Genomic DNA, 288358 nt, shown 5'->3' with positions numbered 1-288358 from the left:
CTTTGTGGCAAAGGGATTCCAAGTTACCAGTCTTCTGGATAATTATTCTTTGATTATTATAAAAAGTCACAGAACTTAAGAGCTGGAAGGCATGTTAGAGATGATCTGCTCTGACTTCCCTGCTATGCAGAAACCCATCTACATATTTCCAACAGCTTCAACCCCTACTTACACAGTCCCGGACATGGGGGATTCATTACATCACAGGACAATGGTCTGCTGTAGAGCAGCCTAGATTGTCAATAAATCTCTAAATTAAAATGCACAAGGTTTGCCTCCCAGTAACTTCCACTGGGTTCCAAATGGCCTTTCTAGAAAGATACAGAACAAGGGGAACCTCTTTCTCATATGAGCCCTTCAGGTAGTTGACAATACTTGTGTCCTCCTCCTTCCTCTGCCCTGACACCACCCACATATAAATGGACATTCCAATAACACATGGCATTGCCCTTCATTTTCAGATCAGGGACTGGATTACACTCTAGTCTTTAAGATTGTACTACTCATTTGCATTTACATTGCAATAAAGCTATAGAAATACCATAAATCACAGTTTAAAAGCTATATCTGTAATTTAAGTACATGAACAACTAAGTATAAATATGTTAACGTAAAGAAAAAACATCTCCACTTGAAAATTAAGTCTTCAACAGTTTCCATCAGTCGTCTCCAAAGTGAGATACACCCAAAATAATGTTTGGAGTACGGGAAGAAAAATATAACTTCTACTGGTATTTCTTAATCTAAAATATGAGAAAGGAACTAAGCCCTACTAATATTTATTACATGAAGTAGTACATGTATATACTTAATAAATAAACATGCATAGGTTAGGGATACATGCTCAGATTCCCTTAATTATAGAGATACTCTGTCAAGTATGTCTGGAGACCTCCGTTTTAAACTCTGCTCATTACCTATTAATTCACTAATCTAAGTTGCAAATTTCTGTAAAGAAAGTAGAACATTAGTGTCCTACAGCATAGCAGAGACATTTCACAAGGTAGTCTAAGATCATGTCAACAAAAAAACACATTTTAATGTGTTTTAAACTGTATTAGCTGTTTCAATAACTAAGTCAAATAGATTTAGTTTGTCTAAACTTCTCCGAAATAACACAGATGGAGACAAAGTTTAGCTAATCTCCTTACAAAAAACAGAAATAATCAAAGGTGTATTCTAATACTGATTTAATCAAATTACAAATCATTGATTTAACTTTTCTATTTTAACATTACAACATTAAAAGTTACCTGAGTCGAGATAATATTTCTTCTTAGAGATTGTTGGTGATGATTGTTCAGGGACCACTTTTATCTTTTCTAGAGCCATGGTGCTCAAAGCAGGCACAGAATGTGTTTTGTCCAGGTACACAGCTCATAAGTCAGGATATTACAAATCTATGCTATGGGATTTTTCTTTGCAATCATGAAGTAAGTGCTAATGGTTTATGTCTTTCTCCATCTTTAAAATGGGGACAGTGGCATGAAGGTACAAAGAAACGCCTGACTTAAAAGAAGAAAGCAACCAAAAACAAAAACTTAGGAAATAAGGGAAATAAACTTAAGAAGTGAGATAGAGCCCTTATGGAGAGGTGAACCAGGTACAATTGTTTGAAAAATATTTATACTCTCAATTCGCCAGCAATATTTACATAGAGCAGTGGCAGTAATATCTTAGCAAATCAACCTCAAAATGGAGTTCACTGCAATATAAAGGAAAAAGAAATACTTCAGAATCACATTAACTATTCAGTGAATTTGCAGCACTTCTTACTTAATGAATATCACATGCACACACACAAACACGAGTAACATCAAAAACCAAAGCATTGAACTGCTATATGTTAGTTTTCCTCTGATTTCTTTTTACTGAAATGTAGTTGATTTACAATGTTGTGTTATTTTCAGGTGTACAGTTACACACACATTCTTTTTCAGATTCTTTTCCATTATAGGTAATTACAAGAAACTGAATATAGTCCCTGTGCTATTTTGTAGGCCCTTGTTGTTTATCTATTTTATACGTAGTAGTGTGTATTTGTTGATCCCAAACTCCTAATTTATCCCTCCCCCTTTTTTCCCCTTTGGTAACCATAAGTTTGTTTTCTATGTCTATGAGTCTAATTCTGTTTTCCTCCAATTTTTGAAAGACAAGTTGATCTTATTGGAACTGATGAGTCAGAGGTGGTGATTGCCCGTATTTAATATGTATTTTAATAAATGTCAGCATCTTCCTTCTTGTGTGTGATGACATGAGCTGTATTGCTTCTCTCCCCATTCTCCTTCGATATCTTCCGCAGTGGTGATGTAAGCAGAGTGGCAGGGCCCACAGACAAAGCAGAGCCCTGAGGATGGTAACATGCTCAAGAGGACTAGCAACCCTTGCCATCCTCCTTCTTACCCATTCCCCTCAAAGTCCGACCAACAAACAGAGCCCAGCGCCAATATGCCTTCTGCCCGGAAATTCTCTGATGAAGCTGCCTGATTTGAATCCTAACTAGAAAAACCAAAGGATTCCAGCTCAGACTCCAGGGGAAGATGAATAACATAAATGGCCTTCTCCCCTGGAAAAAAAAATCCAATTATATGTGTATAGATTTTTTTAAAGGTTGGCACTGAATACTCAGAAATATATTAAAATCATATTTACCCTCAATAGGAAAATTGAAAGGGGAAATGATACTCTGAGACAAAAGGCCAACTCTAAAACTCGGGAGACAGCGACAGTTACAAAATGCAGGCACGTGATGAAAGAGTATCCATAAAATGCTGACAAGTCTTTCTCATCAGACACGTAGGGAGAGTTCAGAAGCTCAAAACCATCATCCTTTCACTGTTCCCTTCTGAGCATCTTCTCAGTAAGTGGAAGCTCCTTTCCTCACCTTGAGCTTAATAAAAAATCTTTTTGAACATGAGAGTTTTTTGTTGTTAGTGATGGTTATGGATTTGCTATAAATCCGTACTAAAGAATTCAACAGTTGCTAATATACTGTCATTACTAAAACTAATATAAATAATAACATAGAAAGGCAGTACAGCATAGTACTGAGAGCATGAACTAGGACTCAGAAAGTCCTGGCTTTAAGTCCCAGGTCCATTTTTACAAGCTGCTTGATGTAGGCAAATTATTTAAATCTTCTCAGCCTCAATATTGTTCTCACAAAATGGGATAATAATGCCAATTGTTCAAATTCAATCTAAAGGGAGGTTTGAATTAGATGTGAAAATGTGTGTGTAAATTATGTAAATTCTCAGTAAACAGTCACTATTACTATTGTCATAAATTCGTAGTTATTATTTACTATTCAAGTTAAAATGATAAGGGAAATATCTCATAGTCAAACTAGAATTTTTTCTAGTTCTTTACTCTGAACAAATGTGCTATCAAAACCCCAAACTAGTTGCATGTTTTTAATTTGTTTGTAAATATTTGTCATGTTGTAATTTTTTGGAGAATCTAAAAGAAAAAAATAGTCTTTCAAATTGCATTTATAATCATGCCTTGCTTTTACCACCTCTTCTGGTCTCCTATGGGGTCATTACACTGATTTTTTCAAAATGTGAAAAATGAAATGAATAAACGGGTGTCTATGAATATCTTATCATTTTTCCTGTCGTCATTCAAACTGTAAGTCTATTGGATACATGCATAATTTTTTAATTAACCAGAGAAATACTTATTGATCTGGGTCAAATCTCTATGAGATTTTATAAATATAGGTCCCAGCAAAGCAGTCCTCAAACTTAAATACTAGAGACATAATATCAAGAAGACATTTTTGCCACCAACCTTAAAAATAAATAATTGTGTTGCCTCCACATCTTAGGACACTATTCATTTAGGTTCCACAGCTTAGAATACCTAAACTCACATCTACTAAGGCCGGCAGAAAAGGTTCTTCAAAAATAAAAAGGATTCCTGAAGATGTGCAATTGATATCACATAATGCTGAAGTAAAACCCCTGTATTTTGATGCCTGGTCTTGTGTAACAAATTGCACCAAAATTTAGCAACTTAAAACAACAAATATTTGATCTCACAGTTTCTATGGGCAGAAATCTGGGAGCAGCTTAGCTGGGAGATTCCAGCTCAAGAATCACCTCTCTTGGTTTAAGTTGCCAACCAGGGCTGCTGTCTCATCTGAAGGCTTGACTGGGAGACAATCCACTTCCAAGCTCCCTCATGGAGTTGCTGGTGGGCCTCTGGTCCTCCTTGGCTGTTAGCAGGGATTTTAGTTTTCCACTTTGTGGACCTCTCGATAGGTTGTCTGAATGTCTTCATGACATGACACCTGGTCTCTCCTTGTTGGCTATTGGACTGAGGGCTGCTGTTTCTTGCCATGTGAGCCTCTCCAAAGGACAGCTGACAATATAGCAACTGGCTTCCCCAGTAAGTGAAAAGAGAGAAAGAGAGAAAGAAAGACTGAGAATGAAACCAGCACTGAAGCCACTGAAGCCACTGTCTTTTATAACCCAATCCAGGAAGTGGCATGTCACCACTTCTCTGTATTCTACTGACCACATAGCCAGTGCTGAAGTGGAGGTTATTGCATACTATCCTGGCTACCACAGTCCTCCTATCAATTAACAGCAGAATGGGCTCTTCTCTGTTTTAAGGCTGTGGGCTTTCTCTGGCTGAAAGAAAACACAGCCTCATAGTTGTGGGAAAAGTCTTCATTAGACTAAATTCAGAGGACAAGATTTATTCACAGGCTTTTAAATGCGAAGCCATTCAAGAAGACACATATTGTAGTTACATTTCTATAAAGAAAACACTTTTTTTCTATAGCTTTTCTACGTGGAATGAAAGAAAAGATGATTCAGAAAACTCTACTTTCACCTATACACACCACAGTCTCCAAAAATGTTTAGTTTGCGAACAAATCTAGTCAGCAGCTAAATTTTCAAGAAAAATAACTTTGAGTCATAGCATTTTAAAGCTGGAAGCTACCTGGAGCCGTGCCTTCATTTTATGGGTGATGAAAGGGGGAATCCTGATTATTAACTGTCTTCCCAAGGGGACACTGAGACAGAGGCAGAATTCGGAATGGAATTCTCAAAGAGATGATAGTTATAGTTATTTTTTAACCAGGAACAGCTCAGAATTAGATTCTGTCAGTACATTGCACAGGCTTATTTTAATTCATTTAATAGATACTTAGGGAGGCCTCTCGGTGCCAAGGAAAAGAGAAATAAAGATAGGACTTGGTCCCTGTCTTCACAGAGCCCGTCTTCTCAAAGGGGCGAGGGAGGGACAAGTGTCTTGAAGTGTAATGTCAAGACAACATGGGGAGTGAAAGCACACAGCGGGTAGCAATAGAAACTAACAGTGTCTGGAAGGTGATCAGTCGTGCTTTATTGACTGAGTAAGTAGAGGCAGGGTAGGCTGAGTGTCTGCAAGGCTATTTCATTTGCTAAGCTCTTGTTTCTGTCTTCCAAGTTACCTGCTAGAGTAATGAATTTTTAGATAGAGTGTACTTAGGGAATGCTCTGAGCCCAGAGAATATTGGCCTTTCATCATAACTTAAACATTTGAGGTCTGGATTATTAATGATAATTAAAATCAAATCTGACCATTCTCCAACTTTTGCTGTATCTGTATATTCACTCACTAAGCAACTGATTAATATCTACCACATGCCAGGCACTGAGCTAGAGATTGATGATAGAGAATAAATAATGCAGATGTGCCCCAAGTAGGTTTTATGAAGCCCAGTTTTACTCCTCACCTTCACTCCACAGAAATTGTCACTCCTCTTTTTTCATCATTGGTAGCTTTATTTTCCACTTCTTGCTGCCAAGATTATGCCTAAACGCTACAAGGAAGTACAGACTTCAAAAGTTAACCAAAAACCCCCTGTCTTCTGGAGGTGAAGGAAAATGCATGAAAGTATTTGGTGCTGCCATGCTGGGTCTTCTAGAGCCACCATTCCTTGAGGAAGCCCTTTTGGGTTTGTTTCCTTAACACGCAATATATAGGAGACGTTAGTCAACCCGGTGATGCCCCAGAATGGACTTCATTTCCGTAGTCTGTGATAAGTATGTTTTCTTTCTTCACTGGTCACGAGAAACTGGCATTGGAAGGAAAGATTGGGTCATTGATGAGAGGTAATGGCTACTTGTTTGTGTGTGTGGTTCATTGGAATATTTAGGTTTTCCCAGGACTGGCTTGTTAATGGTTGAACAAACTAAACGCCAATCAGGAGCAAACCACTTTGTTTTCCATGAATACTTCCACTTCTGTGACCTAGAGCCTTCCCTCAAATCCCATCTATTTAGGGAGAATTTGGGGACAATGGATTAATGGCATTAATATTTCCCTCTTCACCTCCTGGAGGGCTGGCATTTTTCAGGAGAAGGTGACATCAGTGTGAAACTCACCCTTCTTAAGCTTTCAGAAACATGTCTTCTTATTTAAAGATTAGATTATCCTTCTCCCATTGTATTCCATTAGATTTTGTTTCCTTTCTCCTTTTTGGGGAAGGCCAGCTCACTATTTTTAAAAGGTGATGGACCATGTCAGGATTTAGAAAGTGAAAGGAAAGAGATTGGTTTGGATTTTCTCACTCTCTTTGTGTGCTCTAAAGCTCAATAAACTTCGAATGGTGACTGCAGGTATAGGGGTAGAGGAAAGCTTTTGTATCCTTAGAAAACCTAGGTTTCAGTTGGATTATAGAGGTAGTCAAGAGATGCGGGGGAAAAAAGTTCAAATAGCACTTTGACTACTTTCCATGTCAAAGGATATGTATCAGCCAAATTCCCTTGCTATAAGAATCAGCATGTTTAAGTATTGATAAAAAAAAAGTTTTAAGGACACAATACCAGTTATCAAAAAATTGGATGAGTTTGTTGTAATGAAGACAGGACTGCATGTAGTTTATATTCAAGTTTATGAATTTTTCTGAATACCGAATAAATTGTCAAAATGGTACTGAAACTCCATGTGAAAGAATCAGTCCAAACTGTTAATCTGCCTGATACATCTTTTTGTGATTTTTTAAAGACTCTAAGCAAAAATTTTAAGCTTATTCCAGCACAGCTATATAGATTCATTGGGACTTGGTTATATTCATTTATGGTGTAGATCTAATGTCACCTTTCTTTAGAGCAATTTACAAAATAACACAGTGTATAGCGTATCTAAAGCAAGCAGTAAAATCAAATGTGCTATTTTCATTGCAGGTTTATGTAACAGGAGGGAATTTCTTTAGCCTACACTTAAAATATGAAATTAAGCGATGGTCATCGGTCAATATTTATCAGCATATATACCTCCCCAGTTTCTTTACCGGTAAATACGTGTTATAAGAGCAGAGTTGCCTGTGGCTACTCAAGGGTTAAAATATTAATTTATTAAAATTTTCCAATTTCAACCACTTGACTTTCAGAGAAGTGGGGGATTTTTGTGAGGGACGAGGATCAGGGAATTAACAGCCTCGAATTCACAACCAGTCAGGGAACTCATTCACCTTTTTCACAGTTATTTTGCACTCTTCACTTCTAAGCACTTAGCCTAGCACTACTTTTCCTCTACCAGACAGTTGTGCATATCACAAATGACTGAAAAAAAAAAAAGTTATCCTGTGCATTAGGAACTGAAGACAATACACCTAGCCCAGACCAAGGAATGATTGAATGAGCCGGCACTATCACTTTATTTTGTGACCACTCTCCAATTTGGAGACATAAATGCTGTGTAATAATCAGTTATCACATAGCCTGTGCTGCCCATCACTCTTTCTCTTCATATCTTTTTATTTGGGTCCACATATGGATTAAATGAGGATAAGTTAATTAACTATGCATAATTGCCAAATTCTCCAAACACACGCAGACTTTGCCCAGTGGAAGCAAAAGTAGGCTGTACATTTCAAGTTGTCGGTGTAGATGGTAGATAGGCATCATCTATTGTAAATCTATTCCCAAAGGGGGATTAAGTGAATTCAAATTCAAATGATGCATCCATAATATGTTGGCCAATGTGAAGCTTTGTAAAATTCCTCATTGCAAAAATGGAATAATGCTTTAAATATAAGTTATTTGTCAGAATTATACTAACAGCAAGGTACATTTAGATATCAAAAGGTAACATAATACAAAAAGACTCATGTACCACAATGTTCATTGCAGCACTATTTACAATAGCCAGGACATGGAAGCAACCTAAGTGTCCATCAACAGATGAATGGATAAAGAAAATGTGGCACATATATACAATGGAATATTACTCAGCCATAAAAAGAAACGAAATTGAGTTATTTGTAGTGAGGTGGATGGACCTAGAGTCTGTCATACAGAGTGAAGTAAGTCAGAAAGAGAAAAACAAATACCATATGCTAACACATATATATGGAATCTAAAAAAAAAAAAAGGTTCTGAAGAACCTAGAGGCAGGACAGGAATAAAGATGCAAATGTAGAGAATGGACTTGAGGACACGGGGAGGGGGAAGGGTAAGCTGGGACGAAGTGAGAGAGTGGCATGGACATATATACACTACCAAATGTAAAATAGATAGCTAGTGGGAAGCAGCCACATAGCACAGGGAGATCAGCTCGGTGCTTTGTGACCACCTAGAGGGGTGGGATAGGGAGGGTGGGAGGGAGTCGCAAGAGGGAGGGGATATGGGGATATATGTATACGTATAACTGATTCACTTTGTTATACAGCAGAAACTAACACAACAACGTAAAGCAATTATACTCCAATAAAGATGTTAAAAAAAAGGGTAATGAATTTAGAGAATATGGGACTTACATAACTTTAAAATTTTGTGATTGGGTATTTCTGTTATTTGGCTAGAGGTATTAATTTACTTAAATATACACAGGACTTTCAGTACCCAGAGAAGACTATTTGCATTTTAGAAAATTATCACAGCTTGTTATATAATTGCAGCCACTGGGGCTGGATGCCTTCAACAATGCCCCAAGTTTTCTTCTCTCTCCCGCTTCTGTAATGGTAATACACTTCCCCTTCAAAGTCTCCCAGCGTGTTGCTTCCTATAACTCGCATCTTCTTACAAGAAGCAAGTTGGTGGGCTCATTAATAGAAAACTTACAGAGAGGGTTCACTACATATTGATCTAATTAAACGTTTTTGAATCAGGACAACAATAACAATGGGATTAATTATTGTAATTTGTGCAGCCCAAGTATATACATAAATAGGTAATCTTTATTTTTCAGCATTGCTGGTGGAAAATGAATTTCAGACATTAGGACCTGGAAGAGCCCGGAGTTGCAGCTGCGGAGTGAGAGCCCCTCCCATGGTTCTGGCCAGCAGCCCTGACATCCTTGCACAAAGTAATCACAGATCACAGCATTTAATCACTGAAAACAAGCACTCCAGAGGACAGCAGTGTCAATATCCCACTCTCTCATTATCTGTTTGGATTGCACATCCACACTGTCAGATAAACAGAGTGGAAAATTAAGATTAAAAATATGGTAATTTCATTTCAGGCAGCAGGCACCACTCACTGCCCCTATTATGCTATTGATTACCTCTGAATTCAATTTTTCTTTCAATGCAAACTTTAATCTGTTTGCTACCCAGCAATTCAACTCCCCAAGGGCTATTTGAGAGTAAGTAACCATTTAATCTGATGCTAACTGAAAAATCACCGTCCTTAATGAATTGTGTAAATCATTCAGCTCTAAAGCACCTTTGACTTCTATTTCATTTTTTATTTTCTACTCAATATAGGAAAGGATCGGCGTGTGAATAATTACAAAGTAGCAAGTATTTTTACATAGAGCAAATATGATAAAAACCCTATTGTAGTGGGGCATGTGTAATGAACAGTACTTTTTAATTTCAGAATAGCTATTCATTAAAAAAAGAATGGAAGATTAAAAAGAGAGGCTCAAAGCTCAAGGTAAAAGTTGATAGACATTGTAATTACATGGTTAATTTCAAAGATTTATATGCTGTTATGATTTAAAAGGAATTTTTATGACCTGACATTTTCATTTGAGAAGATTTTTTTATTTAAAATGAATCTTCGCGCTCCTATTCTTAATTATTTCTTGGCAAGCGATAAATGCGAATACAAAAAAAAATGTCCTATATCAAATTTTAAGCAGAATAAATGCATGCGAATTTTCGAACAGCAATAAAGTGGTTTTTACTTATTTGAATTGCTTTACATAGAAATCCCAGGCTAGAGGAATTTGTGGGAAAGGGCTGAAAATTATTGGCCCATTTAAGGGCGCAGCAATCTTACTGCAATGCAGCGTTTATGACATTTCAAAACATCAAATTGGAGAGAGGGTTTTGCTCCAGAGATCTGATTGTCTTTCGAGCCGGCGTTAAGAGTTTTCAACAGGTTTTCTTCCCGGCTCATCCCAGACCCCGAGGGCTCCCTCGGAGCCGGGGTGGGGTGTTGGGCCGTCTCGGCCTCCCTCTTCCATCCGCGCGGGCGTAGCCGGAGCCGGAACCGGGCAATCGCCCGCGCCGGGTGGCACCTCTGCCGAGACCGGGGCGCCGGGGAGGCCCGGCGCTCTGTCGTTCGGCAGCTCCCTGCAGACCGATGACTCCGCGCTTCCCCTATGGCGAGCCCCGCAAGGCGTAGGGCTGCTGGGACAACGTGGCGGGGGTCCTAGTTACCCGGCCGTGGAGGGTGGCACCCGGGGCCGGGCAGCGTCTGGGGCCTCTGCAGCCCAGCCCCCCAACCGTGCCTCCGCGAGGTCGAGGCCGGGGCTCCCCTCACTCCCTCGGCCTCGTGGCGGGCGACCGCGGCTGCCAGCGGGGCCGCTCCCGACGTCTGGGGACGATGGCAGACTGGCATTTCGTCCCTCTTCTCTTTGGGGCGCTTCCACGCTCCACCGGGGCAGGGGGGCTGGCAGGCCTCGCTTCCCCATCTTCCCCTCCAACTTCTGTTCCTCCGCAGGTTCGGGGCACGGTCCCCGGCTCCCCCTCCTGCCGTCGGCCCGGTACCGCGGGGGCCTCTCGCGGGGGCTCCGGGCGCTCGGGCGGGGAGGGGGGCGGGTACTTAGAGGGAGACCAGGGCGGGGTGCCTAGACGGGGGCCCGCTGTCGGGGAGCACCGGGAAGCAGAGCCGGCAGCGATGACATCCTCCAGCCCCAGGAGGAGCGAGGTGGTCCCCTCCCCGGGCGAGAGGGGGACCCCGAGGGAACGCCGGGACGTAGACCCAGCAACACCCGGCGCGGGGTGCGCGCAGCTCGCTCGTGTCCCAACCCGCAGGCAGGGGCTGTGCTTCTGCGCAGCGCCTCCGCCTCCGCAGAGAGCGCCGGCTGCGGCGGCCGCCGTGCGCCCCGGGGCGGCTTCGTGGACGGTCTCCAGCCGCTTGCGAGGTGTCCCGTCCCTGCGCTCCGCAGCCCGCAGGCAGGCGTCGTCCAACCCCGGCTCTGCGGGTGTGCGTTCAGGAGCCCGCATCGTCACCGTGACACTTCCCGCTCAACCTTTCCCTTCCCCGGGGAGGGGGTGGGGGCGCGGGGAGGACGGAGGAGAGGGAGAAAAGAAAGACCAGCGCGAGGGCCTAAGCAAGGAAGTCATTTCAGCTCCGTCTGAGCTGCCCTTTGGCTGCAACTCCGGGTAACTTAAGAGGAGACTTCACAAAGCTCGGGGCTCGGGAGGAGTCCTGGGGTGGAATGTACAAAAGTCAGTTGTGCCGGCCAAAAACGGAGAATGAAATTCTATCCTGCACCCAGCCCTTGCTCTGAAATTCTGAACTTGATCTGGTGGGTGTTATTTCAGGTCAGCCACGGTTCTGAGGAGGTAGGAGGGCAAACTCCTCCCTTGGTGGGTTTCGCCTCTTGAACCTTCAAGTACAAACCACTTTAGACTACAGGACGGTCAGGGCGCCCCCGATCAAAACCCTGTAAGTTGCCCTATGGATTTGCACTTGCTCGGGGGTGTAACAACTCAGTAGGCTTGGTTTTTGGGTTTTTTTTAAATTTATTTATTTTTTTGAATCAACATTAGCAAAGACTTACTTCATTCATTAGATATTTATTGAGCATCAGACACGGTGCTAGGCAGAACCCGGTCACGGTTCAAGCAGTTTTTTAAAGCATTTTATTTTGTTGAAAGCAATGAGCGGCTGCATAAGAATACTTAATGTATTTTAAATACATGCATCACTTCTCCAACTGGCTATAATAGCTTCCTTAGAACTCATCTGAATTATACTGTCATTGATGGTTTAAAGACTGTGGATGCTACAAATTATCAACTACCAAGTACTGCCCTGAAGATGATCTCAGCTCTGAACTTGGAGCTATGACTTTTTAAGTGTATTTAAAATTGTAACCCTTAATAGAATGTAAAGCTGGAAATTCTGATAGGTTTTGATGTAGAGCATATTTTGACTACGCATCCATCTTTATGTTGCACACGTACTTTTTTTTTTTTTTTTTAGAAATTCCCGTTCTTTTATTTATTTATTTATTTATTTATGACTGTGTTGAGTCTTCGTTTCTGTGCGAGGGCTTTCTCTAGTTGCGGCAAGTGGGGACCACTCTTCATCGCGGTGCGCTGGCCTCTCACCACCGCGGCCTCTCTTGTTGTGGAGCACAGGCTCCAGACGCGCAGGCTCAGTAATTGTGGCTCACGGGCCCAGTTGCTCCGCGGCATGTGTGATCTTCCCAGACCAGGGCTCGAACCCGTGTCCCCTGCATTGGCAGGCAGATTCTCAACCACTGCGCCACCAGGGAAGCCCTGCACACGTACATTTTAAGAAAAAGTTTTATTTGCTTTTTCCAAAATTTCCAAAGGCCAGCATGTGCATGAGACAGCACATTTTCCAATTTTTAAATATTGAATTAAATGCAAACCTCAAAAGGAAAAGAAAAGAAAAGAAAAAGCAACATTTGTTCTGATCTTTGCTCTAAAAATGCCTGAGCCAATTTATTTTTTAGCTGTTGATTTTTAAAGGAACCCTTTCACTGAGAAGTGGAATGTCAAGGAGCTGGGCCCATTAGGTTTGCATTTTCTCAATCTGAAAACACATGCAAAGGAGCAGCATTTGTAAATTTGGACCTATGACAGTGTATGTAGATGGAATACTTAATAAAGGCAAAACCTGTTTAAATATTAATAGTCTGACATGTGTCATATTATATGATAGAAATGCAGGTTTCTGTTCTTCAGTCTCTCTCCTCTGACGTCAAGTGACTTGTACTGAAGTCTTATAATACTGAAGATACACTATTAGTACTGGAAAACTGAAGATTTCCTACCATCAGCCTATATTTTCTTGATCTTTTTTTGAAATTATGTTTTGTTGTGTAAATGGTCATTTCTTCTGGTCTGGCTATTGGGTGACAGGAATCAGAGAACAGGTTGTTAGGAATGCAGGCATACTTCATTTTATTGTGCTTCACTTTACTGCATTTCGCAGATATTGTGTTTTTTACAAATTGAAGGTTTATGGCAACCCTGCGTTGAGCATCTATCAGCGCCATTTTCCCAACAGCATTTGCTCAGTTCATGTCCCTGTGTTGCATTTTGGTAATTCTCACAATATTTCAAACTGTTTCATTATTGTTACATCTGTTATGGTGATCTGTGATCAGTGATCTGTGATCAGTGGTCTCTGATGTTACTACTACACTCATTGAAGGCTTAGATGATGGTTAGCATTTTTTAGCAATAAAGTATTTTTTAATTAAGGTATATAAATTGTTTTTTTAGACATAATGCTATTGCACACTCAACAGACTACAGTATAAATATAACTTTTTATAAGCCCTGAGAAACCAAACCGTTTGTGTGCCTTGCTTTATTGCTATATTTGCTTTATTTCAGTGGTCTGGAACTGAACCCCCAATATCTCCAAGGTATGCTTGTACTAAGACAATCAATAATCAGGTTGCTACTCTTGGTGTAAGGCTTAATTCCTTTATTAGTGGAGTTTTTTTCCTCCTCTGTCCCTCACGTACGTTTTAAAAACAGCCATGCGCATGAGTACATTTAACATACAAATATCACATTCCCTTGATTTTATTTTATCTTTTTTTTTTTTAATTTTTGGCTGCATTGGGTCTTCATTGCGGTGCGCGCGGGCTTCTCACTGCGGTGGCTTCTCTTGTTGCAGAGCACGGGCTCTAGGCGTGCGGGCTTCAGTAGTTGTGGCACGTGGGCTCAGTAGTTGTGGCTCACAGGCTCAGTAATTGTGGTGCGTGGGCTTAATGGCTCGGTGGCATGTGGGAGCTTCCTGGACCAGGGCTCGAACCCGAGTCCCCTGCATTGGCAGGCGGATTCTTAACCACTGCGCCACCAGGGAAGCCCCTCTCTTGATTTAAAAAATCTAACATTGGGACATAAGAAGTGGCATTAAAAGAGCTGTCATTTCCAGTAAAACGGTGAGAGTTAATTTGGAAAACAGGCCCTGCTGGTTCTCCTGGTGAAACATTTCTAAATCAGAAGCTGATCTGACCATCAACCACCAGGACCAGGAAGCACATAGGATCTCCATCAAGGAAGGAACTGTGGGGCTTCCCTGGTGGCGCAGTGGTTGAGAATCTGCCTGCCAATGCAGGGGACACGGGTTCGAGCCCTGGTCTGGGAAGATCCCACATGCCACGGAGCAACTGGGCCCGTGAGCCACAATTACTGAGCCTGCGCGTCTGGAGCCTGTGCTCCGCAACAAGAGAGGCCGCGATGGTGAGAGGCCCGCGCACCGCGATGAAGAGTGGTCCCCACTTGCCGCAACTAGAGAAAGCCCTCGCACAGAAACGAAGACTCAACACAGTCATAAATAAATAAATAAATAAATAAAAGAACGTGAATTTCTAAAAAAAAAAAAAAAAGGAAGGAACTGTGTCAGTGACACTGACCAGAAAGGAAGCGGGGGCGTCCATCTGGGGCAGATGAGGACCAACCAGAAACTCTGCAGAGGGGATCTCACACATCTGAGCTCCCAGGACAGGGGACCAGCCGCTTGCTGAATGCTTATCCATAGGGAGTAGTTGTTCTGCTCTGAGAACCATGTACAGAAAATAAATGACAAACGTGTTCATTGTTAGTCTAGATGAGGGAGTTCTCTCAAACTTTTGCAAGGAGGTAGGGAAATCCATGAAAAAAAAATGTATTTTAAAGGTGTGGGTATAAACTATAGGAATGCTCAAAACTGGATGAAAAGGATAGGGAAGAGAAAAGATATCAGGACTTGGGTGCCATGTATTCATTTATTTGTTCAATAAATGTTCATTGAGCACCAACTAGCTCCAGGCACTAGTCAAACTTTGGGGATACGAGCCCTTCCTGGATAGAGCTAACATTGCATTCATTAAAATCAATGCCTCCTATTGGTTGCATTGCTGAGAGAGAGAAAAAGCAATTCATAATTTATTACGAGGTGCTGACTCTGTGCTTTGCTTTAGGACTGTAGTGTCCCTCAGGTCAAGAGAACCAAAGAAATTCCAAATGGAGTTTGGCCCATTGATTCACTCAAAGTCAGTCCCCAGAGGCTGTCCAGACTCATCAGCTTTCTCATAGAGGAAAATGTACATTTCAAGCCCCTACACCTGTGACGGTAGTATTAGAAACATTAGCTCATTTAATCCACAAGTGACACCTCAAGATTGCTACTATCACCTTCTCACAGGTAAGGAAACTGAGGCTCAGAGATGTTAAATTTCTTACTCAAGCCACACAGCTGTTTAGTGGGAGAAGTATGTTTTGAATCTAGATCGATCCTCCCAAAGTCTGTCCTCCTCCAGCATGAGAATCTGTGGAGCTGTGTGGAGTCACCTTATAAACTGCAAGAAATTATATACATGTAAGTAAGAAACCTCTGTTAGCCATTAATTCTGAGTTTATTTTTAAATATCACTTCTTCTAGTGATGAAGTAAAAGACATGACTATCATTTCATTATTGTTAGTGAAACTATTCCTAAGCATCTTCCTCTCATGTGATTTTTTTCACTTGAATTTTGATATAGAAATGGATTAAAAATAATTTATCTTTTTATCCTTAGATATCTATCATAACATGGTTCCTGTCCCAAAATGGCTTGTTCCAAAAAATTTGTGTTCTCAAGCTAATACCTCTGACATAGGCTCCATGTATGTTATTCTACTATGTTAAAGACTGGGTTTCTTCTAATTAAGGCACTCCTCCAGAAAGAACTCAAATAGCATGAAAACATCAGAATCATTTCCAGCTACTTACGGACTGCACTTTTTATACTACATCACAGCTACTAAGTAAATTTTCTTTATAATCACCTTCTGTAATTCTCAGAATAGTTAAGTGTCATCTGAATGTCAAAGAGCATTCTTGGGACAGAAGGGATCTTTGCAGTTTAATTATCACGCTCTGGAAAAATACAAATGAATCTTTGGAACCTGGGCAAATGCTACTGATGCGGGGAGTTTCTCGGCACATTGATTGGTGGAGCAGGCAGTGACGTCACAGGCTCAACCAAATAAACGCTGAGCTCTGTAAAACTTAGTCATTTGTTTCCTTTTTCTGAGGAGGTTGGAATCAACCAAATTGAAAGAGTCCACTGTAGTGATTTGCATTATATGGAATGAACCATTTGCTAAGGAGAATCCAAGATCTCATAGGTAATTTGAAAGAAAGATGCAATATTGAATGATTCACATAAGTTTATAAGGCAATACAGACATAACAATAAATGTTAAAATGTTTATTTCCTTCTCTAAAGTTTTCTTGCCAGTCCCACTTCCTCCCTGTGTACCTACATGCAGTTGTGTCCACGGTGAAGGTTACTTTGTAGATTGGTTCTTAATCACTGTTGTTGAGCTTCGCCCTGTGGACGCTTCCAAAACCACTGTATTCCTTTTTCAACATCTGTCTGGAGTTGAGTTTTCTGTTAACCTAATAGCACCTTTTCATGAAAGCCCTTCATTTGTACAGCGTTTTGCGATTTACAAAGGGCTTCCACAAATGTTCTCTTGTTTTGGTCTTCGTACCACCACTGGGGGCTAGGAAAGGCTGCTGATGTTTTCTTCGATTTGCAAATCGAGACAGGAGGCACCTGAGACACAGAGAGATGCCCTGACTCTTCCACTGCAAGACAGCCAGGGAGTGCTGGCACCAGAGCTCCTCCTTCCAACGCCAGTAACCTTTGCAAGAACCATGCTACCTCTGCGTGGAAACCAGTTTGGGTTCCCCACTGAGCTGCCAAATTTCCCATTTAAAAATTTCAAGACCTACATGGACATATAAACGATAGCATTATCAAGCTTTATTAACAGAAAGAGAGAAAGTTCAACTCTCCATTTCCCACGAGACCTTTTAAAGTGACCTTTAATTCTTCAACTCATTTTTTACTTCTGACCAGATGGCATAATATACAATCTGGGCTTGATGGAAACGTGTTTATTTTCAGTCAGCTTAAACTCCTGCTTCTACTCTATAGGATATTTCAGGTTCGTATTCAAAAGCTGCTTAGCTGTCCAGCTATTGGTCTCTTGGTCAGTGGGGAGAGTGAATTATGCTAAAATAGTGTCAGCTTAGCTGAATTTTAAGGAGTTATTCACATGAACAAAATGTTTAGAGCTTGCATTCTACCAGGCATGTGTATCTGATGCTAGGTGCTGATTTCTTTTTTTTCTTTTTTTTTTTTTTAGTTACTTAAGGAGATTCTCTTTTTTTCCTACCCTTAAATATCTTGAGCTGGTCTGTCTCCATCAATTTAACACTTTGGAAGGATAGTCCACATCCCTGCCCTAAGATGATGGACACTCCTGATCCTGTATCCAGCCACATCTGTAGCATCTCGGCCTCCACCCAGGGTGTTAACCAGATTATTTTTCTATCACTCTCGCCCACACTGAATATGCTGAATACTGTATCTCTAAACTGACCAGCCCACTCTCGCAGCCTGAGTCTCTATTATCGGCAGCCGCAGCATGCATATTTTTATTTAGTTTCTAGTCCTTAGGGAATCCTCTCTCTGTACCCTCCCCTGAGTAAGCAAAATCTTTGGATTTTCCCCTTTTCTGTTACATCTCCTGAAATACTCATCTTTGAATGTGTATTCAGAATGGTCACAGAAAGCTGTCCCACAAGAGTAACGTGCCCCTGCCTGCTTTGAATTCTGGCACACGATGACAATGCGATTATGTTATGCATGCCTGCCTTGTGTCTTCTGGCTGGTTTTGGTCCCAGTGCATCTCTTGCTGCAGTTTCCATAAGCACAGCAACTCACAAGCTGTTCGAAAATGTGTGTCCTTCTTTATTCCACATCCTTGCCTGTTCGCTTTGGAGGTGCCTTTCTGTACCAATCTCCTGGTCAAGGCACAAGTTAACTATTCCTTAACCGCCAATATCGGGACAGTTCTGTAAACCATCCCACACAAAGTAGCAGATTTATATTTGCACGCTGAGTGCTTTAGTATAGACAATAAAAGAGGTGCTAAAATGCCACTGAGAATGATGCCTTAGGTGCAGCAGGTGTGCAGTAAGCAGACTGGCTTCCCTATAAGCAGCACACTTCCTTGCAGAGGCAAACTCGGGATTTGGAAAGAAGGGCAGGAGTGGAGGGGTACCTGCTCTTAGCCCAGAATGCCCCTAGCATGGCATAGCCTTTCTTTGCAATCGAATCTGTAAGGTGATAAATTTATTCCAATGTTGTTCAAAAAGAACTATTCTTTACTCCTATTTATGTTTTTCAGACTACTATAAAATTGCTAAAGGCATATGTATAATCCACTCTGTTTATCCTGATGATTTTTTTTAAAATTATTATTTATTTATTGGCTGTGTTGGGTCTTCGTTTCTGTGCGAGGGCTTTCTCCAGTTGCGGCAAGCAGGGGCCACTCTTCATTGCGGTGCGCGGGCCTCTCACTATCGCAGCCTCTCTTGTTGCAGAGCACAGGCTCCAGACGCGCAGGCTCAGTAGTTGTGGCTCAGTTGCTCCGCGGCATGTGGGATCTTCCCAGACCAGGGCTCGAACCCGTGTCCCCTGCATTGGCAGGCGGACTCTCAACCACTGCGCCACCCGGGAAGCCCGATCCTGATGATTTTGATCCTTTGAAAGAGAGCAGTTGATGAGCCAGGGATCTGAGATACGATTTTGTTTACTTTCTAGATAAAGATTTTAGGAACAAACGAGCCTTTTGCCAACTATGATTTACCCAAGAGAAAGTGTGACTAAAAACATCTTAAGCACAAGAAGCTTTCTCTGACCAAACAGTGGAAGGAGGCCCGTCTTTCCCCAGGAGCAGACTCACTCAAGTGGCTCTGCTTATCATCACATCATTAGGGAGAATTTGCACTTGGGCTTGGTGACGAAGGATGACAAAGCCTTTGACGAATCATTATCAGGATTCCCACTTTACAGGCCGAGCAAAGGAGGCCCAAGGAGGTCAAGTGACTCGTCAGAGGTCATGGAGAAGCCTCTATTTTTATCAGAGTGTTTCCACAGCGCCCCGCATTGCAGGGACAAGGATGTGTTCCCACGGAGGGGGAGGGGCAAAAGGAAGAGGCGTGGCTTCTGATACAGAGAAACAGCCAGGGAGGCTTGGGACCAGAAGAAAGAGGGCCAGGTCAAGCCTGCCTCAAGGGGACAATGGAATTGACTGGTAACCAACTATCCATGTTTACTCGCAGAAAGGGAATAACGAAAATATTCATCCTATTAATGAATATATTTTTACCAAGGAGCTGCTGTGTAAATGCCATTGTTCCAGGCATCCTGTGGAAAAGTAAAAGAAATATTAAATTGGTCTTCTAGGAGCTTTCCATAGAAGCATGTGGCTTGTATGCATGTAAGTATAACTAAATACGTGCAGAGCATCCAACCATGAAGTCCCAGTACTTAGCGTAATTACTGGGCCATAGTAGGTACTCAATAAAAGTTTGTCAAGCTAATAGTTATTCACTCACTTCCAAGCCTGAACTCATACTCTGCAGGGGGGTGGTGCGTGTGATTTGACTGTGTAAAGTTTATACAGTAGGTTTCAGGGAGGTAAGACTTAAGTTGGTTTTTGAAGTAAGCTTTAACAAATTTTTTAAACTTAAATTTTCCAATAATTTCTGAGTTAAAAAAAATTGCAAATACAGTAGAAGAATTCCTATATACCCCTCACTCATCTTCAAATGTTAACATCTTACACAACCACAGGGCAATTATCAAACTAACATTGTTGCAGTATTGTTAACCTATGGACCTTATGACAATATCACCCATTGTCCTACTAATGGTCATTATCTGATCTAGGATCCAGGATTTAATCTAGGATCAGGCATTGTATTCAGCTGTCATGTTTCCTTACTTCTAATCTGAATCAGTTCCTTCCACAGTCTTTCTTTGTCTTTCACGACATTGACACTTTTGAAGAGCACTGGCCAGTTATTTTGCAGAATGTCCCTCCATGTGAATTTGCCTGATATATCCTCCTGATTAAATTTAGATTATGTCTTTTTGGCAAGAATTCCACAAATCACTGTTGTGCCCTTGTCAGGCTCACAATGTTACCGTGTCTTGTTACAGGTGGTGTTCGCTTTGACCATTTGGTTATGGTGGTATCTGACAAGTTTCTCCAACAAAAGGTTATTCTTTTCCTTTTGTAATTATTGAATTTTGCACGGGAATATGCTTTGAGGCTTTGTAACGTCCTGTTTCTTATTATGCTTTTGCCCACTAATTTCATCATCCACCCATGATTCTTGCCTATAACAATTATTACTGTGATGTTTGCCAAATGGTAATTTTCTATTTCCATCATTCCTCCCACACTTATTAATCAGAATTCGACTATAAAAAAAAGCTTTCTCTTATCCCATTTATTTATTTATTGAGGTGTTTTTAAAGTAAAGAATAGGATTTCATGAAGGCAGAGTGCTAAGCACTAACTCATAGGGTGGAAAGAGGGAACATTGGGTGAGAAATGATAATCAAGATGAGTGAAACAAAAAACAGAAGCTGGGCCCGAGATCAGACATGTCATTTACTGAGAGTAGAAAATGACAGTCTTTTAACAGGTTCTGCAAAGGCAGGACCACAATCAAAGGGAGAGTCAAATTAGGAAAATTGATGGCAGAGGCTGGCAATGAAGTACAAGGTACTTAAGGACACAGGGGACTGGAGAAGGCTGAGTCAATCCATAAAAGGAGCAAAGATGATTCTGCAGACCTTGATGACAAATCAGGGCAAGGAGAGCAGTGGGCACTCCTGATGGGGGCTGGACGGGGGGAAAGTGCTGAGGATTTCATAGGAAAATACAAAGAATCCCCTTGAGTTAGGATTAGCTCCAACCATAAAGCATCCATGGATGTCCTGGAACCCGAGAAATGAAGGAGTGTAAGCAACCAGTACTGGAGGGCAGGGCATTCCCAAAATCCATCTGGAGAGACATGGATGCTTTATTTCTTTTTTTCATTATTATTATTTTTTTATTTTTGGCTGCGTTGGGTCTTCGTTGCTGTGTGTGGGCTTTCTCTGGTTGTGGCGAGTGGGGGCTACTCTTCATTGCGGTCCACGGGCTTCTCATTGTGATGGCTTCTCTTGTTGCGGAGCACGGGCTCTAGGCGCACGGGCTTCGGTAGTTGTGGCACGCAGGCTCAGTAGTTGTGGCTCGCGGGCTCTAGAGCACAGGCTCAGTAGTTGTGGCGCACGGGCTTAGTTGCTCCGCGGCATGTGGGATCTTCCCGGACCAGGGCTTGAACCCTTGTCCCCTGCATTGGCAGGCGGATTCTTAACCACTGCGCCACCAGGGAAGCCCGGATGCTGTATTTCTTGAGGCCACCTCAGCCAGAGCGAGTCCATGTCTCTTTACCAGGTAATATTGGGCAGGACCAAACCACTCCTGAGAGTATTTTTCTATTTCCCCAACTTTTTTGCATTTCTTTAAAAGAAGAGAGGAAACATCCAGGGTCCATGGTAATACCGTGCTGCCCCCCCTTCCCCTTTCCCCTTGTGAGCCTGGTACATGGAATCTGCTTTGTGTTGCCACCCTGCCCAGCAGCAGGCAGAGAACTCGGTGAGCTGGAGGGAACATACAAGGTTATTCTTATTCCCTCTTCTCTGCGAGCCTCTCCCCAAAGAAATCTGGTTGAGCACCATCTCAGGCCCGGAGTCTCTCTCCTAGAGTCTTGACAGGGCCAGGCCTAGTCCTCCACGTAAATAGTTTTTGAAATGTAGCCTTGGGGACAGTGGGAACCTGAACAAACTAAAACAACTTTCAGTTCTTTCTTTGGCTGATGAGGGCGGTGATCACTTCTGTAAATCCCTGTCCCAAGCCTTGTAGTAATGGCACCAAAACACTAGCCCACTTTCACCCTGAGCTCCTGTAGGATGGCTGAGCCTGTCTGACAGGCAGTTGTGGCCCAGGGTGGCATGTCCTTCCTTCCTTGATTGAGGGCTGTCCCTAACCAAGGGGCAATGGGGGAGCGCATCTTTCAAACTGGCGTGGCAACAGCAGAGATACTCCGGGAAAAACTACAGGAAAACCTGCCAAATTCCCATGCTGCGACACAGAGCTCTGAGTCACTGGCTGCACTTGTGCGTGGCAGGAGGGTCAGGGCATCGGTCTGAGACCTGCAGCGGAAGACAGAGAGAAGCAGCTCCACCACCACTGCACAGAGTCCCCGGGCTGAAGTCCAGAGACAGGATTTCCATTTTCCTACTGAGGGAGAACACGGTGCTGTTGGTTACCAGCAAAGCTGATGCGGACCTACCTGTGCTCACAGCTCAGCTCCACCAGTCGCTCTGTGAACTTGGACGAGCCATCTCCCCTACACCCCTGCTTCTTCAACAACAAAATGGCACTTGAGTAGCACCCAGTGAATGGCAGCCGTGATTAATATTACTGGGGAAACTGGAGGTCCCACGGCCGGGTTCCCATGCTCCTTGGTTTATAATCCAGTAATCTATTTTTTTTTCATGATCACCCAGATGGCCTTTATGCACCACCGCCATCCACTTTAATTCTGTTATTCTCAAGAAATTGGATAATGTCTATTAGCAAGAATGTTATGCGTATGGGTACAGATTATTAAGATATCATCTATTTAGAATGTCATAATATTATATTCAAGTATCAGTGAATAAAAACCAAAGTTCAACAAACCAAAACAACTTCTAGCACCAGGTGAGCAAAACTGTCCTTGACGGTCGGTTTCTCATTATACGCATACAACCCTTTCCTAATTCACCCCGTGTCTGGGAGGATCATCCTGCATGGCCACACCGCAGTATGTACTTTGTTCCTTTATTTTTACAAGTGTGGTTTAGTTTCAATTATTTATGATAATTCTTAATAGCATATATTATCCAAATAATGATGACCTGGTATTATGAGACCTTACTGAAGATCACTGTTATTAAGTCTTGCTGAGAAGTGGGGCATGACTGCAAAACTTAATAGGAATTACAGGGTTATGGGGCTCAAAGCCAGGCACGGCAGGATTCAGCAGTTCAATCCAGTCCGTAAGACTCTTAGAGCCAGTGGAGGCTAGAAGCAGATCTGGGGAAGGAATTTAGTAGAAGGGAAGTATTGTCAAGGGGCCGGGTGCCAGGAATCTCACAGAATTTCTGTAAAAGAAGCACGTGCATTAATTATGGACTGTGAATCCCTTAAACTAAGAGTAAGAAGTCTTTGCCTAATTCAAACATATGCCTAGATTAAATGAATGAATGTGTGTGTGTGTGTGTCCTCTAATTACACGCAGAAGATCAGAACAAAGATACAGGGTTGGCCAGAAAGTTCGTTTGGGTTTTTCCGAAGGTCAGAGGCATTGACCAATAAGTCACCAATAAGTGGTACTTTTAAAAGCCCAACCATGTGTGGAGTTTGGAATCTTGCCCTGAATATTTTTCAGGACTCTATTGAAATATCCTCCTTGCAGGGGGTTTCTCTTACAGCCTAGAGAAGGAATTTAGAGGCACGGTTTTTAGGCCAGTTAATATCCAGAATGTCTCTGGGTGGGAAATGACATGTGCTCATCTCTTTAGTTTCTCCCTAAAAAAATAATCAGTGGTGTGGTCTTGCCTAGCTTCTGAACACGTGCCCACTGAGCCTTTAGAGAGTAACAGCTAATGTCAGGCAGGTAGAAGACAATAAAGTTTTCATTACTTTATTATATGTGAACCTCCTAGTGGGTGGCAGGGTGATTAAAACTTTCTATGGCCTGATTTATTTTCATGCTGATTTGCACGGCTGCCTTAGGATTTCCACATTCCTTATAATTTGGGCGTTTATTACATACTTTACAAGGCACTTGTGTAATACAAGATCAAACTTAAAAGTGGTATTGTATATACAGAAACTCTATTAATAAGAATTACTAAGTAGAGTTATTTGTTTATAGTAAAAGGAGACTCACTTATAAACAAGATGGAAGAGTCCTCTAGGCATAATGACTTAATTAGCAAGCTGGAGGTTAGTCTCTCTTGTTTCACTATCTAAGTGACTTACTGATACAAAATTCCTTGGGCAAACTTATCTCAGTTATTAATCTGTCCCTCCCAAACAAGGAAGTTTTGATTGGACACATGAAAGAGTATACAAGTTTTACAAAACTTGCATCCAGATATGTTTTTAAATCATTGTCCTACATAAGGTTGACCAGGTCAATGCAAACGTTGTGTTTACTGCGGAAGCATTATCCCTATTAATAAACCGAATGGATTAAGCTGAGCCCCCTCACGGTGCATCCCTCCCAAAGCCATGCGTTCCTTCAAAGAGTTTTTTTTAACATCCCTCTCAGACCCCAAATTCCATGAAATACCTGGAAACTGAAATGATCTCATTTGACTCTATCCACAAGCAATCCAAACTGCCACCCTCACCTTTTCCCCAATTTCGCTGCAGAAATTAAATTAGCAAGAAACGCTGAGTTGGACCTTACCACAGCCAGGGGAGTGACCAGGGACAGGTACACCCTGGGTATGACATCCAGAAATATTTATCTGGTGTGCAGTTTCTCATTATCACTTTGAAGTCCTCTTTGCCAGAAAGGATCTAAAACACTGGTTCTCAAGGTGTAGCCCTCAGACCAGCAGCACCAGCATCATGTGTTAGAAACGCAGATTCTCAGGTCCCACCCCAGACCTACAGAATCAGAATCCCTGGGGCTGGGACCCCTCCCCCGCCCCACCCTGCAACTATGTGATTCTGATTCATCCTGAAATACGAGAATTACTGATTGAGACAAATACTCCCATGCAGGGCGGCTGGAAGCAATTCTCTCAATTGTCTGGACCTTTTCTGATACCTTCTCTTGATAGGAGGTGTTTTGCCACCAAAATTTCTTATTAACTGCATACTAACCCTGTGCCCCCAAACTGAGACCTCAGGATTTTCTAAAAATTTATATGAGATTTTGTTCATTTTTACATACTTTTTCTGATACTCGGCTAATTATACCTACTTCAAATCTGGAGGGAATTCATTTTGGCCAATTCCTAATTTTTGAGTTTAAATTCCAGAGAAATCATTACCTAATCCTTTTTTCTTCTCAGACAGTTAAACATTCACCCATTACTCCTCTGACTAATCCGACTCATTTTTTATCCTCAGAGGAAATTTTTAAAAATCCATTTTTAAAAAACAGAGGAAACTGTCAAAGACCACATACACCCCATATACCACTAAGTACCTGCTACATTTATCTATGTTCTTCCATGAATTTCTTACCATCCCGCCAGTTGTCTTACAGGCTTAGGAGTAATGTAGTATCAAAAGTTCAGAAAGAGCTGAAGTAAAACCAGTGACACACCGGAGTAGTAATTAGTAAAAGTTTACTGTGCACACGCCAAAAAGACAGTTTGCAAACCGGGGAGCACTCAAACCAAAACTTTGAGGTTTTGAATGGAATGAGGTTCAGGGGTGTGTTGTTAATAAAACAGTTTATATAGAGAGAAAGCAGGGACTGTTTATTCTTCAATGTGATTGGTTCTAATATTAGAATTTTCAGTGTTTACCTCATACCAACCTTGGAAAACAGTTCAAGTTTTGCTTATAATTTCCAGAGGCACAAGGAAAAAATGACCCAGGTCAAGTTAAATAAGCTAAATGAAGCTTTATCTACATGACTAAACTGGTTTTGTCTGCCCAGGGAATTTTCAAGGCTGGCCTCTTTTTAATTTTAACAGTATAAAAATCAAGTATTTAGTCCATTACATGGCTCAACCTTGATGAGAGCATTAGGATTATTTGAAGAAACAAAGAATCTTACAAACAACTATCATAATCCCATTTCTCAGATGAGTTAACAGGCACAGAAAGGCTGACTGGATAAAAACATCAGCCAGAATTCTCTGTTGGTTGGGTCCAAATGCAAATCCCGTTAAGTCACATTTCCAACTCAAAGACATTTTAATCAAATAAACGATAATAGAGAATCTATCTCTTGTAGTTATGAATAAAATACAGATTGTTCACATGCAGAGTTTGAGGTTTGAATGTCATCCTTATTATCACCAGCATTTGTTAAAGCAGTGAGATAGGATAAAGCACTTCCCTTTACTTTATGGGAGTGACAAACGGGGTAAGAGTTTTGACCTACGATTTGGAAAAGGCTAGAAAAAATGGGGGCAAATGAAAATTATATACACACACACACACACACACACACACACACACACACACACTACGCAAATAAACATAGACTTGAGTGGCAAGGAGGTAGTGCTCACCAAATACTCTGTCTCTTTCTACACATTCCCAGCCTCTCTTCCAGGCTGACTGATCACATGATTAGTCCTAATTGACTGAGTGCAAAAGCCAGGGCAGTTAAGACCCAGGTAGCTCCTCCACCCCTTTTTTCCCCTGCTATGACCCCCTAGGAGGCCATGTATTCCAAATGGTGCAGCTACAAAATGAGGAGGGAGGACTGCCCAACCCACATAAGTGCTGACTGGAAAGAGAAAGAAAACATTATCCTAGTAAGCCTTTGAGATGTAGGGACTTTTCTAAGGCAGCACCTCATGTTCATTACCCCGACTAATTCAACCTGGAAACGTGAAGCTGAGCTACACCTGGGCTTCCCCTCCAGTACCTTCCCTCATCAGCAGTGCGCCTACCTCCCCCGTTGTCCATGGGACGGAATCCTAATCTTCAACCAAGTCAAATGCCAAGTCATTCATTCATTAGACAAATGTTTTTGCGTACCTGGCATCTGTCAGGTATGCATTCATTATTGAGGATTCAACTAAGATAGACACACACCCCTGCCCTGATTTCACAGAGCTTACACTGAAGCAGAAAAGAAAGAAAATCTAATAATTGTGAGCCAGCCCCCAAACAGAAGTAATTTCTTCCCCCTCTGAGCTCTGGCAGGCCCTGTACACACTTAGGTCTTCTACTCCCAGGACTGTTGTTATTTGTAACACTATCTCCTTTCCTAGTAGGTGTAAGCACTTGATGGTAGGGAATTTACCTTATTTATCTATGAATCATCTGTACATAAGTGGCTCTCTGTAAACAATTATTGATGACATATATGGAGAGATATGTTACACATGTGAAAGCAATTGCTGGAATTATTTCCGAGAATTCAAACTAGGAGGGAGTGTGTCCAGGAAGGCTCTATGGTGATTTTCAGGAGCATCTGATTGTGGTCTAAGATTTCATAATTAAGTATTTCCCTTCTGTCTGCCAGCACACAGAAAGCACTCCATAGTATGTTGAATGAATGAACTAAATGAATGGGGTTCTCACTTTCTTATTGATCAATGGCTCTCCTGACTGAATGAATTCCTACCCTAAGTTACCTTTTGTACTTGAATGAGACATAGCATGCATTTTTGTGGCAAATAAAGACATTTACAAATCCACAGAGCGGCAGGAATATTCCATGTTTTTCTTAACATCTTGAAAAATCAATAGACATATTGTTTCTGGTCATTTAAATCAACTCAAATGTAATTTTCTTTATAAATTAGAACTCAGTTGGCAAAGTTAAGAAGGCTCTTGTTTAAAGCTTAGTGAACTTATATAAAATATAAATTGGTAATCTTAAGATTCTGCTAACTTAAAAAATTTTTCCAGGATTGAAAGAAAGTGCATAGACTTTCATAGTAATTTAATGAATTCAATTTTCCAAAGCTTCTACCTTTCATAAAAAGCAAACTGAAGACTAAAAGGAAATGAGGTGGTTATATTTTTATTCTAGCTTTAATTCCATTTTAGGAAAACCATTTGCTAAAATATTTTAGCAAACTAGAATTAATTTAGCAAACTAGAATTAAAAATTATAAAACATTTTGGGAAAATATATTTTTATTTTGTTTCCCCCATCTCTCATTTTTTTTCTGTTGAGGCACACCAAGGACACACCATCATTTTGTATCTGTTATATTTTCTTATATTCTTTTTCATTGTTATTGTTCTAGGCGTGATGTGATATTCTAGATGAAGCTTTTAACCACTATATAGCAACATCATTTGGGAGTATTGGTTAAACAGCCATTTGTGTGTATTGATTTTATATTTCTAGATACTAATGTTTTTGCTTTTGAAGTATTATTTACTCTACATCTTAAATTTCTATAAGTAGTGATTAAATCATTAAGGTTGGAGTTGTTCTCACATAGAAATAAAGAGATTAACCCTACTCATAATACTATTCAGTAAACATAAAATAGAAACTGCTGGTTAAACAAAGAAAGAAAGGCTCAGAAGAAGCAGAAAATTTAACCTGGCATAAGGAAGCAAATGTAAATTATGTTAAAGTACAAAGTAATAGCAGTAACATGTGCTAATGACTTGCACCTTTTAATTAATGGAGTTGTTTATCGGGCTCCAGACAGCCAAGCAGGAGTCTCTCCTATTATTTTTGGAGGAGTACAATCTTGCAAATTTAAAGTTGTTACGTATGGAACAAATCCAGTAATCTCCATGTAATTCAGAGGAGCCTTTCCAAGCCTAAAGATTTATTTTAATTGCAGATGTTAACAAGATGTGTACTTTTGCCTGTGTCCTTGTCCGTGTGGTCTTTTATGTTGCCTGGTTTCTATGTCACTATTGAAATTGAGACTCATCGTGTTGACTTTAGTCATTCTCAACAAGGTGACCTGAAATGAAGTAGAACTATCCTGAGTCAGTGTACAGGAAACGTCAGATCTTTCAAAACAATTATTTCTATAAATGAAGGAGTTAAAATAAATTGTTTTTCCTCATATTGAGGTCTCCTGAAGTAAAAGTCTGTTGAAGGTTTATTGAGCTCAGTTGAATCAGGTGACTTCAATTCCATATAAAATATTCCCTACAATTCAAATCAATATAAAATAACTCATCGGACACCTAATATCTTTCAGGCATATGAAGAATGAATGGATTGGTAAGGAGCCTGGATGGCCAAAATCAGGCATTTTGGTTTAGTAGAGTGAATCATAGAATTCCAGAATCTTAAAGCTGGAAGAAACCTTAAACAGCTGCGTGGGTGTGTGATTTATGGGTAAGCAAGAAAGAGGCCATAGTGAAGTAATGACACATGTTCAAGGTCACCAGCAAAGACCTCAGCTTGAACCAAAGTCTGAGACCTACTCCGGTCCACCCATCAGGACTTCTCCTTTTACATCTTGAGTGAAGTTTGTCTTGTGTGAAATCATCATCTAACTGTGTTTCAAACTCTCTGCTAATACAACCGTGGCTAACAATGGCATATCCACTCAATGAAAGATTATTCAGCCATTAAAGATAATATTTATGATGTCTGAGTAATAACACGGAAAAGTGACCAAGAGATAATGATAAAGGAAGAAGCAGGAAGTAAAGCTGTGTACGTAGCATAATGACAATTGTTTTTTAAACAACTTTTAAATAGAAAAAATTGGGAAAAAATGAAAGTTATTTGTGTGAATATTTGAATGGTGGGAATGGCAAGAAATGTTTTCCTTTATTCCCATTTTCCAATACTTTTTAACTTTCCTTATAAGCATATCCCATTTTAAAGTGGAAATGTGACAACAACTGTTCTGCCATGTTCAAAGATAGATAAGGCTTCCTGCAGTGGGTCTAAAGATGTTTCTGGAGCAGAATATACCTCAAACAGAGAAGAGCAAGCCATCCACTCAAGAAGTTGGAGTGAGGGTGCAGGTCGCTCTCCTCCGAGCTTTCTTTCACAGGGAACCCAGGCCAGGGAGTCGGGAGAGCTCTCCCCACCCCGAACTCAGCCTGAGCCCTGGAAGAGAGGAGCAATTAACAGGAGCATCGGAGGGCATCTCCCAGATCAGACAAATCAATAACAAGGTTCCTCTCCAAGCACCAGAGAGCAGACTTGAGCTATACCCAGGAAGGCTCCTGATCTGAGAAATGAGAGCCTAATTGAAATGGGGAAATCCTGTGCTTCAGTGCACTGCAGTCGCTCATTCAGATCATTACTGTGAAACATTATGAAACATGTCAACTTGCACTATTGCTCTGATGACACTGACCCAGAACTCCTTTCCTTCCATCACTCCTTTCAGTCAATTCTAAATTCTCTCAAGTTTTGGATTCCCAATGGCCTTCCAGTTGGCTTACTTGCTTTCCTAGAGGTGGGTGCTGAAATTTTTCTTTTTCTCTTTTTTTTTTTTTGGCTGTGCCACGCGGCATACAGAATCTTAGTCCCCCAACCAGGGATCGAACCCGTGCCCCCTGCAGTGGAAGTGCAGTCTTAACCACTGGACCACCAGGGAAGTCCCTGAAATTTCTTTTTTTAACAACTTTCTTGAGGCATAGTTTACAAGAAATGAACTGCACATTTTTTTAAATATGCATTTTGAACAGTTTTGACAGACTTATACATCCAGGAAATCACAACCACTAATAAGAAACCAACATTTCCATCACTCCCAAAGTTTCTTTGTGTCCCTTTGCATGTGTTCCCTCCCGGTTCCCTCCAAACCCCTTCACCTATCCACAGGCAACCATCCATCCGCCTTCTGTCATTATAGATTAGTTTTCATTTTCTAAAAATTGATATAAATGGAATAATACAGTATATACGCTTTTGAATCTGGTCTATTTAACTCAGCATAACAACTTTGATATACATTCAAGTTATTAAGGGTATCAGTAGCTGTTTTCTTTTTGTTGATAATCAGTATTTTATTGTGTGAATGGACAACATTTTGTTTATTCACTTGTTGATGGACATTGGGGTTGTTTCCATTTGAGGGGTATTACAATTAAGCTGCCATGAAAATTCAGTACAAGTCTTTGTGTGAACAGATATTTTCATTTCTTTTGGGTAAATACGTAGGAGTGGAATGGCTAGGTTACATGTTGGATGTCTGTTTACCTTTTTAAGAAAACACTGTTTCCTATTTTATGTACCTACAGCAGTTTCAGTATGCGAGTTCCAGTAGCCCCAGATCCTCGTCATCACTTAGTATATTCCACGTTTAGCCACTCTAGTGGGTATGGGCAGATAGTTCACTGTGGATCACGTCTCTGTCTCACCTCCCAGTCTCCTTGTGAAAGAAAGCTCGGAGGAGAACTTCCAGCACCCTCTACTCCGACTTTTTGAGTGGATGGTTTGTTCTTCTCTGTGTTTGAGTCTACATTCTGCTCCAAAACATCTTTAGACCCACCGTCAACGGGCTTTGCTTCTGCCTGAAAATGATCCCTACTGCTTCCTTTCCAGAGTTTCTTATTCTGTCCTGGCCATGAAACAAGCCAGCATTCACTGAATTCTTACTGTATTCATTTGCTAGGGCTGCTGGAAAAAAATTACCGCAAACTTGGTGGCTTAAAATGACAGAAATGTATTCTCTCACAGTTCAGGAGGTCAGAGTCCAAAATGAAGGCGCTGGCAGGGTGGGCTTTCTGGAGGCTCTAAGGGGGAATCCGCTCCATGCCATCGCTTGGAGCTGCCTCACTCCAATCCTGCCTCTGTCTTCACGTGCGTTCCCCTTCGTGCGCATCTTCTCCTGTGTATGTCCTCTCTCAGCCCCCTGCCCTTCTGCCTCGCTTGTCATAGGATTTAGGGTCCACTTTGGTAATCCAGGATGATCTCTTCATCTCAAGATCCTGAATCACATCGGCAAAGACCCTTTTTCTAGATAAGGTAACATTCAAAGACACATTCAAGGGATGTGCCTTGGCTATATTTTGGGGAGTCATTCTTCAACGTCCCACACTTGGTAAGAACTAGGCACAATGCTAGACACTGTGTTGACCATCTGATTTCCTCATAAAAACCCTGTGAGGTATTATTCCTATTTGGGGGTAATATAGGCTTAAAGAAGCGGGTGCCAGTGAGAGGTAGAATCAGGTAGAATCATGCAGCTTTTCCTGCCTCCTATATTGCCCTTTGCTTCTCTGTCACAGAGATTCTGAAACCTCCAAATACTGAAAGCACCACCCAAAACATGTTTACTAGGTGGATTCTTAGAGTCAGATCTACCGATTTTGCTTCATTATTGAACATCTAAGTGGTCTTTGGGTCAGTGGTTCTTAACCCTGGTTACACATCAGATTCACTAAGAGCTTTAAAAAAATGACTCACGCCCAGTTCGCCCCTGAACCTTTGAGCCAGATTTGAGGGGGCGGTGTCTAGCTTTTTAAAAAGCTTCTCAGGTAATCCTTTTGTACGGCTAGGACTGAGGAACCCTAGAATTCTCGACTGAACCTGTGGCTTCCATGCTGTATTCCATTTTCCTTGGAAGTCCTCTGAAGTAGGTTAATTCCATTCAATGATCAGAAATGACCTCAAGATCTTCCACTGTCAAAGGCCAAGTCTTGTTGTTTTTATTTTTTTATTTTTTGGCTGGGTTGGGTCTTTGTTGCTGCACATGGGCTTTCTCTACTTGTGGCAAGTGGGGGCTACTCTTCGTTGCGGTGCGTGGGCTTATCATTGCGGTGGCTTCTCTTGTTGTGGAGCGTGGGCTCTAGGTGTGCAGGCTTCAGTAATTGCAGCACACAGGCTCAGCAGTTGTGGCATGCGGGCTCAGTAGTTGTGGCTCTCAGGCTCAGTAGTTGTGGCTTGCAGGCTCTAGAGTGCAAGCTCAGTAGTTGCGGCACACAGGCTTAGTTGCTCCGCGGCATGTGGGATCTTCCTGGACCAGGGCTCAAACCCATATCCCCTGCATTGGCAGGCGGATTTTTAACCACTGCACCACCAGGGAAGTCCTTCAAGTCCTGTTTTATACTTACCCACCAAGTCTCTGGAAACTGCAGGAGGGGTGACTTGGATTATCAGCTCATTTGCACATCCATTTAAGTGCTATATATAGGAATGAGTGAATGAATGAGTGAGCCAGCTTATTCTACAACTCTGCCTGCCTTCTCTGGTTCTTTAGATCAATCACCACCCAGGAGTTTACTGAAGAAAGAGATCTTCTGGATGTTTATCTGTAGAAAGTTACATATCAAAAATACATCACCAAAAACTTCACACACAGAGGCAAAATGAAAGACATCATATTCATCAAAGGAATGTGGAGTCAATTGTAATTTTTCTTCTTTGTATTAAGAAACGCATATTATTTCCTTCCTTTGCATAATTAGACATGGCTGGATGGATTCCATATGATTTTTTTTTTTCTCTCTAAAAACTGCCTAAGGACTAAGAGCAAGCATGGAAAGACTTATCCCTAAAGTAAATATTTGGGAGACAGTTATGGCACCTTAATATTTGCTCCTTTGAACACAGTAATTAAGGAATTTAGATACATACGCTGATGTACTTCAAATGTTCATCTAGAATATCTTATTTAGTGCTCTGTATTTATCAGTGCCTTTCCCACAAACCATTTGCTTTTGAATATGAGTCTTTTGGGCTTTCTTGTATTTGATGTTTCACTATGATTTCTCCCACATGGCACAATTCGGCTAAGAAATTCCCAGTTTTCAGGTTTGTCTGTGAAGAACTTACAATGTGCAACGTTTATTGTTTCGCTAACTGTATTACATTAGAGTCTGTTTGCATATTTTCCATAGAGAACTAGGGGCTACTCAAGTCTGTTCTTGGATTTACTTTTTTTCTGTGTAATCTACACTCTTTAGGAAGACATAGGATGAGAAATTTGGTAGGGTTGCCAAGTAATCTCTGAGTTTCTTCCAAACCGAAGTCTCTTTTGCTGATAGTAAGTCATAATCAAATCAAATGCCTGAGTTTAGGTTCTGCCAAAGGGAAGAAAGGGTCCCTGAGAGGGCCCTTCTGTGGAATATAAAAAGTCCCCAAGTTAAGAATGTGTCATGGATCTATTCTCTGCCTAGATGCACAGAAAAATGGGCTGAGGGATCCCGCATGGTTTCATACAAACTTATCCTCTAGTGCAACTCCAGGGAATTTGAGCAGGTTCTCAAAAAGAGTAGCTCCCTAGGGAACTATTTTCTGAAAGAATTGCGTAACTTCATATTGTCCAGAAAGGACTCAGGAGGAAATCTTTTAAAAATTTCCCTTCTGGATGTGCTGAGAGGGTAGTCCTCACCTGTCTGAACAGTTAGGAAAATGAGCTCCAGAAAGTTTGAATGGAGGCTTGCCAAGAGAGTCTTCATTGTAACTCTGTCCTCAAATGCCCAAAGGGCAGAGGGTGTGGCATGGAAAAAAAATTTACACATAATAATTTTCCTTTCAGTCATCATAGTAAGTACAGTTCAACAGTCAGTTGATTTGGATTGTTTGGGCCATTGCCAAACTGATGGAAATGCCACATATTTGACCTGATTTAGCTATGAAGAAGGCCAAAAGCAAGGGAAACTACCATTTCAAAGATCAGTGATTCTGGCCAAATTTATGTCTGGGGAGGGTTTAAATGACAGTCAGGGCAGCAGACCTCATAATGCTCAGAGTCACTGATCAACTGGGCAAATTAGCATAGTTACACTCATAACTGATCACAAACTATGCATATTTTCCCACTTTATTTGACTGTCAGAAAGTGTTAGCCAACGTCTATTGAGCACTTATTTTGGGGAAACACATTGCTTCCAGGGAGCAGTGAATAGTCATAAAATGTGGCCTTTGCCTCAGGGGATTTTTCAGTCTCTATAAACAACACACTCTTTGCTCATTGATGGAGCTCGAATAAAGAACAAAATGTGATAATGCCATTTGCAGAAACATGGATGGACTTAGAGATTATCAAACTAACTGGAGTAAGTCAGACAAAGAAAGACAAATATCATATGATATCACTTATATGTGGAATCTAAAATATGATACAAATTAACTTATTTACAAAACAGAAATAGACTCGCAGACATAGAAAACAAACTTATGTTTACCAATGGGGAAAGTAGGGAGGGTGGATAAATTAGGAGTTTGGGATTGGCAGATGCAAGCTACAGTGTATAAAATAGATAAACAAGGCTCTAATATACAGCACAGGGAACTATATTCAATATCTTGTAAATAAACTGTAATGGAAAAGAATATGAAAACGAGTATATATACTATATATATTATATATACTCTTTTTCACTGTATATATATAGTGAGATATATATATATGTGTGTGTGTATATATATATATATATATGTGTGTGTGTGTGTATATATATATCACTTTGCTGTACACCAGAAACTAACACAACATTGTAAATGAACTATACTTCAATTAAAAAAAAAACACAAAATGTAAGGCAGGAATATCTCTCTGGGGGTCCTCAAAGGAAGCAAAGCATCAGTGCTCCCAGCCTTCAGGGGGCCACCTGTTGGATGTCATGGATAGATGAAGGGGATGAGAGTCTCACAGAGGATGAAAACAGGAGGCAGAATGATGGCACATAGTAGATACTTATTACATGTTTGCCACATAATCCTAATGTTAAGCCACTGTAGTATGACTTTCAGTAAGTGTCAAAATCCCCAGGCAGGAGTAAAACAAAAGAGCTTATGAAAAACCAGACAGAAATTGGAAATAAAAAAGAATCAATGTAATTCTAAAAATTTTACTAAACTCTAGGCTGAATTAAATCAACTAATTGGAAGAATCAGCCAGAATGTAGCACAGAGATAAAGAGATGAACACTATGAAAGTGCACTGGAGACACATAAGCAAGATAAATTGAGATTCTTCAGGCCTAAGAGGAGTGAGAGAAATAGAGAATGCTCTCTAAAATGACAGAGCAAAACAATATTCAAAAGAATAGTGGTTGAATATTTTCTAGCACTGATGAAAGAGATGACTTTCCAGACTTAGGAAGCATAATGCTAAGCATGATCAAATAAAATGAATCCACATCTTAATATATCATAATATAATGGTATATCATCAAAGAGAAGAATCATAAAAGCTAACATGAATAAAAGACAGATTATTTACAAAGTAAAAACAATTAAAGTGGACTTTTCATCAAGAAGACTAGATGCCAGGAGAAAATAATGAAGTAATATCTCCTAAATGATGAGGGAAAATAATTGCCATATATGATTTCTATACCCAGCTAAGCTACCATCAGAATTGTTGTTGTTTTTGCTTTTGGTGGTGGTAATGATGATGAGGGGGGTGGGGAATAGGAAAAATAGTTTTTCCCCCAGATATACAACAACTAAGAAAGTTTGCTACCTGTCTAAGTTTGCTGGGGATGCTATAACAAAATACCACAGGCTAAGTAGCTGAAGCAACATTTATTTCTCATAGTTCTGAAGTCTGGGAAGTCCAAGATCAAGGTGCCAGCCAATTCACTTCCTGGTAAGACCCTCTTTCTGGCTTGCAGATGGCTGTCTTCTTGCTGTGTCCTCAGAAGGCAGGTTGAGGGAGAGAGAGGGAGAGAGAGAAAGAGAGAGAGAGAGGGCTCTCTGGTATCTCTTCTTATAAGGGCATTTATCCCATCATGAGGACCCCACCCTCATGATCTAATCACCTCTAAAAGGACCCCCAACATTGGGGGTTAGGGCATCAACATAAGAATTTGGGGCAGGGGGACACATTCAGTCTGTAACACTATCCCTCTATCCTCAATAAAAGAATGTAAATAAAATACTTTACAGAAGAAAAATACAGCCAGGATAAAGGAGTGAGGCTGGGAACAATGGTAAACCCAGAAATTGGGTAATGTATATAGGTGAAAGTTAGTAAATATTTATTGATAAATTTAACTAATTTCTATGAACTAAAAATAAACAATTAATTGCACTGTGTTTTTTAAATGACAGAGCTTTTAATAACAAGATAATAAAAATCATCTTTATTTTATAGCTAATTGATGCTAAAATTTAATTGACCATCACTTCATTTTTTTCATAGTAGCTGTAGTTTCTTATAGCCTCAGGCTCTATAATAATAAACATATCCATTTTTATGACCAATTTTTTTTAAATAAAACATTTATTTTTCAGTAGTTTTAGATTTACAGAAAAAATTGCACAGATCCAGTTTCCCCTGTTGTTAACATCTTACCTTACTATCCTACACTAGTTACAACTAAGGGACTGACATTTGTACATTATTATTAAGTAAATTCCATACTTTATTTGAATTTCATTAGTTTTTTTCCCAATTCCCCTTTTCTGTTCCAGGATCCATCCAGGATACCACGTTACATTTAGAAGTCACGTTTCCCTAGCTTCCTTTGGTCTTCAAGATTTCCTTGTTTTTGATGACTTCGACCATTTTGAGAAGTACTGATCAGGTACTTTATAGAGTGTTCCTCAATGTTGGTTTGGCTGGTGTTTTGGTTAGGCTGGGATTATATGTTTTGGGGAGGAAGACCACAGAGGTAAAGTGCCATTGTCATCACGTCAGATCAAGAGTACATGCTAGCAACATGACATCACTGATAATGTTCATCTTGATCACCCAGCAGAAGTGGTGTTTGCCACTTTTTCTTCACTCTCCTTTCCATAATTTCTTTGGAAGGAGGTCATTAAGCACGGCCCACACTCAAGGAGCAGGGAGTTAAGCTCCATCTCCTTTAGGGGGGATATCTACATAAACAATTTTGAATTCTTCTGTACAGTATATTTGTCCCTTCTTCCTATTTACTTATTATTAACCATTCATTTCTATCAATATGGACCTATGGATATTTAGTTTACACTTTATACTTTGGATATAACCCAACATTGATTTTTGTCACTCAAATTGTTCCAGGTCTGGCCACTGAGAGCTCTTTCAGGTTGGCTCTTGTGTCCATTTTTGTGGCCCCATTGTTTTGTTTTTGAACACTGTCTTCCTTTCTGTTACTTCAAGATGCTCCAGGCTCATCTTGTACATCCTCTGTCCCAACCCTAGAATCAGCCGTATCTCCAAGGATCCTGGTTCCATTACCATGACAGTTTTCAAACAACCGCCATACAAAACAGGTGTGTCCAGGTACTTCCCTGGAGGTCCACTGGTTAAGACTCTGCGCTTTCACTGCCATGGGTCCAGGTTTGATACCTGGTTGGGGAACTAAGATCCCGTGTGCTGCGCGGCACGGCCAAAAAAAAAAAAAAAAAAGTGCGTCCTTGTTGAAAACAGTTTTAATCAAAGTCACAGCTCATGCTCAACTCTCTGCCACATTGCTTCTCATTTATAATATTTTTCTACAAAGTGGCTTGTAAAGGTAAACAGCACTTCCTCCCCATAGTTTGCTCGCCACTGGGAACAGTTTACTTCACCATATTTCCTAGCCACTTATTCTTTTCCACAGTAGTTGAAATAATACACTGTGTACAACTGAATAGCCAAATCAAATTAATCTAGATGTTGATAAATTTGCTGTTAAATGCTACTTACTGGAGGAGGGGGAAAGCTAAAGCGAGAGAGAAAGGAGAGAAAAACTTACATTATATAATTGTATCTAACATTTGGCTTAATGTCATCTAATAGCAAAGCAAATATGAGATCCTCAATTATGACTGAAGTTGCAAGAAGACAAGATGGATTTTAAACTTTTTAAACAAATTCCCTAAAAGGCAACAAATTTAGAGATCTTCCAAGTAAGGATTGTTTTTTTCTTGAGATATATTTGACATATAACATTCTATTAGTTTCATGTGTACAACATAATGACCCGATGTTTGTATATATTGTGAAATGATCACAATAAGCCTAGCTAACATTCATTACCATACATAGTTATACGTTTTTTCTTGTGATGAGAACTTTTAAGATCTACTGTCTTAGCAACTTTCAAATATACAGTGTCGTTAACTACAGTTGCCATGCTGGATATTACATCCCCAGGACTTATTTATTTTATAACTGGAAGTTTGTACCTTTTGATCCCAAAGGTGAGGATTTTTTTAACAAAAACATAGATGTCCAGGCTAAGAGGTACAGAAAGAGAAAGAGTGTGTGTGTTAGTTTTCTATGCTGCATAACAAATCACCACTGACTTAAGTGGCTTAAAACAACACTCATTTATTAGCTCACAGTTCTGTAGGTTAGAAGTCTGGTGTGATACCAATGATAATGGTGTCGGCTCGCCTGAGTTCTGGGCTGGAGGCTTAGAGAAGATTCGGCTTCCAAGCTCACTCAGATTGTTGGCAGAATCCAGTTCCCCCAGTTGCAGGATGGAGCACCCTGTCGAGCCTTGCTGGCTGTCAGCTGGACGCTGCTCTCAGCTCCCGGAGGCGGCCTGCATCCCATGCCTCATGGCTCCACTGTCTCCCTCACGTCCAGTCCCTCTCAGGCTTCAAATTTCACTGACTTCCTTCTTTCTGACTTCTAGAGGCAGACGTCAGGCCCATCAGTTCATCTCCCAATCTTACAGGCAACTGATTTGGCACATTAATTATATCTGCAAAATCCTTTCACAGCAATACCTAGATTCGTATTTTATTGAATAACTAGGAAAGGATGTGTGTATACCAGGGGCCAGAATTTGGTAGAATCTGCCTACCACAGAAAGAGAGAAAGAGATAGAAATAGAAATAGAAAAAGAGGGGGAGAGAGAGACACAGAGACAGAGACAGAGAAACGTACGGGGAGAGTGGAGAGAATCATGAAACAAAATCATTTTGTTCTCATCTCTCGTTTTGCTCTGTATTTATTTCTATTTCTATATTTATTTTCCTTTTCTGTTAGTCTCTCCTCTAGCCAGAATGTTAACTGCATTGAGTTTTATATTAAGGGTAAAACAGAATTGTAAAATTGAAATGTCCTTAAATTTAACGAGTCCACAGGTTTTTCAAACCTCTACCGTGAACAGTAGGGATTTTAATGTTCCTAAATGTACGAGTGAAGTCTGAAGTCAGCTACTTGCTGCCTTTGTTCCTCCTATTAGGAATCCCAGAAATCCCCAGGAAAGGACCCACAGTATCAGCCAACTCACACAGCCCCTGAGGACCCAATCTATTGGAGGGAGGGTGGGAGGAGGGCAGGGAGCTGTTCCTTTCCATTTGGATCTGAGGTCATGTAATTTACATAAGGCCACACAGGCCATTTGTGTGAGGTGAGGGCATGGAATCAGATGTTTTGACTAGGCTGGCAGGGTTCCCACAGGACCTGAGGGTTTGTACTTCATATGTGGTGCCGATGTGTACAATACACTGTATTTTTTTTTTTTAAGTTAGATTTCTTGTTGTCACATGGTCCTTGAATTATACCTTTTTTCCCCTGCTTGTTACTGGACTATAATTTTTTTTCTAATTCCCATCCCTGTATCAGAAGAAAGCCCTATAAGAAAACTTAACAATCCTAGTTTGAGACAACTGAGGCCCTTGTGCATTGTTCCCCAAAGCCTGACAAACTCTTCAGAATTACTTGGGAAAGATGAGGAGGTCCTACCCAGACCAACCGAATCAGAACTCCTGGGGGTTTGCAACAGGAATCTGCATTGTAACAAGCCTCTTCCCCAGTGTGAGTTCCGCTGATCTAGAATTTAAGCAAAATTCAGTGAAATAATGAATGTGAATCTGCTTGGTACAGAGTTTCTCAGACTGATCCATGATCTTAATAGGCAATTCTTCAACAAAAGAAAAATCTATGCAAGGATATATGTTCTTACATATATTTTTAAAATATATGTAAGAACAATATTAAATATATTTATAAAGAGGTTATTATTAAAATAGGACAACTTCCCTTTTACAATGGTACAACACACCTGGGGAGACCAGGAAGTAAGGGCACCTGATGTGTCCGTGTACGATGCTCATGGACAGGTAAGCAGCATGCTGTCTACTCAACAATCAACAGCCTGTTATGATTCCTATAATCTCAGCACATATTTGTGAGAGTATCAATGTTCATTGTATATTAAAACATTTATTCTACTTGACTTCTCTCATGGATGGATCTGAAAGATGGCTGCTTTAAACAAAAAGTCGATCTTGTGGCTCTGAACAAACAAAAAGTTGAACAACTTGGAATGAAGATGAATAATTTCAGCCTTCAGATCGTGGAAAGCTGGAAGGCAAGCTATCCAAGATGAAATAACTAATGATTTTTGGAGCAGCCCACTGCAAAGATGCCCACATATTACAAAACACACAGTTTGTGTTCTTCTCCCCTTTGTCACGACACCCTCTGTGCTCCAACAGAAACAGAATAAATGAATAGACTTGATGGTGCACCTGATTTGGAGTCTGACTCAGCCCCATTGTTCCAAATGTTAATACCTGATAAAGGGAAAGATGTAAAATAGAGTTCGTTAGAAATCTGTTCAGTATGTTGGGTTTTATAAAGCAAAGTATAAACTGAAAGATGATTTATTCTTTATATAGTTTATAGTTTGTTCTTTTTTTTTTTTTAACAAATTAGGTTTTTTTGTTTGCTTTTTTTTTTTTAATTATTTATTTATTTATTTATATATGGCTGTGCTGGGTCTTCGTTTCTGTGCGAGGGCTTTCTCCAGTTGCGGCAAGTGGGGGCCACTCTTCATCGCGATGCACGGGCCTCTCACTATCACGGCTTCTCTTGTTGCGGAGCACAGGTTCCAGACGCGCAGGCTCAGTAATTGTGGCTCACGGGCCTAGCTGCTCTGCGGCATGTGGGATCTTCCCAGACCAGGGCTCGAACCCGTGTCCCCTGCATTGGCAGGCAGATTCTCAACCACTGCGCCACCAGGGAAGCCCTATAGTTTGTTCTTAATAAAATAAAGTTATATTTGTATAAGTTATAGTGTATGTTAAAAGCATCTAAATTATCTATGATAAAAAGAAATTCAATAAAAATTGAGCAAAATATCTGGACAGACCTCTCCCCAAAAAAAATCTACACGGCAAGCAAACAGATGCAAAAATGTTCAACATCACTAGCCGTTAAGGACATGAAATTAAAACCAAATGAAATACCACTACACTTGCACTAGAATGGCTAAGATTAACAAGGCTGACAATACCAAGTGTTGGTGAGGATGGGGGGAAGATGGGATTCTCATTCATTTCTTAACACAAAAGAAATTTATTCTCTTACAGTTCTGGAGGCCAGCAGTCTGAAATCAGGGTGTAGGTAGGACCACACTCCCTCTGGAGGCTCTAGCGGAGAACCCTCCTCTTCAGCTCCTGGTGGCTATTGGCTTTCCTTGGCTCCTGGCTGCATCTCTCTCTGCTCCATCTTCACGTCACCTCTCCTCCCCCTGTCTATCTCTAAACTCTCTCAGCTTCTCTTACAAGGATACATGTGATGGCACTTAGGACCTACCCAGATAATCCAGGCTGAATTCCCTCTCTGGAGACCCTTAACTTAATATTTTGCCACAGTAGGTAATTTTCACAGGTTTTGGGGATCAGAATACATATGTATCTTCAGCCCACTACACAACCCCAAAACCCAAATGTCCATCAATGGGTGAACGTAAAAACAAATTATGATACATCCATATAGTGCAATAGCACACGACCATAAGAAAGAACTAGCTACTGATAAATGCAACAACATAGATACATTTCAAAAGCACTTTGCTAAGTGAAAGAAGCCAGATTCAAAAAAACTACAAACTATATGATGCCATTTGTATGATATACCGGAAAAGGCAACACTATAGGGTTTGGATACTGTTGCCTATAGGATAAACCTTAGGATAAGGTTTATAGGATAAACTATAGGATAAACCTTACCAGTGGTGGCCAAGGGCTAGAGGTGGAAGAAGGGGATTGACTTCAAAGGGACAGAAGGGAATTGGGGCGGGGGGTGATGGAAATGTTACACATATTGATTACAGTGTTGGTTACATGACTACACACATTTCAAAAGTCATCAAACTGCACACTTAAAATTGGTGAATTTTCTTTTACATAAAGTATACCTCGATAAACCCACTTTTAAACTAGCATATCAACCAAATTTTGATAATGTCATGCATTTAATCTGAGACATTTTTGGGCTCCTGATAATATTCTTTCGAATGGTATAACTTTTCATTATTCTGTGGTTTAAGAAAAGTTTGGAAACCTCCTTCCCTCCTTCTGTCTCCCCTCCCTGGAATACATTATAAGCCACTGTGAAGAAGATAAGTAAAATGAATTCTATCCCAAGACCACACTTGTCCAAGTGACATGGAAGTCCTCTCAGTTTCTAGAATGCCTTGTAACTCCCCAGCCCTACAGAATTTCTTCCCCAGCTCACTACATCCACCTCCTAATCAGTTTCTGGCCCTCATCTCTCTCTATTTCGATCCCTTCTCCATAGTGACACCAAAATTACCTTCCTAAAAACCAAATCTAATCATGTAAATTTTAGGTTTAAAAATTACTTTTGTTCCCCCCCGCATAAGATAAATTCACATGCCATGCCAGTTAGGACTCTTAATAATACACTCTTAAACCTGTCTTCCAACCTCATCATCTACCACCTTCTGTAAGGTACACTCTGTGTTTCTGGGTTCAGAGTGTCTTACTGTTTCTTACAGACAGTGCGTTTCATACTAGTGCGGTTTTGCTTTTATCCTTTCTGGTTTCCCATATGCCCTCCCTTCCACTCACCCCATCATATGCTGATTGGCTTAGGCCTCAGGCCACTGCTCGTCTCTGACACAATCACTGTGGCCAGGGGATGAGAGTCCTCTGATGGGTTGTCCACTGGATGGGAACCCCTATATTCACACACCAGCTGCCAGTTTCCTCAGCCTCCAGTAGAGATGATAAGGGACTGGACAGTCATGGTAGGTACAGGGCCATCTAGAGAGGTGAAGAGTGCTAGGCACTCCCACTTCCTTGCCATACCCAGAGTCTCGGAAGATTACATGTAATTGTGTGTGTGTGCGTGTGTGTGTGTGTGCGTGTGCGCACACACAGCTGCCCCGAGTGCCTGCGGGTAACAGGCGGGAAGGCAGCTCGGGAGCCCGCCTACAGCGCGCAGGTGAGGAGCGGCGGCAGGGTGGGAACCACTGGGCATCATCACAGGCACCTTTAAACTGTATCCAAGCCGATCTTGCCTATTCCATGTGCTTTTCATTCTTTCTTTTCTTGTGACCAGCGAAGTAATAGAGTGTAGTCTCCCATCCCCCCCCCCAAAAAAAAACGTTCTAGAAAAGCCCATCCTCAGCGCGCCCCGGGTTAGGCGTCCATACTCAGTGACTACCGCGTGGCCTTGACTGCGGCGCCTACGCAGCCCCTCCTGGGCCACTAAGCACCGGCCTCCCTTCCGCCCGAGAGCCGGAAGGAGTCGCCTCCCTTCCCCGCGCCACCTTCTCCCCGGAGGAGGACACGCCGCGGGAAGCCGGGAGAAGCCCTGGCTCAGCCCTGGACGCCCCCGTGGGAACGCGCCCGAGATCGCCGTCCCCGGCGGCCCGTGCGCGCCCCTCTTCGCCCCCGGAGTCGGAGGCCCGGCCTGTGATCGCGTTCCAGGGAGCAGGCGGGGTCCCGGGCCGCCAGGCGGAGGGCGGGCGCCTGTGATGTGCGGCCAGGGAGCGCGCGGAGCGTCCCAGGCGCCAACCTGTGATCGCCCGCCAAGCGCACAAGCGCAGCTCCCGGCCGGCGAGCCAAGCTCCCGCCGGAAGCGCCCAGGACGAAGGAATCGGGAACCGGGCTCAGGCTGGCGGCCGCGGTCTGCTGCCTCGCGCGCCCACCTGCAACCGGCCGCTGACCAAATACAGCGAGGATCCCCCAAACCTGCTCCGCAGAGATCCCTAACGTCCACTCGCTTCCGGACAGAGCCAGGGGAGCACCTAGCACCGAGACACAAGACTCGGTCCCTGGGCTGCTTGTCACGTGGGCCAGAAAAGAGGAGAAGGTGGATTCGTGCCTCCTCGCCGTCCACGGGGCCTCTGCCTTGCTGAGCGTGCGTCCACTTAGGGGAAGATCTCTCTGGAATGGTATTTTAGTGCCACACAGGTGATTATCAGAACAGGTGTGAATAGTTTACCAAGAAAGAAACATTTCCTTAAATGCCTCCCTGTGCAGATTCAAAGCAGACAAAAGCCTCACATTAGCATAGGTGGTGCAAGCCACCTGTTCAAATAACTCAGGCAAGTAGTGAAAAACAGCCTTGGAAAGAAGAAAAGAACTCAAAACCAGTGCAAATACTTGAACACAAGTCGAAGGATTAAGCTTCATCAACAGTAACAGGCAAGGAGCTGGAGAGGTGTTTCCCGTTTGAAACACAAACTTGCAGGAGTTATTTTTAGCAGCCTATTTGATTCCATCAGATGGCCAGATAGCAGCTTTCTTAGCCTTGTCAAAATAAAAATACAGGAGAAAAATCCAGTCTGCTCTAATCCAGCAAGCATTTATGTTTGGAAATCCTGATTTCAGGTTATGGGTGAGCAGATAGGATTCTGTTCACAGAACAGCTAGGCACTGGAGAGGCTGCATCTCTGATTGCTGTTACTGCCTCTTACATCCCAAGAAAACAAAACATGATTTCGTCAGCATTAATTTTCAATATTTTTGAAATGCTATTTTTACATTTGTTTCCTGGCATAAGAGAAAAGCAGGGGAAGGAGTGGGGAATGCTACAGGAAAGGAGCCAAGAGAAACTTGACTTGGGGAGAGTGGGTGGGAGATCAAAGGGCTTCGGTGGCAGAGCTGGTAGGGGAGGACCAGGGCCCGCAGTGTGGGAACAGAGCCCATTGATGCCATCAGGATGTGGGCAAAGAAGGGACCAGACTGCCCTTAGACCAGGGCAAGAGGCCTCTGCCCCGAGCCTCACACTTTAGGGGACCCCAGTCCAGCCCTCCGCTGACCCCGCCAGTCCCCATGGGGTGAAGCCTCAGAGAACCAAGGGGACGCAACTCTCCAGAGCCCATTCCTCCAGGCGCTCGGTTGGCAAAGTGTGGTCCACAGACCAGCAGCACGAGCATCTCCTGGACACTGGTTAGAAATGCAGGCTCTCAGCCCTGCCCTCTAACCTATAGCGTGTTAACAAGAGTCTGCATTCTAACAAGATCCCCAAGTGGATTATTTGCACCTTAAAGATCCAGAAGCACTGACCTAGACCACTCAGGGTACCCAGGATCCTGCAATGGCCTGCCCGAAGTCCCCAGCCCACTTCAAGGACACGCATGGGCCTGTTGCCTGAGTCCATCCTCCCAAGGGCGATAGCACCAAGCAACACCTCAGGCGTGAGTAGTCCTGGGCCTGGGAGGGCCCCTTTGCAAGGATAGGGAGGGGTGGACAGAACTTGCCTGTGCCATCTGGGGTGTCTTCACTTGTGTGAATGGGGCTCCTTTTGGTGTGGGCTGCGGTCATGGGCCTGTTCTCCCCACATCTCCACATTTCAGCAAGAACTCTGAAAATCCAAGAATTCTAAATTAGAATCAGGCCTTCCAGGTAGTTGGGAAGGATTGTCAAGGTGGGAGGGTAACACATATTTTATTGAACACTTTGTTAGCTTGATTTACAGCTCTACCTATTTAGACATGTGATATGCAGCCCTCCATCTGTGCTCCTGCTCTGGGCTAGAAAACAGCAGGGGTGAGCCCTGCTGATAATAGATACTTCCTACATTAAAGCAGAAAACAACAACAACAGGGAAAGAATTGGTATAACACAGCACACTTAGCACATAAATACACCGTCTCCAATCAGCTGTCTAAAAGTTTAAACTACATCTGAATTTTTTGGTGTTGAGATGTAGGTGACAGTTGTTCGCCTGAAACAAGCATCAACTTGTTCAACTAACACTCAGTATGAAAGCCATTCGTTCTTTCCACCAACACTGACAGTTCTTCTATGGTCTAGATGCCATGTTTAGCCAGGCTCTGATGAGAGAGACCTGGCTGCCCTCAGAAACTCCCTTGGTACCTAAGCAGCCTAACCCTCTCCCTACTAAGTAGGCCTGGTTCTTCAACTTCCTTCTTCCCGGAATGATGAACTCCAAGCCAAAGCCTACAGGATCCTTCAACCAATTCTGATCCAGGGTGAATTGGAGTGATAATTTGATTTAATAGGCAAGGCTGGCAGGTGGGTGATGCTCAAATTTGTCCATCTGACTGCACAAAGTGAAGCCAAATTCAATTGCTTATGTGATATCCAGGATATTGGCAATTTCCTTATTGTGATTTGATATTATTGTGCAACCTGGTTGTTGAAATATCTTTACTGGTGAAGTTTCCTCTCATGTTTACTGAGGATGAGTTCTTCCCTTCCAGGTGGATCACAAACACCCCCCCTCCCAAATTATGTGTGGTATCCACTGCTTCTTCTATTAGAGAGAAAGCAATATGGCAAACTCACTTGAGTTAAAGTGTTAGTGACTTAATGTTTTACACCTTCATTAAAATACAGGATCTTAGTTTTAAAAGGACCTCAAGGAAAGAGCACAAGGTATCCACATGAATGAATCAACAATGATGGCCCTTCAAGCACCAGTGGAGAACATACTTTGTGTAGAGGATTTCCCCAGGGCTCCCTAAATCACAAAACGTGGGTGGCTACCTGGTCTACCTACTCAAAAAACTAGCCTTAAAGAGAGGCTCCTGACACTGATGAAATCAATATAGTGATATCTTTATCAGGTAGGGATAACTATTGCTGAGTCTAATATAGAACCCGTTCTCAAAAAGGCTAGACTGTCTCTATCCCAAAGACTAGTAGTCAGGAAATCCTCTAAGCTGGAGTCATGTTCTAATTATAAGGAGAGGGAACCAAGGTGAGAAAGCAAGGAAGAGAACCAAAAGCTACCTACAGAGAGCTAACCTGTCCTCCTCTGTGGGCTGGACATGCTGACGTCCAGCCATGGACATCACAGCTGGGTTGGCTTGTTGATACAGTCTATCTACCAGTCCTCACCTCAGGAGCCCAGATGCTGCAGAAAGACCTGAAAGTCCAAATTCCCCCCAAACAAGTGATTGTCTCAGGTTCCTAATTGTCATCTGCATTTTTACCCCTACACATGTAATTCAGAAACACCAAGCTTCTCAGGGAAATTTGCCTAACTTTTCTCTTTGCCTGATGACTGATCTTAGATGCCTCCCCAAGAGACATGTGGCAGCAAATCTAGACCCACTGTGTAATTTAGAAGCCAAAATTTCAGTGAAAACTAGATCTGATATAGGGCCAACCATTATTGTGGCTGTTTGGGAGTTGCATTGACAAAGTACATTGTGTTCATCACTGTTACCTTGGTTTTCTTAACTCTTTCATGGTGATATTTATGTATGTATTAAATGAATTCTCGAAGTTTCAGAGATGAATGATTATCTATCCTAAGAGTGTCCTCACAGTGTGGGGATATTGAAGCTAGGAGCTTCTGTGAGGTGGATAAGATACTGTTCATAAATAAAATATAAACTCCCCAGTCTATCCTAACTGAAAAAGGCACTGTGACTTCTCTTTACATATTTTCTGGACCTTAAAATTAACCCATGCTCCTTGTAGGTAATTTGGAAAATTCAGAAAACCTATGAAAATAAAAATCAGTGATAATCAAACCAGTCAGAAATAATTAACTTATTTTAAACTTTATTTTTAAAATTTTATCATTTTTTGTTATACAGCAGGTTCTTATTAGTTATCTATTTAATACATATTAGTGTATATATGTCAATCCCAATCTCCCAATTCATCCCACCACCACCCCACCCTTCCACCGCTTTCCCCCCCAGCTTGGTGTCCATACGTTTGTTCTCTACATCTGTGTCTCTATTTCTGCCCTGCAAACCAGTTCAGATGAAATGAAAATGTACCATTTTCTACATTCCACATGTATGTGTTAAAATATGATATTTGTTTTTCTCTTTCTGATTTACTTCACTCTGTATGACAGTCTCTAGGTCCATCCACGTCTCTACAAATGACCCAATTTCGTTCCTTTTTATGGCTGAGTAATATTCCATTGTATATATGTACCATATCTTCCTTATCCATTCGCCTGTTGATGGGCATTTAGGTTGTTCCCATGACCTGGCTATTGTAAAGAGTGCTGCAATGAATATTGGGGTGCATGTGTCTTTTTGAAGTATGGTTTTCTCTGGGTATGTGCCCAGTAGTGGGATTGCTGGGTCATATGGTAATTCTATTTTTAGTTTTTTAAGGAACCTCCATACTGTCCTCCATAGTGGCTGTATCAATTTACATTCCCACCAACAGTGCAAGAGGGTTCCCTTTTCTCCACATCCTCTCCAGCATTTGTTGTTTGTAGATTTTCTCATGATGGCCATTCTGACTGGTGTGAGGTGATACCTCATTGTAGTTTTGATTTGCATTTCTCTAATAATTAGTGATGTTGAGGAGCTTTTCATGTGCCTCTTGGCGATCTGTATGTCTTCTTTGGAGAAATGTCTGTTTAGGTCTTCTGCCCATTTTTTGATTGGGTTATTTGGTTTTTCAATATTGAACTGCATGAGCAGTTTATATATTTTGGAGATTAATCCTTTGTCCGTTGATTCATTTCCAAATATTTTCTCCCATTCTGAGGGTTGTCTTTTCGTCTTGTTTATAGTTTCCTTTGCTGTGCAAAAGCTTTTAAGTTTCATTAGGTCCCATTTGTTTATTTTTATTTCCATTACTCTAGGAGGTGGATCAAAAAAGATCTTACTGTGATTTATGTCAAAGAGTGTTCTTCCTATGTTTTCCTCGAAGAGTTTTATAGTGTCTGGTCTTACATTTAGGTCTTTAATCCATTTTGAGTTTATTTTTGTGTATGGTGTTAGGGAGTGTTCTAATTTCATTCTTTTACATGTAGCTATCCAGTTTTCCCAGCACCACTTATTTTTTTTTTTTTTTTTTTTTGGCTGTGTTAGGTCTTCGTTGCTGTGTGCGGGCTTTCTCTAGCTGTGGCGAGTGGAGGCTACTCTTTGTTGCAGTGCGCGGGCTTCTCATTGCAGTGGCTTCTCTTGTTGCGGAGTACAGGGTCTAGGCACGTGGGCTTCAGTAGTTGTAGCACACGGGCTCAGTAGTTGTGGCTCGCAGGTTCTAGAGTGGAGGCTCAGTAGTTGTGGCGCACGGTCTTAGTTGCTCCGCGGCATGTGGGATCTTCCCGGACCAGGGCTCGAACCTGTGTCCCCTTCATTGGCAGGCAGATTCTTAACCACTGCGCCACTAGGGAAGCCCCAGCACCACTTATTGAAGAGACTGTCTTTTCTCCATTGCATATCCTTGCCTCCTTTGTCATAGATTAGTTGACCATAGGTGTGTGGGTTTATCTCTGGGCTTTCTATCCTGTTCCATTGATCTATATTTCTGTTTTTGTGCCAGTACCATATTGTCTTGATTACTGTAGCTTTGTAGTATAGTCTGAAGTCAGGGAGTCTAATTCCTCCAGCTCCGTTTTTTGTCCTCAAGACTGCTTTGGCTATTCAGGGTCTTTTGTGTCTCCATACAAATTTTAAGATTTTTTGTTTTGGTTCTGTAAAAAATGCCATTGGTAATTTGATAAGGATTGCATTGAATCTGTAGATTGCTTTGGGTAGTATAGTCATTTTCACAATATTGATTCTTTCAATCCAAGAACATGGTATATCTCTCCATCTGTTTGTGTCATCTTCAATTTCTTTCATCAGTGTCATAATTTTCTGAGTACAGGTCTTTTACCTCCTTAGGTAGGTTTATTCCTAGTATTTTATTCTTTTTGTTGCAATGGTGAATGGGATTGTTTCCTTAATTTCTCTTTCTGATCTTTCATTGTTAGTGTATAGGAATGCAAGAGAGTTCTGTGCATTAATTTTGTATCCTGCAACTTTACCAAATTCATTGATTAGCTCTAGTAGTTTTCTGGTGGCATCTTTAGGATTATCTATGTATAGTATCATGTGATCTACAGTGACAGTTTTACTTCTTCTTTTCCAATTTGTATTTGTAACGTATTGTTTAGCCTCCATGTGTTTGTGTTTTTTACATATTTTTCCCCTGTAATTGATTTCTAATCTCATAACATTGTGGTCAGAAAAGATGCTTGATATGATTTCAATTTTCTTAAATTTACTGAGGCTTGATTTGTGACCCAAGATGTGATCTATCCTGGAGAATGTTCTGTCCACACTTGAGAAGAAAGTGTAATCTGCTGTTTTTGGATGGAATGTCCTATAAATATCAATTAAATCTATCTGATCTATTGTGTCATTTAAAGCTTCTGTTTCCGTATTAATTTTCTGTCTGCATGATCTGTCCGTTGGTGTAAGTGAGGTGTTAAAGTCCCCACTATTATTGTGTTACTGTCGATTTCCTCTTTTATAGCTGTTAGCATCTGTCTTATGTATTGAGGTGCTCCTATGTTGCATGCATATATATTTATAATTGCTATATCTTCGTCTTGGATTGATCCCTTGATCATTATGTAGTGTTCTTCCTTGTCTATTGTAACATTCTTTATTTTAAAGTCTATTTTATCTGATATGAGAATTGCCACTCGAGCTTTCTTTTGATTTCCATTTCCATGGAATATCTTTTTTCCATCCCCTTACTTTCAGTTTGTATGTGTCCCTAGGTCTGAAGTGGGTCTCTTGTAGACAGCATATATACAGGTCTTGTTTTTGTATCCATTCAGTGAGCCTGTGTCTTTTGGGTGGAGCATTTAATCCATACATATTTAAGGTAATTATCAATATGTATGTTCCTATTACCATTTTCTTAATTGTTTTGGGTTTGTTTTTGTAGGGCCTTTTCTTCTCTTGTGTTTCCCACTTAGAGAAGTTCCTTTAGCATTTGCTGTACAGCTGGTTTGGTGGTGCTGAATTCTCTTAGCTTTTGCTTGTCTGTAAAGCTTTTGATTTCTCCATCAAATCTGAATGAGATCCTTGCTGGGTAGAGTAATCTTGGTTTGTAGGTTCTTCCCTTTCATCACTTTAAATATATCGTGCCACTCCCTTCTGGCTTGTAGAGTTTCTGCTGAGAGATCAGCTGTTAACCTTATGGGAGTTCCCTTGTATGTTATTTGTCATTTTTCCCTTGTTGCTGTCAATAATTTTTCTTTGTCTTTAATTTTTGTCAGTTTAATTACTATGTGTCTTGGTGTGTTTCTTCTTGGCTTTATCCTGCCTGGGAATCTCTGTGCTTCCTTGGGTGGCTATTTCCTTTCCCATGTTAGGGAAGTTTTCAAATGTAATCTCTTCAAATATTTTCTTGGGTCCTTTCTCTCTCTTCTCTGGGACCCCTATAATGTGAATGTTGGTGCATTTAATGTTGTCCCAGAGGTTGTTGTCCCTCATTATTTTCACTGTATTTGACATAAAACAACAAGGAAGAAAAACTGGAAATATTTAGTAGAAGAAATGTGCAGTAGAAATTTAAAGTAACCAGAAATGTGAAATCAGACATCCCTGTTTCTCAGCATTATCTCAAATTGCCAAGGTGAGCTTTCTTGAAAATGGTTTCCTACCTGGAGGAAAGGAATTCTAGAATTATTAACCTCCTCCTGTTTGGTTGTGTGTTGGCTTGGTTACTACACATACAAGTAGCATCAACCTGGTGATGATGCTTTCTTAGAGAGTCCACTAGTGGCAGAGTCAGAGCAGTTAAACCAGGTCTTTAAGAAAAGTAATGAAAAGCAGTTGGTCTATTTACCAGAATAAACTTGACTGGCACAACTCCAGGTAGAAATATCTATATATCCCGGGAGGAGAGAGAGCGTTCTGGAGAAAATGAATTTACACCAGAACACAGTTTGGGGGAGGCTACAGTGCTTCTGTTGAGCAGCAAAGAGCAGTCTTTTGTGTTTCAGCTGCCCATAGAGGCCCCAGGCATCCACTCCTCACTGCAGCTCTGCTATTGGCAGAACTTCCACTCAGGACACAGGACGATCCCACAGGGGCCACTCCCTCTGACAACAGTGGAGTGAATGGCAGTCCTGGGAATTTGGCTCATAGCTGATTCTGAATTTGGCATTATTAGATCCTTAAAAAAAAAAAAAATCACATAATGCTGTATCCTGCCTGTGTGAAAACTAATTTTGTTACCAGTAAGCACCTCGACTCCACATGCTCCCTGGTGAGGATGTGCATATTTCTGTGCTTTCACCCCAAGCTAGACCAGAGAGCTGCTGCTTGTAGGGAGCTGTGCAAACAACATTCGCAAAACTAAAACATGTCTGGTAAGCTTTACGGACCGCACAGAGTCCACTCTTGCTTATCTAGATGTGGATTCTTCACTCTGTGGTTGAGTGTGGAAAGTTTTCCTTTTTTTAATTTTAATTTTGAAAAAAATTTATATCTACAGAAAAGTTTCAGTAATAGTACAATGAACTGAGTAATCCTTCATCTAGGTTCACTCATTCAACATCTTTCCTACATTTCCTCTCAATGGATAAACAGACATGTTGTTTCTGATCCAGGATCACATATGTAATAAAAATTATGTGTATATGTTATATATGTGATAACATATATGTTATAATATAATATACATATCTAACATATATAGCACTATATAATCATTTTTGCTGAACCATTTGAGAGTAAGTTGCAGACATCATAACCCTTTACCACTAAATACATCCATGTGTATTTCCTAAGAATAAGGACATTCTCTTACATAACCATGATATAATGAGTAAACTCCAGAAATTTAACATTGGTAGAACTCTATTATCTGCTATACTGTTCTCATATTTTACCAACTGTCTCAGTACTGTCCTTATTGCATTTTTTTCCTAAAAATCCAGGATCACACAATGAATTTCAATGTCATGTCTTCTCAGTTTCCATTTAATCTGAAGCACCTTCTCAATCTTTGTCATTGACATTTTTAAAGAGTACAGGCCAGTTGTTTTGTAGAATGTCCTCAGTTTGGTTGTCTGACACTTGATTTGATTTAGGCTACGCATTTTTCTTTTGGGGGTGGGGGCAAGAATACCATAGAAATGATGTTGTCATGACTTCACACATCAAGAGCCAAGGGTGTCCGTTGGTCCATTACTGGTAACGTTAACACTGGTCACTTGGTTAGGGTGCTGTCTGCCCAATTTTTCCACTTTAAAGATACAATTCCTCCCTTATTAACTAGTTAATGCTTTCAGTCTCTGAAAATGCTCTGTCTCCCCCCATCCCTCAAACATTCACTCTGTGTTCATTTATCAGCCAACTATCGAATTTTATCTGAATTACTTTGACAACAATGGCTGCCATATGGTACTTTTTCTGTCAATCTTTCTACATTTGTTAGTTGGCATTCTACCGCAAAAGACCTTTCTATTCCAATCTATCATCCATCTATCATCTATCTATCATATATCTTATTACAATTAGTATAAACTCATGGATTTAAAAAAAATTCATTGTGTTAGGGACTTCCTTGGTAGTCCAGTGGTTAAGACTCCGCACTTCCACTGCAAGGGGTGTGGGTTCTATCCCTGATCGGGGAACTAGGATCCTGCATGCCGTACAACTCAGCCAAAAACAAAAACAGAAACTTCGTTGTGTTATGAAATGTAAAGTTTTAAAATCCTCAATCCTCTGTTGGCTGTTTCTTTCTTACTTACAACACTTGTAACATGATATAAACTCTGTCTCAGAGACTCATATTAATTTTTGCCTAGGTAGTCTACAAAATTTAATTTTAAAAATGTTTTTCACGTAATGTCCTCCAGAATTAAATATGATTAGCTCTTGGATTGAACACTGTTTTGAAATACTCAAAGCTTCCACCTACTGGGATGGATAAGTGTGAGTTGGCTAGTCTTACGAGCATGGCTGCTGAGTGAAAGAGTGAATTCAGTCAGAACCACCAGTGTAAGCTTCCTCTGAAACATTCTTAGTGCATCTAAATCTTCATCTCGGTTCTTGAAAACTCATACAATCCCAGTGTTGACCCCTGAGGCGAGTTAAATGGGCCTGGAGTATAGATGGAGGTCTTATAGGGCAGGGGCATGTTATTCCTTCTACTAATGTTGTGTTTTTAGTTCTAAATTAAAGTAAACATATATTTCTCTCAGATTTTCAACACACACACTGCCATTTTAGTTTTTGAAAAAAATGAGGTGAATTTCCTTAGAACATTAGATTTAAAAAGCAAAAGCTTTTAATCCATATTTTTTCTGTTTTAAAAGAAAAATCAACAGCTTCCACACAAAACCCTGTGTTCTATGAAGGGCTTTTAAAGGGGCCTGATGTGTTTCCAGGTACCTTCTTCAACATCAGGAGCATGCTGTTGATTCAAGAATATAATGGATACATGGGCTTCCCTGGTGGCGCAGTGGTTAAGAATCCGCCTGCCAATGCAGGGGACATGGGTTCGAGCCCTGGTCCGGGAAGATCCCACATGCCGCAGAGCAACTAAGCCCGTGCGCCACAACTACTGAGCCTGCGCTCTAGAGCCCGCGAGCCACAACTACTGAAGCCTGCGTGCCTAGAGCCCGTGCTCCACAACAAGCCACCGCAACACAATGAATAGTAGCCCCTGCTCACCACAACTAGAGAAAGCCCATGCACAGCAATGAAGACCGATGCAGCCAAAAAATAAATAAATAAATAATAAATTTAGAAAAAAAAATTATAAAAAGAAAAAAAGAATATAGTGGGTACAAACCCATGCACAGTATTGTTTTTTGACTTAAGGGGAAAAAACCTCTCAGCTTGAGCAGGAATTTAATTATTTTTAACTTTTTAATGCTATTAAAAATATTGCTTATGTATTTCAAAGGTTAAGGCCTTTAGAAAGCCTATATGGTCTAATTTTAAACATAAATATCATGGTTAACAATGAATAAAGAGGATAGTATTGACAGCTTCTCAACTGTCTGGGATTAAGAATCAGTTTTATTTAATTCTAAATTTTCAGCCCATTGCAACTGAATCAATGATCCCACTGTGCACGGCTAGTGTGAAGCTCAACCAGGTGCACCTCCGCCTGCAAGTGCTACACTCAGACTGGTCTCTGGCCTGTTCAAGATCCCACCCATCCTGAGTGTGGATGTCACTGCAATATCAGATGGATACACGTTTCTTGCTTTCTTGAAATTCCTATACTTATTTCTAACAGATACACACAGGTCGTGGATTGGCACTGGCCCACAGACCATACTGTGTGTCACTGTCACACTTAATCTTTCTCAGCTCTCTGAGAAACAAATTATCCCCATCTCAACATTACAAAGAAACTGATGCATAGTGGGCTTCCCGACCTAAGAGCCCATGATTAGCAGGTAGCAGAACTCGTATCCAAACCCAGCCAGCAATGCCCAAAGGAGCCAATATTTGTCCCTGGAAGGCTGACTCCAGAGCTTGTGCCTCCTCTCCACGTGCTTGTTTCCTTTTAACTCTATGTTAGAGGAAGAACAGCTTGGTTTAGGCCATCAGATTAGGACCTCCTCAAATACACCTTCTACCGTCTGCACACCTCCTTCATCCACGCCCATCTTGCTCTCCTCTCCTGGTGATTAAGAACCACCAAGTTCAACGGTTCCATCCTTTCTGTTTCTTTGGATGCTCTTGGTCCTATCATCATCCCAACCAAAGCAACTGTTCACAAGGGCAGGAACTATATTCATTTTCCAGATGAAGAAACTGAGACTCAGAGAGGTTGAGACACTTACCCAAGCACGTAACTAAGACTGCATGGCGATGGGGTAGCTGTAGCCCATTTTGTCAAAGTTGGTGCCACGCTATTGTCCTGGCACCTTGGCTGGTTGTTGCTTTCCTTTCAGCCTCAAGGGTCCAAACTTCGGACGATATAGTCTTTGGGAACCCACACTGCTAGCAAGTGGCAGAGAAAGACCTGGCAAGCAGATCAGTGTGACTGACTTCAAAACCCGGGCTTTTCTATGATCCCAGGCTACCTCTTCACATTTCAAAATTATAAAGTTTAGAAGGAAGATTTGTCCTCAGTCATCACTTTTTCACTTATTCATTCAGCAAACATTTACTGAGCACCCCCTATGTGATAGACACTGTGCTGGAAGATTAACTAAAAAGTGAACAGGGCACAGTTCCAAGTCTTTAGAAGTTCACGGTTTAGTGAGAAAACAGGCCACCTGTGAATGCTCATAATCAGGGCAGGCTACATAATTTACAAGACGCTGTGCAAAATGGAAAGCAGGTCCCTTGTTTAAAAATTAAGCATTTCACCATGGCAACAACAGGACATTAATCCAAATGTGGTTCAGTATAACAAAAGAGAGGTGCTCAGAGTATTACAGAAATACGAGTTACCTAGGATGACGATTGATCTTAAGGTGGCTTCCTAGAAGAGATGAAAACAGGGCTGCTCTAGAGAATGAAGGTATCTCCCCTACATGGACCTTCTCCTCTTTTTTACACCTCAATACAGGGTATTAAGGAGAATCACTCAGTCATTCTGACTTAAACGTCAGTCGCCAAGAGTGTTCTGCCACAGTACGTCCTAATTATCTACCTCTGGAGCTGTGACACATGACATTTGGGGCGTGGAGATGTGTTGTCCAGACCTCCCTTAAAGGACTTGTTGCTCAGCTGCTGGAAGTGCTGCCAGTGGGCAACCTTAAGCTACCAGACCCTCTGGGGGCAGCCTCTCTGTAATGACCCATCCAGGTGGAGGTATAAAGGCCTGGCCAGTGGATGTGTCAGGACAACCCTGAAGGGCCATCTTCACTCCAGAGCCCCAACGGAGTCAGCTAAATTCATCTGGACAGCATTCCAGCTTGATTTTTTCCCTCTGCCCTTATCTGTTTCTTCCCCGCTGATTCCACAAGTACTGATCCGAAGGCCACCCCTAATAAACATCCCAACACTAAACTCCATCTGAGTCTGTATCCCAGAGAACCAGCCTGAAACACGTATCAAAAAAGATTCCAGTGCTCGGGGAGGATTTTTATTTGACAATTACTGGTTATAAACATACTTAAAACATTTTAAAATCCCAAAATAGAATACAGAATGGTGGAAACAAGGACTCTGTGTTCCCCTTTGGTTTAAAATTCTTAATTTTATAAGGATTAAAGCCCATATGCCACAAATTTTGTGGAAATTAATCCATGAATGTACTGCAATTCTTGAGAAAACCTATAAACCTTTTTTAATCTGTTCTTGGGAGGTGATGTAGTCGTAACTTTTTTATGGAGAATATAATTTCCTTTAGTGACACATACTTATTCAATTTTCAATAAATGAACTTTGGAGAATTACGTCATTTGTTGACTAAACTGGGTTGTTTATAAAGATGGCTTTTAGGATTTTTGTTTTTAATTTGAACTTTCTCAATTTTCTTCCAAGTGAAAGATTTCTTTGCTTTTAAAAAATAAGTTCATCCATTCCCTGAACTACATTAGTGAAATTACAAGGAAGTTTTTTCTTGAGATGTGGTATCCAGAATGTCATACAGCTTTCTAGGTAAAGATGTTATCTTGAAAACACTCCAAAACAGAATCAGTTGTGAAAGTGACGTACATATTCAGGTGCTAAATCTACCACACTCAGGTCATAAGGTTCTGAACATCATTAAACTTTTCAGAATTAGATATGAAACAGGGACTCAGGTTTGAGAAGAGGGGCTTCTAATATCTCCAGTCAAACTATCAGAAAGAAAAGCCCAGATTTTCATCGATCTACATAGGGTCAAAGTTAATTGGCTGATTAATAGTTAACTCACCAAATTGTCATAATTGCCTAAATCACTGCCTTATGGAATTAATTTCAGTTGTCTCTTCACAAAACACATTTACGGTTTATCAAAGCAGTTAGCATTAGATTGATTTGCTTGTATCTTTCCTACTAATGGAGATTAAAAGCGAGGGTGGAAGGAAACTTGGAGGTGGTGGATATGTTCATGGCAGATTGTGGGGTTGATTTCATGAGTGTATACTTATCTCCAACTCTTCAAGTTGTTTACATTAAAATGTACAGCTTTTGAAACGTCAAGCATACCTCAATAAAGTGGTTAAAAAAAAAAAGAATCATTTGGAGAGAACTGGAGAGAGGAAGTAGGATTTATTTTGATTGTTTAGAGAAAATATAGACCTTGAGCTCTCTTGTACCAAGAGCTTCATATGAGGCCATTTGTGACGGGCCAGAAGACCTTGCACAGCCTCATATTTTAAGAAGTCAGCAGAAATAACTCCCCAGATGCAGATTATTCTCCTTTAGATGACTGGACCACTGCGTTTGAACGAGATTCTAAAATAAAACTGAGGCTGTGAAGTTTCTTTTTAGTTAACTCAGTTGTGAAGTATGACATGCAACAGAGAAGTGCTGAAAATAAATGAAGAGCCCCAGGAATGCCCATCTAACCTTCCCAAACCCCCTCAACAAGAGAATATTGTAAGCACCTCAGAAGCTACCCTTTTATTTCTCCCATTTACCAACACCTTCTAACTCCCCAAAGTACTGACTCTGAGCTCTATGATTTGATGGTAACTATGTTTTAACTCTGTATAAAGGGAATCATAAATATTCTCTGGGGTCAGGCTTAAGTTTGTGATGCACCTGTGTTGTTGAGGTCCAGCTGCTTTCACGGCCGGGGGATATTCTATTAGCTCACATTCTGCTTTCCTTCTGCGGTGGATGTGCATTTGGATTATGTCCAGTTGGCGGCCACTAGGAATTAGGTTTCTAGGAACATCCTTGAGCACATGTATGTTTGGAGGAGGATTAACAGATCGCAGGGTGTGCATTTTGAGTAAATGCTGTCAAACTGTTTTCCAAAGGCTCTTTTTCAATATACACTTTTTCGCACACAGAGTAGCGCACAAGAGTTCCCACTACTCCATCAGCACTCCGTTCCTAGTCTCAGCCTTTTTAATTTTAGCCGTTCTACTCGGTGTTTAGCGGTATCTCATTGTGGTTTTAATTTGCATTTCCTTGGTAACTAATGAGACCGAGCGCTTTTCCAGTTATTGGCCAGTTGGATATTCTCTTTTGTGAAGTGCCTATTTGAGTCTCTTGTCCATTTCTTTAATTGGGCTTTCCGTGTTTTTCTTAATGAGTTTCAGGAGTTCTTTATTTTCTATGGTACTGGTTCTCAGACTTCAGAAGGCATCAGAATCATCCTTAGGCCTTGTTAAGACAGACTACTGGTCCCTACCACCAGTGTTTCTGATTCAGTAGATATGAGGTGAGACACAAGAATGTGCATCTCTAACAAGTTCCCAGGTGACGCTGACGCTGCTGGCCTGGTGACCACACTGTGACAACACACGTCCTCCAGGTGTTTTAAATGTAGCAGCAACACATGTTTCTTGTTAGTTTAGGGCAAAAAACAAAAAAACCAAAAACTTCAACAATTGACTACTTGGTTCAAGCTTGGGACATAAGCTAATACTTTCCCTTTGTGGAAGGGGTACAACTGGGATTACTTCAGTAGCAACTGTTTAAATCTGTCTGACACCCACCTCTCTGCAGAGCGTATCTGGTGTACCTACTTAGCCAAGAAACCAGTTGATAATAGATGTTATCTCAGGGAAACTCACTGGCTTTCAACAGCAAGGACATGAGTCCAGTTATACCTCTAAAAATAAAAATACAGATCTCTGGAGATGAAAACATTTATTTCAATTGAATTTTGTTTCATTAAAAAACTCTACAATGACATTAAAAAAGAAATAAAATAGAAACATATTTAACTGCCTTTAAAGACTAAATAAACCTCTAAAGACCAAATAAACACATATACATTTCAAATACTTCCACTGTTCTAACAAACCTCAATATTATCCTTGTTGTCATGTCAGTCTCCTGAAATAAGAACCATGACTATTACACAATTTACTGGACTAAACATTAACCATATTATTTCTAAATACAAACTGCACTCAATGTATTTTGGTAGGTTGCTGAGTATGTGGTTTTTAAGGCTTAATTCTATGAAACATCTGTTTCTCTCTGTTAAAGAATCCAAAAACCGGCTATCAGAAGGCATATACGTGTGTGTGTGTGTGTGTGTGTGTGTGTGTGTGTGTGTGTGTGTAATAAACATATTCCATTTGAGGGCGGTTATGCCTTATTCTGAGAGTACATGTAAAACCAGGACAGTAAAACCTTTAGTAAGTTGAACGCACCATGTCATAGCCGCCACCATCAAGAAAAGCTAAGGACCCATAGTTCAAACAAAGTACGGCAGGGCCCTCGGAAGTATTGTGGTTTGTTGATCTACTGATCAGAAAGAGCTAGACAAAGTACAATTAGTGGTCAGAAGTAAACTAACCTAGGCAGGCTCATAAAAGTGAACCTTCTTGACGCATCCTGAGAACATACTGCATGAATACAGTCAATATATGCAACGTCTTTCTGTTTTCCTCACCAAGTCAGGGAGAGCCCATGCATGTGATTTAGAAAGGATTTCAATGACGGGCAAAGCAAAAGCCTTACGTCAGCAGAGGATCAACCGTCAATTGACGGTCAATTGAGGGTCAATTACAGTTAGCAGCACGGCCTTTTTGAAAATATCACCAAGCTGAGTCTAAAACTGCAACAGATATCATGTAGGAGCCATGAAATCTAGAAGATGATCAATGATAACACGTGTCCGTCATTATCAAATCCCCTAGAAGGGCTCCTATTTTCTGAAAGCATTTTCTCTTCCATCTCTTTTAGAAAATATAATTAAATACTGACCTTCTGTATTTTAACCATTTATCTTTTTTTCTGGGGGGGGGGCCTCTCCTACTATAATACCACTTAAACTAAAGTGTATTTTTTGTTTTTCCTATTAGTTTTTTCTGTACTAGTTTAGCCAGAGGTTTTGGGCGGGGAATACTGGATCCTACTTATGTTAAAGAAAGTGGTAAGGCAAAATGATAACTTCCACAGTCTTCAAGTAAATAGAATCCCTGATATAATTGGAAAATAATATGTAATTTGGGGGCAGTAAAAAACATCTATGACAACTTTGTCTTATACCTTAGAAAATGTGCTTTGGCTCTGGAGTCTCTTTAAGGCACAAAACCTGGTAAACAGCTTTTATTGGTGGCCTGTACCTCTGATTTAGATAAGACAAAAAATACTATAACGTATAAATAACAATAATAAATCATTTTGTTAGAGCTTGAAATCATTGGGTGAAGTGGAGGGAAAAAATCCAAATAGACTAACAACTTGTATGTAAATATTTGTTGCTGGTGTAAAAAAAAGAAAAATGTAGTTTACACAGTGCAAAGACTATTGGAAAAATGTCTTTGGAATAGACTTGACCTCATGGTAGAATCACAGTGCTGTCTCAAAAATTGTTAAGGCTGAGGGCTGTCCATTGGAAGCATTCATAACCACATGCCCATTGTGAGTAATTTCTGGATAATTCCTTTTGAAGTACACCTGAAAAAAAAAGACAGGTATAAAGACATGTTTAAAAGTTTTAAAGTCCTCCTCCCTAAAGCAGCACATTTCTTTTTCTTTTAAATTAATTTATTTAATTTATTTATTTTTGGCTGCATTGGGTCTTCATTGCTGCGCGCGGGCTTTCTCTAGTTGCGGCGAGCGGGGGCTAGTTGCTCCGCAGCATGTGGGATCTTCCCAGACCAGGGCTCGAACTCCTGTCCCCTGGATTGCCAGGTGGAATCTTAACCACTGTGCCCCCGGGGAAGCCCCAAGCAGTGCATTTCTATGTCCACTTTTCATGTGAAGCAATCCCATCACTAGTGGAGGAACAAGTGAAAAAACCAGGGACGTATTTATTCTGTGGAGGAAGTAGCCCCATTAAAACCCTCAGTGGGGCTGAGCTTAATACCAAACAACCTGTAGATCCACTTGAGTTCTGATCATTCTGATTCACAGATACGCTTTATCACTACATTAAATTGATAAGCGGAATCATTTTACTGACTCAAAGCCTGGCGATAAATTAAAACCAGGGTGACAAAAAGGCTGGGAAATCTAGCGTCTGCATGAGGGTTTCTCATTTTCACACACAAAATGAGCACAATAGATTTGGATGTTAATATCAGGTTGCAATCCCTGTATTTTATAAACTCTGATGACAAGCATTGAAACGCTGGCGTATATGTATGAAATATCCTGGCGTTTAATTTGTGTGGCAAAGCAGTTATAGGGCCTATAGAAATGTGATCTGTGGATAGTGGGATACAAGAATGAAAAGAGAATCAAAAGCTTTAACAATGACTCAACCAAGCAACTTCTCTAAAATGGAAGATGATACCAAATAATAGGACAGGTCTTTGCCAGGCCTTTGAGTTCTTGAATTCTACCAATTTCTAGCTGAACTGGAAGAGATACAGGTTTTCTGATAAATGTATAATCAGAACACAATGGAAATGAAATGCTGTCAAGTTTCTCTGTTCCACAATCATCAGTTTTTAGTAGCTGTATCGTATCTCAGTTCCTTGACAGACGCACAAAACAAAATGAAATAATGTCAAGACTTGTGAGCTCTTATCTCTAAATGTGTTTGGGTGAAAAAGGACTTCAAAAGTAATTTTTTTTTCCTCCAAAGAAGAATGTGAAAAGTTTTGTTTGAGTCTTTAAAACAGAAAATGTACCATCTATCTGAGGCTTGCTCGTGTCACGTGCTGGGTTGCTTAGTCATACGAGTTCAGATCTATTTTACAAAACCTGACTCCAAGTACATTTGTGGGTGCTGTCAACAAAGTTATCATGATAGTGGACTTCACACATGAAATGGAAAAGCTCTGAGATACCTACCTTCATATTATGTGTACTTTTTCTCTTATTGCTTGCATACTTGCTACCCCCAAAACAGCACTACAAATGAAATGCTGTATATTAAAATGTCACTTAAAAGGAGAAAAATAAGAATTTCTCCAAGAGTGCTTGGATCCCACTGGATGAAACTTGAGGCTATTTCCATTATAATGCAAGGATTTAAAAATAAAGCTTTTGGGGGGGCTAATTGCATTTCATCCCCCTCCTCAATTTTTTTTAAAATAGCCATACTTGGGGGGTTATGTATTTATATACTCTGTTAGTGAAAGTAAAAACAGCCAAAAGAACAGAAGGGAATTCATTTCATTTTCTATTGCTTGACAGCCACCCCTCCCCCATCACCCTGGTTCCTTTCTCCATACCCCTTTCTCAATGTAATTTTTTATTAAAAAATTTTTATTATTAGTAATTTTTAACCAAAATGGTCTTCATTTCATGGTCTGAAATACTTGGAACTGAATAATGAAAATGAGCTTCCTGTGTATAAAATCCTTGATTTGACCTTTCTTTTCCTCACCTGTTGCCATGGTGTAGACCACACTCTAGCTGACGGCACAAGTGAGAGAAGGCATCTTTTTCACAGGGCAGGTTATGAAGGGAGTTGAGATGACTGAACGCTTGTTAGCAGGGTCCTTGTGGATGGGTTGAGCCTGGGATGGAGGGGCCCAAACTCACCTCTCTCTCCTGGGACCATTGCTGACCTTGGAAAAATCACTTAAGCTCTCTCTGACCAGCTGCCTCATTTGTGAAACGAGACAATGACTTACCTCATAGGAACTAATTGATGGCTACGAACTGCAGGTTGAAAACACGCTGAGCTAAGTGTTGGGTGTGATTATGATGCTGCTCAGAGACGTGGTCCCTTAAGTCCACAGAAAGCAGCAGCATCACCCAGCTTACATGATGAGAACAAAACATCTAGGGCTTCCCTGGTGGCGCAGTGGCTGAGAATCTGCCTGCCAATGCAGGGGACACGGGTTCGAGCCCTGGTCTGGGAAGATCCCACGTGCCGCGGAGCAACTAGGCCCGTGAGCCACAACTACTGAGCCTGCACGTCTGGAGCCTGTGCTCCGCAACAAGAGAGGCCGCGATAGTGAGAGGCCCGCGCACCGCGATGAAGAGTGGCCCCCGCTTGCCGCAACTGGAGAGAGCCCTTGCACAGAAACGAAGACCAAACGCAGCCAAAAATAAATAAATAAATTAAAACATCTAGGAGGCCCGTTTGTGAATCTTTTGATTTTTATCTTTACAGAAGCGCAGGGTCGTAGTTAATACACATTTTATTCAGTAAATATAGTAACCCGGGAGGCAGAAAGTAGTTAAAAGATTACTAACACTTTCTAACCTGTGACTTTGAGAAGTTCCTTAGGCCCTTCTGTCTCAGTTTCTCGATCTGAGGGATAATACTACCAGCTCAGAACGGTTTTAATGAGGATTAAAAGAGACAATGCCAAAAAAGTCCAAATTCTGGCCAAGCAGAGCATAAGACCAGTGAGTGTTGGGTTTGAGCCTTTTCCTGTCCTTCTTTGGGTTTAGTTCATTATAGTTCCTCCAATGTAGGTTGAAACTAAGTTTAGTATTTAAACTCCAACTTGTAAACAAAGCCACCATCATGGAATTAGATCTTACTAAAAGCAACAGAGCAATAAACGCTCCCCTGCACGGATAAAGGCCAGCAATCAATGGTTCAATATATGTAGAATTATGGTTCAAGAATCTGTCCATTCATTCTCACTGAACTGCACGGCCCTAGTTCAATCCCAGTAACCCTCAAACTCCTCATCTTTAAAGCAGGTCTAACTTTGTGGACATACTGGCAGGTATATTATCAAAGTTAAAGAGTGCTGGAGAGTTAGAGACGATTTCTGCTTTTAACTTAACGGAATATTGGATATTTTTCTCCCCTTATCCTCTCAGAAATCACTCTCAACAGCAAGGGTAGTGGGAGATTAAAAAGTAAGCCCAATATTTGATGAAATCAGGAATCATTTGAAATCACAACAGACAAACTATCTAGATGGACTGCCTTATGCAACTGGATCCAATGGGCTGTAGCAAGACAGAAAGTACCGAAAGAGAGCAGATCTCAGCAATCATGGGAGAGCACAGTTCTCCAACTAACTGGTAAATTCTAAGGTGTCTATGAGGAATCATATAGAATCACCATCTTTGCCTAAAGCATGTACACTGGTAAGGTCCTAGGACAAGAGAGATTCTGAAATGCAAGCAGCATTGTAATTGCCCATCTCTGCAGGCTAGGGAGGAGTACAGGCTAAATGAATATGTATTATCAATTTCTCTCTCTCTCTCTCTCTCTCTCACACACACACACACACACACACACACACACACACACACTCACTCACTGTCTTTCTCTGGATCATGGGGAACAGGATAAGCACATGATGGATGAAAGAAATAATCACTGAACAGATGAAAATTATGAAAAAAATATTACATATTTAAAGAAAATGTAGTAGAATAATCAACCTGTGGAGGCAGAGATCTGAGAGTACAGGAAAACATGGCACAGAAACAAAAGATGAAACATGAATTGACAGATGCCAAAGTGAAAAGGAAGATAAAAATGAAAACATCAAAGAAATTACAGTTCTGAAGGCTGCCCAAAGATTAGTCACTACTGAACAAACAATATGAGACATGGAGGATAGAACTGAGAAAGCAAGTCTAATAACTATAAATTAATACAAATTTAAAAAAGATTAAGGAGACAATACCTTTATGAAATAGACAAAGGACAATATATACATTACAGATATTTGTAAAGAGAATCCAATCAACTAAAACAAATTCAAAGATATAATTCAAATAAACTCCCTAAAATAAAAGACTAGAAGCTAGTGACCAAGAGTCTGTGATGTTCTAGGAAAAACAAATGACTTTCAAAACAGAAAAAGAATCCTCTGAGTATCCAGGAAAGATCAACTTATGTCCAACATGGCCTTAGACTCCTACACATGAATAAACAATGCTGGAAGACCTTATAGCAAAGATTACAACACAATAAGTGAAAGGACATGTGATCCAAGAATATTATAACCAGAAATATAAACTGGTGATGTAGCAGAAAAATATTTCATACAGGTGACCCTTGAGCAACGTAGGGGTTAGGGACCCTCCACATAGTCGAAAATCCAAGTATAACTTTACAGTTGCTCCTTCATATTCACAGTTTCACATCATGCATTCAACCAACTGCAGATCATGTAGTATTATAGTACATATTTACTGGAAAAAAAACATATAAGTGGACTCCTGCAATTCAAATCCCTGTTGTTCAAGGGTCAACTCTAGAGACTGTAAGTCGGGGATTCTTAACTCCAATGACCCTCCTTTACGATGGTACAGAGACTTGTTTTCAACCTTTCATTTGTACTGCCACCCACAATAGTAAATACACTTAACTTTACTTTGAGTCTCAGTACAGATTCACAATCTGTATCTATATTTATCTATCCTGAAAGGAGTTTCATTTTCATGAAATATTTACTATTACTATGAAAGATACATTGCTCCTTTTCTTCTATTCCATTCTTTTCTATTTCATTTCTTAAAGCATGCTGGTCATGACTGATTAAACAGATTTCTCAGCCCCACTAATGAATCAAACCCCTAAGCTGTAAAAACACAATACCAGAGGACAAATTTTAGCCAACTAGGAGATGGAAAAAGTATCACTTAATACAAGTAAGTAAAATAATAGAGGTTTAAGGATTTTTAAAGGTATGAAGATAAACAGTAGAAGAAAAACAATTAAAATCTGATGGGAGAATGGGGAGAGGGAAGATATGACATCATTGTTCATTATGGGGAGCCAAAAATAAGAAATAAAGTATTCTTAGAGGAAATGAAAGGAACATACATAAAACGATGAGCAAAGAAACACAAATTACAGGCTAAGAAAAGATTAAAAAAAAAAAGAGCACTAAAAACTGACAGTATAACACGACTGAACTAAGATAAAACATAACTATAATCTCAATAAGTGTAAATGGCCTAAACTCATCTATTGGGGCGGTGGGGGGGTGCCTCACGTGCTAAGATTAAATCTCAGAGATAAACCTAACTACATGCCATTGCAAGAGACGTATCTGTAATCTGCTATTAAAAGATAATCGGAGGAATCCCCTGGTGGTCCAGTGGTACAGAATCCATCTTGCAATGCAGGGGACACCAGTTCGATCCCTGGTCACACAACTAAGCCTGCACGCCACAACTACAGAGCCCATGCGCCACAACTACAGAGTCCATGCACTCTGGAGCCCACACGTCACAACTAGAGAGAAGCCTGCACACACACCACAATGAAGTGAAGAGCCCACATGTCACAATGAAAGATCCCACGTGCCACAACTAACACCCAACGTAGCCAATAAATAAATAAATATTAAAAAAAAAAAAAAAGACTATCAAAAACTGGGACTTCCCTAGTGGTCCAGAGGAGGTTAAGACTCTGCACTTCCACTGCAGGGGGAATGGATTTAATCCTTGGTCAGGGAACTAAGATCCCACATGCCCCACAGCATGACCAAAACAAAAACAAAAACAAAAACAGTCAAAGACATACCAGGCAAATGAAAACAACGTGAAAAGGGGGACTCAATTTAATTATGAACCATATTGGATTCAGGGCCAAGACCATTAAACGAATCAATGAAAGGCACTTTAAAATAGTAGAAAATATAATTCATACTGATAATAAAAGTCAAGAATATATTTGTGCACTGGAAAAAATCGTATCATCAAAATTATAACAACCAAAAAAAGCAGGAAGTACAAAGTGAAACTTGGTAGCATGAGACTAATTCACCTAGTCCAAGTTACATTAAACGGACCAAAATAAACAAGGATAGAGAAGAACTAAATAATGTAATTAAATAGATCTAATTAAAAATGAAGCTCTATAACTTAAACAGACAATAGCCCATCTTTTTAAATACCCACAGAACACTCACAAAAATTGCCTATTTACCAGAACACAAAAAAAGTATTAATAAATACTGTTTCTTGGGGGAAACAGGACAGACAACATTTTTTGATCATAAGGTACTGAGACTGGTGAGGAAAATAGAAACAAATAAACATAAAAAAACTCCAACCCCCAGGAAGTTTGAAAGATATCTTTCTCAAATAATTTGTGGACCAAAGAGGAAATGAAAACCAAAATTGCAGAATCTATACAAAAAACCTAACTGTGATGAAAGCACTACACACCAGAACCTATAGGATATATCCAAAACAGTATTCAGAGAAAAGTTCACAGCCTTGAAATATTTATATTAATAGACAAGAAAAAATAAAAACAAATGCATTCAGGAAGTAAGCAACAATAAAATAAACCAAAGAAAGAAAGATAATAGAAGGTGATAAATTATAAAAAAGAATACAAGTAGTAAGTGAACTACAGAGCTCCTCTTGTGGGGAAAAAAACATAAAACTGTAACAATTAATTAGAAGGGAAAATGAGGAGTAGGGAATGGAGAGAACATAAATACTATGTAGCCATTAAACAGAATGAGATAACTATGCACATAGATATAATATTCAATGAAAAAAGTAAGGAAGAGCTATTGTTTGTGCTTAAAAACAGGAAGGCCGCATAGACACAAATTATTACTGAAGCACAGAACATGTCAAGAGAATAGTCAAAGATGGTGCTGGAGCTCCACCCCGGGGGAGGAGCCGTGTAATGACAGGAATGGTAAAGTGACTTAGATTTCATTTATAAAATTTTAAAACCTATTCTAAAAAAGTGAAGTTTTTGAATTTTGTAGCATTAGACACATCATGTCTTTAAGAACTGATTATTAAAAATAAAATTTAATTATTTAGAGTCTCTAATGCTGCTTAAAAGAACTGTGGGTACTTTTTCTTATTGGGAGATAAGGGTTGAATCTATAGCCTGAAAAAAAAAATGATGCCACTTGTATCTTATAAAATGCTCAATATTCACAAAGCACTCTCATCTGATTCTTTTTTTTTAAATTAATTAATTAATTAATTTATTTTTGGCTGTGTTGGGTCTTCGTTTCTGTGTGAGGGCTTTCTCCAGTTGTGGCAAGCGGGGGCCACTCTTCATCACGGTGCGCGGGCCTCTCACCATCGCGGCCTCTCTTATTGCGGAGCACAGGCTCCAGACGCGCAGGCTCAGCAGTTGTGGCTCACGGGCCTAGTTGCTCCGCGGCATGTGGGATCCTCCCAGACCAGGGCTCGAACCTGCGTCCCCTGCATTGGCAGGCAGACCCTCAACCACTTCACCACCAGGGAAGCCCCATCATCTGATTCTTGTAGTAAGTGCGAAGGAGCCGGGCAGTGCTGTAATCCCTGCACTACATACAGATGAGGACCCTGAGGCTCAGAGACCTTGGGCAACATAAGAGGTCACGAGGTTGCTAAGTGCCTCCTTCACTATTCAAACCAGTCCAGGGTCCTAGATCTAGGATATTAGGATTTCATAATTTTGGGGTTGTATCTGGTGATAAAACGAATAGATAAAATGAAACCTCTGTTACACACTGGCAACAAAGAAACTTCAAAAAAGCCTCAATCAGGTCTGCTTCATCCCAGAAGAAAATGAATGATAGGCATTCATCCTTTGTTATGGGATGAATTGTGGCCCCTCCAATTTTTTTTTTTTTTTGGTCTGTGTTGGGTCTTCGTTGCTGCACGCCGGCTTTCTCTAGTTGCGGCGGCGAGCGAGGGCTACTCTTAGTTGCAGTGCACGGGCTTCTCATTGCGGTGGCTTCTCTTGTTGCGGAGCACGGGCTCTAGGCGTTCGGGCTTCAGTAGTTGCGGCACACGGGCTCAGCAGTTGTGGCGCACGGGCTTAGTTGTTCCGCGGCATGTGGGATCTTCCTGGACCAGGGCTCTATCATGTGTCCCCCGCATCGGCAGGTGGATTCTTAACCACGGCGCCACGAGGGAAGCTCCCCCTCCAGTTTTATATGTTGAAGTCCTAAACCCACCAGTCGTTCAGAATGTGACTGTATTTGGAGATAGGGTCTTTATAAAGGCGATCCAGTTAAAATGAAGTCATATAAGTGGCCCCTAATCTAATATGACTGGAGTCCTTATAAGAAGAGGCGATTAGGACACAGGCACACACAGACGAAAGATCATGTGAAGACACAGAGAAAAAGATGGCATCTACAAGCCAAGGAGAGAGGCCTCAGAGGAAATCAATCCTGCCTATACCTTGACCTCAGACTTCCAGTCTCTAGGGCTGTGAGAAAATCAGTTTCTTCTAAGGTGCCTACTCTGTGGTACTTTGTATGGCAGCCCTAGCAAACTAATGTACCCTTCAGCTTTATGTATCTGAAAGGTACTTTCTCTATTTCACGGATCATCTAAAAGGGTCAATCAGACAGTGATTCAGCTTGCGTGCACCATTTTCAGAGAATCAACTACGTAGTCAAGAAAACATGACTTGGATGCACGTTTTCCCAGATGTTGAGTTTTCTTTTCAAATGAATGAATTCTGTTCTGTTAAGAGTGACAAGCTTGTTGACTTAGGCTAATCCTCCTGGTGTTACAGCTGTGAACGAAGCTCTGAACGATATCTGATGCTTGCACATTTAAAAAGTTGACAATCTGACAGCTTGTTCTCCTAAGAGGATCAAGCATATGTAGAAATAATGTCAAGAAGATACTCAACTGAGATGAGAATCAGGATATGTTATTTTGTTATGTCTTTCCAAAGAAGTGACCTGAGGCAGTGGCAGGACTGAAATGCAAGAGTGATGTTCTGCCACCCTGTGAACTTGGGTGACTGGCCCCGTCTTGGCTACCACATGAAAGGAGCAGCGTTCTCAGGCTCGACACAGCAGAGTGCCTAGGGTGGAACTCAGCCTCCCCTACCAATTCACCCCCTGCGCTCCCTGGACCAGCTCTGTGACCTTAGGTGAGCCCTGGACCCAATCTCCTCATCGATGACGGAGGATAAAAAAGGACCGTGATGAGGATTAAGTGCAATCATACATGCGAGAAGTATGTAAAATAAATTATAAAGAACTGCACAAATGTAACTTACCACTGATATTGTTTAAGTACATGCAGGATTACTAGACCAGGAATCTCAAGATATCTAATTCAATGAACTATGTCTATTTTTCTATGTTTGTTACACTTGATTTAAAACATTTGTTGGAAGAAAAGATTTCTAATCCAGCGTCTGCTGCACAGTAGCATTATCACTACCTGTATATATATGGACACTTCCTTCTAAGGGGGGCTTTAGCTTCCTTACCTGTAAAATGAGGGTGTTGAACTTATGTTATGTACCTACCTAAAATGCTGTGATCTATTTCTCATTGCTCAATGTTTGATAATATATAATCATAACATATTTTTTAAGTGGAGACTTTTAACTCATACGTGAGGATACATGTGTCTGATGTGAAATGCCTAAGGTCAAAGAAAAAAAGGGTTTGTGAGATTCCTGGCTGTTCTATGACTAGGTTATATAGGGAATCCCCAATAATTATTGGATGTTAGGAGGGAAGCTCTGACTGGGAGACACTCTAGTGGATGAAAGCGCTCTGTGAATTTCACGCATTAAAAAATATAGGGCTCCAGGGGGCTTCCCTGGTGGCGCAGTGGTTGAGAATCTGCCTGCCAATGCTGGGGACACGGGTTCAAGCCCTGGTCTGGGAAGATCCCACATGCTGCAGAGCAACTGGGTTCGTGAGCCACAATCACTGAGCCTGTGCATCTGGAGCCTGTGCTCTGCAACAAGAGAGGCCGCGACAGTGAGAGGCCCGCACACCGTGATGAAGAGTGGCCCCCGCTTGCCGCAACTAGAGAAAGCCCTCGCACAGAAACGAAGACCCAACACAGCCAAATAAATAAATTAATTAAATAAATTTATATATAAAAAAATATATATATAGGGCTCCAAGTGCAACTTCTCTATATTTACATACAATATAAGTACTTATGAAAAGTTCAGAATACAATCTTCCGGGATCCCTAAACTCTTTGGCCAGCTCTGTGACCCAGCACAATTTCCTACATTATGAACAGTGGAAGGTACTGCTCTTCATTTCTAAGGAGGAAGAATGAGATAAAACAATGACAGAGAATGCAGGCCACATTTCAGATAAATGTTTCATATAGAATTACTTAGATACTGGGACATGTTTTCTTTTCCCTTTTTTTGTTTTGTTTTGTTCTGTTTGTTTGTTTGTTTATTTAGGTTGTGGCACATGGGATCTTCGTTGTGGCATGCAGGCTCTTAGTTGCGGCACGCAGCCTAGGCTTCTTAGTTGTGGCATTCGGACTTCTTAGTTGCAGCATGCGTGTGGGATCTAGTTCCCTAACCAGGGATCAAACCTGGTCGGCCCCTGCAGGCTGTTCCCAGGCCCCCTGCATTGGGAACGCAGAGTCTTACCCACTGGACCACCAGGGAAGTCCTACAACTGGCAACTGTTGAATACAGTACTCTATATATGCCTATGATGTCAAATTGGTTAATTAATTATTCAGATCTTTTGTATCTTGACTTAGTTTTCTTCTTGCTCTATTAATTTGATAGAAAGTTGTTTTAATACCTCCCACTGATTGTGGATTTTTCTATTTCTCCTTGTGGTTTTACCCATTTTTGCCCTTCTTTTTAAAAAATAAGCTATTTTACTATTTTGAAGTCTTATAATGGGAGCATACAAATTTCTAATTCTATCTCTTGTTGGTAACATTATGGACGTTTTCTTTAAGAGATATTTTAAATACTGAAAGAGTAATTTTATTCAACTTACAAGTGAAAATCTGGGAAATGCAGAAAAGTATAAAGAATGAAAAATGCACCCATAATTTAACAACCAGAGGTAAAGTTTTGACGGAAAGCCTCACGACATACATTCCGAGGCCTCAACCCACCTGAACCCACCCATCAAAAAGGGCAAGAACAGCAGACTTTTCTTCTCGCCCTCTATCCTTCCATCAATCCCACTCCTATCTTATTCCAGAGAGAACTACAGCTGGCTGCATGACAGTGGCTAAGTCCCTTACCAGACCTCAGTTACCACATTTGTACTATGAGATACCACCACCTCACCTTTGTTAGAAAGATACCATGTGACCTGAACGCTACTCATCGAGCACCTTTCTCACACCATGTACGGTGCTTAGTGCTTCCACACACCTCATCTGTGAAAATGCTTTGTAAACCTTCAAGCGCCATTCAGACTACAGTGTTAGGGTACTATGAATTCTTGATTTATCCTGATGACAATTTCATCTTCTAGAAAGAAGAGGAAGCATAGGGAGGCAACCAGACCTAATTCTAAACAACGAAGAATTAGGGAGAAAGTGACAGTATCATGTAGGAGTTTTCTTTACAGTTAGAAGCCAGAAGAGACCTACACCTTTCCCTGGTAGATCTTTCTAGACCCAGTTCATAATATTCCACTCCAATTCTTCTTCTCAAACTCTCAAATTTCCTGGATGTTCCCTGACAGCATTTGCATCATAAATGTGCTAAGCACCAATCGTAAGAATGTAAAGGGTCTGCAAAATGAGTGTTCTGTGCTCTATGAGATCTGACCCCAGAGCCCAAACATGTGGAAGCTCCAATCCGAAATCTCTCTCTCATGCACATAGGTGTGCACACGTGAGCGCACACACGTCCTGCATCCCGCCCCCACTAGTTCTGCAGATTCTCAGCAGACATGCCCTCCCCCTGCAATGTACTCTTAAGGTGCAGTCATGAAGCTTTGTCTCTGGAGGCTTATAATTGAAAAGGGCACAGAGTGCTTGCTACCAGACCCCTGGTGCCAGATCCTGAGGAGTGAACCCTGGAGACGAACTTTAATTACAACTCCCTGCGGCGGGCTTACCTGTTTTGCTGTTTCAGTGATGGCAGCGGCCTCAGCCTTGCCCAGTTGTTGCACCATCTTGTAAAATAGGCCGTCTCTATTTTGTAGCAAAACATATGGCTCATCATATTCTTTCAGTCTCCCTGAATCCAAAACCTGTTAATCAGCAGAAAGAAGCCCATTAGCACACAATGTTTTTGCAGTAACATATTATAACTCAGACAATATTTCCGAAAGGGGTAAGACAGTGAGAATAGAATCTATTTGGGTGGTAGGCCTGGCTGGTGTTTAAACGGTTTGATTACCCTGTTTTACTAAGCAGACAAAGGCCTAACCCGACCTTTTATTATTATAATGTTATAGGAAGAAAATGAAAGTTTTAGACTATGATTAGGGGCACTCAGCAGTATATGGCATTTTATATTCTGCCCAGGGCATTTGGGGCTGTTATCATTAGTTAGTGCTTTTAGCTCTCAGGCTCTTGAGCTTTGAGGGCTATTTATACAGATACACAGAGCTGGGAAATTTCTTGATTCAAGGAAATCAAACTCAATTTAGCAAAAAATTAGGGTGATGTCATAGAAACTGATGGCAGAGAGCAAATGAACTCCCGAGTTGGTTTCACAGGATCTGAGCAATTTTGGGGACAAAAAGTAAATGCTTCCGGAATTTCCTTAGGGCCCTGGAATATTTCAGCTAAGTGGGGATAGAATCTTTTGCGAGAGAGGTTAAGGTGCTTCTTGAAGTTAGCTTTGGTAGTAGTTTATTCTTCTGAGAGTGAAAAGCTGGCAAAAAGAGCTGCTACCTAAACAGCTTTAGCAGAATTGCTCTGCACAGAAGAAAATCTCTAGAAATCCAATTTTCTCTTTGGATAAGTCTAAAGAAGCAATTAAGAAATTGAGCTCCAAATTCCAGTGATCACGGCCTGCAGAGCACACGGGGGCAGCCCAATCTGAATTACCGAGGATCTGAATCTGTATTCACAAATTATCTTTCCTTGCTTCTTGTTCTTTCTTCAGCTGCCTTCCTTTCACCCATTTTATTGCTCATTAATATGTCCACTAATTGGAAACTGAAAGGAAGAGGAAAGGGCTCTTAACTCTGCCTTTCTACTTATTAGTGGCTTTGGTTAATGGTTTCAGAGGGGAAAAAAAGAATCTGAAATAATTGGCCCAAATGACATACCTAGGAAAACAGTTTTGATGTTAAGTGGTACTTAGTTCTTCATTTAGGTCATATTTAGAGTAAATGTATCTTAAGAGAATACGATGAAACTCTACGCAGGACACAGGTTGTTCTTCCACATCCAGGTATTAACAGTTAATTTGGTCCCAGGGTATTCAATCGGAAACATTTATTAAGTCTCATAAAGGCCATTTTCCTGTTAAACTTTTACTACTAAGAATCACTGCTAACAGCAGCTCTCTCAAAAGAGTTTAAGAATAACTGAATCTGTTACATCCATATAATTATTAAAATGTCGTATAATTTGGCATGCCAATTTAGATGCCCTGAATGTGTAATTTTACTTATGCGTAGCGTTATAGAGCATAACCATTCCTCCTGACGGTGAAGAAGAAAAAAATGCAATTTTAAAACATAGGTCTCTCTCATGCCAAAGACAAAGTAAATAATTATATCAAATTACTTCATACAACGAAGAATTTTACATTCTTCAAAAGCAACAACTTTTAAAAATCACCACTTCAGAGTTGGTGGAAATGAGTTCTCTGACTATAGAGACTTTATATATTTTTTAGGGGAAGTTTTATTAATATTTTGTCTTTGTCCAACTTTCTACTTTATTTACTAAAATTTGAATGAATAGCAAATCTTTTCATTTTCTTTCATATTGTCTAAAATACATGATTCCACTGAGATGAGTAGTTCTCAGGACTGACTAATATCTAAGAAAGGCAAAGCCAGAAAACCATTAACACTCTCAAAAAACAATAGGATTAAACATATAAATGGCAGAAAGACCTATTTTGACCCTTATAAGCATTAGCAACATAATGACTACGCATAAGGACAGTTTTCAATTTTTTTTTGTCGGGGGTGACAAATAGTTTCTGGTTTTCATTCATCTGGGAAAACATTACTAAAAAGAGGTTTGAGTTGAGGAAGAAAGGCAAAGAATATTAAACCGTAAGACTGTCTATAAACAGAAGAGGTGGAATCCAAGTTTCCTGGCCCTGGTGTTGGTTCTTCATCATCCATTTCCAAAGAATTCTCTAACTGCAGACAGTGACAATGTTGAACACAGGCAACAATACTGTTAGAGCAATTGCAGATTTTCACATGCTTCCTTTGCTCACACTTCTAGGGAGAATCCACGGTGACATGAAGACTGGAGTGTGCAGGGATTGGAGGGAAAAGCTGTGCTATTGGCTGAAGAGAAAACAGGTCACAAGCAACCAGCTAATCCTAAAAGCTACAGGAAGAAGCCTTTAATGTAGAGATAGTTGTTGAGTCTCAGGAGGAAGAGGATTTCTGATTTGTCTGTCTTGCTCCACTGTTTTGTGGCAACAGAGAAAGTACGGAAGATTACATTAGCTGTCATTATGACTCCATCATGTTTAATAAACTTAAAATTGAGAGAACATCTTTGCAAAATAGAATTTTTAGCCTGACACATTAATGGTGCTTAATGAACCCAAACTGGGTAAATCCATTTGGAGAGCCAACACATAAACATAGCTATTAATTAGGTCACAGTTGTTTCCCAACAAGCCTTTTGCTTAATTTACTTACAGTAAACAAAACCATATCCATCCGACTTTGTGCAGAAGTATTCACCAGTGCAACAAAATGTAATTATTACACCTTAAGCACTTGTAACTATATGACTTTATGGTGATAACTCTGTTGGTTATGCCCTTCATTAGCATCTGTCACTTCCCCAGCCACTCCCCGAGGCTGGCCGCCCACCCTCTGGAACATCAGGATTTGCAGCAGATTGACTTGTCTGTATGCCCTTAAAGCTTTAGGAACAGACAATCACTTGCTTTCTGAAAAGGAAACAGGTAGGCATCCCTCGCAGATTTTGGGGGTTCAGTTCCTGAACACCACAAAGATACGAATATCACAATAAATTGGTTCACGTGAATTTTCTGGTTTCCCAGGGCATACAGAAGTTATGCTGACACTGCATTGTAGCCTATCAAGTGTACAATAGGCTTATGACTGAGAAAACGATATACAGACCTTAATTTAAAGATACTTTATTGCTAAAAAATGCTAACCATCATCTGAGCCTTCAGCAAGTCGTAGTAGTAACATCAGAGATCACTGATCACAGATCACCATAACAAATGTAATGATAGTGAAAATAGTGAATGTGAAATAGTGCTGAGAATTACCAAAATGTGACACAGAGACATGGAGTGAGCACACGTGTTGGAAAAATGGCACCGATAGACTTTCTTGCCTTGGGGTTGCCACAGACCATGTGCTTCACAGATGCGGTAAAAAACGTAACATCTGAGAAGCACAATTAAACAAGGTATGCCCATATTTCTAAATCAAGCAAGCAAAAAAAAAATTGCCACAGAAATCAAAGGTGTGGGAAAGAACATTATTTATGAGATTTTTGCAAAATTGAAAGCCAACTGGTAATCAGAAGCTCCAGAACAACATAAAAGGTTTACGCTTAGGGTGGATGGGAGCACAGAGAACAATTCTCCAGTTCTGAAGCTAGGGGATGCACGTCTCTTGGGTCCCCTGAGGTCTAAGGAGTCAGCAACCGCAACCAGCTTGGACCAAGATGTAAACAAGTGGCCATGTTCACATTTCCTGGTGGGACCTCCCTGCAACATCACCGATGACCTTGACCAGGGAGCCCTAAACTGAAGGTCTCCCAACACAGGAGCGCGAAGGGCAGCTCCAACGGTGAAGGGCAAGTCCACCACAGAAAACAATGTTGGTCATCACAAAGGTGACAGGTTCCAAAGAGAACCCTTGCATTTCCCTTCTCCCAATGGACTCCTTCTTCCCCATTCACTCAGATGATCAGGCCAGAAACCAGCATCGACTGCTCTCTCTTCCCTCAGATCCCAGGTTCGATCCATCACACAGTTCACTTGGCTCCATTTTGTTGTCTATCCCGAATCCAACCATCTCACCATTTCCACTACTAACACCTTAGTCTAAGCCACCAATGTTAAAAGAGAGGGCAAAATTATAAGAGAGAGTGAAAATCGCATTTGGAGAACTGAAAGACCATCAATGTGGTTTTAGCTTTAAAGGAAAGAGCAGAGTGAGACAAAACTAGAAAGGTGGGGAGGGGCCGAGCTGTAAACCACTTTGTAAAACCATGTTAAGGATTTGTTCAGAAAAACTGAGAGAAAAATTTGAGATTATAGAAATTTACCAGAAGATACTGGTACATAAAGCATTAAACAAATGGACATATTTTGATAACGGCAACAAAGCTGATTGGCTAAGGTGATACAGATGTTCACATCTGTGGATCAAGTGCTGATGGATAAGATTTAGGAGTGACCAGATGACATGTCTGCAAATTCTGTCCCTTCTCACTGTTTCTTTAACCCATCATATATTCCAAGGTGACAGTATTTCTAATAATTAGATAATAAAAGAAACCAGCGACCATAAATGCTGTAATACCAAAAACCAAAAATTAATCTCGAGGTTACGTTTAGGAGCAATGATTAAATTCAGTGGATTCCCGAACTGAACTGGATGGAGATCAAGCCACCATTCTGCCGCTGCCTCTAAATACTGACAAAGGGCTTGAAATAGGCAAACTACACAGCATCATTCATTTCTTGTGGAAGAAAGATGCTTTGAGGGACAGTCTGGAAAATACAATGCTGAGACATGAGACCAACAAATCGAAAAGTAAAGAACAGAAATAAAAGGATCCTTTTCCAATTAGCATTCAAGAACACAAAATGAGGGACTAAGGATGATCCATGCTAAACAATGTTCCTGGTTTCTAAGTGTCATTGTCCTACAATCTTGGAATGTCACCTGGTCCCACACAGAAGACTGCCGGTGGGGCCTGCTTCCGACTGTGATGTTCTAGTCCAGATGACCAGACACACTGCTTAAAGCCCAGAGCATCCCTTTGGTTGGGGATGCCCCACTCCTGTCGTCTGCCTCCCCAGAGCTCACTCCTGTGCATGTCCAGCTCAGGGGAGTGAGGCTAAAGGCACTGCTTCAGTGCTGACAGTCTGCTATCTACTCAGTGCCCCCACTGACGATCCCATCTGACAATGAATGTGAAGTAGGATGGGAGGTGATATTCCAGAAACTGCCTAAGAAGTCAAAAGAGACACCTCCATTATCACTGGACACAAGGGACTTTGGGTATTAACGATCGTATATTACTATCATCTGTTTAGTATGGACCATCAAAATCACTAGTTAACTGCATCTGTTGCCTCTTATGAATTGTGCAGGCTTTCTTTATCTATTTACTTCATCACTTATCAGCATCACTGGATATAGTGGTACCTTGTGACAACAGTTATCGTCTGTAAGATGAGTAAAACCAGCTCACTGCCACAGGCTGGGGGTTAGCCTGAAAATAACTTGCATTCTTTTGGGCTTATTTGCAGTCAAAGGTTTTTCCTTTGAGGGATGATTATCTTATCATTTTATAAAGCCATACCCTAAGATTTATTGACACTCAGCAAGCAACAGAGGGAAAGGACAAAGAGAGAGAAAAGAAGAAGAGAGAGAAAAGTAAAAGAGGGAGGAAGGAAGGAAATAAAGCTAAATAAATAAACATTAAATTACTAAGAAAGACAGAGCCAATCAAATCTGGAAGGAAGATACTAGACAGATATACAGAGACCAAAGCTTGGAGTTGGCTATGTGTGCAGTGCCCAGATCTATTGTGAAAGAGACTTGCTATTAGGTCTACAGATCTGTCCTAGATAGTTGCTTCCTAACATTACTTACACAGTGTTCACTTTCATTTTCCCATGCCTCCAATTCCTATGTAGTAAAATTTCCTAAATTAAACCCATTCTGTTGAAATACTTTCTTTTTCTCACTAGGCCTTTCTTCTCATAGACTCCCCTCTGACAGGAAATCTTGTGAAAGTCCCAACAGCTGAGAAATTCTGCAACCTTACCCAACAACCTCTTGGCAGTCTAAATGAAAGGCTAATTTTTTGATTAAGGGAATCTAAAAATCTGAAAAAATAACTGAGAAAGGAAAAATGACTGTGTTCTAGAACACTGAAATATGAAGCTGTGTCTTGGATTTGGAGTATTTGTGGCTGGCCATCTTAATGAAAAATAACATTTCAAATAAACTTCTAATATGAAATTACTGGATATATTATTTAATAGCACATTCTGAAAGTGTAGGTAAGTACTTGAGTTACTGTCAGGAATGAGAGGAAAACTTAAGAGAAAATTAACTTATTGGAGGTTCCTATCACGTTTTCTAAGGAAGGATACATTGACAAAACTGAACATAAATGGGAACGACTGAAATTGCACAGGTGAGGGTCTTACCATTATCCTGTCGCTGTCAATAATGGTGTTCAATCTGTGTGCAATAGTTAGCACAGTACACTGGGCAAATTTCTCACGGATTTTTTTTTGTATTAACTCATCAGTTCTGGAAACAAAGAAGTTGAATTTCGGTCAGTTAAAGACAGAAATAGCAGACTTAAGACTTAAAAAAAAATAACATTTTTATAATGTTTTAAAAAAATCAATACTTTAAGACATAATATTGCTCTTCAAAAACTGAGTATAAAAAGTCTCCTTAGAAGATTTTTCATAAAACAATGTAAGATAGTCTTCCCTCGAAATTACTTGAAACTATCAGAAGCTGAATTTAGGAATCTAGCGCTCTTAGGATGCCTAATAACATTAACACCATACGACAGGTTTTGGTTTCTTCCTTTGTTTTCTGCAATTAATGTTATCAAGAGATATCTGTGGGGAAAAGAGAGCGCTTGGAACATTTCTCAGCAACATTAAATGTTTTCCATTTACCACATTTAAAATTCAGATTCCAAGTTTCATGGACCTCAGCTCCATACCTTGGATCCACATTTGCTGTAGCCTCATCAATAATCAATACACGATTTTTCCTGAGAATAGCCCTCGCGAGGCACACCAATTGTCTCTGTCCAACACTGAAGTTCGATCCTGATTCTGCTAATTCAGTATCCATTTTACCCGGAAGGTCTTCGATGGCCTCTTTAAGTTGTACCTGTGGATACAGAAAGAAGAATGACATTTTCCTAAATGAACTACTAATGAAGGAGACAAGCCTTTTAGACATTAGAGCTTTGAAGTCCTCAGGACTTCCTACGTATCTTACATGTACAGCCAGGTGATGGGAAGAGCTCCTTCCAAGCAGTGTTCACTGAGAAAGATGGTAGAGTCAACTCAAGACAGAAAGATCTCAGTGTCCCCCATCACCGCCACATGACATCCACCAGAAACCCCACCTAGGGATTAGTTAAGGAAGTCTCTCAAAAAATAAAGCTATTTCTCCCAATGTGATCTAAAAAGGATCTTTAGGGCTGATAGGAGTCAGTATACTACAGGGAAAAAATTTTTTTTAATTATTGTGGGAAGTATGGTTCTCTAGAGACATAATCTCATCAGCACTTTACCATTTTAGAAGGTCTAAAGGTTTAAAAAAAAAAAAATTCAAACAATGACAAACTGTACCACAGTAAACCTTGAGCCTATTTGGGGGATGCTTCTTTCCCAAGTTTAACACCATACTGCTAGACCAGTCAAGGGTTTTTACTTCAATTTCATTAATGTTTCATAGCGAATGAAAACTCATGAAAAACAGGACACAACATAAAGTTTTATTTTCCCCAGACTATGGGTATAGATGGTGTGTAAAGTAGTGGATTGTTATAAGATTAAACTGTACAACAAGATTAAAAAAAACCCAAAAAACAACTTTTAACTGCCAAAGATAATCTGCCTTCAGAAACCAGAATTACTGGCAGGAAAAACTGTAGGGCTGAATCAGCTTGCTCAGAGCCCAAGCTCATCCATATAAACTGCAGATTTCACAGCTAACCTTGGAGAGGTGACACTAAATGACAAAACGTACAAATTCAAAACAACAACAATGTGAGCAACTGGTCAATGGGATTTGTACAAAAACAACAACAATAAAAACGCAATTTTTTAAAAAAATAAATAAGCCACACTTTTCTGAAATGAAGAGATAAAGCAAACATTCAGTAACTGTTTATTAAGTGTTTACTTTCTAAAAGCAAAAGACTGTGCTAGGTTGTATGAGGAATTAAAAACCTGTGTATGGTTTAGAAGTCTAGATATAGTTTCTGCCATCAGTAGCTTAGAATCAATTTTCAGAACTAGGGCACATGCATAGAATAATTAGCATTAAAATATACAAACCATCAGCACCCTACCATTCAAAATTCTTTTCATGCAAGAGTAAGGAAATTCAAAGAAGTGGTCCAAAGTGAAACACTACACAAATAAGAGAAAATCCTCTAGAAATGAACTTATCCATATAAAAACTGAGTGAAAGGGCCAGGATTCTGTTACCTGCATTCATGCTGCAGCATTAAAATGACACGATTGCCAATTAATAATTATTATCACATTCCAAATGTATAATTCACCTTTATAAGATTTTTTTTCTAAAACTTCACAGCATGTTATTAGTATGATTTCAATTATCTTTCAGTTAATAATGAAAAACTATCATTGTCTCCACTTAGTAGATGTTCCCTAAGACCAGAGGAATAAAATGAATGTTTCAGGGTAATTAGGATAATTAATTCACTAGGTCACTATTAGAATTAAAACCCATAATTTTAACTTCTAGTTTAGTGCTCTGCTAGGACAAAATAATCTATCCAGTTGCTTTGGGTTCTAGGGCAAAAGCTAAGAAGCATGAGGCATTATGTTGTTGGTTTTCATCATCATCAGTACACGCATTTTAACTGCACCACGTCATCAGTATTCTCCTAGAAGGTAAACAAAGTCAGTTAAACCGATAAGCTCCCCTTAATTACCTGCAATGCTATAAATGTCCATCCATATATACTGATGTTAACAAATTAATTACATTTTATAAATTACCTCTTCCAAGGCATTCCACAGTTCCTCATCCGTATGCTCATTAAAGGGATCCAGATTTTTCCTCATTGTTCCAGTGAATAAAACAGGTTCCTAAATGCCACAAAATAGGGAATGTTATTACTGTAGCTTATTTTCATTTTACACGAATGCTTACAGAAAATAAATTAAAATACAAAAGAAAAATTCACTATAATCGTTAGTAATAAGGTTGCAAATGCCTCTTTACAAAATTTTATCTCTATTAACTTTCCATTTTATAAAATGTGCTCCAAAATATCTTCCAGACCACTGAACACTAATAACAGAAGAAAGTGTTGGAGTGTATCACCTGAAGAAGAAACGGAAGAAGAGAAAGAATGGTTTGACTTTTTTTAAAAAAATGCCTTCCTGGTAATATCTACTTAAACAGAAACAAACAAAAAGGAAAGAGGATATAATTATTTGAGGAAGGTTACATCAAGAGCTATATAAGTGAACTGCCAATCCCGGTAAGATACTGGAAAATGCCAAGAGCATGATTAGTTGAAGTTTGTGGCTCAAAGCAGAATTGCTAAATATTTGCACATTTGAACTAGAATATTTTCTTCATTCCTAAAACAGCCTTCAGGGATAGGGAATCTCTCCACATGTGTGCATGGAACATCTCCATATGTGCAAAGAGAATGTCAGCTACTGGGGCCTGTGGCACCTGTGGTTCATGGGGATTTGGCCTCTGATTCTGCATCAGTTGATCCCCATGTTCTCCCACCTGTGCACCAGGATTACATGCCTCACAGAACCTCATTATTAACTGCAAGGCCAGGATGACCTGAAACCCATTGTGACCTGTGTCATAATGAAACTATTTTGATATTTAAATAGCTCTTCCTATTCATCTGCTTCAGGAGGAACCACAAGGAAATTACCCTGCAAATACATGCCTCTTGCTGGGTTTCAAGAGAGAATCTTGCATGTAAACTCATGTAGGCCATTTAAGTTTTCTTCTGGAAGGCTCTAGTAAGCCAGGGCACAAGTTTATTGGCAACAGAGAAGAGCCCGATTGGCTCTTTTCAGGGAAAGGGGTAGAACAACGGGATGCACACACGTGGGAACAAGAGGAGATATGACTCTTCCACAAGCGCCCGCGAACTGCTTGGAATCACCACGTTCAAATCCTGCCTGGTCTTGGGGCTGGACTATTCCTCCTCACTTCACAAAAGCCTGAGAAGAAAGAAGAAGACAGACATTTCTTTTCCCTAGCCAAGAAGAATGACACTCAGAGAGCCTCCTGTACCTTCTTTCCCTATTGTCTTAGTTTTAAGTCTGGTGAGAGAGAAATGCATGAAAACACAGGGTATGCCACCGAAATAGATGCATCCCTGAGCACAATCCAAAACTGAAGACACTACAAAGGCAGCTTTCTTTGCACAAAGTTGATCAAGTGGCTGATACACTCCAAAAGCACTGAAATCACTGGTCATACAATGTTTCAAAATGATTACTGAATTGAACTGAAAAACCCAAGACCCAAGTTCCTTGTCAGGGGAATAACTATCATTCTACTTCAGAGTTTTATAAAAAAGTTTTTTATTCTTTGTAATGATCAACTCTAAGGTTCTAATAAGCCAGGCGATTTTTCTTCTTTTATCTGTGTCCATGAGGTTTACACTAACGATGTGGCCAGAAGAGGGGAGGCCGGTCCCCAGTATTCCACGCTCTCCCTTGACTCTTCTCCACATTCACCACTTAACGGCTCTAAACCATGGGCAGGATGCTACTCTGAGGCCCAAAATGAGGGACGCTTCAAGGGCTGGTGTTTGAGGAGATAAAGGGGCTGAAAGAGGCCAGGTTTAGGAATTGGATTGAGCCCAACGGGGAGAAGTGAGAAAGGGTATCTGCTTATAGTAACAACGGGACCATTTCTTTGGCCAACAGGGCTTGTACAACCTGAACATTTTTTCCTTCAGGTTCTTCTCACAGAGCAAATTCACATGCGGTAAGAGGTCTAAGTTTTTGATGAAGTGCCTACCTGGTTTTCTTAGTACACTCCAGAGTCATTACTTAAGCTAATCTACAAAATAAACTGCTCTCTTTTTAAAAGACAGACCTTTCTTCCTTCCTTGAACAATCAAAGGGCTCACGGTATTAGCATGTTTGTGAAGCGCGGTTTTGGTGGTTCAAGAGAGCAGTCACAGGGACCTCATTTAAAGTTTAATCACAGGCTTCCCTGGTGGCGCAGTGGTTAAGAATCCGCCTGCCAATGCAGGGGACACGGGTTTGATCCCTGGTCCGGGAAGATCCCACATGCCGCAGAGCAACTAAGCCTGTGCGCCACGACTACTGAGCCTGCGCTCTAGAGCCCGCGAGCCACAACTACTGAGCCCGCGAGCCACAACTCCTGAAGCCCAAGCACCTAGAGCCCGTGCTCCACAACAAGAGAAGCCACGGCAATGAGAAGCCCGTGCACAGCAATGAAGAGTAGCCCCCCCTCGCTGCAACTAGAGGAAGCCCGCACGCAGCAGCAAAGACCCAACACAGCCAAAAATAAAATAAATAAATTTAAAAATAAATAAATAAAGTCCAATCACCTATTTCATAATCAGGGCCTCTCTCTATTGTCACTTCCCTCACCTTCTTCTCTTTAGGAAACTCTTTGAAGGGCATGAGTCTCTCCAAAGACTAGGGGACTAAAACGGGATTCTTCGCAGAAAGAGGAGTCCCTCATTTCTGAACCCCTAACCAACGCCTGAACTTGGATTATGCTAACCTTTAAACAGAGCCCTCAGACACTCTGTAGGCCTTAAGGGCCGAGAGGGTGCCCACTTAAGTCTGTACTGTCAGTCTAAAAGGATATATCTGGAAATTTCACTTCTTTATTTAGCAGCACTAGATGGAAGAAAATTGTTTTCTATACAAGAATATTTCTCTTTGTTATGACATGCCCAATATATATTTCAAAATCAGTAAAATTTCAATCAAAACTTGTTGAATGAAAAGAATGATTTACTAAAACATTAACTGATTGAAGCTATATTTTTCTTTAAAGCCAGCAGGCAATTTGTGAACAATGTCTGTTTTAATATGTCAATGTGTTTTATGCATGGTGTTCATTTTGGTTTCTACTCATTCTTCTTTCATCCACTTGCCAAATAAGAAAACATTATATTATCTACAAAAGGTAATAAAGTGCTCACAGTAGACACATACTGCAAGGGCAGATAAGGGTCAAATTAATGATCATGTCTGATAGATATGATTATTTAAAGTACCCACCTCGAAGCAATGAAGTTAATAAACTAATCGTATAAATAAGTGTTGTAAAAATGTTTGCAAGCAGAACACTTCAGTGTAGAGGTTTATGGCAGGATATACAAACTTCATGTAAATATACACTAAATTTATTAGCCTAAGAATATTTTTTTTTGAAGGGACACAATTGAGCCTCACTTAATAAGAGGCGGCACAGTACACTCAAAAAACAAATGCTCTTGTTCAACGTAGTACTTTCAATGAAGCGTTCGTTTCAAACCTGCTTTTCATCAAGGTTTAAAGTTGATACTTCTTACACGTAACCCTTTGTGCCATATTCAGTAGTAATTTTTTCCTTGTTACTAACATAACACGAGCTCATATTAGGCGTGTAACCCAAAATTGGCCACTATGAATCAGCGTATTTAATATAGTAAATTGATCATCCCTCGACACAACTGCAAGACTGAAAACTGCAGTCTTACTGGACCTTTTGTATTCGCTGCTGGAAGACAAGCCTCTCATTATCTTACAAAGAAATCCTACTCACCAACCTTCAGAGGGTTAAAATGCCCTGGGACCAAGACAAAAAACCGTACAAGTGGTTACAAACGTGGGAGGATAAAGCACAATCCTTACCCTAATCATTTCAGTCCCAAACCAGGAAACTGCCCTCTACTAAAGTGTATGTAGAGTAGCTTCTCCTAAATATATGTACGTAAAGCTGAATGTACACTTTGCTGTACACCTGAAACTAACGCAACATTGTAAATCAACCATAATTTTATTTAAAAGAAAAAAAAAGAAGCAGCTACTGCTACTGTTTCCTCCGGTCCTAAAGCTATGTTCTCATTTCTAATCTGAGGACTTTTCTTAAGGGGAAGCTCATCTCCCTGTTTCAAGAATAAGAGAATCACCTGAAGTCACTTTACATTTTGGTTTCCTTTTTTTTTTCTAAATCCTGTAGCCTCTGAATGAATTGATCATCATCCATATTCAGGAGAAAAGGACATTGTTCTCCAACAAAGGAAAAAGGATTTAAGTCCTGTAAAGTCCTCTTTCAGGGGCTCCAGGGAGCAGTTCCAAGGGATTTAATGAAGACTTCAGCGTCAGAGACAAAGGGCCGACTGCATTAGGCTAGAATCCAGTTGTATTTCTTTACTAGTAACAGCATAGCCACCTCTTCTCTCTTTCAGTTTTGTTCTCAACAAGAAAAAAAGGGAAAGAAAACCAGGTAATCAGGGAGAAGTCAGAGAGACAGCTCTGGTTCACGTTCTTCAACCTACTGAAGAAAACTCAGGGAATAGAAATACCAAAAGAGCAGACTGGACTGTATTAAAAAAATACCTAGCTGTTGATTTCACTGAGAAAAGAAAACTTTTAAATATAAAAAATGAATCTGTTTAATCATGATAAAGATGATGGCTGCTGATCTGTGTCAACCCTTGGGCTGCAATCATAAATACTGAATTTGCATGGAAGCCCTCTTCAACTGAAAACATTTTCTTTGTGTCAACAGGATAAAGGGCTCTAGGTGTAGAGAATCATCCAAAGAGGTTTTGAAATCTATTTTTCCAGATCCTTTCAGATAAGCAATCTACTCCCTGAATATAATCTAACCTTGTCCTCTCTAACAAACTTAACTACTTCATGTCATGAGCACAAATGCCATATACATTTCTGCTACCTGCTCTGTTTAAGGAAATTATTTCGGAAGTGCTTTCATTTTTTGCTTATTCCTGAAACTGTGAACACAAATTGAGGAGTACCTTATTAAGAATATAGTATTTGTTTTTGAAAGTTCCATCCAGGACTCAAGGATTGACTGTCTATGTCACTACGCCCCTGCCTCTGGTTCCTATGCAGGTCTTGGTACTATCACATCTCCTCCAATTCTAACCTGCTCACAGTGGGGTCAGCAGTGATGGGGATGAGCCTGGGAGAGAGAGAGATCACCCCAGAAGCTCGCTGCTGCACCCAGGATCACAGAGAGCAGGGAGCCAGGGAAGATGATGGGGGCCTGGCCCACCAAAGCAGAACAACTCAAAGAAACAGCACTGGGCTCCCCCTCTGAGGATTCTGCTCGCAGTTTCTAAGGTTCCCTAAATTACGGTGTTCAGACATAAGCAACACTTCTTCCTATGCATTTTAGGAGAAGAGGGATGCAAGCTTTTTGCAGTATCGTCTCCTGACACATATTACCCCATGACATATAAATGAATAAATGTGTTTCTAAATTGATACTGTCCAAAAGCGGAACAGAGCACTAGGAGAAGTATCTTTCAGCTCTGTTCTACACTTATTAACTTCTGTGATGGTTTTGGGAATCCTTTTTAGTGGGGTGGTAGTAAAAAAAAATGGGTAAAATAGCAAACGAAAACATCATTCAGTACAACAAACATATATTGAAATATACATATATGTATTTGCAGTCAGACAGTTCTGGTTCTACTGCATATTAGCAATTAGACTCAGGGTAAGTTATTAATCTTCCCAAGACTCAGTTCCCTTACTGTAAAATAGGGATAATGCTGCGGGGCTCCTGTGAGAATCGGGAACAACAGTGAAGCTCCTGGCGTGATGCTAACAATGACCCGGAGCCCAGCCCAACAGGGGGACAGTGAGGGGTGGTATTCGTCAAGCTGCAGGTGCAACCAATGGATCAGGAAGTCAATTTTGTGCCTTGTGACCATCATTTTATCCTTTATATTAACTAGAATAGAAGGGATATAATAGAAAATATTAGAGTGCTGAGCACAAGAGAAATAATGTTTTTTGAAATTTTTATTCCCGTGTGTGTGTACATGAAATCATGATACGAGGCAGTTCTACTGTGACTGCAGTCAACAGCATGTTGAAGTCGCCAGCAGAGTGGTTAGCTGCTCAGGCTCTGGAGTTGAGAATCTCCCTAAAATAAATTTGAGGGTTTCCCTGGTGGCACAGTGGTTGAGAACCTGCCTGCCAAAGTAGGGGACACGGGTTTGAGCCCTGGTCTGGGAAGATCCCACATTCCACGGAGCAGATGGGCCCGTGAGCCACAACTACTGAGCCTGAGCGTCTGGAGCCTGGGCTCCGCAACAAGAGAGGCCGCGATAGTGAGAGGCCCGCACACCGCGATGAAGAGTGGCCCCCGCTCGCCGCAACTGGAGAAAGCCCTCGCACAGAAACGAAGACCCAACACACCCAAAAATAAATAAATAAATAAAATAAATTAAAAACAAAACAAACAAACAAAAAATTGAATACGGGCTCTGCCGCTTACTTGATAAGTGGGTTAAGCTCACAGTGCCTCAGTTTTTAAATCTGTCAGATGAGGATAACTAGAAAATTGTGAGGATTAAGTGGGAGATGGTAGAGAAAGAGGCTAAAATGTGTTAAGGATTCCACAAATGTTAGGAATTCTTATTAAAACTTGTGCAACTTGTCAGGGCCTGCAACAAGCACTAGAGCAACAGAAATGAGAGACACGGGCCCTGTCCTCAAGGAGAGAAAGAAAATAGTCGAGAACGTGGGGAGGACTGAGAAAAAATGCCAGAGGTCTTAGTGGAGGACTGGAAAGTATGAGTGCGGGAGAGGGTGGTAATCAGGAAAGAACGTGGTAGGAGGGGAGCCAGAAATCAAAAGAAAAAAGAAAGTAATATTCTTTCCTCTTGTTCCTTGGAGAAAACACATTACGTACATTTTTCGCGGCTATGCTTTTCCCCTAAAACTGCTACTGTGTTGATTTTTTTCTTTTGCTTCACTCTTTAAATTTATATAAATAACGTGGTTTATGTTATAAGCAATAAATAAATGTAATGAAAATCACCAAGGACCGCAAAAACATCAACAGAAATTAAAGAACAAAAACATTAAACAGAAAAGAACAAAGCCTTTCCATAATGTGTTAATCTTATAGAAATAACACCTAAAAGGCCAGTGCCCCAATCCTTAAGAATATTTATAGTTACTATTGACTGAGCGTTCCCAAAACCCAGGTATGGGCCACAAACATTTTCTCATCCAGTCACATCTTCACAACAAATCCATGTGACATTAATCCTAGACCTAGTTTAAGGGCGAGGACACTGAAACTCGGAAGCCAAGTGACTTCATCAAGTCCCCACATTCGTATGAGGCAAAGCAGGAATAAAAATGTGGGTCATGTTGACACTCAGTCTACACTCTTAAACATTCTGTCCCTGGCTGCCTCCTGAATGATTTCCTGGGACCTGTTACAAAAACACTCTCTCTTTAATCAACTAGCATTGCGCCTCAGAGACAAACAGATATAAAGTGAAAAAAAAAGGGTTCTGTGTTTACAATGGTTCGTGATCTTTACCTACATGGATACAAAGCTTAGCACTGTTTTGTAAGCACACTCTCTGGAGTGTATACATAGAGCATACTCAGAAAAGTAGGGTGGAAACCGATGGAAAAGAACCAAAACCTGGTGATGTCAAGGTATGTTTATAGTCTTTGCTCAGATGTGTTTCCAAAACATTACCTGCAGAGCCAAGAATCATCTAATGTTATTTCTTTATTTACAGAGTTCTTTTATGTATACAAGCATAGAACTTTTCTTATTAAGAAGCATTAAAAGTAATGCAGGGCACGTTTCACATTCCTTTCATCCAAGAACATAAAAGCACTTTACAGACATGCTCATTATTTCTGCAAACTAATCTCATTTGGCCCATTTCAGAGATGGGTACAATCAAAATTTAAAAGTTGGGAATCTAAAACCATTTATTTTCTACATTAATCACTAAGCCACCAATCAAATAGCCAGAGGGAATCTTCAAATCCAGGGATTCTACATGCTGAAAATTTCTTTCCATTTTTCCTAAAAGGGAAACTGTTATCTACATAATAAATGATATGTAATAAAACATATATATCATTATATATATAATATTTTTTTACTTGTGGTAAAATACATATAAAATTTACCACTTTAACCATTTTTCAGTGTACAGTTCAGTGGTATTAAATACATTCACATTGTTGAAGCCATCACCACCATCCAGCTACAGAACTCCTTTCATCTTGCAAACCTGAAAATCTGTACCCATTAAACCACAACTCCTCCAATAAAGCTGTTAAAAAATAAAATAAAATAAAATAAAATAAACAAACAAAAAATCCCCACAACTCCCCACTCTCCCCCCCACCTCTCCTGTCCTGGCAGCTCCTGGCAACCACCATTCTACCTCCTGTCCCCATGATTTGACTACTGTATGTACTTCGTGTAAGCAGTATTTGTCCTTTGTGACTAGCTTATTTCACTGAGCATAATGTCATCAAGGTGCAACCATGCTGTAGCATGTGTCAGAATCTGCTTTCTTTTTAAGGCCAAATAATGTTCCGTTGTATGTATACCACATTTGTTTATCCATCCGTCAATGGACCATGGGGTGCTTCCACCTCTTTGCTAATGTGAATAATCCTGGTATGAACATGCTTGTACAGATATCTTGTAACATTCCCTTCTCAATTCTTTTGGGTTTAAACTGTAAATTAGAATTGTTGGATCATATAATAATTCTATGTTTAACTTTTTTTAGGAACCTACACAGTGTTTTCCAGTCACTGTATCATTCTGCATTCTACCGGCAGTGCACAAGGATTCCCATTTCTCCACATCCTCACCAACACTTTTTTTGTTGTTTTTAATTTTTCTTCAACAGCAGCCATCATAAAGGGTGTGAGATGGCATATCATTGTGATCTAATAGGATTATCTTCATTTCAAAAGTACTTAGACTAATTCCAGGTATTTTGGAGGCCAGGGGTAGGTAGCAACACCTGAACTCAGTCATAAGACACAAGTCCACATTCTACTTCCTTTGGGTGCCGTGTTCTATATGCTTCCTACTAACCAGGCATTTCAGAGCTCATTATACCCACATTCCAGGAAGTACATTTGCCTGGCTCTTTAATCGTGTCTCTTCTCTGTGGTTCTCACCTCAAGAAGGTATATGTTTTAGTCAGCTTCCCTTGGTGGCCTGATGATTGTAGAGTATTACAAAAAAAAAAAAACCCAGCCCTGAACCAAGATGGTGGAGTAGAAGGACGTGCTCTCACTCCCTCTTGCAAGAACACTAGAATCACAACTAGCTGCTGGACAATCATTGACAGGAAGACACTGGAACTCACCAAAAAACATACCCCACATCCAAAGACAAAGGAGAAGCCACAATGAGACAGTAGGAAGGGCACAATCACAGTAAAATCAAATCCCATAACTGCTGGGTGGGTGATACACAGACTGGAGATCACTTATACCACAGAAATCCACCCACTGGAGTGAAGGTTCTGAGCCCCACGTCAGGTTTCCCAACATAGGGGTCCGGCAATGGGAGAAGGAATCTCTAGAGAATCAGACTTTAAAGGTTAGTAGGATTTGACTGCAGGACTTCGACAGGACTGGGGGAAACAGAGACTCCACACTTAGAGGGCACACACAAAGTAGTGTGCGCATCGGGTCCCAGGGGAAGGAGCAGTGACCTCAGAGGACACTGAACCAGACCTACCTGCTAGTGCTGGAGGGTCTCCTGCAGAGGCAGGGGGTGGCTGTGGCTCACCGTGGGGACAAGGACACTGGCAGCAGAAGTTCTGGGAAGTACTCCTTGGCGAGAGCCCTCCCAGAGTCTGTCATTAGCCCCACTAAAGAGCCCAGGTAGGCTCCAGTGTTGGGTTGCCTCAGGCCAAACAACCAACAGGGAGGGTACCCAGCCCCACCCATCAGCAGTTAAACGGATTAAAGTTTTACTGAGCTCTGCCCACCAGAGCAACAGTCAGCTCTACCCACCACCAGTCCCTCCCATCAGGAAACTTGCACAAGCCTCTTAGATAGCCTCATCCACCAGAGGGCAGACAGCAAAAGCAAGAAGAACTACAATCCTGCAGCCTGTGAACAAAAATCACATTCACAGAAATATAGACAATATAAAAAGGCAGAGGGCTATGAACCAGATGAAGGAACAAGATAAAACCCCAGAAAAACAACTAAATGAAGTGGAGATAGGCAACCTTCCAGAAAAAGAATTCAGAATAATGATAGTGAAGATGATCCAGGACCTCGAAAAAGAATGGAGGCAAAGATCGAGAAGATGCAAGAAATGTTTAACTAAGACTTAGAAGAATTAAAGAACAAACAAACAGAGATGAACAATACAACTGAAATGAAAACTACACTAGAAGGAATCAATAGCAGAGTAACTGAGGTAGAAGAACGGATAAGTGACCTGGAAGACAGAATGGTGGAATTCACTGCTGCGGAACAGACTAAAGAAAAAAGAATGAAAAGAAATGAAGACAGCCTAAGAGACCTCTGGGACAACATTAAACGCAACAACATTCGCATTATAGGGGTCCCAGAAGGAGAAGAGAAAGAGAAAGGACCTGAGAAAATATTTGAAGAGATTATAGTTGAAAACTTCCCTAACATAGGCAAGGAAATAGCCACTCAAGTCCAGGAAGCACAGAGAGTCCCATACAGGATAAACCCAAGGAGAAACACACTGAGACACATAGTAATCAAATTGGGAAAAATCAAAGACAAAGAAAAATTATTGAAAGCGGCAAGGGAAAAACGACAAATAACATAAAAGGGAACTCCCATAAGGTTAACAGCTGATTTCTCAGCAGAAACTCTACAAGCCAGAAGGGAGTGGCATGATATACTTAAAGTGATGACAGGGAAAAACATACAACCAAGATTACTCTAACCAGCAAGGACCTCATTCAGATTTGATGGAGAAATCAAAAGCTTTACAGACAAGCAAAAGCTAAGAGAATCCAGCACCACAAAACCAGCTCTACAGCAAATGCTAAAGGAACTTCTCTAAGTGGGAATGACAAGAGAAGAAAAGGCCCTACAAAAACAAACCCAAAACAATTAAGAAAATGGTAATAGGAACATACATATTGATAATTACCTTAAACGTGAAGGGATTAAATTCTCCAACCAAAAGACACAGGCTCGCTGAATGGATACAAAAACAAGACCCATATATATGCTGTCTACAAGAGACCCACTTCAGACCTAGGGACACATACAGACTGAAAGTGAGGGGATGGACAAAGATATTCCATGCAAATGGAAATCAAAAGAAAGTTGCAGGAGCAATACTCATATCAGATAAAATAGACTTTAAAATAAAGAATGTTACAAGAGACAAGGAAGGACACTACATAATGATCAAGGGATCAATCCAAGAAGAAGATATAACGATTATAAATATATATGCACGCAACATCGGAGCACCTCAATACGTAAGGCAATTGCTAACAGCTACAAAAGAGGAAATTGACAGTAACACAACAATAGTGGGGGACTTCGACACCTCACTTACACCAATGGACAGATCATCCAAAATGAAAATAAATAAGGAAACAGAAGCTTTAAATGACACAATAGACCAGATAGATTTAATTGATATTTATAGGACATTCCATCCAAAAACAGCAGATTACACTTTCTTCTCAAGTGTGGACAGAACATTCTCCAGGATAGATCACATCTTGGGTCACAAACCAAGCCTCAGTAAATTTAAGAAAATTGAAATCATATCAAGCATCTTTTCTGACCACAATGCTATGAGATTAGAAATGAATTACAAGGAAAAAAATGTAAAAAACACAAACACATGGAGGCTAAATAATACGTTACTAAATAACCAAGAGATCATTGAAGAAATCAAAGAGGAAATTTAAAAATACCTAGAGACAAATGACAATGAAAACACGACGATCCAAAACCTATGGGATGCAGCAAAAGCAGTTCTAAGAGGGAAGTTTATAGTGATACAAGCCCACCTCCAGAAACAAGAAAAATCTCAAATAAACAATCTAACCTTACACCTAAAGGAACTAGAGAAAGAAGAACAAACAAAACCCAAAGTTAGCAGAAGGAAAGAAATCATAAAGATCAGAGCAGAAATAAATGAAATAGAAACAAAGAAAACAAGAGCAAAGATCAATAAAACTAAAAGCTAGTTCTTTGAGAAGATAAACAAAACTGATAAACCACTAGCCAGACGCATCAAGAAAAAGAGGGAGAGGACTCAAATCAATAAAATTAGAAATGAAAAAAGAGAAGTTACAGCAGACACCGCAGAAATACAAAGCATCCTAAGAGACTACTACAAGCAACTGTATGCCAACAAAATGGACAACCTGGAAGAAATGGACACATTCTTAGAAAGGTATAACCTTCCAAGACTGCACCAGGAAGAAACAGAAAATATGAACAGACCAATCACAAGTAATGAAATTGAAACTGTGATTAAAAATCTTCCAACAAACAAAAGTCCAGGACCAGATGGTTTCACAGGTGAATTCTATCAAACATTTAGAGAAGAGCTAACACCCATCCTTCTCAAACTCTTCCAAAAAATTTCAGAGGAAGGAACATTCCCAAACTCATTCTATGAGGCCACCATCACCCTGATACCAAAACCAGACAAAGATACTACAAAAAAAGAAAATTACAGACCAATATCACTGATGAATACAGATGCAAAAATCCTCAACAAAATACTAGCAAACAGAATCCAACAACACATTAAAAGGATCATACACCATGATCAAGTGGGATTTATCCCAGGGATGCAAGGATTCTTCAATATACGCAAATCAATCAATGTGATACACCCTATTAACAAACTGAAAAATGAAAACCATATGATTATCTCAATAGATGCAGAAAAAGCTTCTGACAAAATTCAACACCCGTTTATGTTAAACACTCTCCAGAAAGTGGGGATAGAGGGAACCTACCTCAACATAATAAAGGCCATCTACGACAAACCCACAGCACACATCATTCTCAATGGTGAAAAACTGAAAGCATTTCCTCTAAGATCAGGAATAAGACAAGGATGTCCACTCTCGCCACTATTATGCAACATAGTTTTGGAAGTCCTAGCCACGGCAATCAGAGAAGAAAAAGGAATAAAAAGAATACAAATTGGAAAAGAAGAAGTAAAACTGTCACTGTTTTCAGATGACATGATACTATACATAGAGAATCCTAAAGATGCCACCAGAAAACTACTAGAGCTAATCAATGAATTTGGTAAAGTTGCAGGATACAAAATTAATGCACAGAAATCTCTTCCATTCCTATACACTAATGATGAAAAATCTGAAGGAGTAATTAAGGAAACACTCCCATTTATCATTGCAACAGAAAGAATAAAATACCTAGGAATAAACCTACCTAAGGAGACAAAAGACCTGTATGCAGAACACTATAAGACACTGATGAAAGAAATTAAAGATGATACCAACAGATGGAGAGATATACCATGTTCTTGGGTTGGAAGAATCAATATTGTGAAAATGACTATACTACCCAAAGCAATCTACAGATTCAATGCAATCCCTATCAAATTACCAATGGCAATTTTTACGGAACTAGAACAAAAAAATCTTAAAATTTGTATGCAGACGCAAAAGACCCCGAATAGCCAAAGCAGTCTTGAGGGAAAAAAACGGAGCCGGAGGAATCAGACTCCCTGACTTCGGACTATACTACAAAGCTACAGTAATCAAGACAATATGGTACTGGCACAAAAACAGAAACATAGATCAATAGAACAAGACAGAAAGCCCAGAGATAAACGCACGCACCTACGGTCAACTAATCTATGACAAAGGAGGCAAGGATATACAATGGAGAAAACACAACCTCTTCAATAAGTGGTGCTGGGAAAACTGGACAGCTACATGTAAAAGAATGAAATTACAACACTCCCTAACACCATACACAAAAATAAACTCAAACTGATTCGAGATCTAAATGTGAGACCAGACACTATAAAACTCTTAGAGGAAAACAGGAGGAACACTCTTTGACATAAATCACAGCAAGATCTTTTTTGATTCACCTCCTAGAGTAATGGAAATAAAAACAAAAATAAACACATGGGACCTAATGAAACTTCAAAACTTTTGCAAAGCAAAGGAAACCATAAACAAGACGAAAAGACAACCCTCAGATTGGGAGAAAATATTTGCAAAGGAATCAATGGACAAAGGATTAATTTCCAAAATACATAAATAGCTCGTGCAGCTCAATATTAATAAAACAAACAACCCAATCCAAAAATGGGCAGAAGACTTAAATAGACATTTTTCCAAAGAAGACATACAGATGGCCAAAAAGCACATGAAAAGCTGCTCAACATCACTAATTATTAGAGAAATGCAAATCAAAACTACAGTGAGGTATCACCTCACACCAGTTAGAATGGGCATCATCAGAAAATCTACAAACAACGAATGCTGGAGAGGTGTGGAGAAAAGGGAACCCTCTTGCACTGTTGGTGGGAATGTAAATTGATACAGCCACTACGGAGAACAGTATGGAGGTTCCTTAAAAAACTAAAAATAGAATTACCATATGATCCAGCAATCCCACTACTGGGCATATACCCAGAGAAAACCATAATTCAAAAAGACACATGCACCCCAATGTTCATTGTAGCACTATTTACAATAGACAGGTCATGGAAGCAACCTAAATGCCCATCAACAGACGAATGGATAAAGAAGATGTGGTACATATATACAATGGAATATTACTCAGCCATAAAAAGGAACAAAACTGGGTCATTTGTGGAGACGTGGATGGATGTAGAGACTGTCATACAGAGTGAAGTAAGTCAGAAAGAGAAAAACAAATATCGTATATTAATGCATATATATGGAACCTAGAAAAATGGTACAGATGAACTGGTTTGCAGGGCAGAAATTGAGACACAGATGTAGAGAACAAACATATGGACACCAAGGGGGGAAAGCGGCAGGGGGTGGGCTTGGTGGTGTGATGAATTGGGCGATTGGGATTGACATGTATACACTGATGTGTATAAAATTGATGACTAATAAGAACCTGCTGTATAAAAAAATAAATAAAATTCAAAAATTTAAGAAAAAAACAAAAACAAAAAAAACCCAAAGTAAAAAAAAAACAAAACAACTCAGCAAGTTTATCAAAGCAGAGAACAGGATAGAAGATGAAGGCACAGGGCCTATGTTGCCCTTGGGTATATATCTGGAGGATAGGAATTGCTCAATAAAAGTTCTCTGAATTATTTTGACTGGATGAAACATAAGGAATGCCAGGAGCTTCTATTGTGCAAATAATCAAACACTCCCTGAACACCATACTTATTTAAGAAGTGGAAAAAAAGAATACAGAATCAGAGCCCAATTCAACGCTCCGCCATCACAGAAACCACGTATGGGGGTCTACGGGAAGCACTCCACACACACTGACCTATTTAGTCCTCACAACAGCTCGATGAGTTGGTCCTGTTAGCTGCCTCGAAAGGGAGAGAAAACTGAGGTGCACAGAGATGGAATTCCAAGTCCCGTGTTCTTCCTCACTATTCCGTAGTGCCTCCCTGATTAAAATCACTTACTAATGGCTGATTTCTAAAAGTCTCTCCAAAGCATATATACATGCTGTAATTCTCAAAGCCCCACAGTTTCACAGAAAGTACTCGAGGGAGATAATCACCTTTGAAAAGGCAGCTTATTTCCTACAGCATAATTCCATCATTAAGACACTTAAAATTCGTGTTTCCCTACACAAACCATTCATATGCTAAACAAACCACTTATTTTTTTTCAGAATTATGTGGTTATCAGTGGATAAAATTGTGGTGCCTGAGAAAGTCTGAATCCAGAAATCTGTCTGGGTAAGTTATTAAATCACAGGCACACACAAAACAAACAAACAAACAAACAAACAAACCAAACCAGGTATCTGATGAAAATATCTGTTGAAAATCCCTGAAGTTAAAAATATGCTCTGTTGGGGGAAAAAGGATCAACCCTTTCATCCAATTTAAAAAAAACAATCAAATTGAAAGACATTAAACTTAGGTGCCGTATTAAAAGAATATGTGTCAATGCTCTGAAGTGCATACCTGAGGTATGATTGACATTTTCTTCCTTAAATCGTGAAGTCCAATTTCGGTTGTCAAGACCTTATCAATCCAAATTTTACCTTCAGGTTCTGACAATCTAAAAAGGGCAGCGATGAGGGAACTTTTTCCAGCTCCTGTTCTTCCCACAATGCCAACCTGTAAAGAGATCCAGGAGGGATTAAGAATTCACAATATGCAACAAACCTAGGAAAACCCTTGGTTGTTGAAGACGAATTTTGTAAGTTCTGTACAGAGTGTAGTCTGTGAGTTTCTCAACTGTGGCACTGTTGAAATTTTGGGAAAGATAATTCTTCATTGGGGAATGGGGGCTGTCCTGTGTATTCTAGGATGTTTAGCAGTATCCCTGGACTCTGCCCACTAGATACCAGGAGCACCCCCGAGATTGCGGAAACCAAAAATGTCAGACATTGACAAATGTCCCCGGTTAAGAACCCCTGGTCCACGGAAGAGTTAAAAATAACAGAATCAGTCTACTGGCAGTGAAACAACATCAGTTTCCCACGTGTTCAATTAGCAGTCAGCTTTTAAATTAGTTGTATTCCTAGTGTCTGGCTATTCTGAACATTGAGAATTATGTGAGCAAGTTTACAGAGATGTCAACAAGAAAAGTAAGAAGTATTATACACAAACAAGAATTCAGGATATCAGATTCTATCATTTAAGAGGAAGTATTCTTTGGCAGACAAACAAAATCACTTCCTGATAAGAAATACCTTAATAATGCTCTATCTTGAAAGGAAACACCTTAAAATTGTAAAATGCAGGTCTCAGTGTCTTAAAAGGCAGTACCCAGTAGGCAAAATACACATAATGAGATCAACAACAACAACAACACAAATAACATTTGTTATTTATATGGGACCTTTCATCTGAGCACTTCAAAAGGCATTTTACAAACCAATTAATACTTCTAATTAAACCCTGGAAAGATACATGTCACGTATCGGTCAAGTTATTAAAATCAAAGCAGAGAGAAATTAAGTGCATTAACAATAAGATCAAAGAATCAATATAATGCAGGTAAAATGTTGGTCAGGAATGAAACTGTATTGTAAAAACTGGATTTTAACTGTCTGAATTCAAACATGTATGCAGAAACTGGCATATTTTTTACCAGTGAGCTTCCCAACTACAAATTCCCTGGTGGGAGCTTCCCAAGAGATGATTTCATCTCTATTTATAAATCTAAATACAGATGGGGGCCTAAGATATGCTTTCAATCATTTGTAAATTAATTCAGTAAATTTTAAAAACTCATGGCTTTAAACAGAGAAGAACTAAACCCCTCTGAGCACTGATTATACAAAGGTAACTTGATATATTTTCTCATTAAATACCTCCAAAGTTTCGAATCTTAGTCTGTAAAAACAATAATCAAATTTCAAAAAATAACTTACCTTTATAGAGATTAACTGAAAGAAAAGTGGCTTTAGTTGATTTACATTTGTAGCCATTTTGTATGATATGGTAAATCCTAATTTATATAATATAGATGGGACACTTTCTGCATATAGGCAGGTCCTAGAGGGTATATGTACATATGGGTCATTTGTTCTGTGTACATGCAGACTTTGAACATACTATGGATTTGGTTCCAGACCACCACAAAAATGGGAAGGAATATCGCAAAATAAAGCAAGTCATATGAATATTTTTCTTCCTCTGTGCATACAAAAGTTATGTTTACACGATACTGTAGCATACTAAATGTACAACAGAATTATGTCTAAAAAAGAATGTACATACTTAATGTCAAATACTTTACCGCTAAAAAAGGCTAACCATCATCTGAGCCTTCATCGGGTTGTAGTAAGCTTAAGAACACTGATGACAGTTCATGATAACAAATATAATTATAATGAAAAGGTTTAAAATATTGCACGAATTACCAAACTCTGACAAAGAGACACGAAGTGAGCAAATGCTGTAGGAAAAATGGTGCTGATGGACCTGCTCAACGCAGGGTTGCAACAAATGTTCGATTTGTTATTTAAAAAAACACACCCACACACGCAAAAAATCCCAAAGAAACAGCGGTATGCCTGTATTTCTGGGTGTTCTCATATGTAAATCAGCGCACATCAGAACACAGGTGAGAACTGTGTCTGTGAGAATGTGTGTATATTCCTATGCTATTAGCTGCACTGAAACTGATCCATCTATGCAAACTGGAACATTTGTAGACTCCTGGTAAACGGCGTAGATACGGCAGTGGCACCGAAGGCTGCTTACGGCCACAGGAATGGAAGTACAACACTCCAGTGAGGAGAGTAAGAAAAAAGCAACTCAAAGAAAACCAGGCTTAGGCTATTTCTACCATTCAGTTATCAAAACTATAACCTGAAAGTCTTTTCCAGGTCACCAAAGGGTTTTACCAATTGCCTGAGAAGAGTGTCACCATTACCAGTTAAGTTTACATTCCTAAAAGCAAAGACACTTGGAGAAAACCTTTACTGCGAGGTCTCCCTCAAATACGATGCTGAGTCAGTAGGTCTGGGTGGGCCTGAGATTCTGCATTTCTAAGACGCTCCAGGCGATGCAGGTGCTGCTGGCCCAGGCACCACAGCCTGAGTCACAAGGAATTAGGAAGCCTGCAGGGGAAGTGGGACAATCTGGGAGTGAGGGGAGGGGTTTCCGAGGAAATATTATGTAAAAGAGGAGAAAATGTAGCAAACTGATATTTTTGCACATTATAGCAAGGTCTAGTAAGCATCTGTAAGAATGTATTATTCAAGTAATAGCTCTGAGCAAGAAAAAAAAATAACAAACCAAAATCAATCTACCTCTAGAGCTGGAAAAGGCTTGAAAATGGCCCAGTACTCTCTAAAATGATCAAATCAACCACAAAATCATCTAAATGAAAAATGCAGCCAGTGTTCAGAATCTAACCAGGAAGCCTAGGGTGCTATTTACCTCATTTTGGGTCTTTATTTTTACTTGCTATTTCTTCCATGAATTAGAAACCTGCATAGTGCCTATTAATTTTTCCCATTTACTAGAACTTCCAGAAATTGGGACAGCAGAGGAAAGGATGGAAAGAGAATAAAGCTCCACTTCTGCTGGCCTGGCTCACTCCCACATCGTCCCCTGCAGCAGCCTCTCTCAATCAAATCCAACATCAAAGGGGTGTCCCAGAGCAACAGGGGCTGGGGCAGGTGTGCAGGAGAGGAAACCTGGGATGTACACAGGCGGAGTGAAATGGCTTCATGACTATGCTACCCAGGTATAATCTCCAAACACAGAAATGAAGCTAACGGTGATACTGTGAGTGGATCAAGACGTAAAGAAAGTCACGTTACTACAGTTATTAATTCAGTCTCCAGATTCAATTTTCCCACAAACATTTGACAAGCTCAGCTAATCCTATGACTTGGGGATTTTAAGATGGAAGAATACACACATGTTATGTTCCTAAGTTCTACTGCAGAGTTTCTTAGATAAATTTCCCCAAAAGCCAGAAAATATGAATTAAGACATGTGCAAGTTAACAGAATTATGTATCAAACAGGAAATATGATGGACACATTGTCGGTGAGTAAGCAAACATCGCCTACAGAGTTCTCAGGGACAGGACTGCATCAAGAGCTGCAGTGAATGTTTTCTCGACACAGCAATCCTCACCTTCTTCCCAACCTACGGTGAAACTGGAAATAATTAGAAGCCAGCTCTTGCCGTGTGACTAACTGAAGCTGCTCCCTGGGTACCATTTGGGCATTAAGTTGAATATTCTTTCCCATCACAAGGGTATCATTCATTAAATTATGGCTGTAGTCCACTAGATGGGTCTGTGGTGGAAAGAGTTTTAAAGAGCAGTTCTTAAAGTATTTAACACTCTAGGTAATCAGTTGTTTACACAGTTGTCTTGTGTGTGTATTTTGGTTACTGGTTGCTCACACCTGGTACATGTTACTCACTCACTCTCCCAGCCAGCAGTTCCTCAGCACCCTCTCTGTGCCCTGCAGAATGCCAATTTTGGGGGAACAAGAGATGAAAACCAGATGCTCGCCGATCTTAAGGAGCCTGAGGGTTCTGTGAGATACAGATCCACCATTACAAAGCACGCCACAGATGCCACCAGTTCATTGTGGTAAAATACAGATAACATAAAATGTACCAACTAAACCATTTTTAAGTGGACAGTTTAGTGATAAGTACATTCATATTCTTGTCCCTCCAGAATATTTTCTCCCTTGTAACAAAGAAACTCTGTACCCATTAAACAACAACACCCAATTCCCCTTACCCAGTCTCTGGTGACCACCATCCTACTTTCTGCCTTTATGGATGTGACTACTCTAGGAACCTCATATAAGTGGAATCATACCGTATTTGTTCCCTTTATGTCTAACTTATTTCATTTAACCTGATGCCCTCAAGGTTTATCCATAGATTGGAACTCTACTCCTTTTTAAGACTGAATAATATTTCATTGTTAAGGATATAGCACATTTGTTTACCCATTCATCTGTTACTTTCACTATGTAAAAGACGCTGAGGAAGAAAAGAGGGTCTCAGAGAAGCAGATGAATGAGAGTTGACTCAGAAAATGGGGAGACTTTCACCAGCCACATGACAGAAGGGAAGGGTCTCTGAGGTCGAGGGGCAGCGTGCGCACAGGAAGCAGGGAGGACACGATACAATGGGAGAAACTACACACGACCCGAGCGCAGGGGGTGTGTGCACATCAGGACTTGAAGCTGGAGGGGGGCAGGTGCGGGAGCTTCCTGCCACCGTGTCTGTTCTCATTTAGTCTCTTTTTCAAGAGCTTGCCCTGGTCCTGCCTGAGGGACCGATCTAATCAGCATCCACACAGCAAAAAAAAAAAAGAGGCAAATGGCTAAAACAAACCTTTTCTCTTGATTTAATGAGTGCTGTCAGGTGCTTCAATACCAGAGGCCCATCTAAGCTGTACGAGAAGTTCACATTGTCAAAGACGATCACTCCTTCCTGGGGCCAGGACGGGGGTGGGCGTTTCTGGTATTCCCAGGATGCTTCTTTTTCCAGATCTGTATATTCAATCACCCTTTCTACTGAAATCATCTGAAAGATATGACATCACATGAGTTAGGAACGGAGGGTCTTGTTTATGGATGTTCAAAGACTGTGAATGAGATGTTCTGCATTTATATCATTATATCTGCTTTTATATAATGAAGAATATCTCAGGTCTTAACAACCCCAAAAGACAGAAGTAGTAGTTTGATGAGGATACTGATGATTTGTAAACTTGTTCATTGTCTTGTAACACTTTTATTATGGCTACCTTCTTCAACATTATATTAAAACAAAAAGAACTAGAGAAATGAATACTATGATTTCACTGATCCAATTTTCACAAATGTATTTTAAAAAACAGAGAATTTTGTCAATGAAAAGAATATGTATGGATGCCCACCAGTAGCATTTTGCTACAGCAGGGTCATCTGTTGTAGATGAATAGAACTGCATAGTCAGTACACCTCATTTTCATAATTAGTTACTTTCTTCTCTGTTAGAGAGCGAAATAGAAAAGTTTCATTTTCATCATTTTTCTCCCTTTAGGAGAAATTGAAAATATTCGAAACAGCAGAGATTTACATATTGACTAAGGCCTTCTAAACAACCATAACTTGATAGTACATTCAGAGAGAAAGGGCACCAATAAATTCAGGTGTTCAACACATACGAGGAAAAATTCTCAAATGGGGAGGGTGGGAATAATTAAATTAAATGAATTAAACAAATAAACCTCAAAATACTAAATTCTCCTTTCACCAGGAATGAGGAATTACCCTAGCTTATATCTTCTCCAGGATTTCAGAACCTCCCTCCTACAGAGACATTTATTATATTTGAAGACAGCTTGTGATGAATATAAAACCTGCTGACATGGCATACATAAGACTGAGAAAAAGATGTATATATTTTATTTTAAATAAATTGTAAACAGATGGAGGAAGGATCTAACAAACCCTGTTAGCTATGATGTAAAAAAAAAAAGAAAAGTTTTAAGATTTTTTTTTTACATAAGAATTGCCTTTATGTGATGTAATGACAAGGAGACCTGAAAAGACTAAAAGGTAAATGTTACCATATTTTCAACTTCGGCACTTTGCCTTACGCACCACTGGAACATCCCCATGAGCGTAAGGGCGTAGGACAGCGCGAGGCCAACCTGCCCGGCATCCAAAGCTAAATGAGGAAGAAGAAAGGAAATAATTTAGTTCCATTCTTAACCCTGAGTTGGGATCCTACTGTCACTGTACTAAGACTTCTTTATAATATTTAAAACACTTGCACATAACAACAGCATTACTTATATTTTTACTACCTGTTGATTGAGACCATGATACAACGAAAAACAAAAAAAACAAAAGAAACTATGAACTCAGAAAACTATTAAATAAGTTTATTAATCCCGACAGGATTGACATACACTTGACAGTATTATACAGGCGAGGAATCATGTCATCATTCAGGCTTTCGTCATTATGGTTTCAAGGACCATTATGTAATTTCACTTTGTACGCCCAACGCAGCTGCAGTTGGAAACCACGAAAAAAAAGTCAATAGGTTCTAAGAGCCAGTACTTTTAAATCTAAAATACTGCTCTCATTGTTCCATTATTAAACACTCTGATTCAGTGTTGTTACTGCGGAATAGTTAGGGATGGTGAATTCACGCCACACACACCATTACCTGCTCATCTGGTACCCCCACAGCAGAGGATACTGTTCTTTCCTACAGAGAATATTTCTCACCTCAGTACACCAGGCACCTACAACCAAGAGATCCGAGGAGCCTGAATGCCATAGGCTTGACAGAAAGCTTAATAGCACACTTGGTTCTCTCCTCCTAACACTACGACGCTATCAGGAATGTTCAGAAGGTCAGTTGCTAGAGTTGTATAGACTTCAACCCATTTAAGAAATATAAAAGGATCAAAGCCCTCATCAAGGCATCTCATTAAAGGCCTCATCAAGACCCAAATGACTCCTCTACAAGGGCCACACTGAAATACCACACGCTGCAAACACTTTAATACAATTCACTAGAACCAAACGGTATATGGTATTAGACAAAGAGGCAAGAGTTTAAATTAATAACTGCAAACGAAGCTATAAATTGTAATCATAATACAAATAGTTATTCACATCTGTACTTACTTTTTGCCAGAATCAGGGACCCAAAGGCAACAACAATGACAAAGATGGCACAGATGGCATCCAGACGCACGGCGAACCATCGGGACGTCGTCAAAAACAAGAACCAAGCCTCTGCATTGGTGAAGTATAATAAGCATAATGAATAAGCAGAAGTATCATGTAGGCTGCTTCTAATGAGGGAGAGCATTTTGCTCAGTTGAGCTACAAAAGATGTTTACACAAGGTAGGACAGCAAAGTTACATACTCAAGCAACCTAAAGATCACAAAAAGCTGGGCTCTGACACAAGACAACGTATGGTATACATAGATACCAGTCCAGGGGCTTTGTGGGAAGAAGGTACTAAACTCTTCAACCCACAGGTTATAAACAGAATTACGATCATAATAACGAACACAGAAAAATGGTCTCGTTGGTGTGTTTCTTACAGCTCTGGGCCTCAACGTGAGGCTCATCCTCTCACGGGGCTGACTGTTCCTACTTCTCTGCTGGCAGACAGCGCAGCTCACACTCTGTTTCCAGCACCTTCTGCACTTACTGCGGGGCCCTGCACAATGTTTATTCTTAGAAGCCAGTATCCAAACGACCATCAGCTAACAGGATCTGCATGTGGCTCTCAAAATGCCATTTTATCTTCAAAATACAATAGAGGTTGGCAAGTTGGGCCAGGATTTTACTGACTTAGAGGAAATTCTGGGTGGCAAATCTGATAAGAGAGAAATTATTTTCCTTCTTCAGGTCTGCCACCCTGTATGCTCTGAAAAGAGTCAGCAAATCACAGCCTGAGGGCCAAGAATGGCCACAACCTGCTTTTGTAAATAAACCTTTACTGGAACACAGCCATTTGCTGATGTATTATTTTTGTCTGCTTTAGTGCGGTAATAAATAGCAAAGCTGGAATTCCCTGGTGGCGCGGTGGTTAAGAATCCGCCTGCCAGGGCTTCCCTGGTGGCGCAGTGGTTGAGAATCTGCCTGCCAATGCAGGGGACACGGGTTCGAGCCCTGGTCTGGGAAGATCCCACATGCCGCGGAGCGGCTGGGCCCATGAGCCACAATTACTGAGCCTGCGCGTCTGGAGCCTGTGCTCCGCAACAAGAGAGGCCGCGATAGTGAGAGGCCCGCGCACCGTGATGAAGAGTGGCCCCCGCTTGCCACAACTAGAGAAAGCCCTCGCACAGAAACGAAGACCCAACACAGCCATTAATAAAATAAATAAAATAAACACAGAATAATCATTAAAAAAAAAAAAAAAAGAAACAGATATTAAAAAAAAAAAAAAAAAAAAAAGAATCCGCCTGCCAATGCAGGGGACACGGGTTCGAGCCCTGGTCTGGGAAGATCCCACATGCCGCAGAGCAACTAGGCCCGTGCGCCACAATTACTGAGCCTGCGCTCTAGAGCCCACGAGCCACAACTACTGAAGCCCGCGAGCCTAGAGCCCGTGCTCCACAAAAAGAGAAGCCACCACAATGAGAAGCCTGCACAGCGCAACAAAGAGTAGCCCCCGCTCACCGCAACTGGAGAAAGCCCATGAAAATGAACAAACAAACAAATAAATAAATAAATATTTTGACAATTCAATTATTAAAATAAATAAATAGCAAAGCTGAGTAGTTGCAACAGAGACCGTGTGGCTCTTTGCTTAAAAAAATAAAATCTGTTGACACCCTCCCTAAACGGACAGAAAGCCACAGGGCACCTTGATGGAAGGACAATGCAAGCCAGTCAGGGGAGAAAAGCAGGGGTGTGACAGGGGAAGAGAGGAGCACAGAGGGGAGGCTGAGAGGAAGGGGTGGGGAGGAGGACGTGGGGAGGCACAGAGAGAGGTGTGGGCCAGTGAGGCCACCTGACAAGGACTCAAGCCTCAGAAGGCAGCACCTCCCATCCTTTGAAATCATTTCCAGAAACTTACAGACCTGAATGCAAGTCCTGGTGTGCATCGAACAGTTCCTGAAACCTCTCTTCGGCACTGTACGCCCGGATGGTCCAGAGTCCTTGGAGAGAAGATGATAAGTGGGAAAATACTGGGCTCCGAGCTGGGGAAGCAGAGACAGACAACCGACAGAGAAAGTCAGGGAGACTCGATGCAAAGAAATCCACCGCCGTCCAAAGGGCACACCCAAGGGCTTCCTGGAGGGCTGCCTGGAGGAAGAGGGATGACGCCCCTCTCCTGGAGAGGACCCTCCACGTGACCCTCCAACTCCTGCTCACACTAAGCTTCACTTTTATGACCTGGACAGGAAAGATTCTCTTTAAAACCATCTTTGACCAAATTCAAATCTGACCTAGATTTAGATAATGAATCTCCATACTAACTCAATCGTCAAGGTCCTCCTCAAACAGGGCCACATTCCAAATTCTTCCCTGACATCCCTCCAGGTAGAAATCACTGTTCACTAATTTTTGATTCAGTATCATTTTTAAATTTAATTCTCCGTCAGAGTCCCTGACCACACTGAATTTTGATGAAATTGTGTGTGAATTTTGATGAAATTGTGTATCTGTGTGTTGTCTCCACCTTAGATTAAAAACTTAAGGGCTGGCACAGGACAGAGGCGAGATAAGTAAGGTGAACAGACAGTCTGCCATCTCCTTCCATCCTGGGAATTTTCCTACACCTATGCCAAGAGTCTCTTCGTGCGCTACGGAGCACCTGGGCATCACACGGCCCTTGTGCCCAGAGGACCCATGCAGTCAAGGGGTCTTTGAATAGTTTCGACTTCCGCTCTGGGAACCTGATGGATGTTTTTATAACTGCCCTACAGGATACTTGAGGCATTTGGAGGTCACTGTGGTATGTGACACTGATATCACTCTTTTAGAATCTGACAGTGGCCATTCTCTTTTTAGTGACTACGCATCGGTTTGGGGCCTCGTGTCACATGACTGGCCATTTGTTTCCTGGCATCTTCTCTAAGAGCACACTGAGCAACAAGCACCACGGTCTGGCTCCTGCACCTCAGGGAACAGGTGGGTTGTAGGTTGCTGGGCAGGGAGGACCCCTTTTGGTTTTCATTCCACACCGTGAATGAGGCAACTTGCTTTTTTTGTGGGCAGATTCTGAGCCTGTGACCTTTCTGGGATGAGTGATAACTTGTGCTTTATCAGCAGGAAATACTGACATCACTTTGTTACCTGTGCATCTCCTAGAGAAGACATTAGTTCTAACATGATGAAATATTGTTATTTTTAAGAAAAGTATTTATGGAGTAGATGCTCTGTGTTAGGAAGTATGTCATGAACGAGACAGAAATGGTCCCCTTCCTCATGGTCTCACATTCGTCCTCCTTCTGCTAAAATGCCAAGCTGCAGCTGACCCGCCACCAGCTCCATTTGCCTTAAGGGCCACACGGACTCACAGTGGCCATAATATCCAATTACCTAATGTTAACTTAGTGAGAAATTCCAGAAGACAGAGTCTGCAGAATTTCAGGGGTCTGGTTCATTACAGCGTAAACGGAAGCCAGCCTGAGTTGCCATCCCAACCTGAGAGCCCCGGGTACTCACTTGTAGATTCAAGGCGTTTCACATCCCTTGATGTCTGTAAGAAATATCTCCGGAGAACAAAGAAAATGATGCCAAGGGGAACCAGGGGTATCGCAATCCAAGGAATCACCGAAACCGCCACACCCACCACACCAATCACTTGTAGAAATGTCTGGAAGAGTGAAAACAGATACAGTGGCCTCTTTATCCAGCATTCTCTTCAAAAATAACCTTTGATGGGTTGTTTTGTTAGGATTAAACTCCTTTCTTCGAAGGACATGTTGGAATGGTAAGGAATGCTTTCCCATCCAAAGGAAGAAGAAAATTATAGGTGTTGCTCATGATATTTATTGCACACTTACCATGTGACAAACTTTTTCTAAAAAATATTTATTTATTTATTTGTTTGTTTATTTATTTATTTTTGGCTGCGTTGGGTCCTCATTGCTGTGCACAGGCTTTCTCTAGTTGCGGTGAGCAGGGGCTACTCTTCGTTGCGGTGTGCAGGCTTCTCATTGCAGTGGCTTCTCTTGTTGCAGAGCATGGGCTCTAGGTGCTCGGGCTTCAGTAGTTGTGGCTCGCAGGCTCAGTAGTTGCGGCTGGTGGGCTTTAAAGCGCAGGCTCAGTAGTTGTGGCACACGGGCTTAGTTGTTCTGCGGCATGTGGGATCTTCCCGGACCAGGGCTCGGACCCGTGTCCCGTGCATTGGCAGGTGAATTCTTAACCATTGTGCAACCAGGGAAGTCTGACAAACACCCTTAATCTAAGCAAAAACTGGGATATACCTAAAAGGATGGTGATGGGAATTAAATGAGACACTGTATATAAAGTGCCTACCAGTTCATATATAACAAATATAAATTCTAACTCCCTTAATTGTGTTCTAGATTCAAGGAGCCAGGGGAGATGGGATGGTGTATTAATAGATTTATGGACCCAAAGAATCTTAAGAATCTCATGAGATTGGATCCTGTTAGACAGTTCATTCTAATGACTGGAACAGCTTAGTACTAACCAAGGACATATCGGAGCAGGTGCTCTTTTTCCTAGGTGTGGTAATGATGTCACCTGTACCAAAGTGACTGTGGCTTTTCTCTGACCACAGAGAAAACTTGAATGTGATGTCTATTCTGTTTGAAGACACACTTTTAAAATAATATGAACAATAAACCTCATCCCTAGTACAATTTCTGTCCCCTCTGTATTTTCTTCCCAACTCTAGGCCTTCCAAAGATTGATAACCTTAGGGGAATGGAGGCAAGTCAACATTTTTTGAGATGTTTCCTATTCTGTATCCTTTTTTTATTTCAAACTTTGCTTCTTATTAGTGGAAACTTAACTGCTCTGAAACTGCTGAGCATTTCTTGGAGACTAAGGGGAAAAAATGGTAGACCTCTGAAGCACCTTAACCTGATTAAGAAGTATATTCCAAACAGAAGATCAATTTGACATTTTCTCTTTCATGCACCATGAATTGGTGAGTTGATATCAATGAAAGTACAAAAGCTACATTTTGTAAACTAGTGAATCCCAGGAAATTTAACTGTGTCCACCCTAGGTCAGCCTTCTTGGTGGAATGAAGCAGCCTTGTTAGGATGTCAGGATGACTCAGGCAGAGGACACTGTCACCACCACCTGTGGAAGGGAGGTCTAATGAGCACCTCTCATCCTCAGAAATGCTGCTGTCCTGTGAGCAGCTCTTTCTGACAAACCACACTGTAAGCTAAATGAATTGTTAATCGAGTACAGAAAAGCAGTAAAGGAAAAAAATAAAAATAAAGCCTTCTGGAAAATGTTAATGGTTTTGTTTAAAAACCTCCCCATTCAAAAAATGTGAAAACTAAGATAACTGCTGTATTGCTAGTGCCCATGGCAAATTTTTTCATAATACTGAAGAAATTCCACAATTCTCTAGATCTGGTTGACGACCGAATAAATGGTGGTTATTATCGCACCCTCCAAATTACCAATAATGGATGAAATTTCATGAGGCTTGCCACGGGTCCCATCTCTCTAGTATTTCACAAGCGTTACTAATTTCACTCTAATATCACATCTGAGTAGGAGAGATTATCCTTTCTGTTTACAAAGCTCAGAGAGGTTTGGGAGTTTGCTCTAAGTCAGAGAATTTACTCATTTTGTTCCCAAGCCTGTTCTTTTAATTTCTGCCTGATACAGTATCCCATATACAGATAAAATTCATAATAAAAAAATTAAGATCTAAATATAGTCCGCTTTTATATTTTTCCCCATTTATTTGTATTCTCTCCCATGCAGGGACCAGTTCTAGTTTCCTAGCTAATTAGAGCCTGATCAGCTCACAGAGCAGACTGATCATTAAAAGGTCTTAAAAATGATTGCTCATAGAACACACAAACATGTTTTAATAATTACTGTTTAAATTTTTTAAAAATGTTTCATAAGAAAGCATAAAATACAACACGACTTAATTTTAATAAATACATAAACCCCAAGAACACAAACATGAGGCTAAGGATTTTATAAGTTCAATATATACACTTGGATTAAAGTTTCCCCAGGAAGTCTCTAAGTCTAGAATTAACACTATATTCTAATACTGCAGACTTTAACATATTCCTTTCACAAGCACAGTGTGAAATATGAGGGCCTGTTTGCCTGTTTGGCATTTAAATTCAAAATTGCTTACAGTCCTGTAGGAATTCCTAGGTATCTCTACCCACATGTTACTTTAAACTTAATTCCATGGGATTCTGTTCCTGCTAGTCTCTGTGAAGCTTGTGCCAAAGAACATGTTCTCTATAAACACCAGTAAAAATGTATTCTTCTTACTTTATGCAAACAAATATGCAATCCATACTTTTGGCTCACTCCATTCTTATGTGAACTCTCTCGCTCACTCTTGTATTGGGCACAATGTAAAATATGTATTTAATCATAAAATCACTTAATAAGTAGACAGGACTTTTATTATCTGTTTACAGGATTAAAAATAAAATCAGGATCATTAAGATTCTTAACACCCCAAGAGAATTTCAAATCTTTGAATTTTGCTGTCAGTCAGACTCTTAAGAATTATATTCCAAGTTGTATAAGTACAAATCGTCCAGATTGCCTTAAACTATTACTGATTTTTGCAGAAGATATGACTCAAGTGCAATAAACAAAGCAAGATTCACTTCTTGGCAAGAAAATACAGCAAGATTTTCTTCTGATTTAGGGAGATAAAAAAATAATGCCCAGTTTTTGATCAGTAAGCTGTTTATTGATGTGGGTGTAGGAAAGATTCTTCTACCTATTTATTCTGGAAACATGAGATTTAAAAAAAAGCCTTTCAATGAAATGACTATCTCGTCAATTGTGCTGCTAGCTAACACAAGATTCTTGTAGAGGCAGTAAAATCCTGAACGCCTACACGAAGCTCTCTAAGTATTAAGAAACAAAATGTAATTTCTGGGACCTCCCTGGTGGTCCAGGGGTTAAGAATCTACCTTCCAAGGCGAGAGACGTGGGTTCGACCCCTTGTCTGGGACCTAAGATCTCACATGCTGTGGGGCAACTAAGCCCGTGAACTCTGGAGCCTGGGCGCCACGACTAAAGAGAAGCCCACCTGCAGCAACGAAGAGCCCACGTGCTGCAACGAAGAGTTGACACAGCCAAATAAATACATAAATAAATATTTTTTAAAAATACAAAACAATATAATGTAATTTCTATGAAGCAATACTCCTTACCCTTCAATCACAGGATAAATAGAAGCAAAGGGAAAAATAGGGAAAGCTCTTCAGTGCAAGCTCCTAAACTTAATACTAACCCTAGAGTTAATATTGAGTCTGCAGGTGTAAGGCGATATGGTACCTTGCATGTCTAAGGGAGTCTACAGATCAGCTCTGGTTCCAGACCCCTCCTTTATCACATTTCTTTTGACCTCACCCAACCCAATTAACTCTTTTATGTAAGAAAATGATAAAAAGTGGTGTGTCTTATCTCTATGATGAGATCCATACACACTCTAATATTAATAAAGCTTTTCTAAACCTGTCCTTTCCTTAGGATTCACTAATCATGCTTTTCATCCCTCAGTTGACTGCCTTAGATCTTTTCAGATCCACACTAGCTGTGGAACCTGTGTAATCCTTCAGGTGGCCCTTAATCCTGAGTCACAGTTAACTCCACTAAAGAGTGAATGGTGGGGTTTGGTTTACAGTTTCTTAACCAACACAAGAGAAATGATTAGGGAAACAGAGTGCACTTCTCCCTTCCTTTGTGTTCAGCAAATCTCAATGATCAATAGCTTCCTTACTAACCTTTTTCAGTGTTTGAGCTTATTATGAAATTCAAGACTACAGTCCATCTATTTCCTATGTTTGAAAAGCACAGCTTAGCAATAACACCAAATAAAAGTGGAAATAAAATGTTGAACAAGGTACCCCATGTAAAAACTAACCAAAAGAAAGCTGGAATATCTATCTAACATGAAGTTAGGAAGGATTCCTAGAAATAAAGGAAAACATTTCATAAGAATAAAGGGTCAATTTTATCTAAAAGATATTTTAAAAAATCCAAACTTACATAATCCTAATAACACAGCTCAATAATGTATGAAGCAAAATCTGACAGAACTCAGTAGAAATAGACAATGCCATACCCATAGTGGGAGATTGAAACCCACCCATCTCAACGACTGATAGAAAAAGCAGATAAAAATCAACGGAGATATAAAAGATTTTTAAAATGTCATTAATATATTTGACCTAATTAGGAACTATACAACACAGCAGTCAGTGATTACGTAAGACATTCTTTTCAATTGCATATATCCTATACTATAAAGCAAGTATCAACAAACTTCAAGGGACAGAAATTGTACAGAATATATTCTGACATAAGCGGATTTAACAAGATATCAATAACAAAAAGGTAACTAGTATATCACTAAATATTTGGAAGTTCAATAATACATTTCAGGGTATCATCTAATTCAAAATTACAATAAAATTACAAAGAATTTTGGCATAAAAGAAAATGAATATCTACAAATATTAAAATTTGAAGGCTGCAACTAAGGTGCTTAGAGGTAAATTTATAACTTTAAACATTTTTTTTAAAGGCCACAGAGAATACATGGGAAATCTCTGAATCTTCCTCTTAATTTCACTGTAAACTAAAAACTGCTGTAAGAAAAAAAAAACAGTCTTATTTAAAAAAACAAAAAGAAAGTATAAAACTCAAGGGTCTTAAAATCCATCTTAAAATAAAAGAACAGCATATTACACAAAATTATGTAAAAGAATGGAAAGTAAAAAGCAGACACTAATGAAATACAAGACTACCTTCTAAGGAGAAAAATTAATAAACCCAAAGCTTGGTTCTTTGAAAGGAAATATTTTAAAAAAAGGGGTGGGGGGATTACCATTAACGTGAATTAAAAGAGAATAACACAAGAGATATCACAGGCACTAAAAACAGGACATAATGAGCATTGTGCTCATAAACTTAAAAATACAATGCAAACAACAAATTTCTTGAAAAGCCACATACAAAGACTGACATAAAATGAAACAGAAAATCTGAATACGTCCATATCAATTTAAGAATCTGACTCCATAATATGAAAATTTCCCACCAAAAAAAGACTTTAGGTCTATAGGGCTTCACAAGTAGATTGTGAAAAAAGTTTTACCAAATTCTTCCAGGGAATTTGACTCCAGCATTATCATGATATAAAAACCACACAAACACATTAAAAGAAAAAAAATTACAATCCAAACTCTCTTAGAAACACTAAACAACATACCAATAAACTTAATCTAACAACATAAAAAAAGTAGTATTTCACAATCAAACTTGGCTAGGCAAGTCAGAAATCCACAGGGCCAGCTGTCACAAACGATAGGCTGGAACTCTTGGGCAGGAGCCAATGCTGTTATCCACAGGCAGAACTTCTTTCTATTCAGGGAAGCCTTAACTGTTAAGTCCTTTCAACAGACTGAATCAGGCCCACCAAGACTATCTAAGATAGCATTCCTTACTTAAAGTCAACTGATTATGCACTTTAATCATATTTATAAAATATCTGCACAGTAACACCTAGACTACTTTTTGACTGAATAACTGGAATACAGCCTGGTCAAATTGACACATAAAACTGACCATGGGAGTGCCCTGGTGGCCTAATGGTTAGGATTCCGGGCTTTCATTGCCCTGGCCCGGGCTCAATCCCTGGTCGGGGAACTGAGATCCCACAAGCCGCAAGGTGCAGCTAAAAAAAAAAAGACCATAACAAAAATATCCATTTCCCATGTCTTTTTATGAGGACTGCATAACTCTGATACCAAAACCTGGCAAAACATTTAAAGAAAAGCAAATTATGAACCAAGATGCCTCATGAACAACAGATACAAATATTCTTGACAAAACATTAACAAATTGCATACAATGATACGTAAAAAATATATATATGGTACACATTAGGACCAAGTGGAGTTTATTCTAGGAATATAAGGTTAATTTAACCTGCAAATATCAATCGGTATAATATACCACATTAAAAGATTAATGGTGAATAATATAATTATCTGAAGAAATGTAGAAAAACATTGGTCAAATTTTAACACCTATTCTTGATTTTAAAAACAGTAAAATTCTCAGGAATTTAGGAATTAAAGGAAACATTCAATCTACCTAAAAAATTGCAGTTAACATCATTCTTGATGGAAAAATATTAAAAGATTTTATCTTAAGAGTACAAGAATGTATTATCACCTTTTTTCAACATTGTACTCAAACCTCTAGCCACAGCAAGGAAATAAAACTAATAAATATTGGAAATGAGGAAGTAAAATTTATTAACAATTTTATTCACAGCTAACATGATTGTGGATATAGAAAATTCTACAAGATTAAAAAAGAAAAACCACGTCCAGGAAATGCAAAGTGGATTCACAAATAAATCAACTGTATTTCTATACACCAGCAACAAGCAATTGGAAAGTGATATTAAACACAATCCCATAAATACAATCAAAAGACACCAAATATTCAGGAATGAATTTAACCAAAAGATTATAAGATTTCTGTAACAACTACAAAACACTTCTAAAATTCAACATGACCTAAATAAGTAGAGATGTACCACAGACATAATTGACAGATTCAATAGTGTTAAACTCAGACACTCCTCAAATGGATCTATAGCTAAAAGAAAATATTAACCAAAATTCCAGCAGGCTTTCATTGAAAACAAATTAAAAGGCTTCTAAAATTTATACAGAAAAGTAAATGATCTAGAATGATCAAAACAATCTTAAGGAAGAAGTACAAAGTTAGAGGACTTAAACCAGAGGATTTCAAGTCTTACTAAAACGAACAGTAACTAAGACAGCAGTACTGGTACAAGGATAAACAGATCAATCGAACAAAATAAAGTATACAAACTCAGGCTTGCTCACATACAGTCAGATGATTTTTAATCAAGGTGCCAATTCAATCCATTAAAGTCTTTTAAACAAATGTGGCTAGAATAACTGGAAAAAACAGTCAGTAAGCATGCATGAAAAAGAGCTCAGTATCATTAATCATCAGGAAAATGCAAATTGACACCACAATGAGAGTAGTCATGCACAGAAAGACTTGAATCACAAAGACTGATAATACTAAGTGCTGCAAAAATTGCTAAGGTGTGGAACAACCAGAACTCCCATATATTGCTGGCGTGTGTGTAAAAATGGTGCAACTATCTTGAAAAACTTTATGGTAATTTTTTTTAAAGTTAACAAATGCCTACCTTATGACCCAACAATTCCACTTGTACATGGAGCTTGTATCATTCCTCTAAAATAGAGCTGAGAAGAATGATAACTTGTGTCCGTATAAACACTTCTCCAAGAAGGTTCACTGCTAAAAGCTATGAACAACACAAATATCCATCAACTGGAGAATGGATAAATAAATTGTGGTATCTTCATATAATGGAATGACTCAGAAAGGAAAAAGAAAGAAAACAACCACTGAAACAAGGAGCAACATGGATGGATCTTGAAAATCTTGAAAACACGTTAAGCAAAACAAGGCATCACAGCAAAACCTGTACTATGTTGATTCCATTTATATATGGAGCCCAAGAACAGGAAAACTGATTTATGTCGACAGAAATCTCGGATAACTGCGGGGGTGTGGAAACTGACTGCAGAGGGGCAAGAGAGACTTTCTGAGGTCACGGGAATGCTCTACATTTTGTCTTTTGTGGTAATCAAAGGGATGTAAACAATTATCAAAACTCATTAACCAAAAAAATGAAAAATTGCTTGTTTCATCGTACGTAAACTATACCTCAAAAAAATCAATAAATACGTTTTAAAAAACAAATTAAAAGACGGTCCAGTGGTTAGGACTCAGTGCTTTCACTGCTTGGGTATGGGTTCGATCCCTGGTGGGGGAACTAAGATGCTGCAAGCCCCACAGAGCAGCCAAATCATACAAAACAAAACAAAAAGACAAACAACAACAAGAAGAAAAAGAAAAACACAGCAACGACAGCCATGATGACACCAGAATCCAACTCCCGTACCTTCGGTTATGCTCAGGCAGGTGTTGGCAATGTGTAAAATACACAATCATAATTTCATGTGTTGATTACCTTGGGTGCACTGGGAAAGGCAGGCTGGGGGACACATGTGGGAGATAACGGTAACCAGCGGGGTGCCTGAGCCCCATGTGACATATCTCCTACAGGACGCTGCCCTTAGCTTCAGTGCTAGAGCTGCCCTATCTGCTTCCTAACTGGATGCAGAGAACAATCAGGGAAAACTAAATCAAAAGACCCAGAGAAAGAGTTGCAAGAAACAAAACTCACAAGCAGAGAGCAACCACAAGACAAATAGATTATAATTAATCACGCTCCACATCAGATTGAAGACATATATCCATGCATAAAATAGCAAGGACGAGGTTTTCATGAAAATGAAGGAAGTTCTCCAGCTCACCCGTTCTTCTTAATTTTATCAAGAAAACACATTGGTAGATAGAATTGAAGAAATATACTCAAGAAGAGCATATAGAGACTCTAAAGGTGCTCAACATGAGTAAATGTTTTGCCATTTTCCTCTCCCTAGGAACAACAGTCCATTTGATCATTCCTAAAGATACAACATGGCAGGGAGAGAAAGCACTGTGAAGGGCCACTATAGTTTTGTAATGGACATAGTCCGATTATGCTATAATGTAAAGTTCTACGCTCTGAATACCACCGCAAGGCTTGATAAAAATGGGGTCTTTATTTTTTTTTTTCTTTAGGTCTTAATTAGCTTCTGGTTAAACTATGAACGTTATCATTGGACCACACATGCTGGGACAGACAAAATGGAACACTTGGTTGCCAGCCTAGGAAGGTCCCCGCTGATTAACTGTCACCAGGCTGATGCTGGCACTGCTGATTTCTAAGTGTGCTAACTATCAAGCTGGAAAAACCCACCCGCCGTCTGATCTTTCATTAAAAAGAAAGGTAAACGGAGCATATGAGTGGGCTTGTGTGAAGCATATCACCTTAATCTCTGAAACCCGAGGGTCAAGTGTTTGTAAATATTTCCAGTAACCAATATCATCAATTCTCCTTTCTATTAAAAAGGAAACCCACTTTAACTTGGCAGTGTGCATGAATCTTTCTCTCTGGGACTAGCGTTTTCAGGGAGTATCCCATCCCTGCAAATTCCAAACTAAAACGCTTCTGTTGATTTTAAAAGCGGGAAAATGCTGTGATTCAGTTAAAGTGGATGAGTTTACTTTTAAAGAGTCTGAAAAACAGAGATCTTTCAAACAGGGCAAGGCAGCCTAACTAACAATCTCTTTTGTCCAATGGGGATTTGAGGGAGGGGGTGGGGAAAGGGTCAACACACCACAGAAATCTCAAAATGACAAAGTCATTGTTCAGTGAAAGAGGCTGGAATGCTTTCTACACACTTTCCCTGACATCTCTACACAATGAAATGCAAGGGTCAGTGGTACTGAGACAAGCAAAGGCAGTTCCACTCTTTGCTTCTATAAAAGCAAGTGACCCAACCCTATTATGCCCTGGTCTCAGGCTTGCTTTGTTCTCAATATCCAGATGCAGCAGCTTGTTCTTTTGCGCTCCCCCCTCTGGAAAGAAATGACTGAGAACACCTCCTTCACATTTTCTTTTTCTTGGGCATTTTCACTTCATAAAGCTTCAGTCAATGTGTTTTGTGTGTGGTGAGGAGGGAATGACACGTTCCATGGTGGTCCCCACCACTGCCAGCATTGGTGGCTCAAGTAGCCTCAGGATTAGCCCTTTGTGTCCATGAAAGGATATGAAAAGTCAGTTATTTAAGCTCAGCCAAGCTGCTGTGTTTTGTTTTGTTTTGTTTTTGGGTGGATTAGGGGTGTGTGAGGAGCAAAGGTTTTGCAATTCAGTTTTCCTCAGTAAATTACAGCATTTTGCTGTGTGCAAGCTTGCATGCTCACAGCAGTTCCCAAATTTTATTAATTAATATGCCTAAATCCAACCTTCCCAATCTTACTGGTCATGGTCGCTCACTCATTTTTCTACTGGAAGACTTCTTGAAAGTGGACATTTTAATGGAAAGAATTCTGGAATAATTCTGACTCCTTACTCAATGTTATCAGGGATCTTGAAGTTTCCGAAATTGTGTGGAAATAGTTAGTACTCAATGGTCTATTTAGAAAACAACTTTTTCTCCCCCTGTAAGTCTGCATTTGAAAGTGTGCGTTAAATTCTTCAGGATTACGAACCGAGAATCTTTGTGGCACACGCTCCTGTGGTGATATAGGTGGACCTGGAAACTGTCTGTAACAATTACTTTATTGTAACATAATGCTGTTATTGGACTATTTTTCCTAATTAAAAATATATGTTATTTCAAAAATAACTAGCCATTATTTAGCACTTAACATGTAGTTAGAATTTTATTGACTTCATTATGTCTTCCCAACAAACTTTATGAAGTTGGTAATATTTTCTCTATTTCACAGAGAAGGAACGTGTAGCTTTGTGGGAGAGAGAGAGAGAGCTAGGATTCAAGCTTGGAAAGGGAGGCTGCGGGGCTCCCCACTTCAGCACTCCTTAAAGCTACTGACATCACAGACGATTATCCCTTAACATATAATCAGTATATAATACAATAGCACAATCACACCACTAAAACATCAAGTTTTTCCTAGAGAACAAAGAACACTGGAAAAAACCATTTTCAGGGCTCTTACATCCTCAGGTAGAATCACATCAAATATACCACATCAATTGGCTTTTTTTTAATGTTGACTTCCTTCTTCCTTTGGAATGATGAACAGCTCCAATTTGGCCAATAACTATAATTCAACTGGACAGGCAACATATCTGGTAACTATAAGAGTCAAACTAATGGTGTACAAACTTGTAATTCTCCTGTTAGGATATGGGGATAATAATGCCATCACCTGAGGGGATGGACTGTCCTGCAGTGTGGATCCCCTATTAAGAATCCAGGGTTTTCATTAGAAACACAAGGCATTGCTACTTGGATGTCCCAAAGATAAACTTGGACAAGCCAGTGCCTCATCTTGTCTTCCCTATGTTGGCAAAATCCTATCCTTCTGGTGGTCTCTTCTTCCTCTCTGTAGACTTCTATCCAACACTCCAAACCAAATTCCTGTGCTTGAGACACAAGTTACCCTGTGATCTGTCCCACTGGGCCTCTCCATCTTTACCTCCTTCGATGACTGACCCCCAAGCTTCACAATCCAGCTATCTACAGTATGCTGGCCCCCGCCTACATCCTACACTCTCCTGGGCTCCCTGCCATTTCTGCATCCTCCATCTCTACATGAGGTTCAGGAATCAACGGGAAGCCACCCCCAGTCTCTCCAGGCAGCGTTACAGAAGATGCCCCCTTAACTGCTACAATCTGAATATTTAGTCAACTCTAGAATAATACAAAATCTTAATGTTTTGGTATAATTTAACAGCACAAACAGGTATCATGTCAAGAGCTCCTCTTGTATAAATCACATCTGTAATGCATCATCTACAATTTCTAAAACACTTCTGAAACTCTCAGCACAGAATTCTCCTATATTTCTCCAATTCATCCCTCCCCCCCACTCATCTGTTGTCTCATCGACACCTTTTTTATTTAAGTGACGCCTTTATTAATTCCTTCCAAAGTATCCAACTTGCCAGACAAACAACTCTTCCATTTGGAATCCAGAGATTTACAGTTAAGATGATACAACAAGGGCAAGTAGCATGAACAAGTTTAGGAAGAGTCACAATGGATTTGGAAGAAACATAACGAGGTTGAGGACTGGAGCAGAGAGTGTAGGCACCCCGGAGGCAGACACCGGAAGCATATGTTACAGAGGAAATGGAGAGATGATGTGATGTAGGAGGAGGTGAAAATGAAGAAATGGATTAACCGAAAAAGAGCAGTTGCTGAATCTGCCGTCCCATCTAGAGGCAATCAGCCTCCTGTTACAGGGTCTCTTCTTTTCTGTAAGGGATGGACATTATTTTATTGCAGAATAGAGTGGTCAAGAAAAGCTTCATTAATGTGGAAGAGAGACTTTTTCTGGTCCCTTAAAAACTGAAGCATTGAGAGGGTCCATTTGAGAATGGGCTAAAGATGCACAAACGCAAACACACACACACACACACACACACACACACACACACACACACACACACACACACACACACACACACACACACACACACACACACACACACACACACACACACACACACACACACACACACACACACACACACACACCAGTAGATCAACAGCCAGTCCATCAGGCATGTAAACTTTCTTTCCAGGAACTGCAGGGAGATTAGATTTAAGGACTAGGAAAGTTCAATTTTACTCTCTAGGCCTGGGCTCCTTCATAACATAAATCACTGGCAAAGAAAGCGAAACAAATCTATTTAGCTGTGTGTTCCAAGATGGAACTGCACCGTGGGAAAAGGGTGTGAGTCCCGCTCCAGTGTCGGGTGCTCCACGGCCAGGCTCAGAGGATCCTGGAAGCCGATGACCCCTTCCCTTCAAGGGTCTCACCCTTTTATGATATATTAGTCTGCATCTCAGTGAAAAAGCAAACTTAACTTCTGAAATAAGCAATTATTTGGGCATTTGAAGCAAAAATGATAAAGGTATCTGATCTTAGAGGATCGTGGGCAGGTTAATCTATGCAACACAGTACTCATAGGGAAAGACAGAAGAAACAAAGAAATAACACAAAGCAGGTGTTTTGTATAATTACAAAATATTAAATGAATTATCTGAGATTTCATTTTAGGGAACGAGAAAGAACTAGATGAGAAAAAGCATATGGAATAAATACTTTAGAATGAAAATAAAAATGGAAATGATCAAAGTATATTTCAAGGTTTATCAAATATACCCAAGGATGAGCAGAGTCATCAAAAATGAGTTTGTGGGACTTCCCTGGTGGTCCAGTGGGTAAGACTCTGCGCTCCCAATGCAGGTGGCCTGGGTTCAATCCCTGGTCAGGGAACTAGATCCCGCATGCATGCCGCAACTAAGAGTTCACATGCCCCAGCTAAGAGCCTGCATAACGCAGTGAAGATCCCGCGAGCCACAACTAAGATCCGGAGCAGCCTAAATAAATAAATAAATAATTTTAAAAAAAATGAGTTTGAACACACTTGGCACTACCTACATCCTTTAAAACAAACCAGAACTGAAAAACCCCCTTCAAGGCCCTTGCCAATACCACTCTCAGCTGGTGACAGACAGAAAAGACTGTTGCCCATTGGGACGAGGCTTCCAGAAGCCCCTCCTGCCCCACCATCCACAGAGGCTGTTTCCTCTCACCTGGGATCAAAGGTCGCTTTCTAGAAGCCACGCCCACCTCCTGGACCAGGCTCCCTTACTACCTCCAGCCCCACACCCAGTTAGCCCTCCAGGACTTCCTCCAGGGCGCTGCCACAGTTAGGATTCCAAAGGCGGCAAGGGGTGAATCTCTGGGTGTCTCCCTCCCCTTGGGGGCCTGGAGGGGAGGATTCCTGCCTGACTCACCCCTGGACTTCAGGGCCTCAACGCTAATCCCTGTTTGTTGAGGGGAAGGAGGGACAGAGGAAAATATTACCCACCACACACCCCCAACCCCAAAACTAAACACCCAACCAGCAACTCCTCCGCAGACCCTACATTCCGGATGGGCCTCTCTCTGGTTTTACTCAAACTCCTTCCAGGAGTAGCCTGCCTTCACTTCAGCTTCCTCCACGCCTCCTCCATTCTCAGCCCTTTGCCATGGGGCCTCCTCACATCTGAAACCTGCTCTTCTGGTCACCAGACGCCCTGATTCCAAATCAACCAACAACTTTCCAGGGACTTACCTTCTCCTTTGCGTTGAACAGGCCTGTCCTTCCTAGGTTCCCCAACCTATTTCCTCCTCTCTTCCTTGCTGTTCATTGTGTGTCTCCTCTGCTTCCCATCTCTCTCTGCTTTCTCTCTGAATATAAAGGTTTCCATAAGGATCTTTGCTCCTGAAATGCTTCACTCTCGCTCTGGGCAATCTTATCCATTTTCACAGATTCAGCTTTTACCTGCTCAGTAAAGAATACACAGGTGCCAAACTCATCCCAGCTCTCTCTTTCAAACACCAGACTCCTACTTCCAATTAAGTACAGCATGCTTCCACCTGGAGGTCCAAAAATGTCAAGGAAGATCTGGGTGTGGAAATCAGATCTGTCTCACACTAAAGCCTTATCCAGTCTCCTATCCAGTATACTCCTGTTGTAACTTAGCACACCGCACAGTACTTGCTGACTTTTCGATCTGTCTCTCCCAGGAGAGTGTGCCTCAAGGAAGACGGGAATTAGATTTCATTCAACTCCACATCCCCAAGCCTTGCATGGTGCCTAGCACACGCACACACTCAAATGAACGCCTGTCCGATGAACGAAGACAAAGGCTTTACCTTTTCCATCCCCACATCCCTAGCACATAATAGAAGCCCGATAAAAGACTGCAGCAAACAATCCAAAAATGAAGACATGTTGTGGGAAAGAGAAATACTGAACGAATTACAAATCTACACATCACAAATATGCAATGGAAATAATTCGTTTGAGAGGAACTTCAAGATTTTCCATTGTATTTCTAGTTGCAAATACATTCACGAAACAATACAACTGCCCAGCAAATATTACAAATTTACTGTATTATTAAAATGATCATTAAGAATTAATTTAATCCTTAATAAAATTAAATTTTCAATTTAAATACTACTGAAACATAAATATTATGTATGTATGGTACCATTATTCATTAAATCAATCACTGTTTTAAGAAAGTGAGAGGCTATATTTATGTTGCTGGTATTTACGCTGTGACATTAGGAAGTCAAGTCATACACCTAAGAATGTGAATTTTAAGTGACCACATTTTGTTTGTTTGTTTATGTTGATTCAAATACATTATGTTTTGAAGGCCAAAGTCCTATTCAAAGAATTCTCCCTCATTGATTTCTCACATACAAGGTTTATATGGCCTTTATACTTTGTATTTCAATCCCTATTTTCATAAAGATATTTAGTTTTCATGAGTGAAGAACCATGTTCGGGATTGACAGATGACTTGGTTTTTAAAATATTGTTAATACTCAAAGCTGTTATGATTTTTGAAAAAGCAAACAAACAAAATGTGTCTGAACAACACTTTCATAAGCCAGATGCGCACTGCCAGCCATTGGCTAACTTATCTGATAAGCCCAAGGCAACCCTGAGACAACCTGCAGACTGTTGTTATTTTGTATAAATTATTTATTTCCTATGATATGTTAAAAAAAATTTCCCTCATTTCTGGCCTACGCTTCCAAAATGCCTCGTCAGTCAAAAATTGGTCTCTCTTCATTCGCTCGTGTTCCATGCCTCTGTCAGCTCAGGTTCCCAAATCCCACACGTTAACCCCACTGTTCCTCTGGAATTCTCACTGGAATGTTGCACAATAGTAAATTACACTCATTTCAAAATGAGCTGTGTCACTGTTTCCCATCAGCATGGGTATGAATCACTAAATGAAACCAAAAACAAAACAAAGAGCAAACAAAACCCCACCAATGTTCACACAAATACAAATCATTTGTTGAAGTCCAAGGGACAAAGTTAAGTAAATACCTTCCATGTGGCCAGCGAACTTGCTCACATTTTAAACAGAATTTTCTCATCTCAGTCACTCTGTTAGTGGAATAATAAAATCTGACTTCTGACTTCCTTCATGGGACTATACCCCCTCCCCCATTATGAGGGCTCTGTCTCAGCTCCCTTTCTTCAATCCATCAGCATCAGACTTAACTGGAGAAACAATTATGTTCTAGGCCAATGGTCCATATTTCTGAACTCTTACTTACAAAACCAACAAAATTATCATTGTGTTACAGATAAAGTAATGAAACACGCATGCTATGGATGAAAAAGTTACCATGGATAAGTGTAATGACATTATTTCTGTATCTGTTTGATTTTAATTCTCCTGAAAAGTATTATCACATGCTTATCTTCAGTAAGAAACAAACATTAAACATGTCAGTGTTGGTTTTAATATTCTGAAAAGTGGAAAGATACCTAAGCTTTGAATGTTGATTTGCATTCTATTTGTTACTATAAATCCTGCCAAGTTCTTTCTGGCTCAAGAATAAGAGATGACATGTAGATCAGGCAGGACCACAAGATCAAACCAAGGTTAACTTCTTGATACGGAAATTCCCAACCCTTTCTAAAGTCAGCTGTTGGGTTTAGAAGGACTCATGTTCTGTGAACTTCCCTAAGCAGAGGAAGAGCTGCTAGTCATTAGGATTCTGACCCTAAGAATCAGATGAGAGACATTAAAACCCAGGGTCTCCTGATGTCAGCGGCCCGTTTTGCTAATGACATTAAAATCAAAGGCACACAAGAAATTTTCTATCTCAATTCTGAAAGGGGATGACAAAACTCTTCAGAGAAGCTGATGGGCCAGACAAGAGACCTAAAAGTCGCTTCCATTTCAGATTCCTATGCACTTGAGAGGGTGTTATTGTTAACAAAGATAATATTCAGGATACCTTTTATCCTGACTTTTTAAATTAGAGGACTGAGTCCAAGTGGATAAAATTTCCTTAAAAAAAAATTAACTCCTTAAAAAAAAAAAATAGATCCACCTCTTAAGCAAAGCCATAAGGTGAGTCAAGCTGATTGTCATTTTGACCTTCCTTTGCTTTAATTCGGGAGCCTATTTAGAAATGTAACGAGCAACCCTCTTCATTCGGTTCAGCTCAGCTAGCAGAGCTAATAGGCTTCTAATTAATTTCCAGAAGATTGCTGTTATAACTAACAGGTTTTAAACATTTGGTTGATTGGGGAAAATGAATTGAATATAATGTATTTGATTTGGAAAATTAGTTTTCATTCTATGTGCTTACCATAATAGTGTTTATTTTAAGTTTACATGATTCCATTAAGAGTCCCAGATCACCACTGGGTTCTTTTCGTCTTTACAGTGTCCTATCCAAATTCAAAAAAAGAAGGAAAAAAAATCAATTTACATTTTGATTTTTGTTGGCCTTTCTTTGAGGGCAGGTTAACTTCATTTTTGTGGCTTTAATAAAAATCTTTGCTTGCTAATATAGCAACAGGTCCAAATACTTCAAAATGATCCCAGTGATACCTCGTCAAAACCCCACTCATTGAATGCAAATCCTCTGGAGGAAGGCTTCTGCACACAAAGTAAGATGAACCGGTTACTGCATCGTTTATTAAGTTTCACCTGATTCCTCCCGACAACCATTTAAACAATGAATGTTGGGAAATGTCTCTCAAAGAATCAACAACAATGGCAGGGATCAGGGCTTTTATATTTAACTAATACTATCTTTTAAAGGAGAAAATATTTCTTCCTGAAGGGATTATGGGAGCCTTCTTAAAGACACCTGCAAACAAAATAAGTGACAATAGACCTTTATCATAATTGATAACTGAGTCATCCTTTATACAAAAACTCCTTTCTTGAAGACAATAATATTGAGATTTACTATTGCAATTAGATTCAAGAAATCAGCTAATTGGAACTACTGGTATTTACGTTTCACCAAGATTAAGTTAGACCCTTGTCCCTCGGGTTAAAAAGAAGAACAGTAAGACTCTGCCTCTAAATCACAGCTTACTTCACATTGGTAAACAGTGGAGGCCTCTGCCCATAGTCTACATTCATTGGCACATTTCTTTGTGACTAACAGGAATGGCTAGAATAATCTCAGGCCTATTACTGATATTTCTGACATAGCTGATTTTCCAAATTAAGTATCTGTGGCTCCTTTTATAAAAATGGCTCCAGGAGAGACCCTAAGTTTTGACTTAAAGAGCACTTGAGCATTGAAATAAAAAATGGGGGCATGGGGAGCATCAAGCCATAACCGCAGCATTTCTCCTTCCTGGTCTCGAAATGGGTTCATGTTAACTGGCACTTAGGGAAAGTGAAAAGGCTTCAAACTTAGGAAGTATCAATATTAGCAGCAGCAGCTGGGATTTTAGAAAATATACACCTTCTGATAAATGCTTTTGATGTCCGAAACACTTGGAAATGAAAAAGAAAGTCCCCTCAGCCTGAATCACTTAAAAGTAGACAGAATTAAACAACAGAGAAAAACAGCCCAAACGCACAACGGTACTCAATGAGATTAGAGCTCAGATGACCTAACACCATTCTTTAGAAACTCCAAGTCCACAGACAAAACAAAGGCTGTGTAGAAGGTATTTCTGTGGGATTGAAGGTTTGTTTTTTTAAAGACACCTTAAGACAGAGCAATCAATGTGTTAAAAGAAAAGCTGTCTACAAAAACAAAAAAGACATCTTCTGAGATGACTTTGATCCCTTACTCAAATTATTGGCTTAAAGGTACTTGCTTTTAAAGGCTTTGTATCTTCCATAACTGCTCTCTATTGTCCTTGTTAAAGTATTATTTTCACATTATTACTAATCTTTTCTTTGTAAGTAACCACACCTGGCTTTATACAAAAAAAAAAAAAAACGGTGCAGTAAATATCTGTCCTTTGTGGTAATCCGATGCATAATTTAGTTAATCTAGGCTACCATGAGAGGTGATTGTTTCTCTGTTGTGAAATGTGCTCACTCACAGTAAAGGGAATCCACGCCAGATACCTGAACGGCAGCAGGAGAACCACTTACCAAGCATGTCGCTGCTTCAAGCCAACCTTGACTGTGTAGCCACTCCTACAGCAGGTGTCACTCATGTTAACTCAGCCTCCCGATCACAACCACACCTTTCTCTTACAAACATGGCCTTTTACTTAATTAAGATAACACAGTCAGGCTGAAAGGCCCATCTCAGTCCCTGTGAAAAGGCCTTGAAAAACAGGCACTTTGCTTTGCGCTGTGAGAACTCTGATATGACTGTTACGTTACCTGGATGAAATCAAGAAATGTCAGGGGCAGCAAGTCATCCATATGCCCAATGTCTTTGGAGAAACGATTCAAAATTCTTCCTGCAAGAACAGGATATGAGAAATTACTCATTTCCCCAGACAGGCCCTTTAAGAGAAACAATTCATAAACAAATCAAAACAATATTTTAAATGCATATGCATTTAATATATTATAGATTCATATGAAATAAGCCAATGTCAGTGGTAAAGAAAAAAAATAGACGTTACCTAAAGAGATATTAAAATACCAATGGCACTGAGTGGGCAGTTGAAATTTTTGGCCCTTATTTTTAAAGGTGGGGGGGAGAGGATCTTGTGGAAGTATCAGGAAGGGTTGGTGGATTTTAGAATGTTTCGTCCTTTTACATCCATCCTAGTTAAGACTTCAAGTGCTAGAGGCAGTAAACAATTTAAAATTCATAAATTACTCCTAATCGTTACACTAACTTTGATTTATCAGAATTAATTTTGCTAAGTGATACTTTTAAAAAAAAGAAAACTAATTACAACCTCTCTGCAATTTTTTAATCCCCAGGATGGTGCATAGCACCTTACATTTTGGGAAATTTGGGATTCTTCCAATTTCCAAGCTGTGCGATAACTACCAGGGCAATAAGTTGTTGTTTTCAGAGGCACACCAAGTGTGAAGAACACACGACTCATGCTTAAGCATCCAAGAAGACCAGAGGGATGGAAGCAGGAAAACAAATATTACTTGATGACTAAAAGATCATTTCTTATTGCTTTTATTTCCCTTCTCAAAATTCACCAAAACAGTATACTCTGAAGGCTGCAGGATTGGAAGATGAGAACTAATTTGTAATAAATATCTGGTCTGTTTAATGATTAAATTCAAAGGCACTGAAGTAACAACACACGCAGGCACGCACACAACCTACTTTGGGGTAGCAACTCCTGAGAAATGTGTTTATCTAGGCCGCTGAATTTCTTTCGTAATGAAGGCTCCAGGAAGCCAGGCTGCAGGTGAGATGTGGGACCTCTAGGTGCTCTTCCTGACCTCTGTCAGAGGCGACTTCCTCCCGAGGCCCTCCACACCAAGCCCCAGCTGGACCCTGAATGAGCAGAGGCTGGGCGCTGAGGTTCCGCTGCCGGGCTGGGCCGGCTGGGCCGCCCTCCACAGGGCGCCTGGCTCACCGGAAGCACAGGGTGCGCCCAAGCCGGGAGCTGCAGACATTGGAGGCTTTCGCCCTTGGCCAGGCCAGGCCGTTACAGGCCGGGCCTCAATTCTCCTGTCTCAGGCTTAGGAAATACAGACTCCGGAAACTGACTTTTAGTGACACCTTTGGAGGACCAGGGACAAATTTTCGGAGCCTCTAGGAATGCCTGCTTTAGAAGGTGATTCTCAGGATTAAATGGGCTCGTGCAGGTGAAAGAAGCCAGTCACAATGCCCGGTGAGTTAACAGGTCTCAACCACCAAGGTGAGATGATGACTATTCCCCCCAGGTTCTGCAGCATCATGTCACCTGGGAAAGTCTACCAGACACTGTAGGAAGGTCCACTTGTTAAAATGCACTTGCTGATTCAGGAGTGCTGGGGGGAGCTAGAGAGTCTGCATTTCTTCCCAGCTGTCAGGTGACCCCCTTTCTGCTATTTCCCAGATCACACTTCGAGGGGCAAGAAGATGGGAATCATTTAATCAATTCTGCTTTAGGAACATTAAAATCAGATGTGCAATTTCCCCACATATTCTTATGCATATTGTGGCCCATTTAGTTATTTTTTACCTTCTCAAAGCAGCAATGCCCAAATAAGGAATATACATGTCAAAAAATGTTAAAGACATAGTTTAAATTCTTGTGATTTCTTCAATGGAAAAATACAACTTTTTAACGTAGGCAGAATTTGGAAACAAGTACAATTTGTCTTAGAAAGTGTTAAAAGAGATATTGGCTACTCAGGGATGCACAGTATGTGTCAACCACCCCTTTACCATTCACCAGATGTGGGAGTCATAATGTCTGAGAGACCAAGGGTTGGCAAAGAGTATAAAATACAAGCAAAGCAAAAACAATGAGAAAAACCCATCTCCCCTCGTAGCAACTACAGAAACTGAACAGAATGTCAAAGATCATCAAAAAACTAAACTCTCATTCACCAATGAGCTAAGTATAGAAAATGTGAGATCAAAAAGTTCAATAGTTACTTCTTCTTATTCTTCTTTTTATTTATTTATTTGTTTTTTTGGTGGGGGTTGCTGCCTTGGGTCTTCATTGCTGCGCAAGGGCTTTCTCTAGTTGTGGTGAGCGGGGGCTACTCTTCGTTGTGGTGCGTGGGCTTCTCTTTGCAGTGGCTTCTCTTCTTGTAGAGTACAGGCTCTAGGCGCGTGGGCTTCAGTACTTGCAGCACGCGGGCTCAGTAGTTGTGGCGCATGGGCTTAGTTGCTCCAGGGCATGTGGAATCTTCCCAAACCAGGGATCGAACCCATGTCTCCTGCATTGGCAGGTGGATTCTTAACCACTGCGCCACCAGGGAAGTCCTCAACAGTTACTTCTTTGCACTAAGAAATATTAAGAGAACGAATGGTGTTTGCAGAATATTTCACCTGGCTCTGAAATAGACTGTTGTAACCAGAGGTGTGATTCCAAGTTCATGGCCTCATAGTACTAAACTTTTCTCAAAACTCTCCAAATGAAATCCTAATGATGAATTCGCTTCACACACATGCCATGACTCTTCACCCAAATGACACGTGGCCCCTGCTGGAGTATCTCCAGGGAGGTAGAGGGAAGGGCAGTTCACGTGAACATGGGGAACCCAATGCATTTTCAGACCGTTCTGTTAGACAGGGCTTTCTTACATTAAACCAAATCTTGCCTTCCTGGAACATCCAAGCTGTGCTGCTTATTCTGCCCTTATAACCACACAAAGTGAACCTAATTTCTCGTGATATGACAGCCTTTCAAATACTTGAATGAAGTGAATCATATCCTTTCCAGCAACTACTCCTTGGTGCCTCAATGATCCCTCATAAAGCTCGGTGTCCTATCTTGGTTTCTGCCTCTTGTCCAGACTCAGATGGACAGTCTCAGTTAATGCCTTGTGCCCAGTATTAAAATCAATACCCCAGGTACTGCTTGATTACCTTAGGGTAAAGTGGTATCACCACCTCTCCCATCTTGCATATCCAAGCACAGAGCCAACAATCACGATGAATTCTGGTGGCCAGGTCACATTTTAGATGTGGGTATAATGAATACCCACATCGCTCCCATCTGTACTACATAGGAAGATATTGGGGACCAACATGCAGTATGTATAAACAACTCTAAGAGTGTACCTCTTCTGACCCAGAAATTCCATTTCTAGGAACATATACCCAGGAGTTAACGAGTGCATCAAAGATATTCAGTGTGGCACATTTGGCAAGTCAGAAGTAGAAAACAACCTGAACAAGCCTGAAACAAGTCTATAATGTATTATGTGCAATTTTAATTTTTTCTCTCCCCAGGGGAAGCCAACTCACTGACCAGCCACCTAGTCATTCCGATTTCCCCTCTCAAGCAATACAAGGCCAGGAGAGAAGCCCGGAAAGTGAACCAGCCTCGCCCTACCCAGCAAAGATCAGAGGCAAAGTGGCTTTGGGCATGAGCCCTGTGACAATGGCCCCAGCTCCCATGAGGACCCCAGTTCCCAGCTTCAGTTACAGGAAACTCAGCATCGTTCCAGCTCCAGGAGATGCCAATTTCCTTTCCATCAAGGTCTCCTCATCTGAACTAACTTGTGTAGATTCTGCCCCTAGCAACCCAAAAGCCTAGACTAGAACAAGTGCCACATGTCCAACAAGAGACTTGCTTTCTAAAATTAGTTGGGGGAATTGTACAGTTAAATTTTCAAATTACTAATTACCCTTTTAAGTAACAAAACTAACCTTTTTTATTTTGAGCACTAATAGTTAAACTGTTTTTAAACATGGCAATAGCCTTTGGGGCTGCTTAAGGCTACTGAAGTTGCACTCCAACCTCCACCCAACTACTTTTTTAAAAAAATATTTTTATAATACTGTGCTTTCAGCTGATACATTGTGCTATTGCCCAGAGCTTGCCACCAACTTCCATTTTTCCTTTTAGAGCTGAGGACTGAGGAAACCCTACATCCAAGGAGAGCCAAAAAGAAGACTCCACACACTCTCAGCAAAGACATAAGTGATTCTCATGTTTAAAGGCATACATTTTCTGACAGTTTGTTTGGTGAGGGATTGTTTCAGCGAGCTTCCAGATTCCACCTGGGGTCTGGGTACATTCTCAGAACAGATCATAGTATAATCTATTTAGTGGTTTGACTACTTTTCATGTGTATTAGTCTTGAGTTTACATCTAGATTATACACCCTTTGTAAACACGGACCACATTTCTCACACAATCTATAACAAAATGCAAAGTGCTGGGCAAGGCAGAAGGTGGGGTTTACTAATAAAACACCACAAAGGCACTGGCTTTCCAACCTTCTTTTTTAAAATAGGAACGCTTCTGTGCAGATACACTCTTACACAAAAACCTAAAACAAATCTACGAAATGAATTATTTCAAACGGGGCTCATCCTGAAGGGAGATATATAGTAAGACCTGGAACCCACTTAGTGACCATCTTGTACATGTCAATCGGGGGCACAGTTGGAAAGATTAATTCTGATCACTACGGAGTCCACCAGCACTCTAGTCGTGTTCGATGTATAAACACAGGGGTGAAAGTTCCAGGACCTTGAAGGCTCCTGTGCATCCAAGTGAAGTTTGATCACAAAGAGCCCAAGACACACAAAACAATGCTTCTAAGCTATAATCTATATGAAAATCTCCAAGGCACCTGGATTAAAATGTAACTTCTCAAGAGCTCTGTCTGGGTGAGGTCTGAGATTCCTGATTTCTAAGAACTCCCAGGGTAATGTTGATGCTGGCTGGTCAAAGGACCACACTGTGAGTAACAAGGAACAACCTGAACGTTTCTGATGATGTTCTGTCTCAAGAACCTTTAATCTGGTTTTATCAACATGTATAATTATGTTCCCTTTATTTATTTATTTTGTGGCTCACCAGGGATTGAACCCGGGCCCTGGGCAATGAAGTCGCAGAGCCCTAACTACTGGATTGACAGGGAATTCTCACGGCCCCTTGAAATTCCATTCTTTGCTTCCAGAAGCTAATAACCACTTGTCTCCATTTTAGTCACAGAAACTGAATTATAATATAGACGTTATTAAGGCAGGAGTTTTACCCGTTTCATTCACTGCTGTTATCCCAGTGCCTGGACCAATGCCTCACATACAGAGGGTGCTTGAGCATATTCTGTATGAATCTATACAACGAGCCTTTCTATAAATAAATGGTTTGTCTCCAAATCTCAATATCTATTGATATTTCACGCACTCTCTTCTGCTGGGTGTTGTCTTCCAACCTGGGGAAACGCATGGGGAAATACATATGAAGTGTCTGGTTCGCCATACTCTTACCAGCAAAGGCCATTAACAATTCCTGGGAAATAAAAATAGAATCTGGGTCATAAAACCAAGTCCAACCTTTTTTCTTTTTCCTTTGTGCTTAATCCAGTTTCACTTGCTCACACACTGCCTCGTGCAGCTTGCCGGCCCTGCACCCGGCCCTTCAGACCAGAGTCCCCGGTGAGAAGTGGCCGCGCCGACACCTCAGCTCAGCGGCCCGCGTGCAGAGACGCTGGGCCCGGCACCGCGATCCAAGGTGCTGGTGGTGGCAGAGCGCGAAGACGGGGCCACGACAGCAGCGGGTGACACCAGGCAGTGTCACTGACTTGCAGGCTTAGGCAGGGCCAGGCTAATGGGTTCTCCTGGAGGAAACACAGCCTGAGCGCTTAGAAGGAGGCCAGAGGACGGACTGACGGAGAGCGGAGTTTGTCCGGGTGGGAGGACAAATATTTGCCCAGCTGGAGAGCTAAGACAGGGGAGAACCTGTGTGCGAACGGGCGTGGAGAAGAGTGTAGTGTTAAGGGGCCCCTGCTGAAAACTGCCTAGAGTCACAAAGAGGTCTGACTTCTCTTGTCAAAGCCGTGGTTGTGAGAAGGAAGTCCTGAGGAGGGGGCCTGGTGGAGCGAGCGTGCATCTTACACATCCGACCCAGGCCAGAGAGAGTCTGAGAGCTCCCAGCCGACGGCCGAGGACAAATTCTGTCTTGGCCGCTGTGCCCACAGACAAACCCTGCACAGGTTCACCGGGCTGCCTGTGCTACACACCAGAGATCTGGTGGGATTTTTTTCTTGTGGTCGTTCTGCTTGGTTTCTAGAACACCACCAACACCACATGAGCACCAAGTTAAGTGCCGGAAACTACGTACGCATCATCTCAAAACTATGAGCGAGATGTTGTCCCCATTTTACAGAAGAGGCAGCTTAAGCTTAGAGGCAGGAGGAAATTAATTCAATGACACTCGGCTGTAAAGTAGCCAGGTTGGGACTTGCACCCAGGGTTACGGAGACGAAGAAAACTCACGTCGTCACATCTATGACACAGAGCTATTTTACTGGACACATCTGAAAACTCTATTCAAAATGTACTAATAAGGATGAGACAGTAAAATCATAGGCAGGGCTGGTGTTAAGCTGGTATGAACGGTGATCGTCAAACTGGCCTTTGACAGCCCAGCCCCTTCTGATTGGCTAACGTTGAATCCATTAGCATCCACTGGACGCTGAATGCTTTGAGTATTAGAAGAGTTAGAAGAGTTCCAGGAATTCTCTCTTGGCTAACCATAATTAAAGCAAAACATTTAAAATAACCCCACCTCAAAATTAAATTATACAAGTTATTGAAGATGGAATGAATGCATTAACAAGTGAACAAATGACTGAAAAAGAATGAATGAGGACAGAAGCAAAGTCCAGGGCTTGAGAGCCACCTCATTCCAGGCCTTACCCTGTCCTGTGACACAGGGCAAGTCACATCAGGCACTGCTAAGTTTGGAAGGGGACTGACCTTGAAGGAGTGGATACACCCCACAAATTGACACAGAAAACCGTGCTGCTGCCGCCGCCATGATATTTTACGTCTCCTAAGCATTGGGGGGAAAAGGGTCAGGAAGCTAGACCAGGCTAGTTCCTTTACCGCTGGATCTCGTGCATATGTCATGCAGGAGTTTGGCTCACAGCTCATATAAGGTCAGGAATGGACAGCAAAAGGCAGAAAAATCTCTAAGACAGCGGCTCTGAAACACTGCAGGTTTGGTGAAACCTACAGAGCGTGTCCACTGGAAAATGCCCATGTGCGCAGTTTGCATGATTTCAGGGGATACCTAAACCATGAACCACAGGAAGCGGGGTGGCCACGAGAGACGGGGGCCAGGTGAGAACTGCCGATTCTGAGGGAACAGGACACCACCTATCACGGGGCTCCTCCTGCCACAGGAATGCACCACTGTCTCTAAGGTCTTTGTTTCCTGGCCCAGTGCACCTTGGCCACCTTTTAAGGTAAAATGCGCAGTCTCTATCTCATACCTCCCGAAGAATGGGGATCGGAGGGGGTTTGGGGGGCGGGGGAACGTGGAGCAGTCTCACCTGGGGAATGTGCTCCCACAGCGATACAGGCAAAACCACCTATTAATAAAGCTTTCATCTAAGCAGAGAAGTCCCACTTCCACAAAGGCACATATCAGGAAGTTACCATTCAACACACGAAATCAATCTGTCCCATCTCTAATACACGTACAAGGACATGTAATGCTCAGAAACAGGACAGCAAAACATTTGGTGTGAGAACGTGACTAAACTTTAAGACAATCGTACCTCCCACTACCCACCCAATGTAAAGTGACTGAAGGTGAGCTGGAGTGGGATCAACCAACACCCAAATCTGATCTCAGTTGGTCTCCAGCGCATCGTGTGGATATCTGGGGACCACCAATAGATGTTACACAAATATGGTTGGGTTGTATTAAGTGTAAGTGCGTGGACCTTTGTTGGTAGGGAAAACTGCAAAGTAAGAACACCATTACAAAGGAGGGGATGAAAAAATTTATACAAATAAGAAACAAATCACAGACATAGAAAACAATCTTATGGTTACCAAAAGGACAGGGGGATAAACTAGGGCTAGGAGTTTGGGATTAACAGATACACACTACTAAATACAAAACAGATAAACAATAAAGACCTACTGTATAGCACAGGGAACTACGTTCAATATCTTATAATAACCTATAATGGAAAAGAACCTCAAAAAAGATAGATACCTAGATAGACAGATATGCATATACAAATAACTGAATCGCTTTGCAGTACACCTAAAACTAATACAACACTGCATGTCAACTATACTTCAATGATTTTTTTAAAAGAAAAATAAAGGAGGGGAAAAAATCATTTTCAACTACTGTACTCCTTTCAAATATTAGATAAAAGTGATAAGTGGAAATATTGTTCTAAGAGTTATAATTGTATGTATTCTATTGTCAGTTATAAAAAGCTTAGGAGACACATTATCTCTTAGCCAAACGACGGAATCATGACCGATTCAAAAACCCCACAAGTCCCTTCCAGGCCATCTTCTGCCCTCTCTACACCCGTCATCTAGTTTCTAAAACCAACAGCCAGCTTTCCCTCCATCCTCACTCATCCTGACCTTTTCTGTAGCAGATAACACTTCTAATGACCTTCTTTTTGAAATAGTCCTGTATGCTGGTTTCTGGGATATAATGGTTTTTTCTTTGAGTATCTCTCGTCATTCCTGCGACCTGGCTTGTTGCCAAAATGCAACTCCCCCTGCCCTCCACCCCGTATTTGGAACTCTATCCCCACAATGATCATCTCCTACCTCTTCTGCTGCCATCTGTTCTCTAAGGGCAGTGACACCCAAACCAGACCGGCCCCACTGTCCCTCCATCGTCAGTGTGTCCAGCTGGTGGATCTCTCCCCCTTTACATCTCACGTGTGTGTACACCGTGACACATTATGAAATGAGGAAGCTGATCCATTGGTATAAAATGTTTAACATAGCCCAATGAATATCTTTTTTTTTTAAGATTTATTTATTTTTTTATTGATTGATTGATTGCTATGTTGGGTCTTCGTTTCTGTGTGAGGGCTCTCTCTAGTTGTGGCGAGTAGGGGGTCACTCTTCATCGCGGTGCACGGGCCTCTCACTATCGTGGCCTCTCTCGTTGCGGAGCACAGGCTCCAGACGCGCAGGCTCAGTAGTTGTGGCTCACGGGCCTAGTTGCTCCGTGGCATGTGGGATCTTCCCAGACCAGGGCTCGAACCCGTGTCCCCTGCATTAGCAGGCAGATTCTCAACCACTGCACCACCAGGGAAGCCCTGAATATCTTAAAAAGAATTTCAACATAAAAAGAAAACCTTTCCAGACTTCTGCTGAATTTTGATTCCTAAAAGTTTTGCATATTAAAAGAAAAACTGAAATCCCAATTTGTACGGGTTTTTGATACTTTGAGACAGTCTCTGAGCTTTGAGCAACCACAGAGGTCGGCCTGTCAGCACTAAAGCAGGTACAGCAAGGACAGAGCTGACTTCCCCAGCGCCAGGGGGGGTTTTACATCATATAACTTAATCAGAACACAAACTGTTCTCAGATTCCGTGGGAGGTAATTAAACACCAATTCAATGCCAATTAATCACAATCAAATAAGAGTCTGTCAGAGAAGAACTCTATACACATGGAGGCTATTTAATGGTCAAATACTTGGCAGGATCTTAGTTAAACAATGATTCATTAAGCCTCCTCTACCACACAATAGCCAGGCTGAACTCCAAGTGAAAAAAATCAAAACTCTTTTGTTCCCCCATAAAAAGACATCAAATGCCTGTGCATGATATTCCTTCCTTCCCCACTTAGCAGGCAGCTCAATCTGCATGATTCAGGATGTGCTGGGCTAGTCCTGGGCAGGAGGGCGTATGCAAATCCTCCTGAGTTCTATTCTCAATACCATACCTAAGCAACTCTCTTCTTCCCAAAGGAAAAGTAAAGAGCTGCACAGTTGCCCACATACTTAAAATATTTATTCACTCTGAGCAGGGAAAAGAATAAGAGACAGGGAACCTACCTTCCACCTGAAGGAAAGGCAAGCTATGGCCACTTCTCCCAGGGCAGATAATTAGCCGCCATAAAAGCCCTTGATCCACACAACTGCCGTCCAGCAAAAACCTGGTCAAACATTTGTGGTTTCCTGCTCCTCCCTAATCAATTTGCTTCCTTTAAGTTACTCGTCCCTTCAGAACACAACTCCCCAAGAAAACCCAGAGGACTAACACAACACTGTAAATCAACTATACTCCAATAAAAATTAATTTTAAAAAAAGAAAAGAAAACCCAGAGGGCCATTTTAAGTTTGGTTGATAATTCCCAGAGACTTTTCCCCAAGTTTCTTAGATGAACTGCTACTTTCCTGCAAGTTCATTTCTTCCTAAGGGTGAAGTATCAAGGAAAACGACATTGGTCTCTATTTGCCGGGGTTTTTTTCCCCCACACACCAGCAGTATAAGCACTTCCACAGTTTCACTAATGCTGCTATTTTTAAAGTGCATGATTTCTACCCTTCATTGTGGACTCAGATATGAATTAGAAATCTTAGAGTTGGCTGAAAATGGGTTTTATGGTGTTGTAGTACAGGTGCTGCTGAAGATTCTACTTGCATCTTTAGAGAGGGGTTCCTAGTCCAGCTTTATGAAATGCTGTATCGTTACTAGTTTTATCATGCACTTAAAAATAAAATTGTGAAAGTGAACGTGTAAAATTAATTGTATTTCTCTTTATCTAATAACAAAATATGTACCAGGAAATATTTTTAGAAGGGGAAGTGTCTCGTGAAAAATTTTGAATTTTGATATATCTCACCCCCCAACTGAATTTATTATAATTGATAAAAGATAAATACACGTGACATTGTTTTCCATAAGAAAGTCTAGAAACTTCATGTAAAACTTATTAGCACAATGTATTCTAACTCTGCTCATAAACTGGGCGATACAAAAAAAAGATGCACTTTTACTGGGTCTCATTGGACACAAAATATTAAATTCATATGCAAACCATAACAGTGAATGTAGGATATACTGTATATTTATAATTTCAAAAAACATATAAAATCTGAGTCCAAAACTGCTAAGTCTTAACACAGTAACAAAAAAATAAATCAATAAATCATTAAAAAATTGACCTTAATTATAAATATTAAATCTGTTTTTGTGATCCCTCAGGCATAAACCCACATTTTGTTTTATGTTGCTCTGATAGGACACAAGGATAACAGCCCTGCATGTGTTTATTTCTCAGCTACACTATGACATATAATGATTTTGAAAAGGAAAGTCACACTGTGTCTGTACATAAAAATAGGAAAACAAATTTTCCTGCAAATATAAGCAGTTTTATCAGCCTATCAAAGTGAGGCCAAAAAGTAGATTTATTCACATTAAGTGCTGACAGGAGCGAAACATTTCAGCAGTAAATAAAGTACACTGTAACCCAATTGTCAAATCAATAAAGTCATTAAAAATAGGCTCCATTCTTCAACGAAATGGTGAGTTGAAGGGAAAAAATAATATTCGGTCGCAATGGAGAATGTATCTCCAACACATCTGACAGTAACTGATCTGGACCCTGTCTTCTCCCCTGTGCCTAGAAAACAAGTCTTTGGGTTTCTTATCTTTCTTCATCTGTATTTAGCCATGTAAACTGCCAGACGGCACTTTCAGCTTCCCTACAGGCATCCTATAAATACAAATAAGAAAATATGTAATTTTTCTTCTTCTTATTCTAGGCCCCAAACTGACAAAATATTATCACTTTTGTAGACTCTTGCAAACAGGCACACTAGCACTGGGCAGAAATGTGCTGAGATTATAATATCCATTTATCTAAACTGCCAGCACATAACAAAATTCGGGTGGGGTGCTTGCCACCTAAATTAATTTACTACTTGAAAGAGACTTCTTAAGTCAAGCCTGTTAAAAGGGAAACAGGAAAGGAGTTACAAAACTGTAAATAAATCTAAACACGGTTTGCATTTGAACTAATTTTCTTTTTTTTCTTTTTAATGTAAGGGCTTGGGTGCTCTTATAGCTACTTTATTTATTTATTTATTTATTTTTGACTGTGTTGGGTCTTCGGTTTGTGCGAGGGCTTTCTCTAGTTGCGGCAAGCGGGGGCCACTCCTCATCGCGGCGCGCGGGCCTTTCACTATCGCGGCCCCTCCCATCGCGGGGCACAGGCTCCAGACGCGCAGGCTCAGTAGTTGTGGCTCAAGGGCCCAGCTGCTCCGTGGCATGTGGGATCTTCCCAGACCAGGGCTCGAACCCGTGTCCCCTGCATTAGCAGGCAGATTCTCAACCACTGCGCCACCAGGGAAGCCCTTGAGCTAATTTTCAAGTGAAGGATTAAAAAGAGGCAACAAGAGGAGACCAGCAACAAAGAAACCTGCACTCAGAGCACAAGATCCGCACGGGCATCTTGTTTTCAGGGAACTGTTGCCCAACTGTTTGGGGGACGCAGCCCTTGCTGCCATAGAGGACTGGCATCCAAAGCCACCTCCTATGATTTACTCAAGAAAATAAAGGATTCGACCACCTTGCACCTGTTACAATAGCTACCATCAAAAACAAATCAAAAAACAGCAAGTGCTGGCGACGATGTGGAACATTTGGAACTCTGTTCACTCTAAGTGAGAATCTAAAATGGTGCAGCTGCTATGCAAGAAGTATGGCAGTTCCTCAAAAAAAAAATGAAACACAGAATTACCGCATGACCCGGTAATTCCACTTCTGGGGATGCACCCAAGAGAACTGAAGGCAGGGTCTTGAAGAGATGCTTGTACACCTGTGTTCATAGCAGCAGTGTTCACAATCGCCAAAAGGTGGAAGCAACCCTAAGTGCCAACTGATAGATGAATGGAAAAACAACATGTGGTGTGTATACACACAGTAGAGTATTATTCATCCTCAAGCATGGAAATTCTGACACATGCACAGCACGGATGAACCTGGAGGACAACATGCTAAGTGAAATAAGCCAGACACAGAAGGTCAAATACTGAAAGATTCCACTTGCATAAGGTACCCAGAATAGTCAAATTCATAGACAGAAAGGAGAATGGTGGTTGGCAGGGGGGTGGGCACAGGGAGTTAGTTGTGGGTTCAGAGTTTCAGTTTGGGAAGACGAAAAACCTCTGAAGATGGATGGTGCTGGAAGTTGCACAACAGTGAGAATGTACTTAATGCCACTGAGCGTAAGTAAAAATGAATAAGATGGTACATTTAATGTTCTATGTATTTTACCATAACTTTTTTTTTTAAAGTTTTTTCCTTTGTGATGAGAACTCTTTTCTTTTTAAATTTTTATTTATTTATTTATTTATTTATGGCTGTGTTGGGTCTTCGTTTCTGTGCGAGGGCTTTCTCTAGTTGTGGCAAGTGGGGGCCACTCTTCATCGCGGTGCGCAGGCCTCTCACCATCGCAGGCTCTCCTGTTGCGGAGCACAGGCTGCAGACGCGCAGGCTCAGTAATTGTGGCTCACGGGCCTAGTCGCTCCGCGGCATGTGGGATCTTCCCAGACCAGGGCTCGAACCCGTGTCCCCTGCATTGGCAGGCAGATTCTCAACCACTGCGCCACCAGGGAAGCCCTACCATAACTTTTTTAAAATAAAGAGAGAAGAGAAGATTCAAGCTGATCCTTCTCTCAGAATCCATTCCATCTGTCTCGCCCATCTGCTCCTGTTGCCCTTGTTAAAAATGTCAGCTCCATATGTACTCGTGCACCCGAAGTGCCAGGGCCGAGGGAGAGGTGCCTGTTGGGCCAGCCACCTCTGTCACCATCCTGGTGAGGAAGACAGAGGCTTGGGCACTTACGGGGATCAAGAGGCCCCAGGTCCCATCTAGCACACCAACGGAGGAGAACCGTCTCTCAGGAGGTTAAAGAGAACAGAGCAAAGATGAAGAACATCTGCCAGGGTGGAAATGAGCAGAGGGCCAGGCTGCCTGCTGGTGGCAGAGAAGAGTGCCAGAGAGACACAAATGCCACCCACCACCAAAAAGTGAAGAAAAGGAGACAGAACAGAATGTGTAAACATTTTAGTCTTCAAAACATGGCTACAATGCTGTAGCAATTTACCTTTTTTCAAAAATACTTCACACAATGAATAAACATTCTTGATGCTCCCCCACCCCGTTTATGAACTCGCCAAGACCTTGAAAAGCCTTTCAAGATGCAAAAGATATGTAAGTCAACTATACTTCAATAAAATTTTTTTGAATAAGATGCAAAAGATCAGCATAAATGGAATCCAGCCCCACTGGATGACGTGGCTAAATCAACACAACCAGGATTCACTTAAAGCCTCCCGATCTGTATAATTTCAAGGCAAGGACAACCCCGTCAGAACCCTACAGACAGTTCCTAGGTTGGTCATCAACACCCAGAAGCATGATTAAGAGCCTTTTAGAAGTGCCAACAGCCTTTGCCCTCTGTGAAGTGATATAACTTAAAAACAGAAAGCAAAGGGGGAAAACACCAAAATAAATCTAAATTGGATCTAAACAGAAGATGACAGCGAATATATACATTCTCTGTACTTCCAGGGCATGTGTCTCCCGGAATAAAAAGCAAAGAGAGATATATCATTAGATCATGTGAGGTGAGGATGGGCCAGGCGTTGAGTTCAAAGAAGAAAAATACCACAGGGTACACCAGAAAAGAGTATCTAGGAACATGTATTAAGGGAAGGGTGATCCTGAGAACCACTTAAAGGATGGAAAGGAGCCTTGAAGCTCGGTGGGCAGGAATAAAAGACCCACCAAACAAACGCCTGGGGGAGGGTGGGGGAAGGGGTGAAGGTGGCAGCACCAAATGCCGAAGGCAACGCCACACAGGGGTTACTCCTAGGGCCCTGGGGCCTCTCTTTCAGAGTACATGTAACACAGACTTCCCTGGTGGCGCAGTGGTTAAGAATCTGCCTGCCAATGCAGGGGACACGGGTTCAAGCCCTGGTCCGCGAAGATCCCACATGCCGCGGAGCAACTAAGCCCGAGAGCCACAACTACTGAGCCTGCGCTCTAGAGCCCGCAAGCCACAACTACTGAGCCCGAGTGCCACAACTACTGAAGCCCACACGCCTAGAGCCTGTGCTCCACAGCAAGAGAGCCCACCGCAATGAGAAGCCCGCGCACCGCAATGAAGAGTAGCCCCCGCTCGCCGCAACTAAAAGAAAAGCCACATGTAGCGACGAAGACCCAACGCAGCCAAAACTTAATTAATTAATTAATTAATTAATTAAAAGAATACATGTAACAGGTCTGATTGTGTTCAAACTTTGGATAGCACGTGGCATCTGTTTTCATTTATATCTTTAAAAGCCAATAAGTAAAATCACTAGCTAATGTATTTTTTTTTACCACATATACACAAAATTGCTAATATTTTCTCCCTTATGCAGAAGCTGTTTGAAAACCTCTGAACAAGCCTTGGTAGAACTTAGTAGAGACGACTTAGCATCCAGCAGAAAACACCAGCATCATTCTGAGCATGACGCCATTTTAAAGGGTTTCGTATCATATGATATTTAATTTAGACCCTTAGGCAAAGTAAAAGGGAAGAATACTATCAGAACCAAAGGAAATTAAATGAGGAGCAAGGAAATACAGTTCTACAAACTCAACACAAAAGTTTCTTCCCTGAACCCTACCATTTCAGGATCAGGTAAAATCCTAATAATATCCATAATTCTCATTGGAAAAATCAAGATGTTGCTAGCATTCAAAACGCCAATATTAGAAGGAGAAAATATTTTGACAATTATATTCAATTTAGATTTTCATTCATTAGGCATAAAAACTACCTATACCTACTGTGTGCAATTGCAGAGACCTAATGCTAAAAAGCAACCTGAAGCCAATACTGATCTCAGAGATATAAAATATAAAAATTATATTTTAAAAAACCACCAGTTCCAAAGGGTAAAAGAACATTAGGTATGAAAGCACCTGTAGCTAAATGTCAACGTGGGCTTTAAAATACATTTAGCGAAATCAAAACTCAATGGATTTTTTAAAATGTTGGTAAATCGTGACTTTTCAGACACAGTTCAATGTAAAACTCATTAAATGGAAAAATGAATTGATAATTTTGTAAATATTTAAGGGACAGCAAGGCTTTTATTCTCAGGAGAGTTCTCAAATTAAAAACAAACCAAAAAGGCTAGGTAACTGGATTGAGCAGACAGCCAGTGTTGCTGAGGGTATACCCAGCATGAATTGGCAGCATCGAGAACCTAAGCCAAGTTAGATTCTTGAGGTCACTGATGACAAGGCTGGATTCCTCGAAGGAGATCCAGCCTCAAGCTGACTGAAGGCAAACGGTACCTCTCCAAACAGGCCAACATGGAGAAGATGGAGAACTCCATGCCCTTTGGGCTAAATTCACTAAGCTTAAAGGCAATTCCTTTCAACTCTCTCGCCTAAGGGTGGCTGATACGCTGGAGAGAAAGATGAAAGGGAGAATCAAGCACTAAGGCACAGGGAGTGAGTGCCCAAGAGCATGGAGGCATGAGGCCTGAGCTGCCAGCAACCGAGCTGGTTAACAACTCACTGCTCTTCTAGGAAGGTTCCCAGGTTAGTGAGGAAAGCACCACAGGCTTCTGGATGGGTAAAACCCAGAGCTGGGCTAGGGTTAAGGTCAAGTTTATACCTCGCGTGGTTTGCTCTGTAGAGAACACTCTGTGTTCAGAGTAGGTATGAAGGTACGAGGGACGGTTTCTTTTCAAGGTTGTCACTTCACACAACTACCTGCCTTTCCTCACTTTCCTCCTTCCACCACAAGTCCCACACGGACGACATCTGTGGTAAGGAATTGAAGCAAGGAAACATCTACTGATTGCTTTTACAACGTTGATGGATGATGCCATAACCCAAATGCATGATCTTTAAAACATTCGCGTAAGAACTTCAAAGAAGGCCTTTTGTGTCTGAGACGTTCGTAGCAGAAGAAAGCTTCTGCTGATTCTTCTATACGGCCTCAACTACTGAGGGCGCTTCCCCGTTCTGAGGTATTAGTCACGGGGGCAGTAATGGTTACTACAACAACTCTTGTTGTTTTCCATTTAGATGGTATTGCTTTTAAACTAATATAGAAAGTGGCACCCCTATTTCTAATGGGCTGTCTTTAAAATTCTATGTGGTTAATTTAGTAATATTCAGGGATGGTGGAGAAATAATTATTGCCTGTGTTTTAAAGGAAGAAATAAAAACATCAATGATAAAATGTGGTAAGACAAGAGGTCAGAGGTGTCCCAGCAAGCTAACAGAAGGCCTTGTTCTGCAGGAGGGTTTCAGGCGAAGACCCTTCACTGAGCAGAGAGGAAGAACCCCACCCAGGATGGGTCCATCACCAGGTGCTTGGTCCCCATCTGGAACATTCCTCAAGACAAGAGGTGGACAGCCAGAGCTCTTACTTGGTTCCTTTCATAGAAATCATTTCAGAGACAGGCCTAAAGTGCTACAAAGAGTTCCTAAGACATAGGTCTTTGATCTTTGTGGCTTTGCCATGTATGTTTTTAAAATTTCTGGAATGCACCCAGGGAGGCAAACGGCTTGACAGCAAACACTATAAATATCGAAATAAATAAATACACACAAACATCTGGAACGCTGATTAAGCACCAAAGTTTCATTTTTTTCAGGAAAGGAGGGGTGTGGGTAGCAGAGGAGAATCCCCCATGAGCAGCATTTTTATTTTTATGGAAAAATGTCCTACTCTTTTCGTATAATAAACCCCCTCTGACATGAATAAAACTTTTAGAAAGCTGAAGTCTGTGAGTCCCAGGGGCAGGGAGCAGCTGCTGATGGTCTGTAGCTGCCTCCTCACAAAGGGGCAACTTCACTGCTATCCCAGAGCCAAGATGGGACCGCAATTCACTTTTTCAATAACTAGTGGTAGATGAGTATCTATGAAATAGTAGTCACTACTTAGAACTACAAAAATAAATCCAGGCAATACAGTAATCTGTCCTGAGTTTCAAATTAAGTTTGCACACATTTTACAGAAACTCATTATGCAATAATTTTCTGTGTTAAAGGTATGCTAAAATACGTTGGTTTTTTTCCTCTTTATAAGGCACTCTGAACAATAAAAAACAGTGAGAAGACAGAATTTGCCAGTTATGCCCGATACAATTAAATTAAAACCAAAGAATCAAATGGCCACAAAGCATGTGGTTAAGTGTGAACTAGGAGTCAGAGAATTACAAAAGTTTTAAAGGAGAAAATGCCCCCAAATTCCCACTCCACCTTTTATGAGGCTCCGCGATGTGACGGAGCTTTGGGAAGCACAGAAAGGTGTGTTATCAGGCATCTTACCAAACAGATCCTACCGATCTCGGGATGGAGCTCAAAGTCTTTCCCGCCCCGGCCTGGTTCAGCCCCCTCCATCCTGCCCACACTCACGCCACCCCAGGCAAGGGCAGGGTTGCCCCAATCAGCCACTCCCACATCCTGGATAACCCAACTCATTCTCTGGTCAGTTCCACCTGTGCCACAATAGCAGCTGCCCCTCAAATCCGCTTAGGTCCCCTTGCACATGCGGCTGGTTCCCTGCGCTGAGCCTCTTTGGCTCCACAAGGCCAATCACAGCCATACTTCCACGGTCACTGACGTGGTGTCCAGCAGAAGACACACAGGTTTGGATGACACCATGCCTCGAGAAAAACTTAGGGAGCCGTTACCACAAAAGATGGATAAAACACTAAACAAATGTGTTTAGGAAATGGTGCTTTCAGATTGGCACTATTTAGAAAAGAGATATTATGGGAACCTCATTATGAGCCTCTGAGGCCAATGTAGAGACAGGCTGGCACTGACTACCCAAAGGAGGGATGAAAGAGGGCATCAAAAGTGGGTGTTGGGGCTTCCCTGGTGGCGCAGTGGTTGGGAGTCTGCCTGCCAATGCGGGGGACACGGGTTTGAGCCCTGGTCTGGGAAGATCCCGCATGCCGCGGAGCAACTGGGCCCGTGAGCCACAACTGCTGAGCCTGCGCGTCTGGAGCCTGTGCTCCGCAACGGGAGAGGCCGCGACGGTGAGGGGCCTGCGCACCGCGATGAAGAGTGGCCCCCGCTTGCCGCAACTGGAGAAAGCCCTCGCAGAGAAGCGAAGACCCAACACAGCCAAGAATAAATAAAATAAAATTAAAAAAAAAAAAAAAAAAAGTGGGTGTTGGGGGGTAGGTGGGGCCAGTCACTGGTCTAATTCAAAACAAGAGGAATGTTCCAGCTTCTTCCTGTGGCAGCTACAACACAGACAGAAACTTGGCCCTGCGACAAAAGCATGACAGTGGGGGAGACCCTCCCAGCGCCAGGAACCACCACCCCCGGCCTGGGCGCACCCTAGCCGCCCATGCTCAATGAGGCCCTGTGCTCCCAGAAACAACACGCACATGTATATGATTTCTGTCTGCCTCCACCTCAAGGAAGGCAGGATCTACAGAAATTCTCTAAACTCAACAAAGAAAGTTAAGATTTCATCTTGCTCGTCATTCTAAGTTCCCTCTTTGCAGCTTCAAGATATTTAAGGATCCCGTGTTGTATTCTACTGGGATTCCCCACTCAGTTCACACCGGTACAACTCGCCATCTCGGCAGCTGTTCTAAAAAGGGAAGATTTTGGTGCCAAATGTCCGAGTGGTTAATCACATCTCCATGACCACGTGCTTCCGTGAATGCCACAGCATCCCCTGGCATGAAGCCGGCAACAACCCACGTGGAAAACTTTGTCAACTCCATGCTGATCTCCCAGCCTCTAGCGCTCATTCTGATCTGTTCTACTATCCACCGCCAAAATTGAATTCTGGGTTGCCTGCCTCAATGATCCCCACTCCCCCTCTCGCCTGATTCCACTCAGAATGGCTCTGCTTCCGTAGCCTTGCCTCAGGCTCTCCTTCTTCAAAGTCTCTCCTCACCCGTGAAGTCAGCCCAGTGCACTCTCACCAACACGCAGGATGGATACACCCACAGGCTCTGCGTTTCCTCAGCCGTGGGAAGGGGGTGTCTCCATTCTCTTGTCTCCCTCAGAGGGGAGGGCAGCCTATGGATATTCCGCAGCCTCAAAGGAGAGGCAACAAAGCTAGTCTAAGGACAAGCTACAGATTAACCAAAGAATTTGCAGGTATTCATCAGGTATTAAAACCTGATGAGGAATTGGATCTTTTCTCGTTGCACAAGCAAACAGTATGAACAGCAAACCATCTCAGTAATCCCGGCTACCAAAGACTACACCAGGGTACTATTCTCGAGAATTGGTATGCATTTCTTAAGGGACAGTTCAAAAGAAATCCATAGAATAAAAGGCTTCTCGTGCATTCTTTCAACAGAAAACTCTAGCAACTAAGGAAAGGAGAAATCTCTATTTAAGGGGGAAAGGGTTTAAAATCTATTAAGACATAATTTTGCTGAACTTTTAAGAAAATTCTCTATTAGGAAAATCTGCAAAAGTATCTGTCCATCATTCCTAGCAAAACCCAACTGACACATCTGCAGGAATATTCTTGGCCTGGTATTTATAGATTTCCATGACTAATTTTTGCATACTAGTTCTTCTTTTTCCTCAAAATACACATTCTGCCTGACATTCCCATCACTCTCAGGGTATGTTGGTGATTGTAACCTACACGAACAAATATTCATCTCCCAAGAGCTAGACTGCACAAGCTGTTCTACATATTAGGCGAAAATCAGGCTTCTGCAGGACATAAAAGTCCTTTAAGACCATGACCTTAACTGTGTTCCTTAGCAGCATTTGAAACTTGGTTGCATTAAATAATGTTGGTGTAGGCTCATAATGAAGCAAAATCACTGCAAGATCCCAATCTCTTGGACAGTCATGGGCTCACAGGCCTCAGATGAAAAGTCCCATTGCTGAAAGGTTTCCTCAGAGCCGAACAGATCCACTAGTCACAATTCTGAAATTGCTAGTATTTTCATCAGAAAGGAGTAAGAGAGCTTTAATTCACCAAAACGTTACAACGTGGAGGCTGCAAGGAGGCCCAAGACCGAATGGTCCTCGCCTTCAAATGCCGGGAAATGTCATCGCAATGTGCGTGGAGAAGAGAGTCCAAGACAACATTTTACTTTTCTCAAATCAAAACACATGATTCCTTATCCTTGCATTTTTTAGGTCAATTCACTTTTCACCTAGGTCTCATTTGTTTCTGTTTTTGTCCAGATGCAGTCTTTATCAGCCAATTATTTTTGCCTAACCTGTGCCCTCAACAAAGGAAACAAAAAGTTTCAGAAGTCCAAGAACTTAATACTGCTCTGAAGTGCAGTGTGAAGAGAGAGAACACAGGCTATCACATGAACAGAAAGCCCCATACGCAATCTTTCACTAAATTACATATTATACTGGGCGGGGTGGGGGTGGGGGTGTCACGTGCACGGGGATTAATGACATTTTTAATAAATAAATCTTAATATGTTTCAGCCAATATTTGAAAAGAACCTGAGAAGTGAAGCACGCTGGGGGGGGGGGGGGGGACGGACAACTGGGGACCAGGACCATGACACTGGGTTACTTTAGCCCAACAAAGGAGAAGCTGGTCCAACCATCATCCAGGGAGCCGGCCAAGCCCACAATGGTTCAGAAACCCTATTTCTGCATTTCTATCAAAACTTAAATGACACTAGAAACAGGTTTTCCCAGGAACCAAGAAAACAGTGATACTTCCAGGTTATACACCTAAGTTTACAACAAAAAACAAAAAGATGGCTAAAATTAGGATTAGATCCTATCCTTATACTATTTGGGATAAGGTGAATAAGCAAAAGTTGAATGAGCAGAAATAAAACTGTCTCACTGTAAAACACTGGGCCTTATAGAGACTAAACAATAAGATATTCTGGGCACTATTTTCCTGCAACTTTCCAAATATTTTTTCACTTCTATATCAGACAGTCAAACAAGTAAGAAAGCAAAACACTAACGTCACTGCAAAAAAAATTATGACGCAGGCAGCAAAACAGACAACTGAAGAATCTCTTCTCTTTCCAGTCACCATAAATTTGGGGAGTAGGGGCATGGGGTAGGGCAGTGAAAAACGAACTAGGTACCAAAGCCTGAATAAAAGAAAGAGAAAAGGTGGTTTTAAGTGGGATTTCACCTGGATCGATTCATCTATGGCTCCAGGCTGCCATCATTATCAACTCTAAGCTCCTGGTTAGTAACAGGGTTTCTCTAAACTACACCCATGCGAGAACTTACCCAATCTTCTATAGCACCGCCATATCTTTAGACCTACCGACGAGCTGGGTGGGGTTCCTATAATACAGGGAGTCGTTTTGCTGTGGTTCCCCCAATAGGAACCTTCTCAGATCTCCATTCTGTCCACTCCGAGTCCTCGAACCATAATATTCTCCCATTTAAAGTCAACATGAACCCTATTAAACATTAAACTACATTTCCAAAATAGCCTACCTAAGGGTAGTTTTCTCTTTATGCAAATTATTAAAGACATCATGGGATGCTTAACGGCATGTCTAATATGATAGGATCTGAGAACTAACTCTCTTACTCTCTGACTCCTCCTCCCCATTTAAGTTAGGGAAAAAAACGCTCATACGCGGGCTTTGTTGTTTTCACTCCCAAGAGTGACAAATGCCAAAGAAGAGCTCACTATGAAACCAAGATCCCACATATTTTCTTATAATATCAAATAATATAAATTTCAGATCTAACATTTTCCTAACTTATCAGTTATAAAATTACAAAAATTTTATTCTGAAAGTCAAGACAGAAATGGAACAGGATGTAGAATAGATACATGCACTCCTGTTTTTACTGCGGCATTATTCACAATAACCAAGATACAGAAACAACCAAAGAGTCTATCAACAGATGAATGGACAAAGAAGATGTTCTGTGTATAGATAAATACATAGATACATACACACACAGTGAAATACTATTCAGCCATGGACAAAAATAAAATTCTTTTTTCTTTTTGCAAAAAAATGGATGGACTTTGAGGAAATTGTGCAAAGTGAGATAAGTCAGACAGGGAAAGACAAATACTGTATGATATCTCTTATATGTGAAATCTAAAAAAAAAAGAAAAAAAAATCAAACTCATAAAACCAGACAGTAAAATGAGATGTTTAAAGGTCTATATTTGCAATTAATAGATAAATAAGCCCTGGAGACCTAAAACACAGTACAGTGATGATAGACAACAAAACTGTACTATAGATATTAAATTTGCTGAGACTAGATATTAATCATTCCCAACATAAGAATAAATTATAATTATGTGATGCCATAGGTGTTAGTCAGCTAACACAATAAAATCAATCATACTGCAATATAAATATACCAAATCAATATGTTGTACACTTTAAACTTATACAATGTTGTACCACAAATATACTTTTTTTAAAAGTCATGACAAGGCACTAGTAAAAGTCTCTTAAAAAATAGGGCCACAAGAACAGGCAAAAATGATCATCTAGTTTTCAGAAACAGTAATCTTCCTTGCAGATGAAAGGTCCATCTCCAATCCCCATTCTGGAACTAATTCATTTTCAAATGCTAAATCCTTCTGAATATTGATAAAAGCAAGAAGCTCACATAAAAGCTGGATAAACAAAATGAGGAAGATGAAGATCAAAGAATTCATACACACACACACACTCAGATACACATATCCATTCATTTCATACACACTGAAATACCTGTTTTGTGCAGACTGTCCAGGTCATGGAAATTTCTGAAACAATTTCTGATTAATACAATGTCCACATTAATTTCATAGGAAATACTATGCTAAACTTAATTTCACCTCTACTTGAAGAGCTGCCATTATTGTATAATGAAATATAATATGTAGGAATGGGTGCCGGATCTTTAGAAAATGGCCATGGAGATTTCAGAATACAGTATCTGGTTACCTTATGCAAAATTCCCAGCACACTGGCATATGCAGATGCTTCTTAAATGCTGAGTTATATAACCTGTATGATGATTAATTTTTGGGGGCAAACTGGTTCTTTATTTTCAATTCTAGGCATCATATCTCTATGGTTTCCACATAAAAACCAATGGGGACAATGACCAGAGGATTTGGCAAGAAGGTAGAGAAGACCATGAGGCTGACAGAGGCAGAAGAGGCTGCAAAAAAATTTCATGTGCTTCAATGGTATTAAAGACGAAATGAAACAATGGAAGAGACGGTATTTTAACAAGTTTAAATTGTCAAACACATTTACAACGTTGCTCTGAAATGACAAGACATAGGGCAGTAGTCCAAATTTATCATACTTCAGGCTGATGTTCAATATGATAGGGAACTACATTATAACTGCCAACATACGGAACCTCTGTCGTGCAGCAGATCTCTGAAACATTATACTGTGCGCGGAAACTACTATCACAAAAATCCTCTAAGTCCTTACAACCTATTTTTGGTTTGCTTCTTCATCAAATTATTTCTAAGCCAGTTCTGCAGGATGATAAAATCACTGAATTTCAGAGCTTAAGGCCTCTCAGACATAACTGAGGTTGAATGCCAAGACTTGGGACGAGGCAGGTGCTCCCTGCCTAACTAATACAGCCACCTGGCAGGCAGGTGTTAACCAAGTAAGTGCTCTCTGTCTTCACTTAGGTCTCTCCACCCAAAATTATGTATTCTTCACCGACCTCAATGCCATTTTACCCAGCCAGTAAGTTATGGCATTTGCCAGGTTGGTGTATTCATGTTAATTGAGAAATATTTATAGGAAAACTGTATTTGTTCTGTTGCATTTGGTATGCTTTTAACTGCATTAAAAATGTAATCTACGGTTTATAACAACTAACAGGGTATCTCATTTTCATCCCAAGCTGCTCTAACCATTATTTTGCGCAAGAAGTTTTGAAGTATCAGAATGTCCATCTGACAGAAATGCAGGAAAACTGCCTGGAATTAACCTGAGTGAACAAACCACGAAATTTCTCTAAAAACATCCCATGAATAAAATTTGAAGGCTGGACAATCTAAAACTGCCTTAGGTCAACTTTAACTTTCACTTGTGAAATTTGCCATTTTTCATGCTTTTTGAAAAAGGTGAATACATTTTGACCAGTTACAGCGTTTTCTTTAAAAAATAGTAAGTTCCTGCTACTCCTAAGAAGTATAGCCGTTCCCTGGAATAATTACAATGTTCCATTTAAATAGAAGTTATATTATAAAATTTCAAACTGCCTTTACTTAATTACACAATAGACTTCTGTAATAAACTTCAGCCGTATCATTTTCAAACAAACAAAACAGACCAGATGTTTGGTACTTATATGCAAAACTGAGCTCCCGCTGTGCAACCAAATTAAAATGAACTCGGGAATGAAGCTAAGCCCCGATGAAAACAAAAACAAAACAAGCAAACAAACAAAAAACATGCTGTTGATTTTGCTTTGTAGGTTGTTAGTCTTGATCATTTACATATTTTTCCTTGCATCTGGGAAAATACACACAACCTTTCCCACCATTTTATCAAAATTAACATATTCCTCTGGATTTTGTAGGGGTAAAAAAAAGACAAAAAGAAAAATCACTAAAATTTCATGATGTCACTTAGTCAAAATTCAATCAATGTCAGTTATTTCTTGGGCATTGCTTTACATGCTTTACATAAAGTAATTCTCTTAATTCTCACACGCATAAAAAAACATTGGGACTATTATTATACAATCATCCCCATTGTGCAGATAAAGTTGAGGCAGATAGAGTTTAAATGACTGGACAAAGGTCTATCTGTCCCTGGCCAAGCTGGATTCACATTCAGGCAGGTTGATTCCAAAGTCTGTTCTCTTTACCACTGGGCACCGTGGATCCCAAATTACAGTGGTCAAAACCACTATTGTAAAATAAAGGAAAACCATTCAATTTGGTGTTGGTAAAGTCAAAGATCACTTTCTTGGCTGGTTAATATTAAAACCTTAAATTTTACATCTCTTTAACAGAATCTGATAATATGAATCTTATTCTGGTGTGACAATCTAACTCAAAAGAAGTCTCTCTCATTCACAAACACACACACACACACCACCACCACCACCAGCAGCCCACATCAATGCTGCTGAAGATAACTGTGCTTCAATCAAGAGGACCTTGATTGTGCCAGTGAAGTGACTGGCACAGCTCTTCCAAAGCTCTGTTCTAGCAGATCTGAGACATCGCAATATCTCCACCTACATCCCAACTCCATTTTCATTAATAGCTTTAAAATGTCTACTGATGACAATCAAAGTTCTCTTATCTGATATCAAATAAAAAATGGACATAAGAATTAGAGGGAGAGAAAAGATGAGGTATATTTTTAAAAATACTCAATGTTTATCCAAAACCTATAAGGTACTCATTGTGTTACCTAAAATTTCAAGCCTTAACCTTATGTTAAAAAGTTGGCAACTTGGTCATAACAAGAACTAAGAGACGATACACCTGAAGGCCAGGTCAATTAAGCATGAAACTCTTATAGTGTCTACTTTGTGAAAGGAGATGTGAGTGGTTAGAAAATCTGATATCAAGGGTAATTAAACCTCCTTCATTCAAGTTTTAAAATTCCCTAATGTATGACTGAAATATACTCACCTGGTCTAAAGACTTGACAATTTGTTTAAAAAAACAGCAGCTTATCTGATTGTAGGCTAAACCACTGACTGCCTGGATTACACAGGTGCTGCCTTTTATTAGTATGGCTATTTATGTCAACAACTATTTATTTAATCTTGAAGTCAAGGAAGAACAATTTTCTAGCAACACTGATTACTCATCATCTTGAAATACGTGTTTATTTTCCTTCTGTTTACAGGATTATGTCAAGACTAACATTTAAAACTTAGCACCAATAAGAAATATTTCTGGGGCTTCCCTGGTGGCGCAGTGGTTGAGAATCTGCCTGCTAATGCAGGGGACACGGGTTCGAGCCCTGGTCTGGGAAGATCCCACATGCCACGGAGCAGCTGGGCCCGTGAGCCACAATTGCTGAGCCTGCGCGTCTGGAGCCTGTGCCCCGCGACGGGAGGGGCCGCGATAGAGAAAGGCCCGCGCACCGCGATGAAGAGCGGTCCCCGCACCGCGATGAAGAGTGGCCCCCGCTTGCCGCAACTGGAGAAAGCCCTCGCACGAACCGAAGACCCAACACAGCCAAAAATAAATAAATAAATAAATAAATAAATAAGAAAATCCTTTAAAAAAAAAAAAAGAAATATTTCTGTCTACAGTATCACCCATTGGTGGAACTCATTAAGCCATATTTGACAACCTTTTCATTTCTATGTAAGAGGAAAATATAGTGAAGATTTATATTACCATGAGATATAATTTTAAGATATTATTGCCACTTTATTCTCCAAAAAGGAAAAATCATAAATTTATAGTTCCACCAAAGGAAATAAATTTTATGAGCCCAGGCCAGTCTGACACCAACAGAAAAGATAAAAAAATTCTAAAAATAATGACTACATGTAAGAAAGCAACCATTTCTTCTTATTCTATGTTTAAGTGTGTGAAGGCAATGAAAAAAAATTAACCCATGATCTTGACTACATCTCAAAGCACTGCTACTGACCTAGATAAACAGAATTATTTATGTAAGAAAATATGTTTAAGGACAAATCCACATGCACTGTGGTATCTGTTCAAATATCTTTGTGTAGAACAGAAGGAGGTGGAAGCTTTGTTTTTCTTACCACACCCTCCAAAGTCTCTATACATTTTCATTATATGCCTCAAGCAGCGTAAAGAATAAGATCAGTCACTGAGTCAAAAGAACACTTCTCGAAACATCCACTTGAAGTTCAGAGAGAAATCATTAACTAATTATTGACTTAAACATCCCCAAATCAGGAACTTGGGCTGAAAATCAACCAGGGCAGATACTCTGGTTTCTCCTGACGTGCTCACAACACGCTGCTCGGTGGCACTGCCTTCTCCCAGCAGCAGACCCAGAGGCAGGATTCCCCATCGTGAGGAGCAGGACTGTATTTGGACTAATGTCTGGATAAAGATTCTTAAACACATAACAAGTCTAAAACAGACTTTCCAGGTGTTCAAGAGGTTGAAACATTTCCCCGTGTGATACAATCTATTAAAAGGCAGATGCAAAAAAGAAATGAAAGGAAAATATTTCCAGAACAGAGAACTTGATTTCATGATAGCTTTCCATTTAACCACAGTATTTTAATAAACTTCCACTCAAAGTGTACTTTGAAGCTTGTCAGATAGACTTTCTATCTAAATGAGGGGGAAACTTTTAACAGAATAATCGTGGTTACCAAGAATGAAAAGAACACTCAACAGATCATAGTTGATTTCATGATAACATTACTTATGGAGAAAATGTCATTGCTTATGTTCTACCTGCTGTCAAAGCATTTGTAACACACTTCTAAAAAGCCCAAAGAGGACTTCCCTGGCAGTCCAGTGGTTAAGACTCCATGCTCCCAATGCAGGGGGCATGGGTTCGATCCCTGATCGGGGAACTACGATCCCACATGCTGCAACTAAGAGCCCACAGGCCTCTGAATCTGTATCTTTTCCATATGGAATTGTAGAATATTAACACTAGATTTAAAAAAAATAAACAATCCACTGTCGGCAATTTTTTAAATTTGCAAATGCCTTGAAGACAGGACTTTTTGCTCCAATGCTTGGGACCACAACTGACAACCAGTAAATGACCAATAAATGGTCATTTTGATGAGTAAAAAAGCCCCAGTTAAAAGTGAAGTGACAGTTCTTCCGAAGCTCTGTTCTAGCGGAGCAGAAACACTGCAACATCTCCACCTACATCTGAGCTCCCTGTCTAATCACAGTTTACTAATGTCTACTGACATTTTAAAATGGTCGAATTCCCCCTCTTTACTTCTTAAGGGACTGTAGTTTATAAGGTAAAACTACCAGGTATCAAATATTTAACCCTCTTAAGTGCCAAGATTCATCTTCAATGCACAACTAAACCACAGGGGAACGTATTAGGTGTTGGACAGTTTCATTTCCATGACTGACTGGCATTAGGAGAACTTGGAACCTTGCTTACTCTGGTTCTATGAGCCGCAGCTTCCAAAGAACCAATATGTGTGGTTTTTTTCTTCATGCCATCAAATACCAAAAACAAAGTCCACCATAAATAATCTATTACAAATTCTACTTTTGAAAATAAACTATAAGGAAGAATTCAATTTAATATAAACACCAAGTGTTCTTTCAAGACTGTAAACTTCCATTGTTCTTCGAGATCATGGCATGGAGAGATTCAAATACGCTCCTGAACACCCTTTCTTCTATCCAGTCAACAAATACTTACTAAGCAGCTACAGCTGCCCAATCCTGATTTGGAGGCTTTCACAGTAACACCACAGACACACTCTAGGAGGGCAGAGGGCACAAGGCTAGCACAGGAGACAGGCAGTCAATACATAATTACCTAAATTATAATTTACTTGTAATTGTGAAAAGTACTATAAAGATGAGATTAAAAACATAACTTTATGGAGACTTCCCTGGCGGTCCAGGGGCTAAGACTCCAGGCTCCCAATGCAAGGGGCCCGGGTTTGATTCCTGGTCAGGGAACTAGACCTGACATGCCGCAACTAAGAGGCCTAAGAGCCCACACGCCTCAACGAAGATCCCGCACACGGCAAAGAAGATCCCACGTGCCGCAACTAAGACCGTCACGGCCAAATAAATAAATAAATAAATAAATAATTTAAAAATAAATTAATTAACTAAAACATAACTTTATGTGAAATAAAACATTGCTGGCTGAATGTTATTAATATTTGGATTTTTTTTCCATTCTCTTCATGGCAAAATAATAATAATGTTTAAAATAAAGGGGAGGCAGGGAAGAAATGGTAACAGAAGATGAAGGCTCCAGTTAGAAAATGAAAATCAAACTTAGCCCCATGGTGTCACAGGAGAGCTTTGAAATCAAATCTTTGAGGGGAAAGACTTGGCCGTAAAGCAAAACCATATGGAATTTTCAATCCAGGAAATTGATATACTTAATGTTTATTGTTGTTGAATCCGACCTCGAAGAACTATTCCAGTTTCTCTTGAAATAGCTGTACAAAAGCAATGAACTGTGTCATAAAACTACTTTGATGTATTTTCTGTCACAAACAGCTACAAGGTTGAAGTAATAGTGTGTGTGTGTGTGTGTGTGTGTGTGTGTGTGTGTCTGGGGAGGCAGGTGTTGTTAAATAACAGTATTTGAATTATACTTACACTTGGGGCTTCCCATCCATGGGTTCCACATCCTTGGATTCAACCAACCATGGATCAAAAATATTTGAAAAAAATCCCAGAAAGTTCCAAAAAGCAAAACTTGAATTTGCTTATATAAGTAAAAGTATAAGTAATCTAGAAGGGATTTAAAGTGTATGGGAGGATGTGCACAGGTTGTATTAGGGACATTGAGCATACTCAGACTCTGGTATCCACAGGGGTCCTGCAACAAACCACCCGAGGACACCAAGGGATAACTGCACTATAATTCATACATCCCATAAAATAATGCCAAATTACTGAGCACACTAAGACCAGAAACTGGAATACAGCAGTGAAGTCCTGGGTACCAAAGACTGCCTGACTCCAATTAAGCTGAAGGTTGAGACAACACATATTAAAATGAAGTGGAGAACTTCTATATCCTATGATACTGGAAAATTTTAAAATGCAATCAAGTAAAATGTCATCCTTAACAATTTCCGGAGATAGTACCATTAGCACATTGAACAAGGTACAAGCTTCTCAAATCTTATCTTTTTAACATTTTATTGGAGAACCACAGTGCTTTCTCTGTTACTAAATTGTCCGTATTTCCATGTATGATTATTAACGGAGAAAAAAAAATGGATAAAGAGTAATCAGAACATTCTAATAGATTTAAAATGTACACCAAAATGTTGCAATATTTACCAGGTGTAGACAAGTGCTATAATAATCACCTTTATAGAGATTACTGACAAAATAACAATGGTAATCAAATATATGTAACTATTTAAACTCGTAACAAAGGCTTCTATGATACTATTAGCAGTAAATGAGCAACACCCATAAAATACGACTTAATATCACCCTGATAAGACTTTTTTTTTTTTTTTTTTTTTTTTTTTAAATTTTATAGCTACTTTATTTATTTATTTATTTATTTTTTTTGGCTGTGTTGGGTCTTCGGTTCGTGTGAGGGCTTTCTCTAGTTGCGGCAAGTGGGGGCCACTCTTCATCGCGGTGCGGGGACCGTTCTTCATCGCGGTGCGCGGGCCTTTCACTATCGCGGCCCCTCCCGTTGCGGGGCACAGGCTCCAGACGCGCAGGCTCAGCAATTGTGGCTCACGGGCCCAGCTGCTCCGCGGCATGTGGGATCTTCCCAGACCAGGGCTCGAACCCGTGTCCCCTGCATTAGCAGGCAGATTCTCAACCACTGCGCCACCAGGGAAGCCCTACCCTGATAAGACTTTAAGTACATATAACCATTGTTATGTGAAAAACATTATTTTTAATATGTCACAACCCAACAGGATTTAATTACCACACCTACTTCAAACTATTAGCTGTTTCATTGAAACCTGAAAAAGTAATATTTATGTGGCCATTGAGAATCATTATGATTGATGAAATCTTTTGTGTTATTCCCATTATAGTCACTTGCATTTGTTATTTTTAACAAGGAAAAATGAAAGGGGAAATGTGTGTTTTAGTTTTGCAACAAAGCTTTTCAGATGATGACTAACTTCTTCCTTTGAACACAAAAAGCCTCTTTAACTAATGTACATATAAATATGTTCTCTACAATGTGCACTAAGCAAAGAAAGGGAAGAAAAACAAAGGCGGGGGGGGGGGGGGGGGGGGAGGCTGTAGGACTTCAGCCAGAATTAAAAGCAACCTAGGCAAGATGAGTACATGAAAGCTGTCAGGATAGTTGTTATTCTTATTCTCAATTACTTACAGCTCATCTGCTCTCAAGGAAGAAAAATCATAGTTTCTTTTAACCATATCCACAACAGATCTCACTTGAAAGGAAACATAGCAAGTGATTTGGCATGAATGGGCATATTACCAATTTTCCAGCATCACTACTGAATATTTATGTCGGTGACGAATGATGACACTGGTGAAATATTTTAACACGAAGCTTTGCCTTGTAAATCGTCTGAATGATGCTGTGTCAAAACAACACCTACCATAAATCAGAGGTTTTAGGACCAGTATTTCTTGTTCTAACATGCTACCTGCTCAGCAGAATCACTTGTGTGAACAGGCATAGATTATTGTGTGCTAAGCAGAGCCATCTTACCTCCTAACTTATAGAGCTATAATTTAACAGGCCTATTATCGTCAAGGTAATTTTGACAGTACTGAAATATTATACTTGTTAAAAATATGCATTTAGCACTAACCTCAGTGGTCATTTGCACTGAATAAACAGACAGGTACACCTGCAATTATTATTCTTCCCTACGGATGACTCTTTTTTCTAGCAAGGCAGTGGTCTGTTGACAACCGATTTTATAAATAGTATAGCAAGAGGGTTATTCTGATAGGACAAAAAGCTCACAGTACAAAAAGCTCACCACGTTGCTTTCAAATCACTTTTCACTTCTTCACAAGTTCATTAGCAACTTGTGGTGGAGGTTAAGGACTCCCTTTCCAGGTTAAAGAAACGGCAATAGTTCAAACCTCCACTACCCTCCTCCTTGCTCCAACCCTCAATTCCTACATGATGCACATCCTAATTCAGGGTATTTTACATGCGTGAAATCTGCAGAGCCTTATTTCCCACTCAGTCAAGTTGGAAATATTAATCCTTAGGGCAATTCTAGAGTTTTGATTACGGAAGATAAAAGAATATGTCTTCTCTTAAACTGTAGTGCTACCAGAAGAATAAAAAGAACAAAAGAAATTAGTACTTTTTCTCTTTTGATAATGCGTTAGCTCTAACTTAACTTGATCTGTAAAGAAAAACTAAGGATATACATTTGTACCTTTCTTTTTACACTGAATGCATAAATAAGTGAACTAACACATGTGTGCACACTGCAGAAAAATCAGTCACGTGAAATGAACATACTGGCCACAATCCAATTAACTTCGCTTTTCCCTACGAGAAGAAACACAACATCTAGCGACACCGGTGGCACAGTTTCTTAGAGCCAAATTAACAAACTGACAGAAAATAAACAATTATTTATCTGGAATCCATTACACTCAAAGCACTCAGCCAAGTGTTTTGTCACAAGGATTAGTCATGAAAAAGCAGGACAACTATCTTCTCATCTTGTCTCCAATTCTAGACACTTGATAAGAATAAAATATTTCTGCTGACTCTGATGGCATGGATGAAAATGGAAGAAACTGTGTGGTCATATTTCTTACAAAACTCATGTTTGACTTAGGTCCTACAACTGACCATATTCTACCCTTCAGGAATTAAAATATATCCAGTCAAGATGTCAGCAGCGGGGCTTCCCTGGTTTGTGCAGTGGTTAAGAATCCGCCTGCCAATGCAGGTGACGCGGGTTCGATCCCTGGTCCGGGAAGATCCCATCTCACCTACCGTGGAGTAGCTAAGCCCGTGCACCACAACTACTGGAGCCTGCGCTCTAGAGCCCGCGAGCCACAACTACTGAGCCCGCGTGCCACAACTACTGAAGCCGGCACACTTGGAGCCCATGTTCCGCAACAGGAGAAGCCACCGCAACGAGAAGCCTGCGCACCGCGACTAAGAATAGCCCCTGCTAGCCGCAACTAAAGAAAGTCAGCGCGCAGCAACCAAAGCAGCCAAAAAAAACAAAAGGCAGCAGCGGTCTATTCCAGTTACTAGGGTAGAACATATAAACTAAGAAATCTCTGGCAGTCCAGTGGTTAAGACTCCGTGCTTCCACTACTAGGAGGGCAGGTTCAATCCCTGGTAGGGGAACTAAGATCCTGCATGCCGTGCTGCGCAGCCAAAAAGAAAAAACCAAACTTGTTATTAAAAAAAAAAAAAAAAGAAATCTAAATACCTTGTTTGAAATGCTAGATATTTCAGGACAACAAGAGTTTACTGTTTCAAACATAATAAACCACAACAATGTTTTTAAAATTCTGTATCAATACTACAAAATACAAAGATTCAAGACATAAAAATGGAATTTCCAAGAAATCTTTAATACAGAAAAACCAGATTTTGCAATAAGGTGCCCCTTACATTATATCCCTGAAATAATGTAGATCATGCTGCCCTCTTGTGCCAGATGTAGAAAATAAACCAATTTCTGCCTGTTCAACGGAAACACAATTTGGATTCAAAATAGAAATGATCTCTAAATTTCTAACTGATTTACTCTTGACCTAAGATTTGCGTTACCTATGTATGAAGATCTGATACAAGTGAAATGCAGCTTCGGTGATAAAAGACAAAGATTGGCTAGGAAGAGGTGGACGCAGCAAACAGCACAGGGACACAGCCCACATCTGCAAAGGCACTATTCAAATGCAGTTGCAATCAAATCGTGTAAGAAATGTCAGGGCCCCTGAAAATGTGTGGCTCTTTAATAAACACACACAGTACCATTACTAAAATACACCAAAGGAAGAAAGCACAGCAGAGAGATCGGTGAGGTAATGGGAAGGTAAGAAGAACAGAGAAAAAAGAAACATTGCTTTTGCCATTCTAAGGAACAGATTATGAAAGACCAGTAGGCAATAAGGTATCAAATTATATAAACAAACTAAGTAAACTTCATGCACCCAATACAAGGATTCAAAATGGAGAGTAACAGCCACTGGAGCTTAGAGGGATGGAACCCTCTTTAAAATCGGCTTCCTGGAATGTTAAATTGCAGGCAGAGAAACTACACTATTCAGAAGAACTGCACACTTGCCAGGTTGACTCTGCTCTCCTTCTTAAAATACAAGTAAGTGAACTTGGGACTTTGGTAGGACAACCTGTGTTTCAGGAACTTCCCCTGGAGGCCTGGTTCTTAGCGTTAAGTGCAGAGTACCCCAGTGTCTAACAAAGTTCATGAGGATCTGAGATGAAGCATGAGAAGGGAGACGGGACATCTGGAGCATTTCCACCAATGGATGAATGTATAAAAGGCACAGTGACAATCCAGTTCAGGGTCACTGAGAATCTACCGGCACAAGTGGGCACTGGAGACAAGTATAAAGAAGGGAACTCTGGCGAACCGCCTGCAAATCCCAGCCAGACTGGGGATGGGGCAGATCCGATGGGCCTCTGCCTGGAGTTTCCAGTTTCCATCAGTCACCATGCCAACTCTACATACCGGCCAAAGTCCTTCCTCTCCCTCCCTTTTCTAACTCTGGGAGGCTGTCAGGATCCTGAACTCACAGGAAACTTACTCACCCCTGGGGTCTCCCGGAGAGTGTGCTCTGACAATGGAAGGATATGCTTCCTGATCTCTCCATGCTACCTGGAGAACATACTGTGGAACTCAGGGGCCACAACTTTATGCTGGGAACTTGGATGCGTTAAACGCAGATATTTAATGCAACTTAGAAGTCAAGCATGTCCATCTCTCTACTGTAGAGGGGAATTTTAAAAAATATTATATAATTATTAGGTTACACACAATCGATAATGTCAACTAAGAGGCATAATTCTTACCCATGTAAGAATTTGTATTTTTTCCAACTGTAAAAAGTACAAAATTTTTATCCAAACAGAAAATTAAACTCGATCACTTAAAATTTTTAATTAAGGGGGCTTCCCTGGTGGCGCAGTGGTTGAGAATCTGCCTGCCGGTGTAGGGGACACGGGTTCGAGCCCTGGTCTGGGAAGATCCCACATGCCGCGGAGCAACTGGGCCCGTGAGCCACAATTACTGAGCCTGCGCGTCTGGAGCCTGTGCTCCGCAGCGAGAGAGGCCGCGACGGTGAGAGGCCCGCGCACCGCGATGAAGAGTGGCCCCCGCTTGCCGCAGCTGGAGAGGGCCCTCGCACAGAAACGAGGACCCAACACAGCCAAGAATAAATATAAAAATAAAAATAAATAAATAAGACCCGGTGCAACCAAATAAATAAATAATTTAAAAAAAAAATTTTTTTTAATTAAAAAAAAAAGTTTTCATCTACCACTAAAAGAGTAAATAAATAATTCTTGGCCCCTAAACCTTTTGGGCAAATGAGGCCTATGTTTGTAGTACTTATTTGGGCTTCTATTTTCTTGAAGGAATGAAGTCCTGCTAATAGATACAGGAGGGGGAGGCAAGATAAACACGATAAACACGAGCGTGCCAGCTGCTCTAAGATTAGCGACCTCGAAGATTTACACGTGGTCCCAAATCCTTGAATAACAAATCCACCAGCGTCTGGCGAAGCCTACAGGTCTTGACCATGAAGAGCCTGGGTAACTGTGGTCACGAGCACTCAGAGGCTGTGATAAACAGACATTCAGTCCCACTTAATGCTCCCAACTTTATGGCTGTAGTTTTCACATGAACTGACAAATTGAACCAACTTCACAACAGCCATAATAGCACATACTCCTCCAATCACTTTTGCATCATGATGACATAAAAAGACGAGATCCGTGGGGGCCTCTGCAGTTCACCGTCCTGTGCTCTGCACAGGGCCTGGACTAAACAACATGTGCTGAATAAATCTGCACAAGATGCTGCCCTGCACAGTCTTACTGAATCCTCACAACAGTCCTGTGAAACAGGAAGGGCAGCAGTGATTCCCGTTTCACAGGAGAGGAAGTTCCCAGATACCACGCAGTCATGGTCACGAAGGTTCATTAGGCACTGACCGTATGCTAAGCGCTGTCAATGTATTAACCTAATTAATTCTAACAGTATCAATATATTAATGAGTGTGTGAATAGCACCCCCATTTTACAGATAAAACTGAGACACAGAGAAATTAAACAACCAACACATAAATATTAATATAACTTTAACGGACTATTACTATTAGTAACTAGCACCAGAAATGAACCCAGGCAGCTGGTTCCAGAGTCCATACTTTTAGAGCAAGGCAGACAACATCCTGTGCCTTGAGATTCGCCTGCCCAGCAGTATGTATCTGCTTTGGCCTTGGTCACATGGCTAGTTGATGGCCAGGCCAAGGCTACTCCTGTCCTCCCTCCAGCCCACATCCCTGCCTGGAAAGGTACTGTCAATCATTGCCTGCAAAAACAAAGCCACCCTGGGCCTCACCACAAGTCGAACCAACTGAACTGAGTGGGCATGTATGCTGATGAACTAACTCTTCATAGGAACCCAGTTCAGGAGCAAGACAGGTCAAAGGCCTGAGGGTGGAGGAAGCAACCACTGATAAACCTCCAGGGACACTCATATCCAGAAACTTACTACTGAAGATCCACCTGCTGTGTACCACAAGCCTCTTACATGTCACCAAAAGTCCAATGTAAACTATACAGTTAATTTTATTGAAAAGGATGTTTACATTTCACTAATGTTGGGTTTTAATTAATTTTTCATTACCATTCTAGGTAAACCGCATAGTCACGGCACATGCCAGAGCTCTGTGATTCCAGAAGTGGATGGGAAATGAAAGAAAGAAACACACAGCCTGTCGTGTAGAGATTCATTATAAGAAGGTTCTAGCAGACAACTTACCTTAACAGAATATAACACAGCCAATATTTTAGCAACTAGCCAAAAATATTTAAATATATTTGCATCAAATGTAGGGTGTTTCATTTGCCACACAACAAATCGGTTCCTAAATCATTCTGCAAAGTGAGCATACACTTATCTTTCCACACACACATAAATTGGAATAAAAGCTTATATGCCTCTATATTCAGATATCCTCTCGTAGGCGAAAAATATCTGCAAAGCTTTTTATAGAAAATGGATTAACATGCACAGTGATTTTCTTCCAAGCACCTCAAATATCAAACGTAATCATGCATTAAGTACAATAACAAGACATATTTACTGAGAAACTTGGTGTCTGACTTACCTATTGGGTTTCTATCAAAGAACAATACTGGAGCTCTCAAAATGGACTCGAACATTTGGTTGTGCAAAGTTTGTGAAGAACTAACAAGGACGTAGAAAACGAACAGAGATCTGGCGATGCCAAAAAGGACGGCAGATACAGTTAACCCTGAAATAAAGAAACCGCTCAGCACAAGATCTCTGCCTTTTCTTCAAGGATGCTAAACCATGCCACGCAGCTTATAAAGATATTATGTAAATACTTTATTCCATTAAGCATCTGGATTCTAAAAGAGTTTAATGCATTCACAAGATACACTTAAAAAGAAGAATATAAAAATCACTGTATTCCTCTCATTAAATAGAAACCTCATGGGGGAAAAACATCAAGTGTAAAATAAAATTTCATTCTAGGATTTCCTAATTCAATTATACATTCTACTAAAAACTCAGAAGAAAGATAATTTTAAAAAGTAGTTGATGGTCCCTTCTTTGCATTTGAAATCTTACTAATTACAACATGTCTCAATCTAATATTGTGATATGCTTTGGTAACAGCATGTGAATTAACAGGTAACAGGAGAAATGATTTACTACCATTTCCTTGTAGACAAAGCCCAAGTAGCTTTAAAGAATATGACAATACCACATTAATTTTCAAGCAGAAAATCTAATTCTAACTAACTGAACTGTAAGAAAAATACAAATTATAAATATAAATAATCATCATTTAAATTCTGTTTTGTTAGTGATATAAATGAGTACCTACTATGCACATAAAAATTAAAATACCCTCCCCTAAGATCTTTTGAACTCACAATGCTAAATAGAATAACTTCCGTAATAAATATTCCATCAAGTACTTTTTTCCCTTTAGATGACACAACACTTATTTAAACCCTGAAAGCCGCTCAAATTCCTGGATTCCATCAATAGGCATTTTCCTTAGCCCACCATCCTGTATGAATGTATAACAAAATCCCTTCCTTCTTCCTTTAAGCCTCCATAGTCCACCAATTCAGAAGGTAAACAGCTAATGGATTTAGATTTCTTAGCAAGAGATCAACGAAATACACACAAAATTTCAGTTGAGTATGTTCTTACAAAGATAACTCACTCTATCTTTGCAGAAGGCTTGTGTGAGTATTTCCTGTGGGAATATTTTAAATTTTAGATGAGGATTTCCTTTTAAAAGTATGTAATGCTACATATATTCTAGGCATTCTTGTGAAAACAGACAGCCATGTTAATATTAGCCTGGCAAGCCAGAAGTTAAATGAATCGCACAGTTGCGGACACGATAACATTGTGATCTCAAGGTAAGAAAGACTCGGAATCCTAATTCCTAGACACTGGATTTCTCCCTACTTAGCTTCTCTCTTAAGTAATTAGTGAAGCCCAAGAGATGAGCAATGTGGCGAAGGGGAGTTTTGCATACCTACAAGGGAATAATGCTTTTATTTGGGGGCCCTTGCTGCCAGAGGATTTCATCCAAGGTCCATAAAAGCCAAGGTTTATTCAGAAAGAATTGGAACAATCCGAACCACAGGGTGGGGATCCGTTTCTAATCCTCTTGCCCATCCATATAATGATATAAGATTTAGCTAAAGCAACCTATTAGAATAGACAATAGCCACATATTTCCAGTGGCTGATTTTCTGAATGTGCAATGCTGGTTTAACTTCCAAAATCCAGTACAGAGCAAATTAAGAATTTTCATTCAACCTCTCTCTTCTAGTAGATTTTTAAAATAATTATTCTAATTAATTCACAGAATAAATGCGACTCAGACTCTTAATCTGTTAAGACATTACTGAATTACTCCTGGAAGCCCTAGTTGCTCACACAGGCTCATAGTAAGCACCTCAGACTCTCGTATAATAGACCAGATGATTCCATTTTACCTGAGTAAATTCCTAAGTACCAGTATAAATCGAGTTTTTCAGTTACATTTCCTTGTCCGTTAACAGTGACATTCAGGGCACTCTGTTCATTCGCCCTATGGAGCAGGGAAGAAAAAACATTATGCGATAGATGGAGTTAGGTAAATACAAAAAAAATTAACCTCGATTTAGGAGTCATGTTTTATGCTGGAAAATGTTTCCCAGCTCACAAGGCCCTGTGTCTGTCTACCTTATGAAAATTCAATTTGAATCATGACTTACAGCTCTCAAAATTGTCTGTAAGGAACCTGCTAATAAGGGTCAGACATCAGCAGAGACCATGGGAGAGTCACACCCACCAGCAGGAACTTTAATTTTTCTTCAGGGAAACTACATGAGGATTAGAAGAGGAGGCTGAACAAGCCCCATCTCTCCCCCATGACTGTGTGGGAAACTGAGGATTCGTGTCGATTTTTTAGCACTTTGGGTCAGACCAGGAATCACTCACCAGTATGAAAGCCACCAATCCTGAAGGACGTAGGCAACCTGGAGCAGGAAACAACAATCACTCAAACACTGACATTACTGACCCCCTCAAAACCCCGCTCACTAGAATGGATGGAAAGGCTCCAGAGGACGGAGACGGTCCTTCCAGCTCAGGTCAGTGGCAAGCCCCACATCCCAGATAACCGCAGGTCAGGGAAGGGCATAATACATTTTAAAATCTTTAAAAGACTTCATATTTTTCCTAGAATCTCTCTGTCACGCACACACAACACCAGTAAGCCTCACTTATTTTGCTCCGCACATATTAACGCTTTTCAGTGCGAATCCTAGTGGGCTGCAAAATACAGTAATAATTGTATAAATGTCAGGATTTTTCAAAGGAAAAAAGCTTGACAGGTACTGTGATGGTCAGTTTTCTGTGTCAGCTTGGCTAGGCCAGTCTCCAGTGATTCAACGAAACTCTCAGCTAGATATTGCTGTTAAGGTATTTTGTAGATGTGGTTCACATCTATCGTCAGAACATAAGTAAAGAACATTACCCTGAACAGTGTGATGGCCCTTCTCCAGTCAGATGAAGGTCTTAAGAGCAAAACCTGAGGCTTCCTGGAGAAGGAAGAAACTCTGCCTCAAAACTGCAGGGTCAGCTCCTGCCTGGGGTTCCAGCCCGCACGCCTGCCTTTCTGATTTCACACTCACCCAGCTAGATCCCACAATCTCATGGAGTCAGTTCTCTGACATAAATCCCTTAATACACATATTAAAAATAATAATACAGTAAAATAAATAATACAGTATAAAGAGTATTATAAGTATCAACCTTAGGGCACACATCAAAATAAATGTCCTGACTTACCTGAGCTGCGATGTTTACTGGAATAAGGAAAATGATGATACACCAGTGAGCGCCGGCTGTGAAGTAGTTTTTGTAGGCCTTAAAACCAACTTTTCCTTCCAAACGGCTCTCCTCAGATAGTGTAACCTGTATATTCTCAGTCTGGAAAGGAAAGGCAGTGAGAGACAAAAATATAAATAATGAACCCTAAAATTTTAAAAGTTCAACAATGACCTCCACTGCAAAGCTGTGGGGAAAGAGACACAACCTATATGCTGATAGGAGTGTGCAAGATGGTCCACCTCCTACAGAGAAAGGTGTGGAAATATCTAGCCAAACCATGTATGCATTTACCCAACCATGCTACTTCTAGGAATCTATTAGAGACAAGGAATACCATTTGCACAATGTTCTTGGGTACCTTTGCTTAAATTAGAACACCATGATTGATAGCCCACTTACAACATAACTGATTAAAGTATAGATGCAGAAGGTTTTTCCAAAATAATTATACGAAATGTTATGTAGCTAAAGTATCCCTCTAGTTTATTTGTGTCACTCAATTATAGAAACATAAAACAAAGTGTGGGTTCAAACTATTAGTTAAATAGAGTAAACTGAGTTCACACTGTGAGCTGGAGACATGTGAGTTTGGATAGCAGGGGAACAGCATATGATCCAAATCTATTTGGTTCTTGAATTTCAGAGAGGGATTCCTGAGTTTGGAATGTGAGTGCCTAATCTGAATACTTATCAGAATCATCCAGGCTCCTGGATTTGGATAGTGAGGGATTGGATATCGAGGAATACCTGTGCATGTTTCTAAGGGAGATCTAGTGCATTTTTGCATTTCTGTCTGGAGGACTTAGAATACATTATAGAGTCCCATGGACTATGGATGTCCTGGGCTCTATGCTGGCCGCTGGAAATGCAAGGTGGGTAAGGTGTGGTTCTCGGTCTTGAAAGATAAGAAAGAAAGACAAGAACTAACTCCAAAGTGTCTACTATGTGTCAGGTCCTTTGGACATGCTACCTTTGGCCTATCACAGGCCATCTGACAATGGGGAAAAATACTACCATCAGTCACCTGCACTGCCAGAACATTCCAACATGTAGGAAAAGTAGCTGATTTAATATAAGTCATAGCAGGCTGGGTATGAGGGGGTCTTCAAATTAAGCCTCTGGATGAATAAGGGAAGCCAGGGTCTACCAGAGCAAGTACGATTTAACTACGGTAACATGAAGAGTTCTAATGTCAATATCACATGCATCCTGGAATTCATAGCAGTACACCCACTACCGGAGTCCATAAGATTCTCCACCCTACACCCAAAGAAGAACCTTAATCAGGCTTGCTCCCTGCATGCTCTTTTAATTCTACCAATTCCGGGCTTCCCTGGTGGCGCAGTGGTTGAGAGTCTGCCTGCTAATGCAGGGGACACGGGTTCGAGCCCTGGTCTGGGAAGATCCCACATGCCGCGGAGCGGCTGGGCCCGTGAGCCACAATTGCTGAGCCTGCGCGTCTGGAGCCTGTGCCCCGCGACGGGAGGGGCCGCGGTGGAGAAAGGCCCGCGCACCGCAATGAAGAGCGGTCCCCGCACCGCGATGAAGAGTGGCCCCCGCTTGCCGCAACTGGAGAAAGCCCTCGCACGAACCGAAGACCCAACACAGCCAAAAAACAAAAAATAAAAAAATAAATAATTCTACCAATTCCATGGAATAAGGCCTTGTCAACTTAGGATCTACTTTGGGACAAACGAAGATGTCATGAGCGGAGCAGACTGAAGGTCCACAAGTCCACCAAGAGCAGACAGACCAGGGCATGTTGCAGGATGACAAACTCACATCTTGGTCCTCTGGAGCGGCATCTTTCAACGAGGGTCTGGAAGACTGTTGAGACCAAACTGAGGACTCGGAAAACGTGCGATTCCTCAGAGTTGGAGTTCCTGGAACTGTAGATGGTTCAGTCTCCTCATTCTCCTTCTTTAAAATGGAACCAAAATCTATCCCAGATTTCAGGAACTCAGTGTAAGTCCCCTTTTGCACCATTTCTCCCTAAAATAGCAATAAAGAATTTGAAAGGAATGCATTTGCGTTTGATAATACTAATATAATGTAAATACTAATCAAGAGAAGTAAATTAATCTTAAATTATGATTTTTGTTAAAAAAATGATCCTTAGATCTGAAATTCTGGTTAACAAATCCAGTTCAGTTCAACTGAACTGAGCATTCTGTTCTCTGCCACACCCTGCGTTAGGTACTGGGGGATATGAAAGAAATGTGTGATCATGAATTTAAAATGCAGGCCACTGACGTAACTATCATGGGCATTTTCAGGGAAGCAAAAAGCACAGATGTTGGTGGGAGTATCAATATAGTCTGTTTAGACAACATGGGAATTGAGAGAACCCATGAGCGGCGTCTTCATGGTCTTTACAACCTCCCCACAAACGCAGAAGTTAGAAAATTCAATATTCCACCTGATAAAGTAGCTAAACAAGGAGGCCCTAAGACTGGGATGGCTTTAATGCCTTGGTACCCCACATGCCACAAACGAAAACTTCAGCCAGAACCAATGCACTTTAGTCCGAGAAAGAACTTAGGAACGAACAACCAATCACAAGCAGCCAGTCTTCCCCAAATCAGGCAACCGCTTCAACTATAGCCAGTCTAATAATTTTCTTTGAACACATGTGACGCATCATTGCACAGTTTCCCTCACTTACAAAGTAATATAAGATAATGTGCAGAAGATTTCTATTTTTTCACCATAGAAAAAAGGACACAGCTGATTCATTCAGTTGCAAACAAAATATGAAAAATCCCAGGATGCAAAACTAAACAAAGGAGGGCAGCTCTGGTTAAGGCAGTATGGCTGAGTCCCTTTGCTGTGCACCTGAAACTATCACAACATTGTTAACAGTCTATACTCCAATATTAAATAAAAAGTTATATAACTAATTTTAAAAAGAGAGAATAAAAAAAAACTAAACAAAGGAGGGCAGCTCTGGTTAAGGCAAGACAGATGGAAGAAGGTGGGCCAAGACCCTAGCTGGTACCCCTCTCACCCTATCCCCTGAGGCAGGCCACTGGGAGAAACCCAGTGAAGCCTTTGGGTACCACCTAATACTGCAGAACTAGAAAATTATTCAGGATATATTGTGTCTTGTTCCACTTGGAAAGCAAAATGCATACACCTTCTTTAAGGAAATTACAGCTTTCTACTTAGTTATCTGTAAGATGCACAGGGAAACGACTAGTGGTACAAAGATAGCAATTTTACTCTGCAGTCAAACATTGATAATTCTGAAGGGATGAGGGGGGCAGTCATCCCCTCACTACTGTGAGAGAGGGACCAGACAAACAGTAAGGATAGACCCCAACTCATCCAAGGGTGCTCACCAGCGGACAACTGCTTGTTCTGACAGTACTAAAGCTTGAGGGTGGTCTCCTCAAAACAAGCAATAAGGGGTCCCTGAAACATCCACACACTGGTCATTCAGGTTACTCTGACAATCACCGATTCTGTGCTCATGATACTGCTAATGCTGGAGCTTTACCACACTAGCATCATGTCTCTGCATATGAAATTGATTATTCTCAAGTTGGAAGAATCTGAGCCCCCGACTTAGGGAGGAATGGAGGACCTGCATTTTAATACTCTTTCTTATGGCAGAAATTCATTTCATAAGTGAGGGCCTATTGGGGCAGACAAGGGTTCACGATGGAAGTGCTGAGGAACACAGGCAAACAAGGAGTGAAGCACAAAACAATCACTAATTCAGCAAAATTCTCATTAATCTCCACTCAACCCCCAAACACGTGAGTTGTAGTGCATTCAATGAGTGGTGGCCCCCCAAAAAAGATATGTTCAAGCCCTAAACATGACACCTCTGAACATGACCTTATTTGGTTGGATACAGCTTCTTTGCACACGTAATGAAGGAAAGATGAGGTCATACTGGAGTAGGGATGCCTTAAATCCAATACAACTGATGTCCTTATGAGAAGAGAAGAGCCTAAGACAGACACGGCGACAATGGCCATGTGACACTGGAGGCAGACACCACAGTGCTGCAGCTGGAAGCCAAGGAACCACAAGGAAAGCCGGTGAACATCAGAAGCTGGAAGGGAGGATTCTCCCCTAGAGCCTTCAGGGAGAGCACGGCCCTGCCAGCACCTTGATTTGGGACTTGCAGCCTCCAGAACAGTGAGAAGATATATTTCTGCTGTTTTAAGCCACGTAGTCTTCAGTACTTTGTTATGGCAGCTCTAGAATCTTCCCAACTATACCAAGACTTCTGTTTCTGCTGTTGCCCGTCCAGCGAACATTGGAGGAATCTTTTAAATCCCATCTCAGACCACGTCACTCCTCTGCTCTGGACCGACCAACGGCTTCCATCCCACTTCCTGGACCACTGCGCACTGCTCAGAGACCAGCGCCCTCCACGTCCCCTGCTCACTCTCCTCAGACACGCTGGCTGCCTTCCTGCCATTCTTGCAACCTGCCAGGTCAGCTCCTTCCTTAGGACCCCCCTCCCCCAGGTGCCTGGATGGCCCTCACCTTCATGTCACTCAGGCCCGAGAGGCACCAGCTCCTCAGAGAGGAAGCCAGGATATCAGCCCCACCCCCTCTTTCATCACATCTGTCCCCATAAGAATGGGAGCCCCGGGAAGGCAGGGCCTTGTCCTACTGTTGCACAGGCTCTCACAAACACATGTGTTTATCAGACACATAAGAAGATCTGAGCAGTGAGACAAGAAACTGGGTAAACCAGCAGAGCGGGCATCTCTAACTGGGGGTGCTCGGTGACCCATTTTGGTATTCATGAAAGATGCTCTTTAGGCAAACTGTATAACAAACAGGTGGATAAAAACATGTCTCAGTATCTCTAATTTCCAAATAATACACTTCGATTTAGGTTGTGGAAGGGGAAAATAAAAAGTTCTAAATCAAATAGCATCATTATCCTTAACAATTTTCACAACAACACTGATAATTCAGCAACTCTGCAGTAGCACTTTTATACCGTTTAGGGCTTATGTGGCTTAGAGTGTAACAGTGATATTTCTAAGGTCTTTGGATTCATCCTCAAAGTCATGGATACCAGCTCTGAGAAAAGGGAGGCATAAAACTGAGGCAGAAAAGGGCGTTTACCAAGAATCCAAGGAAAGTGACCTGCAGGGAGGGCTGGCCTTCAACACAACTAAGTGCTAGCAATTTCCACAGACTTTTAGAAATTACTTACATCTTTCAGTATCAGAATCTGACTTGCAGCTTTTAGGTACTGCAACTGATGTGTCACTAAGATTGTGATCTTCTGATACAAGGCTTGACAAATACACCTACAAATGTAAAAGGTACAGCATGCAAAAGCACATTAGTGGAGGTGCTCCAAACTGGAAACAGAGAATTTGAAAACATAATGAGAAAAAGACAAGACAGCAGTCAAAAGTTCTCTACTTCAAATACCAGTATGAATACAAATTAAATACAAATATAAATCAATCAATTCAACTAGGTCCTCAAATCAGCAGCAAGTTTGAATCTAGCTCCACTAAAAAATTCTAAAAAGCAGTCCAGTGAAAGATGCACCAACTGCTAAGTTGTTTTTCCTAAAACTGATCTTAACAATTATTTACATAGTTCACAATGAAAAACAATGGAGCAAAACTGAGATTCCAAAAGTTGACTGAATTAAAATACTAATTATTTTATACCTATGTTAAGAATGGGAGAAGAGTGATCTATGTCATGTAAAAAAGTACACATTTTTCGCAGACAGTTTCCTAGGTGATTGTTTATGATATACATATTAACCCCCCTAAAAAAGTCATAGCTTCTCAGTAACCTTAGCCAGACTGCATTTTGTAGACATTTCTTCCCAAATAACATTAGATTGAAAACGAATGCTACCATGGCCTTGATCAGTCTCTGCAACACTCCCAGTCTCATCCAGGAAGTAAACTTATTTCATTTGCACTGAAAACTTTCTGAATGTGAAAATGAAAGATGAGAGTCCAAAGGGTCCAAATCACAGTGGAAGTCATCCAGTGACTCAAGCCACGCCAATTCTCTTAGCCAAAATCCCCTCAGTATTCAAACTTCAGTGTTTTTTTTTACAGTAACCCCTCAGACTGCTCCACATTTTAAATGCAGACCCCTAGGGACTCAGCCCCAGTCCCATCCCACAAGGGTCTACAACCCCTCTGGGGAAGCTAGTAGCCGGATCCAGGGCCCCGGTGACGACGGGCAGGGCTCCAGGCGTGTACTCTGGGTGCCTGAGCCCCTCGCAGAGCAAATCTCAGGGACCTGGGCCACAGCTCAGCCTGCTGAGTGAGCCAGATGCAGAGTCTGGAGGCAGCAGACTGCAGCTCAATCCCTCTCACAAGCCTGACAGCGTCGGACGAGCTACTAAACCTCAGTGTCTTCATCTCAAAACAAGGCCAATGACAACTCACCCACATGTTCTGAGAAATCAAACCACCAATCCGCTCAGTAAATGTCAGCCCCCTCCTCCACTCCCTCCTAACCCACGAGCGGTCATGTGCTTTGGACTCAGGATAGAAAAGTCCTAGGGGGACACGCTGGACACTGGGTCTATGATCAGAAGCAAGAGCTCAGGATGTAGACACATACACCATCGCTCCATTATGTCCAAACGGACTTATTTTTACCTTTTGACATGTCTTAGTTCAGATTTTGTACTAAATTTCTTGACCAAGTCAACACCTTTTCAGACTTAGCACTAAAGCTTTTAATGGAATTGTTTCTCCTAATTCAAAATTATCTGTCAATAACCACTGAAGGCAGATGTTAATCAAATCTAATGGGCTGCTATGTCCAAGACAGAGAGAGCTACCCAAAAGTTTTAGAATGTTTTCTTCCTGTAATTCCATCACAGAAAAGGTAATATAAATAATTACAATAAAGTGATCAGTTGATGGCTACAAATTTATTCCTAATTAAGACTTTTAATCAAAATCTCTAGGAAAATAATCTATCTTCCAAGTTTTTAAGAGTAAAGATTTCCAAGACATACCATAAAAAAATAATTGATTCAGGGATGAGTTCTTTAAGCATTATTCCTATATAAGGGCTGTGTTAATCCTATATATATTCCTATATAAGGGCTGTGTTAACAGGGGATACATCCCGTAGCAGAGTGAATCAAATAAGAATGAAAAAGAGTACCTATCTACATTCATTCATTCGACAGGCTTTGGTGAGATACCACGCACAGTCTTAACTGTCGAGCATACATCCACAGGTCAAGAAAGCAGACACTACTCAGCACCATGAACAGGGGGATACACTGAACGAGTTTAGAAAATGCACTATCGGGCCGTGATGTGTGCTCTGAAGGAAAAGCAAGGGGGGCTGCTGTCTTAGACGGGGGTGACACGGGAGCCCTGACACTATCTGGGGGAAAACATCCTGGAAGAAAGTACAGCGGGTCCAAGGGTCCTGGGACAGAACATGCTGGGCTAAGGAACCTTCATGCATTCACAGCTTCTAGGGGGTGGGGAGGACTGATACATGGTCAAGTGCAACCCACTGAGGGCTGTGGGAAAGACGGAAGGGCACAGACTCCCCCTGAAGGAACAGGAGGGAAAGGCAGGGGCTCTGGGACAGAGGGAGCAGTATCTACAGACAGACAGGTGTGAGAAAGGGCCCGTCACAAAGCCAGTGCGGCCGAGTGGGTGTGAGGACCAGCTGGAAAGGCCGATGGGGGCAGATGGCAAAGAAGCTGGTTCTCCGTTTGAGGACCTGGAGCTGCAGCTTGAACATGAGGGGAGCCTGTGAAGGGCTGGAGCAGGAAGGGCGAGCTGTGTAGACGGCAGCGTGGGCATCTGATCAGGACAGACCCGAAGAACTGATGACGCAGGAGGCGGGAGGTCTGGCGATATGGGGTTCTCTGAACCAAAACGGGACCCACAGCTGGACACAGGTGAGACTGCATCAGTTCACCTAAGGCTCTAACCTTCTGTAGGTGATAGAATCCACTTAAGGTTTACAACATAGAGTTGTAAAATTCACAAACCTAAATAACCTTGGATATAGATTCATGACTAAGGGAAACTGTTAATGGCAAGTAGAAGTGCGATTCGTTCACTTTTAATACAAAACACTCCCCATTACTAAGCTTTGACACGACCACCATCTTTCATAGCATACTGTTCCATCCAATTTTCTAACTCGTTGAGAACATTCTCCAGTTGCTGCTGAGTGATTTCCTAAATTGCATTCGTGCTCCCTGCCCTAAGTTTCTCCAGAGAATGTGGTTCTGATTAGCAAACAACAGTCTGAACAAGCTAGCTTCTATCAAGTGTACACCCAAGGTCATTAAACCCAACAGCTATAAATACTGCCTCTGTTAGAAGAAGAACTTGGGAGAACTTCTGTGGTAAGCACCCTGGGAACAGGGAGGCTGAACTGCCCATGATGCCAGGAGGATGGGGGGTGGGGAACCTCTGTCACAGCACTAGCGCCCTTTCACTGAACCCGTGACAAGCCACAGGGCACTTCTCTAAAGGAAAATTCATCAAGTCATGATGAGGAGAGGGTGGGAAAAGGGCGTCAGATCAGAGAGCTGGAGGCCATGCCACGTGTCAGCTGCCCAGCTCTTGTGTTCTGAAAGATTCAATGCTACTTTGCACATTTTTTATTGTGGTAAAATATACATAACGTAAAATTTACCATTTCAACTATTTTTAAGCATACAGCTCCGTGGCATTAAGTACATTCACACTGTTGTGCAGCCATCACCACCATCGATCTCCAGAGCTCTCCCACCACCCCAAAACTAAGCACAAGTTACATACAGACTTTGGTGGAATCCGCCCAATGACCCCTGCTTAGTGGATGTGGAATCCCAGCTCCTAGTATCCAGAGCTCAGGGCTGCCTCACCCATCTCGCTCTCACACTGCTGACTCTGCGAAAGCCTCTTTACTATGCTACTTCGGACTTGCTGTGAATGAAGTTTTTCCCCACAAAAATTCATGTTGACACATTTTTCGCCAGTACCTTAGTATCTGGTGACAGGGCCTTTAAAGAAATAATTGTTACCCTTAATCACGCTGGGCCTAATCCAATCTGACTGGGGTCCTCAGAAAAAGAGGAACCTAACACCTAAGAGCCCGGCCCGTGAACAGAGAAAAGACCACGTGAAGACACAGCGAGAGGACACAGCGAGAGGACTCAGCGAGGAGGATGCCATCGGAAGTCAAGAAGAGAGGTTTCAGCAGAAACCAAACCTGCCCACACCTTGATCTTGACCTTCCAGCCTTCACAATATAACAGGCTGCTATAGACTGACTGTTTTTTTACTCAAAATTTGTACGCTGAAACCTAATCCCCATAGTGAAGGTACTGGCTATGGGGCCTTTGGGAGGCGATTATGTCATGAGGGCAGAGCCTGCATGAATGCGATTAGTGTCCATATATAAGGGACCCACACGGCTCCCTCACTCCTTCCGCCATGTGAAGACACAGGAATCGGGCCCTCACCAGACTCCAAATCTGCCAGAGCCTTGACCTTGGGCTTTCCCACCTTCCAGAACCGTGAGAGATAAACTTCTGTTATTTCTAAGCTGCCCAGTCTATGGTCTCCTGTGAGAGCAGCCTGGACAGACAGAGCCCTAGCAAACTAACAGGAACTGACAGCGAAAATTTCAAATTGTTTCTCTCTGCCGTACAACCTGCATCCCCCAGGCAAGGACGTGCCTGCTGTTCTTCTCACAGTCTTGCTTCTTCCCGTTTAGCAAAAGAAGCTGAATCCTATTCTCAGTGTCCACCTTTGCTTCTAATCTTCCTATTTAGCAAAAGGAACTGAATCCTATTCTCAGCCTCCACCAACCCTGCCCAGCCTGCAAACCCACAGGGCACTTCCCGCTAAGGCCAGTGCACAGGGAGCTTTCCAACTTCACCTGAAAGCCTAGAGCTAGCTGCCCACTTCTACTTTCATTTAGCATTTACCATCCTATATCCAAACCCTCTAAACCGCGACTCTGCTGAACTTTCCCCAGGCATCTGTCTTAACAAGCTCCATAGAGACAGATTCCTTAGAGGCAGAAGTGAGAGCTGAACGTCTTAGTCTCCCTTATTCTGCCCCGTGTGGGTCCTTCCCCTCTCCTGGCTCACTGTTCTGCTTTGTAAACAAGAGGTTTTGAACAATAGCCTCTGTAAGGGCATGGATCTCAGTGCACACAGTAGGGCTTTCATAAGTGCAGCTGGAAGGGCTCGTTGGCTTTAACAAGGTGAACAACAGCAAGGTAACTAACCGTGGGGTAGATGTGGGTGCCATTTCAGAAAAAGCAAGTTCACAAGGCTTTCAAAGAGGCCAGTCTAGACTCCAGAAGAGGCCTCAGTCAGCGTGTGTTAGGACACATTATACATAGAAAAGCATCAGAGTTGTTCTGCTTCAGGGGTTCAGTGGCCAAACAAGAGCCACTGACAACAAATTCCAGAAACTCAAACTGAAAGTCAGGATTTCAGCCAGATTCTAGATACCGAGTCTGAAATTCAACTTAACCCTACAATGTGGGTCTAAGTATTAATTCTAGTAAGCGTCCATGAAGCAATGTTAAATACTTGAAGTCATACTCTGAGTTGGAAAAAAATCATTCTTAAATTCTAGACTTTATTAAGTATTTCCAAACTGATACAATAATAAGCATAAACCAACTAGGCCTTTCCACGGAAGCCCTATGTCAGTACTGGAAACTTCGCTTCTGACGGGCCTTAAACAAATGATGGAGGAAAAGGACCGGCAGCCAAGTGCCAGGCTACTGGGTCCCACTCTCTGATTTAAAAGCCGTACGTACAGCGCCTTTCTTATGGCTGGGGTCTGGGTCCATCCACAACGTGTGGCCGTCAGCCACAAGCAGCAGGGGGAGATCTGCCACCTGCTCCTCAGCTCCCTACAGCACGGACTCCCTGACCTCCACACACTGCAAGCTCCTTCTGCATTTCCCTGTCTTGACCTCATCATGATGCAAAATTTCTCTAGGATGGATCTTTTGTGGAGGGAAGGGAGGGGAGGGAGGGACACCAGGGCAGAATGAGCTGAGTCTCCTGAAGCACAAACGCTTTCCTGAGCTCTCTTCCCTGAACTCCCCAGGGTTCTAGGAAAGCAGAAGTGATAGGAAACGGGAGCAAACTCACAGTTCAAACAAGTGCCTGCTCACTTCTGCATCTACTGCACTGAGCGGATCGTCCAGGAGGTAGATGTCTGCATCCTGATACACGGCTCTAGAAAACGTAGAGAGATGTCAGGAGAAGAACACTTCCAGCTTCCTGTGTCCCATTTTTGAATCAAGATGGTGTCCAACAAATCATTATTCATTCCAAGAGCCAAGACCCTGCTTCACACAGGGCCCACCCGGTGAGCGGGGTCTGCCTGCTCACTTCCACTAGGGGCCGCAGAGGAGGGAGGGGCAGGATGGCAACTGAAACGCTGTTCACCTTGCGAGGTTGACCCGGGCTTTCTGCCCTCCGCTCAGCGTGGTTCCCCGGTCTCCTATCACAGTTAGGTCTCCATCCTCCAAAACCTGTAAATCCTACGTGGAGACAGAAAAGGGGAAAAAGAGAAAGATTTAAAATGTGTTCTCCTCTTGTCATGCTCACCAATGGGTATATTTTACAGTGACTAAATTGTAACCTTAAACATTAAAAAAAACCTCTCCGGGCTTTTCATTTCTTTCCATTCTGTAGTTTTTCACAGCATTTATGCAGTTGACTACTTTGACACACATTTACTGAGGATCAACTATATACCAGGCATTGTTCTGGGCACAAGGAATTCAGCCATGAGGAGACAAAGTCCCTAGAGTTTCTTTCCATGATGGGAGATGGAAAATAAACATGAGTGCAAGTACTAAGGATGAGAAGAAAAAGGAAGCTGACTTAGGGGGATAGAGAGTAAAGGAGGGAAAGGGAGTCACTACTGGGATCGACAAGGGCTCTGTTCAGAGGGGGTTTGAGTAGATCTGTCAGAGGGTGAAGCAGGCTTAGATTTAGATTGCCTATAATTATTATCTGACAGATACTGGCATAGACAAGCAGAGTTTCCCTCCTTAAAGGAGGGAAAGTGAGTCACTACTGGGGTCGAGAAGGGCTCTGTTCAGAGGGGGTTTGAGTAGATCTGTCGGAGGGTGAAGCAGGCGTAGAATTAGATTGCCTAATAATTATCATCTGACAGATCCTGGCATAGACAAGCAGAGTTTGCAGAGAGCTTGTTTTCTACTAAACCGCTCAGGCATCAACCTAGGATACAGAGACTACCTTTCTGCAGGTGAAGCCCTCGTTTCTTGGTCTCTACTTCAGCAAATTTGGGGAGAGAACAAGTGGCACACTGGGATCTCCACGATAAACTAGTCCTTTGAAATCCCTAAGTCTCATTTTCAACTTCTACAGAAATGTGCTGCAGAAACAAGAATCACTAAACTCCAGGATCCTGTGAGAATCAAAACAAGTGTATAAACACCCTCCATAAATGGAAAAAGGACGTGAGGGGATTGTAACTTGCCATTGGTGATTGAGGCCTATTTTCTCATCAAACCAACGGTGAAAACCCATGCACAGTGTGAATCATGACACGCAAAGGACATGACCACAAGGAGAAGAAAGAGACTATCCCCATCATAACCCTCCCTGACAGCCACGAAGACACACAGGCACACACAGGTTCCCTGTACACTCAAAGCTTAAATGCGGAGCATCAAATGAAAGGCAGCAATTGCTCTGTCATGAAAATTCATCATTTTTTCACCTTAATTCTTTAATACCATCGCTTGCTTTTGGTTTTCCTGAGATACAATAAGCCGTTTTAAGATACTTTCCCAGCCTTACACACACACACACACACACACACACACACACACAAACACACAGAGTTTACTTGGCCTCTGTTTCACTGATGACAGTCCTTGCAAACTGTTCTGCTTAGTTTTTATGCCTACATTTTATGCTGTTTTGGTTTCCTTCTCAAAACAGCACCACATTGTAGTGCAGCAATCTGAACCATGTTTTAGAAAAGGCACTTAGATCCACTCTAGCACAGTTAGGGCATAAGAAACAGGCTCTCTCTCCAAGTCTGGTAGGAGGACTTCAAGTGTGCTGTTAGCTCTGCAATCTATTTAAGGACCAGCCACAAATGGGAAAACATTTTAGACGATTTGAAGTAAAATCCAAGTCAGGTTGATTTCCCAGCCACCATTTTCTGATTAGGTTAAAGGGGAAAAGCCTGAGTTCATTATATATTACAATTCCTCCCACTGACAGGAAGGTATTCTTATTCACCAATTTTCAATGAAAAGTAGACACACAAACTACGGGAAAACTAGGAAATGGCTAAGCTGGTTTGATACCATCTGTCCAGAAGCACATCAAGGGTCCTTTAGGGATGCTGGAGACTTAGTGTACAAACATGGAACAGACTGTTAAAATATTTAATGGGGACCTGACGTGAGCCCCTGGCAGAGGAGGGCTGGGTTCCAGGTCAAACAGCGTAAAACTGCCTTTCACCACAGCTTCAAATCCATTTGGCTGATAGCACTATGATTTCCATTTTAAAGATGATGAAACTGAGGCCGGGTGAGGTTCAGAAAAGCAGCTGAAATCATGATTTTTTCACTACTAAATAGAGAAACTGAAACTCATTCCCTGAGCCTTCTACCTCCTAAGCCTTGCAGTTTAAACACGATCCCTACAGCAGGTCAAACATTATTAGGTTGTTCCCTACATTGTGTTGTATAACTCCCTATAGGGTCACTTTGAATATGGCATCGGCTTAATTCGACGTTGCCAAATGTGATTACTTTATATTTTAACTACAGATATGTTTTCGGCTCAATGAACTTAAACACGTACTTCAATTAGATCTAGTATAAAGCATCTAGTTATTAAGATATGTAATAAAAGAAATGTTGCTGTTTCCTATTTTATGGGAACCACCCATAAAAAGAAATTTTTATTATTTTTGTTTCTATGTATGTATCTTCTGAAAACCTGGCAGTTTTGCATTTTACAAACATTGCCTTTCTCTTTACAATAAACCCATACCTCCCCCTCATTTTATAAAAAGGAAACAGAGAAACACCTGAAATTACTACTCAGGACCATTTCTCTCCAAAGACCACACTTTTTTTTTCCTACTACACATGTAGTCTCTGTATCTATAGGTCAAAATAATTCCACGACACCATTATTATCTGTGACGGTCTTATGCCCATTCATGGACACATGGATTCCATTTCAGAGCAGCAGCAAAACCTCTTGGAAACCCTCTGACCCAACGCCCTCATTTTGCTGCAGAAACGTCAGAGGCCCAGGCAGGAAACAGGACGTGTCCAAAGTGACAGCAGGCAAGTGATGAAGCCGGGGCCAGGACTCCGCTCTCCGCTCCTTCTCCGCCCTGGGCCTCCCTTCCTGCCAGGGAGGGAATGGGCATGAGGGGCCCCAACTCTATGTCCCGACCACGCAGCCGACCAGGAGAGCAGTCCGTGTTTATAAACCTCACATCGCGTACAGAAGGATCGCTGTGCAGCCCAATCCCGCAGGGGCCCCTTCCCACCAGAGTCTGTGCCGCACGGACACCCGAGGGTGGGTGAAGCCCCAGAGCACGGCCCGAGTTACTGGTCCCATCACCCCACGGGGCTGGGGCAAAGCATTGACCCCCGTGGGTCTTAAACCTGAGCTGCAAGTGTAGAGGTGAGGCATTCCACCTCTCAAGCCTCAGTGTTACTAACTATAAAATGAGGATGGTAACATCAAAGATCCTTGTAAAAGATTAGTAACTCATACACCTTGTTATGTGTGCTTGCATGTGAGTGACAAACAGAAAAATGACTTCCACATGGACTCTGAAAAATGAGAGCTACTTTCCTTACTGTTTTACATTTGCATTTCCCCTTTTCCTATACCATGTTTTAAAAAAGCTACCTCATTCCTGTCAACTTTACTTCATTTCTGCAAACGAAAAATCTCCCATTAACCAAAGCTCACGAGAAGGAAATAGAAGCCCCTTAAACAAGCAAACGATTGTGTTGTGTCCACAGCATCATCAAGTGCTACTCATCTCCTACAGTCTATGACGTTCAAGCCACTGTTCAAGCAGAGTAACATCATCAAATGCTACTCATCTCCTACAGTCTATGACGTTCAAGCCACTGTTCAAGCAGAGTAACATCATCAAATGCTACTCATCTCCTACAGTCTATGACGTTCAAGCCACTGTTCAAGCAGAGTAACATCATCAAATGCTACTCATGTAATACAGTCTATGACGTTCAAGCCACTGTTCAAGCAGAGTAACATCATCAAATGCTACTCATGTAATACAGTCTATGACGTTCAAGCCACTGTTCAAGCAGAGTAACATCATCAAATGCTACTCATCTACTACAGTCTATGATGTTCAAGCCACTGTTCAAGCAGAGTAACTATTTCCACACAGGCCTTTAACACCACACCTTTGAAAACCTGTCCCAGCCTTCTCCTCACAGTATAAAAGAACAATAGGATGTCCAGACTGCTCTGACCAGACCCCGGGGAGAGCTCTTTAACGTTATTATTCACAGATTTTTATAACCAAAGAGAGTAACATAGTATTTATCAGTATTTATATTTTTTCTTTTGTTTCACTAAATTATATTATCCTACTAGGTAAGTTCAGTTTGCATAACTGATTCACTAATTTCATTTAAATCCCCATGTACAGAGAAATGTTTCATTTTCCATTTTCTGTGAAATTCAATGCCATTTCTGAAAACAATCTCTCCCCCCACTGAAAATTGGGGCATATTAAGAAGAAATGTTAAAGCATTACTTTTTCTTTAAATAATAAATTACAAGTCAAAAGCGAAGCAGAGAGGGAAACCTAGAGAATGAAAGGGACCGAGGAGGCATCAACCAAGAGCAGGGGGCAGACCTTATGCGGCGCCTGATTCAAGCCAATGGTTAAGGAAATTCCCCAGTGAGATGATTAACAACATGTAAACACTGACGAGAACATTGATGATATTCAGGAAATTCAGGTTACTTTTCAGGTGTAATAATGTGGTAATTTTTCTCCAAAGGTCTTTTAGAGAAAACTAGTGAAATGTTTACAGATGAACTAATCTGAGGTCTAGGATCTGCTTCAGAATAATTTGGGGTGGGAGTGGGGCTGGCGGTGGGCAGGGGTAGAGATGCAGCAAGACTGGCCACGAGCTGATCCTGGCTGAAGCTGGGGGTGGGTAAATGACAGTTCATTAAACTGTGCTCTCTATTTTTACAAATTTTTGTAATTGTGCATTAAAAAAAAAGAAGGTAAAAGTGAATGAAACTTCACAAGATGAAACAGTCCCCTCCCCCAAAAAGGCATTCTGTGAGCGTCATTACATCAGAATTCAAACAGTAGCACATACGTGTGTACATGTTCATCCAGAAGACCAGCTTCAAAGCATTAAACAACATTAAAAGATCTTTTAACAAACCTTGTCGTTTAAACCAACACTATCATCATTTGAAATCTGAGTATATATAACTCAAAAGTCATTACTCACCTTTTTCAAAGCACAAGCCTTTATTACTTTTTCATATCGTTCTTTTTCATATTTTTTCCCAAATAGAATGTTACTCCTCACAGTTCCTGAAAACACCCAGGGCTGCTGAGAAACATACGCGATCCTCCCATGCACGTTGACCAGCCCCTGGCTCGGGGGCAGTTCCCCCAGCACAGCACTCAACAGTGACGACTGAAACAGATGGCAACACACAGGCGTGAACAGGCAGTGCTCAGGACGGACACGCCCACAGGACAACTGTCCCCACCCTAGGTGCTTGATAAACGATAGAACCCTTTTCCTTTAAAAGAGGATAAAGTACAGCTGTGCCAGTTGAGACAAAAAAAACTGAAAACAACACTACTGGTCAATGCACACTAATGATTGATAAGGAGTATTAATATAATACTATGACAATCTAAACTGCCCAAGAGTTTCCCCCAACTGAAATGCTCTACTCAGCAAAGACTAAGTTAGAATGTTTAACATCCTTAACTAGCAGAGCAGCCCACCAGGATGTGTAGCTTCATGTATCTGATGTTTAGTGCAGTTGTTCCTGCATCCGGGTATCCTTTACTTGACAAACACTTGTTCTTAAATAAAGCTTTCTCTGAATAATATATCGAAAGATGATTATTTTTTAAAAAAACTCTGAAGTGATTCGTGTCCAAAGAGCAAAACTCCATCATAAATTAAATCATCACCCCCTCGTGTACATATCCCACATTTAGGTTCCTGTATTTTGTTGTTTCAGACCAAGTGCATGTGCACATGTCCTTCAAATCTTTAACAACACACAGACGTGGCGTGTCTGTGTCCACACCATCACAGCGCTCACCACACTGGGCTGAAGTAATCTGCCTGCGCATCTGTCTCGCCCCAGAACATAGTTGCCTCTGGAGGGCAGAGGCGTCTGAGTCTTGCTCACGTCTGTATCTTTAGCTCCAGCACATGGCTGCACATTCACTACACGTGTACTGACAGGACCAAGTCAAGTCACATGAGGAAATGCTCAAAGCTTCCCGGAAGAGCCATTACAACCTCCAGACCTCCTGGAGGGACCACTGTGACAGAAAGAAGTCCCCATTGTCTCATTCTGTCCTGAACAGCTGTCACATAAATAATTTCCTTCACTGAGACGTCCAAAGTCCCGACAAGCAGTTCCCAACTGTGTAATATGAAGCACCAAGAAGGAAAACACAATGTGCATTTATCCACATTTATTTGGACATGCAACCTTCTTGCAAAACTAATGTTCCATGGAACAGAGAAATGCTGTTCGAGATACACCCAATTCAAACTGTGTTACCTACAGCTCTGGGCTCGACTCTGAGAATTTCACAGGGGCTGCGGCAATGCATCAAGCTGACGAAAGGCTTCATAACTTACCTTTCCTGCTCCCACAGGTCCGACCACAGCTAATAGCTCACCGGGTCTGACAGTAAAGGAAAGGCCTTGTAGAGTTGGGGTTTCTGATGCCTGCAAATTTAAGTTTACAAAATGGTTCATTTCAATAAAATAAAAAAACGAACTTCAGAAAGTAGAGAAAATAACGTAAGTCACTGATATGCTAATATAACCCATACTTTCCTCCTTCCTATTTTAAGATAGTGAGTCCTGGGGGCCTTTTCATCAAAAAACACCTTTGAAACAGCTTTAGTTGCCTTTAGGAAGCCTACTTCTTTTGCCAGATTTTCATACGGACACAGCTCTAGACACCCACAGAATTTAAGTAGTTGAAATGACAAGGCCCCTCCTCGAAATGCAAACTCCATGATGCACACTAGCTTATTAATATAATATATTTAATAGAATATCCAGTATGGGAGGTTTTTAATCATTTGTAAGTTTTCATTATAGCCATTGGTGTTGTTTACTTCACTACTCTCCACAGGGTGGCAGCATAAGTACATATCATGCCTGGTCCTCTGCTAGTAATTTGACATCTCCACTCATCTCTTTATTTTCACTTGATAAAGAATGAATCTCAGTAATGCTCAGCAAGCAACGGGGCACTTTATATGATAAAGTTGCTCTTGATAAATAAAGTCACGTAAATGGCAGTCAAGGCTCCAATTTCACCAGAGATTCAATTTAACACCAACAACCAAGAAAAAAAGGAGGTGGTGGGGCGGGGATCATGTATAACACAGTAGGTTAAAGTGATAAAGCCTCAGTTTTGTACCTCTTACATGCATTACCTATTCTGGGTAAATAGGGACAACAAAGTACTTTTACTGTAAAAAAAAACAAAAACAAACCACGGAGGTACATGTCACAGCAAACAATCCAACACAAAGGAGAAGGATAAAGTACTCATCGTGCCAATCACAGGTCAAGTTCTTGAACAAACTGTAAATTCTGTCATAAAGAGACTTAGGGGTATGTGTATTTCTTTACATATACTAAGTGTTTAAAAAAATTCTTAACTGCTAATGTTAAAAAAAAAAAAAAAAGTGGTTACATGTGATTAAGTAAAATGCCCAAAAGACTAATAAAAGCACAGGGTCTGGATAAGAAGTCTGGATAATGTTCTAAATGGACAATTTCTCTGGAAAGAACTGAACTGATTATAGATACAGGCAGCTACTGAAAAAATAATTATTTTTAATCATCAAAATAACTAGCCCCATATTTTAACACGAGACATTTTTTTAAAGCTACTCCACTCCTTTCTTTTTGATTAACACTTGGATTCTTATTTTGCTACCTTTCACTCAGTTGTGACTACACGATAATGAGCCACCTACAAACACAGCTTCCTGCTGCAGCCCTTCAGTTTGTCAGGGCAAAAAACATGGACTTCCCTCCCTGTTCAGGCTTGAGGCTCTTCATCACCAAAACACTAGCCCCAGATGTTACAGGAATTACAAATCTATCAATAAGAAGCTAGATTTTAATACACGAGAAACATCTAAGCTTCTCCACTTCTTTCTTCTTCTCTGAAACTTAGGGTTCTTATTTTACCACTTTTCACTCAGTTAAGATGACAAAATAGTGGGCCACCTACAAACATCAGCTCGCTGCCACCACACCTCACAGTGTGTCAGGACCAGACACTGAGTTCCCTCCCTGTTCAGGCTTCAGGATCGGGCACTGCTCTGGCATGACCAGAAGGGGGCAGCACTCGACAGCCCATGGTACTGGGGCCTGTCCTCTCCTGGTTATCCAGGCTCAGGGCATGCGGATTTACGAGGATCATCAGCTGAGCCCCACTCCCTGTCCCTTGGAGGCTCCCACAGGACCATTTATTTTAAACCTTAAAGACTGAGACCAAGTCCCATCATTTCATGAATGAGACCTGGGTCCCTGAAACCTTCTGCCACCTGCCCACCTGGCTGTATAGTGGAGCACCTTAGAAAGCTCATGTCTATCTCCAGCCTCCCAACCCAGCAGGGGATTCATTCAGACTCAGCTTCTCTCCAAAAACCCCCAAGGTCTGTGCCCCTCCCCCTCCCGAGGGCTCTCTCACCCATGACCTAAGTTGACAGGTCCTAATTACTACTGAACCAGCACAGGGCACAGCCTTCCATAGGCAAGGCCAGGACCACAGAATCGGGTGCTCTGTACTACAGCGCAAGTTGCACAGAAGTCTGAGAGCGTGTTATTACGTTCTTGCAAGAAGAACAAAACAGCTCATTTTCTAATGCTGCACAGTTTGGTATAAGAGATTTTGTTAATGTTTCATGCAAAGTATGTGTTACCATTCACAAAGAGTTGCCATCGTAATGGAATTTTAATGGTGCTTTTCATAAATGCTTCAAGTGTATTATGATGAGAAATACCAAGCAGGAGGTAAACCTACAGTATTAAGGTAGGAGAAACTATCAGGTCAGATAAGGTACCTTGTTAGAGTTTCCATGTGCGAAAGCTAAGGGGGTATATTTTTATTTATTTGGGAACATACTACTGTTTTGTTGGTGGGGAAGCAGGTACTGAATCAGAAGTAGGTGAACAGGATGCAAGTGGCACCGCACTTAGCGTGACAGGCAGGAATACACACGAGGGGTCTGCACGGGCCGGACGCTTGCACTGTGGTCTCCACTCCCACCAGCAGTCGAGCTCCTGGGCTCTGCGCCGGATGGTGGACCCTCTGGTAGAGGCACCACCTCGTCTGAGTCCTTCCAGCCCTGGGGGTGGGAGCGGCTTCCCACCACTGCTAATCTCTGGGTTGGGTTGTCTCCTTAAAGACTGAGACCAAGTCCCATGATTTCATGAATGAGAGCTGGGTCCCTGAAACCTTCTGCCACCTGCTCACCTGGCTGTACAGTTGTCCTTTCTGCTTTTTTCTTCCCCCGTCTTTCATCCTCTGCATAAGTAATTCCCTACATGGAATTCCCTCTCCTGTGGTTATGGGTTCTGTTTTACTGAGTAATCCACAGAAGACCACTGAACCGGGGAGGCAGGAATGTTTCAGTCGTCGGAAAAGGGTGCTGCACTAGGTGTGCGGTGTTGAGAGCGGACCCTGCTGTTTTTCCTGTTTGCCTGAACGTCATAAATAAACCAAGTGTTGTAAAATCACCAGTTCTCCCTGTCAGCTTGCCACACAGTGCAACCCTTCAACTGGGAACCACTGGTGCTCACTATGCCCTCCTGCTGTCGCCTCCCTGTCCCTGGCTGCCACCAAAGTAGCCAGAACCATCAAGAAGCTTAGCATGCGGGAGCCCCACCCTGCCCCACAGCAAAGACCTAAATCATGGCCTCAGTATGTAATAAGATGATCTGAGAACATCAAGGCAAAAAATATACACTGATTCCCCAAAGCCTCTGGTCTGTAACAACTGGTTGTATATTTGTTAGTTAACCCATTCCATACTGCATCATTTTTTCTCTACAATCAATATAAATTCTAACATTACAAATATATGGACTTTAAGGTCAAAATGTGCTAATACTTTGAAAGTTCTCTTGAAAATGAGAGAGGGAGCAACATGTCAAATGTCTTAGGCTGATTTTACACTTCATCTCCATTAGTTGCAAACCTTACTCCTGATTTGGAGAATTTTTATAACATACTCTCAGTAAGTTAGCAGGTCATATTTTACACCAGGTGTAAAACCTCAAAGTTCTCCAATAAATCTGTTGTCTTTTAGCAGTCACAATCTTGATACACAGGATGTGTTACCTTATCCCAAAAGGCAGTGAAATCTTGCACGTCCACTATCATTTTACCACCTGATGGCAGCTGAGGGTTGCACTGTGTTATCTCATCAAGTAACAGAAAGTTCTACAGAAAAAAGGAAAAACACAGATTGTTTAAACTCCAGGAGAAAAGCATGAACAAAAATAACTGCTTTCTTGGAATTTGCAGTAAAAAACTTTATACAGCCTACATATCATTTTGCCAACTGTACTTAAAGTGTAGGTTCACATCAGAACAGACTAGGTAATATACGGAATATTATATACTATTGTAATAACATACAATAAAGTATACATATAGTGTAGGGTATAGTATGAGATGTATTACATAATGACAAATGAAGAGTTCCTGGCCCTGAGGCTGTCTTTGCAACTTTCTTAACAAGTGAACTGGTTCCACCCTAAGGAGAAAATGTGGTTCCGAACTCCAACACATTTAAAAGGTTGATATTTTTATTGTTTTACTAACAATAAACAAAAGAGTTGGTAGGGAATTATTCCGTAAATATTTACTGAATCCCACCATGTGCCAAGCACCATGCAACATTGCTAGGAACACAGAGAGGAAGGCCATTCCCAGGCCTGCAGGTATCAGGCGGCACAGGACAGGCTGGGAACACAAGACCTACGAAAACCCTGGCTCTGCCTGTTTTGGGTCGTGACCTTTCCCTGGGCACTTAAGTACACTCTGCTTTACTCCTCATGCGCGTTAAATCAATCACTGCTTGTCATTAACTATCACTCGAGTCACTGTTCTAAAAATGAAATGCTCTTATTAAGTTTCTATCTCTTAAGAAATACTTTACAAGCATCTATTCACAATCACTTGTCTCTTCTCCTTAGTCAACGCCCTCTCTCCTCGACAGCAGGAATGGCCGCATCTCCCATTTCTTATTATTTTCACACCCCTTAACAGCTATTCAATGCAATTCAGCTGAACAAAACAAGTCCTGCGAACCACTACTGAACTAACAGAATCATATATAGGAAAACTCCCTCTTGCCCTGCAAATGCTGGACACAATTCAACAAGAAAAGCTACAGTGGTAGAGAAATACCACCCTCACTGCCCACTCCCCCCCCCCACCCCAAGAACTGTGAACGTGTGGCAGACAGAGACTGCTGGCTGTCCTCAAAATCTGCTCTCGTTCTTCTGAGGTAACGAACCCCGGATTTTAGCTGGCACCTGGCAGCCTGGAAGGAGGCCCTCTCTCTCCAGCCCCCCGAGCAGATAGGTGTAGCCATGTGACTACATCCAGGCCGGTGGAAAGTGACAACGTCCGGGACCTTCATCCACCCCACGGCCTGGGCCTTGGAGGTCACCAGCTGGGTCAGGGCCACATGCAGAGGAGCAACAAGAGAGAAAGCGTCTGGGTCCCTAACACCCTGGAGGATCATACTAGCCATGGAACTTGTTACAGAGAGAATTGCTCACCCCAACCAAAAAAAAAAAAAAAAAAATGTTAGGGTCCTAACCGCAAATACCTCAAAACGTGACTTTATTTGGAAATAGTGTTGTTGCAGATGTAATCAATTCAGGTGAGATCACACTGGACTAGGGTGGGTCCTCAACGCAATATGATTGGTGTCCTTATCAGGAGAGAGACGCAGAGACACACACAAGCAGAAAACAGCCATGTGATGATGGACACGGAGGCTGGAGTGATGGCTGTTATGAGCCAAGGTGCACCAAGGTTTGTCTCCAACCACCAATAGCTAGAAGAGGCAAGAAAGGATTCCCCCTTATAGAATTCAGAGGAATCGTGACCCTGCTGACACCTTGATTTCAGACTTCAAGCCTCCAAGACTGAGAAAAAACAAATTTCTGTGGCTTTAGGCCACCGGGTTTGTGTTACTTTGTTAAGGAGCCCCAGGAAACCCATACACAGCCTTACAAGGATGCTTGCATGAGAGAAATACAAACTATCTGTGTAAGCAGCTTTAACATTGCTCACTGTAGGACCCACAGGCATCAAATCCCAACAAAACAGGGGGAACTGAAACAACCATGTGAGCATGTCTGAGAAAGAAAACAACAGGTGAATAGTAACCTACTACCCTAAACATCATAAACACCCTTCAAGTCCTTGACATCCTTGTCTACCATGCCCCAAAGCTACAAATATGACTGCAACCTTCTACTTCAAAACAACTGGCAAAAACTGAACATGAGGACTTACCTGGTGGTGCAGTGGTTAAGAATCCGCCTGCCAATGCAAGGGACGTGGGTTCGAGCCCTGGTCCGGGAAGACCCCACATGCCGCGGAGCAACTAAGCCCATGCGCCACAACTACTGAGCCTGCGCTCTAGAGCCCGTGTGCCACAACTGCTGAAGCCCCGGTGCCTAGAGCCCATGCTCTGCAACATGAGATGCCACGGCAATGAGAAGCCCGCGCACTACAACGAAGAGCAGCCCCTGCTCACCGCAACTAGAGAAAGCCCGCGTGCAGCAACGAAGACCCAACGCAGCCAAAAATAAATAAATATATAAATAAATTTATTTAAAAAAAAAAAAAAAACCTGAACATGAAAACCCGCTTCTGTGCAGGAAAAGGAAGACGAGACCCTTACATTTCTCTCAAGGACCAGCTGGCGGGAGACGCTATCCTCTCGTTCCCACCTCCTCTCATCCAGGCTCACTGAGAACCTGAACACTGGGCGCGGCTGCTCCTACCCGCCGCGAGCCCGTGTCCGGCAGGAGGCAGGATGGACAGTGGTCTGAGGGCTCCTCTGCAGGCTTTCAGCCACTGCAGCCTGAGTTCTCTCTCCACAGCACCTCTCCCATCGTCAGCCAGGTACCAGCTCTCGCCTGTGCTGCCACAGTTCATCCCTCTCCCAATTCTCCTTTCCTCTTGAAACAACATAATTTCAGAATCTCACTTGCTATTAACCATTTAAAACACTGATACGCCTTTTCTTTTGCTGGTTCCTTCCCCAGCCCTCCCCAGCACCACCGACGCTCCCCCAACACCACTCCCTCCTGATCTCCTTACAGCACCTCTGAGAGTGTCCAGCACGCTTCACCCCCTCCAGTGACCCAGCAGCACCTATGTCCACATCCCCAAGTGGCCTCTGCCTGGACACCCTGAGTACTAATGCCACCCATCCTTCTGGGCCATCTCAAATGCTAATCCTCCTGGGAACCAGCTCGGGAGGATCCAGGCTGGCACTGCCCTCCCTACCTCTGAACCCTCATAGGGATATAAAGTCATAAAGCGGGGAGACACTAGGTGATTCCTGCACTTACACAGTCCCAACTCCATCTGAGACCAAGCCTTGCACAGAGTCGGCCCATCGTGGGCATCAGGCTAAGGGAAGAAACAGACTACGTGGCTGTTCAAATCCGTCCAGCCGGTGACTGCGTGACTACAGCCTTACACGGTCTGAGCTGACACAGCAGCAAGCGAAAGGTTATGCGTGTATGTTATACATCTTGTCTAGACAGAAATTCCAATTTCACCTTAAGCGTGTTACCAAGATAAAAAACCTCAATATCCAGTGTATGTATGGTAGAATAGAAATTCCCCACTTTCAAAAAAAAAAAAAGAAAAAGTATGCCTTAAATGAGGAATTAAATCTATTGAGCACTTGTCTACAAATAATAGGTCTGCGAAGGGAAAGAAGTCACAATCTTCCAGGGGTTAAATGAGACTCCATTCAACACGAGACCAGCTTGTAAAGTTGCAAGAAGTGCTGGTTGCATTTTTCCCCAGGACTCGGGCTGATGAAAAAGGTGAAATTAAATTGCCATTAGAGCCAGGAAGTGCAGACCCAGAGCAGGTCTTGCAGGAAAGTATCAACGTCAGAACTGCAGCCAAAAAGGCTGACATCCGAGTAGCTGGTAGGGGAAAACCTAAGCAGCTCTGTGAACAACATAACCTCAGAGACACATTTTACTGGATGTAAAAGTCACTGAAGACTTTTAGTGCTTTGCAGTTGAGACAAGATATTTTTAATCCTATTGCAGTAGCTCAACACCAAGACCTTCAGTCCCCTTTCATTACTAAGAGAAAAATAAGGGGACCATCGCACCACCTCCAAGGTAGCCAGGGGTGGTGGGTTTTCTTCCTAGGAGCCCCAAACATGACCTGAGTGGAAATCTGGGAAGATAGCCCATCCAGTCTACTGAGTCCCAGGCTGCAGAAGGCAGTGGGGCAGCAGGGCTTCAACCACACTCTGTTCTAAACTCTACGTGCCCACCACGCCTCCAGCCCGTCTATGGTCAAACCTCACCTAGTTCTTCCATTCTTGCTGCCATTCTCATCTTCTAATTAGACATTAACACATCTAACTGAGAAGCAGGGAAAGGAAGAACACAAATTCTTGCTCTTCTCCTCCCCTTAGTGTTCCAGGTGACTTTGCAGCCCCAAAACTGAAAGGAGCCCACAATCCATCTCTCCTGTTAAGGGGCTTAGAATACTCCTGGGGAGTCACGACACGATCACCCGACTTGACATGATGCTGGGCCGTGCAGGGCTGGCCCTGCACACAAATGGAAGCCCTAGATCAGTGCGAATGAAAGTGCTGGGAGAGGGGCATGGGGCTGCTGGAGGCTCAGCAGCATTTGCTTAAAGCAAGGACTGACGAGAAGGCAACCCAGGGGGCCCACAAGAGTGAGCCCAAACCAGGTATGAATGTGACAGGTCACACAGACAACCCGTCCTCCCCGCTCCCCCGCCAGAGTGGAGCGTCGTGCGCTGTGAAACAGAGCTGCCAATGGAGCCTAGAGTTTAAAATTCTGAGTCTGCAAGTAACATGGAAACTTTGAAGGTCTTCGGACTAAGACCAGATGATGAAAACAACACCTTAAAATAGATATTCCACGTGCTAGAAGGTACTAAGAAGGCAATGTAACAATGGTTTAAAAAACCAGGCTTTGGGCAGGATCCTAGTTGTCATTTACTAGCTATGTAAGGATAGGTGAGCTATTTCACCTGTTATAGGAACCTGTTTCCTTATCTGTAAAGTGGGGACACTAATGCTTATCCCATTCAATTGCTATCAGGATTAAATGAGATGACATGCAAAGGCTTCAGGAGTGCCCGGACCACACAGCAACCGCGGCAGCAGCGATCGAAGACAGCAGCTGCGGCAGCAGCAATAACAAAACCACAGCAGCACAACACACGTGTGAAGCCTCCATCTGGACAGGTTACTGTGTCACTAAGAGTGTCACTACAGTTCAAGGATATCCCTAAATGTCCTCTTTCAAGATGTGAAAGCTCCATAAAAGAAATTTTATTGAACTGCATGGACCATCCCTTAACAGTGTTGCTAGAAGCCCCCATCAAAAAGAATGATAAGGGCTTCCCTGGTGGCGCAGTGGTTAAGAATCCACCTGCCAAGGCAGGGGACACAGGTTTAAGCCCTGGTCCGGAAAGATCCCACATGCCACGGAGCAACTAAGCCCATGCGCCACAACTACTGAAGCCCACGTGCCTAGAGCCCGTGCTCCGCAACAAGAGAAGCCACTGCAATGAGCAGCCCGCGCACCGCAATGAAGAGTGGCCCCCGCTCGCCGCAACTAGAGAAAGCCCGCACGCAGCAACGAAGACCCAATGCAGCCCAAAATAAATAAATAAATACATAAAATTAAAGAAAAAAGAAAAGAAAAAAAGAATGATAAATTCAGGGGAGCAGAACTGACCCCGTATAACTGATCTGTTTTATGGGCAATAGCTTTTTATACTATAGAAACTTCATCATAAAAAAAAAAAAACTCACCTTTTATGACGACTGAATGATCAAATAAAAATCACAGCCAAAGCTATCTAACTTCACAAGAGATCTATTACTGGCCATCCATCACTATCGAGAAGTAGGAACAAAACAAATTAGATGTTTTGTAAAGCCCAGACACTCAAGCTCATGCCCAGGCCGGCTCACAAAGCCAGTTTATCTTCATTTTACACCAATTCATACACACACAACTCCTTAAATATCTACAGGTTCTTATCTTGGTGATGTAAATTATTCACCCCTGGCAATTTACAGACAGATTAAAAAGAGAGAGAGAGTGACTGTGGGTATGGTGGAAATCACAAGTTTGAAAGGAAGAGGGCAGCTAGAGATAGGATTACACGTAAGTGAAAAGAGAACAGGGACAAAAAGGCCGATGGAGAAAAGGCGTGCTCAGAAATCAACAAGCAAACCATCCACGGAGGAAAGAACCCATTTGTAAACACACAGAATGAGGTGAGGCTGAGGCCGTGCTTCCCGCCCAAGGGACGGAGACCTCTCAGCATGTTCACTCCCGCCCGGCCCAGAGAGGAACCCTATTCACCCCAGGACTGAGCACAGCTGTCACCTCGTCAATGGAGTGAGCACAGGAGATGAGATCTGTTCGCTTCTCCTACTTTCAGGCAACTTAATCGTCCTGCAGTCATTACTCGACAAGAGCCCTGCACCGCTGCTACTTACACTACTGCCCGTAGATGAGCAGCCTCTTAAGGTATTTGTAACGCACCCTATGTCAGAAGACGGGAGCACTAAAGAGTCTCTGGGACGACCACCAGCTTAGGCAGTGAGAGCGTTAGATCTCACCTAACTGGCACACAGTGACACCAAATAAAAGGAGGCGTTTTAGGTAAAATCCACTGACAAGTTAATAAAGTTTTCTGTCAGCAAACCTTGATTCTTCGGATGCTGACGACTGCCTCTGACACCTTCTCGACGGCCGAAGGGAAGAAGAGGGTGACTGTCAACCGCACAGCCCCATACAGTGTCACCGCCACAAACACACGGCTCGCTGTGATCACATTGCCAAGGAGCACATAGGTGGTGAAGGTGACAAAAACAATGATTTTGCTTGCAACAAAAAACGATGCCAAATTCATTCCTCTAAGATAGGAACTTCTCAGAATCTTGGAAATTTCCTTCCTGGAAAAGAGTAGGAAATAGATTTTAAAAGAAGCATCAACATCCAAGACATGAATTCAAGCGCCCTGTGTGAGTGGCCTCTTCCTAGGGAGTGGACACAGATGAAGATAAACCATCCCTCACATCATGGAGATACTACACAGTGCACACCCGGGGGCCTGCCCGACACAAAGACCACACGCTTCATCACCACTTCACTCTTCCAACTAAACAGAGGCTTAGTGTCACATTTTAAACATTTTGGGTCAATCAGACTGGGTTTGAACATTCAGTCAACATCCATTCATAACCAGAAGTCCTATGCCGGGCTCCTCACTGATGACAGAAAGACACAGCCCATCCCCTCCAGGAGTTGACGAACTCATAAAAGAATAGAAAAAACAACCCCAAAATTGTGAGACACCAAGACATTAGGCAGAGGCGCCAGCACGGCCCCCACGGGAGCACAGAGCAGAGGCGTGTAACTCGGAGCAGTAGAGTCAGGGCAAGTCACACGCAGGTGGACCCTGAGAAGATGAGCTGGAGTCAGTCGGGCTTGGCGGAGGCCAGAGAAGAAGGACGATGCGAGTGTGTTCCCAGCAGAGGGAGGGGCACCCACAAAGGTGCAAGGTGAGAGGTGACAGGGTGCTGCCGGAGAATTCTAAGTACCCTGTGCTGGAGTATAAGCCCTCATCAGGTATTTAAGTCAAAGATGGAAAAAAATTCTACAAACATAAAGCAAAGCAAAAAAGATATTTATGGCTTTGTTTGGAATGAATAATACTGACTCATAAAGTTTGGCCCGATATTAAGTACCCAATCTTTATAATCTCCCCATTTGTGCTATATTAACATAAATTATACTTTTAGTTTAAATATCGTTTTAGATGCCAACATCTTAAATCATTGTTTATTTGGAATCTGTGCTATTAAGAAATACTTGGGGGCTTCCCTGGTGGCGCAGTGGTTAAGAATCCGCCTGCCAATGCAGGGAACATGGGTGCGAGCCCTGGTCCGGGAAGATCCCACATGACACGGAGCAACTAAGCCCATGCGTCACAACTACTGAGCCCGTGAGCCACAACTGCTGAAGCCCGCTCGCCTAGAGCTTGTGCTCCGCAACAAGAGAAGCCACGGCAATGAGAAGCCAGCGCATCGCAACAAAGAGTAGCTCCCGCTCGCCGCAACTAGAGAAAGCCCGTGCGCAGCAACGAAGACCCAACGCAGCCAAAAATAAATAAACAAATGAATGAATGAATGAATGAATGAATAAATTTTTTAAAAAAGAAAGAAATACTTGGAATTTAATTTCTGTATAAGTAAGAAGCATATATTTTTTTTCCTTTAAGAAGATGGTAAATGGAAGAGCAGGTTAAAATGACGTCTCCACTGTTCTACTTAACCCCACTGCCACGCATTGGGGGTGGCGTGGATAGTAGTTAAGTTCACCTTAATGTGAAAACATGATAAGACTTCTAAACCATTCAGTAAATAAGAGATAAATTATGAAAATATGCTGTATATATACAAAAACTTACCTTCTCAAACTGGTAATAAGGTCTGCAAAAGACTTTTCCCAACCATACATTTTTATTATTCTGATGCCAGTTATAACTTCATTCATGGTCCTGATCCTGGTGTCTGTGAAAGCTGAAGTCTTACTCCTAAGGGACAGACGTGAGAGATGAGCCCTGGTGACCACAGCCCAACTTTCCTTATCAGCAGCAGCAGTGGCACAGCCAGAGACCAGGGATCAAATGATTCCCTACAGCTCTTCTGCGCTGACAGGCAGGTCCTACTCAAAGTAGAAATGGAGAAGACTTCAATTAGGAAGCCAACCATTCAGCCCAATTCAAGAAGTAACTTGGAGAACGTGCATTATCTGCTAATGAAGACCCAGAATTAATCAGATACAAACCATCTGCCCAGGGATGTCACGGTCAGGTAGGGAAGGCAGAAAGACACCCGACTCTTAACAGGAAGACAGTGGCTGTGCTGTAATAAAAGAGGAGTAAAGTGCTGGGGAGCAGAAAAGATGGGGCTGTTAATTCCACTGGGAAAGGAGAACAAGAAAGCCTTCAGAGACCCGGCAGCACTGGAACAGGGCCTCAAAGGATAAGGAACATCTCTCCACAGCAAAAAGAGGAAACGAAATTCCAAGTAGAGGAAAAAAAATACCACACGAAGAGGTACACACACACACACACACAAAAGAACTCAATGAGCTTCACCTGAGAACCCGGACAATGACCCACCTCCAACCCTCTGGGACCTGCTTCAAGCCTAACTAATCAGCATTAGGCTCTTCATCACCAGCCACTTTTCTATCACATAGGCTGCTAGGAATGTGGGCTTTATAAAGACATATTTAAGATTGATCTTGCCCTTGGGGTGCTTATAACTTAATGGAAATGCTGAATTAAAAGCAAGATGCAAACATATACACACCTGAAAATGTCTCTAACACAAGCATAACAAAAATAGATGCATCTGGAATGAGTCTATAAGATCATTACTATTTAATAATGCTTAAATAACACTATTCAGTGTACATTCTGCTTAAGGACACTCTACTTGCTCAGGTACGGTGCCGGGAGGAGCCAGCGGATGCTGTCACCTTTCCCGCTTCAGGATCAAACTTCAGCTTAAGGCTGGAGCATCTACTGGCTAAGCCTAAAGGGTCTACAACACATGCAAAGAGACCAAAGAAGGCATTTTTGTTTTGTTTTTGAACAAAAGCATCAAGCAGATGGTGGATGTTACCAGTTACATATTAACACTTTTTTAAACCAGTGTTTCTCTTACCGGAGTGATGAAAACAACTTCCCAATGCAGCTTTGCAAAGGCAGAAGAATAATTAGAACCGCCATCCCAGCAAGACATGATATTCCTATTTCCATCCAGAGCAGGATGGTCACTACGATAGCCTGCAGTGGCCCTGCCCACAGAAAGTGCAAGAATATCGTTACCTTAAAAGAAAAAAAACAAAGCCTTCTTAGGAATGTATAAAAACCAGACGAGTAAGGACACAATTTGGAAACAATCTTCTGTCAAAGAACAGACGGGAACCTAAACAGAAATGATCACAGTGGGTTTTAAACCTGATAAAGCAGAAATCAAGTATCTACCCCAGGTGACGCTGTTCTGGGAGAGCATAGGGCCAGGTTCAGGGACGTCCAGGGAGAAGAGGACCGGGAGCACCAGGAAGATTTCAGTTTTGTCCATCCCACAAATGAGCCCAGGGCTTCCTCAAAGTCTGCCCGAGAATTCAGCCCCTCTCAAGAAGGGCCGCTCCAGGAGGACCCTTAGAGACACAACCCACACGGGGCAAGAACACTGATGCCTATTTATTATTAGAAAAATAAAATTCTCATCTAAAGGACAATACACATTATTACATCTAATTTGCAGACAGAAGAAATGAGAGTTGGATAAAGAGAACTCTTTGTCTTATGCCTTCAAAAGAATCCTGGCCAACGCCAAACACTGGCACCTGGCATCCCAAAAAGCTAAACACAGTAAGGACAGGAAATGTAAGAGGATCCCCCAGGGGCAGCTTACCTGATCAAACCTGTTCACATCGTTGGACAGCAGGTTGACTATCTGGCCTGTGGTGGTCTTCCCCATGGCCAAGTTACTCAGGCGAAGTGCCTGAAACAAGAGAGGGTAACAGAGAATTGGATCCCTGCGGTGAAACCAAGTCACTCTTAGAACATAACAAAACAGAGCGCGTTTTCGCGGGGTCTTGAGTGGCACCAGGACAAGCAGGATGACCCCTGACAGCAGGGCTCTAGGAACCCATGTTTATCCTTTGACGCCTCAATGTGGCGACAGCCACGCCCACAAGGACAGCAAACAGAGGCTGACGCAAAATCTCCCACCTTTCTTTTTTTTTGTTTTTTTTTGATGAATCTGGACATGCCAAAAATATAAAGGGATGTAGGTTCATGCTTAGAAGCCAACTAAAGTAATTTGGGGCCATATTAGATGAGAGCAGGGAAGCTGCCTTAAGGACAGAAATTAGGAGACACAGGCTGCAAATCAATCAATTTTGTGTGTGACATCATTTCAACACTGTATTCTCAGTTTCCTCATTCTTTGAATGGAAAAAACTCTTCACCGTGCATAAGATCATAGGGTACGTATGAGAGTTGAATGGCAGATATTTGTTATCTACTATGTGGAGGACACCAGGAGCTCCTGGAGATATATTTACTGATAGTCATGTCTTCTTGTCTTTGGAGATGGGACAAGATATATACCAACACCTGTAATTCAGGTGTGAAGTGAACAGTAAATACAGTGGCAGAGGGAACTGGGGAAGGTTTCTACCAAGTGACACTGTAGTGAGGGAGGAGCTTGGACGACGAAAAGGATAAGGTATATGGAGAGAAGGGAAGGGCACTGTGGGTGAGAGGAACCCATGCAGAGACTCCAGGGAGGGAAAATGCAAAATCTGGCTAGAAAGGTGGTCTGGGAAATAGCTAAAGAGTTTGGAAGGCAACATGGAACGGTCAATGCTTTTTCACATTAGAGAAACTCAACTTTAGGAAAATAAAACTGAAGAAGTGACTGGCCAGGAGATTTTTGGAAGAAAGGAGAATTAGGGGTCAGTGAAACAGTCAAGAGGTAACCAGACTGTGCAGTAGGGATGTGTGAATGGTAGCAAAGGGCCACTGAAAACACTTTGAAAGGTAAAAAATGCTTTGCAAATATGAGCGAGGGAGGGAGGGATATACCACTACAGGAAAGAAAGAAACCATATTGTGCCTTAATTACTGAAAGCTCTCTTGAAAATAGTTTTAAAGCCTATTTTACATACAAATACATGTTAATCCCTCATGCAGAAAATACTTATTTTAAAGAAGTAGCTAGTTTGATCCCTAATTTGAACAACTAAAAGAAGGCAGAACGTTCCACCAAACTCTGAGTTTAAACTGATCATCAAAAAAAATCAAGACAACTGCACCTAATTGGAATTGATGCACCAAAAGGCTGGCTCTGGAACAAAAGTTAACATGAATCAACTATAACACTGCAGCCAGGGACTTCCCTGGTGGCGCTGTGGTTAGGAATCCACCTGCCAGTGCAGGGGACGCAGATTCAAGCCCTGCTGTGGGAAGATCCCACATGCCACGGAGCAACTAAGCCCGTGCGCCACAACTACTGAGCCTGTGCTCTAGAGCCCGTGAGCCACAACTACTGAGCCCATGCACCGCAACTACTGAAGTCCACATGCCTACAGCCCATGCTCCACAACAAGAGAAGCCACCACAATGAGAAGCCCGCACACTGCAAAAAAGAGTAGCCCCTGCTCGCCGCAACTAGGGAAAGCCCGCGCGCAGCAATGAAGACCCAACGCAGCCAAAAATAAATTGATTAATTAATTAATAAAAACAAAAACAAAAAAAAGACTGCAGCCAACACAGAAATCAAGGATCTGTCAAAAGAAAATCAGTCATATTCCACACAGGATAAAAAACAGAACATGAAGTGACAGTAACATTATTAATAAGGAAGACGCAGCTTACAAGCAAACTGCCAGATTTCTGTTTCCAACCATGAAAGAATAATTGGTACTGGACTTGCCCTCCATTGTAAAACTGCAAAGTTGAATGAAATATATGAAGCAGCTGTTTTCAGGCACTGAACGACAAGCAGGGCTGAAGTGTAAGCCTAGAGAAGAGGAGAGCCCGGGACTGGCCTGTCTTTCTGCCTGGGGGTACCTTCTGCCCAAGCAGAGCTAAACTTTCACTGAACTGAAGAGGAAGAGATGGATGTTCTAAGTTGCAGAAACAGCTGGAATTTGGGCAGGAATAGCAGAGGGCAGACCCAGAATATCTTGTGGGGATTTACCAAAGGGACTCTGCCAGAACTTCACTGTCCGTGAGCAGGGTCAGACCCATGAGGCCTCTGTGAGGTCACGCAATGCCAGGAGACTAGAGTTTCTGCCTACCTAGAAGAAAGAGTTCTTCTTAAGCGCCTCAGACATTCACTTAGCTGCCAGGAAGGCCATGCCTTACGCTCTAGAGTAAGAGCCATGCACTTGGACTAAGTTCAAAATGGAAATAATTGCCCCAGATAGACAGACAAGACAAACAGAACGATAGAACGAATAAGCCAATCCTAACAAGACCAATCTACCAGGAATTCCCTATCAGAACAAATACCCTTTAACCCAGACTTCCTATAATGTATACTTCCTAACACCCAACATAACAAGACAATTTCTAGACCTGCAAAGAAGCAAGAAAATTTGACCCATAATCAAGAGGAAAAAAAAAATACAAGCATTAGAAATAGACCCTGAGATGATCCAGATTTTGGAATTAGTAGACAAGAACTATTAAACAACTATTATAAATATGTTCAAGGAATTAAAGGAAAATATTGTTGCAACAAGTGAATGGATAGGTAATTTCTTTTTTTGGTTTTTTTTTTTTGGCCTCGCCACGCAGCTCGTGGGATCTTAGTTCCCCAACCAGGGACTGAACCCGGGACCCCGGCAGCGGAAGCACAGAGTCTTAACCACTGGATCACCAGGGAGTTCTCTGGATAGGTAATTTCAGAAGAGAGATGGACACTATCAAAAAGAAGCAAATGGAAATTCTAGAACTAAAAAGTACAATATGAAAAATTCACTAGATAACTTTAATATCAGATAACTTCCATTGCTCTGTGCCCAGATTCATTAAGCCTTTCTTTTAGTTTACAACCTGAAGAACAAACAGAAAACAGAGAGCGAGAGCAAGATTGATAGAAGAAAAGAAAGCCTAAGGGTTCAATGGGACCATACAAGCAATGAAACACACATGTAACTGGAGTCCTGGGAGAGATGACAAAATAGGGAAGAAAAAAATATTTGAGGGAATAATGGCTGAAATTTTTCCAAGTTTGGTAGAAAATATTAATTTAGATACCTAAGAATCTTAGCAAACCCCAGAAAGGATCAAAACAAAGAGACCTATGCTTGGGCACATCACGGTCAAAATGCTGAAAACCAGAAAGTAACAGTCTTGAAAGCAGCCCACAAAAAACAACACGTTACATACAGAAGAAAAATAATACAACTAACAGCTGACTTAACAAACTCAATTCTGTAACTAAGTATGGTGATGGATATTAACTAGGCTTACTGTGGTGATCATTTATATACACACACACGTATACACATACATACTATACACTATATACACACACACACACACACACAAATACTGAATCATTTTGCTGAATATCTGAAACTAATATGCTGTATATCGATTATACCTCAATTTAAAAGGAGGAGGAGATAGTGGAACAAAATTTATAGAGCGCTGAAAGAAAAGAATAACTGTTAACCTCAAATTCTATAACTAACAAAAGTAAATATCCTTCAAATGATGAAGGTGAAATTAAGACATTTTCAGATAAAGTCTCAGAGACTTGATCACCACCCAACCTGATCTTTAAGAAATTATAAAGGATATTCTTCAAGCTAAAGGGAAATGGTACCAGATGGAAATTCAGTTGTAGAAAAATAGAGAAACCAAAATGACAAACAAACATGTGGGTAAATATAAGAGACTGTATTATTCCTTTCCATTTCTTTGCGAAACAAATGGCTGCTTAAAAGCAAAATAATGGTAACACCGTATCGTGTATGTAGATGTAAAATATATAACAATGGTACAAGGGATAGGCTGTTACTCCTATACGTTTCTTACATTTTATGTAAAGTAATCCAATATTAACATGCAAAAAAAGACTGTAATAAGAGGCCTATTTTAATCACTAAAGCAAGATCAAAAATACGAGATACGGATAAAAAGCCAACAAAGGAATCAAAATGGAATACTAAAAAATATCTGATTGACTGAAATAAGTCAGGAATGGAGCCCCGCCACCCCAAAAAAAGGCAGATGAAACAAATAGAAAATAAACAGTAAGTAAAAGGCTTAAGCCCCATCACATCAATATTTACACTAAAAGCAAACATACTAACACTCCAGTTAAAAGCCAGAGACTGCCACACTCACACTGGATTAATAAAAGAAAGATCCAGCTCATTGTATATGTGAGATACACTTTCAAGCAAAAGGATGGAAAAAGATATGGCATGCAAACAGCAAGCGCAAGAAATCATGTGAAGCTATCTGATTATCAAAGTTGATTTTGAGTCAAGGAATTAAACTACCAGAGATTAAGAAGGACATTTCATAATGATAGGATAGTCAATTCACCACTCCTAAATGTGTATGGATCTAATTACCGAGCTGCAACATATATGAGACAGCCAACAGAACTATGGAGAAAAATCAGAAAACCCCACAATCATAGCAGGAGAATTTAACATCCTTCTTCTCAGTAAATGTAACAAGTAGACCCCCCCCCAAAAAAAAAAATCAGTAAAGATACAGAAGATTTGAATAACAAGTAACCAACTTAATCTAACAGACATTTATGGAACACCACACTCAACAATTATAGGACAGGTTTTTTTCAAGTACACATTGTAAATTCACCAAGACCATATGCTGGGGCCATAAAATAAATCTCAATAAATTTCTAAATATAAAAATGGTACGCAGAATGTTCTCTGATGACAAGAATTAAGTTAGAAATCAATAATTTATATCTTATCTAAGAAGCACAACTATTTGGAAATTAACATATTTCCAATATGTTAATATTGGAAACAAACAAACAAAATATCACAAGGGATATAAGAAATATGCGTTATCAATTACATGTCTATTGCCCTCAAGAGCTATCAGGTAGTTGAGTGCACAGACATGTCATAGTCATTTATGTCATCATGATCATAAAAACAGCTACCATTGATTCAGCACATACTACAAGCCAGACACTGAATAGAAAACAACCTAATTTGTAAGAATTTTTTCCTATTTTGCACATAAGAAAATAAACTGAAAGTATTCATACCTCACAAAGAATGGGCACTCAGTTATTTTGTTTTTAATGAAGCAAAGTTACAACTTGTGAAGGAGAAATGTTACCTGCCAAGTCATTAAACAAAGGATGTTGCAGCCATCAAGCTGCCACATTACTGCCGCTCCCCTGAGGGAATTCCGGATGGAAACAGAATGCTGGTCATGAAGCAGTCAACTGCTGCAGCCACCCCTGTGGTGCACCCTGAGGAGACTCAGGATGAGAAAGCACAGGATACTGGCCCCAGATAGCTGGGGTGCATGTCAAAGGAACGATTTCAATGAGCCCAGACTTGCATCTTGCTATACACAGAAAAGCGCTGATTTCATTACCTTGAGATGTCTGGTTTTCTTTAATGAACATAATCTTTTGATGTTCTGACTACCCAGTCCTTGTTGCACAAACCCCTTTGTATCCTGCCTCGCCCCCGCCACCCCCTTGCTCTTCACAGTAGCCCCTCAGAGTGATCCCAGCGTCCTGTCTCCAGGGCTTGAGGTCCTGAAAGAGTCCGCTAAATAAAATATAACTCTCAACTTCTAGGTTGTGCTTTTTTTTTTTTTTTCAGTCCACACACTGTTCCTCACTAATGTAGAAAATTAAAGTTCAGTTCTAATAAAATATTTATGTTATAGTTAAAAACACGTCACATCCAGTGTAGAGAAAAACAACATACAAATTAATGCTAATGTTTTAGCTCTATATTTCCTTTAAGTTGACATTTTACAAGGGGATACTATTTGGTTAAATCTGTTTTCCTTGTGAAAGCAAAATAGTTCCACCATGAGAACAATAAAAGGCAAACAAACTGGAATCAAATTTGCACCATGTATGTCAGATGCTAAATTAGTTAGTAAGCTATTAATCTTTAATAAATCAAGAACACCTAAATATAGATAAGAATTATATTATAAAAGCCTACCAATTTTTTTAAAGGGCAAAGAACATGTACAGGAAATTCACTACAAAATACACAAAAGGCTAATGAAAATTCGCAAATACTCAAATTCAAAGAAACGCAAAATGTGACATCCACGTTTGGCAAGGGTGTAGGGCCATCTCATTTCACTAAAGAGAACTCAAACAGTTAACTCTAGAAGGAAATCTGGCATATCAAAAGGTTTAAAATGTATACACCCTGAGAAATTAACAATGTCTCCAAAGGTTTAGCTTTAATCAGGTTCATTGCACTGCTGTTTGTTAATATATAAAAACTGGAATACAATCTGAATATCTAATTACTGATTATACTAGAATCCGCATGGCCTTTAAGAACAATATTATGAATTGTGAAGTGCGAATTCCACCCAAGCAAGGATCCATTTATGGTGGGTTCCTATGGCATGGGGGGGTAGGAGGTGGTAAATTACATATGGGGTCATAAGAGAACTCTATAATCTAGGCCAAAACATCGATTTTGTTCAACTTTTTAAAAAAGAAATGCAAGAAACATTAGTCATTCATTTGAAAAATAAACAGTGTGTCCTTCCTCAATTATTTTAAATCAGCAGACTTCGTGAAACACAAAATCTAAGTGTGGGCAGATAAATATAACCATCAAAGGAGCAGAGGAGAAAAGAATGTTCTTTCCACAGAATTGAGTTTTCCAGACTGGTGAAAAGTATTATCCCTTTAAGAATCCAATCTTCATTTTAATAGAAACGCTCCCCAAACCGTTCTCCAGTAGTCCTTTAAAACAGAAGATGGGAGCTGTACTTCACCATCCTCATGATGAAGATTCCTCACCACTAACATGACTCTTTTCCAATGCCAATGATCCTCAGTGTGTAGACGCTCCTACGAAGTGTCCAAAATGGCCATGCTTTCTGGGTTTTCATACATTGTAATTCTATCTTGTCCCTTGCCATCAGGCTATCCCTTCAAGAGACTATCTCACCATTTACTGCTGTTTCTAAACTAGGATATGGCTTCGTAAAACTGTAAGTGAGTCAGAGTAAACAGGCTCTGAGTAAGAACCTAAAGGACTTTCAGAACAGAAAACAGGCACTGTGTCACTTATTTTGCACTTTTGGCTTACTTCCTGGGTCACGGCCCTACCCCCCAGAGTTGAGCTTGTCAGATAATGCAGTTTCTAGGTACACTGGGTATTACTCCAACAGGCAACTAGGGTGAGAATATGTTTAGCTCACCTAAAGCAGAACACTGCTGTATTTTTCCCGTATTGTTGCCCAGAGGTGCTTAGTAATGCTGTCACACCTACTTTCATGATTGCATAATCTAAAGCCATTAATCTCTGCTTTGAGGGAAGAAGCCAAAATCTGCCTAATATCTTCCACCCCCATGAACACGAGTGACCTCTATAAAACTAAACAGATCCCCTCTATGGTTCTGTAGGAAAAAAACTGATGGAAGGAAATGAAAAACAAAGTCAATGCAAGATCAACCACATGCTGCTCTCTCATCTGACAACTCCATTGCCTTTTTTTGTTGTTGGCCTGATTTTCCATGGCTGGCACGCAAGCCAGCACAACTACTCAGAAGCTCTCTGCAAGCTTTGAAGGATATGGCATTTACCTCCTGGAAGAACCGTTAGCTTTCATTTAAATTCTGCTGGCCACCTTTTACCATTATACCACAGAACCTACTGGATTCGCCAGCATGCCATGTATACAGAGCTGACAAGTGAGCCTCTGAACCTGAGAGTCATAATGCGGACCACGAGAACCACTGGGGGATGGGAGCCTGTGATAACTACCCCAAGGTCAGGCTAAGGATGTGAACTCCTCAGGAGGAGTTTCTGCACATTCTCTGACCTCATCCCTTCTGGGGGATGAGTCCCTGAGGCAGTACCCTGGGAAACCCAAGCCCTAGAGCTCCTGCACGGTGAAGACAAGCAGAATATGGCCAGGCCCCCATTCTGACAACTGCCACCAAGACTGTCAAACCCTTCGCTGGTGACCATACAGCATGCTAAATACTACTCCCCACTGTGGGAGGGCCGGAAGTGCCCAAGGTCCTTGAGAACATCCCAGAAAATCTGAAACAATGAACTAAAAATAGGTGTTTACATGAGTGAGATGGTGGTCAATATATACTGTTTTAGGAAAATGACTACAGTTTAATTAATAAAGTCTATGATATCAATGCAAGGAATAGATAAGGCAAATTCACAGACGTATGTTCAGAGTGAGGTCACGTTCCAAGATACTGGCTGAAAGACCCTTTACCCTTAGACCCTTCCACCACCAACTGCTCCGTTTGAAAGAGAAGCCCCGATGACTGGTTTACCAAGCAAGAGAAGTGAACAGAAAGATGAACCACACAGAAACAGCTGTGGCAAAGGTGAGCTAGTAGGGCAACAGGAAGAAGGAAAACCATGGAGAGTGTTGAAAACCCCATGACAGGGAGAGAAAGGAGATCCAAGAACATGCATAAATATACATTTTAGGGTTCGGCAAGAGAAGATAATCTTAATGAGAATACAAATCAACTAGGCCCCCCAAAAGGGGGGAGGAAAAAAGACTTCTATCAACATTTTTAAAAAATATATCGTGGGGCTTCCCTGGTGGCGCAGTGGTTGAGAATCTGCCTGCCAATGCAGGGCACACGGGTTCAAGCCCTGGTCTGGGAAGATCCCACATGCCGCGGAGCAACTGGGCCCGTGAGCCACAACTACTGAGCCTGCGCGTCTGGAGCCTGTGCTCCGCAACAAGAGAGGCCGCGACAGTCAGAGGCCCACACACCGCGATGAAGAGTGGCCCCCGCTTGCCACAACTAGAGAAAGCCCGCGCACAGCAACGAAGACCCAACGCAGCCAAAATAAATAAATAAATGAATGAATGAATAAATAAATAAAATTTATTTTTAAAAAAAAATTACCTTTGAAGACCTAAACGAAAATAACCACCAACCTAAAATTGTAAACCTAGCAAAATATTATAAAGAATGAAGGAGAAATAAAAACATATTCAGACAAAAAAAAATTGTTTAACTAATTAGAATTTTTAAAAATAGGTATGAGGGGCTTCCCTGGTGGCGCAGTGGCTGAGAGTCCGCCTGTCAATGCGGGGGACACGGGTTCGAGCCCTGGTCTGGGAGGATCCCACATGCTGCGGAGCAACTAAGCCCGTGCGCCACAACTACTGAGCCTGTGCTCTAGAGCCTGCGAGCCACGACTGCTGAGGCCCACGTGCCTGGAGGCCGTGCTCCGCAACATGAGAGGCCACTGCAGTGAGACACCCAAGGAAGGAAGGAAGAGAGGGAGGGAGGGAGGGAGGGAGGAAGGGAGGAAGGAAGAAATGAATGAATGAATGAATGAATAAATAAATAAATAAATAGGTTTGAGTCATGATTACAGCACAGATCCAAGGGAAAGGAATGCAGAATATTCATGCTGCTCTTTCCCCTTTCCAAGAGGGCATCACATCTTCCCCTGCCCCGTTCCAGTCTGCTGAAAGTATCATCATACTTTCTCGATGATAAGAATCCCTGGGGCACAGATTAAATAATACAGATTTTTAGGCTTCTTCCTTAAAAAAATTCCAAGGGAGTAGGTCTGGGATTAGACAGAGGTTCTGGGTTTTTAACTAAGTACAAAAGTGACTCGCGCCAGAATTTGGTGAACCTCAGCCTAGCATAAGCCCTCACCCTTTATCTGTTCAGCGAGAAGTTAGAACAGGTCTTGACTGCAGGTCAAACTACCACGCCCTGCACTGTACACAGAGTGTCCAGCCTCAAGGCTCATAAATATCCAGCTATTAAAAGCCGTGGAGAGACTGCTGCTCTGATGAATGGCTGAGTAGCTGATAGTGGAAGAGCCCCACTTCCACTGCAACCACATGGGTAGGCACTGGATAACTGCCAGTACGAGACTGATCCTTGAGAAAAGGGACACCCACGAGGTGAACACGGTCACTGCCCTGGCTCTCAGCCACTTCACAGCTGTGGCAGCGAACTGAGGTCCCAACAGCACAGGAGCCCCATGGAGCCGAAGCAGAGGCCAGAGACTGAGCCAGCAGGAGCAGCCGGCAGGTTCCTCCAGGGCAAGACGCCAGCCAGCAAAGAGGTTTACCAAAAACAAGGCTCTGGGGAGCCTCGGGGCACAAGGTAGCCCCCCTACTCTTCACCCCGTCCCCCTAATACACACACACATACAAAGAAATATCCAGCCCTAAACGGCAGTCAGTACTGCTGAGGTTTAGAAACCCTCCTCTAAAACAGACTTACTCTAGACTTGTCCTAGAAAAGACTAGCACCAAGGCCTAAGAAGACCCACAAGAAACATGGGGCGTGAAGGTGGAGGCCCACATGTTAGACAAGCTTGGGAAAAACACCTTGGGACTTCCAAAGATCTAACCTAAAAAAGCATCAAACCAAGCCTACACAAGTTCAAAGACAGATTTGGGCAAAATTCAACACTCTTCAGAAGAACATCAGAATGCAAACCTACAAGGGAGCTTTCATAACGTCCAATAAACAATGTAAAAGTCCTAAACATGCAAAGAAATTTAAAAATGTAACACACGCAAAAAAGAAGGCACTCTTCATAATAAAAACAAAGTTGACCCAGACATTCGATTTTGAAAGATTTGAAGAAACTGCTATAGATACATTCCAAGTGTATACATTTGTCAAAACTCAAATGCACAAATGTGGGCATTTATGGAAAATACTCCAGTTGATTAAAAAATAGTGAAGAGAAACAGAACTTTAGTTACATGAAAACAGAAGACTCAGTATTAAACAGTATATCGTATACCCCATACTTAGGAATTTAGTTACATTAACTTTTGATGGAAGGGTGTAGGAATTTTATTGTTGTTGTTGTTGTTGGGGAATTTTTGAAAGGAAGCAAGTATTGCCAATTTGCTTTCAGACTGGCTAGCTAGTAAAAACCTATTACCCTGGGTCACACACAGCCCACCTCCAGGGGGGACTTACATTGTCACTATGAGAACAGCACAGCTCAAGTGGAACAGTGCGCTGCCATGCTCAGTCTCCCATAAACGACTACAACAAAAAATCCCATCTGAAGGTAACTTTGGCATATCCCAAAACATGGACCAAAGAGACACTCCATGTAAGGCCATGAATATAGACATCTTTTACCCTGAGACTAGCAAACACAGGGAGTCTCTTAGATGGACTATCAATGCAGCCAGTGAGGAGGTAAGAGTACAGTCAATACAGTGACAAAACTGGACACAAGCTGTATACATAATAAGACTGTAAATGTATGGATATGTGTGGCTAGATAAAGACTGGAAAAGAATCTGCAAAATGATGCCTGCCATTATAGGATGATGGCATTTGGGGTATTTCCTCCCAAATTTTTGGAATAATGGTAAGCAAAAACAGCAATACTTAAGAGACTGATAGCTTTGTGGATTCCTATTAGAACTATGATTTCCTAACCAACACTTTTCTCCCCTTCTATAACTAATCGCTCAGATCTGGCTCCTTTCTATTCTTTTCTCCATCTCTCATGAATATTGCAATGAGTTAAAAGGTCTACATACTAACTCATTTTGCTATTTTGTCTAACATGTATTTCTGCCCACTATTGTACTAGATCAGTTCACATATACATGAGATGAAATAAGACATTATTATATTCTTACAATGACCTACTACTCTCATTTGTGGGCTATCAGGAGCAGTTATTGAGAACTAAATGCTTCACCAAATAGCCAAAATGGTAAGAGTTAATGAATGAAAGAATGAATGAATGAATGAATGGCTTGTAAGATACTCAGACGGCACCTCCCAGACCTGACTTCCTTTCCAATCATTATCTCCATGAGGGTCCCTTGCAACTTCATGCATGGCCATGTACAATAGGCGTCAGGTGCATTTTCCTAAATCACTGCTCTGATCATTTACTACCTTACTAAAAATTTTCAGGGGTTCCCCTCTGCCAACTAAATAAATCCAAGGTCCTTAAACTCATGACCAAGGCCCTCCATCACCTGGTCCCTGTATTCCTTTCTAGATGTACCTTGGAGCCTAATGCTCTCCTAAATTTTTATGCCAACTGTGCTTCCACAATTCCCTGAATAAACTGTTTCAACTTTCCATCTCAACACTGCTCAATGCATGGAACGCCCCCCCTATGTGCATACATGTAGACACACATACACAAACACACAGACATCCCCTCCACCAATTGGAGGGATCCTTTCCTAAACCATTAAGTCTGTACACTTGTGTACCACTTAGCACCCGTACTGCTATTTCATCTGATTATATTATGTATTTGACCCTTCCGTGACTGAGTGCCAATAATAAAGACGATAGGAATGTTTGAACATTAGCTAAATGCCAGGCACTGTGTTAAATGCTTTACACAGATTGACTCATTTAATCCTCTCTGCAACCTTAAGAGTTGGGTACTATTACAAACGAGGAGATTAAGGCTTAGAGCAGTTTGCCTAAGGCAAACATCTACAAAGAGGGAAGCTGGGGTTCATACAAAAGCAGTCAAACTACAGAGTCTTGTTATGCTTACGACGCCCACCCTCCCAAATTTAATAAATGACTTCTGTAAAAAGTGCTTTGCAGGAGTTATTTTATCCAATGCTCAAAAAACCCCATGAAGCAGATATTCTCTACTCCGATGTTTAAACTCAGGAAACTGAGGCCCTGAGAAGTGAGTTCACTCACGGTTTAGCCAACAGCAGAATCAGGACTGGATCTCAGGTCTGGCTGTCCTCACGGTCCACGCTCACAGTCTTCTACCCTACCCAACCTGCCACAACGTCTTCTACAAAGTGCCTGTGCGCCTGACTCAACACCTGACAGCTCGGCGCACACGAGGCTCCCGGCGCGGAATCTGAGACACGGGAGGGCTGTAGAACAGCCACCACCCTTCAGGTCTACGGCCGCAGTTTCGAAAGGGCATCGCCGCTGAGAAAGGCTAAACTCGCAGCCCGCATGACACCCCTATGTACTGGAAGATCTTGGTTATAAGACATAAGAAAAAAAATGAAGCTGAACATGCATTTGAGGCCTATGGCTATTACCTGGCATCTTTTTAAATTCCCCCAATACAAAAAAAAAAAGAACTTCCCTGGCGGTCCAGTGGTTAATACTCTGCACTTCCACTCAGGGGGCACGGGTTCGATCCCTGGTCAGGGAACTAAGATCCCACATGCTGCATGCGAAAACTAAAATAAAATAAGATTCCCCCCATACCAATTAAAATGGAATGCCTGCGGAGAGGGCCCGGGTATCAGTGTTGTTTTTAAATTTTCATGAATCCATCGTGCAGCAGTTCGGGAACCACTGAGCTAAGCATTCGCTTCCAGCTTGCACTGCACCCCACACAGCAGACAGTTATCAGGAGGTAGAATACAGCTGACACCCGTTACTCTCCAGCAGCGGAAACATCCCCTTCGAACAAAGCTAAACCAAACAGTCTCTCCTCTCCTTCCTTAACCTGCTTTGTTAGGTAGGAGTACCCGCAGAAAATTAAACCTTCACCCATTGGCTCCTCTTAGCTCTCCCCTAGCAAATTAGAACAGCTGCCAATTGCCCCCTGATGAGATTAACTCTTCACAAGATGCACAGACCCAATTCAAGGTTATATCAGAAATAAAAGAGAAATAACGAAAAAAGTGTGTTTAAAATATTTTAAAAGTGTGGAACAGTGTAAGAAGCATTACTAGTTCATTCCAATTTTGTCAGAAAGTTAGAAAATACCATTAGAAGAGAAAGTCCAAACAAAGTATCACGTGCTTCAAGGGAGTCACTCTATTTCCATAAATACCGCACTGTTTCACTTTAACAATACTCAAGATGCTGGTCCCTCAATATTTTCAGAAAGAAAATATAACACAACCACAGACTAGTAAGCAAGATATCAGATTGAACCATACGAAATTGCTGTTTTATAAGCCCAAATCAGTTGAACATCTGTCATTCCATATTGTCCAGTCTAAATTTAAAGCAATATACTGTCTGTACCGAAACAGAATTAGCTTTAAATAAAAACAAAAGTTCTGAGAACTATGAACACAACATCACATGGCTGAGACAGTGACAAAGCTTTCTACTCTCTGCTTTCCACACTCCAAGGAGCAAATTCAGAGGGAGATGAAACTGGAAGGGTGGGATGAAGAGGGAGGTGCTGCAGGGGCTGAACCCTTCCTTCCCTGCTCACACTTAGCACACTCAGTGCATAGATTTTTTTAAAGTCAGGCTCCATTTACGCACAGGACAGCAGACATCGCTCGGAGGAGTCTGTAAACTTGGTCACCCCCTGCACCCTGGAAGGCCTCCTTCTACTTCCTGTTTAGGCTCTGTGAGAAAGGATGCCTGCAGTCCTGACCACTGATCTTAAAATGTAACTGAGCTGGGACTTCCCTGGTGGCGCAGTGGTTAAGAATCCACCTGTCAGTGCAGGGGACACGGGTTCGAGCCCTGGTCCGGGAAGATCCCACATGCCACAGAGCCACTAAGCCCATGTGCCACAACTACTGAGCCTGTGCTCTAGAGCCCGTGAGCCACAACTACTGAGCCCACGTGCTGCAACCACTGAAGTCCGCGCGCCTACAGCCCGTGCTCCGCAACAAGAGAAGCCACGGCAGTGAGAAACCCCCTCTCCGCAAGTAGAGAAAGCCCGCGCTCAGCAATGAAGTCCCAACGCAGCCAAAAATAAAAATAAATCAATAAATTTATAAACATATATATATGACTGAGCTGAAGTGTCTGAAAAAGAAATAAAATGGTTGAGAGGAGGAGGGAGTCTTAAGAGACAGGATTAAAGGAAAGAGAAAGGGTCTTTCACTCAGAAAGATGATGGTTACCTGAAACCATGAAATAGAAATAGTGTGGATACAACGAGCATGTATGTCCCCCCAAACTGAAAATAGAACTACATCACTTAGATGATTGAAAATAGATCTGAGGTAAGTAAGAATATTTCTCTAGGCAGTATGCTGATCTATAGAAACAACCTCCTTGAGTCAGCAGTCGATTCTCATTACTGACAATGTTCATGGTCTACAGTCACGATGAATGTGAACTAGTGAATATTCATCGCTCCTGAGGGAAATACAGGGCTAGGGTCCTGGCAGCCTTTGGTAACAACGTCTTCACCATCTCCTCAATACTCACATAACCTTGTTTTACGTATGTTTCTACTTAACCTTATTTAATTGCTGTTGTAAATTCATTAACATTGGCCTCACAGCCGGCAGCACTATAACACATACCTGAAGCAAGCTTACTCACCTACACACATACTTTCTCTGTAAGACACATGACAGCCCTCCTCAGCTTAGGAATACCAGACAGCACTTCAGCCCTCTTTAGGGGACATTTTAAACTGCAAAATCACACCCCAAGAAATACAAAAATGTGGAAAGCAAGGCACCAAGTAGACCAAAAAGAGGGCATCTGTTCCATAGTATGAAAGCAAGAACATATTGTTTTCACCCCAGCTGGGAATATGCATGTCAGATGACAAAAAACTTAAGAGACTATGTGCACACCCGCAGAAGACCATGAAAGAGCCCCAAGTACTGATTTTTAGAATTACAAATAAATTTTAGCAAGTAGGCAAATTCGCAAACACAAAATCTACAAATATCCAGGATTAACTGTACATAAATTCTTGTAAGACAGGTCTACAATAAAGGATAAAGGGAAATTAGGGTGTTTGCAGCGAGTCAACTCATCTTAGAAGCTGAAACAAAGAATGACAAATCTCTCCTGCAAACTATCCTTTGGGTAACACTAAAGAGAGTGACGATTTCAGCCACAATAAGAAATCTGCTCAAACTAATTAGATTCTGCAAGTAAGTCTGCACTGGGTAACAAGCAGCAGAGAACACTCAGTGATCTCCATGACTATCCGCTCTGGCTTCACCTGGCGTTCAGAGCAAACCAACCCATCATCGGGACCCACCATGGGGAACGGCCACAGTTCTACAAACTGCACATAAAGTCAGGAAATCTACAGTCCACTAGGCTATTAAGGAGCCTCTTAAGGAAAGATATCTGTGCCCTATAAATTTTATAAAACATAAAATCTCTGTGCCATATGACAAGATCAACCTGCTTAGTGAGATTATCATGCTGTCTGCCCCAGGTCAGAACACCTGTAACATTCAGGCATGAAGACAAGGTCAGGACTGGAAACTGGGAGATACATTCTCACTACTGACTGGGGTTGGAGATCAACAGCTGTCTTCAAGCCAGGCTCAGCTTGCTTGAAGTTACCATCTTCCCCCAGCCCGGGCCCACCTCCCATGCTCTGAGCTGGGGAAATTACCCTTTGAGATTTGAAGCTGGATGAGTTCTCCTCCTTCTCTGTCCCAACCAAGAACAAAGACAGGAATTAAGACACTGGTCTCACTGTAAAGGTGATAACAACTCATGCTGGGAATATCACCAACGACTGGGGACGATTTTCTAAAATGAGTGAATATGATGTTTAAAACACTATTCCTTTGAGGAACCTGTGTTTGTAATGCCAGTCTGCTGACTTTACAAAACACAGAGCCCGTGTTCCACAACCCCTTTATTTGGTAAGAAGTTCGAAAAAATGCCCTAGAGATTTGAGGAACCTGAAGAGACCATCATGAGCTGCTTCAACAGACCAACAACTGGAGCTACTGGTCCAAACAAAACGTCACAGTTCGTAAAGACGTCTCATTTAGTCCTCAAGTTAAACAGAAAAATCAATGATCAAGTGTGAATGTAAAATGATGTAGCCACAGTGGAACAGAGTATGCAAGTTCCTCAAAATACTAAACATAAAATTAGCATACAATACAGCAATTCAACTTCCTGGGGACGTACTCAGAAGAACTGAAAGCACAGACTTGAACAAATATTTGAACACCCCCAGGCTCACAGCGGCATTATTCACAATAGCCAAAAGGTAGAAACAACCCAAATGTCCGTTGACAGATGAATGGATACACAAAGCCTATAATGGAGTGTTATTCAGCCTTAAAAAGGAATTAAATGTTGGCACCTGCTGCAACATGGATGAACCTTGAAGACACTGTGCTACGTGACATAAGCCAGACACAAAATGACAAACACTGTATGATTCCACTTCTGTGAGGCACCTAGAGCAGTCAAATTCACAGAGAGAAGGAGAATGGTGACGGCTGAGGGGAGAGGGGGGTGGGGAGTTAAGTGTTTAATGGGTGCAGAGGTTCAGTTTGGGAAGATGAAAAAGTTCTGCAGACGAATAGCGATGATGGCTGCACAACAATGTGAATGTGCCTAATGTCATTAAACAGTGCACTTAAAAAGAGTTAAAATGGACAATTTGATGTTGTGTATATTTTACTACAATGTTTTTAAAAAGCAGTGATCAAAAGTAATTTTACCAAAGCAGCTGAAAGGTAGATAAACGACAAGTCATTCTTATATATGATACATCCCACAAGATCATTCAAAGTTACAACTGTGACTTAGCAGCCTTTCCATTTCTAACACCCAACCTTATTTCTCCCCAGGACCAGGGATTAGCAGGGGCGGGGGGGCGTAAGCATAAACCCCAAAGATCAGAGGGGCTTTTCAGAGCTGCTCTGCAGCACCAGCTTTTCCCCTAAGGAACTAGTCCACCTGTAACCTGCTAAGAAGTGTCATATTTCTACGCCTGAGCAGGATCCTAGATGTAAGGCTGTGCATGAGGAAACTGGTCTTTCCCACGTTTCTGGAATTTCAGGTCACGTCTATGGTATAATCCCAACAATAGCTGACCTCGTAAAGAACAATTCTCTTACCCTAATCAAGCCAGCAAATTAATGGCTTTGGGACATGTTTACATTCATCTAAACAAATGTGCCAGATTATATCAGATTTCCCAATGGCAACGTTTCCAAGTGTTAGTGGGAAGAGAAAGAAAAACAGGTAGACAATGGCTCACCTGTGCAGCAAAGAGCGCTCTGTTTGACTGAACCATCAGACCTAATGAAAGGCTTTCACAGGGCACTTCTGGTGACATTTCCTATTTATTTATGGGAGCTAAGCATGATCTGGAAAGACAAGCATCTAGCTAATTTGTGGCAATCTGAGTATCTGTCTCCTAAATAGTAGAAGGTGACACAGAATAACAAAGATGATGATGAACGACAAGGAAGACCCCTGACTAGAGTGTACGGGCACCACTGCCATTTCCACGTCACCCAGGAGGAAACCGGCTCAGATGCTGTAGCCAAACACAGACAGTGAGATGCCAGGTCCCTGGGTTCACAGACCCCCCGAGATTCACAAGACTCTGCTCAAGAAAAGATGATGACACATCTTCCATTTTGCCAAGAAAAGTACTCCCAAGAAACAGAAGGTCTAAATAAGTAGCAACCAGGTAAAAGAAGTGAAAATTTCAATTTAAATTGTTTGGTTTTAGCTTTCAAGGACGATTTAATTGTTTTTTAATAAAAATTGTATACATTTAAGGTGTATTAACATGTTGCTTTGATGTAAATACACAGTGGGAAATAATTACTGTAGTAAAACCACTTAACATGTCCATTATGTAGTTGTCCTTTGCATGTGTATCTGCTATCTCAGTAAATTTCAAGTATACAATACAGTCAAATGAAAATTCTTAAAAAAGTAAATAGGGAAAAGAGATATCCAGGATCAAGTTTATAAAGAGCCCTTCAGCTCTTGACACTGGTGTAACTGTGGCAATTCCTTTGTAAAGACACCTGAAATCCTTACACCTTTTATACTAGTTAAGACCAGGGTAATCTATGGAATAATTGTATGGGCATTTCTCAATACAAAAGCACTGAAAACATCAAACCAGGTCTTATTAAAACTGCTATAATACATACTAAAGAAAAAAGGGAAATGTATTAAGAAAAAGACTTTGAATGAACGGTAACGAATTCTCCCCCAAATTACTAAAAACAATGAAAAATTTCAAGTTTTATCCCAAACACCTATTTTCTTTAATACTGTTATGAACAATCACAACTCTACAACACAATGAATGAGTCTATATGTAGCATGGACTCCATTTACATTTTTCTTTAGTTAACATAATTATAATGAATATGATTAGATGGGTCACTTAAAAATATAAACATTCCCTTTCTCAAATACATTCTTTTCTCCTAGATTTAATTTTATAGATCCAATCACTGAAGCTTACTATTAAATAACAACTTTGTGTAAATAAAGGTTTTCATGAACAACAACAGAGTCCCCATAAATACCACTATGAGATTTAGGCATGAAAACAGTAAAAATCAACTTGATATCTCTGATGCTTATAGACTTCATTACAAATTTACTGCATATTATGCAGTGGACTGTGAAAGAAAGTTATCAAAAGCAGCCCTGACCTGATCTCAACACAGATCTTTTCATTACATTTTTGTAGGGTTTGCTTAAACAACAAAATTGGCTTGATGCAAATAGCAAGCCTCTGTAGTATGGTGTAAGTGAGTACAGTCATTAAAAAAATTTTTTTTTTCCCGGGTACAATGTGTTTTTCTTACTTTTTTTTACTGAAGTATACTTGATGTTCAATATTATACAAGTTACACGTGTACAATGTAGTGGTTCACAATTTTTACTAATTATAAAATTTTTGCTTTACAGAGAACTTTCCCAAAAGGCTTCTGATACTTCAGGAAAGGTCCACACCTGGGTACCAGATGACACTTACCTTGCGGTAAATCATATGGCACATGGCTACTCTTAACCTCATCCCCGCACACTGAACGTGATAGAAGTATAAGTGGTGCAGGATGGCCAAAACGAGCGTGCAGGCACTCAGCACTCCGGCATAGCCGTAGGCTTCGTACAAAGCAGCAGAATCAGTGGGATTGTAGTTTTCAAAATAACCAATAATTTTCCCCAAAATTATGGGCTGAACTACTCTGGTGCTTTCCTAAAAGTAAAGAAAAAAAGCCTTAATTAGAAACACAAGCCAAACCAGTTTTTCTTAACACAAGCTTTACTTTTATTATTACTTGTTAAAAAGGCGTTTTGACAAAACGCAACATTCATGGTTAATCTAAAAGAAAAATCCACATATCCACTATCTTCTATAACACAAGCAGACAGCAGTTTTAACCTTAAGCAAAAATTTTACAGAGACAATAAAGCCTTAGGTACATTGTGCTTCGTACACTGTGGATGCTCAATAAATATTACAACCGGTGCTTTAGAAAGCATTTGGCACAATACCAAGTAAGTCTTAGCCGAAGATAAGCTGAAGAAGGGTAAGAAATCTGCTTCCATATGAACGAGCCCTGCTGGCAGCCTGCCCCTGCCCCCTGTACTCTCAACGTCCCAGCCCAACAGAAAGTCAAGATGGTTCATGTACAGGAGACAGGCTCTTGCCGTCACCTTCTGTTTTAAGAGCCTTTATGAAATGAGACGCTGGCATAAACACATCCACTCTTTCCCAACCCAAACGCCACATGTCCAGAGATCAAGAGAATGGAGCCCAGCTTCTGCGGGAGCACCACAGAGAAACAAAGCTTGGGAGGTTCGCAGGCTCTCAGCCCCAGGGGGCGCTGTGTGAATATGTCTCTACCCACTAGAAGCTGGGATGTTCCTTGGAGTCAAAAATTAAACAGGACAGGGGCTTCCCTGGTGGCGCAGTGGTTGAGAATCTGCCTGCTAATGCAGGGGACACGGGGTCGAGCCCTGGTCTGGGAAGATCCCACATGCCACGGAGCAGCTGGGCCCGTGAGCCACAACTACTGAGCCTGCGCGTCTGGAGCCTGTGCCCCGCAACGGGAGGGGCCGCGATAGTGAAAGGCCCGCGCACCGCGATGAAGAGCGGTCCCCGCACCGCGATGAAGAGTGGCCCCCACTTGCCGTAACCAGAGAAAGCCCTCGCACGAACCGAAGACCCAACACAGCCAAAAATAAATAAATAAATAAATAAAGTAGCTATAAAATTAAAAAAAAAAAAAAATTAAACAGGACAGAAGCCAAGCTAAAAAATGATGTCATCCATGGTTCTCCATCCGCCATACACTGCAGCTGCTGGTTTGGAAGAAATGTTACCAATCATCTATTCCCCAAGGCAAAAATTAAAATCCTAAACCAATGAGTTCGGAGGCATTGATGCTTACCTCCTGAGAAAGACTTAGTGAAAGCAATTTTCTTTCCCGAAACTAAAGGCAAAACAGCAACACTTGCCCACCCTGCCAAATGGCCACTCCACCCCATAACCTACTTCCTCCCTCTAGTCACCCCTCGAAAGTTACCCTTCTCCCCCATCAGGGAAAACCAAACACTCAACACAAATCCAAGTCACCAAAAGTAAACACCTCCGCCCTCGACATCCTTTCCTCCACAGACTTCTCAAAAGACAAAGTGCCAAAAGTTTGGAAATCTTTCTGGAACTCGGCTTTTCCTTTTAAGCAATCCCTCCTTACTGACACAGACATGGTAAACAAATGACAGGTTGAATTTGATAGCTCTCTTCTGTCTGTCTGAAGCTGAAGAACCCACACGCAAGAGGAAGGGATGGAGAATCCAAAAGTCCAAACACGAAACAAAACTAACATGCATTTTGTGCTCAACCAACTAGTACCCAATCAGGATATTTACAGAAAGCTGTCCTCGTCCCTCAAATCAGTGTGACATCAAACCCCAACCCTCCTGTCTTGCTCTACACACATGTTCACAGGCTGCACCAACTGCCTCGCCTTCCATGAGGTCATGGAAGGTTTCATCTACTGCAGACAAGGAAGGTAACACTGTTTAGTTGAACAATCATGATGAGTAAGATCATCAGATCAGAGCCAGATAATCAGTTCTCAAGGACACAAAGGCTCACTGTTACATTTTCAGCATGCCCCTTCATTCACCCCTAGAGGCATTAAGAGCTCATGGAAGAGCCCTTCATACAGTAGATGGTAAAACACACTGTTTAGAATTTACTGAGATGGAAATCTGGAGGCTGACACAGAGAAGCAAGAATGTCAAACTGTACACACGGGCAGTCCCAGCCCGGGTATGGCCAAGGGCAGCCCAGTGCCGCAACCTACAAACCTGGGGCTCTCCACCAGAGGCACAGTGGTAACACTTGCCGTCCCAAACTTTCCGAAAACTTATAATTATCTTTGGGAATCACTGTTTCCTGTTACTCAGCTCTCCGTCTGAGCCTAACGTCAGAAACCCACCAAAGAGAATACCGACAGATGCAACAAATTCAGTAAAAAAAGAGTACAAAATAAAGGCAGGTCACTACTGCCTAAGCGTCATGATTTTTTCACTGAGACCATCTTTAATAACTCAGTTGAGCAAACAGTCTCATTAAGGAGTAATGCCAGGGACTTCCCTGGTGGTCCAGTGGTAAAGAATCTGCCTTACAATGCAGGGGACACAGGTTCAATCCCTGGTGAGGGAACTAAGATCTCACATGCCGCGGGGCAACTAAGCCCACGTGCCACAACTACGGAGCTCGTGCACCTCAACTAGAGGCCATGTGCTCTGGAACCCGCACGCCACAACTACAAAGCCCACGCACCCTGGAGCCTGCGCTCCACAACTAGAGAGAAGCCCGCACACCACAACGAAGATCCCGCGTGCTGCCACTAAGACCCGATGCAGCAAAAAAAATAAATGAATTAAATAAATAAATAAATAAATAAATAAATCTTTTTTTTTAAAAAAAAAAAGAGTAATGCCAGTCCATGGTCCAAAGCTTCCAAACTGCTGCCTGTTCCTGATCCTAGCCCTCAACTAGTGAGAAATAAAACAACTGAAAAAATATTCATCATCAAACTTGAAACTAACCAAATGAAAACTTTCTGGATAAGCAGGAACAAGGTCAAAAATTGCTCCAATAGGGCTTCCCTGGTGGCGCAGTGGTTGAGAATCTGCCTGCTAATGCAGGGGACACGGGTTCGAGCCCTGGTCCGGGAAGATCCCACATGCCGCAGAGCAACTGGGCCCGTGAGCCACAACTGCTGAGCCTGCGCGTCTGGAGCCTGTGCTCCGCAACAAGAGAGGCCACGACAGTGAGAGGCCCGCACACTGAGATGAAGAGTGGCCCCCGCTTGCCGCAACTAGAGAAAGCCCTCGCACAGAAACGAAGACCCAACACAGCCAAAAATAAAAATATAAAAATAAATAAATGTTAAAAAAAAAAATTGCTCCAATAAACCCTTCATCTTTGGCACCAACTTATGACCCAGTGAATATTCTTTCCACAAACCAACTGAGAATATAGTTCTTATTTCTTCACAAGAATTCTTCACGACTGCAAAACCATAAAGGATTTTTAAAACAACCCAATATAATACGACAAAGCCCCATTGTTTGAGGTTTCACAGGAGTCTCTCAGGCAAATATTTCGTGGTGGAGTCCTTCGTATTCAGCCTCCTGAAAGCACCTCACATTTAACCCCACCTCTTACTTCTTAGGGTTTTTTCTTACACAGTTTGATGGTAGAACTTCCCCAGTATGTACAGTTTCTCTTCCATGTTTCCCCATGTTCTTTCTTTCTCTTTCTTCCTTCCTTCTTTTCTTTTTCTTTCTTTTTCTTTCCTTATTTACTTACTTGCTTACTTATTTATTTATTTATTTTATTCAGCTGCACCGGGTCTTAGTTGTGGCATGAGGGATCTAGTTCCCTGACCAGGGATGGAACCCGGGCCCCTCACACTGGGAGCACGGAGTCTTAACCACTGGACCGGCAGGGAAGTCCCTCCCCCATGTACTTTAAATATTTCTTGCCCAACTCCGTCATCTCTGAGTCATGAGGGGGAAAAAAAAATACAGGAAATAGAAACCATCTAACACACAAAGAAACAAATGAGTGAGCTTGTGGGAAAATGAATAGGCAGTTAATTTTTAGAAACTGGGGAAGAAGTGACAAAGTTAGAGTTGAGAAAGATACAGAGCTAAGGAGGAAAAGCAGTGAATCTGGAGAAATAATAACCATCAGGATTCTATATCTGTCTTCACTCCTCTTTTACATAGTGGTCTTCATCGTGACTGCATCACCTCGAGGGGTTAAGAGCACTCACAGGCCTGAGGCCCAGCCTCTAGGAACTGGTTTAGGTTCAACAGATTAGGGATGGAGCCTTAAATTCCCTCTCCCTGGAAGATTCTGGATGCAGAACCTAACCTCATGTAAACATCTGCTATCCTCCTCTCCTGCATCATCATGGCATCTGAGTCTGGAGAGGCTACAGACCTGCTCTGAATGACTTACAAGTACCACAAAGGGTTTTCATCAGAATTCCATGAGACATATCGTACTTCCAAGAAAAACCTGTATGAACACAAGTCCTGAGGTTCCAGCTAAACGGGGGGGAGGGGGGAGCCTTATGAGAGGTTACTAGGAAAAGCAGAGTAAACAAGTTAAGAAAGGTAGAGTTGGATTTCTTATGCAAACCCAATCTCCATTGACAAGATTCTTTTGTGATTTAGAGCCAACCTTCTCGTCCAGGCACAGAGAAGGAGAGGCCCTTACAAATGGAGTTATCAATGTAAATGTCCCTGTGTCTATTTTTCAAAAAAAGTCAGCTCAAAATAATCTTTACTCCAGAAAGCCATATTCTAGGGTGCTGCATTCTGCTACCTTTCGACACTATTCTGTTTCTCTATTTTTGAAATGTTCTTTAAAATCTTCAGGGGGGAAAAAAACCCCAAGAAAACCCCAAAAAACCGCACTGCAGGAAGCAGCTGAAAGAGGAGCACAGAGCTGTTATCAGAAAAAAAAGTTGTTCTCATAAAGTCTTGGCTCTGCGAGCCTTCACTGGAAGCTGTGGCAGGAGAGGAAGCCTCAGGACAGAATGCAAAGAACACTGGCCTAGGAATCAGAACGCTGTGCTTCAGAACCCAGGTCTGCCACCTGCAAGCCACATGACCCCCTAAGCCCATCATGTGCCCTCCTGCACCTCCAGGGCCTTGTCTGTGGAAATACTTTCCTCGTCTACCTCAGAGGAATCCTGGGACAGCTAAATGAAATACAACAAACAGCTCAAAGTGCTCTGAAACCAGCATAAAAACAAGTGTAAGCTATGATCACTTTATTATCCAGAAGTTCTGGGAAGAGACCTATTCTATTCTGAATGGCAGAGGCTGGTTTCACCAAGGGCTTGGCAAACTCATTGCTTCTTACAGGCGATCATAGCAGAACAAGCACTCTTGAGAAGTCATTCATAAAAGCCAACTTTTCTGGAAAGTAATAAAAAGTTTCGGTTCTAAGCAGATTTTTAAAATTTGAACCATTGTAAATGCAGTCTTGTAAAAATGAGTCACCTACTTGCCTGACTTCTTAAAAAACGACGGGTTGAGATGGGTGGGGGGATGAGTGAAATAGGTGAAGGAGATTAAAAGGTACAATCTTACAGTTATAATATAAATAAGGCAAGAGAATGTAACGTAGAGCACAGGAAATATAGTCAATAATATTGGAAAACTTTCTATGGTGACAGAGGGTAACTAGACTTACGGGGGTGATCATTCTGTAATGTATAGAAATATTTAATCACTACGTTGTATACCTGAAGCTAATATAATATTGTAAGTCAATCATGCTTCAATTTTTTTAAAACTTTTGTTATAATAAAAACTTACATATGTTTAAAAACAAGGAAAGAAAATGGATTGAAAAGCATCACCCTCATTGATGACTCAAGGTCATCACTATGGGTGTTACTGGTATCTAATGGCTAATGCCTACACTCAAGAGCCAGCAGGCTGCACACAGCAGGTCTGCTCTGCAGGGCCCCCGTATCCTTTGCTCAGTGCTCCCTCTACCTTTCCCTTGCTGTGTGGCCCTCAGTGGTTGCTCACGGCCCACAGTAGCTTTACCACCAGCAGCCACTCCTCAGTCTTCTGGGTTGAGTGGAAGTGAGAGACGCATGGAAGGAAGTGTTGGGAAATAAATGCAAAGGCCCAGTACAGCTGAGGGAACCAGAGGATTCTGCTTACTTCCAGTCCATCAGCTGAGTTCCAGAGTGAGTTTAAACAAACACGTGCCTTCCTACAGGCTCCACCCGGACCAGAGACAATCAGCAAAAGTGGCCTCAGACAAAGGCCAAATGAGGCCTTTCTACGGGTAAGGCGGGGGCCGTTTCTAAGGGTCCCGGGGATAATACATAACCCCCCAGACCACTCCTCTCCTCTCAGGGGAAGGGACTGGGCGAACCCACCCTTGCTCTCTGAGGTCACCCCACTTACACACCAGCAGGCAGGCAGAGACCTCATCTCGCAGGGAGAAGGCCCCTGGCGACCTGGGGAGGCAGCCTCTGTGTCTCTGGCCCAGGCAGAGGCTTCAGGCTCCTCCTCTCCACCCTGAGGGCCCTGGGCAGGCAGAGACCTGTCCTCCCCACCTGCGGTCCCCGAGAAGGTACACACAGGGGCCAGGCGTGCTGGGAACTCACTGTTTGTTCTGTTCTAGTTAGGGGTGGCCTGCAAGCGCTCCATGTTCAACATCAGTCTGGTACTTGTTTCTCCAAGCATTATGATCACTCCTCAATTATCAGAGGACAGAGGTTTCCATACTTCGAAATCCTAATCCCAAAGCCTCACCCTGGACTGGAGTCACCTGCCTCTTCCCGCTGGTGCTGCCAGTAGCGCGGGGACGCCCCACCGGCACCGTGGGTGGTCACAGCACACTGCCTGGGAATCACGGATGAGCCACGAGGCATTCTGTGCACCAGAGGAATTAAAAGAGGCCCGGAGGTCACAAAGGAAACATCTGCGTTTTAGAGAATCCTGGACTGAGTACTGAGTATACATCTTCCACTATCTAAAACACGAAGACCGGGGACTTCCCTGGTGGCGCAGTGGTTGAGACTCTGCGTTCCCCATGCAGGGGGCCCAGGTTCGATCTCTGGTCAGGGAACTAGATCCCACATGCATGCCCCGAAAAAGAGTTCGCATGCCAGTGGTTAAGAATCCACCTGCCAGCAGGGGACATGGGTTCGAGCCCTGGTCTGGGAAGATCCCACAGGCTGCGGAGCAACTCAGCCCGTGCGCCACAACTACTGAGCCTGCGCTCTACAGCCCGTGAGCCACAACTACTGAGCCCATGTGCCACAACTACTGACGCCCGAGCACCTAGAGGCTGTGCTCCGCAAGAAAAGCCATGACAATGAGAGGCCCCCGCACCGCAACAAAAGAGTAGCCCCCGCTCTCCGCAACTAGAGAAAGCCCGCATGCAGCAATGAAGACCCAATGCAGCCATAAATAAATAAATAAATAAATAAATAAATAAATTTGTTGTGTGGGGGGGGAAGAGTTTGCATGCCACAACTAAGGAGCCCACCTGCCGCAACCAAATAAATAAATAAATAAATATTTTTAAAAAATAAAATAAAATACAAAGACCAGCAAGCAGCATAGATGATCACAAAATGGGAAGTTGCTTCATAAAATCAATTATTTAACTAACATTTATTGCATCTAACTCAGTAGTTTTAATCACTGAAAACCCAAAACAGCACCTGAAAATGAGTTTTAAAATGTGACAGATCCTTATTAGCTTTGTCATAAGGAATGATTATTAACTTCTCCAAAACAGCAGTATGTCAAAAGGCAAGTCTAGGAAAACAGGAGTATTTGTGTTGGAGTTCAGGCTTCTTTTGACTGCCAATAAAGTTCAATGTTTACTTCTCCTTGAGCTTTAATGGCCCTCAACTCCCTGAACTCCACTGCATCAGGACTAAGAGTTCTGCGAGTTATTATCCTAAGGGCACAAATTTAGAATGAGCACTGTACGCCCGTCACAACACTCACCTAGGGAACAGAGACCCCTGTCTGGTTTTATACTGTGAACCACCATGAGTTCTGCCACTTATTATCCTAACCAGTCCAGCTGGCCCTACCCAGCTATCACCCTAGGACCTCAGGCCCGGGGCACACCTGTGTGTGGGAAAGTATATTCAGACAACAGAACAGGAGAACTGCTCCACACCCCAGTAACTGACCTGGGATTCTCATTCTCACTGAGCAAATGCAACCCCATATTCACAGGGATGCAAGTTCTCAGCGAGCTCTCAGCAAGCAACTGGGCAATCTTACTAAAAAACAACATGGGGGCTTCCCTGGTGACGCAGTGGTTGAGAATCTGCCTGCCAATGCAGGGGACGCAGGTTCGAGCCCTGGTCTGGGAAGATCACACATGCCGCGGAGCAACTGGGCCCGTGAGCCACAACTGCTGAGCCTGCGCGTCTGGAGCCTGTGCTCCACAACGGGAGAGGCCGCGACAGTGAGAGGCCCGCGCACCGCGATGAAGAGTGGCCCCCGCTTGCCCCAACTGGAGAAAGCCCTCGCACAGAAATGAAGACCCAACACAGCCAAAAAATAAATAAATAAATAAATAAATTTATTTAAGAAAACAAAAAAACAAAAAAACATGGAAGACTCCACCTGTGCCCAGATTATCAATGTCCCACCGTAGCCACCATCCAAGACCTACTACCTGCCCCCTGGTCCATCTCAGGGAGCCCACCTGGAATGGTTTCGTAAGAGTGGGGATGGATGTTTAGAACTTGGGTCACCGGAACAGTCACAACCTCATCCACGTACAGCCGGTCACGAGTGGAAGGTGGTTTCCTAAAGGGCCCCTCCTGGTCCGTCGAAACACAGCATGACACTGCCGCCAGTGTCAAAGCCCTAGTACCTTCTTCACCCAGGAGATGGGGTCACCTTGGCTCCGCCCTCAGTTATGTTCGCAGCTGGCTTCCTGCTGCAGGGGGCTCTTAGCATCCTATTCATTATCCTTCAACCAAGTTCAGGATGCATGTGCCTGAGACCACGAAAACAAAGCTCCCAAGACAGGCCCTGCGGACCCTGGACAAGCTCAGTCATGGAGATGGACCTTCTTTTAAGTCAGAGCGCCCGAGATGGAAACTCAGTCCCTCCTTTATGCTTCGTGTGACCACAGGAACACTGTGGAACTACTTAGCACTCAGTATCTTCTTCTCTAAAATGGGGGCAATATAATACCTATGACTTTGTTGACTCAGCCAAAGAAATAATACTAATATCACGTATAAAGTGCTTACAGCAGTTCTGATACGTAGTATTTTTCAAGAACTTAATATTTTTATTACCACACTAACAGTACTGCAGTCACCACCACCAGTGCTGCTGAGTAGGAGCCCCTGTTACTGGTACTAGTACTCCTAGTACTACTACTGAGATGAGCCCGCATGTTTGCCAGGTCCTCTACTCCCCCCTTTTCTGCCATGACCGCCCAACAACCAACCTCCTGAGAGAGGGGCCAGGGCTCTACCAGGTGCACCTTATGCAGCCCCCAGGCCTGCTCTTCCTGGACCCCTAGCAGGAAGGATTACCGGGGCTGGACAACTTCGGAATCAAAGCTCCCAGCACCCCAGTGAGGCCGATTCCCTCTCAGGAAGAACCCCAGTTCCTGTGGCCTCTCCCTCTGTGTCTGCTTCTTCCATAAGCTGCCACAGCAAAGACCTGGGGCTCACATTAGGATGGGATCCATCTAAAGTTTAGTGACCCCACCCAAGGAGCCAACAGTGCAGGACAGCATGGAAAACCTGCAGCTCGGTCCAAACCCAGCCACACGGGCCACGCTTTGAGACCCGCCTGCCTTCAACTTCTTCAGCATCCGGTACCAAAGAGAAACTAGAGAACCAGGGACAGCAGAGAAAGGCCTGCTTCAGGATACGATCCAACACTAAACCTGAGGCCACTCATCTCTGCTCACCCCAAACCAGGCACCCGGCATGAGCTGCAGGTACACCTCGAAGCCCCAAGGTTCCCGGACAAGCAGAATTCATGAGCGCTTGCTCTGTGAGGTCGGGAAATCCTACACACACAGGCCACACCAGCTTGCCGTCTGTCTTTCAAACAGAGACTTACTGTGACTATGCAGAAACACCATCACTGGGACAGCGGTACACAGGTCAAAGAAGGGCTGGGACAGACTGAGGGGCTCCTGCACCCTCTCCAACCCCCGAGGAAATCGCACGGGTTTGCATCTCCACCCTGCCCTTCACAAGGCCACGGCAGTATTCAGGTGGTCAGTGCTCTCTCAAAGACAGAACACGGCCCCATAGAGATGTCCCTACCCTCTGGCACAATGGCCAACCCACCTGTGTCATCAACGAGAGCTCAATCTCCCAGGACCATCCAGTCACCTGTGAGCTGACAGAATTCTCTGGTTTCTCCAGTTGTGTGGGGCAGACTTCACCTACCCAGCTGCCCACTGCCCGCAGTGCCCTTCAGGACAACAAAGCCTTTTAAACAAGAGCCACACGATAAAAAAATGGGTGGAAGACCTAAATAAACATTCCTCCAAAAAAGACATACAGATGGCCCACAAACACATTTTAAAATGCTCAACAGGGCTTCCCTGGTGGCGCAGTGGTTGAGAATCTGCCTGCCAATGCAGGGGACACGGGTTCGAGCCCTGGTCCGGGAAGATCCCACATGCCGTGGAGCAAACTAGGCCCGTGAGCCACAGTTGCTGAGCCTGCGCGTCTGGAGCCTGTGCTCCGCAACAAGAGAGGCCGCGACAGTGAGAGGCCCGCGCACCGCGATGAAGAGTGGCCCCCACTTGCCCCAACTGGAGAAAGCCCTCGCACAGAAACAAAGACCCAACACAGCCATAAATAAATAAATAAATAAATAAAATTTAAAAAAAAAAAAAAATGCTCAACATCACTAAGTATTACAGAAATACAAGTCAAAACTACAGAGAGATTTATCACCTCACACCAGTCAGAAAAGCCATCATCAAAAAACCTATAAACAATAAATGCTGGAGAGGGTGTGGAGAAAGGGAACCTTCTTTTTTTTTTTTTTTTTTTTTTTTTTTTTTAAGGGAACCTTCTTGCACTGTTGGTGGGAATGTAAATTGGTACAGTCACTATGGAGAACAGTATGGAGGTTCCCCAAAAAACTAAAAATAGAGCTACCATGTGACCCAGCAATCCCACTCCTGGGCATATACCCACAGAAAACCGTAATTACAAAAGATACATGCACCCCAATGTTCATTGCAGCACTATTCACAATAGCCAGGACATAGAAGCAACCTAAGTGTCCATCGACAGATGAATGGATAAAGAAGATGTGGTACATATATACAATGGAATATTACTCAGCCATAAAAAGGAACGAAATTGAGTCATTTGTTGAGACGTGGATAGATCTAGAGACTGTCATACAGAGTGAAGTAAGTCAGAAAGAGAAAAACAAATATCATATAATATTGCGTATATGTGGAATCTAGAAAAATGGTACAGATGAACTTACTTGCAAAGCAGAAATAGAGACACAATGTACAGAACAAACTTATGGACACCAAGGAGGGAATTGGGGGGTGGGGGGGGAGGCAGGATAAATTGGGACTGACATATACACACTACTATGCATAAAAGAGATAACTAGGGCTTCCCTGGTGGCGCAGTGGTTGAGAATCTGCCTGCCAAAGCAGGGGACAGGGGTTCGAGCCCTGGTCCGGGAAGATCCCACATGCCGCGGAGCAACTAAGCCCGTGAGCCACAACTGCTGAGCCCGTGTGTCTGGAGCCTGTGCTCCGCAACAAGAGAGGCCACGACAGTGAGAGGCCCGTGCACCGTGATGAAGAGTGGTCCCCACTTGCCGCAACTAGAGAAAGCCCTCGCACGGAAACGAAGACCCAACACAGTCAAAAATAAATAAATAAATAAATTTATTTATTTATTTTAAAAAAAGATAACTAATGAGAACCTACTGTACAGCACAGGGAACTCTACTCAATGCTCTGTGGTGACCTAAACGGGAAGGAAATCTAAAAAAGAGGGGATATATGTATACATTAACTGATTCACTTTGCTGTACAGCAGAAACTAACACAGCATTGTAAGGAAACTACAGTCCAGTAAAAATTAAAAAAAAAAAAAAAAAGAGCCACACCTCCCACCTACAAACCACCTAGCCGACCCATCTCACCCCCAATAAAAACATATTTATGACAACTCACCACCTTCTCCAACTAAAACAACCCTTTCATAGCAACTGCATCTTCTATCCCTCCTGCTCTCACACACTCACAGGCTGGCCCTGTCCCTAAGGCAGCACTAAGGTACCACAGAGAGCACGAGCCACCCAAGTGGATTTGCAGCGGGCCTCCAGCAGGCTGCAGCCAGAATAGGTAGGCTGACTGGCACTGTGCCCCCAGGGAGAACTGTCTCACTAGGGGAGCTTAACCCAGAACCTTCTGGTTCACGGTGGTCACTGACCTCCCAGCTTTCTGCCTTAGGTTTTCCCCTGCACATCCCCCTCCTACACCCTCTGCAAACGCCAGCTCCAAGGCTCTGCTTTCAACCAGCAATCCACTCCCACAGCCAGGGACAGAAACCAGGACGTGTGGTGCACAGAATTCGTGGTGAAGCTGGAGCTCCTCCCCGTGGGGGGCTTTGGCTCTCAGTGCCCGGCCCGCTGGGAAGGACCAGCCCAGCGAAGGGTATGCTCTTCCGAGCTCTGGGCAGCTCCAACCCAGGTGCAGGGTCATGGGTTCTGTTCCGCTGGAAGGGGGAAGGTGAAGATACCTTCTTAGGAAAGCATTTATCAGATGTGACCTGGTCAAGTTAACGATTATTTGCTGAGCGCCTGTAAAATGTCTTATGTTGTTGTGGGCTCAGGTCAAAGGTTACTTTCTCCAAACCACAGGGCACATATTCTTTGAGGTTGCAGGGTTTTGTTTTGGTCAAGGATCACTTTCAGCAGTTATACTGAGCACCAAGAACTTCCTAACATAACACGTCTTTCCTTCTCAGTGCCATCCTTCCACGACACTATGTTTTTAATCAGTTAAAAGAAAAATTGTAACCCCCTGGAGGTCCACTCCTTTTAAGGACCTGTCCATTCTAAAGGTAAACACAACCGCTGGGCTACATGTTTCCTAGACAAGGTTTATCCTCAGACCTTAAACGACTGGCCTCTCCCCACCCGTCGCATCCATCTCATTACTGAGCCACATACACTGAAAAGCAATGCGCTGTATGTAACAGCTTTTACCTCAATTAACGTAAAAATTCCCAAAACTAAATAGGATTTCCAGTAACACTTTATGATTGCTTTTGTTAAAGAAGGCTCCCGTGTAGCTTTCTCGGCTCTCAAAACTTCTTGATCCCAGTACCTGCAATGAGAAACAAAGCACAGTAAAGAACAGCCCCGCCACAGGTAAAACAGGAGAGGTGGCAGAGTGGAAGGAAGATAGGCCTTCACTACAGGGCACTCTGTGGCCGCCCCACGAATGCTGGTTAACTGCTTGCAGGGCTCCCGAAAGATGAGCGGTACAGACCCTGAAGGACCAGAAAAACAGGCTCTGAGGGGAACAGTCACGGTCTTGGATAAACAAGTTACTTCCAAGCTTCGTTGTATTCACAGCACCAAGAGCAACTCAAGAGGGCAGACAGCATCCTCCAGGGACACCACCTCCGGGGACGGAGCTCAGCATCCAGGGCCTTGGCTGTTGGCTCCCTCCCCTCCACAAAGGCACAGGAAACACGGGTCCCCCCGGCCTCCAAAGTGGGCTAAGCCCAGGGTCAGCCTGAGCGGGGTGAGCGTGCAATGTCATGGGCGAGGAGGCTGCAGAAGAACCCAGAGGAAGGTAAAACCCACTCCAAACCATTAGCCACACGGAGGAACTCTCACTCTTCCTTCCCCGTCTCCTCACTGCCTGCTACTTACCCCTGAAGCTCTTCTCCAAGGTGCTTGGAGCGATCTTCCGGAAGCACTGAGTACATGTCATCTTCTTCTAATCTGCGTTTGTGACCAATTTTAAACAAGGGGTTTAGCCACCTGTTAAAAATTAAAAGGAGAGTGACATATATCCAAACTATACATCTGTCTAATTAGAATCCCACACCGACGGCCTTTGTTTTTAAAAAAAAAATTAAAAATTAAAAATTAAAAAAAGAGGTCTACAGAAATAGGTCTACATTTTAAATATATAGAGATATGGGGGAAGAAAATTAGATGCATGTTTACACACACACACACACACACACACACTCTCTCTCTCTCTCTCTCTCTCTCTCTCTCTCTCTCTCTCTCTCTAACTCTATATGCTGAGAGGCCCTGGAAAAAATGACACACTGGTAGCAAGGAGTATTCAAGCCTCCAGATCTTGGTGTTTTGTTTTTTTAACATACACAGTAATAATTTTTTTTTTCTTCTAATGAAAACTTCTAAGGTCAACTCTCAGCAGCTTTCAAATAACACAGTATTATTAACCACAGTCACTATGCTGGACATTATGTCTCCATGACTTATTTATTTTATAACTGAAGTTTGTGCCTTTTGGTCCCCTTCACCCACATCTCGGCTTTTTAATATCTTTCCTAAGAGGAACCAGCGCTCCTTGAAGCAATGGCTGATTCCAAGGTTGGTTCAGCGTGTGTTAGCACCTGACAATTAGCTTTTTTCATCATAAGTGCCTGCCTGACATGCACCCAGCCCTTGACCCCAACAAGGCAGAAGTGCAGGTACAAGCTCACTCACGTGTGCGTGCTCTCCCTCCCTCCCTCCCTCCCTCTCTCCGTCTCCCTCTCTCTCTGGGGCTGTGTGACCCCAGGTGTGCCTTGTACCCTTCAGGACATGTGAGTGACAAACCTTGCCATTTCAGAACTCCCTCTTGGTTGTTGCTGAGACATGTCTCACAATCGTAAGAACCACAAGGGCCGGTCCAGCCACAACATGGGCCCCAAAAGAGGAAATTTCTGTGCGGGCTGCTGTAACTAGACCGGGTCCAGGTGAGGAGAGCCCCAAGCGTTCCCAGCGACAGCATCACTATCAACGGGCCAGGACCAACGGCAGAGAAAGTACAAGATGGGCCTGGACATCCTGCACCAGAAAATAAGGAAGGTCTAAAGTAATCACAAGGACGTGTGCAAAAGACAGAGAAGCCAGCTTGAAGGGCTCTTGCTAGCCAAATCTGGGCTACCTTAGGTATTAAATAAATGCCAGTGAATTATAACCCATTAAATAACAAAAGAATCCATGACTTTATTGCTTCATAAATAGGAGAGAAGGGAAAGCTGCTGCAGTCTAGAATGCAAACAAATATAGAAGGAACAATGGAGTCAGAAAATTATCAATGGAAGTTAAATCTAGTGGGTGAAAGCTTGATGTGAACCATGATATTTACATAATCTCAAATTACCTCTCCACAAATTACTTATTATTAACGGAAAAAACAAGAACTATACAAAGGACTAAAAAAAAAAATTATCCAAATCCATTATGCATTATTTAAATGATTATGATTAATACGCAGAGACAGCCCAAGGTTAACACCATTCTACTCACTTTGCCAGAGTAAGGAAATTTCCAAGGCCAGATAATAATAACCCATGAAAGCAGAGACCACACTTCTTTTTTTTTTTTTTGGCTGCGTTGGGTTTTCGTTGCTGCACGGAGGCTCTCTAGTTGTGGCGAGCGGGGTCTACTCTTCGTTGTGCTGCGCGGGCTTCTCACTGTCATGGCTTCTCTTGCTGCAGAGCACAGGCTCTAGGTGCGCGGGTTTCAGTAGCTGTAGCTTCACAACCCACGCGGGTTGTGGTGCGCAGGCTCAGTAGCTGTGGCTTGCGAGCTCCAGAGCGCAGGCTCACCAGTTGTGGCGCACGGGCTCAGTTGCTCCGCGGCATGTGGGATCTTCCCCGACCAGGGATCAAACCCGTATGCCCTGCAATGGCAGGCGGATTCCCAACCACTACGCCACCAGGGAAGCCCCACACTTCTTTCATTGCGTTATTCCTAGCACAATACAGGTAGAAAGGAGATGCTAAAGAATTCTTTGTTGAATAAATGAACGTCTATGAATTATTAAAGAAGCAGTAAGAGAGACTAAGCTTCAGATTTTGCTAACCCTGGTAGCTTGGCACCTCTAAAGATCCCCAGAGCAGGAGGCAGAAGACTGGTTTCTAGTCCCAGCAGTGGTACTGAGGCCCCAGGGCCTCAACTGTCCCCCCATCTCCTTCTCCACTCCAGTTCAGCATCTCCGTGACCCTTAATATCTCTAGGTCTCAACTGCCTTCCCAAGTAAAAGTATAAATCTGTGAGCAACACCACTAAACAGGTTTGAAAAATGTTTTGCCATTTACCTTACACTTATTCCCTACCGAAAACGCTCAGGGAGTTAACACCGGGATTTACCCTGAAAGGCCCTCTTTAAAAGTCTACTTGCACAGGAAAAGATTCTCAGCATCACTCATCGTCAGGGAGATGCAAATGAAAACCACAATGAGATGCCACCTCACATATATTAGGATGGCTATTATCAGGAAGGAAGGAAGGGAGGAAGGGAGGGAGGGAGGGCGGGAGGGAAATAACAAGTGTTGGCAAGGATGTAGAGAAACTGGAACCCTTGCACACTGCTGCTGGAAGTGCAAAATGGTATAGTCACAAAGGACAGATACTGTATGATTCCACTTAAATGAAGTACTTAGTCAAATTCAGAGAGAAACAAAGTAGCGCTGTGGTTGCCAGGGGTGGGAAGGAAGGACAATGGGGAGTGTTTAATGACACACTAAGGCAGGATGAAAAGAGTTCTGGAAATTGGTTGCACAACAATGTGAATGTACTTCACACTACTGAACCATGTGCTTAAAAATGGTCAGGATGGTAAATTTTATTTTATATGCATTTTACCACAATTTTTAAAAATAATGATACTTTGCCACTTTCTGATTGCATGACCTTGAATTAGCCACATCACCTCTCAGTACTGGCCTCCAGCAAACGGGGAGAACACCTGGAGATAACAACACCTCCCTGGGCTGCTGAGCCACCAACTGAAAGGATCAGTGTTGCTCTGAACACTACAAAGTCCCATCAGACAAAGAGCAGCTGTCACCATGACAGCAATCTTGAGTAATCCCATGTGGGCCCCAGCAGAAAATAGATGAAGTTGCTCAATTAGGCAAATTTCTTTCCCCATAGCTCTTGATTGAAGGACCCTCACAAATCCGTTCACTTCCCAAATCTGGGTACCATCAAGGCATGAAGGTTTTCATTTCCATCAGATGGCAAGCTGACTGACAGGAGCCTAAAGTTTGTGTCACCACCTAAACAGTTAGACATGGAGGCCTGAGTCAGTTGGCACCCTGACTCCAATTTATCACTGACAGCATTGAGACCACTGCCAAATCAGCCATCCCTCAACCCAGTTCCAACCCGAGTCGCCCTCGCCACCATGATACTCTCTCCTTCCCTCCTCTCCCGCAGGTCTTCATCCAGCAGCAGCACCTCCCTCCTAACTGTCCCACCAGAGACCACAACTCACATACTACGTGGCATCTCCACGGGCCTTGCGTGCCACGGTGTCTGGCACAGATGTCACTGGAACCCATCCAGCGTGACATCAGAACACCCACACTGCTGATGAACTATCTTGAAACGGGTCACCACCCTGGCTTTCCCGGAGTGGCCCACAGCCAAATCCAATTAGACGTGGGTGGCAAGGTTCAAGCTAGAATCTTCTCTCCTTTCCTCTGTGACTTTCCCCATTTCTTAAAACTTGCTCAAAATCCAATTTCTCATCTCTGCTCTTTTTACCCACGTCCTGTTCTAAGCGAAGCAGCAATGCAAGCTGCGTGCCCCCAGCTCCCTCCATACCCTCTACCCTGGGGTCCACCCGGGTCCTCCCAGGCTGTGGGCACTGCAGAGCCTTCCTGCCTCAGAGCTTCCAGGCCTTTTCTGGTTCATCCCTGGCCCTCTTATCTCCCTTTCCTCCCACCGGCTAATCCCCTCCCTTCACTTCTTCATAGTGTCCCTTTTCTTATCACCACATGTCTTCCAGATACTTTTTCCCACGCTACAACCAACACTGAGAATCTACAACTACTGTGCATGGGTAACCATCCTCATCGCCTCCTCAAAAAAAATTTTTTTAATTAATTTTTATTGGAGTAGAGTTGATTTACAGTGTTGTGTTAGTTTCTACTGTTCAGCAAAGTGAATCAGTTATACATATACATATATCCACTCTTTTTTAGATTCTATTCCCATATAGGTCATTACAGAGTATTGAGCAGAGTTCCGTGTGCTCTACAGTAGGTTCTTATTAGTTATCTATTTTGTATATAGTAGTGTGTATATGTCTATTAGTTATCTATTTTGTATATAGTAGTGTGTATATGTCAATCCCAGGCTCCCAGTTTATCCCTCCCCTCCAAAAAAAAATTTTTTGACACATTTGCACACCATTCAGTTAACACTGAGAATAAAACAAGGAGTCACAAGTAAAATATTACTCATGCTGACCACCTCCCAAGGTTCTGAAGGGATTGAAGCAGTATTGGTTGGAACTAACAAGTAAGGGACCTCACAACCAGCAGGTGATACCTTATCTACTTAGCACAGCACACACGGCCACCGCTAGATACAGGACTCAATTCGTCACCAAGATCCCTCTATGCCGGTTAGTGCCTGGTGCTGACTCACCTCTGAATATCTGGCCTTTAGTGTCTGTTCCAATCAAACGCTTTCTTCCAAACTATTAAACTTCTTCCCCCATGAGGGATGACAGAGCTCTTGCTTCCAAGTTCCAGATATCCCTCCTGAGAGTAAGGAGTACGACTGCCTACCCAAGCAAGCCTTTGATGCTACTCATTGGGATTTGTGAAACCACAGAGCAAAGGAAAGAAACTACCTTACTTGGGTCAAAGAACCATTCCAGCAGCTGAATCAAATGCATGTGAACAACTAATTCACATTTTCTTAATTAAAAGGATGTCTAGGGGACTTCCCTGGCAGTCCAGTGGTTAAGACTCTGTGCTTCCACTGCAGGGGGCACGAGTTCGATCCCTGGTCGGGGAACTAAGATCCCGCATGCCATGCGGCGTGGCCAAAAACAAGGATGCCTAACTCAAGGTTAAAGAACTGACAGAATTTAGTGAGTTATCTTGATGCTTTCACAGAGTGCTCAAAGTGTATCTATCAGTCCATGGGAAATAAACATCAATGCGTTTAGGTTAATTTAGGATATATGGCATCTCATACAGCTTGCAAAGCTGTGCCTCATGACTCATCAGTAGTCTGGGTCTGCCCACACTATGTACACCTGATATTTTCTTTTTCTTTCTTTCTTTTTTTTTTTTTTTTAGTATTTATTTAGGCTGCGCCAGGTCTTAGTTGCAGCACACCGGATCCTCGTTGCAGCATGTGGGATCTTTAGTTGTGGCATTCAGACTTCTTAGTTGCAGCATGCATGCGGGATCTAGTTCCCCAACCAGGGATAGAACCTGGGCCCCCTGCACTGGGAGTGTGGAGTCTTACCCATTGGACCACCAGGGAAGTCCCATCCCCTGCTATTTTCTATTCTAGCCTACTTCATTGCAAAAGAAATGCCAGTCATGATATACCCATAATGACAGGAGCATTATTGGCAGTACAGTACCCAAAAGGTGGAAGCAACCCAAGTGTCCAATGATGAATGAATGGATAATCAAAGTGTGGTACACATGTACACTGGAATATTACTGAGTCTCAAAGAAGGAAATTCTGACACAGGCTACAACATAGATGAACCTTAAGGATATTATGCTAAGTGAAATAAGCCAGTCACACAGAGACAAATACCATATGATTCAACTTATATGAAGTATCCAAAGAGTCAAAGCTGAGAGAGACAGAAAGTAGAATGGTGACTACCAGGGGAGGGGGGAGGGGGGAGGGGGAGTTGTAGTGATGGGTACAGAGTTTCTGTTTTACTGATGAAAAGAATCCTGTGGACCGTGATGATGGTTGCACAGGAGTGTCATGTCATTAATTCCACTCAAGTGTACACTTTAATATGGTTAAGGTGGTAAATAGGTTGTGTATTTTACCACAGTTTTTAAAACTTATTTTGAAGAAGAAAGAAACACCAGGCGAAATCCACAAAATTGACTTCGTGTTGCACTGATGGGTTGCGATCTTACGTCTGAACCACACTGGCGCGGACAGCTGCCTGCTGAGCACACACTGCCCTTAGCACCATCACCCCCACAACAGACTGGGGCTCCCTCAAGGGCAGGACGGCCTCGCAGACGCCTCACACACTCCGTGACCTGCACGGCTCCTGGGACACGGTGAAGCGCAGTGAACACAGAGCCGCACGGAAATGACCTCCTCTGAGGAGGGCTTCCTCCTTCCCCAGCTCACACTTGGCTGCCACTCCGTGTCACCTGTTTTCCATAAAGTGAGAAGGAAGTGACACGTAAAACAACCAAAACAATACAAGTACTTATGTTGTAAAGGCCAACGCCCCACGGAGCTGTGTGCCTGACCTGACCCAGGGAACCCCACGCTCCCAGGAGGGCTCACGGATGCCCCAGGAGTGCACAAGGCCACAGAAGCACTGGCGCGTCTTCCTGGAAGTTTTATTAAACTGTGGAGCATGCTTTAAAACAAAAAACAAAAAAAGACTCAACACTGAATGAAGAGAACTGGCAAAGATGTGGCATGGCCTCTACAGGTTCTTCTGTCGGGGAGTGTTTACAGGTGGGCAGGGATGGGGCTAGAGAAGAGAACTGGCAAGGCTCCATTACTGGGAAGCTGCACCCACTTGATGTTGAGGAAAGTATATCTGTGAAGCCACTGCTTTTTCAGCTCTGTTCCCCAAGGCCCCCAAGAGGAGAGGCTGAAGGAGACACTAGAAGGCCCCCAAGAGGAGAGGCTGAAGGAGACACTAGGAGGTGTAGAGATGTTAGCCAAAGCAGTCCCCTGCGCTCTCTGACAGCGGCTACTCCTCCCCCAGACTCCTATGGCCAAGTGTCTCCTTGTCCTCTCCTCGTAGATGCCTAACAGGCATCTCGACTTTAAAGTCCAAGATGGGACTCCCGATTTCCCCACCAAAATTGCTCTCCCCATTCTCTCTGTAAATGTCAACCTCACAGATTCACTGCTCAAACCAGAAACCTGGTGGTCACCCTAGATGCCTCCCTTCCCCTCACCCCCCGCAGCCAACCCGCCAACTAGTCCCACAGCTGCTTCCTCCAAAATGCAGCCTGGCCCCAACCACTTGGCATCTTTTCTCACCCTCCCACCACCATCGTCCCGAGACCAAAGCCCCAAGCCGCCATCGGTTCTCAGAGCTGCAAGAGCCTGCAAACTGTACTACCTGCTTCCACCCTTGGTTTCCCTAGGATCTTTTTACAGAGAAACCAGATGATGTCTTCAAAGTACAAGAGCATGCTGTCCTCCTGCACTAGAATTACACCTATGGTCCTGACCGAGTGTAACTCATGATGGGTCCCTCCCAGCTCACCACCCCGTCTCCCGTCCAGCACCTTTGCTCAGTGTTCCAGCCATGCTGATGTGCTATGCTTCCGAGAGCCTGCCACGCTCCTGACTGCTGTTCCCTTTGCTGGGAACAGACAGATCCTCTCGCTCCCTTTCCCCCATCATTACACCTTTTCTCTTCCAGGTCTCAAGCTAATTGCTGCCTCCACAGAAAGGCCTGGACTGCCTTGTCTAAAAAAGCAAATCCAGATTCTCTAATTCCTCCTTCCAACTTTCTTTACCCATTTACTACATTCTATTTGTTGAGAGAAAAAATAATCCACTCATTTATTTCATCCTTCTCCATGCAAGAGCTCCATGCAGGTAGAACCCAGTCTTTCCGTGGTGGTTCACTGGGCCCGGCACAGAGTGAGTCACTCAAAACTCTGCTGAATAAATAAATGAACAACTCACCGGTGGAGAAGCCACGGCAAAGGACACTCACACAACGCTCTCTAAATTTCTCTAGGAGAATGGGAATGCAAAGGTCAGCTGAGGTCAGTTAAACATTCAACAAGTGCCCTCACCCCACTCAAATAAGTCATTTATTGTTGAAAGAATAACGCATTTTAAAGCACTTTTAGCTGTGGTAAATTATTAATCATTGGCTAGTGCTCCCTCATTACTGGAGGCTTCCGTGGCCCAGCCTGGGCAGGGCTGGTGACACACGGGGTGTAGGGAAGTAGGATGACCTGGGTCAGAAAGTCCAAGAGCAGGGACTGAGGTGAGGGACAAATGAGGGGCACGCAGACAGATCTCACAGTAAGACCCACCCTACCGCACTAGAACACTTTCCCCTACGGCAGGATTTCGTAAGCTCAGCGCTGCTGACGTTTCAGGCTGCATGCTTCTCCGTCACAGGTGGCTCCTCTGTGCTTTGTAGGCGAGTCTGCCGCATCCCTGGGCTCCTTCCTCAATATGCCAGTAGCATCTCTTCACCCTAAGTTGTGACAACCTAAAATGACATTTTGGTAGCCAAATCTCCTAGATCAGAACCACCGCCCTAATCTGTCTTTCTGGAAAAGGCACAGAACTTTACTTCAAAGGTTGGTCCCAGAGAGTAGCACAGGGCACTGGCAACAGTTCTTAACCACCAAGTCAAGGGTTATGGTTTAAACACATTCCTATATTCGCTGGTTCAATTGTGTTTGAGCAGCTCAGTCTGGGGAGCAAGGGATCTACGTTAACAAAGAATTACAATATGATGTGGAAACTGTGGTTGTGAGCTATGCATAGGATCTGCTTCCTGGCTTTTTTGCAGGTCAATGTAGGACAAAGTAGGGCTAAGGGATCAATCCTCCAGCTTACCCATCTTCTATACAGCACAGGTTCTCAAACTGTGGTCCCCAGAGCAGCAACATTAGCATCCTGCAACTCATGAGAAACGCAAATTCTCAGTCCCAACCCTGCCCTATGAAAAATACTCTGTGTGGCCCAGCAAGCTGTGCTGGACCAAGTCTTCCAGGTGATGCTGACGCCGGCTGCAGTCTGAGAACCTGCCACAGAGTGTGCTTTGGCACACCTTGTCTGTATTTACATCAACAGTCCCAACCCTGGGCTTCCTTAGTGTCGCAACGGTTAAGAATCCGCCTACCAGTGCAGGGGACACGGGTTCGAGCCCTGGTCCAGGAAGATCCCACATGCCGCGGAGCAACTAAGCCCATGTGCCACAACTACTGAAGCCTGCAGCGCCATGCTCCACAACAAGAAAAGCCACTGCAATGAGAAGCCCGCGCACCGCAACAAAGAGTAGCCCCTGCTCGCCGCAACTAGAGAAAGCCCATGCATGGCAACGACGACCCAACACAGCCATAAGTAAATAAATTTATAAAAAAAAAACAATGAAACTAGACCATTATCTTACACCACACACACTAAAGTTAACTCAAAATGGATTAAAGACTTGAATGTAAGATCTGAAACCATAAAATTCCTAGAAGAAAATATAGACAGTAACCTATCTGACATCAATCTTAACAATGTTCTTGTGGATCTGACTCCAAAGGCAAGGGAAACAAAAGCAAAAATAAACAAATGGGACTAGAAAGCTTCTGCACAGCAAAGGAACCCATCACCAAAATGAAAAGGCAACCTACTGAATATAAGATATTTGCAAATCACATATCTAACAAGGGGCTAACAGCCAAACTATATAAAGGACTCATACATCCTCACAAAAAAAAAAAAAAAAAAAACTGATTAAAAAATAGCAAAAAATTGGAATAGACATTTTTCCAAAGAAGGCATAAAGATGGCCAACAGACACATGAAAAGATGCTCAACATCACCAATCATTAGGGAAATACAAATCAAAACCACATTGAGGGCTTCCCTGGTGGCGCAGTGGTTGAGAATCTGCCTGCCAATGCAGGGGACACGGGTTCGAGCCCTGGTCTGGGAAGATCCCACATGCCGTGGAGCAACTGGGCCCATGAGCCACAACTACTGAGCCTGCGCGTCTGGAGCCTGTGCTCCGCAACAAGAGAGGCCGTGACAGTGAGAGGCCCGCGCACCGCGATGAAGAGTGGCCCCCGCTTGCCACAACTAGAGAAAGCCCTCGCACAGAAAGGAAGACCCAACACAGCCATAAATTAATTAATTAATTAATTTAAAAAAAAAAACCCACATTGAGATATCACCTCACATCAGTTAGAATGGCTATCATCAAAAAAACAAGAAATAACAAGTGTTGGAGATGATGTAAAGAAAAGGGAACCCTCATACACTGTAGGTGGGAATGTAAGTTGGTGCAGCCACTATGGAAAACAGTACGGAGATTCCTCAAAAAGTTAAAAACAGAACTACCATACAGTCTAGCAATTCTACTTTTGGGTATATATTCAAAGGAAATGAAATCTTTATCTCAAAGAGATACCTGTACTCCCATGTTCACTGCAGCATTATTCACAATAGTCAAGGTAAGGAAACAACCTACATGTCCAACAAATGAATGGATAAATAAACTGTGATATATATGTATATGTATGTATGCATATGTATACACACACACATACATACACACACACACATAACACAATGGAATATTCTTCAGCTTTAAAAAAGAAGGGAATCCTGTCATTTGTGACCACATGGAATAACCTAGAAGGCATTATGCTTTCTTTGTGAAATAAGTCAGAGAGAGAAAGACAAATACTGCATGGTATCACCTATATGCAGAATCTTTTTTTTTTTTTTTAAGTCAAACTTATAGAAACAAAAGAAAAGTGGTTGCCAGGAGCTTGGGGATAAAAAGGGAAAGGTTGGTAAAAGGGTACATACTTTCAGCTCTAAGATGAATAAGGTCTGAGAATCTAATATAAAACATGGTGACTATACTTGATAACACTGTATTGTCCAACTGAAATTTGCTAAGATAGAACTTAAATGTTTTCACCAAAAAAAGGTGTCCGTGAGGTGATGGATGCACTACTTAACTTGATGGGAGGAATCTTTCCACAATGCATACATGTATCAACTCATCACATCGTAAACTCCAAATATCCTACAATTTTGTCGATTGACCTCAATAAAGCTGGGAAGGAAAAAAAAAAAAAAGACTTTGGCTGCTACTTATCCTCATTCCTCTAAATCCATGGAATTGCCCAAGTAACATGAGTGTGGGCTCTGACTGTTTATGCTAACACGGTGACTCATGGTTGGCTCCTAAAGGTTATGCTAATAGAGGACTCAGGATGGGGACTGGCCACACCAGGAAGACTAACCACGGGATTAGAAGGTCGGGCCTGTGAGTCCATGCTTTCAGCCTGACCTCTGTAGAGGGCGGTCTGAAGATGAGATCAATCACATGGCCAGTGGTCCAATCCATGATGTCTACATAATGAAACCCCAATAGGAACTCTGGACACCAAAGCTTGGGGGAGATTTCCTGGTTGGCCATACTCTATCATCACACACCGATGTGCTGGGAGGGTAACATGTCCTGCCGCCACAGGGATAAGACAAGGAAGCCTAGAGTTTGGGACCCTCTCAGACCTCACCCTGTGTGACTCTCCCTTTGACTGGTTCCAGTTTGAATCTGTTTGTCATAATAAGCAGTTGTGTTCTGTGTGTTGTTCTAACGAATTATTGAACGGGAGGGGGTTGTGGGAATCCCTTAGTTTGTAGCCAGTGGGTCAAAAGTGAGGGTGGCCTGGGAACCCCCGGACTGGGAGCTGGTGTCTGAAGGGAGGGAGGGCAGTCTTGTGGAGGACGAGGCCCTTCACCTGTGAGGTCTGGGTCAACTCCTGGGAGTTGGTGCCGGAACTCAGTGCACAACTCTTCCCTGGAGCTTAAGATTCCACATCATCAGCTCACATCTCAGGACAGCACCTGCTTAGCTTCTGCTGGCCGAGAGGTCCACCCACCAACTGGCTCCTTGACCACCTCCTTCTCCCACAGCCTCCCTGTCCTGCCCACAGTTAATACACAACTACAGTCCTAGACCGAGTGCCCACCAGCCCACTGCTGTCACTATGAACATTTCTGCCAACACGGAAAGAAGAGACTAGGAATGTTTTAAGAGCTCCCTCCTCTTGCCTGGTGGGCACGGGCTCTATCTAACTCTAGGATAGACTTCTCACATTTTAATCTGCAATAAAATCACCTGAGAAGCTCATTAAAAATAAACACAGACCCCACTCACGGGGGTTCTGACTCCCCAGATCTGGGGCAGAGACGAAGAATCTGCATTTTCAGCATGCATTCCTCGTGGATTTGGTCCGGAACTGCATGGAGAATTACCCTTCCAGGAAAGACCGGCGGTGGTAAATGATTGTTGGATCATAGGGGATGAGCGCTAGAACACACTTTGGAAAATCTAGTACAGCCCATGAGCCCCAGAGAGGAAAACTGGCCTAAGATGGCAAGGTCAGTTAAATGATTGAACTAGAACCAAAAACTCAGGCTTTGGGATACCCGGCCTGAGGAACCTTGCAAAGGGTAGGTCAAAGATCCCTCCCTCCCCCTGGAATCTAGCTGTGGTGGATGCCTGAGGGAAGGACGGGGAAGCAAGGATTTAGGATACTGATACTGCCTAGCAGACCAGCTACTGAATGGGGATGCACGGGCCCCTGTCACTGGTGTCCCCTCATGCCCGCCACTCCGGCCACCGCTGACCACTGGCTCAGAAGTGGAACAGGTCTGAGGCTCCAGACAGCTGTGGAAATTGACAGCAGCACCTGGAAGGAGGTAGGGGAAGGGCTCTCAATGGACAGATTCTGAGCACCTGGGGCCATGCCAGTGTGAAGAGGGTAGGACTCAAGTCAGGGACACCTGTGAGGAGAGAACTTGGCCCTGCCTCACTCGTGAGGGCATTAGCGATAAACAGTCAACCTGTTCAGGAAACCCAACAGTAAGCAGTGCTGGGGAAATGTCAACCTTGCTGGGAATCAGAAGAACACAAAGGTGCCATGCCAGACCCAATTTCATTTTTCCTTCCAAGTTTGGCCAGGTCAACGCAGACGCAATTACAAGATTGGCATATTTCAAATTGATCCAATTTTCCTTTAAAACAACCCAGATGCAGGGACTTCCCCGGTGGCGCAGTGGTTAGGAATCCGCCTGCCAATGCAGGGGACACGGGTTCGATCCCTGGTCCGGGAAGATCCCACATGCCGCGGAGCAACTAAGCCCGTGAGCCACAACTACTGACCTGCGCTCTAGATCCTGCGAGCCACAGCTACTGAGCCCGCGTGCCTAGAGCCCGTGCTCCACAACAAGAGAAGCCACCGCAATGAGAAGCCCGTGCACCGCAACAAAGACCCAATGCAGCCAAAAATTAAATAAATAAAATTTAAAAAAAACAAAAAACAAAAAAAAACCCCAGATGTGTTTAATACAAAGCCAGTGTATCCTTTGCCTCAGAAATTTAACTTTTAGACATGTACTCAGGGACTTCCCTGGCGGTCCAGTGGCGAAGACTCTGCGCTTCCACTGCAGGGGGCGCAGGTTTGATCCCTGGTCAGGGAACTAAGATCCCCATGCTGTGCGGTGCAGCCAAAAAAAAAGGGAAAAAAAGAAATGTACTCCACAGAGTTAAGCTTTAAAGCTTGGGAGAGAAGGCCAGCACTTTCTCTCCCCAGTGCATAGTCCAGTACCTAGGGCAGAGAAGGTGCTGAATATGTATTTTCAGGATGAATGATTACACGCCTCAGAATTAAAGAATCAGTCCAGAGATGATGATTACACTCAAAACACTACCTTAAAAAAGTAGCCAAATGGCCAAGTACCAGAAAACAGATAAATCGCTAAAATATATAAGCTAGAATATATGAGTTGTTTTAAACGATAAATATAGGACCGGCATTATCAAAAGGCATTGCTTATATTAAATTATACTGCATTTTAAAAGGAAGCAGAATGTGAACCCATCAGAGTATGCAGACGAATTAAAACTCTAAAAAAATGAATACACTACAGGAATACCGATGAAGATTTAAAAGAAATATAGACGCTGAAGAGTTTGAAGTTGACCTTTAATTCTTTCTGAGGAAAGGCAAGGGCTTGTGACTGGGACAGGATACTTGAAGGTGGAAGGGGAAGCTGGCAGAACCTTATTTCATAATCTGGATGGTGGTTACAGGGTGTTAACTTTACAACAGTTCTCTAAAGCTATGCCTTTGTTTATATAATATTCTGTACCTGTTGTATGACACAAAGAGTAAAAAAAATTGTGAAGTGACAAGATGTACAATGTGATTTCAATAGATAATTTAACAGGTGTGTATGTGTATATATAATCATACTGACACTTTCCCACAAAGACTTGTGAAAATTACATAACAAATATCCACGGTGACATTAACAAAAGTGGGTTTTGGTGCTCTTCCTTTAAAAAAAAAAAAAGGAAAGAGCAATGGTATATCATTTATATTAGTTTGCTAGGGCTGCTACAACAAAATGCCACAGACTGGGTGGCTTAAACAACAGAAATTTCTCACATTTCTGGAGGCTAAAAGTCCAAGATTAAGGTGTCAGCAGGGTTGGTTTCCTCTGAGGTCTCTCTCCTTGGCTTGCAGACGGCCACCTTCTGTGTCTCCTCACAGGCCCTTTTCCTCTGTGTGTATGTGCATCCCCAGTGTCTCTTTCAGTGTCCAATTTTTCTCTTCTTACAAGGACACCAGCCATATTGGGTTAGGGCCCACCCTAATGTCTTAATTTTCGCTTAATCACCTCTTTAAAGGCCCAGTGTCCAAATACAGTCACTTTCTGACGTACTGGGCACTGGGGTTTCAACACCTAAGTTTTGCAGGGACACAATTCAGCCCATAACACCATTCTTCACTCATCAGACATGCAAAAAAAAGGACACTTCACATCCAGCACAGGAAGTGAGTCAGAAGTGAGTCGAGGCAAGGTTAGCCATGAGGTGGTACCCTTGCTGACACTTACAGATGAGTGCTCAGGGGTTCATTATGCAACTCCTTCTACTTTTGTATATGCTTGTCATTTTCCATCATGAGAGAAAAGAAGGAAGACTGGGGGTAAATCCACACCTGTACATAGGTCTTAGATGTTGGGTTATTTTCTCTATAAAAGTGAGTCACCCAACAGTTAATATTGGTGTCATCTGTGGTTAGAAATAAAATTAATATCTTTTTCTCTAATCAGCAATGAGTATACTTTTTCTTTTAATTTATTTATTTATTTTTATTTTTGGCTGTGTTGGGTCTTCGTTTCTGTGCGAGGGCTTTCTCTAGCTGCGGCAAGTGGGGGCCACTCTTCATTGCGGTGCGCGGGCCTCTCACTATCGCGGCCTCTCTTGTTGCAGAGCACAGGCTCCAGACGCGCAGGCTCAGTAGTTGTGGCTCACGGGCCTAGTTGCTCCGCGGCATGTGGGATCTTCCCAGACCAGGGCTCGAACCCGTGTCCCCCGCATTGGCAGGCAGATTCTCAACCACTGCGCCACCAGAGAAACCCGAGTATACTTTTTAAATATTTTAATTAACGTAATGATTAATGAAAAACAAAGAATAAAGGAGTAACAAAAGGAAAGGTGGGAATAATATTAACAGCTGAACTCCATCCACAGCGTAGCTCACCTAATCCATCACTTGGCCCATTCGTGAGTCTGATCCTTCCTTCTCTTATTCCTGGCACATGTTCAGACTATTTCCTAGCCCCCCTGCAGTTAGGTGAGACCGTGTGGCACGGGAGACAGGAGAAGGGCTGTGTGCCACTCACACGCAGGATCCAGGCCTTAAAACCATGAGCACACCTCCTCCACGCTCTCCTCTTCCACCGTCAGAACCTGGATGAGGTAGCAACCCAGCTTCGACAAAGCAGAAGACAACAGGAGCCTGGCCTAGACCCGTGCATTCGAATCACCTGGAGATTCTGGTCAAATACGAATTCTGATTCACTAAGTCTGTGGAAGGACCTGAGACTACGTTTCTCCCCAGCTCCACGTGATGGCGATACTGCTGGTCTGCAGACCAGCGAGGCTCTAGGCAGAGACACCCACCAAAGAGGTTCTCGTTTCTGATGACTCAGAGATGGCAGTCAAACGATGAGCGGTAGAAGACACACCAAAAACGACCCAACCAGGAATAGCCAGCTGGCCTTTCTCTCCTGACCCATGACAAAGTTTAACTCTGACCTATGATTAACTCCGGTTTCAAAGTGCAGCTAGTAAATGAATCCAGAGACAGCTGCAGACAGATTACTTTAGTATGTGTAACGTGATACAAGTTGCCTGGGTTCTATTAAAAACAGTATCTGCCACCCGAGTCAGAGGACAGGGCTGTCAACAGTGGGATCTCCACAGCACACGAATAGCGACAGCTGGCCTGGCAGTAGAGGACAAGAGGACAAGAAGGTCACACGTGGGCCTTGGGTTCACACACAGGGCCCACCAGAACTCCTGTTCTTACGCAGAAGTCCATGTAGAAATTGTTTACTCCCTGAGACCACAGCTATCATTAACAGACTATTTATCTATATAAAATCTCGGCAAATATTTGCATCACCTCAGCCCTCAACATACTAGCAGTCCGGTGTTTATAAAGGTTTTGTAACCTTTTGTACACTGTGTTTGTCCAAAATTTGCAAGAAGCAGATGAGAACTTGGCAGTAACCCCATGATACTTTGAGATGCTCTGTTTTGCAGTGGAACCTCCTTGGGTCTAGGGTGAAGTTTACCTAACTTCATGTTCTTTTGCTATGCACGTAACAGACGTTGGGCACACAATGTATCAGGGCACAGAGTGTGACATGGCTTTGCATGAAACCAGAAGCGGGGAATGGGATTCCCTCCGCCTGCAATCACCATTAAACCAAAGCCTGGGAAACAGGCTGAACATCCTGGAAGCTCCGATCCTCCCCCTCACCCCCCACCCAAGAACTCCCATCGCAAGCCTCTGCCCACTAACTCTAAGAAAGAGCCATCTGAAGGGGAATTCATGAGAAATCTAAATTACTGGATGAACTCAAAGAGGCGCAGGCTGCTTAATCTCAGGGACCAGAGACAACTTCCTTGGAAAAAACATTCTAGAGTTCAGGGCATCTAACTTAAAATGTTGATGTACTTAGGAAAAACCTTTCACAGCCAGGGAAGAAAGCACCTTCCAGCCTGGCACTGTTGAAACTGCCACAGATTTCACAGTCAAACATGAAATCTAAATCAATCCCCTCTACCTTCAGTGGTCCCACGAGGCCACAGGCTGTCTTTACTGTTTTCATTTCCCCAAAGCACCTAACATATAATGCAAAGTATGTTCTGGGCAAACGTAAATACTTGCTACTTAACACAAAAACACACATATGCCTAATTTGTGACCCCATTTATTTTATGTCCCCAAAAAGGACAAGAACAACAGATATTTTGCCACCCAAAAAAATCAGGAAGATGCATCTATTGCAATCATGTATCTCTAACTCAAAAACAATTTATTCAGAACAAGGTTCCTATTTATTTGAAATCTCCCCAAAACTTCCAAACTATTTTTTCCCAAAGTCTCCACACAGCACAGTTCTAATTTTTAGACATTCTCTTTTTCTGATGATTCTTTCAGCATTGACCGTCTAGGGCTCCCTTCAACACTGATGTGAATTTCAGGGTGCAATTCCATCTTGCCCGGCCTCACTGTAGCTCTGTCAACTTGGCTTAGGTGTGAAGTCCTGAAGAGCATCCTCTGTTATTGCTTCCTTTTGTTCCTGGTCCCTTCCCTTGGGGTCATGACTCTTCAGGCCCACCGATCAGACTCAGTTGTGCCTTCAATTCCCCAGAGGATGTCATCGGAAATGCAGAAAGTTAAAATTAAACTCACCATGTTCGATGAGGCGGCATTTGGTGCGTTTCCTTCTGTTCCACTGAGAGAGTTGAGGACCCTAAGACTTTGGTATAGTACCACTGACCCTCTTGTTCTCTCCAATGCCTCTTGAAGCTGGCTCCAGGATTTTCTTAACAATCTGCTTCAGCTCTTCATGTTTCTGCCCAAACTTCTTTCTCCTCAGGCCTGGCCATCAGATTCTTCTGTATCATCATACAGCAAGGTGACTAATTTTTAAATATTTAAGGCCCCATAGGAACACTCTGACAGAGACTTCAACCTCTGGCCTAGGTTGTCCTACAATTCACAATTATTTGTTGGCAAATGGTATGAGGTTTGAAGAGAAACGGCAGTTGATGACACAGCTATGATTTTCCTCCAAGTAAACAGAATAGCTAATAAAGTAGGTGAGCCTATTTTTTCATTTAATTTTTATGTCACCACCCTACATGATTAGGAGAAAAGGTAAAGGGTTAAAAAAAAAAGTAATGATTTGAGTTCATATTTTTTTTTTAATAAGTGCATAGAGACCACACATCACTTTTTATTTATTTATTTATTTTTGGCTGCATTGGGTCTTCGTTGCTGTGTGCAGGCTTTTCTCTCATTGCAGCGAGCGGGGGTTACTCTTCATTGTGGTGCGCGGGCTTCTCATTGTGGTGGCTTCTCTTGTTGCAGAGCATGGGCTCTAGGTGCCGTGGACTCAGTAGTTGTGGCTCGCAGGCTCAGTAGTTGTGGCTTGCAGGCTCTAAAGTGCAGGCTGAGCAGTTGTAGCACATGGGCTTAGTTGCTCTGCGGCATGTGGGATCTTCCAGGACCAGGGCTCGAACCCGTGTCCCCTGCATTGGCGGGCGGATTCTTAACCACTGCACCACCAGAGAAGTCCTTGAGTTCATATTTCTGGTAATTATCCATGAACTAATAACTGAGAGATTGCTTCAGCTCCATAAACAAAACATAGAAGGCCCAACAGCCCTGAGGCAGAAGGCGTGATGGAAAAATCCCCAGTGCCCACGCTGGCTGTGAACATAAAACCACTCTTCCACACCAGGTCAGTCCTCCTTTATGACTATTCCGTCCATCTTTCTTCTAGGCAACTGTTTAGAGCTCTCAGCAGAGACTCCAGACCTGGAATGGGGAATTCTTTACATAATACTGAGAAGAGCTGTCCAAAATGATAATCCAATTTAAAATGTAATAGGCTTTCTGCCTATTACTCAGAGTTCAGGGGGAAAAGCTAATTATAAATTATACACTTTCTATCTGGGCAATACTAAGTCACTAGGACAGACTTTCGGAAAATTCCAGCTAAACCAGTTCATTCTTTGAAGCATTAGGTCAATTATGAACATACCAACCCTCAGCTTGAATAGCTGCATATTCAGAAAGAACAAAAACATCTTGTGAAAAGCCTCTGTACGTGGTCTGTTAAAGGGCTTATTTGATAGGAAGTAAGTTGAGAGAGACGAAACTCCCTAGTGAATCCTAGGACAGGCTAAAACAGCTTACTTAATAATTTTGGTACCTTCTCCCATTTGCTTTAAAAAAAAAAATGTTTCCTATAAGCTTGCAGAGGCGGGAAAAAAGCAACTGAAAACAACACAAACAGGCTTTGTCAGCAAAGAGAATGCTTTGTAGGAGACACTTTAAGATGGCCTGTCACCTTGGCTCCAGGCTGTCCTGTTTCCCCACAGCCCTAAACCAGCCCCTGTGACCGGAATGCCATTTTCAAGGGAATCTGATTCCCTCTCACAAGCCTCTCTACTCCCCGCCCCTCATGGAGGTCACCTGCACCTCATCAGAAGGATGGGGGGACAGAGGTAAGAGAGACCACCCCACACACACCCCGCAAAGGGATAAGAACAGTGAAAGGGCCCCAGGACCCTGCTGTGTAACCCAAGCGCAGAGGAAGGGCCGCTCCCTCTTTCTCCCTCCAAAGAGGCCAGAGCCAAATGAGATCTTCCTCCCTCAATCCCTAGGGAAGCAGCCCCCAAACCACAGCACATGCATAACCCCTTTATTAATACAAAAGGATGCAACACACAAACCCACTTTTTTCACCAGGAATCTCAACAACAGGACTACAGGGAAACCGGAATCATAACATTAATTCGAATTAACGCTTAAGCACCCATCGTGTAACAGGCACTTTTCTAGGTTCTAGACCTCAGATACAGTCTTTTTTATGGAGCTCACATTCGGGAAGGGAAGAAGGACGATAATCAAATTAAAAAGATAGGCCCAGAACAATGATAATGACCAGACGGAAAATAAAAAGAGGGAGACACGGCTGAGGGTGGGGGCAGCCGCTTTAGATGGCTTGAGGAGGCCGAGCTCACCGAGGAGGCCAGGTGTGGACCAAGACTCGAAGGACGAGAGCAGGGTCCTCGTGTTCCAAGCAAAGAGAACAGCGAGTCAGAAGCCAAAGGCCTAAAGCACTCTCAGAAAAATCCCGAAATACTAAGTACTTGCCTCTAATTCAGCAGAGATCATAAAAGAATGTCCGGTAGAAGGGAGGGTATCGGGGAATCTGGGAGAGGTAGCTGGGCTTCAGGCAGGTCCCAGAGGAAAGCAGCAAAAGCAAACGTGGCTAAAATCTTCTCCCATCCACCCCACAAGGTTAATACTAATATGTTAAATTGGCAAATAAAGACAGTGGCTTGGGGGAATTCCCTGCCCGTCCAGTGGTTGGGACTCAGCGCTTTCACAGCAGAGGGTGTGGGTTCAATCCCTCGTGGTGGAACTAAGGTCCCACGAGCCAAGTGGCGTGGCCAAATTTAAAAAAAAAAAAGAAAAGAAAAAAAGAGACTGGCTCGGATTGGAACTGGACCAAGATCCAGATGACACCGCTGGTAATAAGCCAGGACAGTCACCACAGAGTTCAAACTCACTTACTAAGCCCCACCTCAGACACAGTGTCCTTCCATCAGGGCTGAGAATGCAGCTTCCTCAGCCTCCGCAGAGCCCACGGGCACAGGGAGCCTCCAGGCCCCTCGGAGCCCTTAGCCCACTCTTCCTCCCAACCCACGACAAAAGCGCTACAATCAGCTTGTCGTCTAAGCTAGCTAAGACAGTGAAGGTCTGGGTCAGCTGGGGGCCTGCCAGCCTCTCCACCCGACCCAGGACTTCCCTGGTGCCTGGCCGCTCACAGTCCCCTTGCCTCGGCTTCCTATTCAGCTGGCTCTCTCTGCCTGAGCTAAGCACCTTCACTGGCTAGACTAGCACACACCTTCAGGAGACCCCTTTAGGTACTGTCTCTCCAATCCCGAGACTGTCAACATTCCCCCAGGTCCCACAACCGGCTGGGACCAAGCAACCCAGACGCCCACCCACCCAGCCTGCCAGATGCCACCTCCAGGAGGACACACTCTCCCTGTAGCTTTCACAGCCATCACTCTCTTGTACGTATCACAGGTCAGGGGTTATCTTAGGGGGATACCCGCTCAAGTGGGGATAATAATAGTAATAGGTTTTCACTAAACATTACTCTTGGTAAAACTTCAGCAAATACTAAGAAGTTTATTAGCATTACTCTGTTCACAGTTCCTGCCCATACTCCACGGCAGGGGGGAGGGGCACATTTTAAGGAAGATGACCTTAGCTCCATTAGAGTGATCATATTATTTATCACCCAACCGAAGATACTCCTAGAAGTAAAACGGGGTGCCGTTAATAATTACAATGCGATAAGTGATGTAAACCAGGACCATCCTGGGCAAACCAAGAGGTGAGCCACCTGATACAGGCGAAAAGAAAAATTTTTTTAAAAAACAGACTTAGAGGCAGATTGGTTCAAGATGGCAGAGTAGAAGGATGTGCGCTCACTCCCTCTTGCAAGAGCACTGGAATCACAACTAACTGCTGGACAGTCATCAACAGGAAGACACCGCAACTCACCGAAAAAAGATACCCCACATCCAAAGACAAAGGAGAAGCTGCAATGAGACAGTAGGAGGGGTGCAATCACAATAAAATCAAATCACAAACTGGAGAACGATTATACCACAGAAGTCCACCCACTGGAGTGAAGGTTCTGAGCCCTAGGTCAGGATTTCCAACCTGGGGCTCCGGCAATGGGAGGAGGAATTCCTAGAGAATCAGACTTTGAAGGTAGCGGGATTTGATTGCAGGACTTCGACAGGTCTGGGGGAAAGAGACTCTACTCTTGGACGGCACACACAAAGTCGCCTCAGGCCAAACAACCAATAGGGAGGGAACCCAGCCCCACCCATCAGCAGACAAGCAGATTAAAGTTTTCCTGAGCTCTGCCTACCAGAGCAACACCCAGCTCTACCCACCACCAGTCCCTCCCATCAGGAAACTTGCACAAGCCTCTTAGATAGCCTCATCCACCAGAGGGTAGACAGCAGAAGCAACAAGAACTACAATCCTGCAGCCTGTGGAACAAAAACCACATTCACAGAGAGACAAGATGAAAAGGCAGAGGGCTATGTACCAGATGAAGGAACAAGATAAAACCCCAGAAAAACAACTAAATGAAGTGGAGATAGGCAATCTTCCAGAAAAAGAATTCAGAATAATGATAGTGAAGATGATCCAGGACCTCAGAAAAAGAATGGAGGCAAAGATCGAGAAGATGCAAGAAATGTTTAACAAAAACCTAGAAGAATTAAAGAACAAACAAACACAGAGATGAACAATACAATAACTGAAATGAAAAATACACTAGAAGGAATCACTAGCAGGATAACTGAGGCAGGAGAACGGATAAGTGACCTGGAAGACAGAATGGTGTAATTCACTGCCGTGGAACAGAGTAAAGAAAAAAGAATGAAAAGAAATGAAGGCAGCCTAAGAGACCTCTGGGACAACATTAAACGCAACAACATTCACATTATAGAGGGCCCAGAAGGAGAAAACAGAAAGGACCCGAGAAAATATTTGTAGAGATTATAGTCGAAAACTTCCCTAACATGGGAAAGGAAATAGCCACCCAAGTCCAGGAAGCACAGAGATTCCCAGGCAGGATAAACCCAAGGAGAAACATGCCGAGAAACACAGTAATCAAACTGACAAAAATTAAAGACAAAGAAAAATTATTAAAAGCAACAAGGGAAAAATGACAAATAACATACAAGGGAACTCCCGCAAGGTTAACAGCTGATTTCTCAGCAGAAACTCTGCAAGCCAGAAGGGAGTGGCATGATATATTTAAAGTGATGAAAGGGAAGAACCTATAACCAAGATTACTCTAGCCGACAAGGATCTCATTCAGATTCGACAGAGAAATCAAAAGCTTTACAGACAAGCAAAAGCTAAGAGAATTCAGTATCACCAAAACACCTCTACAACAAAGGCTAAAGGAACTTCTCTAAGTGGGAAACACAAGAGAAGAAAAGGACCTGCAAAAACAACGCCAAAACAATTAAGAAAATGGTAATACAAACAAACATATCAATAATTACCTTAAATGTGAATGGATTAAATGCTCCAACCAAAAGACACAGGCTCACTGAATGGATACAAAAACAAGATGCGAATATATGCTCTCCGCAAGAGACCCACTTCAGACCTAGGGACACATGCAGACTGAAAGTGAGGGGATGGACAAAGATATTCCATGCAAATGGAAAACAAAAGAAAGCTGATATAGCAATACTCATTTCAGATAAAATAGACTCTAGACTAAAGAATGTTACAGGAAACAAGGAAGGACACTACATAATGATCAAGGGATCAATTCAAAAAGAAGATAAAACAATTATAAATATATATGCACCCAACATACAAGCACCTCAATACATAAGGCAAATGCTAACAGCTATAAAAGAGGAAATCGACAGTAACACAATGATAGTGGGGACTTTAACACCTCACTTACACCAATGGACAGATCATTCAGACAGAAAATTAATAAGGAACACAAGCTTTAAATGACACATAGGCCAGATAGATTTAATTGATATTTATAGGGCATTCCATCCAAACACAGCAGATTACACTTTCATCTCAAGTGCACACGGAACATTCTCCAGGATAGATCACATCTTTGGTCACAAATCAAGCCTCAGTAAATTTAAGAAAACTGAAATCATATCAAGCATCTTTTCCGACCACAGCACCTTGAGATTAGAAATAAATTACAAGGGAAAAAAGTAAAAAACACATGGAGGCTAAACAATACGTTACTAAATAACCAAGAGATTATTGAAGAAATCAAAGAGGAAATCAGAAAATACCTAGAGACAAATTACAACAAAAACATGATGATCCAAAACCTACGGGACACAGCAAAAGCAGTTCTAAGAGGGAAGTTTATAGCAATACAAGCCTACCTCAAGAAACAAGAAAAATCTCAAATAAACCATCTAACCTTACACCTAAAGGAACTAAAGAAAGAAGAACAAACAGAACCCAAAGTTAGCAGAAGGAAAGGAATCATAAAGATCAGAGCAGAAATAAATGAAAATGAAATGAAGGAAATAATTGCAAAGATCAATAAAACTAAAAGCTGGCCCTTTGAGAAGATAAACAAAATTGATAAACCTTTCACCAGACTCATCAACAAAAAGGAGAGGACTCAAATCAATAAAATTAGAAATGAAAAAGAAGTTACAGTAGACACCGCAGAAATACAAAGCATCCTAAGAGACTACCACAAGCAACTCTATGCCAATAAAATGGACAACCTGGAAGAAATGGGCAAATCCTTACAAAGGTATAACCTTCCAAGACTGAAGAAATAGAAAATATGAACAGACCAATCACAAGTAATGAAATTGAAACTATGATTAAAAATCTTCCAGCAAACAGAAGTCCAGGACCAGATGGCTTCACAGGTGAATTCTATCAAATATTTAGAGAAGAGCTAACACCCATCCTTTTCAAACTCTTCCAAAAAACTGCAGAGGAAGGAACACTCCCAAACTCATTCTACAAGGCCACCATCACCCTGACACCAAAACCAGACAAAGATACTATAAAAAAAGAAAATTACAGGCCAATATCACTGATGAATATAGATGCAAAAATCCTCAACAAAATACCAGCAAACAGAATCCAACAACACATTAAAAGGATCATACACCATGATCAAGTGGGATTTATCCCAGGGATGCAAGGATTCTTCAATATACACAAATCAATCAATGTGATACACCATATTAAAATGAAGAAGAAAAACCATATGATCATCTCAATAGAGGCAGAAAAAGCTTTCGACAAACTTCAACACGCATTTATGATAAAAACTCTCCAGAAAGTGAGCATAGAGGGAACCTACTTCAACATAATAAAGGGCATATATGACAAACGCACAGCAAACATCATTCTCAATGGTGGAAAACTGAAAGCATTTCCTCTAAGATCAGGAACAAGACAAGGATGTCCACTCTCGCCACTATTATTCAACATACTTCTGGAAGTCCTAGCCACGGCAATCAGAGAAGAAAAAGAAATAAAAGGAATACAACTTGGAAAAGAAGAAGTAAAACTGTCACTGTTTGCAGATGACATGATACTATACATAGAGAATCCTAAAGATGCCACCAGAAAACTACTAGAGCTAATCAATGAATCTGGTAAAGTTGCAGGATACAAAATTAATGCACAGAAATCTCTTGCATTCCTATACACTAATGATGAAAAATCTGAAAGAGAAAAGAAGGAAACACTCCCATTTACCACTGCAACAAAAAGAATAAAATACCTAGGCATAAACCTACCTAGGGAGACAAAAGACCTGTATGCAGAAAACTATAAGACACTGATGAAAGAAATTAAAGATGATACCAACAGATGGAGAGATATATCATGTTCTTGAATTGGAAGAATCACCATTGTGAAAATGACTCTACTACCCAAAGCAATATACAGATTCAATGCAATCCATATCAAATTAACAATGGCATTTTTTACAGAACTAGAACAAAAAATCTTAAAATTTGTACGGAGACACAAAAGACCCTGAATAGCCAAAGCGGTCTTCAGGGAAAGAAACGGAGCTGGAGGAATCAGACTCCCTGACTTCAGTCTATACTACAAAGCTACAGTAATCAAAACAACATGGTACCGGCACAAAAACAGAAACATAGATCAATGGAACAAGATAGAAAGCCCAGAGATAAACCCACCCACCTATGGTCAACTAATCCATGACAAAGGAGGCAAGGCTATACAATGGAGAAAAGACAGTCTCTTCAACAAGTGGTGCTGGGAAAACTGGACAGCTACATGTAAAAGAATGAAATTAGGACTTCCCTAGTGGTGCAGTGGTTGAGAATCCGCCTGCCAATGCAGGGGACACGGGTTCGAGCCCTGGTCCGGGAAGATCCCACATGCCGCGGAGCAACTAAGCCCGTGTACCACAACTACTGAGCCTGCGCTCTAGAGCCCGCGAGCCACAACTACTGAAGCCCGCACGCCTAGAGCCCATGCTCCGCAACAAGAGAAGCCACTGCAGTGAGAAGCCCACACACCACAATGAAGACCTAACGCAGCCAAAAAATAAATAATAAAATAAAATAATAAAATTGTAAAAAAGAAGAAAAAAGAATGAAATGAGAACACTCCCTAACACCATACACAAAAATAAACTCAAAATGGATTAAAGACCTAAATGTAAGACCAGACACTATAAAACTCTTAGAGGGAAACATAGGAAGAACGTCCTTTGACCTAAATCACAGCAAGATCTTTTTTGACCCACCTCGTAGAGTAATGGAAATAAAAACAAAAATAAATAAATGGGACCTAATGAAACTTAAAGGCTTTTGCACAGCAAGAAACTATAAACAAGATGAAAAGACAACCCTCAGAATGGGAGAAAATATTTGCAAACGAATCATCAGACAAAGGATTAATCTCCAAAATATATAAACAGCTCATGCAGCTCAATATTAAAAAAAAAAAAACAACCCAATCCAAAAATGGGCAGATGACCTAAATAGACATTTCTCCAAAGAAGACATACAGATGGCCAAGAGGCACATGAAAAGCTACTCAACATCTCTAATTATTAGAGAAATGCAAATTAAAACTAGAATTAGGTATTACCTCACACCAGTCAGAATGGCCATCATCAGAAAACCTACAAACAACAAATGCTGGAGAGGGTGTGGAGAAAAGGGAACCTTCTTGCACTGTTGGTGGGAATGTAAATAGATACAGCCACTATGCAGAACAGTATGGAGGTTCCTTAAAAAACTAAAAATAGAATTACCATATGACCCAGCAATCCCACTACTGGGCATATACCCAGAGAAAACCACAATTCAAAAAGACACATGCACCCCAATGTTCACTGCAGCACTGTTTACAATAGCCAGGTCATGCAAGCAAGCTAAATGCCCATCGACAGATGAATGGATAAAGAAGTTGTAGTACATATAAACAATGGAATATTACTCAGCCATAAATAAAGAATGAAATTGGGTCACTTGTAGAGACGTGGATGGATCTAGAGTCTGTCACATAGAGTGAAGTAAGTCAGAAAGAGAAAAACAAATATCGTATATTAACGCATATATGTGGAATCTAGAAAAATGGTACAGATGAACCGGTTTGCAAGGCAGAACTAGAGACACAGATGTAGAGAACAAATGTATGGACACCAAGAAGGGAAAGTGGGGTGGGGCAGGGGGGTGGTAGGATGAATTGGGAGGTTAGGATTGACATACATACACTATTATGTATAAACTAGGTAACTAATAATAATCCGCTGTATAAAATAAATAAAATTCAAAAAAATACTTAGAACAGCTCTACAACCTCAGGCAATGAAAATTTTTACTATTAATCTGATTTCATATCAAATCAAGGTATTTTTTTCCCCATTTTTGGGGGGAAGAGCAGGAGGGAGGCTGCTACACCAAATCATTTCCTTTCAAAATAAAAAGATGCAGGAATTCCCTGGCGGTCCAGTGGTTAGGACTCTGCACTCTTACTGCAGAGGGCCTGGGTTCAATCCCTGGTCAGGGAACTAAGATCCCAGAAGCTGCGTCACCCAGACAAAAAAATAAATAAAATAAATAAATAAACAAAATTTAAAACAAAAACAAAATAAAAAATGCAAGCGCAACAACACTAGGATCCTGGCCTGTCAGAAGACCAGGATATAAAGAATACAAACCCTTTTGTCTACAGTCAAGCCAAATGCTAAAGTCAATCGAGAATCAGGGGACACTTCAGAAATAAAGACTGGGGGCTTCCCTGGTGGCGCAGTGGTTGAGAATCTGCCTGCCACTGCAGGGGACACGGGTTCGAGCCCTGGTCTGGGAAGATCCCACATGCCGCGGAGCAACTGGGCCCGTGAGCCACAATTACTGAGCCTGCGCGTCTGGAGCCTGTGCTCCGCAACAAGAGAGGCCGCGATAGTGAGAGGCCCGCGCACCGCGATGAAGAGTGGCCCCCACTTGCCACAACTAGAGAAAGTCCTAGCACAGAAACTAAGACCCAACACAGCCATAAATAAATAAATAAATAATTTTTTTAAAAAAATAAATAAATAAATAAAAATTAAAAAAAAAAAAAAGAAATAAAGACTGGACTTGGACATAAACACCAGATTGCTAAACCTAGCAAAGAAACCATCATTTGTAGTGCGATATGCTTTTGGAGGTGCACTTCTTAAGGGATTTAAAAAAAGAGAATTTCTGCACAAACTAAGGTAAAATGTAGTTTTACCAGCACCACTTGGTTCTATTCTGAGATCCCACCAGCTCCTCAAGCTCAGTGTAAGTCTTCCTCCTTCTCTGCCTTCCAAGGACCTCTGGCACCGGACTTGCAACATCTGAAGCTGTGACAATACCACCCCCTCCCCATTTACAAAGTTGTGTTGCTTTGGGCACAAAACTGTTTGACCTCTCCGCACCTGAGTTTCCTCAGCTGGAGGCAAGGAACGCGGCTGCCCTTGGCCGGGCTTTTACAAACGTTAGCCATGGTTGCGGTAGCACTGCACCTGGCATTACGGGAATTTGCTTAAGGTCGGGAAGTATTCCGCAGAGCCCCGGCGGGTCCTGGAGCGCTCAGCGCGGCTGCGCAGAGGATGCGCCTCTTGCTTTGGAGAGCGGAGAGCGAGGGCAGCTGAGAGGCGGATGGAGGCGGGCGGCGCGAGGTCCCCTGGTAACCCTCAGTCCCCGCCTTCAAAGATCACCCAGCGTCACTGCACATGGTTTTCTGTGGAACTCAGTAGACGGGGCCAACTTTCTGAGGACGGAGGGGAGGGGAGCAGAGAGAAAAGTAAAGCCGAGAACAGCGGAGAAGGCAGGACCAGGAGGCAGAAAGAGGCACGAGGGAGGGAGCCCAGAGGCGGCAGGAAGCGTGGAGTGAGACCTCAGGCCAGCGGCGGCGCTGCGTGCTTCCTGCCCCCGGAAGGCAGGACTCAGGGCGGCCTCACTCAGGTCCACCTTCCCCACCACGCTCGGCGCCGTGGGTCCTTCCACGCACCGGGCGCTGCAGCGGCGCTCATGTGCACCTCTTAGGGCCTTGAAATCCTTGCCAGGAACGCAGCCTAAACATGTGAGAGGGAGGAAACCGCACAGTGGCTTTAAACCACAGCGGCTCTGTCTGCGTGACCCCGCGCGGCGTTTTCTTCAACCTGCCTGGGCCAGGGGTTCGCCTGTCACCAGCTTCTCAGGGTAATCAGACTTTCCCAGAGAGTCAGCCTGAGATGACCCGGAGTCAGCACGGCTCAGCCGGCATCGGGTTCATCTGCAGTTTGCAGGCTGAGTTCAGTCTCTCCAACACAACCCTCCCCCACCCCATATACCACCTTCTGCACAACTCGCATTCAGCGGTAGCTGCTCCTTACTCACTTTGCTCTGCCCTAAATAAAAAGGCCAGTTCCCAGAAATCAAAGGCAGCTAATTCCCTTTCTGCTTGTGAGTTGGCTGCCTGTGGGATTCCTTCCTGCTGCACCTCATCCTTCCTGGAAGGGTTTCTTAGAAAATGTGTCTCCCCCTTATAGGAATCCCTCCCCATGAAGCGTCTGGAATTTCCCTTCAAAAGACTTTACTTTCTGAGCAGCTCCTAGCAGAGATGACCAAAATCCACTCAAGAGAGGAAGGGAGGGAGGAGGGAGGGAGAAGAGGAATCCTAATTTGGCTTACTCAAAGGGACTACTCTTCTCTTTAAAATATTTGTTGAAGGAAAAACTAGGACTACATCATATTCTAAGGGGGGAGAAGAAAGGATTTTGAGTTTGCCTGAGAACAATAGAGCCATCTTTTTTCGACTATTAATATCAGATACACTACGGACTTGTATGGGGTTTTCCCAAAAGCAAAAAATAATTTGGTAAACTTTCATGTAGATGAAAAAGAGGAAGTTTAGAGCATGAGTCTGAGTTACCTCATAGCCCAAAAGAACAGAAGAGCTTACACTGGATAGACAGCCTTATGCCAAAGATGTCCCCACCTCGTGCTGGGGGAACTAACAGCAACAATGAGTAATCTAATTTCTAGAGCAATAAATTATACTTGCAATGCCCAGCCTGCCTGCCCAGGGACAGAATGCACTCTCCCCTCCCAAGTACAGCACTCAAAGGGTTTATGAAGATTGGCTACATGTATGTTTGAAGACTTAGGAATTATACCTGAATTCAACTCAAAAAAATATGTGAGGGCAGGTCTATAATAAGCAGATGGAGTAGAGGGTAAGGCTTGTGGGGTCAGAATCCTTGGTGAGTCCAGTCTAACGGGACAAACTACCACAATACAAAGCAGCTCTGATCAATGACCAGTGGCACTAACTCCAACCAAGCCCTCCGTGGGAAACGGGAGTTGCTCATGTGCTCAGGCTAACAAAGTACCACACGCAGGGTGACTTAGACAAGAGAAATTTATTCTCTCACAGCTTTGCCAGCTAGAAGTCCAAGATCAAGGCCTTGGCGCTGTTTATGAAAGAGGGAAGCTGCCAGAAGTTGACTTGGGCAGTCTCGGCTACATTGCTCTGCTGAGAAATTGCTTTCCAGAAGACTTCTGGCAGATGTAGCAACACCACCTTATAATTTTCAAAATGCTTCGACAGACAGCAGCCCAGTTCTGAGTATAAATTACATTCCCCTTTGTAGCTTTTTTTCATATATCTTAATTTCTGTGGGACAGTTACTAACGGGTCACTTCTCCATTCATCAGAGATGGATATTATACACTGCACTACTTCCCACATTACTTCCCTGCTGCCTTGCCCTGCTTGATTGGAAGTGGCGGAGAAAAATAAGTATATGGAACTTTATTCGTTCATTGTACTAAATCTAAAATCTAATTTTTAGAACACATTGTGAGTAGGTTTAATTTTGCCAGCTTCTAGAAGAGGGTACCAAAGCCCAGAGTGGTTAAGTGTTTTGCCTAAGGTCACACAGCTAGTAAGATCCCAGACTAGGACCCCTGGCTCCAGTCTGATGCTCTCTCCTTATACTCAGCTTGCTCCGATCTAAGACGGAGGTGTCAGCAACTCCAAGTTAGAAAAACTCAGATTAAGACTAAAGTAATTTACAATCACTGAATAAACCTATTAAGGGCAAGATGCTCAGCTAGGCACTGAGAGATGCCAAAGACACTAGTTTCTGCCCTTGAAGAGCTAACAATATAGTTTTTTTCTTTTTTAAGTCACAAATGAATAAAAGACTTAAATAACACTTGATCATTTAAAGCAATAAAAAGACATGATAGGACTTCCCTGGTGGTGCAGTGGTTAAGAATCTGCCTGCCAATGCAGGGGACACGGGTTCGAACCCGGGCCCGGGGAAGATCCCACATGCCGCGGAGCAGCTAAGCCCGTGTGCCACAACTACTGAGCCTGCGCTCTAGAGCCCGCGAGCCACAACTACTGAGCCCACGTGCCACAACTATTGAAGCCCACACGCCTAGAGCCCGTGCTCTGCAACAAGAGAACCCACGACAATGAGAAGCCCGCGCACCACAACGAAGAGCAGCCCCCGCTCGCCGCAGCTAGAGAAAGCCCGCGCGCAGCAACGACCCAACACAGCCAAAAAAAACAGGACAGACACCTTTCTATATTTACAGAGAGAGAAAAGAGTGCACACTGCCTAGATGAAGAATCCCTTCAATAGAAGTTAAAAGAAGTAGCCAGCTGGGTTTATCACATAATCTCAGTCACATCCTGACCAACAAAACACACCAATAAGGGTCTGCAAATAAAAGCAATTTATTGGGTGAGCAATTTTATGCTCACGAGCTTTTTGTTGACAAGTGTGAGATTTCCACTCAATTACCCTTGTAGGCTCAATCAATCCAGGCATTCTTGTCTGCCCAGGGTGAGGAAATAAACACAGCGACATAGATGCCATAGCTCATTCTCTGGAATTTGTCGTCCTGACTCAACTCTGAGCTCCTCAATTGTCCTGCTTTGGTAAAATGAGGACAAAACCAGGTTCAACAAGGGTTTACTACAAGGACCCAAGGACCAAGTATATCTAAGATCCCCACACATAGGAAGCTCCCTTCCTCCACAACACCTTGCTGAGTCCCCACAGGGATGAACAAGCCAGTTGTTCTCCCGCTTTGAGAGGAACTTAGAAAAGGGGGCGCAGGTGAGGGCAGACCAGAACCCCCAGCCACAAAAACGAAAATTTTGCACAGAAAAATGTCTGACCTTTGGAAACTGTTTTTAATCAGGGGCTCTTGGTCTTCATTGTCCATCAGAAATTTGTAGGGAACCTTTTAAAAATATTGATACCTGGGTTCCATGCCCTGAGATGATGATTCAAATTGGCCTAACCGGAGGGACCAGGCATTCAAATTTTAGGGCTGCCCAGGTGATTCAATCATACTGAGGGCTGAGAAACTGCTGTACAATCAATAGCAGGAACTTAAGATAAAACAGAGCTAGCAAGTTTAACAGATAATACATGCCAACAATTGTTTGAAGAAGGTAATTTCCAAGTATATTTAGGAAAGGCAGCACCAAGAGCCAGCCTGCAATCATTAAGAGGAAATCATGTCAAACTAACCTCAAGTCCTCTTTGTAGGGTTTCAGAACAACTACCCAGTAGATAAGAGACCTCTGAACTCCCGACCTCTCCTGATACCTGTGTCAAGTTCACCCACTGCCCACGATGTTCATTAGCAGATTGGCCACAACCTGGAGGACAGTCCCAGGACCTGTCCTTTCTCAAGTAAAGACAACAAAAGTTTTCAAAGCACTTTCTACAGGCAACAATGAGACGCTGAACTTTGACATCAACAAAATAAATGAACTTAAAACCAGATAAAATAGAAGTTTGTATGGGAATGAACTGTGAAGTCAGTTGACCATGGGTCCAATACATCTCAACTGTATGCGTTGCTGATGACGCCCAAGTTTTATCTCCAGCTCAGACTTCTTCTCTGAGCCCTTGACTCATGACCTGCTCAACCTCTCCCACGTGTACCAGACATCTCAAACTTAACTCGGTCAAGACCAAACTCCTGGTCTTCTCCAACCCATTCCTCTTGCAGGTTTCAGCATTTCATTTAATGGTGACTCCACCCTTACAGGGGCTCAGGCCAAATCCAGAGGTAACCTTGCAAGTCACTTCCTCTCAAGTTCCACCATCAAAGCCAACCCCCTCTCCCACAGCTCCACCTTTAAATAAGCTCTTCCCTGAACCCAGCTACTACTCACCACTGCCACTCCTTCCATCCTGGTCAAAGCCACTATCATCTCTGGCCTGAACTACTGTCAAATCTCCTGCCAGTCTCCCCATTTCTGCCCATAACTTTCTTTAGTCGACTTCCCGTACAGCTGCCAGGGTGATCTTACTAAATCCTGAGCAAATCATGTCACACCTCTTCTCAAAACTTTTCAGTAGACTCCATCCACTCAGAGTGAAGCCCAAGTCCTCCAACGGCCAACGGAGTCCCCATCGTCTCTTGCCTTACACTTGTCCTTCCCCCTGAATGTGCACAACTCACTCCATCACCTCCTCTCCAGGTCATCTCTGGGGTGTGTTGTCTTCTCTGTGAAGCTCCCCCTGGCCCCCCTGAAACTGTCACCTCCCTTCCCCACACACACTCCTGATCCCTTTCCCCATCTTATTATTCTCTTCTCAGCACTCATAACCATCTAACATACTATATGTTACTTATTCACCTTTTCTAGAGCTTAAGTTACGTGAAGGCAGGGACTGTTACCTCTTTTGCTCACTACTATATCCCAAACATCTAGAACAGGGCAGCAAACATTTTCTGTAAAGAGCTACATCATAAACATTTTAGGCTTTGCAGGTCACAGTCTCTGTTGCAACTTCGCATCTGTTGCAACATTCATGCTCATGAATGAGCATGGCTGTGTTTCAATAAAACTTCATTTACGAAAGCAGATAGTAGGCTGGATTTGACCTGTGGGTCACAGTGTGCCAACACGTGGTCTAGGAACATAACCTGGAGCACGTCAAGCACACAAATTATTTGTTAAATTGTCTAAGTAATTAGTTAAAACACTACCTCTGATCAGATCAAATCTGTCCAGTTCCAGATGCCACATGAGAATAAAGACACTGATAAACTAAAGAGCATTCAGGGGCTTCCCTGGTGGCACAGTGGTTAAGAATCCACCTGCCAATGCAGGGGACACGGGTTCGAGCCCTGGTCCGGGAAGATCCCACATGTGGTGGAGCAACTAAGCTCATGCACCACAACTACTGAGCCTGCGCTCTGGAACCCGTGAGTCGCAACTACTGAGCCCATGTGCCACAACTAGTGAAGCCTGCACACTTAGAGTCCATGCTCCACGACAAGAGAAGCCACCACAATGAGAAGCCCACGCACCACAACAAAGAGTAGCCCCCGCTCGCTGCAACCAGAGAAAGTCCACGCGCAGCAACGAAGACCCAATGCAACCAAAGATAGATAAATAAATAAATAAATTTATTTGAAAAAGAAACCTTACTAAAGAGCATTCAGTTCAACCAGATGGAAGAGGGCCTGAAAACCCTGCCACTTAAAAAGGCAGCATGGAAACTGGAGACAGTTCTCTGAAAAGATTTAATGGGTCCGTAAAGCCCATCTCTGAATACCAGAAGGCCCCCATATGAAGATGGGGAGTCAAATTCCTGTGTTGACCAAAAAATATAAAAGGAGACACAGATGAGTATAAATTGGTCAGAAAGAAAACTGGCTCAATAGACCATACTCTGGCATTTTAATATGAAGACATAAGAGCAGTAAATTTCCCCATTGCACAATGTCTGGAGGAGATTCCTGTATTCAGTATGGATTAGAAGCTCTCTCCCTTCCAAGCCTCTGATCTCATAACGTTGGAAGGAGGGCAGACAGGAGCTGGTTTCGGGAAAAGACCAGGCAGGGACTAGCCACACGAAGAAGTCAGCACAGAAGTGGCCATGAAACCAGGAAATGGAACAAGGAGCTAAGTCAGAAACCACAGCCGGGCTACAGATGTGCATCAGGAGCACACGACTAGGGGAAAGGATGAGAGAAGTCTGAGAGTCGGCAGGGATGACATAGGGGAGGAGTGTGACCTTGAGGAACTGCAAACACCAACAGACGGGAGAGAGGGGCACCCACACACGTCTTTCTATTCTCAGGACATACTACCTTCTACAGAATTCTGCGTCCTGCGTGCGCCCGTCTCCTGCCTGGGATGCGTCCCCTCCTCCTCCGTCCAACCCCTCCTCAAAACCCTGCATCAATCGGTGCACACCTCATTCATACTGCTCCTGCAGCACACACCCATCTGGGAAATAGACCGTGTCAATTTACAAACGAATACGTTAGCTTACAACTGCTACAAGAAGGTACCATGGCTATCTTTTAATATTTATTTACTGCTTACTATCTGCCAGACACTGTTCTAAATGTTTCACCAGTGTTTGGTTCATTTAATGCTCTCCACAACCCTGCGAGGTGCGTATGATGGTCAGGTAAGTTGCAGAGGTCAGATCTATACCCCGGCAATCTGGCTTCAGATGGGGCACTGCTCCACTGTACCCGACCTGGATGAGGGCTCAGTGTTGTATAAATGAGCCTCTGGCAATGGTGCTGGGAAAACAACATGGGCATCGGCCTGCTATCCCGCATTTATTCCCACAGCCCCGGTAACGCAACGGCTCCCTCAGTGGCAGCTGCCTTTCACCAGGCAGGACCCCAGGCCTGGCTCTGACGGCCCTGCAAAGGCAGGATAGCTGTAAGATCGGCCTCAACTCATCAGACAAGTCCAGCTGTGTGAGAAATGATGAAAGATGAGGCTCAGAAAGGAGATTCTGAAGGATCCTTGAAGGCCATGCTAAAGAATTACTCTTGAGAGCAGAAGGAAGCAGAGATTTTTAAGCAGGGGGATGGCATGGATTTGTTTTAGGGGAAAGAACGGTAGCAGGAAGACCCATTGGGAGGACATGAAGCCAAGACTGTTAGGTGAGGACGGAACAGGGGCGGGGAGGCACACAAGTTCCAGGAGGGTGGCATCTTTGTGGCCCCCTTTCCTGTGAATCCCACACATCCACACTCAGGAAACAGCTGCTGAATGAATGAATGACTCCAAAGGCATGTCTAAAGTTGAATCAACAGGATCTGATGTCAGCAGATGAGGCTGAAGAAGTCAAGGGGAACTGACAGGTTGATGCCTTCAGAACTGCAGGAATAAGGATGCCAACAACCCACTCAGCAATTCGGGCAGCAGCACAACAAACAGAACGTAGGAAAACATGCTCCAGATGCATGCCTATGTAAAGAGCATATTCAGTCACTAACATGAGTTTTAACTGTCAGCATATTCATTCGTTATTCACCCAACCTGTGGGAGCTAAAGCCAGGCAGACAGGACACTGAGCACTGCCAGCCTCCCGGGTGTGCCGAGGATGTGGGTGGAGTCCCAGCCGGGGCCTTCAGACCTCCCAGCTATGAGGCTCCTCTCTGGACCTGGATTTCCTCATTCATAGGATGCTTGCCTCACTGACTCATAGGAATGTCTGAGGGTTAAATGAGACATTAAAAATAAAAACAGGAGCAGTTGGTCCCGTCCCAGTGCTAGCGGGCGGGCGCCGAGCGGGAGCCGCGCGGGAGCAGCGCAGCGGCGGCGGCGGTTGCTATTCAGAGCCGTTGAGACGCCTCTGCGGCAGCTGGTGGCGCAGGTGGCTTGCGTGGACGCGGGCAGAGGCGGCCGGCCCGCCACCGCAGCCTCAGCGCCCGCGGCCCCGGCAGGCGCGTCGGGACACCCCGAGGCATCCTCCCCCTCCCGCCGCCGCGGGAGCCTCGGCTGCCGTCCGCCCTCCCGCATCCCCTCGCAGTCCGCACCGCCACACCTCCTCCCTGTGCTCGGACCCCCGGCCTCGCCCCCGAAACATGACTCGCGATTTCAAACCTGGGGACCTCATCTTCGCCAAGATGAAAGGTTATCCTCATTGGCCAGCTCGAGTAGATGAAGTTCCTGATGGAGCTGTAAAACCACCCACAAACAAACTACCCATTTTCTTTTTTGGAACTCATGAGACTGCTTTTTTAGGCCCAAAGGACATATTTCCTTACTCAGAAAATAAGGAAAAGTACGGCAAACCAAATAAACGAAAAGGCTTTAATGAAGGTTTATGGGAGATAGATAACAATCCGAAAGTGAAATTTTCAAGTCAACAGGCATCAACTAAACAATCAAATGCGTCATCTGATGTTGAAGTTGAAGAAAAAGAAACTAGTGTTTCAAAGGAAGATATTGACCATGAAGAAAAAGCCAGCAACGAGGATGTGACTAAAGCAGTTGACATAACCACTCCAAAAGCTGCCAGAAGAGGGAGAAAGAGAAAGGCAGAAAAACAAGTAGAAACCGAGGAGGCAGAAGTAGTGACTACAGCAACAGCATCTGTTAATCTAAACGTGAGTCCTAAAAGAGGACGACCTGCAGCTACAGAAGTCAAGATTCCAAAACCAAGAGGCAGACCCAAAATGGTAAAACAGCCCTGTCCTTCAGAGAGTGACATGGTAACTGAAGAAGACAAAAGTAAGAAAAAAGGGCAAGAGGAAAAACAACCTAAAAAGCAGCTTAAAAAGGATGAAGAGGGCCAGAAGGGAGAAGATAAGCCAAGAAAAGAGCCAGATAAAAAAGAGGGGAAAAAAGAAGTTGAATCAAAAAGGAAAAATTTAGCTAAAACAGGGCTTACATCAACCTCTGATTCTGAAGAGGAAGGAGATGATCAAGAAGGTGAAAAGAAGAGAAAAGGTGGAAGAAACTTTCAGACTGCTCATAGAAGGAATATGCTGAAAGGCCAACATGAGAAAGAAGCAGCAGATAGAAAACGCAAGCAAGAGGAACAAATGGAAACTGAGCACCAAACAACATGTAATCTACAGTAATAAAAAATATATCTCATTTTGGGCTCAAAGCATTAATCCAGTTACTGAAAAGAGAATACAAGTGGAGCAAACAAGAGATGAAGATATTGAGACAGACTCATTGGACTGAATTTCCCCCTCCCCCCCCTTGATGGAAGAATGTTCCAGATTCTAAATTGAGGACTTCATTAATGGCATTATTACTGTGTTATGACTGTTAAAAAACATTTCCTGTAAGATACACACTACATATTAAGGTCAGCCATCATTCCTGTTAAAAGATTTTTACCAAGCTTAAAATGAAGCTTTGTGTTTGAAAGTTATAATAAGCTCAGATGAAGATGGTGGTTGTACATTATTTCATTTAAAAATATAAAAATTCATTTTGTTTTGAAGCTAGGTGTTAAACTGGAGTAGCTACTATACCCCCAGAGAATGGGGCAGTTGTGCCCTTCCCTTGACATTCCTTTGTTGTTCAGTTCTTTAGAAGATTAATAATTGTTTTTTAATCCTGAGAGATTAAACAGTAGACTTGTTAAGAAAACAAAAATGAAACTGTAACCAAAATTTTAAAATAAAGTTTTTTTTAAATAAATAAATAAAAAATAAAAACAGGGACTTCCCTGGTGGCGCAGTGGTTCAGAATCCGCTCGCCAATGCAGGGGACGCAGGTTCGATCCCTGGTCCGGGAAGATGCCACATGCCACGGAGCAACTAAGCCTGTGCACCACAACTACTGAGCCTGCGCCACAGCTACTGAAGCTCATGTGCCTAGAGCCCGGGCTCTGCAATAAGAGAAGCCACCGCAATGAGAAGCCCATGCACTGCAAGGAAGAGCAGTCCCCGCTGGCCACAACTAGAGAAAGCCAGCGGGCAGCAACAAGACCCAATGCAGCCAAAAATAAATAAATAAAATGTTTAAAAAAGTAAAAACAATTGAGCAAGATTCTGAGCCCAGAGGAAGCATTCAATAGGTGTTAGTGGTTATGTGTATTGTTATCTAAATGTTTCCATCTCTGACGACTAATTGCATGCAAGTGCTGTGAATAAACTTAAAATGCAGGTCCCTTCCACACCTACCAGCATCAGAATACCTTGAGGCAGGGAGGGAAAGAGCCCTGCATCTGCATTTTTAACAGCACATCAGAAAATACTGCTGAAAATGGGAAAACATGAGTTAACATCTGAAGAAAGGATTCAGTTTACCCCCTGCCATTTTCAGTTATCCCTAGGTATTTACCTAACATAAAGAGATCTTAAAAGGAATAATCTTTGAACGGACCTAAAAGTTACCTTCCTGTCTTCAGGCATCCCCTGGCCCCAACAACCTGAGGCCATAACTCTGGACTGGGTCAGTTGAATTAAGATTATCTCCAGCCTCCCGATTTTAAGCCAGGGGAGGCTGAGATTCACTTGCATGTAGCTACATAGAATTGCAGGGCCGAAGATGAGACCTGAGTCCATCCACACCTAAGTTCAGACCTTCCCACTGCATTACAGGTATTCACCTTTATTTTATCCGTGGTGGACACAGAAACACAGAAAACACTTACAAGGGCTTATCTTACACAAAGAGGAAACCCATGGAAAAGCCTCATGGTAAGAGGGACAGGGTTCCCTGGATCCATCAAAAAGTTACAGGCAAGATTTAGGATGAAGGTGTTCCACACCCCACATAGCAGACATAGCCTGGGAGACAGACAGGGAAGGGTAAAAAAATTAACCAACAGAAACCTCAATTAAATAGTTGGGAGACCAGGAGGGGGAGCTCTCACACCTGCAAAAATATCAGAGCCCAAAGGCAAGCAGACAGACTCTTCTTTCCTGCCAAGGACTCAGCCAATGAAAACCCATGGGGTTTCCTAGTGGCACAGTGGTTAAGAATCCGCCTGCCAACACAGGGGACACGGGTTCGAGCCCTGGTCCGGGAAGATCCCACATGCCGTGGAGCAATTAAGCCCGTGTGCCACAACTACTGAACCTGCGCTCTAGAGCCTGCGAGCCGCAACTACTGAGCCCGCATGCTGCAACCACTGAAGCCCGCGTGCCTAGAGCCCGTGCTCCGCAACGAGGGAAGCCACCGCAATGAGAAGCCCACGCTCGCCGCAACTAGAGAAAGCCCGTGCACAGCAACAAAGACCCAACGCAGCCAAAATAAATAAATAAATAAATTTATTTTTTAAAAAAAAGAGAAAGAAAAGCCATGGACTCTGCTTACGACAACAGCCCTCGCAACTCTCTTCTCCCCTCTATGAGAGTTCCCCCTCCCCTGCCCTTTGGAGACGTACACATGGCTCGCCATGGCTGCAGACCCTGAATTGCAACTCTCTGCTGATCCCAAATAAACCCATCTTTGCTGGAGAAATATCTGACAGTCTGTTTCAGATCAACAAAGGGAAGGGAGTCAGCACATTGGGGGACCCCTGGAAGACTGAGAAAGGCAAATTATCCACGTGACACATCTGAGTGGACACTAGCTGACACCTCTCAGGCTGAGCAGGTGAGGACTATAAAGACCCCAAAAATCAGGAATACACTACAGGAAGTAAACTTAAACTTGTTACACGTGTATTTCACTGTAAGGGCTTAGTAGTAAATTTTTATTATTTATTTATTTATTTTTGGCTGCATTGGGTCTTCGTTGCTGTGTGAGGGCTTTCTCTAGTTGTGGCGAGGGGGGGCTACTCTTCGTTGTGGTGCACGGGCTTCTCTTGTTGCGGAGCACGGGATCTAGGCGAGCAGGCTTCAGTAGTTGTGGCACACGGGCTCAGTAGTTGTGGCTCATGGGCTCTAGAGCGCAGGCTCAGTAGTTGTGGCACACGGGCTTAGCTGCTCCACGGCATGTGGGATCTTCCCGGACCAGGGATTGAACCTTGTCCCCTGCAATGGCAGGTGGATTCTTAACCACGGCACCACCAGGTAAGTCCCATTAGTAGTAAATTTTAATACACCTTTAGGGTGTTCTTCATCTTCCATGGTGCTGGAGTTATTGTATAAAATTGCCAAAACTAATCAAACTAAACACCTAAGACAGGGGAACAAACCAAAGTCAGAGAAAGAGCCCTGGAAAGCTCACCCAGCCTGCATCTACAACATTTGGATTTCTGACTGTTGACAAAGAACAACAAGATTCTAACAAGTAGTAGTATGAAAACGGTGCAAAGAATCCTAGTTTGGAATTACACATTTCTGTGCATTCACGATCAGTATTTACTGAGGGCCTAACAGGACCAACCTCTCTAAACATCTCAGCACTCAGCCAGTTCACATCCCCCCTCATGTCATCAGCTTCTCTGACAAGAGTCTCCAGAGAGTCTGTCTGGACACCAGTGGCAGTTTCCACAACAGCACTCCCTTTGCAAGGTGACAGTTCACCAACTGAGACGTGGTCAGCGTCGGGGAAGCTACAATTTAACCACTCCCTGATGGGCCAAGTGCATCTGGCCAAAGACCCTACTCAACCCTCATCTCTGGGGACAGGTCCCACACTAACCCCCAAACTGCTGGCCTCTGAGACGAGGGTGGGAGAGAAGTACAGAGCACACCCCAGAGGCCTGCTGTGCAGGACAGTGGGAACACCACCAGGAAGAGTCTCAGCAGACTGGACACGGTTCATAATTTATGCCACTTATTTCCAATAATGGGGATGAACAAGAATTATTCAATAAACCATGATAGGAAGATGGGCTGTTTCAGAAAAAATGGGGCCTATCTTATATCTAACACTAAGAGAAATTCTAGCTGGCTTTATTGTTAGAAATGAAACAAGAAGTAAAGTAAAATGCTTACAGAGATTTAGATGATGCTGGGATTTAGAAAAGGTATTACACAAAGCAACAGGAGAAACCAAAAAGAAAAGTTTGATATACTTAATGATATATAATTTAAAACCTCTAAGCTAAATTAAGAGAAATGAAAATCTGCAAAATTATAAGCACTGTTAAAAGTTATTTCAAAAATATAAATACCTCATAGGAAAATATCTATTAATACACAATTCAAAAAAATAATAATAAATGGTCAATAGACACCAAAAAAAGGTTCCATTTCTGCAAATCAAATAAATTCAGGGCTTCCCTGGTGGCGTAGTGGTTGAGAATCTGCCTGCCAATGCAGGGGACACGGGTTCGAGCCCTGGTCTGGGAAGATCCCACATGCCGCGGAGCAACTGGGCCCATGAGCCACAGCTACTGAGCCTGCGCATCCGGAGCCTGTGCTGAGCAACAAGAGAGGCCGCGATAGTGAGAGCCCTGCGCTCCGCAATGAAGAGTGGCCCCCGCTTGCCACAACTAGAGAAAGCCCTCGCACAGAAACGAAGACCCAACACAGCCAAAAATAATAATAATAATAATAATAATAATAATAATAATAATAAAATAAATTCAAATTAAAACTGCTTGATATTGGGGGACTTCCCTGGCGGTCCAGTGGTTAGCTCTCCGCGCTTCCAATGCAGGGGGCGTGGGTTCCATTGCTGGTCGGGGAACTAAGATCCCGCATGCCTTGTGGCGCAGCCAAACAAAACAAAACAAAACAAACAAAAAAACGAGTTTGATATTATTTTGAACTTTAGACCTAGAAAAATGTAATTCACGTACTCAAAGCTGACAATGAAATGAGCTCACAAACAGCTATTAAGAGGGCAAATTGGCCCGAACCTGATGGAAAACAATGTAGCCTTTCACTGGTTATTTTACTTCTGAGAATACAGAAAAAGGAAAGACGCACCAAAATACAAGGTCATGGATATACAGCACCTCATAATTAGCAATAAACTGTGCTAGACAAAAGTGAAAGACTGCATAAACTGCAACTAAATACCATGTTTTAATACCATGCTTATTTAATGCCATAAGTAAATGTTAACCATAGAAAATTAAGAAGGGTTCAGGATTCAAAACTATTTCCTTTTATAGAAAAGATGAATGTGGGCACGAAGGTGTGCATAAAGATTTCTAGGGGAAAGACCAAGAAACAACCAAAATATCAGCAAGTGTACTTGGCTAATAGAAACATATCCTTATTCTTTTCGTCTTGCTCTATAGTTCTAAATTTCTTACAAAAATAGAAAAATACATATTCTTCTCTAAAACCCACAAAAATTATCAAAGCCATAGTGTATGACTCCTTAGATCCTATGTGTGCAAACTGTGCTGTGGAAACACTAAACCCCAGATGAAATTTAAGAAGCACATACCCAATGAGAAAATGAAAACTTGACTTTTCTCTACAAGGTGGGCCTTCTCTCTGGGCGGAACTTCCTGGCTGGGCTCATTTCAGCTTTCCCGTGACAGCCAAGTTGGGGACACAAGGAAATCACTAAGGTACCTCAGACTTTGAATACAGGATGGCAATCATGGTCAACAACTAACTTCGCAAAGTCTGGACCCCACCGCCCTTTCTTTCTTATTTTGGCGTGGCACACGGGATCTTAGTTCCTGGACCAGGGATCAAACCCGTGCCCCTTGCTGTGGAAAAGCGGGGTCTTAACCACTGGACCGCCAGGGAAGTCCTGGACCCCTTTTTACAAGTTAATACTGAAGTAACAATGCCAATGGGAGAAGTGACTTAAAGCAGTAGCCAGCATCAAGCTTCCATCAGAATCACCTGGAGTGCTTGTTTAAACCCCATCCCAAGAGTTTCTAACTTTACAGAACTGGCCTAGAATGAGTGCAGGGGAATTTGCATTTCTAACAAATGCCCAGGTGATGAGGATGCTGAGTACCATACTTCGAGAACAGTCGCCCTTTAGCTTGTTTATAGAGACGTATCACATACCATGACCTCCAACAGCTGCTAAGAACTTCCCTTGAGAAACTCCTGCCGAGAAGAACAAAGAAGTGTTTGCAATTGCCTTTGCGTTTACCAATCAGTATACCAACAGAAGCAGCTCAGAACTGCAGTTACATACACAGGGAACACAGGCTCAGAAGCCAGACTGCCTAGTTTACGGTCCCTCTCCACCACTTACTAGCTGTGTGATGGTAGACAACTTATTCAAACTCTCTGCTTCGGTGCCTTCAGCTGTAAAATAAGAGATAATATAGGTCCTTGCCCTCCAGCAGGAAAACTGGAAATGGGTGCCTACCAAAATCAATGAGAAGTCCTCACCTTCCCATTTCCATTCGCATACATTTTGAAAGTCCACCAACAGAATGGGCTTGGAGAGTTCCTTGCCCTGCCTGAAGTTACTGTAACCACACCCATATTTCTTCTTCTAGGCCCCTCTTGATCCTGAAAGGCCACCAAATGGCCAAGAGACGTACCTACACAAACTGAATACACCACCATCAAAACAAGCATAGGAGCTCCCGTCCCCGGGGGATCCCCTAGGCTGTCCCATTAAAAAAAGGAAATAGAATATACGAGAAAGATGAATGGGTTAGGGTCCTGAAACAAAAGGTCTAATAATCAAGCAAGTGTGACTAAAGCCCAAAGGTTGAAGTTAGTAGTCCCAGCTACTAGATGGAAAACTTCAGTTAAGAGCTTCTCTCTGAGCCGTTTTTCATTGGTGTTTCCTCTCAACTCAAGGACTCTTCAGTGGTTTCAAGACAATAGGACTCCTGGGCAGACCACCTGCACCAAGACCACAGAACACTTCTCTGAAGGCTAGAGACCTGGATAAGACCACACAGACTTCAGGGACCCCATCCCCAGAGTGGTCCTCAAAGGTGGAAGTGGAAAGATTCCCAAAAGGGAAAGGGCTGGTCAAATGCACACTCCAGTCGTGGCTGTGAGTCCCAGGCAAAAGCAAAATGTGTTCTCGAATAGTGTCCCCGTTCATTAAATACAAATTAAGAGTGTTTTTTAATCCACTAGAAATTTGCCTTAACTACGTACCAGGACACTGAGAGACGCACACGGAGAGAGAGAGGGAGGGAGGGAGACAGGGTCACAGACACAGAGGGAGCCCGGAGGAGTTGGAGCGCTGCTGTCACATAAGACATATAAGGAATATGGTTAAGGGTGGGGACATTGCTGGAAGACGGCGACTGGTCCAGGGCACTAATTACATAAAGGAAGCTGTTCATAAGCTGCTTGCTCACGAAAAAAAGAAAAAAGGGTGCAGTTCAGAGGTGGAGTCGGGGGTGGGGAGGGTCCAGTCCCTCCTCCCGCTGAGTGCCGACCCCCCACGGGCAGACTCGGGTCTCAGCCTCCCCGCCTCCTGCTCCCGCCGCTCCCGGCAACTGGAAGCTGACGGGGCGGCGAGCGGAAAGGCAGGGACACCCGGCGCCGCCGCCGCCAGGTCCCTATCACCGGCCCTCTGCCCCGCCGCCGCGCGCAGGCGGGTACCAGGCGGCTAGTGCGGGGCGGCCCCACCGGCAGCAAGAAGCCCAGCGGCCTGGGCGCCAGCGGAAAGCGCTTGCTCGCCGCAACCCTCTGCCCCCGAAAGGCGCCAGGCGCCGGCCCGCGGCGGCAAGGGGTGTCACGGCTCAGGCGGGGCGCTCACCAGAACAACACGCGCGAGCAGAGGTTCGCGTCCTGCAGCGGGTTGGGCTTCACCTCCGGGTACACCGGCAGCATCTTGCAGGCCAGGACGGGCGCTGGCCGGGGTTGCGCTGCTCCGGCGTGGGCGCCGCTCCCGCTGCTCCTGGAGGCGTCGGCTGGGATGCTGGACCTCAGGGTGCCGCGCGGATCCGCGCCACGGGAGCCAGAGAACAACTCGCTTCCGGGAGCGGAGCGCTTGTGGCCCTCCGGGTCCCCGCCTCCCAGGCCGCGCCGCCTCCCGGGGCCGCCTGGAGGAAGCCGGCAACGCGCTGCTGCCGGATCCCTGGGAGCCTAGAGCTACAGGCCGCGTGCGGGGGCGGCGGCACAAAAGGTTGGCCGCGTGGACGCAGTAGGAAGCCTGGCGAAGGTGTGAGGCAAGGCCGCCGGCGCCTTTGGATGGAGGCGGGTAGGCCGAGCGCAGGGAACACCGGGCTCCGCGCCTAGGCGCCCACGTGCTGGCACCTGGCTGCAAACTCTGCCGTAGTTCTTGCTCCCAGCCCAGGCACCCACCCAGAAGGTGGAGAGGGGAGGCGCCATATCTGCCCGCCCCTGCTGCTCAGAAACGCCCCCTCGGCAGCGGTTTCCAAACGCCGGGAGAAAGCGGGCAGAAGGCGTTAGCAGTCTGCCCTCTGGGCCCCCTGCCCTCATCCTGACCGAACTAGGGTCCTGGGGGAGGGTCTCCGACCTGCGGCCGAGCATTTGACCACGGACAACAGCAGGGTTTAGCACAGATTATGTTCGTAGAGCTGCAAGAGCTAAAGAAAAGTAACAGAGGGTTAGAACTCAAATGATTTTGGAAGATGACTGCATGTTGCCATTGGGGACAGGCTTTTAGCATCTCACGTTGCTGCACTGTGCGAGGGACCTCTGTGAGCTTTTTGCTGCCCTCTTAGATGAGGAACGGGGAATATGGGGAGAGAGAGACTGCCTTATGATTTCTTTCGTCATGTGCTCAGATCCTAGTGGAATAACAGTGACATGTGTTTACAAAACACGGTTGTTCGAATTTCTGGGGACCTGATCTCACTTTTAACTCTAACAATGCCCTATTTAAGAAGGCATTATTATCCCTATTTCACAGATGAAAAAGATGAGGCTTAAAGACAGAACTTGACCAAGGTCTTAAAATCAATAAATGATGAATTCTGATTTGGACTCAAGCGAGAGTCCAGCATGGTCTGGTGGATGGACAGTGTGTGTGGAAAGTACCTAGAATACATTGTTTGAATGAATGAATGACTGTAGGACTGAATGAACAAAATCTTGAATTCCCACTCATAAGTGTTTAGTTATTTGTGTGGCCATCTTACCAGCTCAGCAGTTTCTCATCCCTTCTACCCTAAATGAGGGAGGATCAAAGTTCTTGGCGCTTATAACAAGATCACTTTGATAATTTCCCATGTACCTTGGCTAAAATGGTGTTATTAATAATGGCTTTTAACAACATTGTAAATCAACTATACTTCACTTTTAAAAAAAAAACGGCTTTTAGCTTCAGTTACGCAAGATGAATACATCTGTTAACTAAGCACAACCCTGTGGGATCCTTCTGGGCGCAAAAACCCGTCTTTGTCCCCTCCTTTCTTATTTGAAGGATAAATACTTCAGCCTCCTAGACCTCCCTGTTGCAAAGAACAGATTCAAATAGTTGCTAATCATGGAAGTAAGAGACTGCAGAAACAAAGGAGGAACAATCAAGAAACTATAGTGCAGTGATTAAAGCAGGATCCTGGTTCCTCCTCAAGGAATATACATAAAAATATCTTTGAGTTCTTCTGCAGGAAATAAAGCCCCCGCCCAGGTGGATGGTAACTTCAGGCTGAGCACAGGATTCCTGGAATACTGCCCTGTTACCTCACAGCAACCAATCTGAAGAAATTCACACACCCTGCAGCCCTCACCCCAAATTTTGCCTATAAAAATGTCTCCCCAAAACCATCTGGGAGTTTGCAGTTTCTGAGCATGAACCAACCATCTCTGCCTATGAGTCAATTTTTTCAGTTTCCATTAAACAACCATCTCTGTATTGTAATGGCACTTGTCGATCCATTTGGGTGTTTTATTGCATTTTCCCGCATTGTTTAAAATAAATACATGGAAGATGGAGAAAATAGTATGCTAATTTAATAAAGCAATTAATGCAAATATGGAGAGAGTATGAAGTAGACCAAAGGAAGGCACCTCCTCAGTCTGGTTTGGATGCATTTCGAAGGAAGAGAAAGGAATTTTTTTGAATCTGTGAAATGCCTATAGCAGCTTTATTCATAACTGCCAAAATTTGGAAGTAACCAAGACATCCTTCAGTAGGTGAATGGATAAATAAACTGACCCATCCAGACAATGGAATATTATTCAGCACAAAAAAGAAATGAGCTACCAAACCATGAAACGACATGGAGGAACCTTAATGCTTACTACTAAGCGAAAGAAGCCAGCCTGAAAAGGCTGCATACTGTATCATGCTAACTATATGACAAAAAGGCAAAACTATGGAGTCGATAAAAAGATCAGTGGCTGGGGCTTCCCTGGTGGCGCAGTGGTTGAGAATCTGCCTGCTAATGCAGGGGACGCGGGTTCGAGCCCTGGTCTGGGAAGATCCCACATGCCGCGGAGCGGCTGGGCCCGTGAGCCACAACTACTGAGCCTGCGCGTCTGGAGCCTGTGCCCCGCAACGGGAGGGGCCGCGATAGAGAAAGGCCCGCGCACCGCGATGAAGAGCGGTCCCCGCACCGCGATGAAGAGTGGCCCCCACTTGCCGCAACTAGAGAAAGCCCTCGCACGAACCGAAGACCCAGCACAACCAAAAATAAATAAATAAATAAATAAATGTATTAAAAAAAAAAAAAAAAAAAGATCAGTGGCTGCAAGAGGGTGGAGGTGGGAGTGAGGGATGAACTGGTGGAGCACAGAGGATTTTCAGGACAATGAAAATACTCTGTATGATACCATAGTGATGGAAATGTCATTATACATTTGTCCAAAACCATAGAACGCACAACACCAAGAGTGAACCCTAATGTAAACTATGGACTTTGGGTGACTAGGATGTGTAAATGTGGATTCATCAATTGTAGCAAAAGCATCACTCTGGTGGAGGAATGTTGGTAGTGGGGAGGCTATGGAGGGCAGATATGGGAAATCTCTGTACTTGCCCCTCAAAAAAGAGAAAGAAAGGAAGGAAGGAAGGGGGAAAGAAAAGGAAAAAAAAATCTATGAAACACTGGTAAGACACTGATGAAGACTATTTATCCAAAAGGTGAAATGTTTTAATAGTGGAAATAAAGAGATTTTTAAAGTTATAGATTCAGATTCTATATTAATAAAATATCCCCATTGATCCCTTAGAGAACTTCAGTCTTATATAGCATCTGATAGAGATAACAGCTTTCTTCAACTCAAGAAAATTAGAAGGGTAGACTTAGCTTTTCTCCTGTCAATTTTTAGAAGATAGTGTATAAACACTACCAAAGTTATCATCATAATCTCCTTTCCATCCCTTGCAAATTACCATCATCGGGTCCATTTTTTTCATTAAAAAAATTTTTTTTTATTATATATTAAACTAAGAGAAATAGAATTTGAGGTAAGAAATAGATTTATAAAATTAATTTGTATTGCATATTATTGTTTAATCTCTGTTTTGGATACTCATAGATATATTATATAACATTCAGGGGTTAAAAAGCTGAAGCACTCTTCCTGAACATTAAAAACTTCAGAATTTCTTTTTGGTTTTCTGAAAAGACTTCCCTTCATTCCTTTTATTTATTTATTTTTTTAATATTTATTTATTTATTTTGGCTGCGCCGGGCCTTAGTTGCAGCAACAGGATCTTTGTTGCGGCATGCGTGCAGGATCTAGTTCCCTGACCAGGGATTGAACCCTGCGTTGGGAGCTCAGAGACCTAGCGAAGTCCCCCCCCCCTCCCCCGCTTCATTCCTTTTAGATATGAACTCTCAGGGAAGCTGTACATATAGAAGTAGCAAATTGCATCTAAATGAAATGTAAGTTTCATACCCTCACAGAGCTTACAACTTAGCAATTTCCAGCCTTAGAGACACACCTTTGAGTGAAGGCCTTTATTGTAATGTAGATAATGGAAATAAATTCCATTATGTTTCAATATTAAAACAAAAAATGTTGACTTTTTTGATGGGCATTTTTCTAAAATGTATTGCTGATGGCCGTCCATTCTCAGAGTGGGCAGAACATAATGACAAATGTTATTAATTATTTAGTATCACTACCAGCATGTGGTATTGTGTCATTTGGTGCAATACTCTTAGGCCTAATGAAACATCAGGTATAGGGGTTTACTGATTTATGTATATATATTGAATAACAACAACAAAAAAAATTTTTTTAAACTTTAAAAAGTTCATGTCTATTTTTTATACATTTTTATTTCTTCTCTTCCTTTTTTTAATACTATTTTACTTTTTTTGGCTGCGTTGGGTCTTCATTGCTGTGCACGGCTTTCTCTAGTTGTGACAAGCCAGGGCTACTCTTCATTGCGGTGCGTGGGCTTCTCACTGCAGTGGCTTCTCTTGTTGCAGAGCATGGGCTCTAGGCACGTGGGCTTCAGTAGTTGTGGCACGTGGGCTCAGTAGTTGTGGCGCACGGGCTTAGTTGCTCCGTGGCATGTGGGATCTTCCCGGACCAGGGCTCGAACCCGTGTCCCCTGCATTGGCAGCCAGATTCTTGACCACTGCGCCACCAGGGAAGCGCCCCCCCTTTAAATGCTTTTAAACCGGCTTGTAAAGTAATACTGAATAGGCTTCAAAGTAAGGATCTGAGGCTCTCTGCTAGGAATAATAATTATGAGTTTGTACATATAATTTTGGCAACTTATATGCCTCTTGGCCTCAGTTGTCTTCTGTGAAACCGAACTTGCCTAAAGAATGACAGCTGGAGAAGTGAATGTTATCACAAGGCGCTTTGGTTTGCTAATGGTTTATGAGTGTCTCTAAATGGTTAGTAAATTTTCCCTCTTCTTTTAATGTGAAGTATTTTAAGAATGCTAAAAATATCGCCAAATTTTATTTTTTAAATGTGTATATAACCCAGATTATATAAAATATTGATTTTCCTATATTTACTTAGAATTTTCCTTAAAGAAATAAGATGTATGGAAACAAACAAAGGGAGAGAGAGAGGGAGAAGCCAAAGGAGACAGAGGTGCGAGAAAATGGGGTCACAGAAGTGCAGGAAAAGCTGGAACCTATGCTTGTGAGAGCTAGTAAGTTGAAGACTGAAGAGTAACAATTGGATCTGGCAAAGCGGAAGGTTTTGGTGACTTCGGAAAAGCAGTATTTTAGAGAGAGAGAGAGACAGAAACACTATAAAAATGTGTTGAGCAGAGGACAGTGTGTGAAGGTGTGGAGACAGTGGTTATACACAACTCCTGTGAGAAATTTTGCTGTGAGGAGGAACAGAAAATGGAAAAAGAAATAACTGCAGGAGTACAACCCTTGAGAAGGCACTCCTCCACACTGTAGACTGTTCTATAGCCAGTGTTTAATAACATGGGTGAGAGCGGCCAGTGCCTGCCCATAAGCCCTGCCCCCTTCCATTTCACACCAGCCTGATGTCCTGCAACTCTGCCTGAGGGCTTTGTCTGCCACCACAGTCAGCTCTGCTCAAGTACAAGGCAGGCCCAGAGTGCCAGGGAATTTAATGTCTCTCTCTGCTCTCCTCCCCCAGCAGCCTTCAGTCAACAGACAGACAGGAGTATAAATACCCCAACTCACTCACTCCTCAGAGAAGTTAACCGTGAGGCTTGTGTTCCACACTGTCTCCTAAAGTTA

The 288358-nt window shown here is 42.3% G+C and overlaps 2 protein-coding genes and 1 non-coding gene across 11 annotated transcripts; 2 read left to right on the top strand and 1 right to left on the bottom strand.

The window, feature by feature from the left end:
• Window positions 1-60501: 60501 nt before the first annotated feature.
• On the bottom strand, window positions 60502-283095 carry ABCC4 (ATP binding cassette subfamily C member 4). Of its 9 annotated transcripts, none has more exons than XM_007196842.3 (31): window positions 282514-283094; window positions 236981-237091; window positions 236306-236426; window positions 223008-223232; window positions 203039-203128; window positions 202283-202446; window positions 201016-201141; window positions 199249-199498; window positions 192604-192705; window positions 188868-188957; window positions 187479-187670; window positions 182398-182492; window positions 182098-182184; window positions 176179-176275; window positions 172773-172982; window positions 170949-171089; window positions 170097-170134; window positions 169610-169704; window positions 167728-167874; window positions 129773-129852; window positions 110379-110529; window positions 108788-108907; window positions 106873-106983; window positions 105798-105898; window positions 104576-104767; window positions 99707-99862; window positions 83554-83643; window positions 81510-81682; window positions 80974-81079; window positions 74501-74635; window positions 60502-62282 (listed from the first exon to the last, which is right to left on the bottom strand). In XM_007196842.3, the coding sequence occupies exons 1-31, from the start codon at window positions 282585-282587 to the stop codon at window positions 62175-62177; spliced, it is 3978 nt and encodes a 1325-aa protein (XP_007196904.2). In that variant the 5' UTR covers window positions 282588-283094; the 3' UTR covers window positions 60502-62174. The 9 variants fall into 9 exon arrangements, with proteins under 9 accessions (XP_007196904.2, XP_007196906.2, XP_057388584.1 ...); XM_007196844.3 differs by lacking the exon at window positions 282514-283094 and adding an exon at window positions 281175-281203; XM_057532601.1 differs by lacking the exon at window positions 282514-283094 and adding an exon at window positions 265655-265737.
• TRNAK-CUU (transfer RNA lysine (anticodon CUU)) lies at window positions 264691-264763 on the top strand. Its single transcript has one exon. It is a non-coding gene; the product is annotated as a tRNA-Lys (tRNA).
• LOC130705589 (PC4 and SFRS1-interacting protein-like) lies at window positions 273814-275617 on the top strand. The gene has a single exon (XM_057532604.1). The coding sequence runs from the start codon at window positions 274083-274085 to the stop codon at window positions 275082-275084; it is 1002 nt and encodes a 333-aa protein (XP_057388587.1). The 5' UTR covers window positions 273814-274082; the 3' UTR covers window positions 275085-275617.
• Window positions 283096-288358: the final 5263 nt, after the last annotated feature.

This window comes from Balaenoptera acutorostrata, chromosome 18, assembly GCF_949987535.1.
Source record: "Balaenoptera acutorostrata chromosome 18, mBalAcu1.1, whole genome shotgun sequence".
In the NCBI taxonomy this organism is placed as follows: domain Eukaryota; kingdom Metazoa; phylum Chordata; class Mammalia; order Artiodactyla; family Balaenopteridae; genus Balaenoptera; species Balaenoptera acutorostrata.
This window is presented reverse-complemented; position numbering and strand designations above follow the sequence as displayed.

Excerpts from the sequence above, each read along its gene's own strand:
- LOC130705589 (XM_057532604.1), top strand. The coding sequence starts at position 274,083 with ATGACTCGCGATTTCAAACCTGGGGACCTCATCTTCGCCAAGATGAAA.
- ABCC4 (XM_007196842.3), bottom strand. The coding sequence starts at position 282,587 with ATGCTGCCGGTGTACCCGGAGGTGAAGCCCAACCCGCTGCAGGACGCG. Across the intron at positions 182,493-187,478 it reads AGGCTTGTGCTTTGAAAAAG|GATTTACAGGTTTTGGAGGA; the intron begins GTGAGTAATGAC and ends GTCTCCACGTAG. Across the intron at positions 104,768-105,797 it reads GTGCCGAAGTTGAAAATATG|ATGATTTCAGTAGAAAGGGT; the intron begins GTAACATTTACC and ends CATATCTTTCAG.